Source organism: Odocoileus virginianus, chromosome 13 (genome assembly GCF_023699985.2).
Source record: "Odocoileus virginianus isolate 20LAN1187 ecotype Illinois chromosome 13, Ovbor_1.2, whole genome shotgun sequence".
NCBI lineage: Eukaryota > Metazoa > Chordata > Mammalia > Artiodactyla > Cervidae > Odocoileus > Odocoileus virginianus.
In genome coordinates this window covers 60,709,132-60,946,451 of record NC_069686.1, presented here as the reverse complement: position 1 = coordinate 60,946,451, position 237,320 = coordinate 60,709,132, and the positions used below count along the sequence as shown (strand labels likewise).

The 237,320-nt window shown below is 39.3% G+C and overlaps 1 protein-coding gene, 1 non-coding gene and 1 pseudogene across 7 annotated transcripts; 1 reads left to right on the top strand and 2 right to left on the bottom strand.

Moving 5' to 3' along the window:
* Positions 1-12,287: 12,287 nt before the first annotated feature.
* PTPN4 (protein tyrosine phosphatase non-receptor type 4) lies at positions 12,288-201,778 on the bottom strand. Of its 6 annotated transcripts, none has more exons than XM_020914513.2 (27): positions 201,389-201,778; positions 168,017-168,171; positions 125,742-125,849; positions 117,074-117,116; positions 116,897-116,996; positions 112,756-112,800; positions 112,443-112,495; positions 111,970-112,090; positions 108,918-109,005; positions 99,215-99,303; positions 86,530-86,593; positions 81,961-82,133; positions 72,310-72,378; positions 65,812-65,937; positions 63,985-64,143; positions 54,561-54,720; positions 51,317-51,400; positions 51,169-51,225; positions 44,881-45,037; positions 40,888-41,054; positions 39,933-40,023; positions 39,787-39,848; positions 37,467-37,613; positions 34,657-34,785; positions 28,589-28,737; positions 26,916-27,051; positions 12,288-20,162 (listed from the first exon to the last, which is right to left on the bottom strand). In XM_020914513.2, exons 2-27 carry the CDS (start codon positions 168,152-168,154, stop codon positions 20,076-20,078), a joined length of 2,802 nt encoding a protein of 933 aa, XP_020770172.1. In that variant the 5' UTR covers positions 168,155-168,171; positions 201,389-201,778; the 3' UTR covers positions 12,288-20,075. The 6 variants fall into 6 exon arrangements, with proteins under 6 accessions (XP_020770172.1, XP_020770173.1, XP_020770170.1 ...); XM_020914514.2 differs by lacking the exon at positions 201,389-201,778 and adding an exon at positions 200,857-201,309; XM_020914511.2 differs by lacking the exon at positions 201,389-201,778 and adding an exon at positions 200,760-200,845.
* Positions 57,161-58,396, bottom strand: LOC110151221 (tumor susceptibility gene 101 protein pseudogene; annotated as a pseudogene).
* On the top strand, positions 181,835-181,939 carry LOC139038144 (U6 spliceosomal RNA). The gene has a single exon (XR_011491087.1). It is a non-coding gene; the product is annotated as a U6 spliceosomal RNA (small nuclear RNA).
* Positions 201,779-237,320: the final 35,542 nt, after the last annotated feature.

The window sequence follows — 237,320 nt, the reverse complement described above, 5'->3', positions numbered from 1 at the left end:
TCCTGCATGGGCAGGCGGATTCTTTAGCACTGCGCCACCACGGAAGCCCCAGGTACTAGAATAAGGCATTGCTAAATGACAGAGAAAACTAGAAGCCGGGACAGAGGGAGGGCTGGTGATCTTACACAGACTGGTAGGCAAAGAGGAAAGTCTTGGAGTGAGGGCCTGAAGGAGGTGAAGGCGCGCCCCTGCATGGCCTGCGCGGTAAGCAGGGTGGCTAGGGGTAGGGACAGAGCCCTGGGACAGAGGCAAGTCAGAGAGGACAGAACTGAGCTGAAGAGGCCCCCAGGCCTTGGGCAGAGCGCCGAGGGGTTCAGTGGAGGACCTGCTGGCTGGAAGAAGGGCCCTTCCTAGGATTTGGCACTGCCAGTTTGACCCTGCACCACCCCAAGTCTGAACAGCTGAGCTTGGTAAGCACAGCTGGCTTCTGCCCTCTGCACTGTGGGCTGGGGCAACTCAACAGGAACTGGAGTTGCCCAAAGGGCTTCACTCATCTGCATGGCATCTCAGCTGGGGTGGCTCTTAGGAGCAACTGGGTTGTCTTGGGCATCTCCAGCAGGGTACTTGAAATGACTGAAGCCCCTCAGAGTGAAAACTGAAGCTCCAAGGCCTATTAGGGCAATGCCCAGAATCACACACAGTCACTTCTGTTCTCTGTTATTGGGTGAAACGTGTCAGAAGGCAAGATCAGTTTCAGGGATAGGAACAAGATTCCACCTCTATTTTTTTTCCCTAATAGTATTAAAGTTGTTGTTGTTGTTCAGTTGCTCTGTCGTGTCCAACTCTTTGCAACCCCATGAACTGCAGCGCACCAGGCTTCCCTTTCCTTCACTATCTCCCAGAGTTTGCTGGAACTCATGTCCATCCAGCGGAGATGCCATCCAACCACCTCATCCTCTGTTGACCCCTTCTCCTCTTGCCCTTGGTCTTTCCCAGCACCAGGGTCTTTTCCAATGAGTCGGCTCTTCGCATCCAATAGCTAAAGTATTGGAGCTTCAGCACCAGTCCTTCCAATGAGTATTCAAGGTTGATTTTCTTCAAGATTAACTGGTTTGATCTCCAGTTTGATCTTTTGCTGTCTAAGGGACTCTCAAGAGTCTTCAACACCACAGTTTGAAAGCATCAATTCTTCTGTGCTCAGCCTTCTTGACGGTCCAACTCTCACATCTGTATGTGACTACTGGAAAAACCATGCTGCTGCTGCTAAGTTGCTTCAGTCGTGTCTGACTCTGTGCGACCCCATAGACGGCAGCCCACCAAGGCTCCCCCGTCCCTGGGATTCTCCAGGCAAGAACACTGGAGTGGGTTGCCATTTCCTTCTCCAAGGAAAAACCGTAGCTTTGACTATATGAACCTTTGTTGGCAATGTGATGTCTCTGCTTTTTAATATGCTGCCTAGGTTTGTCATAGCTTTTCTTCAAGGAGCAAGCGTCTTTGAATTTCATGGCTGCAGTCACTGTCCACAGTGATTATGGAGCCCAAGAAAATAAAGTCTGTCACTGTTTCCATTTACAGTATTAGAGAAGCTTTCTTTCTCTATTTTTAAAAAATAGCTTCATCAGTAAGTCATCTTTGAATTTTAGCTCAACAAAAAAGCAAGATGCAGGCATTAAAAAGAATGAAATAATGCCATGGATGGACCTAGAGATTATCATACTAAGTGAAGTGAAGCGAGTCAGAAAGACAAATACCATATGATGTCACTTATATTTGAAATCTAAAATATGATACAAATGAACTTATCTACAAAACAGAAGCTCACAGACACAGAGAACAAACCTGTGACTGCCTAGGAGGAGAGGGTAGGAGAGGGATGGATTGGAAGTCTGGTATTAGCAGGGGCAAACTAGAATGCACAGAATGGATAAACAACAAGGTCCTACTACATAGCGCAGGGAACTATATTCAAATCCGGCGATAAACCATAATGGAAAAGAATATGAAAGAAGAAGGTACATATATGTATAACTGAGTCACTACCCTGTACCGTACAGCAGAAATCAACACAACATTGTAAATCAGCTATACTTCCAAAAAAAAGTGATGACAGTGATGCATCATGGGGGGAGGGAGGGAAGTGGTTCATGTATAGATGAAACCAGAAAGGGCCAGGGCGTGAAGCTGGGTGATAGAAGCATTAAAATATTCTGTCATTTTATGTACAGGTTTACATTTTTTTCCATAGTAAAAAGTTTTTAAAAAAACTATCTGGGCCATGTACCCATGGAAAGCCTTCCTGAGACCCAGGAATTAGATTACACTGAGAACTGTTTGGTCTTGAGTGCCGTCCACTCAGTCTATCAGGGCCGTCTCTACCCAAGCATTATCAGTGTTTATACGTGTGAAAGCTGTATTGTGCTTTTTCTGTTTACTGATCAACAATGGAAACATTTCTGTCAATGATTATAAACCTGCTTCATTGTCCTAAACTGTTGCCTAGCACACTAGTTTAGAGAAAGGGTCCTCTTCTCCCCTTCCACTTTATCCTTTTTGCTGTCTCCTGTCAAAGGTGGTGGGCTTCCCAGGTGGCGCTAGTGGTAAAGAACCTGCCTGCCAATGCAGGAGACCTAAGAGACGTGGGTTGGATCCCTGGGTTGGGAAGATCCCCTGGAGGAGGGCATGGCAACCCACTCCATATTCCTGCCTGGTGGGCTGCAGTCCATGGGGCTGCAAAGAATCAGACATGACTGAAGCAATTTAGCCCGCAGCATGCACGTCAAGGGTGGTGTTGGGGTGAGAGAAATAGGCCGAGAAAGATTGTTACAGGTAGAAAGACATATGAAATCTTGATGGATGAAATCTAAGGACCTAAGTCATAGGAGGCTGTGCTCTGATCATGAAAGATTTAAGTCATCCCCTCACCAAATCCTCTCTTCAATCATAGACACCCACTGCAACATTCCTGTTTTGTGGTGAATTAGCCCGCTAACTGCCTCCTACCTGAGACAGAGAATGCAGTCTCCTTAAACACAGCTGAATTAAGTAAAAATATACTTGACTGCAAGTAATAGAGAACACAATTAACTGTAGCTTAAAAAATAAGGAGTTTTTTTTTTGTTTTACCTAAGTAATCTAAAGGTAGTTGGCTGCCTAGTATTGGTTCAGGTCAACAGTCCTATAGAATCCTAAACTCTTACTTTTTCTGTTCTGCTATCCTTAGTATGTGGATTCAGGTTTTTATGCTTCTAGCCTACGGGCCGCAGGAGGGAGGCAGTGTTTCCAGCTCTTCTTCCTGAGTTTCAGAAATGAAAGGGAATGGGGAAAATATCTCCTTTTCCTGTAGCCTCGTCTTTTTTTTGCGGCCGGCGGGGTGGGTGGGGGGGTGGTGGTGCGAGTTGCACCATATGGTTTGCAGGATCTTAGTTGCCTGAATTCTCAGGCCCATAGCAGTAAAAGTGTTGAGTCTTAACCACTGGACCACCAGGGAATTCCTAGTGAAGCTGTGTCTTTAATTCAGGGAAGGACGTCCCACCACACCCTGTCTCATTGAATGGTATTAACTGCCTGAAATAGCAGGAGAAAAGGATACCATCACTGGTTTAGACCAATTAAAATTCACACTTGGGGTTTAGGGGAGAACATGCTATCTCTGAGATTAAGGGCTCACTATCAGCTTCTTTAAAAAGTCCAAGATCTATTAGCAGGAAAGACAGGGTGTTATTAGGAAGAATGACTGTGGGCTTGGTGTTGAAAGTGCCGACTTGAATAACCCACTTTTGGTGGAATGGTCCTGGCCATGGAAAGATTTTTCCTTTAGTGAATGAACATCCTTACCCTAGATTTCCACCAATATTTTAGGTCCTGGTTTTCTCTCTGGAGTAACAGAAAGGGGTGGATCCAGGTTTTGTTAGTTCTGAAAACCATACAGTTGTTGGGGGCAGGGGGCAGGGGGCAGGGAGGCTTAAGTGAAATAAGACAAATTTAAAGATTTAAAATGAGAATTAGGGTCTTGGAAGGGGCCCATACGAGTCAGGAGCCCTAAAGCTTAAACATGATGATCTTCATGGTAAATCTGCCTTTGCCCACAAGGAGATAGTTGCTCTTTCATATCACCACTCTTTAAATAATGAGGACATTGGTCCCAAGTCTACAAAACCCTCTCCTTTTGTTCTGATTTCCAAGCTCCTTACTTTCTCAGTCAACTTGGCTGAACTGGTTCATACTGGTGGGGCCATTCATGCTGAGGCATCCTGAGCAGACGGAATTCCAGAATGAGAGTCAGTCTTACTGGAGGCTGAAGGGGCCCTGCCTTCCAAAAGCCTCCATTGTGAAAAGACCCTTGGTGATTAGTAGAACAATGCAGAAGTCAGTGTGTGACTTCCAATAACCAGCACGGTCCTGTCTGCCTTGACCTCTTTAATTGTTCACTCTGGAGGCCAGCAGCCACCGTGTCGCGAAGATAATCAAGAAGCCCTAGGGAGCCATGGATGGAGAGGAGCTGAGGCCCCCCTCCAACAGCCAGCACCCACTTGCCAATCCGTAGGTGGGCCATCTGGCACAGGATGCTCCAGCCCCTCAAGCATTCCTGTGACAAGGCCCGACCAATATGTATCTGTGACTGAGTCAGAACCACCTACCTCCTGTCCCACAGAAACTATGAGCAATAATAAACATCTGTTGCTATTTTAAGCCATGAAAAAAAGGAAGGAAGGAAAGAGAAAGAGAGAAAGGAGGAAAGAAAGACAAGCCCCTTTTGTTGTTTGTTGTTCAGTCGCTCAGTCGTGTTCAACTCTTTGGGACCCCATGGACTGCAGCATGCCAGGCCTCCCTGTCCTTCACTATCTCCCGGAGCTTGCTCAAACTCATGTCCATTGAGTCGGTGATACTATCCAACCATCTCATCCTCTGTTGTCCCCTTCTCCTCCTGCTTTCAATTTTTCCGAGCATCAAGGTCTTCTCCAGCGAGTCGGCTCTTCACGTCAGGTGGCCAAATTATTGGAGCTTCAGCTTCAACATCAGTCCTTCCAATGAATATTCAGGGTTGATTTCTTTAGGATTGACTGGACAGGAAATCAGGAAGAGTTTGTTTTCCGGACACTGAATCAGAGGAGCACTAACTAGTCAAAAATGCATATAAGTAAAAAAAGTAGAACACAAAAACTCATCAGGAAATACCACTAAGAGTTTCATTAGCATACAGCAGAGTCTAGACTTCAATTCAGAAACTAAAAGATCTAAAATAACTTTAAGTCTGTAAAATGAGGATGATACCACCTTCCTAACAGGGCAGTTATGAGACTGGCATAAAATAAGTTATCTGAAACTGTTTTCAGAAGCACACACCACTACATATAATGTAAATGTCACTGTCCAAGGAACAAAGGTACTTGCGCACTGCCGGTGGCAGAGGCGGGGTCAGGAGGGTAGAGGGGTCTGTAGCCTGGACCTGGGTCCATGCACTCGCATGCTTTGCTTACTCAGCTAAGTCTTTCCTGAGCCAGAATCTCACGTCTGCAAGTTCACCCTTCCTCTCTTTGCAAGTATTCCTGGCAGGAGCAAGACCTTAAACTAATTCATACTAAAGTATTAGCCACACAGGCTAAATGAAGGACACCTTAAAAGAATGGGGAGAGTTGGGGTAGAGGTGTGCAGAGATGGGACATGCAAAATAAACTGAAGTCAAATCACTTCTTCCTCCAAAGCACAAAGTCAGGCTTTTCCATACCTTTGGAGATTCAGGGCAATAAACCGGAGCCTTCATATTCCATGAATCCATATTTCATGCATCATTTTGTTCAGAATTATCTGGAACATAGCACTACTGATCTGGTGGTAGACACGCCTTGTTTATTCTACTAGGGAAAAAAATTCAGAAAACCCTGGATGGCCTCAGGCAAGTTCATAATATTGAGTAACAGAGAGGCGGAAGTGAAAACATTCTCCCATCAGATTTGCCTAGTGGTGAAACCAGGATGAGACTGAGAGAAAAGGGGTGGAGCCAAGGCACAGAGCTTCTAGAAGTTACTGCGCATGAGTCACCTGTAGATTCTGTCATAAGGTTTGTGTCTGGGGTGGGACCTGAGAGTCTGCATTACCCACAAGCTGGCAGCTGGTGACACTGGCCACTCACAGGCCACACATTTGAACGAGGAAGCCCTTGGATGACTGCCCCATACCTGTGACTGTGTGACAGGACCCACACAGGTGTTCTAAGAGACCGCACAGTAGGACAAGCAGCACTGACCATGCTGCCTGAATTCACAGGGACAAGCACCTGTCTTTCCTGGTGTCAGTTATCTATAAAATGAGGTAATTAGGACAGATGGTTCCTGCGGTCTCTTTAGGATCTTAAAATCAGTGATGCTATACCTATTTCAATACATGAGAGGATTTCATTTAATTTTACATAAACCAAACCTCAAAATTCCTTTGAAGGGAGAATTGAGAAAAACAAATTATCATATATTAACACACAAATGTAGAGTCTAGAAAGATAGTACAGATGAACCTATGTGCAAAGCAGAAATAGAGACACAGATGTAGAGAACAAGGAAGGAAAGAAGGGGTGGGGTGAACTGGGAGATTGGGACTGGGAGTGACATATATGCACTGTTGATACTATGTTTAAAATGGATAGCCAATGAGAACCTACTGCAGACCCCAGGGAACTGCATGCAGTGTTGTGGTGACAGAGGGGGATATGTATACACACATGGCTGATTCACTTTGTAGTTCAGCAGATACTAGTAGAGGAGCGTCCCTGGTAGCTCAGCAGTAAAGAAACTGCCTGCAATACAGGAGACACGAGCCCAATCCCCGGGTCAGGAAGATCCCCTGGAGGAAGGTGGGGCAGCCCACTCCAGTATTCTTGCCTGGAGAATCCCATGGACAAGAGGAGCCTGGAAGGCTACAGTCCATAAGGTCGCAGAGCGTCAGACACGACTGAAGTGACCGAGCACGCACGCAGAGAAACCAACAGGACATTGTAAAGCAACTAAACTCCAATTTGTAAAAAAAAAAAAAAAAAAGAAGAAAAGTTTAATTTTGGAGGGAAAAAGAGAATCATCCATTTTAAGTGCTTATTTTCCAAACATTGATCTAGAATGTGAGGTCAGGTTAAAGTTATGACAGTGATTGTTCAAACAACTTCAAACATATAAATTGGTACTATTTTTTTTTAATTCTCAGAGAATATTAACTTTGGCTGTAGAATCAGACACCTCCATTCACTAGCTACTTAACTTCCAAAGAATAAACTGTGTTTTAATTTCCTCACCTGTAAAATGGAGATCCTCAAAAATAGCTTTGAGGATCAAATACAAAGGTAGGAGATGTGCCTTTTAGGGGCACTGAACCTCATTCTTAGCACTGTTAATGCCAGAGAAAGTAGAGGGAGGGTGGTGAGAAATGAAGCTGGCTGTTGAGGCTGTAACACTTCATAGGCTTCTAGGCTTTCTCAGTGATAGCAAATCTTTATTCTCAGAGGACGGATTTCGTTCCTGGCAACAGACGAGAGTCAACCTGAACATAGTTGGGTGAATGTGTTGAAAAATATCGAGTCTGAAAGTAATGGGTTCAATAGAGTCCATGAAACTAGCAGTGCAAGAACCTTGGAAAATCCTCTTATTCAGAACAGCAACCACCAAACAATAAAACATGGTCAGAATTAACTTTTTTAAAACTCTGGATATTAACCAAAGGTTTGCAACAATCCAGAGGTGTTTATTCAAGAAAAAGAGCTGAATTTTGGTAAGAGCAGTGAGTTTTATGGCATTTTGACTGGCCCAAGTCTCATCTTCTCTCCCCAGTTTCTTTGCAGCCTTAAAACCAGCACCTAAAGGGCCACTGGAGGGAGCAGAACAGAGTCAGAGTTCCTTCAAACCCTGTCCTCAGAGAACTGTTACTTTATTTGACCTCACAGCTCAAAATGAAAAGCTGGGAATAAGATGTCCAGTTAAATAAATGTTCAGTTCAGTTCACTCAGTCGTGTCCGACTCTTTGCGACCCCAGGGACTCTAGCCTGCCAGGCTCCTCTGTCCATGGGATTTCACAGGCAAGAATACTGGAGTGGGCTGCCATTTCCTTAAGGTGTCCAGAGCAGGCTTTGAAAAGTTCTGACACATTTTTGCGAATCTTGAAGTCTACTTATGTGCACAGTGCTATGTTCAGGCCCAGCTCTGAGAACATGTTAATGTTTGAACCTAGTTATAATCCCTTAGTCTTTGTTGCAAAAAACAGACCCCAAGTATATCATCTATTTTTTTTTCTGTTCCAGTTCCAGTTCAGTTGCTCAGTCGTGTCCGACTCTTTGCGACCCCATGATCTGCAGCATGCCAGGCCTCCCTGTCCATCACCAACAGCCGGAGTCTACCCAAATCCATGTCCACTGAGTCGGTGATGCCATCCAACCATCTCATCCTCTGTCATCCCCTTCTCCTCCTGCCCTCAATCTTTCCCAGCATCAGGGTCTTTTCAAATGAGTTAGTTCTTCACATCAGGTGGCCAAAGTATTGGAGTTTCAGCTTCAACATCAGTCCTTCCAATGAACACCCAAGACTGATCTCCTTTAGGATGGACTGGTTGGATCTCCCTGCAATCCAAGGGACTCTTAAGAGTCTTCTCCAACACCACAGTTCAAAAGCATCAATTCTTCAACACTCAGCTTTCTTTATAGTCCAACTCTCACATCCACACATGACCATTGGAAAAACCATAGCCTTGACTAGATGGACCTTTGTTGACAAAGTAATGTCTCTGCTTTTTAATATGCTGTCTAGATTGGTCATAACTTTCCTTCCAAGGAGTAAGCGTCTTTTAATTTCATGGCTGCAATCACCATCTGCAGTGATTTTGGAGCCCAAAAAATAAAGTAAGCCACTGTTCCCACTGTTTCTCCATCTATTTGCCATGAAGTGTTGGGACCGGATGCCATGATCTTAGTTTTCTGAATGTTGAGCTTTAAGCCAACTTTTTCACTCTCCTCTTTCACTTTCATCAAGAGGCTCTTTAGTTTTTCTTCACTTTCTGCCATAAGGGTGGTGTCACCTGCATATCTGAGGTTATTGATATTTCTCCTGGCAATTTTGATTCCAGCTTGTGCTTCCTCCAGCCCAGCATTTCTCATGATGTACTCTGCATATAAGTTAAATAAGCAATGTGACAGTATACAGCCTTGACGTTCTCCTTTTCCTATTTGGAACCAGTCTGTTGTTCCATGTCTAGTTCTAACTGTTGCTTCCCAAGTCTGTTATAACTGTCTTGCTCATACCAATTTTTAGTAATTTTCAGGCTTTCATAAAGTTTCAGTGACTCCTTTAAGAAGCTTTTGGAAAAACGTTACCCCTTTTCACACGCACATTTCACTGGCTTGGGTAACAGGTAATTCTAAATGATAGAATATAGATAAACATATTTGCATGTATAGGTTAGCAAATAAACAGAACTGATTTTAGTAAGCTTACAACAGAACTGGTGGAATGAGCAGAGCTCTGGCATAGTTGAGCGCAGCCAGTGGTGGTAAGGGGAGAACACGCGCAGAAGGCAGCGTGCTGGTGCACTGAGCAGGTTATTTGGATGCTCGTTAAGAAAGCTTCCATCACAGACAGGATATTCGTAGGAATTAGAGCAAGGTTTTTGCAAGTATATGCCAATTCAGAAGTCATAAGGGAGCAGATTAATACATTTGTTTATAAAAGTATTAAAAATACCATGTCCTCCCCCAGACCCAAATAAGAATAGTCAAAGAACACCATAAGAAAACAGGTTTTGCAGCCTATATGACTGTCAAATGACTAGTTTCTTTAATTTCCAACATCTCATATAAATAAACATTAAACAACCTGATATAAAAATAAGCAAAGGATATCAATATAGAATTTGGAGAACAAGAAATAAGAGAGATCAATAAAAGATACAAAAATCAATTCAACCTTTTTATGAGTGAACTATAGGTCAAAATAAGATAATAATTCATGTATAAGGTAAGCAAATAAATTGTTTGATATCAGTCTTAACTAGAATGTAGGGAAATGGACATTCTCCTAAGTTTGGTAGAAGCACAAGCTACTAAAATCTTCTCTGAGAGCAATTATTAACATTTAAAAATGCAGGTGCCCAATGGGTTAACAATCCTACTGCTAGAAACTTACTTTATGCACAGACTTGCAAATCTTTAATGAAAACACTTACCTGAAGATATTCACTGAAGCACTGTTCATACAGTATAAACTGGAAACAAATCAAGAAATTAAATTATAGCATATCCATCTGTATGAAGGAGGTCAAGGCAGTGATTAAAAAGAATGAAGTAGATCTGAGTGTGTTGATATGGAAATGTTTGAAAGATGAAAAAGCAAGCTGCAGAATATATTATACAATTCCTTTGGCCTTAACAAAATGTACATGTACACACAAATACTTGTGCAATATTTTCCGCTAGAAGACAAGAAATTAACAGAGGTTGCCATTGATTTGAGGGGGACTATTCTTAGGGGCAGGGTTCCCCAGTGGTTCAGTGGTAAAGAATCCACCTGCAATGCAGGAGACTTGGGTTAGATCCCTGGGTTGGGAAGATTCCCCGGCAAAGGTATGGGACAGAGGCTTTCATAACTCCTCATGGGTCTTCATTATAGTATTTGAAGGTTAAGTATCATGCACGTAAGAACAGAGGCATGGCTTTACTTTTGCCCCGGTGGCTCAGATAGTAAGGAATCTGCCTGCAAGGCGGTAAACCTGGATTCAATCCCTGGATCAGGAAGATTCCCTGGTGAAAGGAATGACTACCCCCACTCCAGTATTCTTGCCTGGAGAATACCATGGACAGAGGAGCCTGGTGGGCTACAGTCCACGGGGGTCACAGAGTCAGACACGACTGAGCAACTAACACTTTCACTTTATTTCTAGATACAAAATTAATACCCTTTTATACCCTGTTAGTACATTTCTAAAGGGGAGATAAGCACACAGACTTAGTTTAACATTCCATCAGCTTGTCTTTCATGAAACCAGGTGTTCTCTGGATATTTTGGTTTATGAGCGTTTCTCCCATAGATTTTTTGTACATTATCTTCTGGCCTTGAGCTCAGCAGAAAACAGAAAACTGGCAGTCTCATGGCACAGCAGGTTGCAACATAGTAGAAATACAATCTTGTTAACACAGAGGTCAGTCTTTTTGCAGGAGTTTTCAGCTAAATCTATCTAAAAAGTTTTACCACACACAGACTCTGCGGCTCTGGTGAGGCAGCCTCTGTTTAGCACTCTTGGTTAAAATTAACAATTATCTTATTGTTTTTAAACTAGGGCTAAACTCTAATTTTTCTAAATCCTTAACTATAACCACGTTTAGAATAATATTTTTGTGTTCTGTAATAGGGCTTCCTCACCCCCCGGAGGGCTCTGTGCCTATCAGGGCCTTTTTTATGGTTAATCTCTATGTATAATATCTTTTGGCCTTCAGGCCTGTTCACATTTTATGGCTTGCACCTGGTGTAACTTTAAGCAACTTCAGTAGCCTGACCCTGTCTTTCTTGTGGTTAATCTATTTTCTTTCTATTAGGCATCATCTCCATGGGAACTAGATAGGATTGCATTTTTACAGAACAGAAACACAAAGGATTGCAAAAACAGCAGATATAGCACAAAACAGGCTCTTAGTCTAAAAGTTAACTACCTGCAAGAAGTCACCAGCTAACCTCTATCTAAAGTGTTTTTCATTAGGCACATTTGTGGCTATTTTATTTGTGGAGCCTTTTCTCACCCCTTGGAGGGACCTATGCTTAATGGTTTCTTTTGTTAGCCTACTGTGCTTAGGATGTTTAGAACAAGCATGAGCATTTTCTGCAATAGGAGCACACATATGCCAAACAAGCTAGAGTGCCAGCAAAAGGGTTTGAATTGAAGCATTCCCTTCATCCTTGGCCCCTTCATAGGGTACCAGCATCTAGGAGATTTATTAATTAGGGTTTTAAGTTGGTCCTCATTCAGTGAAAGAGGAGCAGGAGAGCTCTCGGCAGGCAGCACAAGAATCTGCAGCAGGGCGAACAAGAACAGCAGCAGAAAAGGGAGGAGGATACAGGGTGGGGTAAATGCCGAGGTCAACCTGGAGGGTCCCTTGTATCCTGATCGGCCTTGCGTGTCTGGTCTTTTCCTCATGACCTCGTCATGGGTGGGATCTCCCGCAACGGCTCCCGGCACTCACCCGCAAACACAACCACTACATCAGTAATTCTAGAAATAAATTTTGCACTTAGCATTCTCCTAGTCTATGACCACCCAATAATGAAAATAACCATTGTCTGAAAAGCCCAACAATGAAAACTCCCATAAAATAATCTTTAGAACTCTTATACTTAAATTACTAAAGCACATCTTTATTTTGCAATTGAACAATTTAAAGTCACAGCTAGAGTTTTTTCACGTTGAACCTGAACAACTATTTCTCAGTCAAAACGAATTATGGCCAGGAAAATACGTATAATGACTGCATTTCACATAAACTGCTTTCAGGGTTAAACAGTTTCAATGCAAATCAACATTTTTATCCTGTTTGCTGTTAGTACATGAAATTCATTGCAGGAATTCTAATTTTTCATGGAAATTAAGACAAATCCACAAGGTCTTTCAAGCACACAGTAAGCTGCAGTGACAAATGCATAGAATGCATAGTGATGATTTCAAATAACCCAGTGTTGACCAAATTCAAGTTTACAGATTTTAAATGAACTCTATGATTCCTTGTCTCCTAATTACGGGAAACCATATGGAAAGAGGTATTTTTGTGAAATGGGAGAAAAGAATTTTAAAAGTGAAGGGGCTAATCCCATTTAGCTACTAGTTCAGTACAACCAAACGTGAAATGGCAGCAAACAATGTAAAATCATAATCTAATTAGAAAATGAACTAGACTTTTAACTAGGTGACTTTTTGCCCTTCATATTTACATATAGCACCTGTTACAAGAAAAAAAATCCCAAATTGAAACAGTCTCTACATAGAAATATTATTTTTAAAACTACTACTTAAAAATATCACTGATGAGTCTATCGTAAACTATCTATCCTAAAGTTAAGCCTACACTGTAGAAAATAAAGACTAGCTTTTCTTATTTGAAAAGATTACAATATGGGATGTAACTGTAACATCCTGATGCTGTTGGAACACTGGGCTGGACAGTTTTTATTTGCCTAAGCACTAATACTCTAATGACAGAAAACGAAAACAGCTTAATGTAAACTTTTAGTCTCTTAAATCTTGCCTTTCAGCATGTATACGAAGTGTCAGAACTTTGCCCCTTTCAACTTACTGGTGGTGAAGCATTGACTTAACACCTAAGTAGAACTCAAAACAAAACAAATGGATTCCAGGAGTTCATCATGTAATGTACAAAAATGCAATGCAGAATGATTTTAGTGAACCAAATGTGGCTGAAGCTAGCTGAGAGAACTCAGAGTCCAGCAAGACTGTCAACTGGATAGCCTTTATTGTACCAAATAAATCACAGAAGAATGGCAAAGCCAAAATCACAAAAGTTACCCTTTAAATATCAAATGATCAAGATATCATTGTAAAGCATTTAAACGTGGGTCTAATCCAATGAACTCTACCTGCTAATGTTATATTTTTCCATATTTACAAGACTCTAGGATAAATTTTATCTTTAAATGTATAAATTAAGTCAGTAGTAAGCTTGAAATAAAGTGCTATTTGAAATTCAAGAAATCAATTTCAGCACTGAAATATGATCCTACTCTACTGGATATAAGAAAGCATGAGTAATCTTGTCAACTAGCTGAATGGTTGGCAAAAACTAGAACACAATTCAGGAACAGAAATGAAGAAGCTTCTTTTAGTAACAGGTAAGATGGGCTCAAGTGTGCCGACAGTGAATTTAGGGAAACCACAAGTCAGAACCTATTCCGGCCTAAGATTGTAGGGCTGAGTCTCCTTAATGATTTTATGGTGATAATTTCATGTAGCGATATGACATTTTAGTGAAGATTATCACATTATCTGCTAAATTTTGGAAACTCTCAGGGTTGAGGGGGCCTGACATTAACCTTTTAACAACTGTAACGAAAGTTAATGAAGGAAAATATTACGTCATAAAGACTCTACTATAAATGGAATTTAAAAAACCTTTTTTCACGTTGGAGAAATGGAAGTAGGAGTCCAAATAATGAAGGCCCCACTGAGTCAAGCTCAGTGCATGATGAATAATAAATACTACCTTTCAAAGAAACTGTTGAACAAATTAATCATGCCTGTTGGTTTAAAATGTAGGGCTTTTTTTGTCTTCTGTTTAGCTAAATTAATAAACTCTCAGCCATATAAGACACCACTGCTATAGGTCAGAGCTGGGCTCAGTGGTTTTACCTGTCCAAAACGCTGAGAATAAAAAGCAAACTCTCTGTCAGGGCCTTCGCACCGATTTACTGTGGTGACTGTTAGCCACAGTCTTGTGGCTTCACTGAAGTCACACACTCAGACTGCTGTCCTCATCTGTGGCTGAGACAGCGACGAAGCCTGAGAACTTTCCTTCACAGTAAACACGTGCAGCAGAATGCTTACTCTCATACACACATACTCCCCCACACTCCAGAAGTCTACAGTTTAATTATCTTATACTTAAAAACAGTATGCACACATTTTTTGGAAAATTTCTATTCTAGAGCTAAGACAAAGCAAAGTGAAAAAGAAGGTATTTGAAATATTGAAATATGCTTCAATAATGATCATTGTTTATAAAGAAAGTGACATTTTCTTCTAAAATTGCATTTTGTATAATGAAATGGGAAACACTCTTCCTTTCCTTTTCAATTCCTTGCTAACTTTCTTAAAACAAAGCGTATCCTTACGATCAAGTCTTAATTCTAGTAACATTTGAAAGATACATTCATTTCTTTACAGCATGAAAGACATACAAATATCATTTTTTTCCTTTTTAAAGAACAAAGCAAAAGAAGTTAACAGTTTCAATCTTTTGTCCATAGAAAAATATTTTCTGTATCATTTACACAACAATAGGTAGGAAAATTCTACAGTGTTTAACTGAAACTTTCTATGAGCAAAACAAGGCTGTCAAACATTTTCATTCTTGTACTGGTTTTAGGAACATGTAAGAGCCTCCTCCTAAAACTGTAGTCTTAAACTTGCAATATCGCTAATACCTTTCACTTTGTTCATTAAAAAAAACAAAGCAAAACAAAAACTGGTTTACTTATTTATTCACTGAACCCTGCCTAGTCAGCACTGATGGACTGTACCCCAGTACCCCTGGCTGCCCAATCAGCTTGGATTACGACAATAAAGATAACAAGGACCACAAAACTTCAGAAATCAACAATAAACTGTAGAAAAACATACAAATAAGTAGCAGCAAATTTAGATATGGGAACAGAAATAACTATTTGGTGTCTACCCACAACAATTTCATCCAGATTATAAAAATAAAATGTCTCATTTCTCACTGAAATAGGGCTTGTTTTTGATAACATTGTAAGGCTTATTGTAGGAATTGCTACTGAGAAAAATGAAGTCTGTATAATAAAACATTGTGTTGAAAATAGTTGTAGATATTGTAAAGTAAGTTAATCCCCAAAAGTACAATTTTGAGATTAACTTCATGAGCTCTCTGTAAAATTGCTGAAGTTGCCTATTAGCAGTTAGCCCTCAAATAAATTTTGCTATTATACAAATTCCTTTGGAGCTATACAATTCTCTAAAAACTTTATAAAACAGTTGCTACAAGCTGTGTTGTGATCACACTGAGACACCAATAAAACTTTGCCAACAGATCAGTAATTCTGATACTTGATAAAATTAATCCAATGGGTTTTAAAAACATAGGTATTTTACTTAGAGGAAACACCAGGGGAAAAAAATGGTTGTAGAAACTGTAGTTGGCTAGCTGAAGCAAACATGAGAAGCAATAAGCTATATTAATATAAAGCAGTTACTTTGATGATGTGGCCATTTACATACAGAAGCTGTGGCACAATTTATCTTTCTCTTGTATTATTAAAAGGTATTTGTTCCAACAAATATTTAACTTAATGTAAATGACTTAAATGCACATTGATCAGAACTACAAAGTAATTTCTATAAAATAAAAGAGGTGTAAACATATCCCACATTATTGTGGTATAAATAACTTTTATGAATTGAAAACTACTTTGGCAACCTTACCATCAGAATATCTTTAAATATTCAAAACACAGATATTACACAGAACATTGTTAAAAATCCTTATTTCCTTCTCCTTTCCTGATTTAAGATTATAAAACAAATATAAATGCTTTAATTCTACATGTTCACATTATGAACATAAATTATTTAATTATAAGTGGACATACATTCAAAATCTTCATTCTATGTTTCAAGTGCTTTTAAAAATCAGTCTTCTAATTTGCATTTTAGAATGTTTTCACACTGCATGTACATCAGCCCAAACACATGACAAAAGCTATTGTTTCATCAGGGAAGCATGACAAGCAGACAGAGTGGGGCCCTAATTAGATTGCTTTTCAAAGCCTATTTGTTTTCTAAATTAAGTAAAAATTCTGCCTGAGTATAATGCTTGAGCTGAAATAGACTAAACTTCACAAGAATTTATGATATTCACACGTTACCTATAGTAATAGAAGGTGAGCCTTGACAAAATCTTTCAAGTTTCTTTCAGCTCTCAGGTTGTGGTACTTCTAGTGGAGACGGGAGACTTTTTTTAAATAGCTGATTAGACCTGGCTAATCACCTGCCAACAGATTATAAACAACTCCCATAGTTAATATAATCCTTTACCCCTGTTAGTATCAGTCTTGGTGAAACACACAAATGCATAATCGCATAAAACATCTTTTTGTGTATATATTAGTACTTGAAACCTTGAAGCAACTGTCTTAATGGCTTAACATATTTCTATACACTCAAAGTCAGATTTTATATATAAATTTTCTCTTTAAGCAACACAGTCAACCTTCCCACCCTCCTCCTTGTGCCAGCAGGCTGTACAAAGGAAGTGAATTCTTACGCTATTTACTCTGCTTTTATTTTGAATTATGCATTGATTTAATAAATACTAAGTGTTCTTCCTGTGAATGCAGTCTATTCCAGGATATTCCTCAACCTGTGTACACAGTGCTGACACAAGTCAGATGGCCAACACAACACCTAAAAAGAACATGGTAAAACCATTCTGAATCAGAGGCAAGGCTTTTTACAAACATTCTTAGCATTTACAAAAGTCCTTTGATTCACCAATACCTATTTCCAGTTGTGAGAAGAGCAACATTGATTTCTTGAATGTATGGGTTGTTTGGGGGAGGTGGGGTTGGCTGCTGGAGCGGGCAGTAGTTTAGACACAAGGAATTTGGCATTTTTGTCACACACTATTACACTGATATGAATGGAACCTAGAACTACTAAGTGTATGAAAACTGGGATTATTCCTAGAACTCTACTTAGATTGATGAATAGATGAAAAACATTCCCAGGCAGGGAGTCCCCTGGAAGTCCAGTGGTTAGGACTTGGCGCTTTCACTGCCATGCACATGGGTTCAATCCCTGGTTGGGGAACAAAGATCCCAAAGCATGGCCAAAAAATATCAGGCATAAACTCTTATTTGTTAGGTGAACAGGAAATCATAAGTAGCAATGTTTACTTTAAAAAGCTGTAGGGATAATTTAAGATCCTAATAAATATGTCTTTGAAAAAGGATCTTTTCTGTACATAAAAATACTGACAGGGTGTACCTCCCAGAAAAAAAATTCATATATGAGAAATTTAAAGGTAATTTAAAAATTTTAATATATTATCATTTAAAAACTGGCATTAATGATTTACAAAGGCAGCAGTGCTCAATGCCAACAAATGATTACTTTCCGAAGTGTAAATGTAACCCTAAGTCAAAAAACATGACACCATGATCTGCTTACATCTATACAACTTTACCTCTATGTCTATGGTTGTCATATTCTGTTCATGTAGTTAGGATAGGTTTTCTTTTTTATTCAGGTAAAAAACTACTTCCAAAACAGTTACTAATTATGTAGACTCCCAACATTTTACTTTTTCACATTTCACCTTACCATGATGTCATACAGCAGTCTAAATCATACCTATCTGTTGGCAGAGAACGGAATGTTCAAGTAAGACTGTGTAGCTATTTACTATCTTATACTGTCTTGACTGTGAAATTCAGAAATAGATACAAGAATTTCACTTTGACATAAAGGTTATGCTTACTCTTTTGTTAAAAAAAAAATGTAAAATATTTTAATACAACAGTGTATTTGGTATTTTGGCTATTAATGTTTAGGACTTAACTTCCTAAGATTTACTATTATGGATTTGTAATATTTGAAATAACATCATTTAAATTATACCAAAGATTTAAAAATGTACATTTTCCCGCTCACACTAAATGATGTTTCCAAAATATCTACCATTCAACTGTAAATTTCATCAAGACTATACAGAAATATTCAGAAACCACTAGTAAATGAATCTATTTTAACCATAATCCATATAAAGTAATTTTGTAATGTAACATTTCAATAGCTGAGAAAATTTGAACTTATATTAAAACTGGATAATTTTAAAGTTCTATCTCTCTGAGGACTTAAAAATTAAAAAAACAACAGCAACAAAAAAACCTGAAGAGGATAATATACACACTCTTTTATCAGGTCCTCCATCAGGCTGGACAATCAAAACTCTCCATATTAACATGCTTATAACTTAGTAAGTATATATAAATTGGAGTAATTTAATTGTACACAAAATGACAAGAAAGTTCTCATCTTAGCTGTTGAGGGATTACGTTTAGAAATAACTCAATAACATTTTATTCCTTGTTTGTAGTATCCCAATCAACAGACCAGTGTGAACAAAGCTTGACAAGAACTGAAATGAATGCTAAAAAGGGATAATTTAGTTAGTGATAGAAACAAGTCACAATTAGCTGCTTTAACTTTAGCTTATTCATATGTTTAACTTCAAAGTGTATATTAGGTGCCATTTCTAAAGGTAGGGGCAAAATAAATATGAAATTTGAAGAATAAAGCATCTTTTAACTTCAGCTGCTAAAGTGTAACCCCCGTCCCTCAGGAAAGGAATGTGCAGGTTTTGAATAATCCCATAGCAGCAGAGCACACACTCAGTAGGTCACAAATTATCTTGGCTTCTGGTGGCAAAATACAGGAATTGAGTAAGAAACAGAATTTCATTACCCTCCTTTGACTGCATAACTCTCAATACGAGAAGCCATTTTAAAAATGGTGAACTGATTCAAAATGCATAAAACTGTAAATGTACAATATACATACATACCTCCTAGTAGGGTCAAAGGAGTGCCTTTTCATTAGACATACAAAGACGTCGCAAGGCACTTAAGGGGTTAAGACACAATGCATGCATTCCTTTACATCAAGTATGTGAAATCACATGATTTGGAATAAGCCAACCTTAAGATAAATGTAAGTTACATTGCTAAATTCAAGAAAATTTGTAGATTCATATTTATACTTTCTATAAGATGCTGGTAAATGGACAATGTGCAGCATTTCCTGGGAAAAGCAAATTCCACTTTCTTCTTCCAAACAGCAGGTCTCTATGGGGGGAGTGTAGGGGAAGATGTGCTGCATCCATAGGCAGTGTATTGGCTAATATTGAGAATGATATTGCTAACATTTAAAAAGTAACATCTGGTCATCAGTATAGTAAGAACACAAATCACTGGGAGACACCAGAGCTGACTCCTGATGTTGAATGCTTTTTGCTTTCAAGATACAGGTATACAACAGAGATGCTGAGAATTCTGAGCCTTGTTTGTGGCAATTCTACCAGAAGGGGACAGCATGGCACCACCACAAGATGTCATAAATTACCCTGAACATACTCAGTTATTCACTATTTGTTTGGAGCAAAGAATGAAATAGTCTTCAAACACATGAATTATAGATTTTGAGAGAGTGACTTTTTCTTTAAAACATAAAGTGCAACAGTGCTGAAGTTTTCAGTTTTTGTTAGTTCTTCTTCTTCTTTTTTTGTCTGTTTAGATGCCATTTCCTGTGAGCAGTGTTATGGCACAGTGACTGTAATGGAAAGCAATTTCCAAAACATTTCCCAGACCTTTGCTTTCTTATTTATTTGATGACGTCGTTAAAGGTTTAACAAATCCTTCTTCATAAACTTTCAAGATAGCTTCACATACAAATCTGTATTGACTCTGAAAAATAAAATATAAAAAATAGACTTGATCAGAAAGACTAGAAAATAAACAAACAAACAAAAAAATCTCACCTGGCTTGCTTATACAAGAAATACAAAGTAAAACTGCACGGATACGTAATTTTTCACTAAGACTGGCAAAAAAAGTTTGACAACATATTTTGTTGGCAAAACTCACTCATACATTGCTAATAGGAATGTACAATATTACAAGCCCTATGGGTGGACATTGGCAATATCTAACAAAATTACATTAATTTACCTATTGACCCAGTAATCCCACTTCTAGGACTCTATCCAAAAGATAAACTAGAAAAAGAAATTGAAAACATTTATTCATAAATGAGGCTATTCACTGAAGATTTATAAAAACAAAAAAGCAGAAACAATTCAAATTGTCATCAGTAAAGGGCTGGGTCAGTAATCTGGTACATTCTCAAAGTGGGTACTGTGAAATGGAGAGAAAAGGAAAAAAGTCTACAGAATGTTATAGAATGATTCTAGGATATTTTGCTAAGTAAAAAAAGGCAAGACAGAGATAAGTGCATATATTATCTTTATAAGACAAATGGGACAGGGATATAAATATGTACCTAACTCAATGTGTATTAAGAAAACAGTGAAGGAAGAATAAATCATTTTTTTTTTTAAATGGCTTCCTTTTAGGAAAGGAGTCAACAGGGTGAAGGAGAGAGATAGACATTAGACTTTATTGAATATACTTCCTTCTTTAATAAATTTCACTTTGGAATCATGTAAAGACACTCCATAATTAGAACATGAATTTTAAAAGCCTCTATAAACTGAAAATACAAAACATATCCACGTATGTATCTAGTTGATGGCATAACCAAACAGAAAGGAGCTATTTCACAGGACTGTGAAACAGTAATTTGACTATACATTTTTTTTTTGGTAGAATATATATTCCAAAGCAAAATAACTGTGGAAAAGAACTGAAAATTCTTTTTGGTAATCATACTGTTTGTGGTGTTAGCTTTGTTATTCTGAAACTTTGTTGAGTATTGTGGAATAAAACAAATGAGTACTTGTGACATGCTACATCTTCCTTTTCCAGCACCATGGAGAACCTGCACTCTTGTTAAAGAAGAAAAGGGACAAAGATGTTAAGTAGAAAATGCTAAGTGAAAACACTGTGGTCTGAATCTGTAGTGGAAGCACCAGTATCAACTCATGATAAGCTTGTTTTCCCTCTTCTGGCAACTGAAGATTTCCAGAAACACATAGTAACGCTTACTCAACAGCAATAAAAATCCCTAGTGCTCAGAAGGTGGTCCCTAAAATAATTCCCCAATAAAAAGGACCAGAACTTTATGGAGAAATTGCTAATGCTAAGTCTGGGACAAGGAATGTACAAGCTGGACATCTATACTGATAGCAAGTAAGCTATCAAAGTCACTAGCTCTTGATATAAAGGCTCAGGAGCTAGAATGAACAGTCTCCCAGGAACCAAAAATGGAATAAATTATGCATATTTAAGAAAAATAATTGCAATGGGCTGAAACATATCACATATGTTTAAATACATGAATTCAAAACAACACCAAAAGAAACAAAAGTAAGTGGTCGCCACTGGGAGAGGCCAATGAACCAATTCATTACATTAAAAACTTGGAAGTGAAGGGAAAGCATCAAGTATTTATCTTGCCTTTCCTATGCAGACTGTATCAGCAGTTAACCAAACAGCAGATGAGAAGTTTCTCTTTTAAAGAAGCATTACAATTAATAAATTAAAAAAGGAATAATAGAGCATCATCATTTTGCAAACCAAATGAATCAATGATGCAGACAATGATCACCCAACACTGCTATCATCACAAAAGGAAGGCAGAGACATCATGTGCCTCTCGAAGGAAGAACATAACACCACTGAAGGTGCTACAGGTCCATTTACAGCTAAGACAAAGAACACCACCTTGTTCAGTCTAGAACGCAACCAGCAAAGCCTAGACTATGGGAAAATACGTGGCACAAACATCCTGGTTTGCTCATCAAATAAACTGCAAGATAAAAGAAGAGAGATGGGACTTCTCTGGTGGCGCAGTGGATAAGAATTCGCCTGCCAATGCAGGGAACATGTGTTTGATCCCTGGTCCAGGAAGGTTTCACATATGGAACAACTAACTCAGCGCGCCACAACTGCTGAGCCTGCAGTCCAGAGCCCGCGGGCTGCAAGTGCTGAAGGCAGAGCGCCTGAAGCCTGTCTCCGCAGCGAGAGGAGTCGTTGCAAGGAGAGGCTCGTCTGCTGCACCGAAGAGCAGCCCCAGCTCGCCACAACCAGAGGAAGCCCGCGCAAAGGCAGCAGACACAGTGCGGCCAAGAAAAAAGAGACAGAGAGAGAGAGAGAGGTAGGAAGAAGACACAGATTAAAAGAGGTTTAGGAGACACAATCAAAATATGCGGATGATATTTGAATCCTGACTTTACACAAACAGTAAGAACAAAATCAGAAGCTTACTATGTATGATATGATCCATCAATTTGACTTCTGGGTATATATCTTAAAAGATTGAAAGCAGTGTCTAAAAGACATATTTATACATTCATGCTCACAGCAACATTAGTCAACAGAACCTAAAAGTAGCATCACTAACTCAATAGACATGAGTTTGAGCAAATTCTGGGAGATAGTGAAGGACAGGGGAGCCTGGCGAGCTACAGTCCATGTGGTTACAAGAGTTGGACATGACTTAGCAACAAAAGGTGGAAATAAACCAGATGTCCAATAATGGATAAAAGGATAAGCAAAATGTGGTATACACATACTATAAAGTATTTTTCAGATTTAAAAAGAAAAGAAATTCTGCCACACAACATGGATGAGCCTTGAGAGTATTATGCTCAGTGAAATAAGCCAATCGCAAAATCATATATGTGTGATTCCATATATATGATGTATCCAGAGCAGTCATATTCACAGAAACAGAAAACAGAACGGTGGCTGCCGAGGGACTGGAATTGAGGAAAACGGAGAGTCGTAATTCAACGGGTACAGAGTTTTAGTTTCAAGAGGAAGAAGTCTTAGTGACCGGTTACACAGCAGTGTGAATGTACTTAGCACTACTGAACTGTACATTTAAAAATGGTCAAGATGGTAAATTTTGTGTTCTGTATTTTACAACAATTAAAAATAAATCTATTATGTATAGATATGGATATAAAAACCTCAAGAAAATATTAGCAAATCAAGTCAAGCAACACATAAAGAGAATTATATACCATGTCTAAGTAAGATTTATCTCAGGAATGAAAGGTAAGTTTAACATTCAAAAATTAATCAATCTAATACACTGTATTAACAGAGTAAGTCACAAACCACATGATCATCTTGACAGATACAGAAAAAGCATTTGACAAAACTGAACACCCTGCTGTCATGAGACCACTCAGTAAACTAGTGAGAGGGAACCTTCTCAATCTGATAAAAAAGCATTAATGAAAAGTCTATGGCTAACATGATACTTAGTGGTAGAAAACAGGAAGCTGTCTTCTAGGGCCAGGAACAAGACAAGGATGTCTAGTTTCATCACTTCTACTTAACACTATAATGGAGGTTCTTGCCAGGGCACTTGGGCAAGATGAAGAGAAAATATGAAATGAGATGAAAAGAAAACCATATCTATACTGGAAAGGAAGAACTAAACTATATTTGCAAATGACACAATTTTATATAGAGAGAATCCTAAGGAATCTACTTTCACACATGCAAAAAATTGAGTTAATAAATGATTTCAGCAAAGCTGCAGGCTACATGGTCTATATACAAAAAAAATTTATTTCTATATTTAAGCAATGCATAGTCCTAAAATGAAATTAAGAAGTCCACTTACAGTATGACCAAAAATATTAAAAAACTTAAGATTATATTTAACAAAAAGTAGTACAAGATTTGCACATTGAAAACTACAAAACACTGCCGAAGAAAATCAATGAAAATGTAAATAAATGGAAAGATAATTTATGTTCATGCTTTTGAACATGGATTATTATTAAATGGCAACACTCCGCAAAATAATCTATACATTTAAGGCAATCCCTATCTTGCTTTTTTTGAAGAGAGGACAAACTGATTCTAATGCTCATATGGAAACGTAAGGGACCTAGAACAGCCAAAACAGTCTTGGAAAAAACAAAGCTGCAAGACCCAGATTTCCTGACTTCAAAGTTTATCATAAATTTTTAGTATTCAAGACAGTGTGGTATTAACATAAGAACAGAAAAAAATCAATGGACTACAACTGAAACTCCAGAAAAAAAACACTTGTATTTGTGGTCAACTGATTTTTCACAAGGGACCCAGAAACAATTCGTGAGGAAAGAGTAGTTTTTTCAACAAATGGGGCTGAGACAACTGGAGGTCCATACAGAAAAGAACCAAGTTAGGACGCTACCTCAAACTGTATGTACATATTAACTCAAAATGTATCAGACACCTAAGTGTGAGACCTAAACTATAAAACTCTTGGAAGAAAAGGGAAGAATAAAAATCTTTGTGACTTTAAATTGGGCTGTGATTTCTTAGCCATGACACCAAAAGTATATGTGATTAAAAAGAAGATAAACAAAACTAGACTTAATCAAAATTTAAGAAATGTGTCCTTCAAATTAATCAAGAAAGTGAAAGAACAGTATAAAACAGTTGCAAATCACAGATCTATAAGAGACTTTATTTAGAAAATAGAAAGAACTCAACAATTGAATGATAAAACCAAAACCCAAATTGCAGAACAGGCAAAAGACTTGGATAGTTCTTGAACAAAGATACACAGATAAATGACCACATGAATAATTACTTATTATAGAAATACAAATCAAAACCACAATAAGATACCACTTTATATTTAGCAGGATGGCTGTAATGAAAAAAAGATAATGACAAGCAATGACAATGATGTGGAGAAAATGGAACGCTCACATACTGCCAGGGGACTGCAAAATAGTACATCTGCTTTGAACGCTTCCTCACATGACCCAGCAATTTCACTCCTGAGTATATACCCAAGAGAAATGAAAACATTTCTACACAAAAACATATATACAAATGCTTATGGTATCATTATTCACAATAGTCAAAAAGTGGAAACAATCCAGAATATGTATCTATTCAGTGAAAAAGGAATGAAGTACTGATTATACTACAGAATGTATATCCTTTTAATATTAAGCTAATTAAAAGAAGCCAATTATAAAAGATCAAATTATATGACTCCGTTCACATGAATGGTCCAAAATTCTACCTATGAAGAATTCTACCTATCTTCTACCTATGAAGATAGAAAGTAGATTAATAGTTGCCGAGGACTAGGTTGGGGAAGGCTGGGGAAGATACTAGAAAAAATGGGTACAGGGTACCTTTTTTGGAGTGATGAAAATGTGCTAAAACTAGACAGCAATGATGGTTGCCAAACACCATGATATATTAAAAAACAATGAACTGCACATTTGTTATAAAGGTTAATTTTATGGTACGTGAACTATATAAAGCTATTCTAAGATGTGAGAAGACATGATTAATATGAAACAACTGGAAGTCTGAATACTGGCTATTGCTAATATTAGAGAATTATTGTTAATTGTAATTTGGTGTGATAGTGGTATTACGGTTTTGTTTAGAAGGAAAAACACTCCTTATCTTTTAGAGAAACATACTGAAATATGTATAGACACAATGATATGGTGTCCACGGTTTGCTTCAAATATGAGGAGAGTCAGTTCAGTTCAGTCGCCCAGTCATGTCTGACTCTTTGTGACCCCATGAAGTGCAGCAGGCCAGGCCTCCCTGCCCATCACCAACTCCCACAGTTTACTCAAACTCATGTCGAGTTGGTGATGCCATCCAGCCATCTCATCCTCTGTCGAGGAGAGTAGGTAGCCATATGAAAGAAACAAGATGGCCAATGCCAGGGCTGAGTATGCAACACAGTGTTCAACACATTACATTGTCCATTTTTGTGTATGTTTGAAATCTTCTATAATTAAATGCTAATAATATAGCAGGCATTTATTAGACCACATAGGTCAGCTCACCTGAGTAACCTTAATGCCGCCAACAATGCAAACATTCCACAATGGCTTAATATAAAAAATAATCTTAATATTAACTTTAAAATTCCATGATTCTTCTTTTGATTCTTGAAACATAATTCAGAGTCATTATAGAATACAGTAAGTTAATAGCTTAATTTCTAAGATTTTTGCTGTTGCAATTTAAGTTCTTATGCAAAAAAGAGAGGCAATTTCCCCACAGCTGCTTCACAGAAAGCAGGTCTGTCAAGATTCTCCAGTCTAGGGACACTATTGTTCTCAGCATTCCATTTGACTAAGTAACACAGGATAAGTTGCTCCCCTGTACCTGTTGAAGCAGTCAAGAACTAGCAAGTGAGGGTAGTGTCGGCAAACATTTTCTGTAAAAGACCAGACAGCAATCATTTTTGGTTTTGCAATCACATGGTGGCCTGCTGTACCTTTCCAGCTCTGCTACTGTAATGTGAAAGCAGCCATAGATAACATGTAAATACATAGCTGTGGCTGTTTCCAATAAAACTTTATTTATAAACACAAGTGGTGGGCCAGATTTGGCTCATGGACAGTATCTGCCAATCCCTATGCTAGGGTTATTAACACCTGGAAGAGAATTAAAAAGAGAAAAGTACAGTTTGGAACATACACTGATAACAAAAAACCATGACATTGAGAATATACACTTACACATGAGGTATGCAGTACTTACAGGAGTTTGGATCATCATGGCTCGCTGATCTCTCATTGTTCTCACAATATCTAGTGGATAAACTGGCTGATTGCATTCAATGAGACACATGGCTGTTTCCATAGTAATAAGAACCCCAGTTCTTCCAATCCCAGCACTAAAAAGGACAAATATGGGGCAAAGTCTTACTGATACTGTTCTACGAAACTTCTTATGCCTTTTGTGCAGAAACTTATAGAACAGAATCATACTACAGTAGAAGAATAACTTGATTTTAATATTTTATATTACCAAAAGTGACAAGGCAACTGGAAACTATTTTGAAAACAAAAAAATTTCACTTAATACAGATTAAATGGTTTGTAACCAACCCTCCCCCACTGTTAGTTGCAAATATACAATTTTAAAAGCGTTACATTTCAGTTTATAAAATCTGAACAAGGTATAGAAGATTAGTGACATAACAGCTTTAAAATGCAAAGTAAGAGAATTACAATAATAAATCATTAACAAAAGCAAAAAAGATAACTAAAACACTCAAAAAAATAGCTTTTAAAGCCAAATTTAATTTTCATTAAACTTTACCACTGAGGTAGTTAAGAACAACCTTGTGGAGCATTCTGTAGCTACTGAGAACTAAGGATACGCAACAGCCAGATGTGCCCACCATTCCTGTCACTGCCTCTCAAATAACTGGTCTATAATCTGTTTTGATGGATGTGAAAGTCTGCTCTTAAAAAGTGCTGGAAAGTATAAGGATAAAGAGATACCTTAATACATCCTCTGAATCAAGTCACTTAATAACAGAAGTAACAAGGAGAAGGAGAAAATAATTCCTGGCTCCTAATCTCTGGGTCTGTGGCAGTGAGGCTGGAGTCACTGATTTCAGTCCCTTGAGGGCAGATGGGCGCCTAAATCTGAAAGGAAGGAGGGTGTCCGCTACTGCTCACTTGGAGCTGCTGGAAGTGGCACATCCTGAGGTAGTATTGGGAGGAGTCATCACCAACTCGATGGACATGAGTTTGGGTAAGCTCTGGGAGTTGGTGATGGACAGGGAAGCCTTGTGTGCTGCATGCAGCCCATGGGGTTGGAAAGAGTCGGACATGACTGGGCAACTGAACTGAACTGAACTGACTCCAAGGAGGTGAAATGCCAATCAAAGGTCTTAGGAGGAGCCAGGATGGAGTACCTTGCTGAAGGGGGAAATCCAAACCTTAGGATGCAATCTAATTCTCACAATATTGTTATTTCATCAAATCTGTAATACCATTAATTTTAAGACATAACCCAATTTCAGAGATGTTTGACTATGAAAAAGACAAACTTCTAAGAACTAGTATTATTTTTACTTTTAAACAGTAATGAAGTTTCTGCCAATTGTATGTTAAGTCATACTCTTTGCTTTCTACCTTCAGAACACAGCTTTTGAGTTCTAATTACCAGAGTGACAATCACAACTTAAGGGCAAAATATAGTACGTATTCCCTTTTAAAAATGGCCTATTTAGTCAGTTAGTCAGTCAGTAATGTCCAACTCTTTACACCTCCATGGGGGCCAGAGCCTGCCAGGCTCCTCTCTCCATGGTGATTCCTAGACAGGACACTGCCCTGGGCTGCCGTTCCCCCTGGGCTTCACTGGTGGCTCAGACAGAACCTAGTCAGTTACTCAATCATAAAAGACAGAAAATAAAATACCTGCAATGAACAACTATAGGTTCTTCCTTGCCAGCCCTCTTATTTCGTACATGGCAAACAAAATCCAGAAAGTCACTTGAATCGTCAGGGACTCCATGGTCAGGCCAGGCTATATACTGGATCTGAGTGAGTGGACGACTCTCATTTTTCTACATATAAATGAAAGATAATGCAACTGACTTAGAAATAATTCTTAAAATATATGTAAACATTCACGTCACTTTAATTTTAGAAGCAAAAGAAACTACTTTCATTATGCCCCAAAAGTAATGTATAGATTCAATAAAACTCAAAAGTTTAAGGAAAAGGGAAGAAACTACTTTATAGAAACAGCTGTATCCATTTAAGTATCAGTCACCTGGATTATCACTCTTCTTGTAACTAAATTTCTATATTTGTATTTTTAGGATGATAATCAAGTAAACAGACAAAAACAGATTAAGATTCCAGAGAAAAGTTTAAAACAAAATTAAAGAACTGTTAGGTGAGCAAAAAAGGTTAAAGAAAATTTTTTTTATGAACAAAGTTGGGCTAATCCTGATAAGCACAAGTGAAATGATGGACATCAAGAAAATAAAATCTCAGAGTAAATGCAGATTAAAAACTGGAGACCATAAAACACAAAATCAAATCAGGATTTAATTCTTCTCTGGGAACCAATTTCTCCATTGGTATAATGGAGAAAGTAAGATATTGAATGTATACATCTTAGTTCAAATCTCAATTTCCCCAGTTAAGACAGTATTTCATGGTCTCATTTTCTTCAAATGAAAAGTGAAACAACATCTACACCTAAACGGGATAGTCTAACGTTAAACGGATTCATTGCAAGGACCTGCAAATCACCCAATCACGGCTGTTTGGAATCATATACTCATAGTCAGATTCCAACACTGTGAAATCTGGTTACTGTCTTTTACATTGGGTGAACTTCCAAAGAACATGAAAGTAAAGGTACTGAAGAAACGAATTCCCAGAGAGACCTCAGTTCAATTTGGTAACTAATGTTAGATGGTTGAAGGCATCTAACAGCAGAGACATTACTTTGCCGACAAAGGTCCATCTAGTCAAGGTTATGGTTTTTCCACTGGTCATGTATGGATGTGAGAGTTGGGACTGTGAAGAAAGCTGAGCGCCAAAGGACTGATGCTTTTGAACTATGGTGTTGGAGAAGACTCTTGAGAGTCCCTTGGACTGCAAGGAGATCCAACCAGTCCATCCTAAAGGAAATCAGTCCTGGCTGTTCATTGGAAGGACTGATGCTGAAGCTGAAACTCCAATACTTTGGCCACCTCATGCGAAGAGTTGACTCATTGGAAAAGACCCTGATGCTGGGAGGGATTGGGGGCAGGAGGAGAAGGAGACAACAGAGGATGAGATGGCTGGATGGCATCACCGACTCTATGGACATGGGTCTGAGTAAACTCTGGGAGTTGGTGATGGACAGGGAGGCCTGGTGTGCTGTGATTCATGGGGTCGCAAAGAGTCGGAGACGACTGAGCAACTGAACTGAACTGAATATAGAATACTTTTGACTATTATTGTTAACAAAAGAACTTAATGGTACCAGTAATCTACAAGAAGGGTAACTAAAATCATATTTTATTAAGTTTGGGGATAGTGTTTACCTGTTTGTCCATCTATTCATCTATGTACGTATGTATTTATGGCAGCAAATTAATTTTCCCAATTATATTTGGCTCAAACCTTAGAAACCAATTTGTGTCACAGCATAGTTCTGAGGTACTCAGGACTGCAAAGAAAAGCCACTATAACATATAAAACTGCTACGGATAATCCGTAGGTGGAGAACAACGGGATATACGTATTACCTGATGTGACCACTGACCATACACAAGCTCATCTTTCATGTCTATTTAGGAAAATGAAGAAAACAGCTTCTTGGCTTGCTTTGTTATATACGACCATGCCCAAACCCAAAATTCACTCTGATAGTATCTCTAGCCCATAAGGTTTTGAAACTGTATTTTCTTGTAACTTCAGCTTTACTCAGTGCCAGATGCCTGCAGTATACATTAGCACAACTTCGAGCTCCTTTGCTTCCTGGTCAGCAAGGTCCCATCTCGCTGGATTCTTCCCGTCACGCTCAGGGAGGGGAGCGTTAGGCGTGGTGTGTGAGGGGGTTGGGGGGTGTGGTCTCCTCTCCGAAGGCCTCACCGAGGACGCCTGTGATGCTGGCTTTTCTCCAGCACTCTCTCCTTTCTTCCTGCAGCCCCTCTGCCCGAGACGGCTGGTGCAGGCACTGGCCGTCTGACAAGACAAGCAGATTCTGCCTCCACATACATCTTCCAGTTGGGTTACTGAGCTGGCATTTATTCATCAGTTTGCACTTCTGGCTTTAATCTGGAAGCCAAATGGAGGGACTCAGGGAGCAGGTAAGGAAAACTAACAATTTAAAAGCTGTAATCACACCCACTCCAGTCTCCTTGTCTGGGAAATCCCATGGACAGAGGAGCCTGTCAGGCTACAGTCCATGGGGTCACAGAAGAGTTGAACATGACTTACTGACTAAACAGCAGCAGCAATCTGTCTGATGTTACAGTGTCCTGCCTACAATCTTTCCCTCTTAAATAATGAGGAGATGGTGAAACTGGTCTTCTCCACTCATTTCATGTTCAGTCTCTCAGTTTTGTCCAACTCTTTGTGACCCCATGAACTGTAGCACGACAGGTTTCCCCATCCTTCACTAAGTCCCGGTTCTTGCTCAAACTCATGTCCATTGATTCAGTGATCCATCCAATGATCTAGTCCTCTGTCGTCCCCTTCTCCACCTGCCTTCAATCATTCTCAGCATCAGGGTTTTTTCCAACGAGTTGGCTCTTTCTATCAGGTGACCAAAGTATTGGAGCTTCAGCTTCAGCATCAGTCCTTCCAATGAATATTCAGGATGGATTTCCTTTAGGATTGACTGGTTGGATCTCCTTGCTGTTCAAGGGACTCTCAAGAGTCTTCTCCAACACCACAGTTCAAAAGCATCAAGTCTTTGGCCCTCAGCATTCTTTATGGTCCAACTCTCACATCCATACATGACTACTGGAAAAATCATAACTTTGACTATACAGACCTTTGTCAGCTAAGTAATGTCTCAGCTTTTTAATATGCTGTTTAGGTTTGTCATAGGTTTTCTTCCAAGGAGTAAACATCTTTTAATTTTGTGGCTGCAATTACCATCTGCAGTGATTTTGGAGCCCAAGAAAAGTCTGCCACTGTTTCCACCGTTTCCCCATCTATCTGCCATGAAGTGGTGGGACCAGATGCCATGATCTTAGTTTTTTGAATGTTGAGTTTTAAGCCAGCTTTTTCACTCTCCTCTCTCACCTTGATCAAGAGGCTCTATAGTTCCTCTTCACGTTCTGCCATAAGGGTGGTGTCATCTGTGTCATCTGCATATCTGATGTTACTGATATTTCTCCTGGCAATCTTGATTTCAGTTTGTGCTTCATTTAGCCTGGCATTTCACATGAGGTACTCTGCATATAAGTTAAATAAGCAGGGAGACAATTCATAGCATTGACGTACTCCTTTTCCAATTTTGAACCAGTCCGTTGCTCCACGTTTGGTCTTAACTGTTGCTTCTTGACCTGCATAAAGGTTTCTCAAGAGGCAGGTAAGGTGGTCTGGTATTCCCATCTCTTGAAGAACTTCCACAGTCTGTTGTGATCCACACAGTCAAAGGTTTCAGGATAGTCAATGAAGCAGAAGTAGATGTTCTTCTTGAATTCTGTTGCTTTTTATACGATCCAACAGATGTTGGCAATTTGATCTCTGGTTCCTCTGCCCTTTCTAAATCCAACTTGAACATCTGCCAGTTCTCAGTTCACATACTGCTGAAGCTAGCTTGGAGAATTTTGAGCATTACTTTGCTAACGTGAAATGAGTGCAATTGTGTGGCACTATGAACCTTCTTTGGCATTGCCCTTCTTTAGAACTAGGATGAAAACTGACCTTTTCCAGTCCTATGACCACTGCTGAGTTTTCTAAATTTGCTGGCATATTGAGTGCAGCACTTTAACAGCATTATCTTTAAGGATTTGAAATAGCTCAGCTGGAATTCCATCACCGCCATTAGCTTTGTTCATAGTGATGCTTCCTAATGCCCACTTGATTTCACATTCCAAGATGTCCGGCTCTAGGTGAGTGATCACACCATCGTGGTTATCTGGGTCATTAAGGTCTTTTTTGTATAGTTCTTCTGTGTATTCTTGTCACCTCTTCTTATCTTCTGCTTCTGTTAGGCCCATACCGTTTCTGTCCTGTATTGTGCCCATCTTTATATGAAATGTTCCCCTGGTATCTATAATTTTCTTAAAGTGATCTCTACTCTTTCCTATTCTATTGTTTCCCTCTATTTCTAGGCATTGTTCACTTAGGAAAACTTTCTTATCTCTCCTTAATATTCTTTGGAACTCTGCATTCAAACGAGTATATCTTTCCTTTTCTCCTTCGCCTTTCATGTCTCCTCTTTTCTCAGCTATTTGTAAGGCCTCCTCAGAGAACCACTTTGCCTTTTTGCATTTCTTCTTCTTGGGAATGCTTTGGATCACCACCTCCTATACAATGTGACAAACTTCAGTCCATAGTTCTTCAGTAACTCTGTAAGATCTAATCCCTTGAATCTATGAATATACTTCCACTGTATAATCATAAGGGATTTGATTTAGGTCATACTTGAATGGTCCAGTCGTTTCCCTACTTTCTTCAATTTAAGTCTGAAATTTGCAATAAGGTGTTCACGATCTGAGCCACAGTGAGCTTCCAGTCTTGTTTTTGCTGACTGTATACAGCTTCTCCATCTTTGACTGCAAAGAATATAATCAATATGATTCTGGTATTGACCATCTGGTGATCTCTTGTGTTGTTGGGAAGAGGGTGTTTGCTATGACCAGTGCATTCCCTTGGTAAAACTCTGTCAGCATTTTCCCTGGTTCATCTTGTACTCCAAAGCCAAACTTGCCTGTTACTCAAGGTATCTCTTGACTTCCTAGTTTTGCGGTCCAATCCCCTATGATGAAAAGACATCTTTTTTTTGGTGTTAGTTTTACAAGGTCTTGTAAGTCTTCATAGAACCATTCTACTTCAGCTTCCTGGCATTAGTGGTTGGGGCACAGACTTGGATTACTGTGATGGTTTGCCAAAATGAATGGTTTGCCCTGGAAATGAACAGAGATCATTCTGTTGCTTTCAAGACCGCACCCAAGTACTGCATTTTGGACTCTTGTTGACTATGAGAGCGACTCCATTTCTTCTAAGGGATTCTTCCCCATGGTAGTAGATATAATGGGTCATCTAAATTTAATTCATCCATTCTGGTCCATTTTAGTTCACTGATTCCTAAGACGTCAATGTTCACTCTTGTCATCTCTAGTTTGACCACTCTGTCCACTGTCAATTTATCTTGATTCATGGACCTAACATTCCAGCTTTCCATGCAATATTGTTCTTTATAGCATCGGACTTTATCTTCACCACCAGACACATCCACAACTGAGTGTTTTTATCACTTTGGCTCAGCCTCTTCATTCCTTCTGGAGCTATTTCTCCACTCTTCTCTAGTAGCATATTGGGCACCTACTGACCTGGCGAGTTCATCTTTCAGTGTCATACCTTTTTGCCTTTTCATACTGTTCATGGAGTTGTCAAGGCAAGAATGCTCATTAAAAAGGGGGAATAATCTAACAGCTGTCTGTTGTTATTTCCATTTCCATTTCCATTTCCATTGGAGACGTACTCTAATACCTTACTGATATTACTTGGAGGAAGAAATGTACAATCAACACCCTGGTATGATTTTTATGAATTGGGAAAATATTAATAGTAATAAGTATTATTTACTTAATTATTTTTTCACTCATCATTCATACTTAGGTACAGAAATTGGAAATAAGAGAACGTATTTCATAAGATTCCAGCATATCCTAATGAAGCAAATAGTTGAACAATTTTTTGTATTTCTGATAACTAGGACTCAAGATTAAAAACATTTTCATCTTTCAAAGCCTTTACCTTGAACATAACAGCTCTAACCAGTAGGCCCCCCATTTCCATACCTCCTGGTTGAAAAGTGTCATCTTCCTGAAGACATATGCAGTGTTCCCCTCTTCGGAGTGGCAGGTGACTTGGTAGCAGCCATAGGATGAACTTCCTGTGGGTTCCGGCCAATATTGGTGACACTTAACCTGGTATCAATAAATTGTAGAAACAGACATAATTTAGGTTCTCCAATTTTTTTTAATATTTTAAGAACTTCCAAGCTTAAAGAAATGTGACAAAAATAATTTAATGAATTCCCATATACCCTTCAAATGCACTCATCTCACACACTAGTAAAGTAATGCTCAAAATTCTCCAAGTCAGGCTTCAACAATACATGAACTGTGAACTTCCAGATGTTCAAGCTGGATTTAGAAAAAGCAGAGGAATCACAGATCAAATTGCCAACATTTGTTGGATCATCAAAAAAGCAAGGGAGTTCCAGAAAAACATCTATTTCTGCTTTATTGACTATGCCAAAGCCTTTGACTATGTGGATCACAATAAACTGGAAAATTCTGTAAGAGATAGGAATACCAGACCACCTGACCTGCCTGTTGAGAAATCTGTATGCAGGTCAGGAAGCAATAGTTAGAACTGAACATGGAACAACAGACTGGTTCCCAATAGGAAAAGGAGTACGTCTCAAGGTTGTATATGGTCACCCTGCTTATTTAACTTATATGCAGAGTACATCATGAGAAACGCTGGGCTGGAGGAAGCACAAGCTGGAATCAAGACTGCCAGGAGAAATATCAATAACCTCAGATATGCAGATGACACCACCCTTATGGCAGAAAGTGAAGAAGAACTAAAGAGCCTCTTGATGAAAGTGAAAGAGGACAGTGAAAAAGTTGGCTTAAAGCTCAACATTCAGAAAACTAAAATCATGGCACCTGGTCCCATCACTTCATGGCAAATAGATGGGGAGACAGTGGAAACAGTGGCTGACTTTATTTTTCTGGGCTCCAAAATCACTGCAGATGGTGACTGCAGTCATGAAATCAAAAGACGCTTACTCTTTGGAAAGAAAGTTATGACCAACCTAGACAGCATATTAAAAAGCAGAGACATTACTTTGCCAACAAAGGCCATCTAGTCAAGGCTATGGTTTTTCCAGTAGTCATGTATGGATGTAAGAGTTGGACTATAAAAAGAGCTGAGCACTGAAGAATTGATACTTTTGAACTGTGGTGTTAGAGAAGACCCTTGAGAGTCCCTTGGACTGCAAGGAGATCCAACCAGTCAATCCTAAAGGAAATCAGTCCTGAATATTCATTGGAAGGACAGATGTTGAAGTCGAAACTCCAATACTTTGTCCACCTAATGCAAAGAGCTGACTCATTTGAAAGACCCTGATGCTGGGAAAGATTGAAGGTGGGAGGAGAAGGGAACAACAGAGGATGAGATGGTTGGATGGCATCACTGACTCAATGGACATGAGTTTGAGTAATCTCCGCAAGCTGGTGATGGACAGGGAGGCCTGGCGTGCTGCAGTCTATGGAGTCACAAAAAGTCAGACATGTCTGAGCGACTGAACTGAACTGAACATATACCCTTCACAGAGATCTGCCAACAAACAACATTTGTTTTGGTCATTTCTTCTCTTTGTAATGAGAGTCTGTTGGATATATTTCAAAACTGCAAATATAACTGCAAATATCTTGTTTACAACGAGCGTCCACCCAGTGTTTTATCATTCATCATTAATTCTTGCCTGAACTAATCCACCTTTCTCTCTCCACCCCAGGCCTGGGCAACCACTGCTCTGCGTTCTGTCCCCTGTGGCCTACTTTGGACACCACATATGACTGAATCATAAAGATGTTGTGTTTGGTGACTGGCTTTGTTTACTTAGAAGAATGTTTTCTAGGTTTACCCATGTTGCAGCCTGTACCATTTTTTCATATCTTATTATTGCCAAATAATATTCAACTGTATGACTACACCATATTTTATCTGGTATATCTCACTTCTTTCTCCCTATGGCCTACTAAGAGTAACGCTGCTGAGAACACCTTGTGTGGACATGTATTAATTCTCTTGGGTATTTCTACGAGTGAAACTGCTGAGCTGCAGTCACACTGTGTTTAGCCTCTTGAAGAACTGATACGGTGTCTTCAAGATAGTTGAAGCGAAGTGAAGTCGCTCAAGTCGTGTCCGACTCTTTGCGACCCTGTGGACTATAGCCTACCAGGATCCTCTGTCCATGGGATTTTCCAAGCAAGAGTACTGGAGTGGGTTGCCATTTCACCAAATCCATTAGCAAGACAGTAGGTTCCACTGTCTCCACATCATTACCCACAGTGATTATTTTCTGTTGTATTTACTTTAGCTATCCAACTAGCTATGAAGTAGTATCTCATTGTAGCTTTTGTTTGCATTTCCTTGGCGACCAATGATGCTGAGTATCTTTTCATGATCTTATTGGTCATTTGAATGTCTTCTTTGGAGAATCATCTATTCAGATCTTTTGGCCATTTTTAAATGGGATATTGTTATCTTATGGGTAAGTTGTATGAATTCTTCACACATTATAAATACAAATCACTTATTCAAATATATATTAGTCCATTTAAATAATAATAATAATAATAATAATGGCTAACATCATATTTCTTTTAACACATTATGTGTTAGTTGTAGTTTTAAGCCATGAACCATGATGATTAAAAGCCATTTAACCATGGTGATTTTAATCATGACACTGTAAGAAAGGAAGTTTAAAGGTTACAAAAGAGATTAAATCAATATGAATATTTTAACTATAGATGTAATGTAATTTGAAAAATGTCTGAGCAATGTGTAAGATTCAAGTATGACTTACTCTGCCACGTTCAACCTGTGTGGTCAACATCACAACCATGGAGGAGCCTTGTTCCCAAGTCATCTGCCAAAAATCTGTACAAGTGTGTGGTAATGGCCCTTGACAAGCAATGTACTGATTTATAATTCTAGAAGAAGGAATTTCCATCTAAAAAGAAAAAGACACAAAATCCAAATTGTTGTGCATTATTACTTTTTCCTAGGATCAAATATAGGAAAATCATCTACTAAATGATAACTGAATGCAAAATTAATCTCAATAAATGACAAAGTCAGTAATACAAATCTCTATCAACTATTTTATTTGAAGAAGAAGTTTCTTGGCAATGTGCAGTAGCTATATATACTTATCTTTCAATTAGTGGAAACAGAAATTTAAATATTTTCCAAAGCACTCTTATGGAATTAAAAGCATTTATATAGAGAATCCTGTTTCACAGGCAGAGACTTGGTATAGAAATAAAGAATATTTCTCTCTACACAGGAAACAAACTACTATATATAAAAATAAACAACAAGGTTCTACTATAAAGCACAGGGAATATATTTGATATCTTATAAGTTATAATGGAAAAGAAAAAAAAAAAGTCTCTAAACAGCTTATTAGTAAATTTTGTGAGGAGCAAAAATTCTGCCATTTGCTTTAGTTTGGATTTTTCATATTATATATGTGCTTATATATTATGTAATATGCATATAATTATATATAATATATATATAGCATGAAAAGATTGGCAAGTATTTTAAATTCATTATTTTCAGAAGTAAGACTGTAACTATTTGGGGAAGATAAACTATCATCCTATTATATTTTAAACACTAAATTCAAAAGGTGCATGTGTTTACTTCTGGGCTTCCCAGGTGGCTCAGCTGGTAAAGAATCCGCTTCCAGTGTGGGAGACCTGGGTTCAATCCCTGGGTTGGGAAGATCCCTGGAGAAGGGAACGGCTACCTACTCCAGTCTTCAGGCCTGGAAAGTTTCATGGACTGTATATAATCCATGGGGTCGCAAAGAGTCAGACACGACTGAGCAACCTTGACTTTCACCTCACTCACCATACTATTTTAACACTTTGAACAATAACAACAACAAGCACTTAAATGAATAATATACTCAATTTTATTCACATAAAGGAAAGTAAAAATCAAACTAAGAAATCACCATATTTTACCTATTAGATTGAAATATCAGAAAATTTGATAATACCATATACACATATGTAGCCTTTATCTGAAACCACGGGTTCATATATGCATTGGAGTTCAGAATTTGGGGGATTTTTGAAAGGTTCTTCAGTGCACACACTATGTAATGTAATAAATAATGTTTCCTGCAGGCTACAGGTCGTTACTCTGTAATCAATCACTATCAAAAAGTCTACAAATAATAAATGCTGGAGAGGGTGTAGAGAAAAGGGAACCGTCTTGCATTGTTGGTGGAAATGTAAATTGATACAGCCACTATGGAAGATGGTATGGAGATTCCTTAAAATTCTAGTAATAAAACCATCATGTGACCCAACAATCCCATTCCTAGGCATACACCCTGAGGAAACCAAAACTGAAAAAGCCACATGTACCCCAACATTCACTGCAGCACTATTCACAACAGCTAGAACATGGACACAACCTAGATGTCCATCGACAGATGAAAGGACAAAGAAGCTGCGGTACGTATATACAATGGAATATTACTCAGCCATAAAAAGGAACACATTCAAGTCAGTTCTAATGAGGTGGATGAAGCTACAGTCTATTATACAGAGTGAAAATAAGTCAGAGAGAGAAAGATAAACATTGTATACTAACACATATACAGGGACTCTAGAAAGATGGTACTGATGAATTTATTTCTGAAGAAACAGACATAGAGAACAGACCTATGGACACAGGGAGTGGGGTAGAGAGGGTGAGATGTATGGAGACAGAAACATGGAAACTTACATCACCATGTGGGAAATAGACAGCCAGTGGGAACTTGCTGTGTGACTCACAGAACTCAAAGAGGGGCTCTGTGTCAGCCTAGAGGGGTGGGATGGGGAGGGAGGCGGGATGGGGAGGGCGGCGGGGGGGGAGGCTCAAGAGGGAGGGGACACAGGTATAATACGTACGGCTGATTCATGTTGAGGTTTGACAGAAAACAACAAAATTCTGTAGAGCAATTATCCTTCAATTAAATAAATGAATTTTTTTTTAAAGTCCTCATCAGAGGTACAAAGTAAAGTTGATCCTCATTAATCATGGATTCCAGAATAAACCTCAAAGTTTAAATTGGCCCCTCTTATTCCAAATGACAAAGGTATAATTAAAAAAAAACTTACATTTATATAATTTGCATTGATATAGTCTTCATTACCCTTTAAAATGACCCGTGTAGCATCATCTGAAAAAATTTAATAGAAAGAATATTTTAATAAAGTTATGTTAAGAAGATTAAACTTAACTCACAAAGAGAATAGATACTTACAAGGCGAAATATCTCTGTATCTATTTTTGGAAATATTCTGAGGTAATTTGGCACAACACATTGTCATTCCAGGCTTCTTCCGATACAGTTGCTAAAAAAATAAAGTACAAGACAAGTTCAGAAAGCCATCAAGAGTTTTTATTTTTTTTAGACTTGATTCTATGCTATCAAGAAACGGGTTTTTACCTTGGAATACCTCATCTATATAATGATGTACCTTTGGTTAGTGAAGTATTAAACCAGGTTTGCAAAGCTGAATTCTGCAAAATTTCTAATATGAATTATAAACATTCTGAAAAACGGTAAAACATGAAAAAACAATTTTCCTTACAGAAAGAGTACCTGAAGTTTTAAATAGCAAATCTACAGGAAATATTTATTTCATTTATTTTATATTTGAAGGTACTCCTTTATTTATTTTTTAACATACATCCACTCTTTGTTAGTTTTTCTTCCCATTTAGGTAGCTTTCATTTAGAGGTGTTTAAAAGAAAAACTGATGTGCCCTAAATATTTTATAATCATTTATCTATAACATATACTCCAGAGCAACATATATTAGTGATGCCTAACTACACTGACAAAAATTAGAGAAGGATTAAATATGACAAGGCCCAAAAACTATTCTTTAATTCAGGATTTTTAAGTCTATAATAGTCTATCTTCATCTGCAACCTTTAATAAAAACAGCTATTTAATTATAGAAAAAAAATGTAGTTTGATGACATATACCTATAAAATCTCCTTATCTCCCTCTTTTAAACTGATATCTATTAGTGAAACCACAACTAGTATTTGGGGAGTAATTTTTAAAACTTTACCTTTTATAGCTCTTTTTGCCAATATTTCTCAATAATATTAATACATTATAACTGATACTAGATTAGGCAGTTAAGAAGTTATGAAATTAATAAGAAAATATGGGCAAACACCTTTTCTATATCATGTTACTTACATCAAACTGTGTCAGTACTGTTCCAGTGATAAGGCCCTCAGCCAGCTGGATCATCGACTCTCTCAGGGAGTGGTCATCCTGATGGATGCTGTCAAGCGGGGCTTTCTCAGGAATGTACTGGAAGTCTGGCTCATTTTCTAGCTTTTCTTCCACTACATCATACACAGCTACAAAAACAAAACCAATATGGAAACCTTAATGAATTGGCAAAAGGAATTTACCAGATATTATTTAATTTTGTGTCAGAAAAAAGTATTCACATATTGTTCACTCATCAGATCTGAGTCTGGAGTCACTGTATATGGGCCAAGAGTATTGTGGAGTTGAAAAAGTACCTCTGGAGAAAAGAAGGGTTCTTGGCCATTATTGCTGAAAATTTCTGCAATTTGCAGAGACAGTAAGAAAAAGAGGAATGTCAAGAAGGTCTGCTCTGAATAGATCTGTCCTTAATCGGTGTAATCTTGCGCAACAGCACCAATAGAGACCTATCCACCACACATGTAGACAGGAAGAGTTACACACAAAGTGAACAGAATGCTAAACTAAATATGTTCTATTGTTGTTTCTCGACATATTTATCAAACAACTTAGAGGACTAGATTTTTTTTTTTACATTCTTTAATATATATCTTCATTTGGCTGCACAAGTTTTAGTGGAGGCACTTGGGATCTAGTTCCCTGACCAGGGATGGAAACCAGGCCCTCTTCTGCCTTGGGAGTGTGGAGTTCTAACCACTGAACCACTGGGAAGCCCAGGAAACCAAATTTCAAAGGAGAATTCTAGGCCAGAATTCATAGTCATGGGAGTAAGGGGAGCCAAATTATAGGCTGTAACCCTTAGCTCACGCTCAGCCTGCCCTCTTCTTCTTTCTACCCTCGGCTCCACTCTGTAATGCAGGGGCCTGAAAGCACACCATGAACAACATCCCGGTCCACACAGAAGCTCAGTCTACACTCCTGTGGAAATTGCTTCTTATGATACCCTACTGGCCTATAACTTGTCACCAACCCTTGGGAGAAAGGACCTGGGAAAACTGGCCACAAAGACCCAGGAAGAGGACTCAGAGCTAAGTGGTACAGAAAGGAAGAAGAGGCCACAGGTGCTGGCTTGCATGCACCCTTGGTCCTGCAGAATCCTGACCCCCATGGGGGCAGGAGAGCTGAAGAAGAGCAGAACCTTCTAAAGAAGGGAGTCAAGCTCCTGCCTTTAAGAGGCTTTGTTCCTGCTCAGATATAAATGCATTTTTGAGAACAGATTTCTGAAATGAAGAATGCAAAGACAAAAAGACATAAATGCATTTTGTCTAAGAAGAAATAAGATTTAAAGGGGAAAAGACCAGGAAAAGCAAGCTGGTATCTTCTGGTATTTCTGACTAACTAACTGAGTGTGGCTGTGCTGGGTCTTCATCGATGCATGCGGGCTCTCTCTGGTCGGGGTGCCCGGGCTTCTCGCTGCGGTGGCCTCTCCTGTTGCAGAGCATGAGCTGTGAGCGCGCAGGCTCAGGGGCTGCGGCACACGGGCTTTTAGCAGCTCTGCAGCACGTGCAGTCTTTGGACCAGAGGTTCAACCCACAGCCCCTGCACCCGCAGGCAGACTCTTAACCACTGGACCACCAGGGAAGTCCTTTTCTGGTATTTTTGACAAACATAATTTAAAATTTTGATTATACATTTTTTTTTAAAATGGACATGACACCCACACTGAAAGTGAATCCTGGTCCAGATTTTGATGATAAAACAGTATTAGAAAGATCTTTGCCAAAAGAAGTAGGTACCAGGTGGGTTCCTCTCCTAGTTTAAACTATAAATGGGGTAACTTGGAATTGCAAAATGACCATGCCTTTTCCATTATATAGACTTTGGTTCATATTCTCTCTCTGTACTAGTCATGAATTTGCAAGCAGGTAATGAGTATCTTTGTGAATAAATGTCTTCAACCATAATATGATGTTAATTCACTTGTCTCACTGGATGGCTGTAAACATTAAATGAGAAGATATAGAAGAGCCAGGTCTACGGAAAGCATTTTAAAATTATTAGCTAATATGATTATTAAGTTCTCCAGGATCTATTATCAAGAGAAAATTGGGAAAAAAAAATCAGATTGAGAGACAACTCTTAGTATGAAAATTAAGTTGCTTTATGTGACAGAAAATGCCTAAAAATGAACCACCTAAATATCAGATCTAAATAAATGAGTTCCTTTAAAAGTCAAAAACGGTATGTTCTGTTGAAGTCTTCTAAATTTTCCTAGAAAGCTAATTCTAGACTGTGAATACAGAAAAAAAAAAAAAAAAACAAAAAAACTACAGGCATATCTTGTTCTATTGCATTTCTTAGATAACTACATTTTTTTTTAACAAATTGAAGGTTTATGGCAATTCTGTGTTGAGCAAACCTATTGGTATCATTTTTCAAGCAACATTTGTTACTTTGTGCCTCATATATTTTAATTCTCCCAATAAATTTCAAACTTTTTGTTTTTATTATATATGTTATAGTGCTCTATGATCAATGATCTTTGATTTGGTATTTCAAAAAAGGTTATGACTCCCTGAAGGTTCAGTTGATGATAGCAATTTTTAGCAGTAAAGTACTTTTAAATTAAGATATGTACATTACATACTTAACAGACTACAGTATAGTATAAATGAAACTTTTATATGTACTGCGAAATAGAAAAAATATGCGACTTGCTTTACTGCAATACTTTCTTTACTGTGATATTTTATTTATTTATTGTGATGGTCTAGAACTGAAACTGCAGCATCTCCAAGGTCTGCCCGTAGAGAAGATAAAATGAAAATGTCTGTACCCAGGAGGCAAAACGGGTGTGTGGAGGAGTAGGTGCTTCTAATTACATTTTGCTCCTCATGGTATGTAGTCAGCAACTGACAATGTGACATTAACCAATAATTACTCTTCTGACTAAAACTATGATTAACAATAAATTGTTCAGAACAAAATTAGAAGAATATGTCTAATGCTAGACAGTACAGGCACTTAAGAATTTTTTCTTAAAAAAATTCATCAGGTCCAGGAGACTGATGAATGTTGAGGAAACTTGAAACTATGCCATTATGAACACAGGCTGAAGGACCTGGGATTGTTAAACCGGGAAAAAAAAAAAAAGGACAGCTTGTAGTAAAACTCACTGCAAAACACTGATGAGGGGTTGAACTTATTCTGTATTACATTTATTCTGCATAGCACAAAGTGACAGAACTGGAAACACTGGGATTGAAGGAAGATGGACTTCTAGGTCAGTTAGCAGTTTCACACTGTCCACATGGGGAATGAACTGCTTCAGGAGCCACTGAGCACTCCACGTGGCAGGATGGTCTTAGGTTGCCATGGAAACTAAACTTTAGCTTGTTAATTTTCTACAGGTGGAATAGCAAGTATATCTGAGTACCAAGGACTCCTTGTGCACGCTGGGGGCGAGAGGCAACCGCAGTCATGGTGGTCTGGAGAGAACTTCCTGAGGCTGGTGTCTCAGCAGAGACCTGAACGGTGTGAGGGCACACGCCGTACAAACGTCAAGAGGAGTGCTTTAAGGAGACAGACCATCAAGCAGGCCAGCACAGAGAGCAGGAGAGTGAGGAAGGCAGGTGGGCAGGCAAGGTGGCAAAGAATCTGCATTTGACCCTACATGTGAACACTCCTTTGGTGGCTCAGTGGTAAAGATCCACCTACCCATTCAGGAAACGGGTTCAATCCCTGGGCTGGGAAGATCCCCTGCAGAAGGAATATGGCAAACCACTCCAGTATTCTTGCCTAGAAAATCCCATGAACAGAGGAGCCTGGTGGGCTACAGTCCACGGGGTCGAAAAGAACTGGACATGACTTAGCAACTAAACAACAACCACTATGAATGGAAGCCACAGGTCAGTCTGATGTGACCGAGTTCTAAGAAACCCAGTCTAGCTGCTGTGTCTAGTAATAAACATGAGGGAATTACTAAAAACATGCAGTAAATCACAGAGCACTCACCATTAGGTCGAACTAGAAGGACTAACTCCCCAGAACGTCTCTCGCAGCTCGCTCTGATCAGCAGGACCACCTGGTCGTGGGTGTGCTCTGCAATGTCCCGACCGTTGATCAGCACCACTTGGTCCCCTTCATTCAGTCGAGGGACACACAGGTCAGCCTGTCAAGGGATGCAAAGAAGGTTTCAGACTCACATGTAGCTTTCTGGAAGTAAGGAACAGCAATTTACTTTTATAGACTCCAGAGCAAAATAAAATTACATACAGACGTCATCTATCCATTCACTTATCTATGAAAAAAACGCAAGTAGAAACTCACTTTCAGACCTCCCTGGTGGTGCAGTAGTGAAGAATTCATCTGCCAATGCAGGGGACACAGGTTCAATCCCTGGCCCAGGAAGATCTCACATGCTGAGGGGCAGCTAAGCCTGTGCACCACAACTCGTGAGCCTGTGCTCCGCAACCAGAGAAGCCCATCTACGACTAGAGTAGCCCCTGCTTGCAGCAACTAGAGGAAGCCTGCATGCAGCAATGAAAACTCAGCGCAGACAAAAAGAAATTAAAAACAAAAACTCCCTTTCTATAAAGACATTTCTTTTTTTCCTTCTTTATTAATTTTTCCCCTGATGCCCTACTACATTTCCAGACATACAGGTAAGACTAATGCTCTTAAGTGCATAGATCAAGGTAGCTCTCACTTTGCACTGTCCAGATACATACGAATTTCAATTGCCACAGTTGAGTTAAATAACACCGGTCTCCTAACATCATGGGAATTTCAGCTACTGCATAAATTGCAAGTAACTGCATAAAGTTGAAAACTTGATGTTAGCCTGACAGTCCAAAAATCACTATATAAATCATAAATATGCAGCATGATCAATGACCAATCACATCCCTTCTTTCAAAGTCTACTGGTGGCTTGTTGTTATGCGTCAGTTACTCAGCTCATGTGGAGGTAGCAAAGCAGGTACTTGTGTGGTCTCCTTGTCTCCCAAAGATAAACCCAGGTAAAAAATGGATAAGGAACAACTGGCCAAAAAGTTACAAATGCAGCAAAGAAACAAGAAGGGACAGTGCTGAAGGTGAAATTCAAAGTGAACATAAATGGAGTTAGAAAAGTAAATGACTATGTAAATATCAACATTTCTATTGTTTGAGAGACCCTAAATACACAGGGAAAGGAATTTAGAGAAGATGAACTTATTAGCACAAACGATGAAAGTGGCTGTGACAAGAAGGATGAAGATGTCCAAGGAAGTGATGCTGGCAAGAAACTTCTTGGGACTTCCCTGGCAGTCCAGTGATTAAGACTCCACACATCCAATGCAGGGGGTGTGGGTTCTATCCCTGGTCAGGGAAATAACATCCCGCATGCCACAGTGTAGCAAAAAAAATAAAAAATTGAGAGGAAATAAAAATGGACAGATCTTAAAAAAACAAAAACTCAATACAGGAACTCCTGGAAGATATTTTACATCACTGAAAGTGCAAAGAACAAGTGGAAGTGGATTCAGACTTAGAATTATCACTATTTGTTGAGATAAGGAAAAATGCTCCCACTGTAATTTAAGTTATATGACAAGAAAAAGAAAAGTACTGTTCACAAATCACCTTTGGTAAGTTTTCACAAACAAATAAAACTTTGATTCTCAATGTTTCCGATGTTCTGAATTACAGGATACTAAATCAGTATTATTATTTCTTCATTTCCCAATACATTTAAAAGAGAAAGCATCAGAAATTTTAATGTTTTGATAAAAAATTTACAGGTTCACCATTTACTTGGTATGGGTTCAGGCAACACGGTTATCTTTATAGCAGTGCACTACTGTGTGAAAACAAACAAGTAAATAAGGTAAAAGAAATCAACAGAAATGTGGACAGCCTGTTCCAGGAATACAGTAATGAGAGCACAATGGAATTAAGTCTGCAGGATGATGGGTCAGACTTTGAAGGAAATGATGGGGCTGGGCCTTACAGAAAGGGCAAAGGCTTGAAAGATGGAAGCAGGACTAAACTCACTATACAACAAAAGTCAACAAAATCCAACAAGGTACTGTCATTAGTAGAAAGAGCACTGATCCAGGAGTCAGGTTCTTCCACTGCTGCTTATGAAATATGTGATTTTAGACACCTGAAATTCTGAAAATGGAACAGGTATCTGTTTTAATTATGCCTAGTTGTGAAACGTAAAAAATGAGATATTTCAATGTAAAGAATTAAAACCTGGGAAATTAAAAATTAAGATTCAGACCATTCCCCTGAGGTGCTCTTTTTCTACTTCTCTGCCTGTTATAGCACACTACTAATTACCTGCTATAACTGAAGGGAACCCTCTTACACTTAATCATCTTCTGCCCTTTGTCAGGTATAATTTCTTACTTGCATTTCATTCTGATTTGGAAAGTCTACATAAGATGAATTTTGCTCGGGCAAAAGATATTGGCTTGAATATGATCAGATAGGAAGAAATATACGACTTTGGAGAATGCTGTTGTTCAGTCATGAAGTCATGTCTGACCCTTTGCAAACCCATGGACTGCAGCACACCAGGCTTAGAAATAATTTGAAAATTACTTTGTCCATTTCAAAAGGTGTCCAATAGAGAAAATGACATTAAAATATTTTAAACACTGCCCTTTTCTACCAATCACCTAAAATGAGGATTCTAAACACTGCAATAGTTTCTAAGTTAATAATATTTCATTTATTTTGTATTTATTTAATTGATTCTAAAGTCAACCACTACTTACAGAACATCATTCTGATAGAAAGGAAAAATTACCAATATAGTAATCTGTATAGCCTAGAAAGAATATTTAGAGTCATAAAGTTCTGTTTGGAAATTAACCTGTCTATAGAGTGCTCCCTGAACATCCTTGACTGAACTGCAAACTATCCACGTTCACTGATCAGAAAAAATCAATATTCACTTTATGACTACCTGGCATACAAATAAAAAAAGATTTCTTTCCTAATTGTAAGGGCAATACATGCTCACCATCACGATTCAGACAATTAAAAAAAGGAAGCAAGAGATAAATATCAGTAATTCTACCACCGAGATGAAATACTGCTAATGATTTCAGCATGTTTCCAGATTTTTAAAATATAACTCACAATTTTAAAAACTGGATAAAACACATATGAAATTATAATATGTATTTTCATTGAGTATACTTGATTTACAATATTGTGTTAGTCTCAGATATACAGGTAAGGGACTCAGTTACACATGTTAATATATGTATGTCTTTCAGTTCTTTTCCATTGCAGGTTATTACAAGACACTGACTACAGTTCCCTGTGCAGTAAAGTGCATCCTTGCTATTCATCTATGTTATATACAGTGGTGTGCATCTGTCAATCCCATACTCCTAACTTAACCCTCCGAGCCTCTGCCCTCCTTGGGAACCATAAGTTTGTTTTTTAGGTCTCTGAGTCTGTCTTTGTTTTATAAATAAATTTATTTGTATTATCTTTAGATTCTACATAGAAATGATACCATATAATATTTGTCTTTTTCTGACTTCACTCCGTTTGATAATCTCTAAGTCCATTTACATCACTGCAAATAGCATTATTTCATTCCTTTTTTTATAGCTGAGTAGTATTCCACTGTAAAATGTTTTTCAAAATACTATCTTATGAAAACTTTTCCATACACATAAAACTATATCTATTATTTCAATAGCTGCAAACCAAAGCATAACTTATTTAGTCAGCTCTAATGATGTACATTTTGATTTTCCCTCCAATTTTAATTTTCACAGACAATACTACAATGAACATTATTGTGTATCCTATGTTCTGTTTCATAAGAGGTAATTCCTAAAAGTAGAATTATCAAGTCAAAAGTCATATATTTGACTTTTAGTTAAAAGTTTCGTATTGGGGAAAGCTATACATTGCACAGTTTAAAAAGCTGACTTGGTCTATAAGATTATTATGACAAGAAACCATTTCCTGCATTCTCCCCTATGTTTCCCCTCCCTCCCCTGCCCAGTTTGAGGCAACCTGTTTCAACATTTTAGCTACAGCTTTTGTATTTACCTTAGTATCACTATGTAACATTCCATTTTTTAGTTTTTACTTTAAATATTATCTAACTTTCTACTTGATAAATGAGAATACAGCCACTTCTCACCTCATCTTGAGGTACCCCCATCCCCCAACACATATTTTCCAATACATACTGAACAAATAATTCTGGACTACTTCCCTTATCTTTCACATGTGTAGTAAGTTTATTATATACATCATATCCCTGTCTTGTCACTTCTGATCACAAGGGATTTGTTTAAAAGAGGACATTTATCCAAGCTGGATTTATGAGGTTTTGCTTCCTCTGAGTCTGTAACTTGAAATGAGGAGTCTAATGACTCTGGGGTGCTGAGCTGGTTACATAAAATATAAGCCCAGAAGTTGCTGGTAGGCACATCTCTTCAAATGAACAGAGGGACAGAATGGTGGCAGCTACACAATTTCTATTTAGTTGAAATTTTGGAGTCACTATCATATCTAAACAAAGAGTGTGTCTGTGGTGCTAATGTTACAGGAAATTGGCTTGAAGCTGCTACTAAATACACTTTTCATTTAGAATGTATTTTATTGTAGTTTGAGAGATTAAGCTGATTCCAGTACAAACCGGTTTGCACTGAGAAAGAAAAATTCACACAAAAAAGAAATGGACATGAAAAATAGTTCTGCAAAAGATTTATAAAATTCTTTCTAGAAGTCTGACTACATTCCTACCCTGGGGTTTTGTGATACACCTCTAGCTATATGAAAAATTTTGTATTTATAATTAAGCCAGGAGTATGCAGTGACAGACTTTATTTTCTTGGGCTCCAAAATTACTGCAGCCATAAAATCAAAAGACACTTGCTCCTTGGAAGGAAAGCTATGACAAAGCCTAGATAGTATATTGAAAAGAATAGACATCAATTTGCTGATAAAGGTCCACATAGTCAAAGCTATGGTTTTTCCAGCAGTCATGTATGGATATGAGAGTTGAGTCATAAAGAAGGCTGCTACACAGATTTCTATTTAGTAGAGATTTTAGAGTGACCAAAGAATTGATGCTTTAGAATTATGGTGCTGGAGATAACTTTTGAGAATCCCTTGAACTGTAAGGCGATCAAATCAGTCAATCCTAAAGGAAATCAACCATGAATATTCATTGAAAGGACTGATGCTGAAGCTCCAATACTTTGGCCACCTGATGCAAAGAGCCGACTCACTGGAAAGGACCCTGATGCTGGGGACAATTAAAGAGGAGAAGGGGGCAACAGAGGATGAAACGTTAGACAATATCACCGACATGAATTTGAGCAGGCTCTAGGACACAGTGAAGGACAGGGAGTGCTGCAGTCCATAGGCTCACAAAGAATGTGCTTGTAGGCCACAGGGTCACAAAGACTCAGACACAAATTAACAACTCAACAACAACAAAAATTCCACAAGTACCCTGTTATTTGCAATCAGCAAGTTCTTAAAAACCAGAACCAAAACTCTCATGATATCGTCGATCAATCCTGACTATGATCTTCAAATCAACTTTGAGGTCGCTGCAAAGCACCAAAATCTCATAACTGGTCTCTTTCTCTCAGGCTGCAGGTTCCTACCTTTCCCAGGTCAGAGACAGTTGAATGATAATGGGTACTGACTCAAAGTTCTTCAAGAAAAATGCAGTTAAACAGAATAAACAACAGAAACAGGAATCTGAAAGCAGTATTTACTATATAATGAGCAATAAAAATGATGCGCCCACAATTTATTAAGAATTGTCCTTATGATTCACAAGCATAAAGTTTATGAGTGCTGAAGCTGAAGCTGAAGGATAGGGCAGTGGAGGGGGGTGGCGGGTGGAGGGTTTCATCATCATGGGTACATAAAGTATTTTCTTTACTTTCGTTTAGCATGTTTATAATGAAGAGTTTCAAATAAATATTTTAAACAGAAAGTAGACAAACAGAATGTAAGTAAACAATTCTAAATGAAAAAAGAAGTCAACAAAAAAGCAAACAAACTATACCTCTGTCTACATTTTGCTATTTAGAGGGGTTATTTTGATAGAATCTAGAGTCTCTGTAAAAAACAAGCATTTGAAAAACTATTCTAGAAGATAGGGAAGAAATAAAAATTAACTTCCCAGCAATTTAGGAGAGCCAACAAACAACATGGTATACTTGACAAATTTAATGATTCATTTTATTGCTTTATTTATACTAATAAAATAAGTATGTATTCTTGAAGCTAGGATCACTGAGAAGGCTGTGGAACTCACAGGGGTTCCTGGTGCAACTCGGGACACGATCACAGGCATCTTCTGGTCACACCCTCCCTTCACAACAGAGCAAATCAAGTATTAGTCAGCATTACAGATACAGAAACACCTTATTTACAAGATGAGTGCAATACAAATTCTAAGTTACCTTTACATTGAATCCAAACCTCCCATTTTCATCAGGTTTCATTCTGATTAGAACGAGATTATCATGTGGAATACCACCATTAGGCTTAAAAAGACAAAAACAGATGACTCATCATTCTCTTCATTTATAGGCTACTTACTTTCAGACATACAGGAAGCATGCTTTGTGTATATTCATATTATCTCAAGTGTATAAAGAATCATAATTCAAATTTCTCTCTTGCCTTACCACTGCATACTAGACTCTAAGTGCCAAGAGTAACAGGGCCTTTATTAATTATCTAATTAATAACCACAGTGTCCCTAGAACCTGGCTCAAAGCTTTGCACAGAGCAAGTATTCATAAGTTTTACATGAATTCATGATTCCCTCTGATTTTTAAAAAACAGCTTCACTGAGATACAATTCACATACTACACTTCACCCATTCAAAGAGTATAATTCAGTAATTTCTACTACAGTGACAGAATTGTACCAATACCACTACTAGTTAACTTTAGAACCTTTTCCTCATTCCCCAAAGAAACCCTGTGTCCATCATCAGTCACTCCCCATCTGCTTGCCCCCATCCCCCAAATCTTATTCAACCCCTCATCTATTTTTCTCTCCCCCTGTATATACATACTTGACTATTCTGAATGTTTCATGTATGTAGAATTACACAATATATAGTCATTTGTAACACGCTTCTTTCACTTAATGTTGTATGCCTACTCTTTAAGGTAAGTATCTGGCTAATTCTTTCTTATCCTTCAAGACACAGGTCTGAGACGATTATTTCTGGGAAATCTTCCCTTAAATCCACAGCTGAATTAGTTGTATCTATACCAACCAGTCCATCCTAAAGGAGATCAGTCCTGGCTGTTCATTGGAAGGACTGATGCTGAAGCTGAAACTCCAATACTTTGGCCACCTCACACGAACAGTTGACTCACTGGAAAAGACCCTGATGCTGGGAGGGATTGGGGGCAGGAGGAGAAGGGGACGACAGAGGATGAGATGGCTGGATGGCATCACTGACTCGATGGGCATGAGTTTGAGTAAACTCCGGGAGTTGGTGATGGACAGGGAGGCCTAGAGTGTTGCGATTCATGGGGTCGCAAAGAGCTGGACACGACTGAGCGACTGAACTGAACTGATACATTTGTGAATTTCCTAAAATCACTTCTAATTACAGAACTCATCCTCCTCAACTCACCAGAGCCTTTGACACAGGCAATTACTCTCTCCATGACCGTCTTCTCATCAGCTAGCTAGCTAGTTTTCTTTCCTACCATTTTGTCTGCATCTTCTCAGTTTCCTTTGCTTTCATCTCCCTCATCTTTATAACTTGGAGGATTAATATTTCAGAATCTCTTATTAAGGTAATCTGCACACTCTACACTTCCTATCTCATGGTTTTAAATATTGTCTACATGCCATCAACTCTCAACATTATAACTTCAGCTTCAATCCCTCCCTTCAACTCCAGAATCATCTCTCTAAATGGGTTCCTAGTAGACATATCATTGTGCCCCTATGGAGCTCCTGGTATTCTCCCCACATCTGTTCTACCTGGAGCCTTTCATGTCCCAGCAAATGGCGACTTCATCCTCCTAGTTGCATAGGCCCAAAGTTGCTATTATCCTTGATTCTCTCTGCCTAGTGCTCTACAACCAGTCCAGCAGCAGACTGTGTCAGCTCTGCTCTGAAACTCTGCCCGGAACACAGCCATGGTCTTATTTCTTCCACAGCCATGCTGGTCCAATCACCACTGCTTCTTGGGATGACACCTCACAGCCAGTTTCTCTACTGCCACCCTGCTTTTGATTTATTCTCAACATAAAAGCCAGAGTGAAACCATTCAAACCTGTGACAGCATATTGCTTTTCTCCACAGGTATGTCCACTTGCTTCCAATCTCACTTAGAGACTGGACAAAACCTTCACAAGACCAGGCGTTTGGGATCTCACCCTTCCTTGTTCCTCCTAGTTTGCCCATTCTGCTCTGGCCACACTGGCCCCTCGGTGTCCTCTGACCAGTGTCAGCCACCCCCTGTCTTTGCGCCTGCTGTTCTCTGGGCTTATCTGCTCTCCTAGCAAGCATCCATGTAGTTTATCACCAAACTCATCCCTGGCTCACACCATGTAAAACTGTGACACTCCACTCTGGAGATTTCCTAGCCCTTTTCTGCCTGGTCTCTCTAGCATTTATCTAATAAGCTATAAACTTATTTCCTTTGTTTATAGCTTGACTCATCCTTATCCTTAGCATATAAGTTCCTTGCAGGCAGAGTTTTTAAAATTTTATTCTACTATATTCCCAGAGCCCACAACAATGCATGGCACAGAGCAGGTACTCAATAAGTAATTTTTGCTTGAGAGAAAAAACAAACTAGACTGTAGATTATTTAACAGCAGGGACGATGTCTGATTTATCTTTGTATGCCTACTACCTAACTAAGTAGGTAAAGAAAAGACCTCAGTTAACTATGAACCAATGAATGATACACAGGAATCACCACACAGGTAGCACTAAAGTTGTCATTCATTTTGAATAAGGATTTTGATCTCTATGATGTCGTGATGCAGTAAGTGCGGGAGAACTTTAACACACCTGCTGTGGGGCCTCCCCTCCTTGTATCTCATTTTATTCCTTGGTATCCCTTTAAGTTTCCTGAAATACACCCATATTTCTGTCTGTCCTATACTTCTTCATAGACACAATGTATCCTTAAAATTTATTAACAATCTGACCTTTGATTCATCTACTTGAAAAAGCAATGAAAATTCACAAATTAGGGGATTCTAAAAATTTACCATTTTTGTTTGGTACAAAGTACCAAAATATCTCATGGATATATTTTGAAGAACACAGCAATTATATATGCAATTATATATGCCAAAGACCTGTATTCAATTTCAAAAGGTTGATTAAAATGACAAAGTTGCTGTGCCTAATTATATAATAAAATTAATGGTATTTAATAGGCTATTAGCATTTGTTCTGGAAATGTGTTTTGCAAGACTGAAATCAACAAATCTGTCAAAAATTAACCTCTAGAGTAATGAACGTTTTATAAATGATGATAAAAGAAACTTCCACAATTGGGTTATATGGTGGCACAATTTATGAGTAAACATATGATGAATAAGAGAAAGTACTGCAATATAATTTACAGATAAGCAGGCTAGGGTACAAAAGAAATTTCATTTACAATTAAACATTTTCAAAGAAACATGAGAATATTTGAAGAAGTTACTTACAGTAGATTTTTCAGGAGATGATGGAACATCAAATGTTTCATTAACATGGTTTTCCAGATCTTGTTGAGAATGTGAATAATGAATCTGGCTCCAACTGTTTTTCTTTGATTGTTTGGGTGGTAAAGCTGGAGGCTGCCCATCTCCAGGAGTCTCTTGCGATCTAGTTAGGAAAAGAAGGGAAAAAAATTAAGTATTTTGGAAGCTGTCTTATATATCTGTTATTTTAAAAGCTAGGGTCAAGCAACTCACATATTTACTACGTCTAGTAGGAGACAAGCTTTAAATACCATATTTATTTGCAAGTGCCACTGTTTAATGAAAGCTTTCTTAACTTTGAAGTTTAAAGTAATAAATCTAATTTCTTAATTTATCAAATCTGTAAACAATTCTACAGATTGTTTATATAATAAATAATAAATTATCCTTTAAGGATATCCCTATGAAGAGATTTATTGATCTACCGTAACAATGTACATACAGTTCCAAAAACCCCTTTCTAAGGTCTTCAGTAGAGTTCTATGGGCAGGCAGAGAGATGAGAACTGAGAGCAAAGCTGTTCACAGACACCAAGCTATAACACAGATACTCAGTGCCACCTTAGAAATCAAGGGATTGCCCATTTTATATGAAGATAAAATGCAATTTATGGAAGTGATGAACACAATGGATAAGAGTGCTGAGTTCACTGAGGAGACAAAACTGGAGAAGACAGTGTTGGAAAACCTGATTTTAGGTGAGGATGCGAAAACCCAATTAACATTAGAAAGCAGACGCCTAAGGCAGAAGCAGCAGGCGCAGATGACCTGAGTCTGACAGGGGAAACCTCAAGGTTAAAAATGCAGCTTTTAGGAAGGAGCACAGTGTATGCAGTAAAAGGTGAGTTTTTCACAAAGGCCAGAAGGGGGAACCAGTGGTTCAACTTGGACCCCAGAAAGCCTGCATCCATAGAAGTTCTGGACTTGAAGGGACCCAGAAGGGGAAAATTGACCATCGGTGGGGTTTTTACTTATCTCAGATGTAGCAAGAGATCCTTTGGGAAAATGAAAGAATTTCCATCCCACTGCCTTAAGGACAGGTGTCAACCTCACGGCTGCTGCTGTGGTAATCAGGACAGGTTACAAGCTGATGCTACAGGCACACCTACAAGGCCTGCAAGAAGCAGAACTGTACCCTCCACTCTTTCCTGGCTGACAGCAGGACTGGCTATACGATGTGCTCTGGCCAATGAAATATGAGTAGTCACTTCTGAAGGGAAGCTTGCTGTTTATGTTTCTCTCTTCCCTCAGGCAGGAGACCAGCCATGTCCCAACAGGGGCTGCTGTCAGTCTGAGCCTTAAATGACCATGACATGGAGCAGAGCCACAGGTGATCCATGACGTATACTGAAGGTAAGGGAGAAAGAACCCTTGTTGTACGTTACTGTGAGTGGGGAGAATCTGCCTCCATGGCATAATTTGGCCCAAGATAACTGACACAGAGGTCCCTGCCAGAGTGGCTCTTGGAGACATGGTACTCTTGGTGGAGAAGCTGTGAACTTATTGAGAGACTTACTACTAGACACCTGGTAGATATGGGAGTGATACTAAAACCTGCTTAGTGCCAAGGTAGTCAGCCAGGATTAACAATGAATGGTCTAACTTCACCTAAGAGAAAATAATAGCTCTTCTAATCTAGTATAAATTATACTAACTAAATACACAGATTAACAATAACGACCACTCAGCAGTCTACATGGAAGTCTTCAGGGCTCAAAATGCTCTAAATTCTGGTAAGTCTATAAAGACTGCATCAGAGAGCGTATCTCCCCATTTCAGCAAAAGCTTCTCTGAGGTCTACCTTGATGGCTAGAGATTCCAGGTCCCAGACATACTAGTTTTTATTATGCTAATTTCAACTGCCAAGAACTCAAGCCTCTAAGATCCAATACATCCAAGAGCTGGTGGTCCAAGAAAATGTCCTCACAGACTACAATAGAGATGTGCGCTTCCACCATGGCCTGCGATAGGGGATCAGGACAGGTAACTACAGGCAACCCTTGGCAGAGCCTCAGACATGAAATTTCTAAAAAGCAGTTGATCAAAATACTCCAGGACTTCACGAAAACCAGAGGTCACTGGACTTCACATGGATTAAACAACAGGTCTCATCTCTTCTTTAGGACTAAGTATAACCATGTGGGCAAGGTGAAGAGAAGTTTTGCATATGACTGTCACACACCTGGGAAACATGTCGTATCAAAACGAAAGATCTTGGCAAGACTATAGGGTTAAGATCAGGTGGGAATGGAGTCAGAGCAACTTTCTTTACTGTGGGTTCAGTTAACTGTCTAAACATCGTGCCAAGACAAACGGGGATAAACACACGCCTGATAGGCAGCGCGGTGTCTAAGTGAGCCTTGCCTGGTGGGCACGGCCATCACGGTGGGAGCACTCAGTTACAAGAGGGGACAGCACTGACACAGACAACATGGGACACTCTGCTGACTGCTGAATCTGCAGTAACTTATTTGGGGCACCTACTGATGTAAAAGAAAGGCAGAGAAGAAAAGAAAACTTCAGAAGAGTTCAGTCCCCATCTGGTATCAGAGAAGTCAGCAGAGGTCACAGATCAGCAGTCTTTCTTGCTTTCTGCATTAGTGCCCTCAGCTGGAACTGGTTACAGGACAGAAGACACACATGCTTTAGGAAGACATCTAAGTCTGTTACTCCCTGCCTCAAAGCTTCTCCCAGGTGAAAAATAGTGTCTTCAATAGTATTTTCCTCCGCATACAGATTGAGGATCTATTTGTATAATGGGGCTGTGGGAATGATAACTTCATCAATATCATTGTTTTCAGATTGATTTTCCATTTTCTCCAGAGCAGAACTGAGTTGTTCTTTCTCAACAGTTCCATGTTTTTAGCGACCTCAGCTACCTCTCGATCTAGATGGGTAGCCATCTCCCCGAGTTCCTGGTGCCCTTTTTCAGGTGTTCCTCTGCTTGTTTCAAGGCGTTGAGCTCTGCCTGGGCACGATCCATCTCCTCCTTCATCCGCCATCTCAGCCTGTCACTGATCACTGAGCTGAGAGAGGCTCCAACAGTGTCCTCGCTGATTGTGCCATCCCTACTGGGACCAACAGTGGTCACAGGAGGCTGGGAAGGGTACTGGGAACTTGTTGTGTCAGGATACTGACCACCAGGTGGGTAAGGACAGCCTGGGTAACCACTGGGATTGGGAGGGTACCCGGATGGGTATGCAGAAATCCCACTTGGCAGGCCTGGCATGTAGGAAGCATTTGGTGGCCCTGTTGCCTGGAATGGTGGGTAGGATGCTGAAACAGTAGGACGAGAGAAGACTGGAGGTTCATCTCCAAACACCACAATCATGACTTGAACAAGCCCCAATAAGCCTGACTGTGGGTGCTTCCATTCAGGTAAGATAAGGAAGATATATCTTCCCATTAGCATCCACAGGCTTTCCTGTTTTAATAGTCACTGAGCTAGTAGGCTTAACGAAACAGATAGGGGGATTATACGGATATGTGTCCAGCAGCCACAGGCAGATTGAAATATTTGTATGTATTACCTCCGTAAGGCACAGGAATTGTTCCACTAAGGTTTATTAGTTCCCTAGAAATGCCATCATTAAAAACATATGAATCCAATACAGATTTGAGATCTTTGTATCAAGTAATAACATTAACAGTTTCATGTACAGTTAGGTCTCTGTATTTGTACTTGGACATCATTTTCTTGAGCTGGCTCTCGACACCATGGCAGCCGCTCGTGACTCTGGTCCCTGCAGGCAGAGGGTCAGCTGCTCCGGGGCTGCCCCAGGCAGCCCCACACAGCTGCATACGGACGAGCCAGCCACCCCCCTTCCCACCCTCCCTCTAGCAACAGGAAGTCGGCCTCCACCAGAAGATGACTTTCATAGGTAAACCATGTATTGTAATTTAAAATTATAATACATTTGAAATAATATCATGAAATAGGCCAGTTCTTTAAAAAGCTTCTATTTCTAGGCCAGGACAAAAACAAACAAAAACTGCCAAGGAAAACAGAATGAAGAACCATTACATACTCTGGAAGGACAACCAGGCAGTGTAGTGGAATGAAGCCCTACAAGGAGTAACAGCTAGCATCTGAAAGAAGGGACCTATAACTTAAAGGAAGACCAGCATCTACTATCAGGTAGTTTAGACAGGACTTGGGAAATAGGAACCAAAAGAAGAAGAGGGATCAGGGCTGTGGCTGGGGTCTTACAAATAGAGGTAATCATTTGGTTTTAAGTATGGGAGCTGAGAAAAAAACTGGTCATACAGATAGTATAGAAAATATAATCTGGAAGAGATTATTGTAATTACTCATAAAAAAGAAAAATGAACAGGATAAACCCTGAAAACTGTAAATTAAAAAGAAAAAAAGCTCCCAAAAGTTTAACCATACCAATACACCTTTCATACACGTAAGTATAAAGTTTATTCTAATTTAAGAGTAGAAAACAAAAACCATACTCTTGGTAGACACTAATACAAACTTAACAGAAATGATGGCTCTCAGATTTTATTAAAACTCTTATTTTCTAAGATACACACCAGGAGCTCTTGTCTCATTCAATTACAATCACTAGTGTCACCTGTCTTCATTAGGCATTTACCCCTGCCATACTTCTGTGAGATAGGTAAAATTCTGGTTCAAAATGCAGGCTTCTTGATATTTTGGCTAATTTATAGTAACATTTAGAGTATTTCAAAGTAAACATCATTTCAGACTGATTACTAATTTATGCTCAAGACAATTAAAGTGTACAGAAACTCCCCAGGATGTGATTGGTGGTGGTGGTGGTGGTGGTGGTTTAGTCGCTAAGTCGTGCCCAACTCTTGTGACCCCATGAACTGTAGACTGCCAGGCTCCTCTCTCCTTGGGATTCTCCAGGCAAGAATACTGGAGTGGGCTGCCATTTCTTTCTCCACAGGATATGATTAACAGAAGAATACACTTGAAAATGTCATATTATTTTATCAGTAGGCATCTACTCCAGAACCAAGGTCCCAGACCTGAGATTTCTGGTTTCAACCAAACTCCAAGTCTCCAACCTTCGCTTCCAAATGCAAGTCCTGGAGACTTTTCCCAGAGCTGGATGGCAGGTAACCACACTTCGGTGGAACAGCCTAGGGACCTGCACTTAGTCCTGCTCTCACAGGTATAGCATCTCACATGGCGAACCCTCTGAGGCCCCACAGCTCAATACTCTTACATCGAAGCCTCTCTGGTTCTTTTACTTCCTTGTCCCAGAGCAGTCGAGTATTTGCAGGCCAGACTGGATCAAGGCTGGCACGGGAGCTGGGTTACACTGAGACTGCAGGCGAAGTGAGCAGTGCCAGCAATTCAGAGAAGCAGAGAGAAAGCAAAGCTCTGAGGACTAGTCAAAAGGAATTGAAGAGGTAGGACAAAGAAACAGTGACTCCTTAGACAAGATTGGAATGGGGCAGTCTAGAAGAGAACAGCTTAGGGAACTAGATCTAACATTTGAGGATTATGAAATCTGCAGTCTCTGGTGATCAGGAACTGAATGATGAAGTTGAGAATTTGGGGAATTCCTCATTGTGTTCAACCAGATATCCATACTTCAGACACGCAGACAGATAAAGGGTTGATAATATACTTAAAAGTTGCTGGTATACACCACCTCCCCCAATTAAATGAAAGATGTATTTGTATATATTACAGTTAACATATACTAAGTACATTTTCCTCTGCTGAACTACTCATGACCATCTCATTAAATGTTCACAGCAGTCCTATGAGGTAGATATGATCGCCGTGCTTTTACAAATAAGGAAATTAAGGCTTACAGAGATAAAACAACTCATGCAAGGTCACATAATTAGAAGTGGTGAAACCAAGTTTTAAACCCAGTCTGAATCCAGAGCTTGTGCTCTTAACACTAAGTTATAGTTGCAGCTCAAAGAAAACAACTGCAAAAAGCAGGAGGAAAGTTACTGTACATCAGGGGTTTCTTAACCTGTAGCATGCACATGGTACACATACCTCCTGGGCTGCCCAGGCGGCGCTAGCGGTAAGGAATCCGCCTGCCAGAGACTGGGGATCGATCCCTGGCTTGGGAAGATCCCCGAGAGAAGGCCACGGCAACCCACTCCAATATTCTTGTCTGGAGAATACCATGGACACAAGAGCCTGACAGCCTACAGTCCACGGAGCCACAAAGAGCTGGACACGACTGAAGCAACTCAGCACGCATGCAAACCTGTAGCCATGGACTCTGCTTCAAATGAAACGCTGCTCAGAAGCCAGTTTTTAAGATAGACAAAAACTAAGCAACCCTCCTATCTACTAGTATCTGAGGCTTCAACAGACCGTATCAGAGCAAATGCTGAACATGAATATTTTCTTTCATTGCATTTTGCTTATACACGGTAGTATCTTAAATTCTACCAGAAACTGTTAATATTTAAAATGAACAGAATATCAGGGCTTTAACAACATCCATATTTACTTTAATTGATAACATATTTCTAATGCAAAGGTTTTTGATATATCTGAAACCAATAACTTGCCAAAAATGATCCACAGTGGGAGCTGGATGGGAACAAGGACTTGAGAAGCACATACTGTTCAAATTTTACCCACATAAAAAAATTTATGGACGAATTTATGGACAAATACCACCTGTCTTAACTTTTGGATATTAAGAAAAAAGGAGAACCAGGAATGTGATTCTTCAAGTGTTCCAATGCCCAACTTTCAATAATTTGCTTATCTTAAATCTGACATTTTGGAAAATGTTATGTGAAGAGCAAAAAATGAAAATGTTATACTTAAGTGCACTTTGCTGTTACAGGCATATTGTAATACAACAGCAAGAGTTATTAAAACTGTCAATCAAGCTAAGTGGGTAAAATCTTTCCTGATTTATTTCAGTCCAGTCAGTTTTAAATTTACTCATGAATGCTTCAACAACAGCAGTGATTTGATTTGCTTACTCTGCAGTCAAAACAGTTCTCTATTGCAGCCTTTAGCAATCAGTATCATAAGAAAAATAAAATTTATCCATCTCCCATTCATATGCTCTGCCAATTATTTTTTAGAAATAATCGAACTTCACTGGTACATATCGTAATTGTGGTGTGAATTTATTTTTTAAAAATCTGTTCGGTACTTTAAAAGTAATTTAGGGCTAATGATTATCTTAGAAAAATTACAAACTAAAAATAGTCTGATTTTCTGTGGAACATTTAAAGAAAGGAAGGAAATGGTAGGATGTAGTTTCAATCACCCCTGCCTATAAATGGTAACTTTATTCTAAGCAATAAAACAGCCTCCTATTTGTTTCCACAATAAACACACCTGCAAGTTAATAGCATTTTCTCCTGTGAAATGGGCAAGCTCACCCAGTGACCCAAGTCAGGACTCACCTTAACTCCCATGGACTCATTCAAAAACTAGGGAACTAGTGAGCTAGCTCAACATCTATTTCCATGCACTACACTGAGATGCTCTGTGCTTAATCCAACATATTGCTGGAACTCTTTTCACATTTGACCAAGGTAAAACTAAAATCTATGGAGTCCAAGTTGGAAAATATTTCCTCTAAATGGAAAAAAAAAAATCAACAAAGACTTGTCCAGGATACAAAGATCTACAGACTGGCTCAGGTAAGGAAATCTGAGTTTTAGTTCTATAATTTGGAACAAATGCTGCGTGTTTTTTTTCTCTTCTATAAAGTAGGGTTATATATCTTTTCTATTTTATTGAGTTCTCTTGAGTAGAATAGCAAGATAATTTAAGAAGAAGGCTGACTGTCAGCTACTGATGTTAGTTACCATTATTAGTTTGCCATTATGCTTGTCTTTCAGAACTCTCTCATTAAATTGGCTGAATTTCAGATGCAGTGTTACAGATTCAAATCTGAATACAAACACATAGGCTTCATAAAATACACGTCCAAAGAGAAAGCCCCAAGCATCTGAAATTCTTGTGGACTGGGCAGGGGAAGCAAACATTCTGCATGGTTCCAGCCTATGCCAAACCTGCTTTTCCATTTCAGGTCAGGAAAAGACAACAAAGGTATTCTGAAGAGGTAAGTGATTTGGGGGATTTGTGAATCTATACAATTCACAAAAGGAAATACTCAACTGTATGTGTATGCAGATGTGTATGTGACTCCACGAAAACGGCCCTTCAAAAACCAGACTGAGACCCTATATGGTCAGATCCCGGGAGTGACACTGATCTGTCTATAATGAGATGGGCTTTGTCATTCCTCTATGTGGTCAGCTTTCATGTGCTGAAAGCATGTCTTTCTAAAATTTAATCAGCTGGCATTTCAATCACATCCTTAATTATTGTACACTTCTTAAAGTTTCAGAAGTAGAAAATACATTGCTTATTATTTAAAATCAAACAAAAAGGTTAGAGTTATAATTTTTAAAGTGATAAAACATTATAAATTTCCACCAATCTTAACTCTTGTCCATCCACAGTGCACATAGGGCATACTCCATGGTGTGCAGTGTGTATCTTTCTATTCCTCCATCCTTTATAAAGTACACACACAGTCAAAATCTTTTATGCAGATACACATTAGCCAGACTAATGTCTCGACAGCTTGGCTGCCTTCCCTGCTGGCCACACACTGAGGACAGCAGTGGCTTCTCTGGACCAGGCAGGTTTTCCTGGAGCACAACACTCCACCTGCTCTCCGTCTTTCCATCATTTAGACCCACCTTTTCTTCAACCCTGATCACTTTCACTATATCTTAAACCTCTTTTTCCTTCTCAACAATTAACGAATCTTCTCATCTATTATCTTATCAAGTATCTTTTTCCTAATTTGTATACTGTAATTTTACTTCCATATGAAATAACTGCATTATATGAACCAATAAATCAGGAAACTGCCTATTAATATGAGGTAAGCACGGTGGCATTAAACTGACATACTGAGTTATGAAGTTTAATTTATGCAGTTTGTAATGAGATAGAAATGAATTTTAGAAATGGTACATGCATGCTTTCGACAACTTATTGTCAGTGTGATCTTTTCCCTTGCTACTTAATTTCCCCCAATACTGCCTATTTATCCTTACGGCTCTCTTCCTGAAAAATATTAAGAAAATTCTGCCTTTTATCACCTTTCTGCCAGACCACACTGATACATTAAACTACAGAAATATGTAACAGTATGAACTAAAGTTCAAGAATATACAGAGTCAAAAAAAAATAATAACAGTGATTCTGTGAAGTGAGGGGCCACCAAGACCTTCAGGAACATATAAGCACATTTACAAATATGTGAATTTTTAGAACACTGTACAAATAAGATCTTGTATCAAATATCATAATTTCCCAGATTATTTCAAATGAAACAATTTGGGGCATTATTATTTATAAGAAGGAAGCTAAATAAAAAAAGCCTTACGGTGATGATTCCAAAACAATGCTATTAGCTTGTGTGGAAGATGGAGAGTGAGGATTCCCGAAGGCCTCGCTTGGGGAAGTGTGGACCACGTGGCCCACCAGATGACCCACCGAAGATGGCCGCAGCCGGGTTCCCTCTTGGGTGAATGCAGAATTTCGACTAAAAGAGGAGGAAGAGAAACTGAGTGAAAATGTGCTTTACATCCGTATTTTCAAGTTTCTTCATTATATGATTCCATTAGAAAGTGGGCGTGTGTTTTTAAGACTAACCACATTTTACTAAGCTGAGTCTCTGACAAAGACAGTATGGGGTAAACAGAAAGAACACAGAATAGGAAGTCAAAGATCTGAGCTATAGTTAGCAATCTGGCACGGGGATTTTATCTACTTCAATCATCTATTATCTCTACCAACCTTAATGTTTCTAGGCTTTAGTCACTACAGATTTGCATCTTAAGCAACATTTACAAAATAAAAGGAATAATTCAGAAATATCTTTTGATATTTGGTCTGAATGCTTTTTTAATCCTTTAATACATTCTTTCATTTATAAATGGGGCTTTCTATAATTTCTAAGAATAGAGATACTGAACACAATATTTCCATCCTCGTAAGAGATGCAGTCACTTTAAAATTTAGGGGAAAAATTTTTTTTTCAGATCATACCTAAAACTGTTTTATTACCAGAAAGTTTGACCAGAGTTAGTGACAATTAATTAATTCAATTGTCTGGTTTAAATTTCATGTGTTTTCTACAATTTTCTGTAATCATTTAGAAGGGTTCTGGAAATAAGAAAGGCTGGCTGGAAAAGAGACTAGGTTCGGGATCTTCTTCAAGCAAGTTGATTAGCCTTTGAATTTATATGCAGCCTATTATAAGAAAGATAACTTAGCAAGATACTAAGAAACTTTTGAGTCTATTTTGTTTCTAGTAGTAAGGAAGACAACATGCTGTGAACCAAATTGTTTATGAACATACTTTACATCCAACACAGTAGAAACTTAAACTGACACTCATCAGCAAAACAACTTTTAGGATTTAGTGCACATTTACTGAACATTAATGTGCATAAAACATGTCCAAAGGAACTTCTTTAAGTATTATATTCCATGCCATACTTCAAATATTTTGGGGGTTAACAAGAATGGTCAACATTCAACTGACACTCAATGGTCAACTGACACTCATTTTGTTATCACTATCTCAATCACATATATATAATACAACACATCTTTTAACTTCATAAAATTAAGATAACATCTCTGGCCAGAACACATGTTTTATTATTACTCCCTACACCCAAGCACCCGGCTTTTGTGAGAAATGCTAGGATGGAACATTCACAGCTAACTGCTGAGTGTCTGTGCTCCTCGGCAGGGTGATGGCTGCACCGGTGGGAACGGAGGCTGGAACCAGTTTCCCGGAACAGACAGTCGCAGCCCAGGAGCAGGCTGCGAGCTTAAGAAAATCACAGCACCCGGCATATGCAAGGAATACGTGGTCCCCTAGAGACTGTGCTGGAGACACACATGCAAAACGGTTATGCCATCAACATCAACAACCATACTCCCAGATTTAAGTCTACTAAGAGACCTTGATTTATTGGTCAGTGACCTGACTATGAAAGTCAGCTTTGTAGTTAAGTGAGCATTTTTATTTCCTGCTCTGCTTATACAGGGAGTTCCAAGATAAGAGAAAATAACGCCCTGGAGCAATGAAGATCATGCCTGAGTGAATGATTTAAAGTTTACATATTATGATGTTCAGCCCCTGGATACAGACAGCCAAAAATTTAGAACCTAGCAAAACTACCCCTGATGTACTTACTGGTTAGGCGTTCCTGGTGGAGATCGTGATGGAAGGCTCTGTGTTTCTAACCTGTCATCAGACAGTGAATTTCTGCTGACTACTTCCCAATCCATTAATTTCCGTGCCAAGGGCTTACTTGGGGATCTGGAGTAACAATTTAAATAGTATGTAAAAATGTTTATTTTTAAACCCCAAACTATGTACCAAACCTTAGAAATCATCTTAATAGATCATAGTCTAAATGAGTAAACATAATGCTTTTACTTGTAAGAAATCAATGCATTTGGAGGCTATTTACCAAACAATTTCTTAAGATAGTAAATCTACTTTATATGAAGAAAGAAGACTAAGAAAAAGAAGGAAAGAGAATAAGGAAGAGGAGAAAAAAGAAACAAAGCAAGGACGGTAAAGAAAAAAACAATGGAACAGCTGGTTAGCAAGTTTTCCCAGATACTATCAGTATTATAGGCATTGTCTGTCTTTTCCACAGTTTCTGTGACTCTTATCTTGGGATGTTTTAATTCTTAACATATCATTTACTGGGTGTCCTTGAACTGAAACACTGAAACCCTGATCCTCTGCCTCAATGAGGACAGGACAAAAACGCTGTGTATATTTTATTTAAATTTTCCCCTTTTAAATACAGTAGGCCAGTGGATTTTTTTCTTCTTTAGGAAACATTTAGAAAGTTAACTATTTTGTCTCATGGTGGGGCACAGCATATGTTTTCTTAACTTTATATGGTCAGTTATTATAGTGATAAAGAGACTAAGTGATCTTTGCCAAGAACAAAACCCCTTAGAATTTCAGGTAAATTAACAATTGAAGTTATTTGTTATACAAATTCAAAAAGAGGCCAAAGTTTATGAAACATACATGATACCTATTTAAATGCCGAGCTTTTTGACACACAGAATCATATGAAGATTAATGTAATGAATTAAGTAAATTACATAATAACACATACTATATCATCTTCTAAACTCAGGGAGTTTTACATTTCAGTAATAAATTCACTGAAGCACACAAACCGCATTTAAAAAGCATGGTAATACTGACCAAGAGTACCCAAGAAAATTTACATACATAGTAGAAAGCATTAAAATAATGAGTGGGGACCATCAATCTTAGCTTTGATCTTCCCATAGGCAAACCACTTAGGCTTCTACGTCTAAATACCTAAATTTACTTGTAAAATATATGCTCCTAAGATCCTTCCCTACTTTCTGAAATGACCTATGAGTATGTAAATTTTCAATGCAATGTTTTAGTTTACTAACTTTACTAAATCACAAATAACTTTACTTCTGAATGCAAACCACACAAATGCTCTATCATTTCATGTACTCATAGCCAAAGTATTTTTACATTGGCCAATGACATTGCTTTTTTTTCCTCTTATTTTTTATTGAAATATAGTTGACTGACATCTCCTTAAGAACACTGAAAGCTTTCTAAAAGAGAATTAAAAAAAAAATCACTCAGATTTCACTTTTCATAAGTGAATCTGAAGTAATTTAAACATAAACATTTCCCATTAATCATCAGTTTAAATTACAGGATTTTCTGATTTGAAAATAAATCAGTATACTATTTAGTCTGCCTCATCATTCACAAAAAAGTATATAGTCTCATGTATTAGATTTTTTTAAATGGAAATAAAGATTATTACAATAAATAGTATTTATAGCTTTTCTATTAATGCAAATTATTAATGTAATAAATAATTACTCACATATTAGATTATTAAATGTAAACTGTTTAAGTGAGCTCACTAACCACAATCACAGAGCACCTATTTTCATTTTCTAAAAGAGGGAAAGAGTTATTTGAAGGAGGGAAAAAAAATCTAGTTATACTCACCTAATATAAAGCATCAGAACACTTTACTGTTGTTAATAAACTAAACATGGATGGAAATGCTTTGCATTTAAAACTAAATTTCAAGGTATTTTATTTTATTAACAGTTTTAACCTCAGAGACCCACCCACTCAAGCTTGCTGTCTATGTTTCCTGTTGAGTGTGGAAATTTCAGAGAAAAAAATACCACACTTCATCAGTGTTTGCAATGTGGTAAATTTATTTTCTGACCATGGCACCTTATTTTTCTGATGCATGGGAAGATTTTTTTTTGTTTTTTTCTTAGATATTATATGACAATTGAAAATGTCTGGAAGAAATTCGAAGAACTGATGTATCAGAAAAATAAAATATATTAATATTTATTATTGCTGAAAAAGCAAACTTACATAAAAAGTTTAAGGAGAAATATTTTCTATTTATACTGCCAACTGAAATCCCAAGGAGTGAGCAAGGATTCTAGAATTCTCTAATACTCTAACAGAATAATGAAATAATTGCTAAAAACCTCCAGGGTATTTTGATAGATATGCATCAGATTACCACAATCCCAGAAAAGCTTAGTCTTTCAGAGATAGTAGGATCATTAAAACAGTACTAATAAAAACCCCATCCTAGTGATGACTTTATTACTTCAAAGAGGATTCATACAATTCCAGCACAACAAAAGAAACATGACACTTCTTTGGGGCTCATCATATTGGAATTTTAGCTCTATTAGTCACTGAATAATACGTATTTGTTTTATAAGATAACCAATTAAAACAATTTCACACTTTAATTATGTATATATAAAACGAAGAACTATCTGACCAGTGATCATATTACTAAGTGAAGTAAGACAGAGAAAGGCAAGTATCATATAATATCTCTTATCACATGGAATCTTTAAAGATGATACAAATCAACTCATTACAAAACAGAAAACAGACTCACAGATTTAGAGAACAAACATGGTTATCAATGGGGAAAGCTGAGGGGCAGGGATAGATTGGGAGTTTGGGACTGACATGTACACACTGCTATATTTAAAATAGATAACCAACAAAGGCTTACTATATAGCACAAGGAGTTCTGTTTAACATTCTGTAATTGAAATGGAAAAAGAATTAATACTTGTATATGTGTAACTGAATCACTTTGCAGTCCACCTGAAACTAACACAACATTGTTAATCAACTATACTCCAATATAAAATAAAATTTTTTTTAAAATTTAAATAAAATTGAAAAAATAAAACGTATTGGGAACCACTCTGGGAAAAAAATAACTAAGATGCAGGTGTACCTATCTGCATATTTCTCAAAATCTGATATGCTCAAAATATTAAAGCATTAACACACACAAATAAAGGAAGTCACCTGCATGTGATTAATATTAACATATAATACATCTATGATTTGGTATACATATTAGAATATCATATCATAATAGAACCAGTTATGAAATCATGTTCAGTGTTTTTATAAATATCAAGCAGCAAAATAGTTAAGCTTCTTGTTAGGAAAAGAATAAAAAAGTGTAAGTATTTTGTTATGGTGCAGTTTTAACAGAGAAGAATCAGGAAAGTATTTATTTTGATTTTAACAAGTCTGAAAGGAGTGTTGCAAAAAAGTTATAGTACTAAGAACTAGAACAAACACATACATTCTAAGTTAAAGCAAAATTGATAGGAAGTAAATTATTTCTTTCTTAAGAGTAATTTCAAGGAAAATTATTTCAAATTAACATTTTGCTGTTCATTTTACCTTTATACAGGTCCTTAGTATTTTCTAACTGGAAACAAGGGTATCTATGACTGTAGAAAGGAGGAATTTGAATAATTTCAGTAGCCGTATCTATTAGGGTAGACAACTTAAGTGTTCTTTCTTTCTCCTTTCTGAATAACCAAAACACTAACATGACATTAAGATTTATATTTAATAGAGAAATAGACAATATTTCCATCAATAAATCTAAAAATAAAGCCAAAATAAACCAATTTCAAAACTTCTTTGAACAAATGCCAAAATGAATTATATCATTCTAATTCAAGTTAAACTTATCACAGCAAAATGCTATAGCCCTGACCAGCTAACTCTTTTCTGTATCAAGGCATTTTTCACCAACAATTTTCCAGTTGGGTAGATTATTCATAGACAAATCAGGATGAAGGTAAATCAGGAAAGAAGAAAAAAAAATTAAGTAAATTTTATTATTTGAACACACAAAAATCATGTTTTAATGATTTTTGTTTGTTTGTTTCAAATGTCCGTACTCAAAGGCATTTGTAATATTATTTATTTTTACAAGCATTCCAGGAATAGTGCTGGCACAGCCTCAGATTAAGTAATGACTCTGCAGGCAGATAAGTGGCAGAACAAAGGGAAGAATCTTAGAGTTAAAGCTACAGATTAGGATAAAAGGACTTAATTGTTTAAGATTTACTGACATAAATGATTACAGATTTTTCAACATTGAAGAAAATTCCTATGATATGCTGACAGAAAAACAAGCAAGAAAAAGCATGAAACAACTTTTGAAACAAATATAGACACATAGAAACATCTTGGTGAGCATATATATGGTAAAATTTTGAACAGTAAACATTGTTTTGGGGTCAAATTTTTTCTTTACATTATTTGATATTGTTGGAACTTTAAAAAAATTTGAACTATCATTTATATGAGTAGAAAAAAAATAAAGCAATTTATACTTTTAGAGGAAAGAAAAAAGAAAAAAAAACTTTTTACTCTAGAAACACAAAGCAGGGAGGTCTTTCGGATAAAGACTAAGAAGAAAATTAAAGTCAAAAACAAAATTGCCTAATTTTCATTTATTAAAACTCTCAGGCCTCCACTGGCAGCAGACTCTCGGCACAGGAACTCTTTAAAGAGCTGTGGCTACTACGGTGAGTAAGACGGAGGAAGTGCCATCCTCCTAGAGCTGACATCCTAGTGCAGGAGACAGACAATAAATAGGATCATCGTTCGCATCTGTGGCAGGGTAGGACTCAAACATTCACCTGTCTGATGCAGAAGAGCAAAATCTACTGCAGAGGTTAAAAGTGTGGTTAGAACCTAGAATAACTGGTTAGAATCTTGTCGGCATCTCTCACTATCTACATGACAATCTCAGGTATGTTATTCAAACTTACTCAGTTTTCTCATTTGTAATATATTTATTAGAGTAATTCATTGAGTTTGGAAACTGTGAGTTAACATACAAAAACTGACTGGCACAGATAAGTGCAAAATAACTATTAGCCATTATGAGATTACCTGATGACCCTCTTTCCATTCACACCCCATACAGTGATCCTACTCCAGCAACCAGGATAATCTTCCACCCTCCCCTATATTTTTATTTTGAACACTTCAAACATAAACAAAGTAGAAAGAGGAGTTTGATAAACTCCATGTACTCAGGACCCAGGTTTAGCAATCATCATCATGAGAATCTTGTTTTGCCTTTCCCGCCAATTATTCTGAAGCAAATCCTAGAAACCATATGATATTTGGAAATATTTCAGTGTATCACTCCAAAGCATGAGAACACTACCGTATTTTTAAAAAATGTAAGTCAGTCTACATCCCTCCCATGCTCTCAGTCCCCGTGGTTCCTACTTACACTCCTAAATCCTTGCCATTCCCAGCACAGGGTCACAGAGACTCCAGCTGCCACCTGCCACTCTGACCATTTCCTCGACTATGGCCTTGCACACTCTGGCCCATTATGGGCTCCAGCTTCACGGCCTTCCCTGCCACAATCATTTACCTACTGTAGGTCTCTGTTGCACCAATTAGAGTCTAAACTCCATTAGACTCAAGATGTCTATCTTGTTCTTCACTGTATTTCCAGGGCCTGAAATAATGTTCAGCATGGTAGGTCTTCAATTTAATATTTGCTGCCACCAATCTGGTCATTCTCCTTCATCAGCTCTAATTATGTAGTCATCTACTGGATATATATTGTTAGATTACTGCTCAGACATCTCAAACTAGACCTGTGCAGTTTAACTTTTCTATTACTATCCATTTTCTCCCATAACCCCTGTCCAATTTGCATCACTCCAATCTGGTAGTCTTTTCCAGATACTCCTGTCTCTCACATACCTCCACCAACCGGTCAAGGATTTGTGCTAGCTCTACCCACAAAGCAAATTCCTCAAATTTGTTCCCAATTAACTATTTCATTGCCAATGTTTTAGTTCAGGCCCTGGCTATTTTCATTTGGATTACTGCCTAATTGGTCTCTGGGTATCCAGTCTTTACTTCCAATTCATTTTCTGTTCTTGCTCATAAAACTATTTTCTAAACCATAAATCTGATCATGTCATCTCACTTTTAAAAACCAAACTGATTATTTATAGATCTTAAAAAAATGAAGACAACAAAATAGTACCCAAATAAAAAGCAACTTCTTAACAATATGATTTAAAGAAAGATGGAAATGGGCTGGATAATATATAAAATGAGTTATTATGTTTTGCAAAAGTGTTAACAAAAAGAAAAAAAATTTCAACAAAATGTAGCATTTATTCCTCAACATAATTTATTGTTTAGCTAAAGACAGGATCATGTGGTAACTCTGGGATCATATGTGGGAAAAGAGTTTCTAGTAATTTTAATCTTGCTTTGAAAACAACTCAGGACACTGAATTAGACGTCACTTACCTTGCAAACACTCTGTCTTTATTTGCCTTTTCTTTGCCATACTGAACTGACTGGACTTCAGTTCTCCCACTGAAATACATAAATATGTAGAATAAGAAAACCTTAAAGAGAACTACGAGATAAAATGACAACACACAACATAATGAGATTACAATTACATGAGATGGTATTTCTAGTGGAGAAAACAGTGCAGAGGGTAAAAAGAATGGACTATATTCCACTTCAATCTGGATAGATGAAACTTAATTACAGTTCTTCTATTAATGAACAAGGACTTGTGCCAAAGACACTGTTTTCAGATACTCTTTTGTTTGGAAGTTAGTGTGAAAGAAGTAATTTTGTGTGAGAGAAAACCCCCTCTGCCATGCCCTGGAAAGGCACCCCCTCTAGACTCAGCTCATGTAAGCCCTGCCCACACTCCCCAGGTCTGTGGTTTGGCTAGTGTCTTCACCACTGCAGCTGAAGTGACTTAGCACAGCAGGGCACAGCACAATCAAGGGGCTGACACATGCGGAGATCTTGAGGAACTAACTGCTCTTTCCCTGGGAAGCTTTTCTTCCTAATCTGCTGATAATGATCATAGATATATCCTCAAACCTCTTCATGTCCAGATACAGGCAACTCCAGATGTTTTTATAAGAGAAGGAACAAAGGATAGAATGTGGCTGGGAGTTGGGTACTGTCTTGGAGCTGATCTGTCTCCAAGCACACCATTTATGTATGAGAAGTGAGATTCCTCTGTGGTACTCCAATAGTTCAGAGAAAATTTATTAATTAAAAACCTGGTTATCAGAGAACCTGTTACCTGACACGTAACATACCTGAGTGAATAAACATAAATGTCTAGAATACCAAATAAAAAACCACTTACATAGACAGAAATTTAATATATACAAAAGCAACCAAATACAGATTTCCAAAGCTAAGCAAGCAATTTTAAGATCATCTTCTACGGACAAGTATAGATGAATGTGAACAGAATGGCAAGTTTGTTGAAGTTTTAATGGAAAAGTCAGAAAAACTATCATGATTTTAAAATTTAGATAAGTTGATGTTTCTTGAGAAAATGTATTTCCTCTAAGAAGGATAAACTATACTTGCAACTCTGAACAAGGTAACAGATTTGGGTTCACCACTGCTGTGTATTTCCACACCAGAACAAAGATTATAATGCCCTGAATATTTTCGAACAGTGATAATAAGGGTATGTGAATAAGGAAGTTGGTAGAGGAAGTACTAGATCCTCCGATATTTCACATTCCATCCTTCAGTCTTCATAATATTTCAACATTTTAAGTATGACAATAGTTCTAGTATTCCTGTGTACATGCTACGTACTAAGTCACCTCAGTCGTGTCCGACTTTTTGTAACCCTATGAACCGTAGCCCGCCAGGTTCCTCTGCCCCCGGCATTCTCCAGGTAAGAATTCTGGAGTGGGTTGCCCATGCCCTCCCCAGGGCGTCTTCTGACCCAGAGATCGAACCTGCATCTCCTGTGACTCCTGCGCTGCAGGCGAATGCTTCACTGCTGAGCCGCGAGGGAAGCGCCCCTAGTATTCCTAGCCACTGCTTGTTATGAGGGAGGAAAAAAAGCATTTAGCTAATGTGTTTCCATTAGGCATAGGACTGTGTCCAGACAAACATTTGCCTGCTGCCATTCCTATATCATTTGCAATACTATTAATCATTTCGGTGATTTAAAATATTTTGGATACGTCTCTTAAAGTTAAGGACTAGAAACATAAAACCTAACTTTTATAACTATAGACATACACGGTTTACTTATACACTCACTTAACTCCATGTTAACTGAGCCGCCAGAGGCCTCAATTCTGTCCTTCTCTGCTCAGCTCAGCTCTGTGGGAGACTGGAGGCTCCTCTACAAGCTGGCTTTCTGTTGGGTTCTGCTTTTTTCTGGTTGGAGACCAGAAAGTGGAGCAAGTCAGAAGCTGGGGACTGTCAAATGCTGGAGTGGCTGGGACAGAACACACAAAGAAACAGAACCCTGTGGATGGCGCCACCCCCAATCGAAGCGGCACCTCCCTGGCAGGTCCAGAACCGACCTACAGTGCTCAACAGCGTATCAGCAGGCCTAGATTTGTGGGCTCTATAGCCCATGAGTGACACAAGCTTCTAATCCTTAGGCATTACCCATTCTTCTTGTTTGCTTCTCCAAAAGCCCCCTTCCCTTTTCGATTTTTCAGTCTTTCTAACACCTGTGTAACCAACTGCCATAACTAAGTTGCCTTTATTTGACAAATCAAAAAGGCTTTCCATTTTCCTGACTGATATGGTACTACTCTGGTGAAGAGGATTCAAACAGGACACCACTACTCAAAAGGCTTAATTAACAAATCAAATTTCATAATAAAAATATATAAAGATTAAATTAAAATATGAGGGAGAAATTGTTTATATATTATCCATAATATTGTTCTTCAAGGGTTTAGTATAATTAGAACACAATGCAAAACTATACCATAATCTAAGAACAATAACTTCTGACAGTAAGATACTTGTCTTTAGAACAATGAAAAAATACCAGTAGGTGAAAGAATACAGGCTTATTTTAAGTGATGCAAGAAATATATAAAAGCACAACAAAAAAATAAACAGATTTAGCCACAGCCATACTTGAGAGTCCCTTGGACTGTAAGGAGATCCAACCAGTCCATCCTAAAGGAGATCAGTCCTGGGTGTTCGTTGGAAGGACTGATGTTGAAGCTGAAACTCCAATAGTTTGGCCACCTGATGTGAAGAGCTGACTCATTGGAAAAGACCCTGACGCTGGGAAAGATTGAGGGCAGGAGGAGAAGGGGACGACAGAGGATAAGATGGTTGGATGGAATCACTGACTCATTGGACATGGGTTTGGGTGGACTTCGAGAGTTGGTGATGGACAGGGAGGCCTGGTGTGCTGTGGTTCACGGGGTCGCAAAGAGTCGGACATGACTAAGTGACTGAACTGAACTGATACCCCTAAAAAATAAACTCCATTATAAGTAGGCAAAAATCATTCTGAAACTCTGTACATACATAGGAAAGGCTATAAATATGGCCATAATTCTATTACAATGTCACTATGCTATATATGTCACAATAAAAATATCAAATGGATTTCCTTTGAATTAAAGGAAAGAAAAATGCTACCATTCATTATTTTTTTTTAAAAAAGGAAAAGAATAAAAAGGCCAGGGAAAACCTTAAAAACTTAGCATATTAACATTTAATTGTTAATATGCATTCTCATTGTTCACTAGTCCTTGCTTCCTCTTGCTTTCTTAGTTATATTATTGCTTGTACTCTGTCAAAGTCTACAACATATATATAACTCTTTATTTTTGGGGGTTGCACGGGTCTTCGCTGCTGCACACGAGCTCTCTCTAGCTGCAGTGAGCAGGGGCTGCCCTTCACTGTGGAGCTCCGGCGGCTCGGTGTGGGGCGTCTCACTGCGAAGCACAGGCCCGAGGCACGTGCACTTGGGGCTCGGGGCCTCAGGAGCTGCGGCTCGCGGGCTCTGGGGCGAGGGTTCGCAGCTGTGGTGCTGGGACTTGACTTGTGTGCAGCGTGTGGGATCTTCCTGGACCAGAAACAGAACCTGTGTCCTCTGCATTGGCAGGTGGACTCTTATCCACTGTACCACCAAGGAGGTTCATAACATTTTAATACTATTCTATAGTTTTAATTTTCATAATTGTTAAGGACTGGTTCCATGTTTAAAGATTTTAATCTTTATTCTCAATTAGTTCATCAAGATTATTCTTGAGTCATTTTGATTTCTCTTGGATGGCTTAAACTTAGCATTAAAAATAATCTTTTTTTCAAAATGAGGTCAGAGATGTTATATTCCCTGAGGTTTTGTATATGTGATAGTGCCTATCTACTGGCCCTTGTTCTGAATGGGAACCTGGTTAAGTATAATATTTTCTGCTTACTTTTTTCCTTTAAGACTTGGTAGACAAAGGGTGGCCCATAAGCTACATATAAACTTGAAGCGAGGTTTTATTTACCATTTACAGTGTTTAAAAATATTTAATCTAAAGTGATAAACTTCTAACAAGACTAGCAAGGGATAATGACAAATTATCAATAACAAGAATGAGAGAAAAGACAGTAGTAGATTCTAGAGATATTGAAAATACAATAGAGGAATATTGCAACTTTCATGCCAAAATATTAAAGAACTTAGACAAAATAAATTCCTTGAAAAAACATGAACTGTCAAAGTTCACCTAGGAAGAAAGAGAAAACCTGAACTGCTTCATTTGTGTTAAAGAATAAATGTGCTGTTCAAAAGCCTCCTGTAAATCACACTTCTGCATTAGAAGAACAGAACTGGAAAATTCTATCAAATATTTAAAGGGAAATAATATTACTACAGAGACTCTTTGAGAAGACTGAAAATGAAGCAATACTTCCCAGCTCATTCAAAGACACCAAATCTGATAACAATATTACAAGAAAACTGAGGAGAAATATCCCTTATGGACACAGATGCAAACATTCTAAACTAAATGCAAGCAAACTGAATAAAATGATATATAAAAAGGATAACAGATCATAAGTGGGGTTTCTTTCAGAAATGTAGGGTTACTTTACCACTTGAAAAATCAATCAATATAATTCAGCAAATAAATAAAAAGAAAACCCATATGGTCATTGTTATAGGTGCAGAAAAAGCTTTTGACAAAAATTAACACCCAAAAATCCTAATAAAAACTTACCACAAATGAGAAATAGAGGAACTTCCTTAACTTGCCTGATATACAGCATCTGTGAAAGCCCAAAACCAACAGCGCACTTAAGAATGAAAAGACTGAGGTTCCCCACTAAGATAGGAACAAGGCACGACACCTGCTCTCACGACTTCTACTCAACACTACTCTGGAGCAACCAGCAAAAAAAAACAGTAAAGAAGATGACCACTGCCCTGGTGGTCCAGTGGTTAAGAATCCACCTGCCAATGCAGGGGACACCTATTCAATCACTGGTCCAGAAAGATCCCACATCCTGTGGGACAACTAAGACGGTGCGCCAAACTACTAAGCCCACATCCTAGAAGCCACAAGTCACAACCACTGAGCCCACGTGCCACAACTACTGAAGCTTACATGCCCTAGAGCCTGAACTCTGCAACAAGAGAAGCCCAAACACAGCCAGAGAAAGCCTGCATGCAGCAATACAGATCCAGCACAGCCAAAAATAAAACATATAATTTGAAAAAAAGATCAAAATAGAAAGGAAGACAAGAATTGTCTCTATCCTCCAGGAAGAAAATCTGCTGGAAAAGAGTTTTTTAAAAGCTCCTGGAAGACACGAGGTAAAGCAAAGTTTAAGAAAAGGTAAGAGCAACATAAAAAAAATTGCATTTCTGTGATGAACAATCTGAAATTAAAACACAGTAAGACAATTTCTAATAGCATCAACAACGTGAAATAATTAACGATACATTTGACAAAGATGTGAAAAACCTGTATACTGAAAACTACAGAGGAGTAAGATTTAAATAAAAAGATACCATGTTTCATGAGTCAAAAAACTCAATACCATGTCAATTCTCCTGAAACTGATCTATAGTTTCAGCACAATTCCAATTAGAATTCCAGAAGTGTTTTCTGTAGAAATTGGTCAGCTAATTCTAAAATTCAGATGGAAATGCAATGGACCTAGAATATTCAAACAACATTTAAAAAGAACAAAGTTGGAAGACAATTACTATTGGATTTAAGACTGTTTATTTAAGACCATTTATTCTCTAGTTTTGCCAATATGGAGACACCCTCCTTGAAAAAGGCATTAAATCCTTCCATTCAGTTTAACACCCTGTGCTGAAAACACTGTGTTTAAAGGTTTTAACTATAAAAGTCAAGTTCTCAGCACTATTCTTAAGCCTCATCTAGATTTCTCCCCATAGGTCCAGGGGAGATGATCCAAACACAGTGAAGAACACCTTAGGATTGTAGGCTCAGCTGGCCCAGAAGATTTTGCAGCTCCCTGACCACCTGGCTGGAGGATTTCAGGATTAGGACTCCAAATGGGCTGTGGCCACCAGAGGCGGAACACCACTGCCTTGGGCATCCCTGCCTGCCACCAACACAAATGGCACCCCAAATCCTCCTGTCCTCTTCACTACATCTGCTGCTGTGACCTGGAGTTTCTGGATTCCAGGCTGTCTCTGGTTACACTTCTGTAAACACATCTGCTGCCTCAGTCCTGCTGATCCACACCAAGGGGGGAAAGGCACACAGAACTGTTTTTCAACATAGCATCATTCCACACAAAATTGTTTTCCTAAGCCTGCAGATTCTTCTTCATTGGAGGACAAACCCACGGTTGTGACTTTCTCCGACTCTGTGGCACCCCTGTGAGAAGACTGGATGTGTGTGTCCAGTGCTGTGTGAGTCAGGCAAGGCCGCCTGGCTCCACGCTGGTGCACTCTCCTGAGGAGCTGAGGACAGGGCCATGGACTCTGCAGCAGGACCCCCATCTTGGGTGGGAAGCTCAGGATCACAGAGCAGTTCTGTCCTGAAGTGAGTCCTGGAGGGACAAGAGCCACACGCGCAGCCGCCAGGGCTGAGCTGGACCCACAGATGGGCTGCTGATGGCTGACCATTCGTGCCCATCTTCACAGGCGAAGAGTCACTGTCCTTCCTTCCTGCCCATCACTGCACCTGTTGCTGGCACACACAAGGCAACCCCATGTTCTGGGACCAGCCAAGAACAGAGACTAGCAGGAGGCCCCTAATTCACAGTAGACAAACTCCCCACTGAACGACTGCTACCTCCTGGTGTTCTAGATGCTTCAGAATTGGAATGGGACGGAGAGCACGGCAGTGCGCAGGCCCCTCACCCCACCCCGCGATGCTCTGAGGGGCACCAGAACCTCGTCTCACTCGGCCCCCAGGCTCAGATGACCTCTGTGCCCACCCGCCCCATGGGCCCTGGGCGCACCTCCGGCCCCTGGCACCCAGGACGGAGGTTTGGGTGCAGGGCTCCGTGCGCAGCAGGCTCTGAGGCCACCCAGAACTGCCATGGCCCCCAACAGCCCCTCTGCTGGGAAAGCTGGACTAAGACTTACTATTAAAAAAAGCCCAGAAATGTGTCCACACAAATATGGACTATACTGATTTTCAGCAAAGGTGCAAAGACAATGCTGTGGAGAAAGAGTAACCTCTTCAACAAAAAAATGCTGGAACAACTGGATATCCTCATACAAAAAGATGAACTTCAATCCATACTTCACACCATATACAAAAATTACTTTCAAATGGATCACAGACATAAATATGAGTTAAAACTATAAAATTCAGAAGAAAACAAAGGAATAAATCTCTCAGACTGTGAGTTAGGCAAAGATTTCTTAAATATGACAAAAGAAAGATCTATGAAAGAAAAAACTGGTAAATTGAACTTATCAAACTTATGTGCTTTTCAGAAAACTAGCCACGTGTTAAAGATACCAGGAGGCAGTGGTTTGAATGTGGTGGAACTGGAACTCTCAAACACGGTGAGCAGGTGCATAAAATGACACAAGTTCTCTGGAAAATGACCAAGAGTTTCTTAGAAAGTTAAACATACATCTACTATATGATCTGGTCATTCCACTCCTAGGGAACTTAAAGCAAATGTCCATACACATCCTTCCACACTAATGTCCACAGCAGCTTTATTCCTAACAGTCCAAGCCCGAAAGCAATCCAAATGGAGAAACAGTCTGTCGGATATCCACAATTAAGTGAATGGATAAACAAATTGTGTTATAACTACACATGGAATACTACCCTACACTAAAAAGAAATGAACTATCAATCCAGGCAACAAAATGGATTAATTTCAGAATAATTATGCTGAGAAAAAGAGTATATAACATAAACGCAGAATATTTAAAATGTGTGCTTCAATTTATATAAAATCCTAGAAAATGCAAAAGGATATTTAGGTACAGAAAACACACCAGTGGCTATATAGAGACAGACAGGTGGGAGAAAGGGCGTTTCAGAAGAGTATGAGGAAAATTCCAGGGTGGATATACTTACTGTCTTAATTGTGGTGTGGGTTCATGGTTGAATATACATTACATATCCCAAACAAAAAATTTTAAACTTTAAATATGGTAGCTTATTGTATGTTAATTATATATTAATAAAGTTGTTTCAAAAGTGTAAAATCTGCCAGAACTAGGTCCACATTCCCCCGGGGCAAGAATAGCCTAAACAGCAAGTGTTGCTCCCATGTGAACCAGTATTTTCTTCTTAAATGATATAGTTCTTGAGCTCATTTTTCAAAAAGAACTATTTAATTTACTGTATAGTACTTTAACTTCCATGATGAGAAATCTGCCTCCTTCTTTTTTGTTTTGTTTTTTTTTTTTTTTTTTCTTTTTTGTTTTGTTTTGTTTGGTTGCCCCACGTGGCATGTGGCATCTTAGTGCCTTGACAAGGAATTGAACCTGCTCCTCCTGCAGTGGAAGCACAGAACCGTAACCACTGGACCACCAGGGAAGTCCATTGAGCTTAGTTTTTAAAAAGCAACATCCAGGTAAAAATTTCATCCTGTTTCAGGGATAATTTTCTCCCAAAGTGGTTTCCTTAACTGTCTTTTGTGTCTATAGTCATCATGATTAGATTTTGTTTTCTATGGTACAGTCAGGGTAAGTTACTTGATTTTTCTTTTTTCATCTGAGTCTGGTTTTAAATTATGGTTAAAGACAGGTTACTATAGTCTGTTAATTTTTTTATTGCCTAAATGAAGTGCTGTGTGTATATTTACTGGGTATATCGTATTTTCAAGAAGAGAGGGAATAAAAAATTCGGCAAAGTGTAGCTCTTGTAGAACAAGCCTGGTGGTCTTTAGGTTAGGGATGCAGTTTATCGAGGGAACGCCGTTATGGTCTGCACTGCTCTCTCATGGGGATCTCGTCTGTCCCTGCTAAGATTTAGCACCAATAGATAAGATTGTTTGATTTTTCCATGACTGTTACAACTGTTGTCATACTCACTATCTAAAACTAATTACCTTTAAATTTACAAGTACCAATACCTTACTTTTCCCAATACTGCTTTTAGGATGGTGACAGGGAAGTCAATCATAACATCAAGCCACTTAAGAATCTTCTGTGCCTTTTTTGTGATTACAATTTCCTTAATTCTGGTTAAGTGCTGATAATGAGTTTTGGGGCTCTTTTTACTACTTATCTGGAGAAGGATGTATTTTTGATGGTATATCCTGTACTATGCTACACGCTGTGTTTTGTTTTTTCTGATTACAAATAGGGCGATTATAAATGCTTGAGGTTTATAATATAAATCTTTTCTGGGCCACACCTGAATATTTTCCTCATGAAAAGGTTTTCTTGTAAATATTTAACAAAGATACAATGAAATTATAACATGAGTAGGTTGTAAATAATATGGTTGATTTTCTTTAGAAAATAATGACCTGGAATTGTCAATGGAACAGGTTCCTTAAGTCTGTTTATATGTTGAGAACCTACAGAACTTTTTGCTGATATAAATAAAGGAGGCCACATTTCACGGAGATTTTGACTCAGATGGCATCTATGAGTAACAGATTATCTGGTTCAATAAACTAGACCTTTATTTAAGGGGAGGAAAAATCAACAGTAAAGATCAAAGCATAAGCAACACTTACCAGTACCGGAATTTTGAACCTAATGTAAAATAATGTGCAAAAAAATTCTTCTGAGGTGGAAGCGGTCTGTCCAAACGGAAGAATGTGTGATGTTCTACACATGCTTTCCACAAGTTTTTACATGCTCTGTAATTCACCATGTTAAATCCCAATAATGTTTCTCTAGATTCATGCTGTAATAAATGACAAAAGGCAGAGAATATCATGAAAATGTCAGAATCCAATGCTCCATTTATTTTTTACAGATAAATATTCTAGTCCTACGAATACTAGCCCTTTTTGTGTCTTTTCTGCTTGTCCAATAAAGAAGCAGTAATATAAATAAGGTGGCAAAATGCGGACCTCATTTGGCAATATTACAACTCATAGGAACTTTTACTTTAGAGCACAGTGAGAAATAAATTTAGGGCTTCCCTGGTGGCTCAGCTGGTAAAGAATCCGCCTGCAATATGAGAGACCTAGGTTTGATCCCTGGGTTGGGAAGATCCCCTGGAGAAGGGAAAGGCAACCCACTCCAGTACTCTGGCCTGGAGAATTCCATGGACTGTATAGTCCATGGGGTTGCAAAGAGTCGGACAGGACTGAGCGACCTTCACTTTCACAAAGAAATTTAAAACTTGATATATACCTATTTTCAAAACTTAATAGCTATAATCATTTCAAAATATAATCCTTGCCCACAAATTAAACTTTAAGATACACCAACATACCTTTCAACAATATTTTTAAAATTACAAATCTGTCTAGATTGTAAATAAGTAAATAAAAACATTCAGCACTTGTGAACACTATTCTGAAACTCATTTTAAAAGTAGCAACAGAATAGAAGCATTTCTTGAACTTCTAAAAAAATTTGGCACCAATTACTATTAATGTTCAAGCTGGTTTTATAAAAGGCAGAAGAACCAAAGATCAATTGCCAATATCCGATGGATCATCAAAAAAGAGAGTTCTAGAAAAACACCTATTTCTGCTTTATTGACTACGCCAAAGCCTTTGATTGTGTGGATCACAATAAACTGTGGAAAATTCTGGAAAAGATGGGAATACCAGATCACCTGACCTGCCTCTTGAGAAACCTGTATGCAGGTCAAGAAGCAATAGTTAGAACTGGACATGGAACAACAGACTGGTTCTAAACAGGAAAAGGAGTACATCAAGGCTGTATATTGTCACCCTGCTTATTTAACTTATATGCAGAGTACATCATGAGAAATGCTGGGCTGGAAGAAGCACAAGCTGGAATCAAGACTGCTGGGAGAAATATCAATAACCTCAGATATGCAGATGACACCACCCTTATGGCAGAAAGGGAAGAGGAACTAAAAAGTCTCTTGATGAAAGTGAAAGAGGAGAGTGAAAAAGTTGGCTTAAAGTTTAACATTCAGAAAACTAAGATCATGGCATCTGGTCCCATCACTTCATGGCACATAGATGGGGAAACAGTGGAAACAGTGACAGACTTTTTTGGGGCTCCAAAATCACTGAAGATGGTGACTGCAGCCATGAAATTAAAAGACGCTTACTCCTTGGGAGGAAAGTTATGACCAACCTAGATAGCATATTAAAAAGCAGAGACACTACTTTGCCAACAAAGGTCCATCTAGTCAAGGCTACAGTTTTTCCGGTGGTCATGTATGGATGTGAGAGTTGGACTGTGAAGAAAGCTGAGTGCCAAAAGATTGATGCTTCTGAACTATAGTATTGGAGAAGACTCTTGAGAGTCCCTTCGACTGCAAGGAGATCCAACCAGTCCATCCTAAAGGAGATCAGTCCTGGCTGTTCATTGGAAGGACTGATGCTGAAGCTGAAACTCCAGTACTTTGGCCACCCGATGAGAAGAGCTGACTCATTGGAAAAGACTCTGATGCTGGGAGGGATTGGGGGCAGGAGGAGGAGGGGACGACAGAGGATGAGATGGCTGGATGGCATCACTGACTCGATGGGCATGAGTTTGAGTAAACTCCGGGAGTTGGTGATGGACAGGGAGGCCTGGCATGCTGCAATTCATGGGGTCGCAAAGAGTCGGAGACGACTGAGCGACTGAACTATTTAAGTAAACAGTTTCACTGAAATAATAAACTATCTACAGCAAGGCAGGCGTGTCATAAAAGTAGAGCTCTGATTTTCACAGTGACTGTAACCTTTGACCCTCCCAACCTGATTCAGAAATGTGTCATTAGCAGCACCTGTGAGCATCCTTCATCTTCCCTTTCTACCAGATTACCTCTATAAAGGTAACTACCCCTCTGACTTTATGACCACAGTTTGGTTATACTTGTTTTCAATTTTACATACATGGACCCATACATGTATTATCTTGACTTCTTTTGTTCATTATTATGTTTCTATATTCCTCCATTTAATTGTGAAATAGTAATTGACTCATTTTCATTCTACACAGTATTCTATTGTATGAAGAGACCAAGTTATCCACTTACTGTTGACAGACATTTACTCTTTCTAGCTTGGTAATATAAAAATATTGCTCCTATGTATATTCTTGTATTTTGTCTGATGCATGTAGGTGCCAATTTTTATTGTTGGATCATAGATGTCATGTGCTCACCTCTAGTAGATATCACCCAACCGTTTCCTAAGATGATGAGTTCAATATTCACTTCCTCCTACAAGCAATGAATGCTCTACATACTCCCAAATCACTGGGTTCACCAATCTTTTCATTACACTATTCTGATGGCTGCAAGGAATCATCACATTCTGGTTATAATTTGCATTTCTCTGCTGTTTAACGAGGTTCATGTTACTGGACGAAGAGATATTCTCAGTTCTGTTCTCAGCTCTGGAGTGTCTGTTCAAATCACTAATATATTTCTGGATTGACTTGGAGATACAACCAAGGACATGGTATTTGTGTTTATTATACACATATTCTATGCTATTTGCCATAGTTCTTAATTTTAACACAGTCCAAATTATCGATCTTCTCCTTTAATGTTCATTTACCTTCTACGTCCTGTTAAGGCAATCTTTGCCTATCAAAAGGTCATGAAGATTTTTTTCTGTAACTAAAATATAGTAAAATGTCCATGTATAAATATTAAATGGTGATGCTAGAAAATGATATGTTAAAATATTACTTATTGATCACCAGAGAATTCTTAATTATGCTTAAGAGTTGCTTTGTATGTACTAACACTACCTCAGAGAATAGTTGTGAAGGCTAAATGATATGAAAATAGTTGATACACATCATCAGACACATAGTAAGATCTCCAGAAATGTCAGATACTATATTATTATTATTACAAATAACAACAGTACCACAGGAAGCAAAATGGAAAAATTGGCCCTAATATCACCTCCTACCAAAATAATTATCAAAAGTAAAATGTCTGTTCTCCAGGTTCCAGACATGATTTAATATATTTTATTCCTCTAAACATTTATTGAAACATGTACAATAATGTTCATTAACAGCATTAATCATAATAGCCACATTCAGAAATAGCAAAACTATCCATTAACATAACTAAGAATGAATAACGAATTGATAGTATATTCATTAAGTAGAACTCCACATAGCAATGGAGCAAACTACTGCTCTGTGAAACAACACAGATGAACTTCCCAATGCTACGGGAAAGAAGGCAGACAAAAACATTCTGTATGATTTCATATTTTAAAAGTTCAAAACAGGACAAACTAATTTATGATGCTACAAATGAAAATAGTATTTACCTTTTGGGAGAGTTAATAACTGCTAGTGCATCAGCTCTATTAGCAATAATACCAGCTTCTGAGGTAGTAGTAATGTTCTACATAATAACATTGTATATTATATACCTATCAAGCAGTATACTTAATTTCTGCCTGATTTCAAAAACTCTCTTCAAAAAAACTTCATATTTTGTGAATATAAATGATGATGAATTATATTCAGTAGATCATGATCTTCTATAAAATGCATTTGATTCAAATACATTTTGCAAACATATAAACACCCTAAAATATGCGTTAATTTGTCAAGACTTCTAATAATGTCAAAGGATAAGGCTAATTTAATTTGATGAAATAGATAAAAACCATTTATAAGATGACACTCTTTACAATTCTGTACTTTCTATGATAACTCAACATGTTGTATTTATTGATAATATAAAAAAGGACATTACCATTCTAACAAAGACAGGAAATGTACTACATATTCATGAACTATAAACAAAACTAAACACTCAGATTCCCTACAATGAAATGAACTTACATATAAAAGGAAGTGCTACAGATTTAGTTTAAAAAAAGAAAGATGCAAAGAAAAAGGACATATAAATTCTCAGTTACTGACCTTATGAATAGAATATGGGGACTGACAATGAATATCACAACTGAAATTAGTTTCTATGTTCAAGAGACAGCAGAACAGCTATCTAGAATAACCTTGGATCAGAACCACAGAAACACTGGAGAAATACTTTGTCACAAACTATAAATTAATTAACTTAGTTGGCAGTTATTAATAGTATAATAACACTTTTATTTACACTAAAAGTTCTATAATAAATGAATATTTCTTTATAAACAATTTATGTTAATAAGAACAATACTCACCAATTCTTTTCTTAACTGAATAAAAAATTGTTTGCACTTAAAAGAAATTTTCACAATTTTCAACCTGGATAAAAAGAGAATAAATGAAGTATTTAAAATATTGAACAAAGATAAAAGTATCAACCAAAGAGTAGTAAAAAGTAATCCTTTAATTGCATGTTTAGTAATATCTATTTAACTATATGTACATATACACTAAAGAATATATATACATATACACATTAAAAAATTGAAAGTTTTTGGTATGTCATAAAAAAAAAATTAGAATCTATACGCTCAGTTGAGCTATTTTACCAAAACATTTACTGTGAACTTACCCATTTTTCAATTTTGTATCCAAAAAATAACATAAAAACACTTATTACAAGTTAAAAATTCAAGAATACCAAAAATATAGTTTATTTATTATTTAAAACTACAAGTAGTTTTCTTGTTCTGCATGTAAAGAGCTGAGAAATCACCACTACATCCTAGCAACAAGTAAAAAGCTCAACAGACTTAAAAATCATGAATTCTTCTTGGATCCTAAGACAGAGAAGAGCACAGGGCAAGCTGCCACCCCCGAGATTTGAGAGATGAACGGCCGAGCACAGGGGGTCAGAGGCTCCCAGAGAAGAGTACTGGGAGCAGAAACCGCCAGAGGAAGCAGTGCCAGGGTAGGAGAACCTGAACTGTATTTCATGAACTGTTGAAGGCTCAGCATGGTTAACTATGAGAGTGAAGAACTCCAAGAGGACCCAGTCATAGGGAGGCCCTCACAGAATTCTAAGATTTATCTCCAGAAGCTCAAACAAATTCCAACAGTAAATATCAGAGGAAAATACCCTCAGGTTTCCGACAGGGAAGGGGGAAAAGAAACCATGTTGAAATAGGCCAGAGGACTCTGTTCTTAACAAGGTCTGCAATTAGGGGAAACAAGTTAACAAGAGCCTTAAATGATCCTGGGAAAGAAAATACTCGATTTCAGTCCACTCTAGAAATCTTGTCCCACCCAAAGAGGGAGAAAAAAACTGAGAAAACACTTGTGAACCTCACAATCCAGAGGTGGAGGCTCAGCTAATCACAGGACTATACCCGCCACCCCCCACCCCTATTCACACCTCATCACTACATTAGTAAGAGCCTATTTACAGCAGTTCCTTTAACCAAGGTTACCAATCGACCCTGAATATTCACGGAAGGACTGACGCTGAAGCTCCGACACTTTGGCTATGCTATGTGAAGACCCAACTCACTGGAAAAGACCTTTGATGCTGGGGAAAACTGAGGGCAGGAGGAGAAGGTGGTGACAGAGGATGAGATGGTTAGATGGCATCACTGACTCAAGGGACATGAGCTGAAGCAAACTCCAAGACATAGTGAAAAACAGGGGAGCCTGGAGTGCTGCAGTTCATGGGGTCGCAAAGAATCAGACACAACTTAGTGACTGAACAACAACCTTTTACCAGGATATCAGATCGGCCCATCAAGAAAAAATTACAAGGGATACCAAAAGGCAAAAAACACAACATGAAGACATAGTATGTATTAGGACCAGATGTGAAAGGAGTGCTGGAATTATCATTCTGAGAGTTTAAAACAACTTAATTAACAGGCTAAGAGTCCCAGTGGTTAAAGTAGAGAGCAAAAAAAGATGGGCAATGTAAGCACAGAAATGAAAATCATGAAAAAGGATACCAAAATATAAAATTAATATTCAGAAACCTGCTCCACTTCTATACACTAACAAAAAACTAACAGAAAGAGAAATTAAAACAAGCCCATTTACTATCACAGTAAAGAGAACAAAATACCTGGGAATAAACCTACCTAAGAAAATGAAAGACATGTACTTGGAAAACTGAAAGACACTGATGAGAAACACTGAAAATGATGCAAACATATGGAAAGATACACCACATTCTTAGATTGGAATTATTATTATTCTTAAAATGACCATATTACCCAAAGCAATCTACATATTCACAGCAATCTCTATCAAAATACCAATGCATTTTTCACAGAACTAGAACAAATAATTTCAAATTTTGTACAGAAATACAAAAGACAGTCAAACAATCCTGAGAAAGAAAAACAGCAGAAGGAATCACGCTCCCTGACTTCAAACTATACTACAAAGCTACAGAAATCAAAACAGTATGGCACTGGCACAAAAACAGATACAGAAATCAATGGAAGAGGATAGAAAGTCCAGAAATAAACTCATGCGTGCACCTATGGTCATGAATCGATGACAAAGGAACAAAGAATATACAATAAAGACAGTCTCTTCAATAAGTGGTGCTGGGAAAACTGGACAGCTATACGTTAAAAAATGAGGTTAGAACATCCTCTAACACCATATACAAAACTAAACTTGAAATGGATTAAATAAGACTGGATACCACAAAACTCCTAGAGGAAAACATAAGCAAATAGTCTTTTACATAAATCATAGCAACACTTTTTGTGAACCATATCCTAAAACAAATGAAATAAAAACAAACAAATGAGACCTAACTAAACTTGAAAGCTTTTGTATAGAAAGGAAACAAACAACAAAAGACAATCTACTGAATGAGAGAAAATATTCGCAAACGATAAGACCAATAAGGGGTTAACATCCAACACATAAACAGCTCATACAATTCAACATGAAAACAAAATAAAAATCAAACAACCCAAGGAAAAATAGAACTGAATAGATGTGCTTCCAAAAAGGAAATGCAGGTGGCCAACATGCATATGAAAATATGCTCAATACTGCTAATTATCAGAGAAATACAAATCAAAACTACAAAGAGATACCACTTCACATCTGTCAGAATGGCTAGCATCAGAAAGACAATGAATGTTGGGTGAGAATGTGGAGAAAAGAGAATTCTCATGCATTGTCGATGGGAACGTCAATTAGTGCAGCCACTTGTGGAAAACACTAAAACTACAACAAGTAGTTAAGGGAAATTAAAAGGTGCAAAATATAACATTAAGAACATAAAACATGAAAGGGGAGAAGTATAAAAGATACTTTTCACAGAACTAGAACAAATAATCATCTAATTTGTATGGTACCACAAAAGACCCAAATATCCAAAGCAATCTTCAGAAACAATAAAGCCAGAGGTATCGGGCTCCCCGACATCAGACTATATATTACAAAGCTACAGTAACCGAAACAGTCTGGCACTAGCAAAGAAATAGATATAAAGAGTGAAACAGAATAGAGGGCCCAGAAGTAAACCCATGCTCACATGGTCAATTAATTTATGACAACAAGGAAAGAATGTACAATGGAGAAAAGATAGTCTCTTTAATAAATGGTGCTGGGAAAACTGGATGCTACATGCAGAAAAATGAAACTGGACAACTCTGTCACACCACATACAAAAACAAATTCAAAATGGATTAAAGACAAAAAATGTTAATGCCTGAAAACATAAAACTCCAAAAAGAAAACACAGATAGTAACCTCTTTTGACATCAGTCTTAGTAATATTTTTTGGATATGTCTCCTCAGGTAAGAGAAGTAAAAGCAAAAATAAACAATAAGACTGCATCAAATTAAGAAATTTTGCACAGTGAAGGAAACCAACAAAAAGAAAAGGTAGCCCACCAAATAAGAGAAGATATTCACAAATGATACACCCAGTAAGGGGTTGATATCTAAGCATACAAAAAGCATACAACTCAATATAAAAAATTTTGATTAAAAATAATAGGCAGAAGACCTGAAGAGGCATTTTTACAAAGATATACACAGTGACATTAAAAGATGCTCAACATCACTATCAGAGAAATGCAAACTACAATGAGATACCATCTCACACCTGTCAGAATGGCTATTATCAAAATGATAAGAAATAACAAATGTTGATGAGGATGTGGAGAAAAGAGAACCTCTGTGCACTGCTGGTGGGAATGTAACTATGTGCCATCATCAAGGAGAACAGTACAGAGGGCCCCTAAAAAACTAAAACCAGAACTACTGTATGATCCAGCGGTTCCACGTCTGGCTATTTATCCAAAGTAAATAAAAACACTGAATCAAAAAGATCTATGTATCCTTCTGTTCATTTCAAGAAGCAACATTTAGAACCTTATATGAAACAACTGACTGATTCAAAATTGGGAAAGGAGTATGACAAGGCTGTTTATTGTCACTCCATTTATTTCACTTATATGCAGAGCACATCATGCAAAATGCTGGGCTGGATGAGTTACAAGCTGGAATACAGACTGCTGGGAGAAATATCAACAAGCTCAGATATGCAAATGATACCACTTTAAAGGCATAAAGAGAAGAGGAACTAAAGAACCCCTTGATCCCCTTGATGAGGGTGAAAAAGCTGGTTTAAGACTCAACATTCAAAAAAACTAAGATCACGGCATCCAGTCCCAACACTTCATGGCAAGCAGAAGGGGAAAAGGTGGAACCAGTGACAGATTTTCTCTTCCTCGGCTCCAGAATCACTGCAGATGGTGACTGCAGTCATGAAATTAAAAGACAACTGCTTCTTAGAAGAAAAACTATGACAAACCTAAACAGTGTATTAAAAAGCAAAGATATCACTTTGATGACAAAGGTGCATATAATCAAGACTATGGTCTTTCCAGTAGTCATGTACAGATGTGAGAGCTGGACCATAAAGAAGGCAGAGCACTGAAGAACCAATGCTTTCAAACTGTGGAGCTGAAGAAGACTCTTAAGAGTCCACTGGACAGAAAGGAGATCAAACCAGTCAATCTTAAAGAAAATCAACCCTGAATACTCATTGGAAGGACTGATGCTGAAGCTGAAGCTTCAATACTTCGGCTACCTGACGTGAACAGCCAACTCATCAGAAGACTGCTGCTAGGAAAGATTTGAGGGCAGGAGGAGAAGCGGGAGACACAACTTGGCAGCTGAACAACAATGTTCACTGCAGCACTGTTTGTAACAGCAAGATACAGAAACAATCTAAGGGTCCACTAATAATGAGTGGATAAAGAAGATGTAATGTATGTGTGTAGATGTGTATGAATATTCAGTTCAGTCGGTCAGTAGTGTCTGACTCTTTGAGACCCCATGGATTGCAGCACGCCAGGCCTCCCTGTCCATCACCAACTCCTGAAGTCTACCCAAACTCATGTCCATTGAGGCAGTGATACCATCCAACCATCTCATCCTCTGTCATCCCCTTCTCCTCTTGCCCTCAATCTTTCCCAGCATCAGGGTCTTTTCAAATGAGTTAGTTCTTCGCATCAGCTGGCCGAAGTATTGGAGTTTCAGCTTCAACATCAGTCCTTCCAATGAATACCCAGAACTGATTTCCTTTAGGATGGACTGGTTGGATCTCCTTGCAGTCCCAGGGACTCTCAAGAGTCTTCCCCAACACCACAGTTTAAAAGCATTATTACTCAGTCATTAAAAAGAAATCTTATCATTGTGGCAACATGGATGGACCAGGAAGGTATTATAAAAATGAAATAACTAGAAAAAAAAAATACCTTATGATTTTATTTATATGCAGAATCTAAAAAACGAAAAAGTGACTCAGATATAAACAGCAAATGAATGGTTGCCAAGGGGAAGGGTCGGTGCAGATAAAGACAAATATGTGCAAGGGATTAAGAGCACAAATTTCCAGGTATAAAATAAGTCATGGGAGTGTACTACATACAGAGGGAATACAGTAAAAAACATGTAATAGTTTTATATAGTGACATATGATAACTGGACTTATTATAGTGATTGTTTCATAATGTATACAAAATACTAAACTACTATGCTGTATACCTGAAATTAATGTTACACTAATTATAACTCAATAAAAAACAAACTGTTGAAGCTTGTTTTATGGCTAACATATTTCCTCTTCTAATAAATGAATTCTTTAAAAGAATGACACAGCCACACAACATGACAAAAACTGGTTAGAACCAACTAGATCCACGATGGTGGAAGATTTGATTTCCAGTGGATCTTGAGCCTCATTATTTGCTTACTGTAATGCATTAGCTACATAACACACCTGAGCTTCCCAGTGAACCTGAGATTCAGTGCTGAAGAAACAGCATGCAATGTAGGAGACATGGGTTTGATCCCTGGGTCAGGAAGTTGCCTGGAAAAGGAAATAGCAACCCACTCCAGTATTCCTGCCTGGAAAATCCCATTTTCCCTGTTTATTATTATTTGGCAGTTTACCTGCATGAACTCTACACCCCAATCTTTAGTATTTTCCTCCTATTGCTCTGCAGGAAGGCACAGTCCTGGGTGTGCCCAAAGTAATACTGAAATGACAGCAGTATCAATCACCCCATCCTTTCAAAAACCCCACCCAGCTGTGAACTTCTTGAACTGCCAACACACGGCTCTATCATTTTCAACAGTGCCCTATGTCATGAATTCCTTTAGAAACTAATTCAATTCAAACTGTGGCTATTCTGAAAGAAGAGTTTCTGTCGTAAGCATTTGAGGCTATCTCTTCTACTGTCCTTGATTATCTCCCCTGTTGCCTTTGGGTTTCCCAAGAGAGTCCTTCTTAATTGGTCTGAGCTTTATAGTTAAATTTTGAACCTTTGTTATTATATAGGAGCCCTGGTGATGTAGCAGTTAAGTCTGGGGTTGGGCAGAAGCCAGTCTCTAATCCTGTGATCTGGTCTCAGTGGGTTAGTGGTTTGGGCCTCTTGGCTGCACCCTTCAGCACTCTGCAACTCACCCCTCCTGAGCCAAAACAAAAAGTAGAGATAGGGCTTCCCTTCCTCCACCCGGTTAGGCCCTGGTAATCCATTTTGATTAAGTATAAATAGACTTCCTTAAGGGCAGATCTTTGCTAATGAGAAAAGAAGGCTCTGAGCATATTTCAAACTAGTTACTTCCCTGCTCAACCCCGATACCCTGCCCTTCGATCACAAGCGGATTTTCTGTCAATCTTGGCCCTGAGATGCCTGGTAGCAAAGGGCCCTTTCTAAGCAAGCAGGGCCTGAGGGGGTGTTTATCTAACAAGCTAGTCTCTGCTCTGTCTCCAGCAATTTGCCAACCACCCTTTATGTACTCCGGCCAGGTACTGCTGAGGCAGTGGTTTCTAGACCTGGTAAGCTGTCATTTCTCGTATTCATCTGTTTCTCCAGCTTTCAGAAATGCAGTATGCCCTGTGTTTTCAATTCTCGAAAGATCTAAAAAGAGTTGTTGATTTTGAGTTTTTCAGGGTTTTTTTTTCTTCTTCTGAGAATAGGAGTAACAAGTTGCAAAATCTTTACCTGCTGGACTGGGAACCAGAACTGTCCCCTTCCCTTTTCATTTTACTAATGATGTTTTTTGATAAGCAATAATTTTAATGAAGTCTAATTTACAGAATCCAAGTAATTTCCAATCCAGTACTCAACATTTTAAAAGTATGAACTTGAACTGGATAATTTAGGGCTAACCATATCTAGAAAGAAATGAGGAAGTATATTTATCACATGGAACATAACTTTTCTACACATAGCTCTACTTTTGAAAGAAGAGGTTAACTGAGAAGCTTGTGTTTCAGAATCTGAAAGACCCAAGCTTAAGGTTCCACTTCATATTTATCAAACTTATTAACCTTGGCCCAGTTAGCTTCTCTGGCATTTCTTATTCCTTATCCACAAAACAATGCTAAGGACATCCAAGTTGCAGGGTTATCAGGTACAAATAAAATGCATTAAAATCTGTGAGTGATTTTCTTCCTTGCCTTAATCTCCTTCGAGAGGACTTAGGCCAGCCCGCCGCGGCTCCCAGGACTGTTGTAGTCAGTGACCCTGCCCTGTGGCAGGCCACTATCAACCCATACCTCCACTGGAGACTCCTGGACACTGATAGGCAAGTCTGGCTCAGTCTCTTGTGGGGCCACAAAAAAACATCTATCTCTGTTTCATCTACTACGCTAAAGCCTTTGACTGTGCAAATCATAACAAACTGTGGAAAACTCTTCAAGAGATGGGAATATCTGACTATCTTACCTGTCTGCTGAGAAACCTACTAACAAACTGTGGAAAACTCTTCAAGAGATGGGAATATCTGACTATCTTACCTGTCTGCTGAGAAACCTACATGTGGGTCAAAAAGCAGTTAGAACCCTACATGCAACAACTGACCGGCTCAGGACTAAGAAAGGAGTAAGACAAGGCTGTCTGCTGACACCCTGTTTATTTAACTTATACATTGAGCACATCATGAGAAACGCCAGAATGGGTGAGTGACAAGATGGAATCAAGATTAGTGGGAGAAACATCAACAACCTCAGATATGCAGGTGATACCCTTTAATGGCAGAAAGGAAAGAGAAACTAAACTACCTCTTGGTGAGGGTGAAGGAGGAAAGTGAAAAAGCTGACTTAAAACTAAATATTAAAAAAAGATCACAGCATCCAGCCCCATCACTTCATGGAAAATAGAAGGGGAAAAGGTGGAAACAGGGACAGATTTCCTCTTCTGGGGCTCTAAAGTCACTGTAGATGGTTACTGCAGCCATGAAATCAGATGATTGCTTCTTGGCAGGAAAGCTATAACAAACCTAGACAGTGTGTTGAAAAACAAAGACATCGCTTTGCCAACAAAGGTTTGTATAGTCAAGGCTATGGTCTTTGCAGTGGTCATGTATGGTTGTGAGTGCCGGACCGTAAAGAAAGCAGAGTGCTAAAGAATTGATGCCTTGGAACTGTGCTGCTGGAGAAAACTCTTGTGAGTCCCTTGGACCGTAAGAAGATCAAACCAGTCCATCTTAAAGTAAATCAACCCTGAATACTCATTGAAAACACTGAAGCTGAAGCTCCAATATTTTGGTCACCTGATGTGAAGAGCTGACTCACTGGAAAAGACCCTGATGCTGGGAAAGATTGAAGGCAGGAGAAGGGGGCAACACAGGATGAGACAGCTGGACGACATCACTGATGCAATGGACATGAACTTGAGCCAATCCCAGGAGCTGGTGAGGGACAGGGGGACCTGGTGTGCTGCAGTCCTCGGAGTCACAGAGTCGGACATGACTGAGCAACTGAACAACAGCATGCAGAATGTATAAGATCCGTCAAAATCTGAATCCCAATTTCTCTTCTAAGCAGTATCATCTTAAAATCTTACCCCCTTGCTTCTGTCCTCAGTGAAGATAACTGGGGGAAAAAAAAGAAAAATCAGGGGCTTCCTTGGTGGCTCAGTGGTAAAGAATCCACATGTGGGTTTGATCCCTGATCCAGGAAGACCCCACAAGCCACAGAGCAACTGGGCCCAAGCACCAAAACTATTGAGCCTGTGCTCCAAAGCCTGTGAGCTGCAACGACTGAGCCCACGTGCCTAGAGCCTGGGCTCCTCAACAAGAGAAGCCACCAAGATGAGAAGCCCCAGCTCTCTGCAACTAGAGAAAAGTCCGCACAGCAACCAAGACCCAGCACAGCCAAACACAAATAAACAAAGATCAAACCACATATCCCATCATTTGAACTTGCCACAGCCTTTCTTACTATGAGGCCTCTGCAAATGTTTGGTACCTTTACCCCAAATTCTCTGACTGAACCTTCCAGAAACACATTCCTCTTCCATAATCCCTCTTCATTGAGGAAATTTCTATTCATCCTTTAAAAACCACCTCAAATAAGGCAAAGGCCAACACAATACTGTAAAGCAATTATCCTCCAATTAAAACAAAACAAAACAAAAAAACCACCTTAAATATCATGAAGACATTAAAATTTTCCCTGGTAAAATTATATCATTGGTACTGCCAAAGTAATTTGTCAAAAACTCTTCCAGAATCTTATTTTATAATAATCAATATATATATACACACACACTAAAGAATTTTGAAAATACAGAAAAATTTAATTTTAACCCATATCATCTGAAAAGAATTTCTGATTTTGACATTTACGTAATATGTAAAGTTAGTAAAAAATGTTAATTCTCTTCAGTAAATCAGAAAAGCATTAAAATTGAAGATACACATTTACCATTATGAAAATAAACAATCATAACTGCTTTTTCTGAAACACTTAACTCAACAATCTTATGTTTTGTAATTAATTTTTATGTGCTCACTTTTAGGCAAGGACCATGTCTCAAGCTGTTTTGTACTTTCCTCTAACCATAACACAAGTTGAATTACACAGAAGAATTTAAAGATATTGAAATAAAATATGAAATGACCTTTGGCTTTCTTTTATGAACTTTAGAGAGGTATAATTTATATATAAAATGAAACACTCCAATTTTAAATGAACAAGTCAATGAGTTTTAACAAATGTATTGAGTTGTATAACGTCCATCAAAATCACTATATAGCAATTTGCATCACCTGAAAATGTCACCTTCGCATCCCTTTGCAGTCAATTTCCTCTCATTTTTAATCCCTGGCAACCAAGCAGTCTGTTGTCTCTATAATACGTGCTTTCTAGAATCTCATATAAAGAGAAACAGTACGTCATCTTTTGAATCAGGCCTCTTACACTTGACGTCATGTTTTGAAGGTAGGGTCACCCATGTTGTTTAGCGTATGAATAGTTCACTTCTTCTGCTGCTAAACAGTATTCCACTGCATAGATGTAATTTGCCTGTGGTGTCACCAACTGATGGACATTTGAAATTCTGTTTTGTGCTATTATGAATAATATAGCTATGAACACAGTGTGCACATCTTTATACAAACTTATGTTTTCATTTCTCTTGGGCAAATATCTAGGAACAGAATTGCCAGATTATCCGGTAAATCTAAATTTAATCTTTAAGAAATGCCAGTTTTCCTAAGTTGGTCTATTACTTTGCATTCCCACCAGCAATATATGAGATTTCTAGGTGCTCTGCTTCCTTGCCACCACTTGGTACTATCATTTTTTAAATTTTTAAATATTTATTTATTTGGCTGCATCAGGTCTCAGTTGCAGCATGCGAACTCTTACTTGAGCATGTGGGATCTAGTTTGCTGAGCAGGTATCAAACTCAAGTCTCCTGCACTGGAAACATGAAGTCCTATCCACTGGACCACCAAGGAAGTTCCGCTGTTGTTGTTCTTAATTGGAGTTATTCCAGTGGGTGAACGAAAATAGTTCACTGTGGTTTTAACTTGCATTTCACTGATGACTGAGCATCTTTTTGCATTTATCTGCCATTTGTATAACTCCTTTGGTGGAAGTATCTATTCACAAATTTTGCCTATTCTTTTAGATTAAGTTAAAAATTTAAAGGACCTAAGAGTCCTTTAAGTTTTTTGGACAAGTCCTTTATCAACTATATACTTTATGAAGACTGAGTTTTGCCTTTTTGTTTTGTTTACAGTGTCCTCTGGAGAACAAAAATATTTAATTTTGAAGAGGTTCACTGCATCAACTTTTTATTTTATATTTAATTTTTTCCTAGATAGTGACCTACCAGGGAAATTTATGTTTCTTTTCTCAATATAATTGTGGTGATTTTCTAAAATAATAGCTTCTGTCAGTTATCATATTTCTATTAAGTGTTATATAAGTGACTAATTACAAAAATCTATTAATAATAATCATAGATATTGAAAAGCCTGGCCATCTCATTTAGGAGATACATAAATAAACAGATAGATGCAACATATTTCTTTTGTATTTATTTCTTCCTTAGAAAGGGCTTGGGCTTAGGGAAGCCCTAACCTTTCCCTGGTGGCTCAGACAGTAAAAAATCTGCCTGAAATGCAGGAGACCCAGGTTGGATCCCTGGGTGGGGAAGATTCTCTGGAGAAGGAAATGGCAACCCACTCCAATATTCTTGCCCGGATAATCCCATGGACAGAGGAGCCTGGTGGGCTACAGTCCACTGGCTTGCAAAGAGTTGGACCCAACTGAGCAACTAACTTTCTTTCTTTCTTCCCTTAGTGAAAATCATTGTGTTTATTTTTAAAAAACCTAAGATATTTATACGACATATGCACAAAAATCAATGTGGTTTTTACACTTTTCACGCTATCCCCTTAAGGGTAGTGGATATGCTACTTCTCTTTCTAGCTCACTCTGGGATACAAAAGTGACGATTGGTGAGTCACTAGACAGTTAGGACAAGGACAACATGCTAAGGGCAGTAAAGCAATGACACAAAAGAAACATGAGCTTCAAACCACACGGAGTCACCACACCAATCTAAACCACGCCAGTGTTCCAGCTAATAAATCAGCACCCATCAGACGCGTGTAAAGGAAGTACTGTATTCAATACTCTGTGCAATGCTCCAGTACTTTGGCCACCTGATGTGAAGAACCAACTCACTGGAAAAGACCCTGATGCTGCAAAATACTGAAGGCAAAAGCAGAAGGGGGCGGCAGAGGATGAGACAGTTGGATAGCATCATTGACTCAATGGACACGAGTTTGACCAAACTCGGGGAGATAGTGAAAGACAGGGAAGCCCTGGCACGATGCAGTTCACGGGATCACAGAGTCAGACACGACTTAGCAACTAAACAACAACTGTATACAAAGCAATTGGCAAGGTGCAAGACACACAGTAAACATGATGATATTAGCTATAATACTACAGTACAAATTTAGAGATTGTCTACGAGGAAAAACTTGCAAAGTGGTATTTTCTTTAAGCTAAGAAATTTTTTAAAAACATAATTCAACTATTTTTCTATCTTCTAGTAGATTTGAAGTGGGATAAAGTTGTATGATAATATTAAATAGTTCAACAAAAATATGAACTATATTTGGTAATATAATAGTAAAAGTGAAAGTATTGACAGAAGTTCTTACCATGGAAAGGTATTCATTCGTACTCTGTTCTTATAAATCAGAATTCCTCCTGACATCACCCCAATCATAATTTCATTGTTACTTTGATCCTTCAAAAAACAAACAAACAAAAATGGGAATTCTAAGAAAATGAGTTTTAACTGATAAAGATATAATTTTTAAATATCATTAGTTCTTTTACACAATGTGACATTATATCAAAAGCAGCAGGTAACTGCAATATTTATAAACCCATATGGCAACTATTACATCATAAAAATAAGACATACTTCAAATCAAATTTAAATGTTACATTATTAAAATTCATTAATATAAGGCAAAAATAATCTTCAGATTTTCCATAGTTTATAACTGGAACTGACTCTCTGGGATAGAAAATCAAAGACTACATCTCATAGAAAGTTAGTATCCATCTTTCCATTTCTAAAACTACTGTGATCCAATCACTGTGTAAATATGGTGTTAAGATCGCAAAAGTGACTGAAACCTGGAGTTCAGAGCATGGTGAAAGGCAATTTGTAATAAAACAGTATTTCCAATATAAGGAGAAATTCTTTAACTAACATAATACAATAAAAACATCCAGGAAAACAGCGGGGAACAGCTGTTGGAGAGTGTGGAAGAAAATTTGAATTGTGCTTTGATGAGTGAGTTTTCATGCTGATTCAACTTGAACAACTGACTTGCAACTATTAACAAAGTAAGTAGAATTAAAACTTTCCTCAGTTGCTAAAAAGTCTTGAAATAGTTTTGCTTAACTTGAGACCCACTCTAGTATTCTTGCCTGGGAAATTCCATGGACAAAGGAACCTGGCAGGCTACAGTCTATGGGGACACAAAGAGTCAGACATATCTGAGCATGCATGCAAGACTGCTAACTTGAGATGTACTATAGGCAAGCTAATATAGCAATAATGCTTTTATCCCTAGCATTCATGTGATCAGAAGACAGAACTATGACATATAGACAGAACTGATGAAAATATAATCAAGATTTTGTTAACTGTCTCCCTAGGAAAAAACCTCTAAAATATAGTTTCAATAATTTCTAGAGTAAAAACTTGTCTCCCATCAGGTCACTCTCATGTGTTTTGTATACCCAAAATTATATGTTTTATTAATACTGTTCTCATCTCTTCTTAATGTCTCTCTGATGGATCATATCAAACCTAACCAAAGTCTAGATCAAGTCCAACTTCTCTGTGAAAACTTCATTAGACCTATAGAACGTACTGAATTATACCATGAATATGTGATCAGCAAAGTCCAGACTGTGGGAAACTAAAGGCGAAATGGCCCAGTTTTTAACAAAAAAATTCTATACAGTAAGGGAAGAAGGCATTAAAAGGCATTTAAAGTTATCCAGTTAAAAACATAAAGGAAAATAAATTATAGTATCTAGAAAGGCACACTAGGTGATAAAACCACAAAAAAAATGTATACGGTAGGCAGGAGCTAGGACAGGGTATAAAGAATGTTTCTGGGATGGCTGGCAGAAGTCTAACGAAGACCTGGGTAGTATTTACAAAGATGTCATGAAATCAGATTGATTATATTCTTTGCATCCAAAGATGGAGAAGCTCTATACAGTCAGCAAACACAAGACCAGGAGCTGACTGTGGCTCAGATCATGAACTCCTGATTGCCACATTCAGACTTAAACTGAGGAAAGTGGGGAGAACCACTCGAGCACTGAGGCTGGCACCAAATCAGACCCCTATGACTATGCCTCCTGCACTGCTCCCATGGTGACTCAGACAGTAAAGCGTCCGCCTGCAAAGCAGGAGACCCAGCTTCCATCCCTGGGTTGGGATGATTCCCAGGAGAAAGAAATGGTAACCCACTCCAGTACTCTTGGACTGAGGAGCCTGGCAGGCTACAGTCCATGGGGTCGCAAAGAGTCGGACACAACTGAGTGACTTCACTATCACTTTTACTTATGATTATACAGTGAGAGTGAGAAATGGATTTAAGGGACTAGATCTGATAGAGTGCCTAATGAACTATGGATGAGGTTCATGAGATTGTACAGGAGACAGGGATCAAAACCATCCACAAGAAAAAGAAACACAAAAAAGCAAAATGGCTGTCTGAGGAGGCCTTACAAATAGCTATGAAAAGAAGGGAAGTGAAAAACAAAGGAAAAAAGGAAAGATAGGCCCATTTGAATATAGAGTTCCAAAGAGAGCAAGGAGAGGTAAGAAAGCCTTCCTCAAAAAAAAAAAAAAAGAAAGAAAGAAAGAAAGCCTTCCTCAATGACCAAGGGAAAGAAATAGAAGAAACAATAGAATGGGAAAGACTACAGATCTTCTCAAGAAAATTAGCGATACCAAGGGAACATATCATGCAAAGATGGCCAAGAAAAAGGACAGAAATGGTATGGAACTAACAGAAACAGAAGATATTAAGAAGAGGAGGCAAGAATACACAAAAGAATTACACAAAAAAGATCTTCATGACCCAGATAACCACAATGGTGTGATCTCTCACCTAGAGCAAGACATTCTGGAATTCGAAGTCAAGTGGGCCTTAGGAAGCATCACTACAAAGCTAGTGGACGTGATGGAATTCCAGTTGAGCTATTTCAAATCCTAAAAGATAATGCTACGAAAGTGCTGCACTCAATATGCCAGCAAATTTGGAAAACTCAGCAGTGGCCACAGGACTGGAAAAGGTCTATTTTCATTCCAATCCCAAAGAAAGGCAATGCCAAAGAATGCTCAAACTACCAAACAACTGCACTCATCTCACATGCTAGCAAAGTAATACTTAAAATTCTCCAAGCCAGGCTTCAACAGTACGTGAACCATGAACTTTCAGATGTTCAAGTTGGATTTAGAAAAGGCAGAGGAACCAGACATCAAATTGCCAACATCCACTGGATCATCAAAAAAGCAAGAGAGTTCCAAAAAAACATCTATTTCTGTTTATTGACTACGATAAACCCATTACTGTGTAGGTCACAACAAGCTGTGGAAAATTCTTCGAGACGGGAATACCAGACCACCTGACCTGCTTCCTGAGGAATCTGTATGAAGATCAAGAAGCAACAGTTAGAACTGTATGTGGAAAAACAGACTGGTTCCAAATAGGAAAACGAATATGTCAAGGACATATCTTGTCACCCTGCTTATTTAACTTATAGCTCAACTGGAATTCCATCACCTCCACTAGCTTTGTTTGTAGTGATGCTTCCTAAGGCCCACTTGACTTCGCATTCCAGCATGTCTGGCTCTATGTGAGTGATCACAACATCTTGATTTTCTGGGTCATGAAGATCTTTTTTGTATAGTTCTTTTGTGTATTCTTGCCTCCTCTTCTTAATATCTTCTGTTTCTGTTAGGTTTATACCATTTATGTCCTTTATCTTGCCCATCTTTGCATGAAAAGTTCCCTTGGTATCTAGTTTTCTTGAAGAGATCTGTAGTCTTTGCTATTCTATTGTTTTCTTCTATTTCTTTGCATTGATCACTGAGGAAGGCTTTTTGATTTCTCCTTACTATTCTTTGGAACTCTGCATTCAAATGGGTATATCTTTCCTTTTCTCCTTGCCTTTTGCTTCTCTTGTTTTCATAGCAGTTGAGCTATATCACATCCTAAAGGATGATGCTCTTCAAGTGCTACACTCAACATGCCAGCAAATTTGGAAAACTCAGCAGTGGCCACGGGACTGGAAAAGGTCCGTTTTCATTCCAATCCCAAAGAAAGGCAATGCCAAAGAATGCTCAAACTACCGCACAACTGCACTCATCTCACATGCTAACAAAGTAATGCTCAAAATTCTCCAAGCCAGGCTTCGACAGTATGTGAACCATGAACTTTCAGATGTTCAAGCTGGATTTAGAAAAGGCAGGGGAACCAGAGATCAAATTGCCAACATCTGCTGGAATATAAAAAAAGCAGGAGAGTTCCAAAGAGACATCTATTTCTGTTTATTGACTACAATAAAGCCTTTACTGTATGGGTCACAACAAACTGCAGAAAGTTCTTCAAGAGATGAGAATACCAGACCACCTCCTTCGAGAGAGTGGAATACCAGACCACCTGACCTGCCTCCAGAGAAATCTGTATGCAGGTCAAGAATCAACAGTTAGAACTGGACATGGAAAAACAGACAGGTCCCAAATCGTGTAAGGAGTACATCAAGGCTGCATATTGTCACCCTGCTTATTTAACTTCTATGCAGAGTACATCATGAGAAATGCCAGGCTGGATGAAGTACAAACTGGAATCAAGTTTGCCAGAAGAAATATCAGTAACCTCAGATATGAAGATGACACCACCCTTATGGCAGAAAGCGAAGAACTGAAGAGCCTCTTGATGAAACTGAAAGAGAAGAGTGAAAAAGTTGGCTTTAAACTCAACATTCAGAAAACTAACATCATGGCCTCCAGTCCCATCACTTCATGGCAAATAGATGGGGAAACAGTGGAAACTGAGTGACTTTATTTTCTTGGGCTCCAAAAATCACTACAGGTGGTGACTGTAGCCATGAAATTAAAAGACGCTTCCTCCTTGGAAGCAAGTTATGACCAACCTAGACTGCATATTAAAAAGCAGACATTGCTTTGCAAACAAAGGTCCATCTGGTCAAAGCTATGGTTTTTCCAGTAGTCATGTATGGATGTGAGAGTTGTACTACAAAGAAAGCTGAGTGCCAAAGAATTGATGCTTTTGAACTGTGGTGTTGGAGAAGACTCTTGAAAGTCCCTTGGACAGCACGGAGATCCAACCAGTCCATCCTAAAGGAGATCAGTCCTGGGTGTTTATTGGAAGGACTGATGCTGAAGCTGAAACTCCAATCCTTTAGCCACCTGATGTGAAGAACTGACTCTTTTGGAAAGACCCTGATGCTGGGAAAGATTGAAGGCAGGAGGAGAAGAGGATGGCAGATGATGAGATGGGTTAGATGGCATCACCAACTCAATGGACATGAGTTTGAGTAAACTCCAGGCATTGGAAAGACAAGGAGGCCTCGAATTCTGCAGTCCATGGGGTCACAAAGAGTCAAACATGACTGAGCTGAACTGAACTGACCTGATAGCTCAACTGAACTGACCTGATAGCTCAACTGGAATTCCATCACCTCCACTAGCTTTGTTTGTAGTGATGATTCCTATGGCCCACTTTACTTCACATTCCAAGATGTCTGGCTCTAGGTGAGTGATCACACCTTAGCGGTTATCTGGATCATGAAGATCTTTTTTGTAAAGTTCTTCTGTATATTCTTGCTACCTCTTCTTAATATCTTCTGGTTCTGTTAGGTCCATACCATTTCTGTCCTTTATTGTATCCATCTTTGCATGAAATTTTTCCTTGGTATCTCTAGTTTTCTTGAAGAGATCTCTAGTCTTTCCCATTCTATTGTTTGCTTCTATTTCTTTGCACTGATTACTGAGGAAGGCTTTCTTATCTCTCCTTGCTCTTCTTTGAACTCTGCATTCAAACAGGCATATCTTTCCTTTCCCCCTTTGCCTTTTACTTCTCTTTTTCTCTCAGCTATTTATAAGACCTCCTCAGACAACCATTTGGCCTTTTTGCTTTTCTTTTTCTTGGGGATGGTCTTGATCACTGCCTCCTGTACAATGTCACGAACCTCCGTCCATAGTTCTTCAAGCACTCTGTCCATGAGATCTAATCCCCTGAATCTATTTGTCAGTTCCACTGTATAATCTTAAGGGATTTGATGTAGGTCATACCTGAATGGTCTAGTGGTTTTCCCTACTTTCTTCAATTTAGGTCTGAAATTTGCAATAAGGAATTTATGATCTGAGCCACAGTTAGCTCCTGGTCTTGTTTTTGCTGAGTGTATAAAACTTCTCCATTTTTGGCTACAAAGAAGATAATAATCTGATTTTGGTATTGACCATCTAGTGATGTACATGTGGAGAGTCAGTTCTCCCACATCACAGGCAGATTCTTTAGCAGCTGAGACACAAGGGAAGCCGAAGAATACTGGAGTGGGTAGCCTATCTCTTCCCCAGCAGACCTTCACAACCCAGGAAATGAACCGGGGTCTCCTGCATTGCAAGCAGATTCTTTACCAACTGAGCTATCAGGGAAGCCCCCCAACATCATTAGTCATTAGGAAAATACAAAGTAAAACCATGATGAGATAAAACACACTTATCAGAAAAGCTTAAAAACAAAACAAAATGGGCAATACCATATGCTGAAAAGGACGTAAATCTATTGGAACTTGCAAATAAGCTGGTGGGGATGCAATAAGGCTCAGGTACTCTAGAAAACAACTTGGTAATTTTATATAAAGCTAAGTATACACTTACTGCATGATCTAGAAAGACCTCTCTTGGATTTGCACTCTACATAAATGAGAATTTAAACCCACATAGAAACTATAAATGAATGTTTCCAGTAGGCCTAGTAAAAAAAAAAGAAACAAAAATTATTGGAAGCAACCCAGATATCCTTCAATGGGTGAATGGAGAAACAAACCATGGTACATCCACACACAGGAATACAATTCAGCAATAAAAGGCATAAACTATTGAAGCACAGTATCTCAGATCAATCCCAAATGCATTATTCTAATTAAAATAAGTGAAGTGCAGTGAAGTGAAAGTCATTTAGTTGTGTCCAACTCTGCAACCCATGAACCATACATAGTCCATGGAATTCTCCAGGCCAGAATATTGGAGTGGGAAGCCTATCCCTTCTCCAGGGGAGCTTCCCAACCCAGGGATCGAACCCAGGTCTCCCACATTGCAGGCAGATTCTTTACCAACTGAGCCATCAGGGAAGCCCCTAAGTAAAGGAAACCAGTATCAAAAGGTTACATACTATACTATGATTCCATTTATAAGACATTCTGGAAAAGACAGACTATGGAGTCAGGGAATAAGCCAGTTGTGGCCAGAAACTGTGGGTAAGAACGAGGCTGGACTACCCAGGGGGAGCAGGAGTGAGTCTTTTTAGGGGCAAGGCAGGGGTGGTGGTGATAGAATTGCTCTGTATTCTGTTTGTGGCAGTGGTTACACGAATCTACACATGTTAAAATTCATACAACCGAACACCAAGAAAAAATGCATTTACTATGTTACTTTAAGAAACAAATATTCTCATGCTCCCTCCCCTCAAATCTTTTTTCCTTTCCTCTAATCCTGAAGTTGTCATTCACAATACTTTTCTAGAGTTCTCTTATTCATATTATCATCTAGGCATACCAAATGTCATCATGTTTTCAACCAAGCCATGTTCTCTCTTGATTTCAGGTCTTCCTTCATACTGATAGCTCTATGATGGGAACTACTATCTTAGCTAAGTAATTCTTACTCATTTTTTCTGGCTTCAGTAAATTACTCCTAAGAAGCCTTCCCTATGCTCTGCTCCCAAGCTGGATTAGAAGTTCCTGCTATAGGATCCCACAGCATTCTGTACTTTCCCTTTCATATTCTCAAATATTTAACTGTTTGTATAGGCTCTAAATTTTTCCCCTCACTGTCGTGTGTGCTCCACGAGGGCAGGGATAACTGATGTTTTGTTCACTAAGTCATCCTCAGTGCCTACCATGTCAAGGCATGTAACAGATGCACCACAAAGAAGGTTCTAAGATGTCTCATATCTTGCAGATTGCTATAAATATCTTGGTTCCACTCTGATCTTTTTTCAGCCTATAGTCTAGAGGCAGAGAGAAAAGATCTTACCTTGGTTTTCGAAATAAAGTATTATTTTATATTCAATTAAATATTGTGATATTCTATTTAAACAAGTATTGTCTTTACGTGTCCTCTCCCCTCTTCCCTTTGTCCCTTTTTGTTTCTGATGCTGCAAATTTCTCTTCATGTTCACTTAATATCTGCACATTTTCTTAAGTTCTCCATATCCATATACAATAGAAACACCTTTTCCTAGCTCATGTTTTTTGGGTCTGTACAAAATACTTAATATTTAAATTCCTTTAATTTGGCACTCCACATTTATGGTTTTCTGAAAAAGAGTTTTACAATGTAATAATTTAAACAACAAAAAAACAACTTAAATCAATAAATAATAAAACAGTTAATTATGTATGAGATCCAGCCATATCACTTAAGTTAGAAAAGGAATGTCTAACATTCCTTGGTGGGCTCAGCAGTAAAGAATCTGCCTGCTAATGCAGGAGATGTAGGTTCAATCCCTGGGTCAGGAAGATCCCCTGGAGAAAAAACTGGCAACTCACTCCAGTATTCTTGCCTGGGAAATCCCATGGACAGAGGAACCTGGTGGGTTTAGTCCACAGGGGTGGCAGAGTCGGACACGACCTAGAGACTGAAGAATAACAACAAGCATTCTTTGTACTTCACTGACAGCAGCCAAAGAAAGCAGACAGCAGTCTAAACTACCTTCAGAAAACTGTTCAGGACTAAAGTGACTGACTTTAGTGGTCTTTTTACTGTTAACCACAGTCTAGTATACATACTGACAATTTCATTTAAGCTGTATTATAATAAAAAAACAAAATCTAGTGACAAGTTGTTACCTTTGGAGAATCATGTCCAAAAGTAATAGCCACAGAGAGAGAGGAAGGGTGAAGGGACTATTTTAAAGAACATAAAAAGTTCAAGAGGAACTTTCTTAAACACTTTAAATCGAACCAGATAGGTTTTCAAGTCACAAAAGCTCAGAATTACCAAATACAGTCACGTGAGTAAAGCAAGTCATTTGATTTTTTTAAAGGAATGACTGACACAAGCTTTGCAAAATATAAGAACTAATCAATCCTCCCCTCCAAGAAAACAGCCAAAAGAAGCCCTATATAAAACCATGACATGGAACAGAGCTCTGAGTCCTCAAACTACTCTCTGTCTATCTATGGGTCTCTATATGTCTGTATACAAAAATAAACTCAGAACAATTATCTAAGGAAAACTTAACTCCCTTCAGGCTGGTATCCTTATGAGGCTTAGTAGTTGTCCCAAGAAAACATAAAGCTATTAATTCAACTGATGATTACCTATAATTCCACTTTTCATCAGGTATAGAGAACAGCTGTACTTCAGGTACTTCTAAAGGAATATAACCTCTTGATAAAACAATCATAAAAAGGAATCTATTCCTTTTTAGAAGAAGCACACAAATGAAGAACCACCACATACATGTATGCTTATAGTAGGAGGATAACCGTCTTGTGGAAGCAGCAAATTGACACAGTGAAAAAGAAGTTAGGGTGTTATACAGGAAAAGCCAGTAATTATAAAATTTCATGTTAACAAAGGGATGGTGTAGGGGGAAAACCAAAATATGCAAATACAATTGATTTTGTGCTTTACAAATAAAAATTTATAATGATGTCACTAGATGAAAAGACTATAGTAATATAGGCCTTGGTGAGGTGAAATCATCTTTTATAATAATGATTTTCATAAATTTAAAAATACAAATAACTACTTTTCCTGTAACAATTTTTATTTTGCAAAATAAAAATTCTAAAGGCACTGTCTCTTATGGTCAGCAAAAATTATCCTTGTAACACACTACCTTGAAGAAAAATAATATGTAAAATTCATGATTCTTCTTGTCAGGTAATGAATCTTGAGTGACTGGGTTAGTAAAATTACTTATATTCAGAGGAAACTGTCAATGCACTGTTGGTGGCACTCACTATTCCATTTGTTGCCTAATTCTATCAGGGAAATAAAAACTTTTTTTTTTAACTGAATATTTATGCTTAAGTCAACAACATCAAAATGTTTTCTTCACTTACCCTTGCATAGTGGAATTCAACTCCATAGAGTTCTAAGGTACGTGCTGTGTTCAGGTAACTAAATTCTGCTTCTGCAGGAGATAAGCCTCTGTAAAAACATCACTAGGTTAAAAACTGTAACAATCACAAATATGACCAAGTTACATAAAGGTTATTTATCTAGAAAATTTTCAGCCTTCTAATTAAATCTTTTACAAAATACAAAATGTACGACTATTCCTCTTAGTTATGCACAGTAACAGCTACCTTTTCTGGAGGGTACATTTTCAGTAATGCTAACTAGTTTGTAGAATCTGTTCTTATTTTCCAGAAACACAAGAATGGGTCAAGTTTTTAAAGTTCCAAGCTATACTTATGGATGTTATAAAGTCACTCTCAGGCTAAAACAAGTATCCTTCAAAATCTGGTCTACACTCCACATGTGCATTTTAATCACACAAGGTACTTCTGACATATGCAGTCTTCGGGGCGAGCTCCAGAGCAGGGTTTCTCAGGGTGTGGTGCCCAGACAGGGGCCGACTCATAAGAAGGACAAAAATTAAGAGGGTCACAGCCTTTTGTAGCACTTTGGCAGAGTTATTTTACATCTGTTGCCTCTAATGACAACAAAAAGTAACTGTAATTTTTAAAGCTTTTGTTTATTTCTCCATTTTGTTTTTTGAGTAATTCATTTTTATTATATTTTTCAGAAGTATTGTTCCATGAGAGACTGGGGGAAAAACTAGTCTTTCATCACAGACAGTTTCAGAAGCACTGTTCTATAGAACCCATTACAATAAAAGGGGCTCAAATTGTTTATATTTTAAGACATATTCCAGTGATTCTTATGAACACAAGTGAGAAAACCACTACTGTAAATGCAAACCTTTAAAAGCGCTCTATTATATAGAGTTCTAACAGCCTTGGTTATCTGACATCATGCTCCAGCAGAGCAAAAGCAGCAAATTAAAAACGCAAAGATAAGCATTCATTGATGATACCAGAAAAGGGAGTAAGCAGCTTGCCAATGTATGAACATAAAAACAGGATTCCTCAAAAAAAAAAAAAAAAAAGCAGATATACTTCAGTTTTCTATAAAATTCAATTAAGTTAAATAAATACTCTACTTTTCCCCCAAGCCCCATAGTTAAACTGGTTGATTCTATTTTTTTTCTTTCTTTAAAAATCTGCAGAATCATTTCTTAAAGGCAAATAGAAATATATAACCAACACTGTAAAATGTACAAACATTCTCCTGACAAAAGAAGCTTTTCATTATTGGTAAATTTTTTAAAAATCTGATTTATCTTCAAACCCTTGGTTCTGATATGTATGTGTAGAACTTTTATAATAGATGGCATTTACTTTTAGAACAAAACAATCCCCACACCTCACGAAGCCAGTCTGTTAAAATTTCCAGTCACTAGTCTTATTTTAGATTAGGGGTCAGCAAACCTTTACTGGAAAGAGCTGGATAGCTAACACTTTAGGCTTTCAGGCCATAGAGGTCTCTCTTGCAACAACTCAGCTCCGCTGTTACAGTGTGTAGAACAATGAGGGAATCTGTGTTCCAATGTTCATTTATGGACATGGAAAGTGAAATTTCTCAAGCTTTCATGTGCCACGAAATGTTATTCTTCTTTGATTTTCTTCAACCATTTCAAATGTACAAACCACTTTTATTAACCTGTAGGCCATACAAAAGGCAGCAGGGGGCCATAGTTTGCCAACCTGTTTTTGACAAATAGGCCATTACTCAATGAAAGTAAGTTTCCTTTTACTAAGAACTCACAGACTCATGGGCATGAGTTTGAGTAAACTCCCGGAGCTGGTGATGGACAGGGAGGCCTGGCGTGCTGCGATTCATGGGGTCGCGAAGAGTCAGACACGACTGAGAGGCTGAACTGACCTGAACTGAATATTTCTTCAGCGCTTACTATATGCCAAGCACTATTCTGAGTACTTTGTATATATAAACTCATTTGATCCTTAAAATAACACCAGAGGCAGATAGCTTTATCACCCCCAATTTACATATAAGGAAGCAGAGAAATAGAGTGATTGGGCCAAGGTTATAAGATATAAGCTGCCTCATTACAATTTCAAACCAGACTGAATGAATCTGGTTCAGACTCTTAGAATCTAGTCTTTCAATCAATATGTAACACTGCAAAATATTCCATGAGTATTTTGAAAAGTGTGGTAAAGCAAAACTGAACTCTGAACCAATAAACAATACAACTTTCTATTCAAAGCAATAAATTCTCTTCTTGAAAACTCGTGTCACAGAAAATTAGATTCACAAAATATCAAAGCTGAATATTGTTATGAACGAAAAAACTATTTCAAAAGAATGTTTTTTATTAATTTAAAATTCCATGGACAGAGGAGCCTGGTGGGCTACAGTCCATGGGGTCGCACAGAGTTGGACGCGACTGACTAACACACAGAGTCATTACCAAACAGAATGGATTCCTTTCACACAGCTAAAAACTGGGAAAGAACGCTAAGTAAATTGATCTGCATATTATGAGTACATTATTAATATTCTAAAATTCCTTTTTAAAGAATTGGCTACTTTGTAGAACAGCAAATGCTATGTCTGTTTACATATAGCTTTATGTTTCTTAACAGACATGAAAATAAGCCTCATATATTCTATGAAATGGGCTTCGCTGACAGCTCAGCAGTAAAGAATCTGCCTGCACTGCAGGAGCCACAGGAAAGGTGGGCTCCATCTCTGCGTCAGCAAGGTCCCCAGGAGAAGGAAATGGCAACCTACCCTAGTATTCCTGCTGGGATAATCCCACAGACAGAGCAGCCTGGCAGGCTATAGTCCACAGGGTTACAAAAAGTCAGATATGACTGAGCATGCCTGCATTCTATGAAATAAGTGATTTTTTTTTAGTATAAACTACCTACATTTCTTTATACTAATCATACTATTTTATATAACAGCAACTGTTCTATATAAAGTAAATAAAACCACATTAGAAATAATTTAAAACATTTCTCTAGAAGAGATACCATCAAGAAGTTTACTAAGTAAACAGAAAAGTAAATAAATTCTTACATATGTTGCTGATGTAATTTTGCAATTTCTTTTTCAAATTCTTGAGGTTGATTAGGAATGAAAGAATAATCTGAGAGGTAGCCTGACAAGTTTTCTGATTGATTGTAGTCTCCAAGTTCAGCTAATACATGGAAAAAATTTTAACACTTTATAAACAAACATTTAAGTTTTATAGCCAAATCAACAATGTTATGAATTCCATTATATTTCCGGACGTAAAGTATCTGTTTCTACTGTTACCATTTAAGCAAGTTATAATGACACATTTAACATTTTTCTAGGTCTTAAACAACTTCAGAAAAAGTCTTTCCAGGTACCAAAGTAATTGCTAATTGGATGTTTTATTATGTTTTCTGTGCACTTTTTTCTGTATGGTAACATATGTCTCAATAACTCATACATTAAAGGTAATGGTCTATCAACAGAAACCATGCACTCATATGCTATTTGGCCAAAATCTGGCTGATACTTACACTGAACAGCAAATGAAGCCAGAAGAGCAGCAGTATTATAAGGACAGGGCAATCTAATAAAACAAAACAGCAGATAACCCAAGGTTAAACAATAATTTTAAAAGCACTATAATTTAAATTATATTATCCACACTTGACATTTCCAGGTGACTTACATCTTTAGCTATTAAGTAATGAACTTATCTGATGAAAAGAATTCATGCTACACAGAGCCATCTTTCAGCAGATAATCTGTCTGCAATGATCACAAATTACTAAATGCAGACTTAAAAGTATTTTTAAAGCCCATTACTAAAAATTTAAAATAGCTCACCTTCCAGTAAGAATGTCTTGTTTGATTTGCAAAAAATACTGGTACCTTGGGGGAAAAAAAAGATAATTAGTATTTATTGGAATTACAAAATAAAGAGTTTTAAAACCTGTATATTTACATTAACAAATAAAACTGAAATATTTGCTATGAACATATTAGCAAATGTAAAGATATTTTAAAATAAACTTTCATAAATTCATGGATCCAAATATTTAGAATTCTTTGATAAATGAAATTTTATACTTCACATATTTTGTTTCCCTAGCTTCTATTATAAAACTTTCATGATTTTAAGAATTACATGACTGAAGAAGATGAGGGAGAAATACTCTGAAGATTGGTGTTTGCCAAAAGTAGAAGTGGGAAGCACAGGAAACGTGAGTCAGAGACACAGAGAACAGACAGTAGCAACACACTAGAGATCAACTGAAGAAAGGCACTCTTTCTGCCGAGCCAGGAGGCCAGCGTCAAGGATACCCTATGTTGCTCACTACAGCATCAGGCAACAAGAAGTTGCTAACTGTAGAAAAGCACTTTTCCATCTTCATTTGAGTTAAGAAAGCTCTCTTTGATCAGGGGGAAAAAAGTTCCCTTCCCTACTGTTGCTCTACTATTAAAATTGCCAAGAGGCCAATTTCCTTTAAAACCAACAAAAATTTAAGTATCCTATACCAAGAATACCAAGGTTGCTCTCAAGATGGCCTTGCCCTTCTGTCCCTGCTGGTGGGTACAGCCATCCCCTCACTGGGTTTATCAGTGCCTGGGAAAAGGCACCTGTGCTGTATCACGTGGGCAGAAGATAAAATTGAGTGGCTTTTAATGTTTAAACAGAGAATTAAGACTTTCATTTCACCCCACTAAAAAAAGTACACCACAACAGTCAAAATTATTTAAAATTTTAGTTGTTTGGCTATTACAGTTATTAAAGAGTTTCATGACAATATTCAAATTACCAAAGAATGTAATTAATATTTTCAGAGAATCAGATATAAAACAGCTGATACAAATATCCTGGCTTCATATTAATGAAGTACATAAACTCCTTGTGAGGCTTAATACATAGTATTACAATATTACCTATGTACTCAACCCAAGACAACATATTTCTATCTGGTTTACTTGATTTCATAATTAAAAGTTAAAGATTTCTGGTGGGAAACAGCCTTATAGTTAACATTGAAATGTGTATATCCTTGATATAATACTGTAAATCCTATACAAATAACATCTATGCTTCCTGAATTTGATTTATGCACTGAGCGGTAAGAACTGATGGAGTGGAAACCAGAATTAAAATCTTAAGCTAAACCAGCCTGTGATCTTTAGCACATTACTTAAAATATGGTGGAGCCTTAGTTTCTCTATTTGTAAAAAGGAAGTAATATCACTTGCCTAGTATATGTATCACAGGGGCCCTAAATACTTCCCCTCTGTCATCCTTTCAATAAACAAAAGAGTTAATGTAACAACATTTGGTTAGTTCAGAATTTCTTTTCCCTAGAGGGAAATCCTTCAGTCATCTGCCAGAGCTTGTAGAACCCTGAGTGGGTCTTCTGAGAGCTGAGTGAAGGGGACTGAGAAGTCTCAGCTCTTCCAACAGGGGCCCTAAATATGGTGATAAAAGTCCAATTTTTAAAGACAATTCAGACCTTTAATATAGATTAATAATGACTGAGCTAAATGTAGAGACGATTTAAGTTGTAAAAATAATACAATAACATATCATGCACTAAACATCTACTATGTACTGAACTAAAAAGGTATGAAAGAAATGTCATTTGTATTGTAATGACTCCTAAGAAAATGCCAGCTCTAGTTATGCCAGCACCTGTTAATACAAATGACATTTAACTTGATGAAAGGTCTGTAACTCCTTTTTTTTTTTCTTTTTTTTAAACCACTAATCCAAAAAAGAATCTCAAGGCAAGGCAGTGCAACAGCAGACTTCCCTTCTGTGGGGCTTAAACCAATCCTTAAAATTGAGCAACTGTGGCTAAGGGTGTCCTACCCCTACTCATGAGCATAACAAGAAGGCTACCCAAGCACTAAAGTTTTAAAGGAGTCTTTTTTTTTTTTTAACCCTGGCTGCATATTATTAATAGAATCACCTGGAAGTCAGGTCTCACCTGAGACCTGTTAAATCAGAATATCTAGGTGTGTGGCCATGGTACCAGCATGTTTTAAAGCTCCTCTATGGTGATTCTAACTTGTAATTAGGGTAAAGAATCCTTGATGTATAAATGGTAATAATTAAAATTTGCCATTTACTCCATTTTACCAAAAAACACCAGTTACAAGATTCTAGGACATTACATTATAAAGGATTTTTAAAATAATGCATTATTTCCAGGGAAAACATATTTTAGACTGATAGACTTTAGCACAATTCCACTACTACTACCAAACATGATTTTACTTTATTCTACTTCATGAAGATAGTTTGACTTCAATTATCAGTGAGACGTTAACTCCCTGGTTATGTTTTCAACACAGGCTATAAAAGAACCAACACATCAAGATTATTAAGAAATTTAAAGACAGTGTTTTGAGTGAAGTAAATTATGAATATAACTACAATTGACAACGTTTTAATTGCTTATGCCAACAAAGTTTTCATAAACATTAAGCACATTAGAAATCCAATTAAAAACTACTGGTATTTTCATATACATTTAAAAACTAATTACATAAATACATATTATGGAACACTTTGTTATTTGATTTCAAGTTACATGTACCAGTAAAAAACGCATTTTAATATGGTTTATGATTCCCAATTTTCAGTAATTCAGAGCAGTTTCCTTGAAGTTCATCCAAAGTTTGGGAAAGTTTTATTATACTGAGAACTATTTATTAAGACAAAAGATCCTATTAATTATTTAACAACAACAAAATCTGACTGATTAAGAGTTGCAATATTAAACTAAGGTTTTCATATGATACAACTTTGCCTTTCAAGATAAATTATGTTGGACATTATTAGTGTCAAAGGTTAGGACTACCTAATCCTGGATCTACATTCCTGAGTTCTGTTATAAAAACAGTAACACCCTGCCCCACAACAAACACATAGCAAAGGACTCTCAACAGTGCTTTACTTCTCCACTTGACCAAAGTATTCTAAAGGATAATGAAAACATTAGCATCTAACAGCCTACCTACAGATAGCTTTAGGTGTGTTTGAGTGCTAAATAGCTTCAGTGTTTTCAGACTAACTGCAACACCATGGACTGTAGCCCGGCAAACTCCTCTGTCCACGGGATTCAGATTTTTAATTTGTCACCTATCTTTTAGAATAATTCTGAATACAGTCAATGACCGATATTCTTATATCATGTGGAAGGTACATTATACTAATTTTTAATTCTGTATTTAAAAACAAAAACTACTAATTCTGTCTTTCAAGCAATACGTAAGGTTATCATTCAAGTTATTTTAATAATGACAGTTACCACACTGTGATTACTCCCCATGATTTTTACCTTAAACAGTTCACCTAACACTTATGTGATATCAAAAGGCTTATTTGGGTCATTCTTGTGTACATTATGTCAAGTAGAAGGGACAACAGAATTAACTGCAAATGAAGATCAAACTTAAAATGGCCGATGATGTGGGGATTTTCAGCCTGAATGTGCTGGGGCACTCTCTGCCAGCATGCTCTACAAAGATACCTGCTGACCATCACTCTTGCTCACAATGGTCATACACTTAATAAATTCCATGCTCTCTTCAATGGAAGTAAAATACAGAATATGCTTTCACAAGGCGAAAAAAAAAAAAAACCAAACTAGATTAACTGTCACTATGCAGAATCCCTGGAATACAACTGCAGCATCATCTAATTACTACAATTAGTGACAGCAGTGCTTCTGAACCACTTTTCACAAAGTTAGTATTTATGTGGCTCAGGAAGCTGCTTACAGCTGGGTGAGCTGGCCCTAGGGTTAAACAACCTCCTAAATCTCTCCCAGCCATCCAAAAGTGGAGCAAGAAATTTATCTTAAAACATCCACAATCTATTCTGTGTGCTGGCAGGGAAGCTCAGAACTATGGCATGGTCATCTATTTTTGCCTAATTTCAAAATTTCGTAAGAGTTTTGACAATATTTTCAAGTAAAAATATGCTCCATAAACCCACCTTGTATATTCTTCTTGTAACTTGTTGGGGTCACTTACAAAAAATTTGACTCTAAAGTTCAAACTGTAAGGAGATCCTCCTAGAATTAATAAAAGCAGTTCTAATTAATCAGATTATATTAATCCTTTATCTTTACAAAGTACATTTGTATAACATCAAGTAAATTTGTTTGCTCACTCTTTAGCTGCTTCCTTATTGGTTTGTTTGGATCCAGCCACCTCTGAAAAATAAATAAATAAGACTGATTTGTTTTTTCCTTGAGGAACTAATACATCAATTCTTGCAAATCTATTCCATTTGAAGATTAATGCTAAAAATTGCATATTTTGAAAAGGCCTACTAGGTGAGGGAGGGGGAAATCACTAAATTACAAACTCATATCAAATGTAACAAAATTCCACAAGAAAGCACTGAATGTATTTGTGATTTAAGATTGTGATTTAAATTGCAATGTGTTATAACCTCTATTCCAAAAGTAAAAATGCTTCATTACCACAATATGAAGTGATTCTGTTAAGTATTAATAGTCTATAAATTTTTTAAAATTCTCTTTATCTCTTATAAAAATATGCTTGACTTTATGCTCTCATTCAGACAAAATTTACACATCATGAAAATCTACTCTTACGAGAAAAATTTAATTCCTCTCTATTCCTCAAAAAAGAAAATAAAATACTCCCCCCAAAAACATCCCACACTAATTTTTTAAGAGACAATGTTTAGGGAAAAGACTGCTTTTTTGTATACGAAAATTTCAAGTAGTCTAAACACTTCTGAATGCCACTTAAGCTCTATTTCAGGAAAACTACAAATTCAGAAAACATTTCAACAGCCAATGTTTCAGTTAAAAAAATTAAACAACCCAAAATGAGGTCATAGATGTGGCAGTATTTTCAAAGCACTACACAAATATAAGCTTATATATTGTTAAACTTTCCTACTACCACCCACAGTTGATCCAATAAAGTGCACACAAATAGATTTTAGAAACAAGTGACTGAAAGTAATCCATGAGTCTTTCCTTTCCACTGTCCGTAACATCCAACACATCAAATCCAACTAATTCTACCTCCAAGTCATCCCTAGAATTTAACAATTCTTCTGCACCTACTCTGCCACCATCCTTTAGCCTCTTAATAATCGAAGTCTGTCTCTTCTCTTACTCTCATCCTTCATCCTCCAGAAGCTAGTCCATTTTTTTTTTTTGGGGGGGGTCTTAGTTGTGGCACTTGGGGTCTTTGACCTTCGTTGTGGCATGCAGGATCTTTAGTTGTGGTATGCCAACTCTTAGTTGTGGCACGTGGGATATAATTTACCAAGGATTGAACCCAGGCCTCCTGCTTTGGGAGCTTAGCCATCAGATCACCAGAGAAGTCCCTAGAGTAGTCTTTTAAAAGTGACACTCCTTTGCTTGCTATCTCTTGATAACTTCTTAATGTAAGATCCAAAAGCCTTACTATGGCGTACATGATCTCTCCTTACCTCTTCTTTTTTTTGTTTCTTTAATGTTTTATTTGCCTCAGTTAATTTTAAAAATGTATATTTCAAAGAGGCAATTCTAAACTCCTGATAAGTTTTAGAAGCCTTACAATACCAATCAAAACAGGTGTCCAGTTCAGATTTGACAATTCCAGATCTGTGGCTGTTAAATTTTTTTTTTGACATATCCACATATCTACTCTCTTTTAGACTATTTTCCCAAATAAGCCAATACAGAGCATTAAGTAGAGTTCCCCTGCTATACAGGAGGTCCGTATTGGTTACTTTATATACTGTAGCGTGTATATGTCAGTCCCAATCTCCCAATTTATCCCCCTTCCCTCTCTGCCCTGTAACTCTTAAGATGTTTTCTACATCAGTGACTATTTCTGTTTTGTAGATAAGTTCCTTTGTATCCTTTTTTTGGGTTTCACATACTTAAATTGATATATTTGTCTCCTTAACGTCTTCCACCTCAGTTTTCTGAGCTTCAGTCATAATGGCCTCCTTTTTGTTTCTCCAAGATGCCATCTTGGGGCCTCAATTCCAAGCATCCTGATGCAAAGAATGTCCTTTTCCAGCTTTTACCATGGTTGACATCTTTCGTTATCTGTCTCAACTTTAATTTCACTTCATTAGAAAGGCCTTCATTGACTGCCCTATCAAAAGTATGTCACAAAGCTCCTATCTACTTAGTTATCTTCCTTCTGGTAAGGAACATTAAATTCCTTCATAACATTTTAATTGCAATGTGTTTTACCTTTTATTGCCTATCTCCTTTCCTAGATTATGAACTCCTTAAGCTAAGGAATAATATCTGATTTATTCAAAGCTGAAGGGTCAGTACCCAGCACAGGATATAGCATATAACATCTACTGCAATTATCTGGTGAAGGGCTAACTAACCCTGTTGAATGACTCAACAGTTTCTACTTCTGTGCCAATAATCGGATGGTTTTACCCCTACTTAACACATCTGTTTCCCCTAGGTATTCACCCATTTATCCACAGTCTCACCCATGTATTTATTAATACAGTGATTTTTTTCCTGCATATTTTCTAGAAAAAAAGCATAAATTATATTTATTTTACTGTCTGTCTAAAATCAAAATTTGGGACCATTTAATTCCCCATAGCCTGCCTTCCTCACTCAGTTCCCCTTCAAAACATTGTGATATCATAGATGCACATGTTTAAACACATAAGATGTGTGAGGCTGGCGCAGCTTAGAGGAGTCCACTAACAAGCACTGGGAAATGTTACAGATTTCCTCAGTGATGGCAATCAGATAGGAGGTACACTCTTGACTTAAACCACGAAGATGGAGCAAGATGAACTTGAGGGTGATGAGGTCAACTTCACTCACTCCACCCCAAAAATTCAGTTCAGATTCTAATGAGCAATTGTTAGCGAAATCTTCATAACACTGAATCTTCCTCATCCTGAACATGCTATTTCTTCATTTACTCATGTCGTCTATTATCTCTTCCTGTTAAGTTTTATGGTTTTCTTCCTATAAGTTATGAAAGCTCTAGTAGCAAAAGTTTATTCATAGATATTTAATGGATTTGGGTTTTCAAAAGAAAATCTATTTAATTTGCTATTTTGTTGGATTATGTTCCCTAATCAGTACATAGAAAGTGATTGACACTTGTTTGTTCAGTTTTAAGTCCTACTAGTTGTGAAAAGTTTTCAAACGATTCATTTGGACTCTCAAGGCAGATTAATTACATCACTAAGAAGATATGAGTTCTCTGCACCTTCATCCCAAACATACAAACATATTTATTCCACAGAGAACAGTACATGCTGCCTGAGGGGTTAAGAGCCTAGTTGTTTCAAACACTTTCTCAGTGAACTGTTTGACAAACTGTACTGCATCACCCTGAAAACTCTCCCACCTCCACTGTATTTCTCTCCTACACCCTCTTTTCGATTCCCTCTATTTGATTTTTCCACTAATCCTTGTAAGCACAGAAGCTAAGAAGTCCTTAAAATTTCTTCTGTGCTCATGGCACTCATTTATTGTGTGTATGTACAACATTTGACACCAGAAAGCAACCAAAATCAGGCAGAAGAAACAGTACCCAAGTTTAATCTTGAAAAACAGAAAAACTGCAATGGGTGAGATTTATACATTTGCAGTTTTTTCCCTGAGGGCAACCTCAAATCAGCACAAGGCAGGGGACAGTCTCACTAACTTGAGGTGTCAATGGACAGAGTTCAGGCGCAGGAAATCCTTGAGGAGGAAATCCTGATAGACAGGAAGCAGTAGAAGGGTTTAACTAAAGTCTGGTTATAAAAGCCATCACAACTCTGGTTGATGGTTCAGCTTTTGCATGCACAGGAAGATCCCAAAACCCCAGGAAAAAGAAGCAGTTGGAAACATAAGGAAATGATATTCATTTCCGTTAATTGAGATAACTGTTCACCCAAAGGGAAGCAGAATCTGGATGTGGGTCCAGCCAGACCGCACTCATTCTCCATCCACAGTCCAAGTCATGCAGGGTCTCACTACCAACCTCCTTCCACCACCCTGCGAGGTTCCCTATGTCCTTTTGCAATCAGCCCCTCAACCCCCCAGGCAATCATTGATCTGCTTTCAGTCACTATGGACAAGTTTTGCTTGCTCTACAATTCACTATAAATAGAATAATAGAGTATATACCATATAGTATTCCACTATGTAAAAACATAACAATTATTTTTCATCCATTCACTTGCTGATAGATGCTGAAGTTAATTCAGGAATGAGCTATTATGAATAAAGCTACTATGATCATTTGTGTACAAAGTTTCACAGACTGTGTCTTCATTTCTCCTGGGTAAATACCCCAAAGGTATTTGGAGATATGTATTAAACCTATGTCTAAGTTTATAAGAAACTGCTAAACTATACTTTCCAAAGTGGCTGTATCCTTTTAAAGTCCTACCAGCAATTCTTAACAGTGGCTCCACATCTTAACCAAAACCTGGTACTGTGAGACTCTCATCTTTTAACTACTCCAGTGGATGTGCAGTGACATATCATTGTGCTTTTACTTTACAGTTCCCTGATGCACCTGTGCTTAGTATATGCCCTTTATCACAGTGGTAATGTTCCTTTTCCAAGTTTGCTAACAGTTTTCATGATGAAGGGATGTTGGATTTTATCTTATGTAAATTATGCCTTTGGGCTTCCCTTGTAGCTCAGTTGATAAAGAATCTGCCTGCAAAGCAGGAGACCCGGGTTCAATCCCTAGGTTGGGAAGATCCCCTGGAGAAGGAAATGGCAACCCACTCCAGTATTCTTGCCTGGAGAATCGCATGGACAGAGGAGCCTAGCAGACTGCACAGTCCATGGAGTCGCAACAGTCGGACACAACTTAGCAACTAAACCACCCAATTATGCCTTAATTATACTGTTTTTTTAAAAAAACAAACCCAGCAGCTAAAAGCATACTTAATGGGGAGACACTGAGTGCTTTCCTCCCACGACAGACAGCAGGCGAGGCAGTTTGTTCCTATCACCTCTATCATCAGCATCCTCAAAATCTCAGGTTTCATGTAATAAAGAATGAAAAAATAATGGGGAAAAAAATAAAAAAGACTGGGAAGGAAGAAGTAAAACTGTTGCTATTCACATATGACACGATTTACACAGAAAATTCTAAGGAATCAATGGGAAAAAAAAAAGATACCAGAAGTAATAAGTGAATTTAGGAAGGTCTTAAGATACCAGGTTGATACAGAATCAAGTGTATATCCTAGTTTCTTTCTTGAATACAGAGTTGGTTAAAAATTTTAAAATAAATGTAACTGACCATATGTTTACATGACAATCTCTGTAGAAAATTCTAGGGAATTTACAAAAAGTGACTAGAATTAATAAGTGAGTTTAGGAAGGTTGCACAATAAAAAATAAACCATTTCAATAAATGGTAACTGAAAAAGAAAAAACAATACCATTTGGATGGTTCTTCTATCTACTTGCTGAAGACAAAATTTGAGATACCAAACTCTCTGAATTTACTCTTTCCCTCATGAACCCTTCTGACTTTATCTCCTAAATACCTTGAGCACTTACCCATCCATCACCACAGCCAATCTAGTAACTTCATTAGTGCAACAATCCCCCTCCCAACTGTCTCTAGTTCTCAGCTTTACTTGCCACTGGCTATACTGCAACCAGAGTGATATGTCTAAAATACAAGTTTCATGATGCTTGTGTAAGTAAATCCTTAGGTCAGTACAAAACTCACATCAAAAGCACTTGATGATCTATTGTACTATTCATATCTCATCTTTGACCCATCTTCTCTTCTGGTTCTACAGTCCAGCCATAGGTGTTAAGATTTTTTTCAGTTCCTCAAATGCAACAATCCTCTCTCTTCACTATGGAACTTTGTATATGCTACTGATGATTCTCTCTGAAATACTTCTCTGCACCCCAGATTCCTCTGCCATTCCCTACGCAAATGAAACCAGGAGAACAAAAACAAAGATCTACCACTGAGCAGACTACTGAAGAGGCTTATACAAAAGGCAGTAAGAGCTGAACTGAGGCACACAGTAGAAACGGATGGAACGTGAGAGAAATACGGTAAGTAAGAACATGACAAAGAATAAGAGCAAGCATTTCAGCAGGCATGTTGTGCTAAAACATGGCATGTCGAAAAAAGTCATCCTCAATGTGACTGCTTTATTTCCTCAAACTGGATAAAATAATTCAAGAATACTGACTTATGGTAAAATTAACTCAAATAGTAGACTAAATTATTTTCTATGAATCATTTCTTACTTAATTAACAGCCCACTGGGTTAAAGCAGTGGTTTTCAAAACGTAGTCCCTGGAACTAGCGGCATTAGCATTATAGGGAAATTTGTTTGAAGTGTGAATTACTGAGCTCCACCCCAGACTTTTTGAATCAGAAATTTAAAGCATAGGGTCCAGAAATCCTGAACTGTAAAAAGCCTTTAGGTGTTTCTCATCTAGGTTCAAATTTCAAAGTCACAAGGTTAGGGGATATGGAAATAGTAGTAAATATCATATCCATAATATGATATCATATCCTAAAATATCATAGCCATAACAAAACTATCATCGGAAGGATGAAACTACAGAAAGAATAAGTTAAGAATAATCAATTTAGTCCACTCTTTGTCTCACTGAAAGGCACTATAATTCACTCTGGGGGGAAAAAAAAGTAAGTATATTACCCTTGATGCACACAAGTAATATAACCTCAAGGCTCTGATGAAATCACGCTGATAAAGGCCACCAAGGTACACCACCATTAAGTGCGTATGAAATTAAAGAAATCACGGATATTGAATTATAGCCATTTACTCATTATTTTGCCCTCTCATTCAATACATATTTACTGAATAAAATTACTATATAAGACATTAGGCTAACAGCTAAAGCTGTGATAAATAGGTTTTTTTTTTTTTTATAAATAGGTTTTAAACAAAAGCAGAAGAAATTTCAAAATTCAAAGCTTTTCTTTAAGTAATTTTGTTTGCTACACTGGAACTCGTTGCCAAGGAAGATTCTAAAGCAAAGGATAGTCATGATTCTGTATTTCCACATATAACTCTACAATTAAACACTAAGTGCTTTTTCAGTTTATCAATTAAATTGGTATCAGTAGCTATGTGCCTAAGACAATATTAATTCTGATCCCCTAAAGTGAATATATAGTGTGTGTATATAAGTGTATATATATAAACATATGCAACATACATTTATACATGTACATGTATAAATAACATACATAAGCTTTAAGATGAAAAAACTGTTAACTAATAAGAATTGACAACAATTCATTTTTTTAGGAATATTACCAAATTCCTTTTGATCACTGCTGGTAATTTTATGGCATGATCACCTCCTCTCCTCAGTATGTTCATTTTTATAAGTCCTGTGTATCTATATCATTATCTCTTGGGAAGCAATACTTTACAGTAGAGAAATAAAGGTTTTGGAGTCAGATAAATATGACTTCAAATCCTTTCTCAGCTACTTAATTATCTATGTAATTAAATGAGTTTTGTAAGCTTCAGTTTTTCAACTTCAGGAAAATTTTAATAACAGTTTCATAAGATTATTGTGAGAATTTGGTTTACTAACAAGTCCACAATAGATATTTCATAACTGTTACACCCTTACTCTTTCTCTTTTTAAAAATGGCACTTTTCTCCTTCAGTACGTTAATTATCCTCAAAGTCTTGATACACTTCATACTGACAATCAGAAATGGGACAATAAGGAGGTGTGTGCTTTAGAGGCTCCTCCTCAGACATGTTCTCCCATTACATCTCTTCTTCTGAGTATTTAAACACTGAAGTTGCAGTGCTGTGAAAGGCCTGCAGGGGGGAGTTGGGAGACGCGAGTCTAACCTCATTAACACCAGCATGCAGCCTGGGCTTTAGGGCTCCTCTGGTGGCGCAGACAATAAATAATCTGCCTGAAATGTAAGAGACCCAGGTTCAAGCCCTGCGTGGGGAAGATCCGATGGAAAAGTAAATGGCAACACACTCCAGTAATCTGACTGGCGAACCCCATGGAGAGAGAAGCCTGGTGGGCTACAGTCTGTGGGCTCACAGCCACTCCAGTATACAAAACATTTCCTTCAAAACAGTCCTTCTCCTTTACTAATCAAAAGGACATCATAGTCTTTTGTGAAAAACCCCCACTGTATAACCATATAAATTTACAAAGAATTCACTATTTCTGTTATTAATCACATGATATCTTCTATTTCTATGATGTGATTTTTCTAATAAAAAGAATCATTACTGTACTTCTTACTAAGGAATTAGTTAACAATCTAAGGAACTTAATGCCCAAGAACTGTAGACCTCTGAAATTTAACCTCTGTCATTTGGAAGCATCTCCTGTGAATCACTGTACTTGAAAAATTTTAAATTAACAAATTAAGAATTTTGGTCATAAATAGCTTGCCAAGAATGCCACAGAAAACTAATTTCCTCTTAATACAGCCTGATTTATGTAATACTCAAGATACATTAATATTTTAAATATTTACTTCAAAATTTTAATGTTAACATTCTAACTTTTATGCCCAATATTTCTCTCAAAGAAGTATGAATTAGGTTTGCCATTCAGTTGTCTAAGACATATAGAGAAAGAAGCAGGCATGTGACCAGTAGACTGACTTCTGATCATGAAAGCATTAAGGAAACAACCTAACAGACTAAAACATCAAGAAACTGAGGTTTGGGGCCTAAGAATTACCTCTAATCATTCAAATTAAATCTTTTTTAAAAACTCACTAAATCAGTGAACAATGTAAATCAGAAAGGACTTAGTATGAAGACAGAAAAACTGCAGTGACGATGAAAGACAACAGCTTAAACTTACTGGGTTATCTGTGGAATCGTCAGTCAACTGCAAACCAAAATAGTCATGCTCAGTCAAATCAAGATGCTTGAAGACTATATCCAACAGAACTTGCCCCTGATCATGTTTCTGGAAGAAAAACAAAAAGGAAATTAAACTCACAGGCTATATACTTACAGATTGTTAAAACTCTTGGACTCTTCTCTCATACTAAGTTTGCAGCTGTTTTCATGCCAATGACTTGGTTGAGCATAAGAACTCCACACATTACACAGTAGTTTAAAAAGTCTGACTCTGGGCAAATTGGTTCTAAGAGTATATAATAAAAATGAAGCTATAAGGAGAACTTTGTAAATGGCTTCTGCTTTTAGGTTATTCAGTTCAGTTGATTCAGTTGTGTCTGACTCTTTGCGACCCCATGGCCTGCAACATGCCAGGCTTCCCTGCCCATCACCAACTCCTGAAGCAGACTCAAACTCATGTCCATCACATCAGTGATGCCATCCAAAGATCTAATCCGATGTCATCCCCATATCCTCCTGCCTTCGATCTTTCCCAGCATCCGGGTCTTTTCAAATGAGTCAGTTCTTCGCATCAGGTGGCCAAAGTACTGGAGTTTCAGCTTCAGCATCAGTCCTTCCAAAGAACACTCAGGACTGATTTCCTTTAGGATGGACTGGTTGGATCTCTTTGCAGTCCACGGGACTCTCAAGAGTCTTCTCCAACACCACAGCTCAAAAGTATCAGTTCTTTGGTGCTCAGCTTTCTTTGTAGTCCAGCTCTCACATCCATACATGACTACTGGAAAAACTATAACTTTGACTAGATGGACCTTTGTTGGCAAAGTAATGTCTCTGCTTTTTAATACGCTATTTGCTGCTGCTGCTGCTAAGTTGCTTCAATTGTGTCCGACTCTGTGCGACCCCATAGATGGCAGCCCACCAGGCACCCCCGTCCCTGGGATTCTCCAGGCAAGAGTACTGGAGTGGGGTGCCATTGCCTTCTCCAATGCATGAAAGTGAAAAGTGAAAGTGAAGTCACTCAGTCGTGTGTGACTCTTAACGACCCCACGGACTGCAGCCCACCAGGCTCTTCCATCCATGGGATTTTCCAGGCAAGAGTACTGGAGTGGGGTGCCATTGCCTTCTCTGAATATGCTATCTAGGTAGGTCTTTTCTTTCAAGGAGCTTATCTTTCAAGGAGCAAGTGTCTTTTAATTTCATGGCTGCAGTCACCATCTGCAGTGATTTTGGAGCCCAAGAAAATAAAGTCTCTCACGTTTTCCATCATTTCCCCATCTATTTGCCATGAAGTGATAGGACTGGATGCCATGATCTTAGTTTTCTGAATGTTGAATTTTAAGCCAACTTTTTCACTCTCCTCTTTCACTTTCATCAAGGGGCTCTTTAGTTCTTCTTCACCTTCTGCCATAAGGGCTGTGTCATCTGCATATCTGAGGTTATTGATATTTCTCTCAGCAATCTTGATTCCAGTTTGTGCTTCATCCAGTCTGGCATTTGGCATGATGTACTCTGCATAGAAGTTAAATAAGCGGGGTGACAATATACAGCCTTGACATACTCCTTTCCCGATATGGAACCAGTCTGTTGTTCCATGTCCAGTTCTAACTGTTGCTTCTTGATCTGTTACCACATTAACTCCTGTATATAATCCATGTCTTATTGTCCTATTCTTACCTTTACATTATGACAGGAAAGTGACATATTTGACCAAATACAATTTAAAATTTGTGTGTGTAAAATAATGTCACAAAAAGGGAAATAAAAAGAGAAACTGGTTTGTAGCAAACTGATAATATTCTAATTATACAAGTACACAGGAAACTGTAGAAAAATATCTCATTTTAACCTCACACCAACTTTATCATGTAGGCATCACTACTGTTGTAGTAATATAATAGTAATTCCAACTTTCCAAAGTCCCATAGCTACAAAGCTGTGGAACAAACAGAATGATAACTCTCTAAAGAAAAGTGTAACTAACCAATAAAACATGGAGAAACTACTAACACGTTCAGCAATAAAAGAATCAGAGTGGAAAACCGTAATGACATATTATGAGCAAAGGGAAAAGCAGAAGTCACTCAGTCGTGTCCGACTCTTTGCTACCCCATGGACTACACAGTCCATGGAATTCTCCAGGCCAGAATACTGGAGTGGGCAGCCCTTTCCCTTCTCCAGGGGATCTTCCCAACCCAGGGATCGAGCCCAGGTTTCCCACAATCAACCAAAATGTAAAATACAAGGAGCAAGGTAAAAGTCACTTTATGCTGTTAACCTTGCAGACAGAAAAGTGTCCGGAAAGCACTTTGAAAACATTAGCAAAAGCAACAGCAGATGAGAAGTATAATCAAGCACCAGGTTTCTCTGCACCTCTCTAATCTGCATTCCTGATGTTGGCTGCATTTATAGGCTGCTAGTAAGATGGCCAGAGCAATTTCAAAATTAAAACCCACAGGCAACAATCAATGTTCAAAAGGAGAATTTTCCTTGTAAAGAGCTTCCCTTCCTGTTTCAGGGCCTCATACAGTTTCATCAATGGTAGGAAGCATGTGCTTCAAACAGTGCTTCACAATGAAGGTCCTCATCTGAATAACCTGTGAATATTTTCTGCATTGATGCAACTCAGCTCCTCCACCCCTCTACCATTCTCACAAAACTGGCCCAGGATGGAGAGGGGAGCATTCAGTTCAGTTCAGTCGTGTCCGACTCTCTGTGACACCAAGGACTGCAGCATGCCAGTCCATCACCAACACCTGGAGCTTGCTCACACTCACGTCCATCGAGTCGGTGACGCCATCCAACCCCATCTCACCCTCTGCCGTCCCCTTCTCCTCCTGCCCTTAATCTTTCCCAGCATCAGGGTCTTTTCAAATGAGCCAGCTCTTCACATCAGGTGGCCAAAGTATTGGAGTTTCAGCTTCAGCATCAGTTCTTTCAATGAATACTCAGGACTGATTTCCTTTAGGATGGACTGGTTCGATCTCCTTGCAATCCAAGGGACTCTCAAGAGTCTTCCCCAACACCACAGTTCAAAAGCATCAATTCGTCGATGCTCAGTATTCTTTAAGGTCCAACTCTCACATCCATACATGCATGACTCCTAGAAAAGTCATACCTTGGACTAGACAGACCTTTGTCACCAGAGGAATGTCTCTGCTTTTTAATATGATGTCTAAGTTGGTCATAGTTTTTCTTCCAAGGAGCAAGAGTATTTTAATTTCATGTCTGCATTCACCATCTGCAGTGATTTTAGAGTCCAAGAAAATAAAGTCTCTCACGGTTTCCACTGTTTCCCCATCTGTTTGCCATGAAGTGATGGGACCAGATGCCGTGATCTTCGTTTTCTGAATGTTGAGCTTTAAGCCAGCATCTTCTCTCTCCTCTTTCACTTTCATCAAGAGGCTCTTTAACCATCTCACGCCGGTCAGGATGGCTGCTATCCAAAAATCTATAACAATAAATGCTGGAGAGGGTGTGGAGAAAAGGGAACCCTCTTACACTGTTGGTGGGAATGCAAACTGGTACAGTCACTATAGAGAACAGTGTGGAGACTTCTTAAAAAACTGGAAACAGAACTGCCATATGACCCAGCAATCCTACTGTTGGACATACACACCAAGGAAACCAGATCTGAAAGAGACACGTGTACCCCAATGTTCATCACAGCACTGTTTATAATAGCCAGGACATGGAAGCAACCCAGATGTCCAGCAGCAGACGAATGGATAAGAAAGCTGTGGTACATATACACAATGGAATATTACTCAGCCATTAAAAGGAATACATTTGAATCAGCTCTAATGAGGTGGATGAAACTGGACCCTATTATACAGAGTGAAGTCAGTCAGAACGAAAAACACCAATACAGTAAACCAACACACACATATGGAATTTAGAAAGATGGTAACGATGACCCTATATGAGAGACAACAAAAGACACACAGATGTGTAGAACAGTCTTTTGAACTCTGTGGGAGAAGGCGAGGGTTGGATGATCTGAGAGAAGAGCACTGAAACATGTATATGATCATATATGAAACAGATCGCCAGTCCAGGTTCAATGCATGAGACAGGGTGCTCAGGGCTGGTGCACCGGGATGACCCAGAGGGATGGGATGGGAGAGGGAGGTGGGAGGGGGTTTCAGAATGGGGAACACATGTACACCCATGGCAGATTCATGTGAATGCATGGCGAAAACCACTATAATACTGTAAAGTAATTAACCTCCAACTAAAATAAATAAATTTTTAAGAAGAGGCTCTTTAGTTCCTCTTCACTGTATGCCATAAGGGTGGTATTATCTGCATATCTGAGTTTATTGATATTTCTCCCTGCAATCTTGATTCCAGTTTGTGCTTCATCCAGTCCGGCATTTCACAAGATGTACTCTGCATGTAAGTTAAATAAGCAGGATGACAATATACAGCCTTGACTTCTTTCCCAATTTGGAAGCAGTTCATTGTTCCATGTTTGGTTCTAACTGTTGCTTCTTGACCTGCATACAGATTTCTCAGAAGGCAGGTAAGATGATCAGGTATTGCCAACTCTTGAAGAATTTTCCACAGCTTGTTGTGATCCACACACTCAAAGGTTTCAGTGTAGTCAATGAAGCAGATATTTTTCTGGCATTCTCCTGCTTTATCAATGATCCAACGGATGTTGATCTCTGGTTACTCTGCCTTTTCTTAATCCAGCTTGAACATGCAGAAGTTCTCAGTTCACGTACTATTAAAGCCTGGCTTGAAGAATTTTGAGCATTACTTTGCTAGCATGTGAGATGAGTGCATCTGTGCAATAGTTTGAACATTCTTTGGCACTGCCTTTCTTTGGGACTGGAATGAAAGCTGACCTTGTCCAGTCCTGTGGTCACTGCTAGGTTTTCCAAATTTGCTTGCAAATTGAGTGCAGCACTTTCACAAAACCATCCTTTAGGATTTGAAATAGCTCAACTGGAATACCATCACCTCCACTAGCTTTGTTTGTAATGATGCTTCCTAAAGGCCACTTGACTTCGCCCTCCAGGATGTCTGGCTCTAGGTGAGTGATCACACCATCGTGATTATCTGGGTCATGAAGATCTTTTTTGTATAGTTCTTCTGTGTATTCTTGCCATCTCTTCTTAATATCTTCCATTTCTGTTAGGTCCATACCATTTCTGACCTTTATTGAGCCCATCTTTGCAAGAAATATTTCCTTGGTATCTCTAATTTTCTTGAAGAGATCTCTAGTGTTTCCCATTCTGTTTTCCTTTATTCCTCTGCATTGATCACTTAGGTAGGCTTTCTAATCTCTCCTTGCTGTTCTTCAAAATTCTGCACTCAGATATATCTTTCCTGTTCTCCTTTGCCTTTCACTTCTCTTCTTTTCTCAGCTATTAGTAAGGCCTCCTCAGACAACCATTTGGCTTTTTTGCATTTTTCCTTCTTGGGGATGGTTTTGATCATGACTCCTGTACAGTGTCACGAACCTCCGTCCATAGTTCGTCAGTCTATCAGATCTAATACCTTGAATCTATTGGTCACTTCCATTGTATAATCACAAGGGATTTGATTTAGGTCATACCTGAATGGCTGAGAGGTTTTCCCTATTTTCTTCAATTAAAGTCTGAATTTTGCAACAAGGAAGGAGTTCATGATCTGAGCCACGATCAGTTCCTTGTCCTGTTTTTGCTGACTATATAGTGTTTCTCCACCTTTGGCTGCAAAGAATATAATCAATCTGATTTCAGTATTGACCATCTGGTGATGTCCATTTGTAGAGTCATCTCTTGTGTTGTTAGAAAAGGGCGCCTGCTATGACCAGTGCATTCTCTTGGCAAAACTCTATTAGCCTTTCCCCTGCTTCATTTTGTACTCCAAAGCCCAACTTGCCTGTTACTCCAGGTTATCTCTTGACTTCCTACTTTTGCGTTCCAGTCCTCTATGATGAAGAAGACACCTTTTTTTTTTCATTTATTTTTATTAGTTGGAGGTTAATTACAATATTGTAGTGGGTTTTGTCATACATTGACATGAATCAGCCATGGATTTACATGTATTCCCCATCCCGATCCCCTCTCCCACCTCCCTCTCTACCCAATCCCTCTGAGTCTTCCCAGTGCACTAGGCCCGAGCACTTGTCTCATGCATCCAACCTGGGCTGGTGATCTGTTTCACTATAGATAATATACATGTTTCGATGCTGTTGTCTCGAAACATCCCACCCTCGCCTTCTCCCACAGAGTACAAAAGTCTGTTCTGTGCATCTGTGTCTCTTTTTCTGTTTTGCATATAGGGTCATCATTACCATCTTTCTAAATTCCATATATATGTGTTAGTATGCTGTAATGTTCTTTATCTTTCTGGCTTACTTTGCTCTGTATAATGGGCTCCAGTTTCATCCATCTCATTAGAACTGATTCAAATGAATTCTTTTTAATGGCTGAGTAATATTCCATGGTGTATATGTACCACAGAAGAAGACACCTTTTCTGGTGTTAGTCTAGAAGGTCTTGTAGGTCTTCATAGAACCATTCAACTTCCACTTCTTCAGCATTAGTGGTTGGGGCATAGACTTGGATTACTGTGATACTGAATGGTTTGCCTTGGAAACAAAGAGAGATCATTCTGTCGTTTTTGAGACTGTCATTTTTTTCACCCAAGTACTACATTTTGGACTCTTCTGTTGACTATGAGGGCTACTCAATTTCTTCTAAGGGATTCTGCCCCACAGGAGTAGATACAATGGTCATCTGAATTAAATTCACCCATTCCGGTTCATTTTAGTTCACTGATTCCTAAAATGTCTATGTTCACTCTTGCAATCTCCTGTTTGACCACTTTCAATTTACCTTGATTCACCGATCTAACATTCCATGTTCCTATGCAATACTGCTCTTTACAGCATCAGACTTCACTTCCATCCCCAGTCACATCCACAGCTGGGTGTTGGTTTGCTTTGGCTCAGCCTCTTCATCCTTTCTGGAGCTATTTCTCCATTCTTCTGCAGTAGCATATTCCGCACCTACCAACTTGAGGAGTTCATTTTTCATTGTCATATCTTTTTGCCTTTTCATACTCTTCATGGGGTTCTTAAGAATATCAAAGTGGTTTGCCATTCCCTTCTCCAGTGGACCATGTTTTGTCAGAACTCTTCACCATGACCCATCCATCTCAGGTGACCCTACATGCCACGGTTCATAGTTTCATTGAGTTAGACAAGGTTGTGATCCAAGTAAACAGTTTGGTTAGTTTTCTGTAATTGTGGTTAGTCTTTACAACTAATTGAACATTACTGTTTTAAAAAAAGCTAGTAAGGTGAGTCTAATGCACTTGTCTAGAAAAAAGATAGAGTAGATACATTTTTCCCTATACCGCTATCTGAGTGAAATCAACAAACAACAACAAAAGGAAGATAAAAAAAAATTTTTTTAACTCTGAAAGAAAAGAAGCAGCAAGCAGCAGGGCTAGGGAACTCCTTGTGTTTTCTTTTTGTTTCTTTTCACTGAGGTAACATTCACACAATGCAAAAGTGACCTTTATAAGTATGCGATTTTGGGAATTCCCTAGTGGTTCTGTTACTGAAAATCTGCCTGATAAGGCAGGGGACACAGGTTCGATTTCCGGTCCGTAAAGCTTCCAGATGCCTTGGGGCAGCTAAGCCTACCCATGATGACTGCTGAGCCCACAGGCTCTACGGCCTGTGCCATGCAGTGAGAAAACCGACCGCAGTAACAGAAGGCTGCAGTAACCAAGTGAAGGCTCATGCGTGCGCCTCAACGAAGAGTAGCCTCTCCTCACCACAACTAGAGGAAGCCTGCATGCAGCAACAAAGACCCAGTGCAGCCAAAAATAAACAGACAAGTAAATAAGTTACAAATAAATAAACATGTGCAATTTGTTGCATTACTATGTTCACAGTATTTATTGTACAACTATCATTTCTACCTAGTCTCAAAACATTTTCATCAACACTGAAAGAATACCATATCCAGTAAACAGTATCTCTTGTCCTAGCCCTGGCAACCACTCATCTGCTTTCTGTGTCTATGGACTTCCTTATTGTCAATATTTCATGTAAATGGAACTGAACACTATGTGACCTTTTTTATCTGGTTCCTTTCACTCAGCACTAAGGTTTTCAAGGTTCCATGCTGTACTACATAATCACATTTAAATCCTTCTATGGAAAAATAAATAAATAAATCCTTCTATGGTTAAATAACATCCCATTATATGGATACATAACAGTTTGTTTATCAGTCAATGGACATTTGGGTTGTTTCCACCTTCTGGATACTGGCATTATGTACAAGTATCTACAGTGGCAGATTTTATTTTGGGGGGCTCCACAATCACTGCAATGGTGACTGCAGCCATGAAATTAAAAGACACTTGCTCCTTGGAATGAAAGTTAAGACCAACATAGACAGCATATTAAAAAGCAGAGACATTCCTTGCCAACAAAGGTCCATCTAGTCAAGGCTATGGTCAAGGCCATACATGGTCATGCATGGATGTGAGAGTTGGACTATAAAGAAAGCTGAACACCGAAGAATTGGTGCTTTTGACCTGTGGTGTTGGAGAAGACTCTTGGAGAGTCCCTTGGACCACAAGGAGATCCAACCAGTCCATCCTAAAGGAAATCAGTCCTGAATACTCATTGGAAGGACTGATATTGAAGCTGAAACGCCGATACTTTGGCCACCTGCTGTGAAGAACTGACTCATCTGAAGATCCCCCCAACGCTGGGAAAGACTGAGGGCAGAAGGAGAAGGGGACGACAAAGGATGAGATGGTTGGATGGCATCACCGTCTCAATGGACATGATTTTCAGTAAACTCCTGGAGTTGGTTATGAACAGGGAGGCCTAGCGTGCTGGTCGCAGAGTAAGACACAACTGAGCAACTGAACTGACCTGAACAAGTATCTGAGTGTCTACTTCCAACTCTTCTGGGTTCACAGGGAGAAGTGGAATCAATGGGTCATATGAAAATTCTGTTTGCCTTTTTCAGGAACCACCAAACGCTTTTCCACAGCAGTCGAACCATTTTACATTCCTACCAGCAATGCCCAAGGGCTCCAAATGCTCTTCAGCCTTGCCAACATGTTTTCTATTCTTTTGATTAAAGCCATCCTACTGGGTATGAAGTGGTACTTCACATGGTTTTGATATGATTTGCATTTTTATAGTAACTAATAATGTTGAGCATTTTTTTTTCTTGTGCTTGTTGGACATTTGTATATCTTTGGAGAAAGGTCTAAAAAAGTCCTTTGCCCATTTTAAAAATTGGATTGATAATCTTTCTTTTGTTGAGTTCTTTTTATATTCTAGATGCTAGACCCTTATCAGATATATAATTTGTGAATATTTTATTCCTTCTAATAGGTGTTTTTCCACTTTCCTGATCATATACTTGTATACACAGAAGTTTTAAACTTTCATGAAACCCAATATATTCACTTTTTTTTGCTTGTGCTTTCACTGTCATGTCATATTTATTTATTTATCATGTATTTATTGCTAAATCCAAGGTCATAAAGAATTATCTATATATTTTCTTCTTAAAGTTTTAAATCTTACATGTAGTTCCTTTAGCCTTTTTGAGTTTATTTTTGTATATGGTAGGCATATACCTAGGAAAGGATGAAATTTCATTTTTTGCATGTGGATATCCAACTGTCCAAGCATCATTTGTTGAAACTATTCTTTCCTTACTGAATACTCCTGATAACTTTGTTGAAAATCTGCTGACCATAGATATGAGTTTATTTCTAGACTCTCAAGTTTTCTTTTTACCTCCCACATACCAAAGACTTGGTACTAGAGAATCTTACAACCCAGAAACACCAGTAGGCTGGATGGAAAGAGGCCACATAAACCTGTTTTCTCCAGCAAATGACCAAGAAAGGGATACCTAAAGCAGGACAGAAACCTTACTACTAATGCTGACTCAAATCCTGCCAAACCCAATGGAAAACACAGCGCCTGTCTCCAACAGCACCATGGAAATCAAGTAAGGAGCCTGGAGTTCTATCTACCTACTGGTACTGCTGCATCAAGTGGGAAACCTGGTCTTCTACTCTTTCCCAATCAACCTCAAGCTGCAATACAGTCTCTCCACAGGCGTGGTATCAGTTAAAGCTGAGGGCACAGTCTAATTAATCTGACTAGTGGTAACAGGCAGTGCTCAGACTCCCCCATGTGGGTGGTGACAACAGGAGCTGAGAGGGAAGCCTAGACTTCCATTCCCACCCCCACCCAGTTGCAGTAGGCAGCATCTGCCAAACAAAAACAAACAGGACGATCTGGGAGGGGAGGTTGCTAGAAAAAGAGGAAGTTAAATCCTGAAATAAAAATTTCAAATAATGAACCATATGTAAAACTGACCAAAATTAAAAGAGCAAAGGTTTAAAACTCTAAAGTATGGAATACATGTATAATTTTGAGTAACGTGTCTAAATAAAACACACACACAAAACACGAAAACAGTAATGCAAAGGATTTGGAAACTAGACTGTCATTAGAACCGCAACTCAAAACCAGGCCAGCACCTGTTTACTACCAGGTTAACTCTCTGCTGCAAAGAAGGTTAAATACAATCCACAATGTCATAATATATTGCCCCAAATGTCCAGGATACTAACTGAACTCAGGAATCATAACCAGGAAAACTGCAACTAGAATGAGAAAAAAATCTACAGATGCCAACATTGACATGACTCAGATGTTGGAATTATCTAACAAGTGTTTTGAAGCAGCTATCATAAAAATGTTACAATGAGCTGTTACAATGTTGTTTAAAAAATAGAACATTTCCACAAAGAAACATAAGATATAAAAGAACCATAAGGAAATTATATAACTAAAGAATACAGTAATGAAATGAAAACTGACTGGATGTGCTCAATAGAAGAATGAAGATGAGAAAGAAAATAATCAATGAATTTCAAGACAAATCAATTAAAAATTACTCAATCTAAACAAGACAGAGAAGATAGATTTAAAAAAAAAAAAAACCACATCCTCAGAGACCTATGGGACAAGAAGAAAAGATATAAAGTCATGGCACTAGAGTACTTAGAAGAGAGAGAGCTTCAGGATGATAAAATATTTGAGAAAAAACTCACTAAAATTTTCACAAATTTGGCAAAAAGTAAAAACATGGATCTAAGAATCCAAGTGAGGGTTTCCCTAGTGGTTCACTGGTAAAGAATCAGCCTGCCAAAGAAGGAAACACAGGTTCAATCCCGATACAGGAAGATCCCACATGCCGTGGAGCAGCTAAGCGCAGGCACTGCAAATATTGAGCTTGTGATCTAGGGCCCAGTAGCCACAACTACTGAATTCTGTGAGCCCTAGGGCCCGTGTTCTGCAGCTAGAGAAGCCACCGCAATGAGAAGCCTGCTCACTGCAACTAGAGAGTAGTCCCTGCTCACCACATCTAGAGAAAAGCCCTGTGCAGCAATGAAGACCCGGCTGCTGCTGCGTCACTTCAGTCGTGTCCGACTGTGCGACCCCACAGACGGCAGCCCACCAGGCTCCCCCATCCCTGGGATTCTCCAGGCAAGAACATTGGAGTGGGTGGCCATTTCCTTCTCCAATGCAGAAAAGTGAAAAGTGAAAGTGAGTCGCTCAGTCGTGTCCGACTCTTAGCGACCCCATGGACTGCAGCCTGCCAGGCTCCTCCATTCATAGGATTTTCCAGCTAAGAGTACTGGAGTGGGTTGCCATTGCCTTCTCCGAAGACCTGGCACAGCTAAATAAATAAAATTATATATGTAAAAAAAAAAAAATACAAGTGAACTTCAATCAAATTGAATGCAAACAAATCTAACCAAGACACATACATCATGATCAAACTACTGAAAACAAAATCTTTAAGGCAATAAGAATTTACCTATAGGGAATGACAGCTCAAGTAGAATAGGTTTATCATCTGCAACCATAAGACCAGAAAAAACGGCACAACATTCTCTAGGTAATGAAAGAGAAGAACTATCAACCCAGAATTCATTATTAAGAGAAAATATTGCACAGCAAAGAAGAGTAACTGAAGAAAGTAGGGAAAATCGCTAGGCCATTCAGTTCAGTCGCTCAGTCGTGTCCAACTCTTTGCGACCCCATGAACCACAGCAAGCCAGGCCTCCCTGTCCATCACCAACTCCCAGAGTACACCCAAACCATGTCCATTGAGTCGGTGATGCCATCCAACCATCTCATCCTCTGTCGTCCCCTTCTCCTCCTGCCCTCAATCTAAATCAAACACCTTAGGATTATATAGTGAAGGTGATGAATTAACTCAAGGGATTAGATCTGGTAGACAGAGTATCTGAAGAACTATGGACAGAAGTTTGTAACACTGTACAGGAAGCAGTGACCAAAACCATCCCAAAGGAAAGAAAAGCAAGATGGCAGAATGGTTGTCTGAGGAGGCTTTACAAATAGCTGAGGAAAGAAGAGAAGTGAAAGGCAGGGGGGAAAGGGAAAGATATACCCAACTGAATGCAGAGTTCTAGAGAACAGCAAGGAGACAGAAGGCCTTCTTAAACGAACAACGCAAAGATACAGAGGAAAACAACAGAATGGGAAAGACTAGAGATCTCTTCAAGAAAATTGAGGATATCCAGGGAACATTTCATGCATGCATGGTCACAATAAAGGACAGAAACTGTAAGGGTCAAACAGAAGCAGAAGAGATTAAGAAGAGAAGGCATAATATACAGAAGAACTCTACAAAAAAATGTCTCAATAATGGGATAACTGTGATGGTGTGGCCACTCACCTAGAGTCAGACATCCTGGAGTGTGAAGTCAAGTGGGCCTTAGGAAGCATTAGTACAAACAAAACTAGTGGAGGTGACAGAATTCCAGGTGAGTTATTTTAAATCCTAAAGATGATGCTGTTAATGTGCTGTAACTCAATATGTCAGCAAATTTGGAAAACTCAACAGTAGCTACAGGACTGGAAAAGGTCAGTTTTCATTCCAATCTGAAGCAAGGGCAATGCCAAAGAATGTTCAAACTACTGTACAATTGTGCTCATTTCATATCCTAGTAAAGTTATGCTCAAAATCCTTCATGCTCAGGTTCAGCAGTATGTGAACCAAGAACTTCTGGACATACAAAATGGGTATCGAAGCTGGGTTTTGAACAGGCAGAGCAACAGGAGATCAAATTGCCAACATTCACCAGATCATGGAGAAAGCAAGAGAATTTCAGAAGAATATCTACATTTGTTTCACTGACTACTACGCTAAAGCCTTTGACTGAGTGGATCACAACAAACTCTGGAAAATTCTTAAAGAGATGAGAATACCAGACCACCTTGCCTGCCTCCTGTGAAACTCATATGTAGGTCAAGAAGCAATAGTTAGAACTGGACATGGAACGACTGACTGGTTCCAGATTGGATAAGGAGGATGACAAAGCTGTGTCCTGTCGTCCTGCTTGTTTAACTTATTTGCAGAGAACATCATGCAAAAAGGCAGGCTGGATGAATCACAAGCTAGAATCAAGACACCCAGGAGTAGTATCAACAACCTCAGATATGTAGAGGATACCACTCCACTGGCAGAAAGTGAAGAGGAACTAAAGAGCCTCTTGATGAGGGTGAAAGAGGAGAGTAAAAATGCTGGCTTCAAACGTAACACTAAAAAACAAAGATCATGGCATCCAGGCCCATCACTCCATGGCAAACAGAAGGGGAAAAAGTAGAAGCAGTGACAGATTTTCTCTTCTTGGGCTCCAAAGCCATTGCAGACGGTGACTGCAACCATGAAATTAAAAGACGCTTGCTCCTTGGAAGAAAAGCTATGACTAACCTAGACAGCATATTAAAAAGCAAAGAGACCACTTTGACAATAAATGTCTGAACAGTCAAGCCTATGGTTTTTCCAGTAGTCATGTACGGATGTGAGAGCTGGACCATAAAGAAGGCTGATGCTTTCAAATTGTGGTGCTGAAGAAGACTCCTGAGAGCCCTGTGGACTATAAGGAGATCAAAGCAGTCAATGCTGAAGTAAATTAACCCTGAATATTCACTGGAAGGACTGATGCTGAAGTTGAAGCTCCAATACTTTGGCTACCTGATGTGAAAAGCAGATTCACTGGAAAAGAACCTGATGCTGGGAAAGACTGAAGGCAAAAGGAGAAGAGGGCAGGAGAGGATGAGATGGTTAGATAGCATCACTGACTCAGTGGACATGAATTTAAGAAAACTCCAAGAGATAGTGTAGGACAGAGGAGCCTGGTATGTTGCAGTCCATGGGGTTGCAGAGTCAGACAGGATTTAGCAATTGAACAACAATAAATGAAGGGTAAATAATGACATTCTCAGGAAAAACAGAAAGTTAAAGGAATTTATCACCAATAGACTACCACTAAAAGAATGCCTAAAAGAAGCTCTCTAGCCAGAAAGGAAATAACAACATGAAGAAACGCAGAAAAACAGAATAGAAAAGCAATGATTAGGAGAAACTGAGAAATACATAAAAGCCTATCCTCTTCAGTATTAAATTATGTTCGATGGTTAAAGCAAAACATTTAACTTTATCTGATATGCTCCCAAATGTACAGAAAAAAAATCAAGACAATTGAGGGGAAGGTAAAAGTACACCTAAAGGTAGGTAAGTCTTCTACACTCAACTCAAGGTGGTAAAATGCTATTACCAATATTCTATGATAATTTATATATGTAAAATGTAGTAACAAAAGCAACCACCACCAAAAACAAACAAAAAAAACCTACCCAGAGATACTAAAAAATACTGAAATAAAAAAAATGAAATTCTTTTGAATGCTCACATAATTCATTAGAAAGGCAGGAAAAAGAAATGAAAAACAGAAAGTAAAAAAAAAAAAAAAATGGCCAACTTAAACTCTAACATAATAATTATAGGAAAGTACATGGTCTAAATATACTAATTAAAAGGCAGAGATTTTATATTGAAGTATAGTTGATTTACAATGCTAAGTTCTTATGTATTTATTTAATATTGTTTTCCATCACGGTCTATCACAGGATGTTGAATATAGCTCTCTATGCTATGCAGTAGGACCTTGTTTATCCCAAAAGGCGGAGATTGACGAAATAGGGGAAAAAACCATAATCCAACTACATACTACCTAAAAGAAATTTACTTCAAGTATAATATCAATAATACATACCTAAGCAAAGGGATAGAAAATTTCAAATACTACTTGTTGTGTTTCTTATCCCTTTTGAAAGCAAAGGCAAAGAATATAGTTGGAAAATTAATGAAACAAAAATTAAAAGATTGCAAATAAAATTAGAAAATACTAAAGGCAAAACTATAACTAAAGATGTCAACAAAAACAACAAAAAAGATGTCAACAATTAAGTCATTGCAAGAATTATTAACTAGAAAATTAGCAAGAATATAGAAGAACTCAATGATACATCAACTAACAGGATCTGACTGACATTTAAAGAACACTCTACTCAACAGCAGAATACCCATTCTTTTCAAGTGTCTATGGTTATAAAACAAACCTTACCAAGTTGAAAACTGGTATCATACAGAGCATGTTCTATAATCATAATTAATTGAAAATATAAAACTGCAACAGAGAGAGAAGAAAAATTTAGAAACTAATCGCCTGGGGTGCACAGAGGGAGACACAGTTCCAAATAATCTATAGGATAAAGAAGATTCAGGAAAATTTAAAAAAAAAAAAGGAAAGATCTCACACATCAGTAGTCTAAGCTCCCTCCTAATAAAAACCAGAAAAAAGGCAAAATAAACAGAAGGAAGGGAGTAATACAGGTAAGAGCAGAAATCCATAGGAAAACTGGATATCCACATGCAAAAGAAGAAACCCTAGAAAAAACAAAAAATGAACTCCAAATGAATCAAGCCCTAAAATTAATAACTAGAAGTATAAAAGTCTTAGAGAAAAAATATCTTTGTGATCATAGACCAGGGAATAATATTTTAGATATGATATCAAAAGCACATGTGATAAAAGAAAAAAGGATAAATTAGAACTCATCAAAGAGTAAAACTTGTGCTTCGAAGGATACCATCAAGCAAGTGAAAAGACAACTTATGGACTGGGAGAAAATATTTGCAAATGGTGTATCTAATAAGTGACTTGAATCCAGAATATAAAAAGAATTCTTACAATTCAACAATAAAAAACAAATAATTACAAAATGGGAAAGGGGTTTGAACATTCTTCCAAAGAGAGCAAATATTATATAGTTCTACTTTTATGAGATATATAGAACAAGTAAAATCATAAGATTTGGGGGGCAGGGAAAATAGGGAGTTATTGCTTAATATTTACAAAATTTCAGTTTGGAGTGATGAAAAAGTTTTGGAATAGACAGTGATTGTAATGACTGAACAACTGTGTGAATGTAATTAATGCCACTTAACTACATGTAAAAATGGTGAAATCAGTAATAAATTTTATGTTTTGTAAGTACATTATAACAGTGAAAAATTAATGTTGTGAACACACAAAAATATACCCCCAAAACCACTGAATTATACACTTAAAGGGATGTTTCAGGAGAACAGCATTGAAACATGTATATTATCTAGGGTGAAACGGATAACCAGCTCAGGTTGGGTACATGAGACAAGTGCTCGGGCCTGGTGCACTGGGAAGACCCAGAGGGATCGGGTGGAGAGGGAGGTGGGAGGGGGGACTGGGATGGGGAATACATGTAAATCCATGGCTAATTCATATCAATGTATAACAAAAACTACTGTAATGATGTAAAGTAATTAGCCTCCAACTAATAAAAATTAAAAAAAAAAAAGGGTGAACTGTACATTTTAAATGTGAATTATATCTCAATAAAAATATTAAAAAATACAAAGCATAAAAAGCTGAAAGGTCCTATAAGAAGAAACTGATAAATCTTCTTGATTTTAGCAAAGGGGAACCAAATTACTGACAAACTACAGAATGAGTTTAGAGCTAGAAACCTAAATGATCAATAATTATATGGAAAAATCATACAAATATAAAGAACAAAAACATCAAAATGAAGTGGTGATAGTGAACATTCTTGTTTCCAGTTTACAGGCAAAAATTTTCACTATTTCATTTCTAGGTATGATGATTGCTTCAGGGTATTTGTAAATACTCTTCATAAGCTAACAGAAATTCATCTCTATTTCCACTGCACTAAGTTTTTGTTTGTTTTTAAAACACTGAAGAAAAGATTATACGGTTTTTCTCCTTTATTTTACATCTCACATTCTTTGAACAAACCCAACCTGGTATTAACACATTTATATGAGAGTGAGAGAGAGAGAGAGAGAGAGAGAGAGAGAGAGAGAGTGTGTATGTATTACAGATTCAATTTGCTAATAATCTGCTTGGAAATTTTATAATTCTTGTTCATGAAAAACTGGTCTATAATAATCCTTTTTTGTATAATGATATTATTAGCTGTTAGTATGAAGGTTATGCAGGTATCATAAAATGTGTTATGCATCCCCCAGTTCTCTGGAAGAGCTGTGAGAATATTATTTTCAAATGTTTGAAAAATTCATTAGTAGAAGAAAAAATCACAAAGAGATACTACAACACTAGCATCAGAATGACCCCAAAATGTTAAATACCAAGTGTTGATGAGGATGTAGAACAAATGTAAATCTCATAAACTGCTGGTAAAAATGTACATACATATAAGCAATTCAGCAAACTGTTTCATAACACTCGATTCAGCATCTCCACCCTTAGACATCTGTTCAACAGAACTATGTGTGTGCTCAGTCGCTTCAGTTGTGTCCAACTCTGTAACCCTATGGAAAGTAGCCTGCCAGGCAACTCTGTCCATGGGATTTTTCTGGCAAGAATACTGGAGTGGGTTGCCATGCCCTCCTCCAGGGGATCTTCCCATCCTAGTGATTGAACCCTCATCTCCAGCATCGCTGGCAGATTTTTTTCTGCTGAGCCACTAGGGAAATATATATTGACATATACACAAATATACACATGTATAAGACTTATTTAGAGTTGCAGTATTCATAGTAGCCCCAAACTATAAAGAAACCAAGGGTAAATTTGATAAATTTTGATATATTCATGCAAGGATGTCTCACTGTCCATTGCTAATATGGTAAACACATCACAAAAAATTTTTTTCAAGTATTAGTGTATCTCATGCTTCAGTGGCTTGACTAAGCCTAGGTTCAGTCCTCACTTTTGATTGCAGTTAGATGGCAGTGATTAGAGTCCCTGAAGTTTGACTGGACCTAACATACAAGATGGCTCACTGGTGTGACTCACAACTGATGCGGACTGCTGGCTGGACAATAAGCTGTGGTTGTTAACCAAAGAACCTACGCACACGGTCTCTCCATATGGGATGGACTTCTTACAGAATGACAGCTAAGAGTCAGAGCTGAACTGTTCCAGAGTGAGTGCCCTAAGACACCCAACTAGAAGGTGGAAGGAAGACGTCTTACTTTACTCGGCGTCACAAAGACCAGGCAAGGTTCAGGGGAGAGGGACTCTGCAGGGGTGTCAGCAGCGGGAGGTATGGAGGGAGGCCACCTTTGGAGACTAGCTACCACAAATATAATACTATACAGCAATGAAGAAACAAAGAAATCTTTGCATTGAGCCATATGTGGAACAGTCAATATCATGACTGATATAAATAACAATTATACAGTTTATTCTAATGTTAAAAAGACAAGCAAAACTCATCTATGGTGATAGACGAAGTAGAATGGTAGCTACTTTAGGGAAGGAATGCATACTAACAAGGAGAAAGCACAGCTATCCTTCTACTGGAGTGGGTAGCCTATCCTTTCTCCAGCAGATCTCCCTGACCCAGGAATTGAACCAGGGTCTCCTGCATTGCAGGTGTATTCTTTACCAACTGAGCTATCAGGGAAGCCCCTATCCTTCTAAGATACTGGTAATGTTCTTTATCTTGAGCCAATGGTGGTTTCACAAAGTATTATGCTTTGCAATTCTTATCAATCTTATGTTTATTTATTTTTGGCCATGCTGTGCGGCATGTGGGATCTTAGTTCCCCAATCACAGGTAGAACTCATGTCCCCTGCATAGGAAGCGGAGTCTTAACCACTGGACTGCCAGGGAAGTCCCAGTCTTACATGTATTTGACTTGATTTCTACTGTATGCATGCTATACCTCAAATAAAAAGTTACTTTCGTCCCAAATGCACTATCAAAACCCTCAATGAATTTCAATGTATGACAAAAACCACTGCAATGTTGTAAAGTAATTAGCCTCCAACTAATAAAAATAAATGGAAAAAAAAAACCCTCAATGAAATACCAGCTCATACTCATTTAAATTGGTAAAAGTTTTCTGTTTAACCAAGGAAAACTAGCAAGTAAACGGTCAAATGGGAACTCTCGTTTTCTGATGATGCACACAAAACTTGCAGTTTTACTCTTTGCATATTAGAAACTCCCTATTTCAAAATTAATACTGGGAACATTCTACTTTCCCATTTTGCCTTTTTTTTTTGCCTTCTTTTAAAGTTGAACTCAAATTGATTTTTTTCACAGGAAGAAGACAGATTGGTACATTGATCTTTCTTAATTTAGCTATTTTTATTTATAGAGCATGATTAATATACAAATATACAACACAAACTATCAACTTGGGAAGAAAATATTTGTGTATGGGGGTGCAAAGGGGATAAAACTAAATGTTTTAACTTTTTCAACTTTCCAAAGTAAAAACTCCTAACTGGCAGAAAACTGCAACTAAGAGAAGATTCTTTAAAAAATTAATTTATTCATCAAAAAATTATTGAACACTAACTTTATAGAGTATAGTTTCTCAACTGATCTTGGCACTGTTGACAATTTTTGTGAGCTAAATCTCCATGCAGGGAGTAAGGGTATGGGGGGACCGTCCGGTGTATTTTAGGATCTTAAACAGCATCCCTGGTTTCTACCCACTAGAGGCCAGTAGCTTGCATGGACTTTAACAACCAGGAATGTTATGACATTTCCAACTCAGTCCTATTTGAATATCCCTGCTGTAGAGGTGCAATTACAGCTCTCATAGGGGCACAAAACTCTTGCTAGAGATTACCCTTGTAAAATATAGATTACCTTCTCATTCAGTTGTAGAAAAACACTGAACAGAAAACCCTACTCTATGAGTGATAGCAATGAGAAGTATAATACAGCTGGGATTTAACATGGATTTTGATTCTGTCCCATTGAGTATATACAATGAACAAACAGGAAAATATGCTCTATAAATAATGGCTAATAATAGAATGTTAATGACGCCACAGCAGTCTCCATCCCTTCCAACTGTTTCTCTAAAAGGCCAGAGACTACATGCATCAGTACCATCTTGTGTTCACATTTAAAATACAGACTCTTGAGCCCCAACAGATCTATGAAATTGAAGTGTGGGCACAGCAATGTGAACTTTCAGTAAGTCTTCCTTAAGATCTCACCATTAAATTCTTACAAAATATAAAAATGTAAGAAAAACAGCACAAGAGACTGCTTACTTCCAATCTCCCATGATCACACTTTTTTTGGCTGTGCTGGGTCTTCCTTGAGGTGCGTGAGCTTCTCTTTGCTGTGAAGCATGGGCACTAGAGGTCGGCAGCCGTGGTGCGTGGGCTGTGACCCAGCGGTACGTGGGATCGTAGTTTCCTGCTCAGGGATCGAACCCACATCCCCAGGATACGAAGGTAGATTCTTAACCACTGAACCACCAGGGAAGTTCCCATGACCACACTGGTAATACGGTTTAAATTTGTGTCACTGATGACAAATTTAAATATAGAAAGAAGCAATAGAAAACTGTTGAACTGATAGCAGATGGTATGAAAAACAAAACACTAGTGTGAACAAAGTCCAGAATTCTAGCCTTAGTTCTGTCACTTAACGACATGTACTTATGAGCAAGGCGCAAGCCCCCTGGGTTTGAATTCTCTGTTTGTAAAAAAGAAAACACTGCTGTACCGCATTAATGCTGACATAAAGAACCAAATACAGATATGAAAGCTCCGAGGAAACAGCACAGCACCTACACGAGAGATTAGTATCACTGGACAGATATGAATACAAAGGTACAATTGAGAGATTCCAGTACAGTTATCCAATGCACTACTAACGAGGATACATTTAAAAAAAAACCTGTTTCTGCAGAAACATATCCATAATACTATAGGAAGGGTTGTGAGCAACTGCCGAAGATAAACTTACTTTAGTATACTATAGCTAAAAAAAGACTTATCTTAAATCCTGGTGTAGACCAATATGACATAATCATATCAGAGGCTGCTTTTCCCACTGATTACAGCTAAGACTCCAGATAAAATTACAGAAAGCAGTTATATGAGAAATCCAAGCAGCAAATTATAGAAAGCCATATATTATAGAGGAAAAAAATCACGGATTGAAGTATGGTGAGTTTTCTGTTACCTTTTCTTTTCTAACTTTCTGTGCCTCTGCTGTGACTCCAAGGTGGGTCACAGCAGGCACGGGCAGCAAGAGAGAGGAGGGAAACGCCACTTCCGGGTACGAAGGCCAGAAAAGGAGCTCTATCACCTGGAGTGGGCTGGGGGAGCGGGGCAAGGCTGTCCACTGCCCCAGCACTAGCCCCAGTCCTGGAACTCCCCACACAAAAAGAGCAGAGTACACTTTCAAGTATACGTGTAACATTCACCAAAATATGCCATAAACCTTACCAAATTTAAAATAAACCCTATAAAAGCAAACATTATCAAATTCAAGAGAACTAAAGTCGTGTAGAGTATGTTCAGGAGCCATAAAAGAATTAAAATAGAAATTAGTAAGAGAAAGATATTTGAAAAATCTTCAAATATCTGAAAACTAATATACATGTAAACAATCCATGGAACAAAGAGAAAGTCTTATGGGAAATTAGTAACTATTTTGAACTGAATATGAAGAAAAATGATATATGACACTTTGTAGGATACAGCTAAATCAGTGCTTTGAGATATATATAACACTAAAGGCTTACATTAAAAAACAAAAAATATCTTAAATCAATAATGTATGCTTATACCCTAGTCTGTGAAGATTCCACATGCTTCAAGGCAACTAAGCCCATACACAACTACTGAGCCCATGCTCCACAACAAGAAAAACCACCACAATGAGAAGCCCACGCAACGCAACTGAAGAGGAGCCCCCACTCACCCTAACTAGAGAAAGCCCTTGCACAACAATTACGATACAGCACAGCCAAAAATAAACAAACAACAGATACACAGACAGCAAACACACATAGAAAAAGATGCTGCACATCATATGGCATTAGGCAGACACAAGTTAAAACAGTAAGATACCACAACACATCAATAAAACTGACAAAATCCGTAACACTGAGAACACCAAATGCTGGATGGGGAGCAACAGAAATTCTCTTTCAAGGCTTATGGGAATGCAAAATGGAACAGCCACTTTGGAAGACACTTCAGCAGTTTCTTACAAAAAGAAAGACTCTCACCATAAGATCCAGAATCATGTTCCTTGGTACCTACCCAAAGAGAACAGAAATGCATGTCTACACAAAAACACACACACAATGATTACAGCAGGTTTATTCATAGTTGCCACAACTTGGAAGCAACAAGATCCCCTTCAGTAGGTGAAGAAATAAACTGAGGTATTGATACATTCAAACAACAGAATGAACAATCAACAATAATAACCCAGCACTAAAAAGAAATGAGCTATCAAGCCATGAAAAGATGAAAAAAACTTCAAATGCATATTATTAAGTGAAAGAAGTCTATCTAAAAAAGCTACATACTATATAATTCCAAGTGTATAACATTCTGGAAAATGCAAAACTATGAAAAGGGTAAAAAGCTCAGTGGTTACAGGGCTTGTAGGAGAGGAAATCCTACAATCCTTTTTCTTGCTGAAAAAGCAGAGCACAGAAGATTTTGGGGGCAGTGAAATTACTCTGTGTGATACTTTAAATGGTGAATACATGTCACTTTACATATGCTTAAACTCACAGAACGCACAATATCAAGAGTCAAGCCTAATGCAAACTATGCACTTACGATAATAACGTGTACTTCATCATGTATGCCACTCTGGTGGGGAGTCTGAAAATGGGGGAGGCCACGCATGTGTGAGAGCAGGGGCATGTGGGAAATCCCTGTACTTTCTGCCCAGTTTTGCTGTGAATCTAAGACTGCTCCAAAAAAGGTGTTCTAAAAAATGTTTAAGCTTACTATAAAAGTGAAAACTGAACACGTGTTTACCTTTGCTCCTTCCTGAAAAACTCATTATATTAAACGGAAAAAATGAGACCGACATGGGCTTTTTCTCAACTAGAGAAAGCCTGCAAGCAGCAACAAAGACACAGTGCAGCCAAAAATAAAATAAATAAAAGTAAAAAAAAAAAAAAGGAGAATAGACATTAAAAACATAAAAACCACAATCTACATGAACCTTCAAAACAAGATGACAGCAATGGGTGACTCTAGTTACACACCAAGTGTATAGAGCAACCAAGCCAAAAAGGAGCATAACAGAAGGGTCTTAGTTTTCTCCAAGAAGGTGAATTTGATAGAATATTTGACACAAAGAACATATTAAGAGAAGAATCAGACAACTATTAAAGAGTCTGGGGTAATTAATAATATATACAGGAATCTAAGAGGAGAAAGAGAGAGAGAAAGAAAAAGGAAAAGGTAGTTAAGGTAAGAAAGAAGGAAGGAGGGAAGGAGAGAGGAAGAGAGTGAAAAATACCAACTGTGAAAACCAAGATGTTCAGTACAAAAGAAAAGGATAACGTGCTATGTGGCTCAGCTATGAACAGCATTTTCATAGACATAACACCACCCATTGAATACTAACAAACACATTATAAAAGTCAATTATATTGATAAAATGAGAAGTAAGGGTTAGAAGTAAAGAATCAAATTCTCATCTTTTTAAATGGGGAATCAATACATAATGCCTAAAACTGAAAAATTAACTATTAGCAACACAAACATGGTATTTAGAGATATATATAGCAAGTATCAAAAGAATCTACCGAAAAGAATTAAGCTGGTTGTTTCAGAGGTGGCACTAGGGGTAAAGAATCTGTTTGCCAATGCAGGAGAAGTAAGAGATTCAGGATCAATCCCTGAGTCAGGAAGATCCCCTGGAGGAGAGCATGGCAACCCACTCCATTATTCAGACCAGGAGAATCCCAAGGACAAAGGAGCCTGGCGGGCTACAGTGCACAGGGTCACCCCGAGTTGGACACAACTGAAGCGACTTAGCAGATGACTGCTACTTTGTAACACAGAGGTAGGACTTGTAACAGAGGTAGGACTATCTAACTCTTTAAATACAACTGGAAAAGGAAAAAAACTAAAGAAAGAAAATTACAGAAAGAGAACTAACCATACTTTTTAAAAGATGCAATGAATAATTCTAGAAGAACAAAATATCATATAGCCATACTATACTACATGGCTTAGCAGTGAATTAACTTGCATAATCACAAAAAGGTAGTCAATTACGGGAGAAAGTGCTAACTGCTTCTGTCATATCCATTTTCTATTATTTCTTTAAAATAAAATTTCAGTATTGTTTGGGATAGCAACAGGAACATAAAATACCCAGTGTGCAGACCAAATGAGGGCCTGTGACTAAATTTAGGTCAATAAAGTATAACTAGAAGCTACAGGGTATAACTTTTAAACAAAGTTTCTTAAGACTGGGAAAGAAATTGGCACGTATGCCCTTTTTGATTCTCCATCCTTCCCCTCTCCACCCTCCATCACCCCTCCCTTCCTTCCCTGCCCCTACCTGCCTGAAAACTGACATCATTGCTAGAGTTCTAATAACTATCCTGGATCATGAAGTGATCTTATGTACAGTGATGCTCTCAGCAAAGTGAAGGAAAAACAGGGAGCCTGGTTCCCTGATAACCGTGAAATTGCTATCCCATTCCTTAGACTGTCAGTCTCTAGAATTCTATGTGAGAAGAAAATGAACGTAACTCATTTATGTTACTGCAATTTCCAGTTTCTTTTACTAGAGCCAAACGCAATTCTTACAGAGAAGATTTAACTAAAAATTATGACCTAAGAATTTTAGGAGGGGGAGTGAGGGTGTAAAATGTACTAAGAATATGAAATTCTCAACTCACATAATAGGTAGTCAATAGAAAATGCCCCAAACAGAAAATATAAACCAGCACAGAAAACTGGTAGCGAAATGTGTAAAGGAAACCTTCAAACCTATTTGGAAGCTAGTACTAAAAGAAAAGGGAGGGCGCATTTCATTAGGCTTTTACAATTTGATTTATCTTCTTGGATTTTTAAAAACTAGTATTTATTATATACTATTATTTAGATAAAAATCCCTCTGTCCATGGGATTTTTAAGGCAAGAGTACTGGAGTGGGTTGCCATTTCCTTCTCCAGGGGATCTTCCTGACCCAGAGATCAAACCCAGGCCTCGTGTATTGCAGGCAGTCTCCTGCATCGCAAGCGGATTCATTACCAATTGAGCCATATATACTGTTATTTAGATAAGAAATAAGAGCCAAAATATAAAGTACTGAACAATTTAATTAACCACTACAAAAATACAACACTGACATACAGTGAAGAAACAACCTTTTCCAAAGAGAGATCTGGCCGTTGTCCTCAGCTACTGAAGGAGGTGGTCTCCAGGCCTCCGGAATGCCCTACCTGATAGGGCTGTCTTTGTCTGCCAGGGGACTTTGGTCACTGGACAATATGATTTATGATGGAGGCTTTGGACCACATCACATCAGTTCTGACTTCAGAGGAATGGAGATTAAAGGTATTAGCCTGACCTCTGTGAGAGGACAGAGATTGGGTAAGTCACACAAGAAGTACATGACTGAGTCCCAGTAAAAAGTCTGGACCCGAAGGCTCAGGGCAGCTTGGCTAGCTGGAATGTTCTGAGGGTAACTGCCACACACAGTGACCAGGAGGGGGCAATGTCACTGACGACTCCACCGGGAGAGGAGGACCAGAACTGCTCCATTCAGACTCCTTCTTACTGCCCAACGCAATGTTTCTTTGGGTTGGTTTTAATTTGTATCCATTCATTCCCTGTAGTAAACCATAACATACAAGGTTAAAGCTTGCAATGAGTTCTGTTGAGTCCATCTAACAAATTATTGGAACTCAGGGTGACTTTAAGAATCTCCCAGAGCTTCCCAGGTGGTCTAGTGGTTAAGAATCCACCTTGCAATACAGGGGATGTGGGTTTGATCCCTGGTCAGGGAACTAAGATCCCACATGCTGTGGAGCAACTAACCCTGCAGGCTGCAACTGGAGAGTCTGCGTGCCGCTGCAGTGAAAGATCCCATATGTGCAACTCAGACCTGACACAGCCAAGTAAATTAATAAATATTTTAAAAATAAAATGAGGAATAACCTTAGAGATAGTTTTAAAAAAAAACAATCTCCCAAACTCGCAACTGCTGTCAGAAGTGCAGGCAGTTTGGGGGTCACTGCGCCTCTGAGCTGTGCCTTGGCTAACTCTGAGCAACTAAGGGAGAACGAGAGAAAAGAAAACAAAGGAGAAGGGTGACGGAGTCACATTTCTAGAGCATCTACTGGAATCCTTATTGGGCGCTTGATACACATTCATTTAACCTAACAACCCCAGTATTATAGTCTTTCTACTTCAAATAGAAGGAAATTATATATAAAAGCCAACTTAGTGGAATGATGCCACAGAGCAAGTACTCAATATGTCCAGGACACAACTCCAGCCTTTGGGATTCCCAGGCCTGTGCACTTTTCATTGTAATACACCATACCACAATGCTTCCTGGAACAATTTATACAGGGCTTAGGATCTTAATTTTTACATCACTATATGCTTAAATGATCTGTCTGTGATAGTCCAATACCTAGAATGCAGGACCGGATCTATGTAGTATGTTCTTTGAAGAACTATCATAGTTCCCACCCAAGTTATTTTTGATGAAGGAAAATAAAAGTCACCTCATAGCAATTCAAAGTAAAGTGACAGCAAAACAATACATAGTGAATCCAAAGTTATAAATTAATCAAGTACTAAATTTGAGTACCTACCTAGTCAATGTAATTAAGGGCCTTATCTCCTCCGGATTTCCTTATCGTGGGAAAAAAGTTAAATAACTGCAAAAGAAACAGCAAAAACTATACACTTTCAAGTTTAGCTTAAGCAAATCAAAGGAAGCATCAAAAGGAAGTATATGCACATTCAGAAAAATGTCTGTCATAACAGTACTACTGATCCTCATATGTTACAGCTGTTGCTTTTCTTTGTGGAAACTAAACTGTTACACTAAAAATTATGTGTAGAATTCAAAAGATGAACAAAAAAAGTCAGAAAAACCAGCTATTATGAAAAATATTTAAGAGGAAGACATATTACTATACTGAATTCCCAAAGAGGAGGAGAAAAGAGTTTCAGGACAAGTAAAAGGTTTTGAAAGTGATCAGTTTTGCTGCATGTGTACATGCAATGCACGTCCAATGTTGTTATATTTTAAACTTTTGGAAGCAAAATTATTTTAAGTCTTTTTTAATTAAAAATAATGTTAAATAAAGGCAAAGACTCCATTATAAGGCTAAACAGAAGCTACCTCTAATACAAAACCAAACTTCTAATATACAGATACTTAACTACCTAACCTCCTAAATGGGTACAAAGCTGAGAAGGAATTTCCTTTCTATAGTACAGTACTCAGGAGAATCCAACCACAAGCACCAACATCAGCCTCTGAGCAAAGGGTCACACTGGGCTTCCTCTGGGGAATGTTGGGTCCAAAAAGGACTCAGGACAGAGAACTACACAGGGAAGCGGCTCTCACAGGTATCACAGGCAGTGGGGCATCAGACAGTCCTATAGCTCACTTATGTGACAAAAAACTCCATCTCTTTCTGTGGTCACCAGCACCACTCCAAAGAATACTGACAGGCTGTTTGCTAGTTTAGTAGAGAAACAAAGCTATGTCATGTATCTTCTTCCAAAGAACAGGTCACATCTGAGAAGGGCATGCCATTCAACTTCAAAAGAGACACACATAGAACAAGAGGGAGAAAGCAGACTCCCAGCTAACCACTCAGTTTCATCAAAATAATCTTGGCAACCAGTGCCTAGACAGACAGTCTTTACATGCAGTACAATATAAAAACTCCATATGATGGCAAAAACACTTAAATGACGATTCCCTCAAATAATATTAAGCAAGCCATAAAGCAGTGCAAACCAACCCTGTACTCCATGCACACTGTGAATACGGCAATTAAGAGATAAAGTGTGGGTTAAAATATTAACAAATTGTTCTAAAGATGCTGGACATGTAAATGATAAACACAAAACTGTTAAATAATCATTAAGAATTGATCAGCCAAAGGAAGTTTCTCTGATGCTGAGCCCAGCTCATCTGGGGTTAAGGTGTACCTTAAAATTGGCAAATAATTCATGAGTTGAAATATTCTAAAAGAACAAGCCACTGGCTCACCTGGTCAGGGCCACATTCTTTGGAAAGCAAGTACCATTTTATTTCTTAAAACTAACTACTTTTATTTATTTACTTTTGACTGCACTGAGTCTTTGTCGCTACGTGCAGGCTCTCTCTATCTGCGGCGAGCAGGGGCTACTCTTTGCTGTGGTGCATAAGTTTCTCACTGGGGTGGCTTCTGTTTGGGAGCAGAGGCACCAGACGTGTGGGCTTAGTAGTTGTGGTGCATGGGCTTAGCTGCTCCACTGTACATGGGATCTTCCTGGACCAGTGATCAAATCCATGTCCCTTGCACTGGCAGGCAGATTCTTAACCACTGGACAAACAGGATGTCCCAGTGTCATTTTATACCCTTTGCCAAATCTATGTGTCTTAGAATGACCTGATTTTGTAAGATGCATATATTTACCATTATACACTGCAATCGAAGTCCTTCTATTTGGCTCAAGTGAACAATGAATCAAGGAACAGAGAAAGCAATATGTTCAGTTCAATTCAGTTCAGTCGCTCAGTTGTGTCTGACTCTCTGTGACCCCATGGACTGCAGCACACCAGGCCTCCTTGTCCACCACCAACTCCTGGAATTTACTGAAGCTCATGCCCACTGAGTCGGTGATGCCATTCAACCATCTCATCCTCTTTTGTCCCCTTCTCCTTCCTGTCTTCAATCTTTCCCAGCATCAGGGTCTTTTCCAGTGAGTCAGTTCTTTGCATCAGGTGGCCACAGTATTGGAGTTCCAGCTTCAGCATCAGTCCTTCCAAAAAATATTCAGGACTGACCTCCTTTAGGATGGACTGGTTGGACCTCCTTGAAGTCCAAGGGACTCTCAAGAGTCTTCCCCAACACCAGAGTTCAAAAGCATCATTTCTTTGGCACTCAGCTTTCTTTATAGTCCAACACTCACATCCACACATGACTACTGGAAAAACCATAGCTTTGACAAGATGGACCTGTGTTGGCAAAGGAATGTCTCTGCTTTTTAATATGCTATCTAGGTTGGTCATAACTTTTCTTCCAAGGAGCAAGAGTCTTTTAATTTCATGGCTGCAGTCAAAATCATCTGCAGTGATTTTGGAGCCCCCAAAAATAAAGTCTATCACTGTTTCCCCATCTATGTGCCATGAAGTGATGGGACCAGATACCATGATCTTAGTTTTCTGAATGTTGAGTTTTAAGCCAGCATTTTCACTCTTCTCTTTCACTTACATCAAGAGGCTCTTTAGTTCTTCTTCACTTTCTGCCATATGGTGGTGTCATCTGCATATCTGAGGTTATTGATATTTCTCCCAGCAATCTTGATTGCCATATTGTCTTGTTAGCAGTATGTTAAGTGTTCTCAAATCAAAATCCACTATTATGTTATGAAATATAGATCCCATTTCAAAACAATCAGAATTCTGGTCTTGTCATGACAGAGCAGCTAGTGTTAGAATACCCTTCTGCTATAAACCATCTATAGAAGCTGGATCAAATATAGAAAGAGAGACAGAGAGAACACTATTTGTAAGCATTAGATGACAACCAACACAACACTATTATCCTTGATAGAAGAGGTCCAGATTAATCAAATCCTATATTCGCCCTAGCTTTCTCCTTAATGGCATTTTCCAAATTGTGGTATAGAGAAACGGAGCCCAAGCAGAGTGGCTGCCTTGCTGGGATGAGAAAACTCTGGGACTGCTAAAATAGCTGGACTGGGGTGGGGGCAGGTTATCAGAGGAAAGAGTGAAAAAGAAAAAGCTATAGAAATCTACATAAAAATCCCTCCAGGTCCTCATCTGCCCTCCTAGACTGCACACACACAGGGTGAGGCTCCTAGAGGCCTAAGAGAGAATGGCTGTTAGACGGCTGTTAGCTAAATGAAGATTTCAGAGGCTGCACAGTTTCAAAGAAATGGAGTTCAGCCTTCATCAGAAGAAAAACCTTGATGAATAATCCAACACTGAGCTGAGACCCTAGATAACCCATGCCCAAATTCTGAAAGAAAACACAGATAAAACAAATCTGTCTTACTTACTAACAGCTAAAACTAAGTTTCCATAGGATCAAAGTGGTCCACTACCAATTTAACTGGCTGTCAGAATAAAACTCAATACTATTTAGAGGGGAGAAGGCAATGGCAACCCACTCCAGTACTCCTGCCTGGACAATCCCATGGACAGAGGAGTCAGATAGGCTGCAGTCCGTGGGGTCGCTGAGAGTCAGATACAACTGAGCGACTTCACTTTCCCTTTTCACTTTCATGCATTGGAGAAGGAAATGGCAACCCACCCCAGTGATCTTGCCTGAAGAATCCCAGGGACGGGGGAGCCTGGTGGGCTGCCATCTACAGGGTCGCACAGAGTCAGACATGACTGAAGCAACTTAGCAGCAGCAGCTATTTAGAGGAAGATAACACTGCAGAGCTTCTACACTAGGGTTGAATAGGGGTCAGCAAACCTTTCTCCTAAGAGGCCAGCAGGTAAATATGTTCAGGTTTTGAGGGCCATAAATAGTCTCTGTTGCAAAAAAAAAAAAAAAAAGTCTCTGTTGCTCATTCTCTTAAAAAATGAAAAATCCATTCTTAGTGTCATGGGCCACATAATAAACGTCCCTAGATTGGATTTAGCCCAGTGGTCAGTTTGCTTTCTGCTGCTCTATATTATGGTTTCCCAGGTGGCACAGTGGTAAAGAATTTGCCTGCCAATGCAGGAGATGCAAGAGATGGAGTTCAATCCCTGGGCTGGGAAGATCTCCTGGAACAGGAAATGGCAACCCACTCCAGTACTCTTGCCTGAAAAATTCCATGGACAGAGGAGCCTGGTGGACTACAGTGTATGCAGCTGCAAAGAGCTGGACACAGCTGAGCGCGCGCACACACACACACACACACACACTCTCTACATTACCTTCACAGTATTGATCATACTGATTAAGCAGGGAAAGCGACTAATAATCAAGAGACAAAGCAGTCAACAAAAACACACAGACTTATGCGGGGTCTACACGCTGGTCTTGGGTCCAGTAAGGGCTTCAAAATAATTATGATTTTTTTTTTTTCTTTTTTTACATTGGATGATGTCTTTTATTTATTTATTTATTTATTTATTTATTTTGGTTTCAGTATCTCTTTTTTTTTTCCATTTATTTTTATTAGTTGGAGGCTAATTACTTTACATCATTGCAGTGGTTTTTGTCATACATTGAAATGAATTAGCCATGAATTTACATGTATTCCCCATCCCAGTCCCCCCTCCCACCTCCCTCTCCACCCGATCCCTCTAGGTCTTCCCAGTGCACCAGGCCCGAGCACTTGTCTCATGCACCCAACCTGGGCTGGTGATCTGTTTGACCCTAGATAATATACATGTTTCGATGCTGTTCTCTTGAAACATCCCACCCTCACCTTCTCCCAGAGTCCACAAGTCTGTTCTATACATCTGAGTCTCTTTTTCTGTTTTGCATATAGGGTTATCGTTACCATCTTTCTAAAGTCCATATATATGTGTTAGTATACTGTAATGGTCTTTGTCTTTCTGGCTTAGTTCGCTCTGTATAATGGGCTCCAGTTTCATCCATCTCATTAGAACTGATTCAAATGAATTCTTTTTAATGGCTGAGTAATATTCCATGGTGTATATGTACCACAGCTTCCTCATCCATTCGTCTGCTGATGGGCATCTAGGTTGCTTCCATGTCCTGGCTATGATAAACAGTGCTGCGATGAACATTGGGGTGCACGTGTCTCTTTCAGATCTGGTTTCCTCGGTGTGTATGCCCAGAAGTGGGATTGCTGGGTCATATGGCAGTTCTACTTCCAGCTTTTTAAGAAATCTCCACACTGTTTTCCATAGTGGCTGTACTAATTTGCATTCCCACCAAAATAATTATGATTAACATATGGACAACAGAGGCAGAATAGAAAAAATGGATTAAAATATGAAATACTTAAAAAGAGAGTTATAATCTATAAAAATGATCATGTAGACATTCTAGAACTACAGAATACATAGGAATTGGTTGGATAGTTTTTAACAGCAGAATAACCACAGCAAAAAAATGAAATCAGCATATTCAAGAACAAGTTAGTAGCTATTCAAAACACAGAAATTATAAACAACAAAACAGAACATATGTTAGATGTGGGATGTAGTCAAACAGTCTAACAGATGTAACTGGAGTCCAGAAGGAGAGAAGGAAAAATGGGCCAGAAGCAATATTTAAATCTGTAAAGGATAAGAAATTTTCAAATTTTATAAGATATCAACCTATGGATTCAAGAAGCTCAATGAATACCAAGCAAGACAAATGCACAAACACAAAACCGTATCTATGTATATTATAGACAAGAGACCAGAATCAAAAATAAAGTGAGAGAACTCAAAAACAGAGGAAGAAAGGACTTATCTCTCATTCTGCTTGAAAACAACAATAAAAAATCACTTCTCAAGGGAAACTATGAAAGCCAATGAAATGATACATTTAAACTACAAAGAAAAAATCCTATCAATGTAGAATTCTATACCCAGAAAAACTATCCTCCAAAATAAGGAGTAACTAAATGCATTTTCAGACAAACAAAAAGTTGAAAGACTGCTATTAATAGACTCTATTTCAAAAAATAATAAAAGAGTTTCTTTAGGAAGGGAAAGATTCTAAATGAAAGCATGGATATATTAAGAAATGAATAGATGCAAATAGTGTAAATATAAAGGAAAACAGAATATTGACAGTTTAAAGCAGTGTCTTACAGAGCTGGCCTTTTATGAGAAAGGTTTGCTGACCCCTATTCAACCCTGGTGTAGAAGCTCTGGAGTGTTATCTTCCTCTAAATAGTACTGAATTTTATTCTAACAGCCAGTTAAATTGGTAGTACACAACTTTGATCCGATGCTCAGTCCTGTCTCTCTCTTTGCAACTTCATGGACTGTAGCCTACCAGGTTCCTCTGTCCATGGAATTCTTAAGGCAAGAATATTGGAGTGGGTTGCCATTTCCTTCTTCAGGGGATCTTACTGACCCAGGGTTCAAACCCAGGTCTCCTGCATCACAGGCAGACTCTTTCCTGTCTGAGCCAACGGGGAAGCCCAAACACATGAGGAGGATGGCAAACGTAAGAATAACAGCACAAAAACAGGACACAAGTAAACAGATTCAAACCACTGTAAGGTTTTGCACTTGGGGTAAACATGGTATAAGTATAGTTGACCCTTGAACAACCTGGGGATTAGGGGTACAGATCCTCTGCACGGTAGAGAATCTGTGTGTAACTTTACAGTCTCCATATCCACAATTCCATATCTGCAGTGTCAACCAAATGTGGATTGTGTAGTACTGCAGTATGCATTCATTAAAAATATCCATGTACAGGTGGAACCACACATTTCAAACATGTTACATTAAAGAGTCAACTGTATAAATAAAGGTAGGCTTTTGTAAGTTGACAAATTTTGCAATTTCTAACATAATCACTGAAAGCATAGCATTAAAAGGTTAACCAAAAATTAAGCCAGCAAAGATAAACTGGAGTAAGAAACACTCAGCAGAAGAGTCTTTCCTGCTGAGGGAAGTAGTCAGTACCCTACTCTCTGCTGGCAGTTCCACGGACACATCCAGAGGTGAGCGCTCACTGAGCTGTAAAGATCTGTGCACCACACTGCATAACATGTATTATACATATCATAATAAATAACAAGAAAAGTATACATTATTTCTAAAGGAGAGGACACTAAGTTACAGAATCTAACTAGAATCCATCATATTCATCAAAATTTTAATGGCCTACAGCTGCTTTCTAAAACTTTTTCCCATAATGTATAATATGCACTAAATAATTGTCATTAAATGAAGTACATGAACAAAGACAATTTACTGTAGTAGCCAAGATAAAAAATATCTAATTCTCAAAGATGTAACATCTGACAACTCTTTAAGAATAAACTTGCATTTTTACAATTTTCATGTACACTTCTTTTGTTTTTGGCTCTGCTACTTGACTTTCAGGATCCTAGTTCCCTGACCATGGATTAAATCTGGGTCCTCAGCAGTGAGAGCATGGAGTCTTAACCACTGGACTGCAAAGGAATTCCTGTGTACATGTGTTTTTAATCAATATGCCAGAAACAAGCTGGGTTTTGGAAACTGTACATGTACAAAGTACACAGGTCAGAGTATCATATAGATATATAAAGCAATTGGGAGAAATTTTAATAATAATATTCTTCCAAGAAAACACTTCTGGAAGCAGAGAATAGGTCAACTGGATCACAAGCAATAAAGAATCAATCTTGTGAGTCAGACACACAAGGAACACTTCATAAACACTCTCATTTAATTCTAAACGTCCTATGCAAGATACATGTTCCTTCTCAACAAATGAAGAATCTGCAACACACAAAGGGAGAGCAACTTGTGTGTAGTCATAGAACTAGTAAATCTTCAAAATAAAAACTTTTAAATTCATCACTGCATAACTGCTGAGGAAATCTTTCAACAGAAGCAAATGTCTTGGGACTTCCCTGGTGGAACAATGGTTAAGAATCTGCCTTTCAATGCAGGGGACTCACGTTTGATCCCTGGTCAGCGAACTAAGATCCCATATGCCGTGGAGCAAACCCATGCATCACAACCACTGAGTCTGCATGCCACAACTACAGAGAAGCCCATGTGTCGCAACTAAGACCTGACACAGATAAAAATACATTTTTAACATAATATCTATCATTTATTTTTAAAAAAGAAGTAAATGTCTTTAACAGTAAAGACTTATACATGACAAACATGATACAAGACCTAAGAACTATATATGCCTGATAAAAACAACAAATAATCAAAGAATAAACCAAGAAATATGGTAACTTTATGCACAACTATAAACCTAACTGATACTTTTCTAGTGCTTAATATTATATAGTCTAGAGAAAAAACATTCAAATTAAAGAAAAGATTTAATGATCTATCACATACTACAATGTTGGAATTGTCAAACACTATGACTGCAAGGAGACTACAGTCAATCCTAAAGGACATCAGTCCTGAATATTCATTGGAAGGACTGATGCTGAAGCTGAAACTCCAATACTTTGGCCACCTGATGTGAAGAACTGACTCACTGGAAAAGACCCTGATGCTGGGAAAGACTGAAGGCGGGAGGAGAAGGAGACGACAGAGGGTGAGATGGTTGGATGACATCACCAACTCGATGGACATGAATTTGAGTAAGCTCTGAGAGTAGGTGATGGACTGGGAAGACCGGCATGCTGCAGTCCATGGGATTGCAAAGAGTCAGACACGACTGAACTGACTGACTGATGACAACTGGCCAATTATCATACTTTTTGCACTAAATATGCCCACTTCCATTTTAACATCTAGCTTTCCTCAAAAACCTTGGTAAATAGTAAATTCTCCTTCAGAGCAGATGTTGAAAATTCAATCTGAGAATCTCAAGGTCACAGGAGGCAGGCTGCACAGAACTGTGTATTTATGACTCCTGACAGTGCTGGGAGGGCTCCACTCAGAGTGTGTCTGTAACTGCTTTCCACAGCCAGCTCTCACTTCTTCCTCTGCCAACCATACAAGAATGAGAGATTCACTCTCTGATGGAAGAGCTGAGACTTCTCAGTCCCCTTCACTCAGCTCTCAGAAGACCCACTCAGGGTTCTACAAGCTCTGGCAGATGACTGAAGGATTTCCCTCTAGGGAAAAGAAATTCTGAACTAACCAAATGTTGTTACATTAACTCCTTTGTTTATTGAAAGGATGACAGAGGGGAAGTATTTGTGTATGGAGGGGGAGGAGAGGTCTAAGATCTAGTCTCATTCTCCAAAGTCAATACATAACATGGAGAACAAAAAACAAAACCAGGCAAAACCAGAAATACTGTAAGTATGTTTCCTAGAACCACAAAACACAACAGAAAAAACTAAATGTGTCAAACGCAATTACTTCTAAGGAGCAACAACGTAGGGGTCTGTTCTTGTTGCAACACTTAACAGAATAATTATTTTAAATTGTGTACATGAATAAACCAAATAACCAAAAAGCAAAAAATTTCTCAGAGAATCTGAATGATGTATAAACGACAGTATTTTGAAAGGAATTAAGAAATCAAATTCAAGTACGGCTAGAAATAATACCGAATAAATGACATTTAATACCAAAGTGTTGAAAATAAGAGGTCCAAACAGACCTTCTTACATACACATATTACTGGTTCCGTTACTTGGCAAATAACCTAATAATTCTAACTTATTTAAACTTATCTAAACTTATTTTCTCATTTGAAATTATCTAAGCTTATTTTATCTGAAATTATCTAAACTTATTTTCTCATATGAAAAATAAAGACAATGGAGGAATAACCAGAGGGGAAAATTGCCCCAATTCTATCCTCTTTTACAAATATGACTGCAAAATGATTCAAAGTAAGTATTTAGGTATGTCTATCATTCTTATGCCCTTTTGCTTCCAATTTCAATCAGCAGCCACCTGCTAATTCTACCTCTATAATTATGTTTGTACAATGGATTTGGGAAGAATATATAATAGAGAAAAGATAATCTCTTCAACAAGTAGTGCTGGGAAAACTGGAAAGCTACAAACAGAACAATAAATTTAGAACACTTCTTCACACACATACAAAAATAAACTCAAAGTCAGTTTAAAGACTTAAATGTTAGACATGACACCAAAGAATTCCCAGAAGAGAATGCAGGCAAAATACTCTTTGATGTAAATTATTGCAATAATTTTTTAGCTCAGTCTCCCCCAAAGCAAAAGAAATAAAAGCAAAAATAAATAGTATCTAATTAAACTTGAAAGCTTTTGCACAGCAAAGGAAACTATGGACAAAATGAAGACAACTTATAGAACGGAAAAAATATTTGCAAATGATGCCTGAAAAGGGATTAATATCTAAAATATACAAATAGCTCTTATAACTCAATATCATAAAAACAAACATTCCAATCAAAAAATGGGCAAAAGACTTCAACATTTTCCCAAAGAAGACATACAGATGACTAGTAAGCCCATGAAAAGATGCTCAATATCGTTAATTATTAAAGCAACACATATCAAAACCACAATGAGGGATCACCTCAGAATTGTCAGAAAGGCCATCATCAAAGTCTGCAAGTAACAAAATACTAAAGAGGATGTAGAGAAGAGGGAAACCTCACACACTGTTGGTAGGAATGTAAATTGATGCAGTCACTATGGAAAACAGTATAGCGGTTCCTCAGAAAACTAAAAATAGAATTACTATACGATCCAACAATTCTACTCCTGGGTATATATCTGGAAAAAGCAAAAACAGTAATTTGAAGATACATGCACCCCAATGTTCACAGAAGCACAATTTACAACAAACAGCCAAGACAAAGAATCCAACCAAGTGCCCATCAACAGATGAATGAATAAAGAAGATGTGGTACATATACATAATGGAATATTATTCAGCCATAAAAAAGGATGCATTATTGCCATTTGCAGCAATCTGGATGGACCTCGGTATTATCATACCAAGTAAGCAGAAAGAGAAAGACAAATGCTATAAATCACTCTTCAGTTGAATCTGAAAAATAATACAAATGAATATATATGCAAACAGAAACACACTCACAGATACAGAAAACAAACGTGGTTATCAAAGGGAAGGGACAAATTAGGGGTATGGAATTAACAAACTACTATACCTAGAATAGATACACCACAAGGATTTACAGTACAGCATAGGGAATTATACCCAGTATCTTATAATAACCTATAATGGAATATAATCAACAACAAAAAAGAATCACTATGCTGTACACCAGAAATAACATAATTTTATAAATCAATTGTATCAATACTTCAATTAAAAAATTATCAGTTATTCTTTATTGAGTACATAAGAGATACATAACAAAGAAAACAAAAAGAAAACTGAGGGAACAATGCTATGTGAACAAAAACGAAAAGAAACCAGCATAAAACCTCCCTGCATAAGTCATGTTTCGTCTTTAAATACTGTTACCTATGAAGTGCCTCAGAACTGTGCATTGAATCATGTGTGCTAAATAAATGACCATACATTTTGAGTATCATTTCAGTTTTTCCAAATATAACTATATATATCAATTTTACATACATACACATATAAAATAAATATATAAAACCCAGAAAACAATTTAAATGATATAAAAGGTAGACATTAAAAATTAAATCTCCCTCTTATCTCTGACCTCTAATATGTCAGCCATCTTTCAAGTAGGAAGGGAGACAGTTGTGGGAGAACATTCTTAAGAACATGTGAAGGCGAACACAGGTACAGTTGTGTGAAGAGAATGTGTTAGATGGAAGCCTCCCACCAGAGGGACACATTGGCAGACTATACTTTCCCCAAAGAGTCTACAGCAGTTGTCTGACCCCACGTGATCTTTTAGAACCTTGCTACTTTCCATCAACTGACAGTCTATTTCCCTTTCCTTGATCCCAAGTGTGACTTTGTGATAGTCTTGACAAATGGAATATGGTGGAGCTGACATTATGTGCCTTTCAAGGCCAGATTAGAAAAGGTAATGTGGCCACATCCTGGTGCTCTCTCTAAGGATGCTTACTTTTAGAAGTCAGTCACTGTGCTATAAAGAAGCTCAGGACACAGATAGGTCACATACAGGTGACCATCTAAGGTCTGAGGTAACTGTTATGCAAGTGAGCTAGACTTCAAACAATTTTAGCCTCCAGCCTTTGAGTCTTCCAACTGAAGTCCAACATACGCAGCAGCGGGTATAAATCATCTCTGTTGGACCCCTGACTCACAGAATTCCTGAGGATAATAAACATGCCATGAAGTTCTGGGGTAATTTCTTGCACAGTCCTAATATTTGCAACAGGCTGGTTCTACAGAAACCCTGCTTGTCACACAGGTTACTGCTAAACATCTCTACCAAAGTAAAAATAAAAACAAAAATTAGGGGGAAATCATCATAGACTGAAATCAATCCATGTATAATACGGATTCAGTTCAGTTCAGTCACTCAGCCTTATTCGACTCTGAGACCCCAAGAACTGCAGCATGCCAGTCCTGTCCATCACCAATTTCCGAAGCTTTTTCAAACTCATGTCCCTTGAGTCAGTGATGCAATCCAACCATGTCATCCTCTATCATTCCCTTCTCCTCCTGCCTTCAATCTTTCCCAGCATCAGGGTCTTTTCTAGTGAGTCGGCTTCGCATCAGGTGGCCAAAGTATTGGAACTTCAGCATCAGTCCTTCCAAAGAGTATTCAGGACTAATTTCCCTTAGGATTGACTGGTTGGATCTCCTTGCAGTCCAAGGAATTCTCAAGAGTCTTCTCCAACACCACAGTTCAAAAGCATCAATTCTAAGGTCCTTTGCTTTCTTTATGGTCCAACTCTCACATCTATACATGACTACTGGAAAAACCATAGCTTTGACAAGACAGACCTTGGTCAGTAAATAACGTCTCTGCTTTTATAGTACAGATACTATATATTTTAAAGTTTCTAACAGAAACATGTTTTTGGTAAATTGATGATAATTTAGGGCATGACAGAGACAAATCTGTAGGCCAGCTACAGTAAAAGGAATGGCCATGAAAACAGAACTTGAAACTGAAGCAACAATAATGAGCTTATGTCCACATAGAGAAAGAGAACTAGTAAAGTTCTATCAACTCCTTTAGCACAACATTTTCTCTCAGAAAAATATAAAGGAAAAACTTTGATGAGATGAATATCAGATGAAAAAAGAAGCAGGCTTTGGCAACAATGAATATTTTACCTATGATATAAAAATCTTCAGGGAAAGTAATGGCTCCAACAACTAAGATGTTACACTCACTGGTAACCTCCAAACAAAACTGAGTGGTTCTCCTTTCTAGTGAAGAGATGCTGGAGAATCTAGGAACTGTCCACAATGGGGATTTCTAAGACTTAGAGGTACTTAATGGACATGAAAGAATAACTATCAAAGTTTAAGCTCTTCTACTAGTGTGCAGGCTATCATGAACCACTGCATAGACTATAAATTGCATAACAAGAGAACTGTTCACATAGATTAAAATATGCAGCATCAATAATAAAAGTGCAAAGCAACTCTGATACTCTGAATGATTCCAGTCCTGACACCAACAGGAATAAATATATTACATATCCAACAGTCAATTTCTCATACTGTTTCTCATAAGTTTTCTGATATCCTAAATTAATGACAGAGAAAGTTCCTAGTAATATACTCAACTCTATTAGAAATTATATTTAAGTATATAAAACATATTAAAAAGATCTAAATATAAACATATATAAAATAAATATACCAAACATATGTCTTCCTCAAAGAATAAGAAGATAGCATGCTGATTGCTATATTGAAAAATACAGAACTATTATCAACTAAAGTACACAACAAGAAAATTATGTCAGATAGGAAATGTAACATAAACACAGTACGTGGTGAGAACATTTAACATTCATTCTCTTAGCAACTTTCAAGCATGTAACACAGTACTGTTACCATTAGACCCCATGTTGTACATTAGCTCCCCAAAACTTACTTATCTGATAATTGGAAGCTTAACCCACATCTCCCCAACCTCCCCATCCCTTGGCCCTGCCAAAACTATTTTGAGTTCAGGTTTTTTTTCAGATTCCACATATAAGTAAAATCACACCGTATTTGCCTTTCTCTGTCTGACTGATTTCACTTAGCATAAGGTCTATCCATGCTGTTACAAAAGGGAGGAATTCTGAAGATTAATATTCTATATTATGTAAAGGTTACAAAGTCTGGAAATACCTGGGTAACACAGCAGGAAGCAGATCAAAGTGTTATCCTGGAGATGTGGAAATGAGGAATTCCAGTTTCAACATGGACTATGTATTAGGTACTACTGTTTTCATAATGTTAAATTTTAGGATGTGATAATGGTATAGCAGTAATTCATGAGATTCTTAGGCTGCCTTTCTTGGTGTCTCAGATGGTAAGCAATGTGCCTGCCATGTAGGCGACCCAGGTTCCATCCCTGGGTCTGGAAGATCCCCTGAAGAAGGGAGTGGCAACCCTCTCCAGTATTCTGCCTGGCAAATTCCACGGACAGAGGAGCCTGGCAAGCCTCATGGGCTGTAGTCCATGGGATCACAGAGCAGGACTCGACTGAATGATAAACACAGTAGGCTCCTGAAACACAGGTAAAGTGTATCACCTACTTTCAGAAGACTAGGAAAATACAGACAGAAAAAAGAAAGATGAAATGAGCAAAATGTTAACAACAGGTCAATCCAGGAAAACGGTAGGTGGGTATTCATAATATTATTCTTTCACCTTTCTATAGGTTTGAAATCATTTAAATTTAAAAAAAAAGGGTGGGGGGGAATGCCTTTGTCATACTTTCAAACACATTTACAAAAACCTCAGCGGTAAAAAATCTGCCTCCAACGCAAGAGACACAGGAGATGCAGGTTCAAACCATGGGTCAGGAAGATGCCCTAGAAGAGGAAATGGCAACCCACTCCAGTATTCTTGCTGCAAGAATTTCAAGGACAAAGGAGCCTCATAGGCTACAGTCAGATACAACTGAGCACACACACATGCATGCACCCACATACTATTGATGTGCTCCACTAATAATCCACTGCTGGCTTGTCAACCTCTTAGTAGACCCAATTTGAATTTAGAATGTGTATTTGATAGTTACAAACCCAAACTAACAAGACTTTCCTCACTGAATAAGGCTTTTCAAACTGTACCATAATTAAACAATTTTAGCTTTAAAACTTACAATAAATTCAGGTTTATAACCAAAATATCAAAATTTAAAAAGACATAAAATACTTACATTAACTTTGAAAGCTTGTACAGTGTTATCCAGAAGAAGGATGTTGCAAACCACCTCTGTATGCTGTCTATCTCGGGCCAACTCTGATGCTCGTACATTGTAGGTTCTGCCAGCAGGCAATCGGAAACGTGAGGTCATTACTGTCCACACAAGGTCTAAGTTGGAAAAAAAAAAATTAACTAAATAAAGGGATAGTTGAAGATACAAATTATTTATATAAAAATATACAAAGTTATTACATAGTTTTCAACAAACAGTTAAAAAGTAGTTACAAATTTTGAAACACCTGGATAGGAATTGTAGGTATAAAAGAAGACACCATTTCTAGCTCATCATCTAAACTAAAATTACAATTGCCTGGAGGAGGAGCTTTATTTTGAACTGTCCATTAAGAAGACAATAAACAAATTGTTGAGGAAGCTATATTCCAACTCAAAATACATAAATTCAGGCGTAGTCAAAAAGGAGGAAGGAGAATATGCTACCCCAGGCAACTGGCCATTATGCACTGACGCAAGCATTAAAAAGACACTGGAGGATGACAACAGGAGGGAAGGTTATTTGACTCCGAGGGGCTTTGCTTTTATTTAAGCTTACGATTTGGGGGGAAAATGGGAGTTTATTAGTTGGGATTTTTTAAAATATAACTATACCCTTCATCTTAACTATCCTCAAATTCAAACTAATTCTAATAGAACTATTCTTAGGAAAGCAAAAGCAAATTAGAAATCTTAAGACTACAGATGTTTGCTTCTCAATTTTTTAACTTAACAGGGAATAAAGACTGCCTACCAAAAAACCCCCCAAAACTGGTATTGTATCATTTTTGGCATGTTATGTATGATGCTAAAAGACAGTGAAATGTTCACACCAGTCAGAATGGCTGCTATCCAAAAGTCTACAAGCAATAAATGCTGGAGAGGGTGTAGAGAAAAGGGAACCCTCTTACACTGTTGGTGGGAATGCAAACTAGTACAGCCGCTATGGAAAACAGTGTGGAGATTTCTTAAAAAACTGGAAATAGAACTGCCATATGACCCAGCAATCCCACTTCTGGGCATACACACCGAGGAAACCAGATCTGAAAGAGACACGTGCACCCCAATGTTCATCGCAGCACTGTTTATCATAGCCAGGACATGGAAGCAACCTAGATGCCCATCAGCAGACGAATGGATGAGGAAGCTGTGGTACATATACACCATGGAATATTACTCAGCCATTAAAAAGAATTCATTTGAATCAGGTCTAATGAGATGGATGAAACTGGAGCCCATTATACAGAGCGAACTAAGCCAGAAAGACAAAGATCATTACAGTATACTAACACATATATATGGAATTTAGAAAGATGGTAACGATAACCCTATATGCAAAACAGAAAAAGAGACTCAGATGTATAGAACAGACTTTTGGACTCTGTGGGAGAAGGCGAGGGTGGGATGTTTCAAGAGAACAGCATCGAAACATGTATATTATCTAGGGTCAAACAGATCACCAGCCCAGGTTGGGTGCATGAGACAAGTGTTCAGACCTGGTGCACTGGGAAGACCCAGAGGGATCGGGTGGAGAGGGAGGTGGGAGGGGGGACTGGGATGGGGAATACATGTAAATCCATGGCTAATTCATTTCAATGTATGACAAAAACCACTGCAATGATGTAAAGTAATTAGCCTCCAACTAATAAAAATAAATGAAAAAAAAAAAAGACAGTGAAATGTAGCTTTGAAGTTCTGAAAGAAAATCATATGAAACAGAATTATATTCCCTCAAAATTAGCATTCGTGTGAAAGAATAAAGCTAAAGTCATTTTCAGACATTCAAAAATTTGCAGTTTAAAATCCATAAAACTTCCCTCTTTCAAAAGACAAATGGATAAAGGAAACAAACTATACTACAAATAAACACAACTCTATAGAATTCTTCAATATGAGTAAGCAATAAGTACTAAGAAATTTAATAAGCAAAAATTAATAGTAAAAAGAAATTGCAATTCAAATCGATGGTATTCAATAACTGCTGTTGACATCATACTGCTCATGTCAAAATGATTAAAGCTAGGAGTAAATGTCAATGTTTTCTATGGATAAAAATTGTATAGAGGAAAATAGCTTTAGCATGTTGACAGAGAGGACCTAGCCAAGTAAAATTCACAATTAAAAGACAGTGACTGGCAGTGATTTCCAGTTCCACATGTAAAGAGCTCGGAAGTCCTCATTGTGTCCTAACAAGTAAAAAAAGGCAGAACAGACTGGAAAATCAGCAGCCGTTCCTAGATCCGTAAGAGAGGACACAGGGCAAACTGGAGATTGGAGAGATGGGTAAAAACAGAGAGTCACAGCTTATGGGAGCAAAGATTTGAAGCAGAAACTGCCACAGAAACCAGCACGCAGGTAGGAAAGGCTGGATTCAGCTGATGAACAGTTTGAGGCTCAATGTGGATAATTTTAAAAGTTAAAAACTTCAGAGGGTGGGGGTGGGGGGCAGTCATACCAGAACTCACACAGTATTGTGAGATATAGCTCCAGCAGCAATGTGAAGGTTAGTGTGCATTGTCAAGGATAGTGCACACTTGGAGGTGACAGAGTTGGCTTGGACAAGACACTGCACTTGAATAGGGAGAGTGCAACCACTGCTGATCCTAATGGAGACAACTGACGGGGAGCTGTCTTGAGCTCCGAGTGGCATACTGTGTCCATCCTGGCAAACGACTTGGCCTATACCAGCCACTCTTGCTCTAGTGTTGTTCCCCTTGGGGACGACAGTCCCACTGCTGAGAGGGGAGAGAGAACACACTTAAAGGGAACAGAACCACCTTGGACCCAGACTTCAGGGCTTTTGCTCCAGCATGTTAGGACGTGACTCTGTGCCCAAGAGAGCAGTGACAACCACTCAGCACAGCTCTGGCTCAAACCTGGGAATAGCTCCAGCACCTTCATCTCCAGTCTCTCCTCCTACCAAGATGACAGCTGTGAGTCCACCCTGAGCGAACATGTGACCCACGCTCACTTCAGATCCAGCTCTCCTACCAAAGTCACAGGGTATCTGCAGAGTGTATAGGGACACGCCCACGTAAATATACTCCTTCAAGACCAGACAGATAATGTGCTACACCCAATTCCATAGACACAGAGAGTTTACCAAAATGAGAAGAGAGAAATTTGCCTCAAATGAAAGACCATGAGAAAAAACCCTGGAAAAGAAGAAGAAGGGAAAAAACTAATGAAAGAAATAATTTACCAGATAAAGCATTCATAGTAAGAATGCTGCCGGAAATTGGGAAAAGAATAAATGAACACAGTAAGAAATCTTACAAGGAACCAGAAAGTATAAAGAAGAATCAGTCAGAGCTGAAGAACACAATAACTGAAATGAAAAATACACTAGATGGAAATTAACAGCAGACCAGGTGATACAGAAAAAACCATAAGCACTCTGAAAGATAGAATAATGGAAATCATTCAATCAGAGGAGCAAAAACAAAAACATTTTTTTTTTAAAATGAGGAAGGAACTTCTAAGACATTATTAAGTATATGCTAGCCACATTATAGAGGTCCAGAAGAAGAGAGAGAAAAAAAGGTTGAAAATATTTGATGAAGTTATGGTTAAAGAATTCTTGAACCTGAAGAAGGAAACAGATATCTAGGTACAGGAAGCACAGAATCCCAAAAAGAGAAAACCAGAGAGACCAAGACATATTGTAAGTAAAATGGCAAAAGTTAAAGACAAAGAGGATTCTAAAGGCAGCTAGAGAAAAACAGAGTCACATACAAAGAAACCCCCAATAAGGTTTTAAGTTGATTTTTCAGCATGAATTCTGCATGCCAGGAGGGAGTAGCATGATATATTTAAAGTGCAGAAAGGGGAATATATACAACCTACCATACTCTACCCAGCAAGATTATTATTCAGAATTGAAGAAGAGAAAAGCAAAAACTAAAATAATTCATCAGTACTAAATCAATTCTAAAAGAAGCGGTAAAGGGTCTTCTCTAAGTGAAAAAGATAAAGCTACAAGAAGAATTTATAGGAGAGGAAAAACCCCACTAGAAAAGCCAAATATATAGTAAAGGTTGTGGATGAACTATTTAAATAAGTTATTATGAAGGTTAAAAGACAAAAATTATGAAATCAATCATAACTGCAAAGAACTGTTTAGGGATAAATATGATGATGTAAAATATGAACTCAAAAACACAAAATGTAGGGAAAGGGAGTTAAAAATGTAGATATTCTAGAATGTGTTTGAACTTCTATAACTATCAGTTTAAAACAAGTAGATATAGTTGTATGTCAACACATATATATCCCAAGGTAACCATAAATCAAAAACCTACAATAGATACAGGAAATCAGAATGAAAGGAAAACACAAGCATACCACTAAATAAAATAAAATCACAATGATAGAAATTATACTAAGAAGAACAGAGAATAACAACTTGCAGAAAACAAATAACAAAAATGTCAAGAAAAGTATTTATCTAACAATAATCATTTTAAATGTCAACTGAATAAAACTCCAATCAAAAGACATAAGGGGTTGGATAGACCTAGAGAGTGAAGTAAGGCAGGAAGACTGACCTACAGAGTGAAGGTCACTGATAAGTCAAAAAGAGAAAAACAAATATAGTATATTAAGGCATATACGTGGAATCTATAAAAAATGATATAGATGACCTTGGCTGCAAATTAGAAATAAACTCACAGACATAGAGAACAAATGTATAGATGCCAAGGGGGAAAGGGGTGGGATGGGAGGAATCGGGAGATGTGTAAAATAGATAACTGATGGGAACATACGGCATAGCACAGAAACTCTACTTAAAGCACGGTAGAGTCCTAAATGAGAGGGAAATGCAAAAGGGAGTTGATATATGTATATGTATGGCTGATTCATTCTGCTATGCAGTTGACACTAACATGACATTGCAAAGCAACTATAATGCAATACAAACTACTTTAAATTTTAAAAAAAAGGAAAAAAGATAAGGGACTGATTAGATTAAAATGACCCATCTATATGCTGCTTCTGAGACTCGCTTCAGAGCCAATGACACACAAAGGCTGAAAGTGAGGGATGGAAAAGCGTGTCCCAACCAGTGAAACAAGAAGGAAGCTGGGGGAGCCAGGCTTTAAAATAATCTGTAACAAAGACAAATGAGGGCGTTACCTAACAATGAACAGATCAACACAAGTGGATGGGACACTTGCAAACATATATGCACTGGTATAGGAACACCTAAAAGCAAATATTAACAGACATAAATGGAGAAACTGACAATTTAATACAATAACAGTAGAGAATATTAACACCCAATTTGCATCAGCGGACAGATCAACCAGTCAGAAAATCAGTATGTAAACATTCATCTTAAATGACACATAAGACCAGACTTAGTAGATATCTATAGGATATTTCATCTGAAAATAGTGGAATACATATTATTTTGAAGTACACATGGAACATTCTCCATGACAGATCACATTCTAGGCCACAAAACAAGTCCCAACAAATTTAAGAGGACAGAAATTATAGGAAGCATTTTTTCTGACCAAAACAGTATTAAACTACAAATCAGAGGGGGAAAAAAATGGGAAAACACAAACAAGCGGAGACTAAACAACATTCTATTAAAAAAACTACTGGGTCAATGAAGAAGTCAAAGAGGAAATCAGAAACTACCTGGAGATGAATAAAAATAAAAACACAACTTTCCAAAATCTACAGCACACAGGAAAAGCAATTCTAAGAAGGAAGTTTAGGGATACCCCAAGAAACACACAAAAAAAAACCTCAAATAAACAACCTAAGTTACTTATAAAAAGAGCAAAATCCAAAGATAGCAGAAGGAAGGAAATAGTAAGGATCACAGGAAATAAATAAATGTAGACCAAAATAAAAATCAATAAAAGACATCAATAAAACCAAGCTCCGGGTTTTTTTATTTTTTATTTTCTGAAAAGATAAAATTGCTAAGTCTTTAGTCAGGCTCACCAAGAAAAAGAGAGCCTAAATAAATAAGAACTGAAACAGGAAAAATTACAACTGACCTCAGAGATACAAAAAAAACATAAGAAAACACTACAGATATTTATATGCCAATGAATTGGACAACCTAGAAGAAATGGATAAATTTCTAAATACAGTACAATTTCTAAAAACATACAATCTTCCAAGACTGAATCAATCCAAACATACCAATCACTAGTAGTGAAACAATTAGTTTAAAAACTCCCAGCAAACAAAAGCCCAGGACTGAATGGATTCACAGGAATTCTACCAAACATATAAGAACAACTAATTCCTGCTGCTGCTGCTGCTTCTGCTAAGTCGCTTCAGTCATGTTCAACTCTGCAACCCCATAGACAGCAGCCCACCAGGCTCCCCCATCCCTGGGATTCTCCAGGCAAAAACACTGGAGTGGGTTGCCATCTCCTTCTCCAATGCATGAAAGTGAAAAGTGAAAGTGAAGTCGCTCAGTCGCATCCCCCATGGACTGCAGCCTACCAGGCTCCTCTGTCCATGGGATTTTCCAGGCAAGAGTGCTAATCCATAGCCATCTCAAAATATCCCAAAAAACTGAAGAGAAGGGAATACTCCCAAATTTATTCCACAAGGATACCATTACCCTGATACCAAAACCAGACAAAGACATTACCAAAAAAAAAAAAAAAAATCACAGGCCAATATCTCTGGTGAATATAGATACAAGAATCTTCAACAAAATATTAGCAAACAGAATTTAACAATACATAAAAAGGATCATATACCATGATCACACAGGACTCACTCCAGGGATGCAATGATGGCTCAATTCCCACAAATCAATGTAATACATTAACAAAAAGAAGGGGGGGGGGCGGAAATCACATGATGATCTACAGATACAGAAAGAGCATCTGACAAAATTGAACATCCACTTATGATAAAAACTAATCAAAGTTGGTATAGAGGGAATACACTTCAACATAACAAAGGCTATTTATGACAAACCCATAGCTAACAAATTCAATGATGAGGATTCTGTGATTAAGAGATACCAACTGGAGGTGGGAGGGGGGACTGGGATGGGGAATACATGTAAATCCATGGCTAATTCATTTCAATGTATGACAAAAACTACTGTAATGATGTAATTAGCCTCCAACTAATAAAAATAAATGGAAAAAAAATAAAATAAAATCATAATGATTGAAATAAAAAAAAAAAGAGATACCAACTACTATATATAAATAGATAGCCAGCAAGGATAATTATACTCATAATATTGTAATAACCTATAATGAAGTATACTCTGCAAATATACTGAATCACTCTGCTCTACACTTGAAACACAATACTGTAAATCAACTATACTTCCATTAAAATTTTTTCCAAAAAAAGTAATTTATATATTATTTGCTATCTCTGTCCACTATTAGAAACTAGAAGTAAAAATATTCCAGTAACACTGAACATACATACTGCCTATGTACTACTCCACACTAAATGAAACCAGGCTTTCTAGGGAGAAATGGCTGATTCCAGAGCTGGAACAAAGAAAATACAAGGTCAGGCTAAAATATCAATATTTGGTGCCAGTAAGTAAAGAAGTCCTCAAAACCTGATGGGAAAAAATGAAAAACCATGAGAGGAAACTAAAAGGGGCTGCCAGCAGTCAAATGAGACAACGTGTTTCAAAATAAATAATATGAATAGATAACACTCTGAATAACACAAGAACACACAGGTTTAAACTGATACTAATTTTTTTAAGTGAGGGAGGAAAAAACTATTCTTAGTAGAATAATGTCAAATGATAAATGTAGAATAATGCAAAAAGAAAACTGCCATTTACAACTACCGTAACTGATTCAGGCAAGAATCATCAATGAATAATAAAATCACTGGGTGTATTGAGGAACAAGATACACATATAATCTCAAAGTACTTTCCCACTGATTACTTATTAATTACAAAGGGGGAAATGTATCTTTACCATGCAGAAATCTGTCAAATCCCACCTTCATCCAATGATCAAATTTATCCTCACCAAAATTACTGTCACAGGCACCACGTCACACACGAGAACACAGCACCTATGTGCTATTCCTGCAAAAAATGTTTAAGCTGAATCTACTCATGAAAAAAATTGAAACAATCAGACAAATCCAAATTGAGGACACTCTACAAAACAACCTGCTAGAGTCTTCAAAACTGTGAGGAAGGTGAGGGAAAAGGGAGAAGAAAGAGGGGATGTAGAAGAAGGGAGGGGAAGCACTGCAGATTAAGAGATGTAACAAACAAACGCAATGTGCAGTCCTTGATCCAAATATGAACGAGAAAAAAAGTCATATGGATGTATGCATACACACACACAAACATATGTTACATAGGCACATAATTGAAGAAATCTCAATGTGGAATGTATTTCAGACTATAGTATTGTGTCAGTGCTAAATTCCTTGAGTGTGATCACCTGGTTATATAGAATGTATTGATTTCTAGGAGATTCATGTTTGCATGCTATAGAATTTTTAGTGGTAAAGTGTTATGATCATGATATCTGCAACCTTTAAATAATTCATAAATTTTTAATATATAAATACAGAAGTAGCAAATTGTTAGCAATTGGTGAATCTATATGAATGGTACATGGGTGTTCAATATACTATTCTTGCTACTTTTCCCTAAGTTTGAAATATTTCAAAATAAAAAGTTGTGAGGATGGAGCAGGAAATGGCAACCCACTCCAGTATTCTTGCCTGGAAAAATCCATGGACAGAGGAGTCTGGCAGGCTGAAGTCCATGGGATTACATGACTGAGCATGTGTGCACGAGGGTGGAGGGAGATGGGTTGGTAGCAATAAACTGGTAGGAAAAAAAAAAACTGGTAGAAAAAAAAAAGTTGTGAGGAAAAAGTAAAAGCAAACGCCTTCCAAATTCTGTTTTCACACTTAAAAAAAGAAGCAGATAAACTAACACCTTTGCTATCCAAAATTATGAAGCAATTAACCACTCACAAAAAGTTCTCTGGATAGCTGACAATCCCTTACAGTTATCATTTTCTATACAATATTCTCCAATGAACCATATGCTTTATTATAATCTTAATTTCTTATATATGATGCTCTGGATATAACTATAAATTAAAATGTTGGTACCGTAAGTACTGGACTGAATAACTTAGCTTACTGCTATAACACACTATATTCAGTGAAGCCTCCCTCAGTCCTCTGAACTGAAGCTGGTAATATAAAACTAATCATCTTAGGACAGTGCTATCAAAACTATGAGCTATAATACTGGCATTCTGTAGAAGGAGAAAAAAGTCAAAGTTAACAATAGTTTTGGACGTGCAAACTGATTCACTGATGTACAGGCAGCATTTTCCAAATGTCCTTTGTGTATCCGGGCTTCCCAAGTGGCGCTAGTGGTAACGAGCCTGCCTGCCAATGCAAGAGACGCAAGAGACACGGGTTCAATCCCTGGGTCAGTAAGATCCCCTGGAGGAGAGGATGAAACCCACTCCAGTATTCTTGCCTGGAGAATCCCATGGACTGAGGAGCCTGGCAGGCTACAGCCCATAGGGTTGCGAAGAGTCAGACATTAGTAAAGTGACTTAGAATGTACACATGCTTTGTATATCCTTTATTCAACTGCTGCTGACCTGCTAAGAAGACTGAAGTACAACATGATATTCATTGTGAACTATGAACACAGGAATTGAATTGGAACCATTCTGTGTATCAAATTTACTTCCCTGAAGCTTTTCATTTTCTGTTACTTAATATTTTATATCTCATTATCCTATTTACACATTGTAGCATTTAAAGTACCATGTGTCTGTGTGTCTGTGAGATACACAGGCCCCTGAAGAGTTCCCTAATCCTGTGCCTTCAATGCACCTGTTTACTCACGTAAACATGTCAGCAGCTCCCAGTTACTAGACACATCATTAGATGCTGGAGATATAAATACACACACACACACACACACACACACACACACACACATACATCTAGATCTCTGCCCTCAATGAGCTCACAGTCTAGTTGGGAAAGAGACTTTAAATAACTCAGTGAAACAGTAATACTAAAAAAAGATGTAAACAAACTGTCCCAGTGGCTCCAAGAACTACTTCTCTTCTGTCTGTAGCTCATTACCTAACTACTAGAAACAACTTCAGCAGCCACTAGTTCTTCCCCTTTCTTCCCCTCTTCATTTTGTAAATTTCCAAAAATAGAGCCAATCCTTCATAAGTACCAACAGTCAATGAAAAAAATATTTTCTTGTCTAAAAAGGGCCAGTCATGTAGTCCATGTGGTATCATTTGGGGGGCTCCGGTGTTCCCCTCTTATTCATTCAGAAAAATGAATGAATATTAGCTAGGGGTTTAATGTAGAGCACTTTTAGATGGAAAAAAGAGATAATGCTGGGCTCTAGAGTTTTGATCCTTCCTTTAGAAAGCAACTACTTCATGAAAGTAGTTTTCTTTGTAACTGACCACAAACAATAGAGTTTATAGCATATAAATGTTTACTGAAATGTTTCAAACTATAATTTGAAACTCACAGGCTATGAAATCAAATTAGTGGATCAAACATCAGTGTTTCTGGAGAAGGAAATGGCAACCCACTCCAGTGGTCTTGCCTGGAGAATCCCAGGGATGGGGTCGCACAGAGTCGGACACGACTGAAGTGACTTCGCAGTAGCAGCAGAGACTGCCATACAGAGAAAAGTCAGTCAGAAAAGAGAAAAACAAGGATCATATAATACCACTTTTATGTGGAATCTAGAAAAATGATACAGATGAACTTATCTGCAAAGCAGAAATAGAGACACAGAGGTAGAGAACAAATGTAGGGACAACAAGGTGGGAAAGAAAACAGAGGGGAGGGGCTGAATGAATAGGGAAATTGGGGTGGACATATATACACAACTGTGTACAAAACAGATAACTAATAGCAACCCAGGCTTCCCTGGTAGCTTAGTTGGTAACGAATCCACCTGCAATGTGGGAGACCTGGGTTTAATCCCTGGGTTGGGAAGATCCCCTGGAGAACAGAGCAGCTATCCACTCTAGTACTCTGGCCTGTAGGATTCACAGAGTCAAATACGACTGAGCGACTTTCACTTTCACTGGCAGCCTACAGTATAGCACAGGGAACTCTACTAACTGCTCTGTGGTGACCTAAATGGGCAGGAAATCCATAAAAAAGGGGACATATGTATAACTGATTCACACTGCTATACAGCAGAAACTAATGTAACACTGTAAAGCAACCATATTCCAATAAAATTTATTTTTACAAAATTTAAAAAAAAACACCAATGTTTTTAACAAAATAGAATAGCATAAAAGAGAAGCTATCAAGAACATGATATAAAAGGTACCTCTTAATTAGGTAAAGCGTAAATAGTTAGAAAACTACTGACTTTACATCTAATACCACCATGCAATCCTATTTATTATCTCATGTTTTCATGGGTCCTTTCTGTTTGTTGTAAAGAGCTGATTATCAGTCTTTCACAAATAAAGTTAGATTAAAAGAGAAGGGCCCCTGCAAAGGGGTCAAGACTAAAAAATACCAACTATGGGAAGTAACACTGATGAATAAGACTGTGGGCTCAGAAATCAGAATGTTTCAAGGCTCAAATCCCTATTACATTTTGACCTTGATAGCTGCCAAACTGCTGCGCCTCAGTTTCCTCATTTATAAAATGAGCTGCTATGAGGATTAAATGAGATAACAAGAAGCCTTTAGCACAGTACCTGACATTCAGAAGTCTCTAATAAGTGTTAGCCATATTATCATCATCATCATTAGGTAATATCTCTCTAAATACTAAAAACTGACTTTTAAGAAGAAATTTGGAAACGCACATGCTTTTATTAAAATATTCTAGTTAACACCAGAATTAAAACAGTATTATTAAAAGCCTCCAAAACCAATATCCAAGAAACAACAGTAACCCAGTTGGATGGAACACAATTCATCAGAGGAACAGCAACCACTGTAGGTGGAAAGATACTAAAGACAGTACTGTCGAGGAATTTGCATTAATTTGGGCAAAGATCACATAGTCCAGAGGTCAGCAAACTATGGCCCACAGACCAAACCTGTTCACTGTTTTGGGGTCACAAGGTAAGAATGATTTTTACAGATGAACATTCTCAATTGATCCAATGATAGGGGACCCTAACTTTGAACCTTAACGAAGGTAAATATTGTCCTATAAAAAAGAATTACACTCTTCTCATTATTAGACCACATATAACAAAATATTATATTCAATTACTGTATTTTTATTTCACCAATAAAACTTTGTGAAATTTACAAAAAAATAAAAGCCTCAAATTAAATGTCTATATGTTAGATAATTAATGTTACTCTTTACTTTCCCCAACCCTTCCCTATTCATATTAACTACTGAATGTCCCATTATTTGCCAGATACAGGGAAGCAACATGACTATATCAACAAATAAAAGAAGGTAAAAGCTCCTGCCCTTATGAAGCTTCTTTCTAATGAGCAAAGAAAAAAGTTACATGGTAGAAAGCAGAGAATGTTAGAGCAGACAGCAATTTTAGATGCAGTACTCAGGGGAGGCATGACTGAGAAGGTCATTTTTGGCAGACTTGAAAGGGAGTGCAAGAGGGAGTCATATGGATACTCTGCCTGGAGCACGTGCCTTGAAATGTGTTCCGGGCAGAAGCAAGAACAGCACGGACCTGATGAAGAAGCACACAGGCCTGTCCCTGGAAGAGCAAAGAGACCAGCGCACACAGGTCTGCTCCCAGAAGAGCAAAGAAGCCAGTGCGTGCTGAGAAAAGCAGACAGGCAGAGCAGTCAGAGAGAGAGCAGGAGCTACAGGTAACGTAGGGCCTTGGTGGCCGTGGCAAAAAACCTCCGTTTTTGTATTTCTAAGTAAGACAGGACTTCGGGCAAAAGAACACAGTCACCTCCCTTACACGACAAGTTCATGAATTTTCACCTTGCTTCTTTTCCTACTGATGTGTTCGATACAAAAAGCTTAGACTATGTCATAAGCATGCTACTGCACTAACAGAAAAACAAGTTAATGTCTGTAATATTACAAACTGGCAAGAAAAAAAAATTAAGACCCTATCAAAAAAACGAACAAAAAACCTAATAAGATGTTTTCAATAAGAAATTAAATCAGTAACTTTTTTTAAAAGCCTAGCTACACTATCACTAAAAAGATATTCTAATTAAAGTTATCTTAATTAGGTAAAGTGTAAATAGTTAGAAAACTATTTTAAATACTTAAATTAGTTAAATATTGTTTAACTATTAAAACAAAATAAAACAAAAAAATACCATTTATCACTATCCGCTAGGAAACTGGTAGTAATAAAAATTGCTTCAGGTCTAAGATCCTGTATCCGAAACCTCTGGTTTCAGAACACTTTCAGAAGTGTTTTGAATTTCAGAAGAGTTAAATTATAAAGAGGTGATATTACACAGCTATCTTAGATTAAGTAACATTCTTGGTTGGGTCTGTCTATATTAGCCACACTGCTATTAAAATTTCTTTGGAAAACCTTAAGAATGTTCACTCTAAGGACTTCCTTGGTGTCCAGTGATTAGGAACTCGCCTTCCAATGCAGGGAATGCAGGTTCAATCCCTGGTCAAGGAACTAATATCCCACATGCCATGGAGTGGGCATCTGGACCCAGGCGCCACAACTAGAGAGAAGCCTGCATGCTGCAATTAAAGAGGCTCACACATCAAAATGAAGAGCTCGCAAGCTACAACTAAGAACCGTCACAGTGAAATAAATATTTTTTTTAAAAAAGAATGTTCAGCTCACTTCGGCAGCACATATACTAAAATTGAAACGATACAGAGAAGATTAGCATGGCCCCTGCGCAAGGATGACACGCAAATTCGTGAAGCGTTCCATATTAAAAAAATAAATAAATAAATAAAATAAAAAAGAATGTTCACTCTATGGGGAATAACAAATGTATAAACAACCTAACATCAGTACAGGTCAAGTATGGCTGCCAAATTAATTACAAAAACTTTTGTAGTTCAAAAACCATAAAAATAACCAGATGCAAGGTGGGTCACAATATCAGATCACTTGGGGGAACTGTTCCAAATCACAAAACCCTTTCCACTGAAGATTCCCCATTTCCCTAGTAGACTGTATAGTATAGTAAGTCACCAGGACTGACTCAAGTATGGATTGGGCATGCTACACAATTTGGAAATTCTTGAAGTTTGTAAAATATTCTATAATATTTCCATTCAATAAGAAGTATCTTAAAAAGAAAACAGAAAAAAAAAAAAAAAGAATACCAACTTATTTTAAGGACTGAAATTTCCGAAATATTAATCTCCTTGGAAAATTCTATTCACTTGAAGAGTGAAAACTGAAAGTGAAAATGTTAGCCACTCAGTTGTGTCTGACTTTGCAACCCCATGGACTATGCAGCCCACCAGGACTATGGAGCTCCTCTGTCCATGGAATTCTCCAGGCAAGCATACTAGAGCGGATAGACATTCCCTTCTCCAGGCGATCTTCCTGACCCAGGGATCGAACCTCAATCTCCATACTGCAGGAAGATTCTTTACAGTCTGAGCCACCAGTAGTCTATATTAATGAGCACGTATCACATTCAAGGCATTATAAGTACCAGGTAATACCAGTAGAAAGGCTTAAATAGGTAGACAAGGGGCTGAATATGGGTTTAGATTTTACTTTACAAGCAGATAGAAAGGAAATAACAAAATTCTGAGCAGAGGTATAAAGTGGTCAGATGTGCATGTCAGATCACTCTAGTAGTAATATAGAGGATGGATTAAAAGGGCAACACCAATGGCAGAATGCACCTTAAGTAGACAATGATAAAAGTCTAGATAAGACACAATGACCTTTCAAAAAATGACCTTTCATAAGTTATGCCCAAGCATCATCCTGCCAAGTGGTGATAGGGCTACAAGACAGCACTATGAGGCAGAAAGGGAAACTGAACAGTGATGATGAGAGGCAATCCAGACAGGTGGTAAGAAAATGATATCCATTTTACAGTACCAGGCAATAGGCAGTGACCCAGGCAAGCGAAGCCCGAGCTGTAGAGAGCAGATAAGCAGGTGGCACCCCAGCCGTCAGAAACACACATTAGGGAAACACGTCCTAGTTCATGGTTCTTGAGAAAAGGCTTATAGCACAGCACAGAGCCCCAGTTATATACTGGAGCTCACGAATTCAAAAACAGGAGACAGAAAACAGGGCAGCAGCAGAAAAGACACAGGTTCAGTACTCAAATTAACCTACTTTCAAAACCTAAATCTCTTATTTTCTAGCTGTGACGTCTAGACAACTCAGCTTTTTGAGCCTCAGCTTCTCTATCTATAAAAAGCAGACAACACTACCTATTGCATAGGGTTGGTAGGAGAACGAAATGTGATCTCATACATTAAAACATCTGGTAGAGTTCAAGGAATATTAGTTTTGTCTTTTTCTTCTTATAAAAAGATAAGTTACTGAGTTTTTTCATCTAACCTACAGAAATAAGGAAGTCTTTTTATTTATTTATTTTTTCATTTACTTATATTACTTGGAGGCTAATTACTTTACAAAGGAAGTCTTTTGCTTGGCCACAAGGTCTGAAAGCCTACCCAAAGGGGCACTGTGCTGTGCTTAGCCATTCGGTGTCCAACTCTTGGCAATTCCATGAACTGGAGCCCTCCAGGCTCCTCTGTCCCTGGGATTCTCCAGGCAAGAACACTGGAGTGGGTTGCCATGTCCTCCTCCAGGGGATCTTCCCAACTCAGTGACTGAACCCAGGTCTCCCAAAATTCAGACGGATTCTTTACCGTCTGAGCCACCAAGGAAGCCCAAGAATACTGGATTGGGTAGTGAATCCCTTCTCCCGGGGATCTTCCAAAGCCAGGAATTGAGCTGTAGTCTCCTTCTGCAGGCTGATTCATTACCAGCTGAGCTACCAAGGAAGCCCAAGGAGGCATTAGAGGACTTCAGGTAAAGAAAGTAAGGCTGGTCACTGATGCAAAATGCCTCATAGGAGCTCCAGTCCATACAGAGGTGAAAGTAAATGAGTTACACAAGTAAAAGAATCTAAAAAACTAGAGTAGAGTAAAAGTTTAAATAATTAGGATCAGCTAGCCTACTCTACCCACTCCAGTGTTCTTGCCTGGAGAAACCCAGGGACACAGGAGCCTGGTGGGCGGCCATCTACAGGGTCGCACAGAGTCGGACACGACTGATGTGACTCAGCAGCAGCAGCAGCAGCCTAAGAGTATACCCACACAACAGAACATGTCACTGTATTTAAATAAGCAAGGAAAAACGTGGAAAGCTCTCTGTATACTGAGTCAAAGGCTCTCCAAGGTATGTTTTAAATGAAAGAATTACTATATAAAACATTAATATAGTGGGCTATCATCTACATACAAAGGTAGGGGAAAACAATAATTTACATTTGTATTTTATTTCTCTTTGCATAAACACTGGTAAAATATACAAAAACAAAAGTGGTTACCTATAGAGCGCAGGGAAGGGAGAGACAGGGATAAGAGTAGTATTGAGACTTCTAATTATATGCTTTTTTATATTATTTTGAAATTTGAATGAAGTAGCCATACTTAACAATTGTCTAACAAAAGGGCAATACACATATTTAATTAATAGCAAAACTAACAATGACCCCTGAATAACTCCAGAACTCACTATAAGATGTCAATCATTTGAAATGCGTATAGGGAGTTGGCTCAGATGACTACCAAAGTTCATTCAGGACATTTCTTTGATAGTAGCTGTTGCCATGTAGTTTCTCTTATCTATCTTTCAAATAATTACTACAGTTTCTTTCTTTTAATCCCCCCGAAATATTAAGGTGCATGTAATCTCAACCCTTGGACTGCAAGGAGATCCAACCAGTCCATCCTAAAGGAGATCAGTCCTGGGTGTTCACTGGAAGGACTGATGCTGAAGCTGAAACTCCAATACTCTGGCCACCTGATGCGAAGAGTTGACTCACTGGAAAAGACTCTGATGCTGGGAGGGATTGGGGGCAGGAGAAGGGGACGACAGAGGATGAGATGGCTGGATGGCATCACCAACTCGATGGGCATGAGTTTGGGTAAACTCCGGGAGTTAGTGACGGACAGGGAGGCCTGGCGTCCTGTGATTCATGGGGTCACAAAGAGTCGGACACAACTGAGCAACAGAACTGAACTGAATCTTAAAAGAAAAGACATTTTTTCAGAAATTCCACAGCGTCTGGTGGTTAGGATTTGGTGCTTTCACTGCCAGGACCTGGGTTTGATCCCTGACTGGAGAACTGAGATCCTGCAAGACAAGTGGCACAGCCAAAAAATAAGATATTTTTCTTGATTCTGTTCCCTATTCCTCTATGACCTAAGAGATCTTCCTTCTTCCCCTTATGACCAAATTTCTTAGTGTCAACTAGCCTACATTCACTGCTATGTCTGGTTTCCTCTCCACTTTCTCATCATCACACCCTTCTGCCCTAACTCGTCTGCTACAGTGAATCTCAAGCGTTGCTGTGCCTTAGAATAACTGCAGCAGCAGCAGCAGAGCATTTAGACAGGGTTCCTGGGCGATGACCCCCACATTCTTCACCCACCCTTTAAAAACTCTACGCAGTCTGAAAAGAAACCTGCGGAATTCGTATTTTTATTCAGTAGCTCACTTGATTCTGATACAACTGGTCTGCCTGAACACCTGAAAACCAATTACCTACGGTCATAATATGCTGTTGTTTAGTCACTAAGTCATGTACAATTATTGTGCAACCCCATGGACTGTAGCACAACAGGCTCTTGTGTCCACGGGATTTCCCAGGCGAGAATACTAGAGTAGATTGCCATTTCCTTCTCCAGATCTTTCCAACCGAGGGATCAAACTTGCATCTCCTGCACTGGCAGCTGGGTTCTTTACCACTGAGTCACCAGGGAGATCCGGAGTCATAACAACCTTCCCCAAACTCAAAGCACTTTGGATCGCACGTCTCTCTGTAGCATCTGACACCTTACACTAACTTCTTCCATCACCTTCCCCTACACAACTGGACTCTCCTCTCTTTTCTGAGAGCTCTTATCCTTTACATGATGCTGGAGGGGCCCTCACAGTGGCCTTCATCCTAACTTTACACACACTTCATAAGCAGTACAAGTCACAACCACTGCTTCAACTACCATCTGTATGACACTAAATTCTGACACTTTGACGTCCCAAAAATTTTCAGGAAGTTGGTTATGCAGTCAGTACAGGAGGAAGAAGATGCTTCAATATCAGGCACATCTGAATCCAAAGTATCTGTTATTTACATGGTAATACATCCAAAGTCACACATCTCTCTGAATTTCATCATTGTTATCCTATGGGATAACACCTTTAAAACTAGGGACAACACCTTTCTGACAATTTGTTTGAATTAAATAAGGGAAATAAAAAAATTAAATGAGAATTTTCTTTCCCTTCCTAGCTCAGACCTGACAGCATGCCCTGTGGACGCCATGGCATGGGCCTGAGGTGGCAGGCAGGAAACAACTAGCCTGGGGCAGAGAGACTGGCAACCACAAGGGGACTGAGCAAATAAGTAAACGCACCAAGGATAACGGGAGCCAACCTCTCACCGCTGAAGACAAGACTTGAAAATGTAGCAAAGGGGCAACTGGAGAGAGCGCTGGAGTGCGGGCCGAACGTGGACCATCAGTGTGAACTTCGGAACAGCAGTCCAGTTCAGTTACTCAGCTGTGTCCCACTCTCTCTGTGAGCCCATGGCCTGCAGCACGCCAGGCCTCCCTGTCCATCACCAACTCCCGGAGTTTACTCAGACTCATGTCCGCTGAGTCAGTGAAGCCATCCAACCATCTCATCCTCTGTCGTCCCCTCCTCCTCCTGCCTTCAATCTTTCCCAGCGTCAGGGTCTTTTCAAATGAGTCAGTTCTTCTTTTAAATATATATACATAGTTAGATGAAGAAAGATATTCAAATGTGTATATAAATATGTATATTCAAATGCATATATATAAGTATTTCCTAGCTCTGTCTGCCTTAAATGTGATGACACTCCAGCAGAAATGAGCATATTAAGTACCAAAATCTTGGTTTCTGATACCACCTCCATTAAAAGAAATCAGGATTCCTAGGGAAAATGAATGATTCCAGAGTTGGGTCAGGAAAAGTACAAAATGAGTCTAGAACTCATTAATGTGCCAGAAAGTAAGGAAATATTCAAAGGCTGGGATGTGTCAGAAAGATGGGGGCCATCTTCAAGGGGCTCCCACTACTCAAATACAAGACAATTTAAGTGTCAAAATAAAATCTGAAATTACAATAACTTATAAAATCTACTGAATAGGAATATAAATCCATAGGTATACTGATATAAATAAATAAATGACTTTATTTATTTACATCAATAAGTGAATGAACAAATACATGAAAGAAAGGAAATTTTTGGTAAAAAAAAAATTAATAAATGCAGGTGGCAGCCTTCATAGAAGTGGTTGATCCAAGCAAGTCATCAGTGGACCCAAAGGCTGGTGGGCAGAGATCTGAGGAGGAATAGAACATCAACAAAGTCTTGGAAATCCTCCCACAAAAGGCTTACCAGTTACAAGAGGGAAAATGATGATTGTATAATAAAGCAACTCAGCAGACATGAACTTAACAAGGTGTTCAAGGTTAAACAGAGTCAGTGGTGGGACAACACACTGTGTCTCCTAGAGATACACTAAGAACAAAACCATTTCTATAGTATTCCTGTCAACAATGTATACAGTCCCCACACAAGCAACTACTGAATGAACAGAAGTTAAGGAACATCTCAGAAGAACAAAAAGTCAAGGCCATAAAAAGACAGGGAAATATCAAGGGCCCCAAATATTCAGCGCTGTTCCAAACTGAAGGGCCTAAAGAGACATGACAATTAAACACGGTATATGATCCTGAACTAGATCTTGGGCCAGAAGGGAAAGAAAGACACTATTTAGGCAGTTGGAAAACAATGAATGGCCTCTGGGTTGATTTTCCAGCCACAGGACTGGAAAAGGTCAGTTTTTATTCCAGTCCCAAAGAAAGGTAATGTCAAAGAATGTTCAAACTACCACACAATTGCACACATCTCACACACTAGCAAAGTAATGCTCAAAATTCTCCAAGCTAGGCTTCAACAGTACGTGAACCAAGAACTTTCTGATGTTCAAGCTGGACTTAGAAAAGGCAGAGGAACCAGAGATCAAATTGCCAACATCCGCTGGATCATAGAAAAAGCAAGAGAATGCCAGAAAAACATCTGCTTCACTTACTATGCTAAAGCCTTTGTGTGGATCATAACAAACTGTAGAAAATTCTTAAAGAGGTGAGAATAACAGACCACCTTACCTGCCTCCTAAGAAATCTGTATGCACGTCAGGAAGCAACAGTTAGAACTGGACATGGAACGGACTGATTCCAAATTGGGAAAGGCTGTATATTGTCACCCTGCTTATTTAACTTATATGCAGAGTACATCATGTGAAATGCCAGGCTGGATGAAGCATAAGGTGAAATCAAGACTGCCGAGAGAAATATCAATAACCTCAGGTATGCAGATGACACCACCCTTATGGCAGAAAGCAAAGAGAAACTAAAGAGCCTCTTGATGAAAGTCAAAGAGTAGAATGAAAAAGCTGGCTTAAAACTCAACATTCAAAAAACGAAGATCATGGCATCTAGTTCCATCACTTAATAGAAAATAGATGGGAAACAGTGGAAACAGTAACAGCCTTTATTTTCTTGGGCTCCAAAATCACTGCAGATGGTGACTGCAGCCATGAAATTAAAAGATGCTTGCTCCTTGCAAGAAAAGCTACGACAAACCTAGACAGCATATTAAAAAGCAAAGACATTACTTTGCCAACTCAGGTCCATATAGTCAAGGCTATGGTTTTTCCAGCAGTATGTATGGATGTGAGAGTTGGACCATAAAGAAAGCTGAGCACCAAAGAATTGATGCTTTTGACTTGTGGTGTTGGAGAAGACTCTTGAGAGTCCCTCAGACTGCAAGGAGATCAAACCAGTCAATCCTAAAGGAAATCAGTCCTGAATATTCATTGGAAGAACTGCTGCTAAAGCTAAAGCTCCAATACTTTGGCCACCTGATGAGAAGAACTGACTCACCAGAAAAGACCCTGATGCTGAGACAGACTGAAGTCTGGAGAAGGGGACCATCTATGGATGAGCTGCGTGGATGGCATCACCAACTCAAGGGACATAAGTCTGAGCAAGCTCCAGGAGTCGATGATGGACAGGGAGGCCTGGCGTGCTGCAGTACATGGGGTCACAAAGAGTCAGACACAACTGAGCAACTGAACTGAACTGATAACTGATTTACAATGTAGTGTAAGTTTCAAGTGTACAATACAGTGATTCAGTTTTATATGTGTGTCTGTGTGTGTGTTAGTCGCTCAGTAGTATCCAAATCTTTGTGACCCCATGAACGGTAGCTTGCTAAGCTCCTCTGTCCATAGAATTCTCCAGGCAAGAGTACTGGAGTGGGTTGCCATTTCCTTCTCCAGGGGATCTTCCCGACCCAGGGATCAAACCCAAGTCTCCTGCAGTGCAGGAAGATTTTTTACTCTATGAGCTACCAGGGAAGTCCCTTTATTCTTTTTCAGATTCTTTTCACCTACAGGTTATTACATAATATTGAGTATAGTTCCCTGTGCTACACAGTAGGTGTAGTTACCTACACCTACACCATGTTAGTTACCTACTTTATACATAGTAGTTTATACAAAGGGGTTTTTCTGGTGGCTCAATAGGTAAAGAACTGACTGCAACACAGGAGACCCAAGTTCAATCCCTGAGTGGGGAAGATCCCCTGGAGAAGGGAATGGCAACCCAGTCCAGCAGTTTCAGAGAATAGCAAAGAGAGATAAGACCTTAAATGAACAATGCAAAGTTATAGAGGAAAACAAGAGAATGGGAAAGACTATAGAGATTTCTTCAAGAAAACTGGAGATATCAAATGAACATTTCATGCAAACACAAGCACAATAAATGACAGAAACAGTAAGGACCTAACTGAAGTAGAAAGAAATTAAGAGGTGGCAAGAATACACAGAAGAACTATACAAAAAGGTCTTAATGACCTGCATAACCATAATGGTGTGGCCACTCATCTAGGGCCAGACATCCTTGAGTGTAAAGTCAAGTAGGCCTTAGGAAACAGTACTATGAACAAAGATAGTGGAGGTGATGGAATTCCAGCTGAGCCATTTAAAATCCTAAAAGATGATGCTGCTAAAGGGCTGCAGTCAATACGTCAACAAATTAGGAAAATGCAACAGCGGCTACAGGACTGGAAAAGGTCAGTTTTCATTCCAATCCCAAAGAAGGGCAATGCCAAAGAACGTTCAAACTACTGTACAATTGCACTCATTTCACATGCTAGCAAGGTTATGCTCAAAATCCTTCAAGCTGGCATCAGCAATACGAGAACCGAGAACTTCCAGATATACAAGCTGGGTATACAAGCTGGATTTTGAACAGGCAGAGGAACCAGAGATCAAATTGCCAACATTCATTGGACTATGAAGAAAGAAAGGTAATTTGAGAAAAATATCTACTTCTGCTTCATTGACTGCTAAAGCCTTTGACTATGTGGATTACAACAAACTGTGGAAAATTCTTAAAGAGATGGGAATACCAGACCACCTTACCTGTCTCCTAAGAAATCTGTATGTGGGTAAAGAAGCAACAGACATAGAACAATTGACCGGTTCAAAATTGGGAAAGGAATATGACAAGGCTGTATATTGTCACTCTGCTTATGTAACTTCTATGCATAGTCTATCATGCGAAATGCCAGGCAGGATGAATCACAAGTGAGAATCAAGATTACTAGAAGAAATATTAATAATCTCAGATATGCAGATGATACCACTAAATAGCCTCTTGATTAGGGTGAAAAAGGAGAGGTGAAAAAGATGGCATGAAACTAAGCACTAAAAAATCTTAAGATCATGTCATCCAGTCCCACTGCTTCATGGCATATAGAATGGGAAAAAGTGGAAGCAGGGATAGATTTTATTTTCGTGGCCTCCAAAATCACTGCTGACAGTGACCCTAGCCATGAAATTCAAAGACGCTTGCTCCGTGGAAAGAACCCTATTACAAACCTTGTTGCTGTTCAGTCTCTAAGTCGTGTCCAACACTTTGTGATCCCATGGACCGCAGCACGCCAGGCCTCCCTGTCCCTCACTAACTCCTGGAGTTTGCTCAAACTCATGCCCATTGAGTCGGTGATGCCATCCAACCATCTCATCCTCTGTCGCCCCTTTCTCCTCCTGCCCTCAATCTTTCCCAGCTCAGGGTCTTTTCCAATGAGTCAGCTTTTCGCATCAGATGACCTAGATGCAAAACAAAGACAGTGTATTAAACCTAGACAGTGTGTTAAAAAGCAAAGACACCATTTTCCCAACAAAGGTCCATACAGTCAAAACTATAGTTTTTCCAGTGGTCATGTACAGATGTGAGAATTCGACCGTAAAGAAGACTGAGCACAGAAGAGTTGATGCTTTAGAACTGTGGTGCTGGAGAAGACTCCTGAGAATCCCTTGGACCGCAAAGAGATCAAACTAGTCAATCCTAAAGGAAATCAACCCTGAATATACACTGGAAGGACTGATGCTAAAGCCGAAGCTCCAATACTTTTGGCCACCTGATGCGATGAGCTAACTCACTGGAAAAGACCCTGATGCTGGGAAAGACTGAAGGCAAAGGAGAAGAGGGAGACAGAGGATGAGATGGTTAGATAGCATCACCGTCTCAATAGACATGAATTTAAGCAAAATCCAGGAGACAGTGAAGGACAGAGGAGCTTGGTGTGCTACAGTCCATGAGGTTGCAAAGTAGGACACAACTTAAGACGGAACAACAAGTGTTACAAGTGTGTAACAAGTGTGTATTAATCCCAAACTTCTAATTTATACCTCTCCCTGCCTCCTTTTCCCTTCTGATAACACTAACCACACATAGCTGATACTGAATGATATTTGTCTTTCTCTGTCTGGCTTACTATACTTAGTATGGCCATCTCTAGGCCCATCCATATTGCTACCAACGGCATTAATTTCTTTCTTTTCTATGGCTGAGTAATATCCTATCATATATATGTACCACATCTCTTTCCATTCATCAGTCAGTGGACATTTAGGTTGCTTCCATGTCCAGGCTGTGGTAAATAGTTCTGCAATGAACACTGAAGTGCATCTATCTTTTTGAATTATGGTTTTCTCCACATATATGCCCAGGAGTTGGATTGCTGTATCATATGGTAGCTCTATTTTTAGTCCTTTAAGGAACCTCCATACTGTTCTCCATAGTGGCTGCACCAATTTATATTTTCACAGTGTAGCAGGGATCCTTTTTGTCCACATTCTCTCCAGCATTTATTATTTGTAGACCTTCTGATGATGGCCATTCTGACTGGTGAAAGGTAATATCTCATTGTATTCAGTTGTTTTGATTCACATTTCCCTAATAATTGGTAATGCTGAGCATCTTTTCATGTGCCTGTCAGTCATCTGTATGTCTTCTTTGAAGAGGGTCTATGTAGGTCTTTTGCCCAATTTTTGATTGGGCTTTTTTTTTAATATTGAGTTGTAGGCATCTGGGATTTTGAAGGTACTGTTGTGTCAATGCTGATCTGATTTGGGAGTTATGTAAGAGACTGCCCATGTTCTGGTAAAAACACACTAAATTATTTAGGAATGATAGGCATCATGTCTGCAACTTGCTCTGAGATGGTTCAGGAAAGTCTATTTAGATGAGAAATGGTACTGTCCTCTGAAATGGTTATAAGTAGAGATGAAAATGACAGACTAAAAATAAGATGATTAGGTAGTTTCACTGAAATTTAAGAATTCAATAACAGGGAAGGACAATGTCAAGGTTCCTTCTCTGGGCACCTGAAAGGGAAGGCTTCACTGCAACCCCTAGAGTGAGCCAAGTACAAGATGTGTGGGTTTATATTCTGTTTACACACAATATATATTTAGTACTGTGTCCAAAACTGTTTGAGGTTCATGTGTAGAGATGAGAGAGCTTATGGGTAATCTCTGTACCTTCCCCTCAATCTTGCTGTGAAACGAAAAGGGCTATAAAGAGTCAAGTCTTACAAAAAGTAATTTTTTTTAAGAGGCAAGGAAAAGGAAGTTGGTTGAAGGGGATTCTGAAGCTCTTTGTGCTATTTTTACAATTTTTCTGTATGTTTGAAATTATTTCAAAATAAATCAATTTTAAAAATTCATTGAGAACTCATGACAAACCTTGGTGCCTCGCAAAACACCTGGTTCGCTACAGGCACCCAATAACAATGATCTGGTCCCCCTTCCAGTTGCCCAAAGAGAAGGCTCGGCAGCAGCACCAACTCTTCCTCTTCCACTGCAACCAAATGGACCCTCAGTTCTCAGGAAACAGCCTCATCAGTTTTCAGTTCCAGGCTGACACTCTCATCTTTACTTCCTCATTTCTGGCTCTTATCACCTCTCACCTGGACTACTGCAAGAGCATCCTAACCGGTTTCTCTGCTCCTTCTAACCTCATCTTTGCACCATCCTTATATCTTTGCATCATTATTTAAAAGTCAAGGTTTATCTTTCCTTATTTAAATACCTGTAATTGCTGCCAATGTAAATGCTGATTTCCCAACAGGCAGACAATAGACTCCTGTAGGGCATTAGCAATGCAGGAGAACCAAAAAGATATTTCAGATACACACATAAAGTAATCAACTAGTAATCCCTGGGGGGAGGAGACAGAGAGAGGGGAGAAAAGATGAGGACTTTGACAGGACTTCCTTCATTTTTATATTAAGGTTTGGTATTGGTTTTATTTTTGGTTACATACACTGAGAATGCCAGAAGTGTGGGTACCATAAACTTTCCAATACTAACAGTGCTTTTCCCAGGGCTTTTCATAACTTGCACCAAAGAAAATAATTTTTAGCTCACTGGGACAAGCCAAGGAGATTATTCTAGGTCAAAAGAAACCACCCTGGTGGGTCCAATGTGCTTTGGTCACATACACTGACAGCTATCTTATTCTCTGGCACAATGATAAGCCATTCAAGGCACCCCAGTTGGGAAGCTCCATTCTAAAGATCTTAATATGATTGCACTCACAGCCCAAACAAGGACCCTCACAAGGTTTTATCTCCTACCACAGTCAACAAACATATACAAGCACACGGATTCACACATAAAATCAGACACCAACACCCACGTGATAGACCACTTCTCTAAATGCATGGATCCTCTCATGCTTGCCTTTTTGTACATGCTGTTCTCTCTACCCAGAGATCAATCCCAACTCATCCTTCAAGACGCTGCTCAAATGCCACTCTCCTTTCCACAGATCTTATTACACTTGTCACTCTGAATTGTAATTGTTGACATACATTACCACCCTAGAATTTGAGCTCAAGGACAAGATTCATGTCTTATTTACTGGTATACCAGTGATTTCTATAACAAACATTCAAATGTCTGTTTAATTACACACAAATAAATGTTCACTATATCATTTCCCAATAAGCCAAAATTTTCAAAATACATTAACTAAAACAACAAAGTATAATTTTATAACAAAAGTAGCATTTTTCCCAAAACAAGAACACCCATTGTTCTAAAAGAGATTTGGCAGAGAGATATTCAAACCATTATCCTAGTCCTAGAGTTTTAAGTTTTAGGCTGAGGAAACAAACCTGCAAACAAGCTATAAGCACAAAAATATTCACTGCAGATTGTAACAGTGGAAACTTTAGGAACAACCAAAGTATTTAACAAAAGGTAAAAGACTAAACCACCTGATTGATAAATCACCTGAATGTCTAAGCAATCATTTAAACTCATGATGATGAGAATGGGAAAACAGGGGAAATAATATGTTACCATTTACTGATCATCTCTTCTATTTAAAGAATACTGCTGGATGCTTTATATATATTATCCTAATCCTCCCAACAATTCAAGGGCAAGTACTATTATCCTAAATTCATAGACAAGAAAGTAAGCACAGATGGTACATAGTTTTTCCAAGGTTTATGAGACCAGATTCCTACCCAGATCTCCCTCACTCCAAAGTCTGTCACCTTTTCCCTATATTGTTCTTCCCTACAATGCAATGTTTCCAATATATTAAACTCCAAAATTGTTATCTCTACCACACAACTATATTAAAAAATACAATAAAACAATGGCCTGGAAAGAAACAAAAATATCTTTTAGAGTAGCGATTATGGGTGAATGTTGTTATAGTATTTATAGTTTTTTTATTAGCAACTTTTTAAAAGCAGAATTGCTGAGAAATGGTCTAAACTCATAAAGCAATACAGAAGAAACAACCCCTATTTTTTATTTTTTAACATGTTTATTAAGGACACACAGTAGGTAACATATAAAAACTTAAGAAAGATGAACTCTAGGGCTTTCCTTGGTGGCTCAGTGGTAAAGAATCTGCCTGCCAATGCAGGAAACACGTGTTTGATCCCTGATCCAGGAAGATCCCACATGCCACAGAGCAACTAAGCCCATCTACCACAACTACTGAGCCTGTGCTCTAAAGCCTGGGAGCCACAACTACTGAAGCCCTTGCACCCTGGAGTCATGCTCCGCAACAAGAAACCACAAGAAGCCCGAGCACTGCAACTAGAGAAAAGGCCTCGCAGCAACCAAAGACCCAGCATAGCAAAAATATAAATAAAACTTTTTTTTTAAAGAGAAGGAAGAAATCAAGAAACTATACCTAAATAATCATATATTAACACCAGGGTACTCATTACTAGGATTCAAAAGCTGATCATGACTGGATTAAGCAGCATTCTTCCAGAAAAAGGTAAATTCTGTGGAAGACTTGTGGACTGGAGATGTGCGTGCATGCTAAGCCACTTCAGTCGTGTCCAACTCTGTGTGACCCTATGGACTGTAGCCTGCCAGGCTCCTCTGTCCACGGGGATTCTCCAAGCAAGAATACTGGAGTGGGTTGCCCTGCCCACCTCCAAGGGATCTTCCCAACTCAGGGGTCAAACCTGCATCTCTTACATCTCCTGCATTAGGAGGCAGGTTCTTTACCACTAATGCCACCTGGGAAGCCCCAGGAACTGAAGACAGGAATGTTTAAATTGAAGAAACGAGGGAAGGGGGAGGAAAAAAGAATGATTTCTTTTTAAGCAAAAATGAGAAACAGGGTTAGTGAGATGAAGTTGGCAGAAAACCTGTAAGGCTAAGCAAAGTAATTCCAATTAATCTGATAAGCAACAAGAACTGTAATATATTCTCAAATGGCAAGTGGCACTGGGCTTACCTCGTAGCTCAGTTGGTAAAGAATCTGCCTGTAATGCAGGAAACCTGGATTCGATCCCTGGGTTGGGAAGATCCCCTGGAGAAGGAAATGGCAACCCACTCCAGTATTCTTGTCTGAAGAATCCCAAGGACAGAGGAACCTGGCAGGCTACAGTCCATGGGGTCCCAAGAGTCCATGAGTCGGACACAACTTAGCAACTAAACCTCTACCAAGTGACATGCTGAAAATAAGATCTTTAAAGATTCAAACTTTGTTTCAAAGTAAAGTACTGTCTTTTGGTTCAACACAATGTTTTTGCCAAATAACTGAGGGTAAAATAATCCATTATCCTTTATGTGCTTTAAACATACTCTTCCGAAAGAGAAACTGACTAAACAAACAAAAGTTTTTATATAAGGAGTGAGTATATGCGGAAGGGGTTCGTTCAGACATAATGCTTGCAAATATGAAGTGCTACAGTACATTTTAATAAGAATCAAAGAACTTTAGAGCAAGAAGGGATACTAGAGATAATCTTTTAGTGATAACATCTTCATTTTCACAAGGGATTAAATTGAGGCTCATGAACTAAGTAACTTAACTAACATATAAGCTAGTGGCAGATTCAATATCAAAACTCAGATTTTCAGGAATTCCCTGGTGGTCCAGTGGTTAGGAGCTTCCCTGATAGCTCAGTTGGTAAAGAATCTGCCTGCAATGCATGAGACCCTGGCTCAATTCCTGGATCAGGAAGAGCCCCTGGAGAAGGGATAGGTTACCCACTCCAGTATTCTTGGTGTTCCCTGGTGACTCAGCCTATAAAAGAATCTGCCTGCAATGCAGCAGACCTGGGTTCAATCCCTGGGTTAGGAAGATCCCTTGGTGGAACTGGTTACCCACTCCAGTGTTCTGGCCTAGAGAATTCCAGGGAATGTATAGTCCATGGGGTCCCAATAAGTCAGACACAACTGAGTGACTTTCACTTTCACTTTTTCACTTTCCAGTGGTTAGGACTCTGGCCTTTCACTGCAGGAGGCAAGGGTCTGATCCCTAGTAGCGGAACTAATATCCTGTGAGGCAAGCAGAAGTAACCCATGGCAGGCAGCTTAGATTAGGAGTAGGCCTTCCTACTTCTGGGTGGTAAGATTATCAGGCCACCTGGATACAACCAATTAGCTTTCGCTTAACACTGACCGCTGTTTGCCAATTAGGAAATTAGGAACGAGGCGGAAACCCCCGGGAAAGTCCCACGTGCGTGAGAGTTTTGACCAATGAAATTGCTTTAAAAACGTGTAACCAATCCGCTTAAACCAACTACCAACGGCGTGTGCTCACCCTATAAATTTGTGTAACAGCTTGGGCTCAGGGCTCTCTGACCCGCACCACTGCGTTGGATGCGGCAGGAGCCCTGACTCGAGTCAGCAATAAACTTCCCTTTTTGCGAGTTGCATTGTCTTGGAAGCCTTCTCTCTTCCCGTTCGGGGATTCGGACATCGGGCATAACAATCCCACAAGACGAATAGTGAGGCTTGGCAAAAAAAAGAAAAAAGAAAAAAACACCCAAACCAAAAACAAACAAAACTTCAGGTTTTCTAGGTAGCAAGATCTGAAGTTGTCCTGCCCAATACTATAGTTACTAGCGAAATCTAATTATTTATATTTAAGCTGATTAAAATTAAATACAACTTAAAATTTAGGTCCTCAGGCACAACAATCGCATTTTAAGTGTTCACTCTGTGCCACACACAGTAAATGGCCACCACATCTGACAGTGCAGAATAAGAATTCTGCCACCACTGCAGAAAGTTTAACTGGACAACATGATCTAAAGAATAAGCTTCAGAATCAGACAAACCTAGTCAAGTTCTACTTACTAGCAGTATGATCCTTGACAAGTTATTCATGCTCCCATTTGGAAGAGGGGAGGAGAAGTAGGGGATTAATAATCCCTACCTCACAAAATATATTTGATGCTTTTGTGGGATAACATGAAAGGCCCCTTCTGGCATGTAACAGACAATAAACATGTCCCTTCTGGATCCTTTTTCCTTTATATTCCTCTATAAAAACCTCCTTGTTAAGAGATACAATAACTCATAACACACCCAAATTAATATCTTTTCCACAAGATAGTCCACAGTGCCTAATTTTCATTCTGTTCCCCTCAATTCCTTCAGATACTTGCACCTCTCTTCCAGTATTTCTGCTTAGGAAAAATGAAGAATGAATGTGGGGGAATCACCTCTAATGAAATGGAGGAGAATGTAATAAATTTCCCTTCTAGTTTCCCATTCCATTTTAAATATGACTGTACTGACTGATTACGCAATGAAAAAGAAATAAATTATATTCCTCATAGGTACCATACTTCCGCATTAAGAGAAGATTCTACAATACTTCTTCACTATATTCTTTCTCACCATCTGTGCTAATCAAATATTAAATGAAGAAATAACACCTTCCTCCTACAGTACTTTTCTGGCAAACAATAAAAAGATTTCCAGAATACTAAACCAATCTTCAAGGCTTCACAGCTTAACATAGTAAACTAATTTGACAAATCTAGACTACTGAATATAAAAAACTTCATAACATGCATGTTATTACCCAGAAAAACAACAAAATTCGACTCAGCTTGGAATCAGTGAATTTCTGCCAATACTAAATTTTATTTAGAAGCAACAAATCATACTTAGCCACATTAAGTCACACAGACTTGCCATTTCTAGTGAGGTCTCCAACTTTACATTTTGAATAACTAACAATTAAAGGACATCTTTAAAACATGTCTTTAAACATCCACCAAACAAGGTTTCTACATATTTTTAAAGCTTCCTTATTGTTTAAAACTGACCATATTAATCCAGGGATGCGGGGAGGAGAGGAGGGAGTCCTCTCAGTAACAGTAACAATGTCTCCTTGAAATTATCTGTCATTCTTACTTTGTTCCCCTTACTTAAAAACATGACCACTGATGCATCCAGCCTTAAGGAGCTCAGAATAAATCATAAGTAAATACTAAACAGATAACATTGCACACTATACTATCACACAAATTATGTTTAGTAGGCGAAATTAAAATATTAGTATCTCAAATACACAAATCAGAGTTTAATAAGTCTATGGGAGTCACGTAAATTTTAAAAAAAGCACTGTAAAAAGTTTTCATTACTATCCCACATGAAGTACTTTATATTAATACATTAAAGTTAGGCTTCTATGCCTGAACTGACAAAATCTAATCATGAGAGTCTATACTGTTTTAAGCCCTTCTGTAATAATGAAGTGTACATTGGTCACAGTAGAATAGTTCAAAAGAATTTTCCTGAGGCTGCATTCTAAGTACATCTGACCCAGAAAGTATTTTTAGCAAGTGTGTTCAATCAATGCTGGTTTATGCCTAGTCTAAATTAGAAATTGGGTGTCACAAATTTAAAGTAACAAAGTTACTAGGGATATTTTAAAAGATATTCAATTAGAAAATCGGGAAAACCACTAAGTTTAAACAATTCAATACCCACAGCCTATAATCTAAGCAGGTTCTAGAAAAACAGGCAATAAGAAAGCCACATCTTCATCCATAACTACTTTTGAGGAACCTATGATTTTCTAACTTTAACCTACTCAATATTAATAAAACTGCAAAGCAGTGATGGCTCCCTGTTTTCAAAATCTCTTGCCAAATGTTTAAAATAGGCTAGCTAAGTCACAAACACTCCCATATACAAAAATAAGATCACCAGTCTCTTCTTAAAAATCACTCAAGATCATGACATTGTGGGACCACGCACATGTTTCAAAGAAAAGAGATGACAAAGATATGTGTGCCATTAAAAAAAGAGAGAGAGAAAGAGACATAAAAATAGCTTCTGTGGTAATTGGAGCATAAATTTATTCTGACAAAAAATGGTGAGATCCACAAAATGATTGCGTTCTTCTACTATGAGTTAGTAAAGAAGCTCTGTAGAGAAAAACTTTTGCTTACAAAAAGCCTTTAAAAAAAAAAAACTATAGGCTGAATTTCTCAAATTCAAGATTTAACTGATGTACTATCTAGCTCTATTCCATTAAGCATATTTTGGACTCTGAACAATCATTTATTTTAAGGTCATCTCCTTCTCCCTTAAAAAATGTTATTTTTCCCCCTCTGGCAACAAGGGTTAAGGTTCAAAAAAATCAGGATAAAAAAATGCCCTGGCCTAACTGTTCCACAGTCTTCTTTACAAGTCGGATACTTTGGCGTTTTGATTTTTTTCTCCATAAACATGGTTTAAACTATAATGTTTCAACTGGGCCCAAGATTTGGTTACATAAACCGAATATTACTCCAATCTCTGATTCTAACAGTAGCTGGTATATTGCAGATACACAGACTGTCCTAGAAAAAGCGCCTGAAAAACCTTACCCATACACATTGTCCTCCGCTGTGGTTCACTGTATAATGCCTCCCAGGCATAAAGTCTCCCATTCTAAGTTTCCCAGAACCATCCGTGCGTACGTACATGCCACTGTAAACTACTCCATGTTAAGGAAACCCTGGGAAGCGCATCCGTCTGTCTATTTTGCTACACCTCAACTTTTTCTTTTGGCTCCACTACAGGTTCCTAAACACAAGCATGCAAAGGCAGAATCATAAAAGGCTTAAAACTTCAAGGGTAGGATAGTATGCCCAAGCAGCAAGTAGGAAGCTTTCAAAGGAGCCAATTTTTTTTTTTTTTTTTAAGGAATCCTATCAGCAATGGAAAACTCTGAAGATTCTAAAACCTCACCTAGAGTTTAGGGGCCATGGAACATTCCATCTCCGCACCTATTCCATCCGTTCTCCCCTGACCCCCCCAGAACAGAGATTCCAACTAAAACACCAGGAGGTTGAGAGCAGGGGTCCCGCAAAGAAAGGGAGTAGGCAAAAAGCATCCTTCCCCCTTGACTTGAAATCAGCCTCATGCCTTCGGCCGGCCCCACCTGGCGGGCCGCAGGTAGCAGCCTCGCGTGCCACGCAGGGCTGAGAGGCGGCCGGGACCCGGAGCCTCTTACCTTCGAGTCCCAGCCGCGTCCTCCGGGCTGGAGAAGAAAAGCCTGGAGGCTCGGCCGCGCCGCCCCCGGGGCTCCGTCAGCGTCCGCCCAGCAGCCGGCGCCGCAGCGGCCGCGCCACGGCCCCGAGCCGCCGGCACCACCTCATACTGCGGGGCTGCCGCGCGCTCCCGCACCTCCCTGCGGGGATGAGCTAATCCAGCCCCGCAGCGATGTCGTGGGGGTGGGGGCCCCGAAGCGGGGCCCAGAATCCAGCCCCGGGGACCCTGGAGTCCTGAGAGAACAATGTGGGGCCGCGAGGAGGAGGAGCGGAACGGCGCGGCTACAGCGAGCGGGCGCAATCCTAAGCAGCGTTTGTGTGCGAGAGTGCAATGGGCGCTCAGTCCCTCCCGCCGCCGCCGCCGCCGCCTCCCCTTCCTCCTCCTCCTACTCCGTCTCCTCCTCCTCCCTCAAGCACACCCCGTCTCCCAGGCCACCGCATAGCAACCGAACATGGCGGCTGCGCAGACGCCGCCAGTCAGCCGCTCGGAGCGGCGGCCGCGGCCACGGGAGACGATCTCGCGAGAGGTGAGGCCGAGCCCCGCTCCCCGCCGGCGCGGGCTGGAAGCGGCCCCACCAGCCTGAGCGCGGGGGACGCGCAGGTGCGAGGGAGGAGGGACCTGGGCGGGTGGGAGGGGCTAGGGTGGGCGGGGCGCCGTGGCTCCACGGCGATTGGTTACTGAACCTGGGACCCTTCCCCCCGCTGGACCTAGAGACTTGAGGGAGCCGATGGAAGGGGAAAAAAAACCTCAGTTTAAAGTGGAAACCCGGACCTTTTGGCCCCAGGTTGTCCCAACTTCAGTGATGAAAAAGGATACAGGTTTTAGGGTGCGGATTTGAATGATTTCCTCTCCTAAATATAGACCCTGAGACAAAGAACGTTCATTTATAGCGTTTGAGTGCCTCTGTGTGCCAGGAACGGTGTGCTGTTAAATATGAAATTAATTCATGCTAACCAAGTGTATGAATCGGTTACTACCACGCCGGGGTTTTTAACCAGGTGATTCTAAAATCTTATTGATGATACAAACTTACTGGAGGTGAGACAAATGCCTGTGGGCTGGATAATAGTGAAAATGATGGCGGGAGGAATTTTTGCATTCATTTTTGTCAGAGTCCTCTTCTGTCGTCAGACACCTTCTTGCTCTTCCTCGCTCTTAGCCTCAGCACCCCATCAGGGCTGTCCTTCATGAAACATTCTTTCAAAAATCACTTTCCCTCCAACCCGATAAAGTCCTATTTACTAATCAGGGATGGTTTTTGCAAGCTGAAACCTTGCAGATCTGTATAGGTCTGTGAAATCTGCAGCTTCTAGGGACTCTCTTCTCCCTCTCACCTGGCTCAGTTTTTCCGTTTTAAAAAGACAAACCATCAGTCCACGTTGTTCTGACTTTCCTTCCCACAGCTTGGTTCCAGCCAGGTTCCTTCCTCCTTCCCAGACAAGTTCTCCGGCCTCTGTGTCTCTGTTGTCTGTGCCTTTATTCATACTGTTCCCTCCACTGAAATGCTCTTCCCTTCACGTCCATCCTGTCTACCCTCAGTCATCCTCCAACAATGGATCTTACTTATACCGGAAGTAAGAATTTCTTCCTCTTTGACGTGATACTTCTGGGTTTATACCTCCCTTATCTTACAGTGTTCTTTTTATTATAGGATACTTATCCCTGTGCGGGTTTTATCGCCACTATTCATGGGGAGCTACTGGAGTCAAGGATCTTGTCTTGGTCATCTTTGTATCCCCTCTGATGCCAGGTGACAGTGACATTGCCCGGTGTCAAAAAAGTTTGTTAAGAGAATGAAATGCTTAAATCTTTTAATTGGTGGGACTTGGAGAAGGTACTTGAGACAGACTGGTCTCTTACTCAGGTTCAAACCTGGTAAACTGCTGTGTCTCTGAGTGACACTCATCTGATCTGAATTTGTGTTTATTGATGTCCTGTAGAGCTTTGTAACTAGTCCTTCAACTAACCTTCATATCTCCAGACCTTCTCCCTCAGCCCATTCTGCCTACCCTCATCCATAAAGCACAATGACCTTCTATACAAACAGAAATCTTGATTGTAATATAAGTATAACTGGAGTCTCAAGATTGGAGAGGCAGAAGGGGGATGCCCTTTGTTTTGGAAAACGCCACAGGATGAGTCCTTTAGGTAAATGGACTATCTATCTACTATTCTTTAGGAAAACTGTGAAGTCACTTTTTAAAAATTGAGTTATATTTCACATACTACAGTGCTTTTTGGTATATTTGCAAGGTTGTACAGCCATCACCCCTACCTAATTCTGGAATATTTTCATCACCCCAAAATGAAATCCCATACCCATTAGCAATCACTCCTCATTCCCTCCTCCCCTAGCCCCTGACAACCACTAATCTACTTTCTGCCTCTAGGTATTCACCTACTCTGGGCATTTCATATACATTGAATCATACCATCTGCAAATTCTCTATCAAAATGGATAAATGTTTGTTTTAATTTAAATTATAATCTTTAAAAAAATTAATCGATGCCTATTCTGGATCATTTTGATGACCACCTTGTCATCAAATGCTGGCATTTGATTTTGTATTTGGCACCAAGAATTATAACTTGCATTTTCTTGAGCTAATGATAAAAAAATAGAATACTCTTTGTAGACACGACAGCCTAACTAGGAGATGGTCGAGTGTCCTCATGGTTCAGTTCAGTTCAGTTCAGTTCAGTTGCTCAGTTGTGTCCAACTCTTTGCAACCCCATGGACTGCAGCATGCCAAGCCTCCCTGTCCATCATTAGTGCCCAGAGTTTACTCAAACTCATGTCCATCAAGTCGGTGATACTATCCAACCATCTCATCCTCTGTCGTCCCATTCTCCTCCCGCCTTCAATCTTTCCCAACAACAGGGTCTTTTCCAATGAGTCAGTTCTTTGCATCAAGTGGCCAAAGTATTGGAGTTTCAGCTTTAGCATCAGTCTTTCCAATGAATATTCAGGACTGACTTCCTTTAGGATTGACTGGTTGGATCTCCTTGCAGTCCAAGGGACTCTCAGAAGTCTTCTCCAACACCACAGTTCAAAAGCATCAATTCTTTGGCATTCAGCTTTCTTTATAGTCCAACTCTCACATCCATACATGACTACTGGAAAAACCATAGCTTTGACAAGATGGACCTTTGTTGACAAAGTAATGTCTCTGCTTTTTAATATGCTGTCTAGGTTGGTCACAAGTTTTCTTCCAAGGAGCAAGTATCTTTTAATTTCATGGCTTCAGTCACCATCTGCAGTGATTTTGGAGGCCAAAAAATAGTCTCTCACTGTTTCCACTGTTTTCCCATCTATTTGCATGAAGTGATGGGACCGGATGCCATGATCTTAGTTTTCTGAATGTTGAGTTTTAAGCCAACTTTTTCACTGTCCTCTTTCACCTTTCCTCAAGAGGCTCTTTAGTTTCTCTTTGCTTTCTGCCATAAGGGTGGTGTCATCTGCATATCTGAGGTTACTGATACTCCTCATGGTACACTGTGCAAAAGTTTCACAGATATTCAAATAGAGAAGAATTTTGGAATGATTAAGTCACTTATAAGCATGTCTAAAAAAGCCAATACCAGTGGGGCAGAAGGATGAATTAGGAGGTGGGGATTAACACATACACACTACTATACATAAAACAGATAAACAACAAGGTCCTACTGTAAGGCACAAGGAACTCTACTCAATACTCTATAATAACCTCTATGGGAAAAGAACCTGAAAAGGGTATGCGAATATGTATAACTAAACCAGTTTGCTGTATACCTGAAACTAATACAACACTGTAAATCAACTATATTTCAGTATAAAAATTAATAAAAAATAGACACTACCACAGCAGTGAATTTCATAGTCTCATCACACACACAAAAATTTAATTTCAGCAAAACATCATTTACATTACATACTTAACATTAATTGAATTTTTAACTTTATTAATCAAATGTTCAAAATTGTCATTTTATAGATGTAGAAGGGCTATGAGAATAAGGGCTTTATACCTAAACTTATGTTTACACAAAACAAAGAAACATAATCTAAATAATTTAATACTACATTGAGAGTTAGCAAGAAGGTTTTTTTTCAGTTCAAAGTGGCAGCAAACATTCCCAGCTATTGGCAGACAATGCTGTTGACTGTGACTTTTCCCCTTTGTCTGTGCCTGCTCTTGGCGGTGCTTTGGGAGTGAGGAGCAAGGGTTGTGTCCACACTTGGAGAGTGTTGGCAGAAAGGACTGGCCTCTCACTGTGTGACTAACTCCCAACCCCCAGTAGCTATAGCCAGAATGGAAAAGGCATCCGTTCTAGCTTGTGCAGTCAAGCCAGCCTGCCTGGGCTGTGGCAGTGACCTCTGGCAGCTGCCAGGCAGCAGAGAAGGAGTTTTGATCAGGCCCTGTGGCCAACTCACCAGCCACTGTCTCCCCCTACCCCAGCCTTCCCATCAACTTGGGAGGACCCCTTTGGAAGAATGATAAACTCTTGGGTCACTGGGAATTTCTGAGGAAGACAACCCCACGGAAAGCTGGACTCGGCTTGCTGGGTGGAACTCAGAGTGGTATGAATTTTAACATTAAAAACATGTGACTTAAAGTGACCCGGTTTTGTCACCTAAGCTGGTGAGGTGGGTCATACAAGGAAAACAGGGTTTCAAACACCTGGTCTCTGACATGTGACCTTAGCTGGATATCTGTCTGCCTTAGCTGGACAGTTTCATTCTTTCATCTGTCTGGAATCTTCAGACATAACTTGAAGCAAAGCAAAACAAGACAAACAAATTTAGACTTAAACCTTTGAAGTGCCACACGTTTTCCCGGGAAGTTTAGAATTCGATGGCTTGGGCTTGCTTTAATCGTGGAGCTCCTTTGCAGCTCAGGGTTCTGAGACCACCTAGATGGGTGGTATGGGGGGTAGGGGTGGGGCGGTGGGAGGGAAGTCCAAGAGGGAGGGGATGTAAGCATGCACATCGCTGATTCACTTTGCTGTACAGCAGAAGCTAACACAATATTGTGAAGCAACTATACTCCAGTAAAAAGAAAAAGAAAAAAAACCATAGAGCTCCTTTGAATGTACTTTTTAAAAATAGGTATTTATTTTTAAAAATTATATAACATGTATCTCTGAGGCAGGTGACCCAGATTGGTCACTCTTTAGATATAACCTGCTTCCTCTTCACTTGCCAGCAATTCTTTCTTATTCTTTCTTTTCTTCTTCCTTCCCTCCTTTCCTTCCTTCCTTTCTTTTTTCCTGCTTTCTTTCTCAATCTCTCTTTTCCCTCCTTCCTTCCTTCTTCCCCTTCTCTCTTTCTTCTTTCTCCCTCCCTTCCTATAGCAGAAAAAGATTCATGTTAGCAATCCTTGGGATCAAGAACTATACAGAAAAATGTAAAATTTTAAAAATCAAAGACTTCCTCCTACTCCCAGCTCCAGCATCCAAAGGTAAGCAGTATTCACAGATTCTTGTGTGTGCTTCCAGAATTTTCTCTGCATCTGTAAGCTTAATCAATATCTTTTCCCCCTAACTACAATCAATGTCTTTTTTCCATACTTGCTATATTTTACTTACAAATGTTCTTAATAGAACCTATTGATGGATATATGTCATTCTTTCTAAGGGCTGCATCATAGTGTATTTAATCTTCTTTATTGGGCATTTAGGGACTTCCCTGGTGGCCCAGTGGTTAAGACTAGGAGCTCCCAATGTAGGGGGCACAGGTTCAAGGAACGAGGATCGAGCATAGTCAAAAATGAAGGTGGGGAGCGTTTAGGCCATTTTTGGTTCTTTCCTATGACATGCAGTGCTGGAAAGTACATTTTCATGACAGAGATTTATACATAAATAAAAGCATTTCTTTCAAATTTCTGGAAATACAATTGCTGGCTTGAAGTATATGAATATGTTTAATTTTGACAAGTGTTGCCAAGACTTGATTACCAGTTGCACCCATCAACTATGTGTGAGTTATTATTAATCTCTTCTTTATCATTTCTAGGTTTTGTATTTGCCTCAGTCCAAAATAAACAACAACAAAAGAAAAAAATTTTTTCTTCTAGTACTTTTAGGTTTTTTTTTTTTTAATACTTAAGTCTTGACCCATCTGGAAATAATTCTGGTGTAAGGAAAGATTCTGGTGTAAGTAGGGATTCTGCTTAATTTGGGGGAGTGAGGTAGGGGGGGTCCTGCTTAATTTTTTAATGGTTTTTTAGTTGTCTCACTATTACCTTATTGAATAATCTGTTACACACACACACACACACACACACAGTAAATTTCATTTTTCAAATACTAAATTCAAAATTTTGAATTGGGGATTTTTTTAGTTTACTGCACAGAGCTAACTATCTTTCCTCTGTATAAGTTTCCTCTTGATGCTATAACAAATTACCACAACTTTAGTGGATTAAAACACAAATTTATTAAACTGCAGTTCTGGACATAAGAATTATCCATAATGGATCAACATGCTGTGTGCCTCTGGAGGGTCCAGGGGAGAATCTCTTTCCTTGTCTTTTCCAGCTTCTAGAAGTCACATGGCCCCTTCGTCCATCTTCACAAGCAGCAGCACTAGCATCTTCAGATCCCTGTGTCTAGTTAACTTCTCTGTCTGCTAAAGCCCTCTTGCCTCTCTCTTATAGAGACCTTGTGATTACACTGGATCCACCCACACAACACAGGACCATGTCCCCATCTCAAGAGCCTTCATTTAACCACATTGGCAAAGTCTCTTTCACCATGTCAGCTATGTATTCACACAGTGACCCTGTGCATGAGGTTGTGATCATCTTTGAAAACTATTTCTCTAGGAGTCACCATGTCTAATATCAAACTTTTTAGCTATTAGAGTTTCTAATAAGTTATAATATATGAAGGCATGAATTTCTTCTAACTTTTTTCCAAAATGAACATACTTTTACTTGTATGATTTTAAAATATTTGAGCCCCTTAGAAGACCTAAATAGACATTTCTTCAAAGAAGACATACAGGTGACCAAGAGGCACACGAAAAGATGCTCAATGTCACTAATTATTAGAGAAATGCAAATCAAAATTACAATGAAGGTACTGCCTCACACCGTCAGAATAGCCATCATTAAAAAGTCTACAAACAATAAATGCTGGAGAGGATGTGGAGGAAAGAGAAACCTCCTACACTGTTGGTGGAAATGTAAACTGGTACAGCCACTATGGAGTACAGTATGGAAGTTTCTAAAAACAAAATAAAAATCGAGTTGCCATGTGATCTGGCAATCCCACTATGGGCATCATGCACCTCCATGTTCATAGCCGGACTCTTCACAGAGGCTAAGACATGGAAGAAACTTGAGTATCCATGGACAGGTGAATGGATAAAGAAGATGTGGTACATATATACCATGGAATACTACTTAGTCATAAAAAAGAATGAAATAATGCCATTTGCAACAACATGGATGGACCTAGAGATCATCATACTAAGTGAAGTAAGTCAGACAGAGAAAGACAAATATCGTATGACATCACTTATATGTGAAATCTAAGGTATGACACAAATGAACTTATCTATGAAACAGACTCACAGACATGAAGAACAAACGTGTGGTTGCTGAGGGGGAGAGGGTATGGGGAAGGGAAAGAGGTGGAGTTTGAGACAAGCAGGTGCAAACTAGTATGTATACAATGGATACACAACAAAGTCCCTGCCGTATTGCCCAGGGAACTTTATTCCATATGCTGTGATAAACCATCGTGGAACCCAATATAAAAGAATGTTTATATATGTGTAACTGAATCACTTTGCTGCACAGCAGAAATGAACACATTATAAATCAACTATACTTCAATAAATTTTTTAAAAAGAAAAATAATAAAATTTACAAGCCCCAGATCATGACTAAAATATTGAATTGCATTAATAGCATATATGGTGTGCCTAGTTTAGGATCTATATATATCTGAAAAAAATTATTTGTAGATGTATAGTAGATGTAGGTGAATATAATCTTTGTAACTATGAATGCATAGAACACTGATCATCCATAAGTCGCTTAATCTGTAAGTCTTTTTAATGTAAATATTAACGCAAATTAGTTCTCATAATTTTCATTTACTTAAAAACACATGCATTGCTCACATACTATTTGAGAGCCACTGGTAAGAGGTGGCCCTTGCCCTCAAGGCAAGAATTTTTCATTCTTATATTGTGACTCATCAGAGGGTTTTGAAATCAATTTAGTGGATTTTGAAAAGAGAAATGAACTAGAGTAGACAAGAGAACAGAATGCATCACACAAAGTGAAGGTAAACATGGGACTGTGAAACTTTAGGTTTATGTTTGTGTGTATGTGAATTTTGATGTGAAATCTCTTTCCTATTTTGGATGTGGTGGTCAAAAAAGTATGAGAGCCTCTAGTTGAGGGAGAATGAATAAGCACACAAACAATACTAATTAGTCTGAGACGTGCTTTCATAGATTAAACCCCATGAGTGCGGGCACCCTGGCTGTGTCACCATTATTTCATCATAGCCTGACCTAATGTCTGAGATATAATCAGCCCTTGGTTATTCTTCTTGAGTCAATGAATGAACGAGGTGGGCCTGGGGTGCCAGGGACAGCAGGAAAGCAGGTCAGAGGATGAGAACATTTTGTCCTTACCTGTCCATGGCTCACTCAGAGCTGTGGGCTACAGGCACAGGCCTGGAGAGGAAAATGATCCAGTGAGGAATTGAAGGCTGGGCAGAGGGAAGCCTGAGGGACCTTGAGTGACATCTAGTGGCATTTTGGACCAAATGGCAGCCCCAGCCTCAGGGATCTCCCATTAGGTGGAGTATTATTGCATAAACTGCTCTAAGGGGGGGGAAAGGGACTCCCATTCCTGCATGGAATGTTAAGTGTAGATGAATTTGTAGATGAATCCTCTGGGTTTACTGGGTTTATCTTTTTTTTTTAGTATATGTTGGTTTTGTCCAAAGAGGCTTTCACATCACATTAGAAAATCTGGGTTAATATTTGTGCCTTTGCAGTCTGTTACTCAGCACCTGGGACAGCACTTCCAGGTGTGGTTCAGGTGTGTGATAAATGCCTGCTAGTGGCTGGCTGACATGTTTAAACATTCATTCAACCTGCGCTGCTTGATCAGCTATGGCCCACGTTAAGGATTCTCATCCCTGGTCACACATTAGAAACATCAAGGGCATTTTAAAATAAATATAGGAGCCTTTTCCTACCCTGACCCCATCTCCAAGCTCACTTAATTGGTTGGGGTGGATCCCAGGCTTCTCTTTAGATATGGATGTAGGTATTTTTTTTAGCTCCCACGGTGATCCTGCTGTGCAACAGAGTTGAGACCCGCAGCTCCCATTTGGACAGGCACTGGAAGTAACAGAACATCAGTGGAAAATGGGACTCCCTGCATCCTACATCAGTGCTTCTCAAACTGCCTGGGGTGGGAGGACCAGTCTTCATAGACCCATGTTTTTATAAAATACAAATAAAAAGAAATTGTGAGAAAATTAAATGAGGAGACAAAGACATATAATAAAATCTAAGCCCCACTGTTCAACAGAAATGATTTTCTCTGTTTTCTCTCTCTTAAAGGTTTTAATGGCTTAATCTGAATTTCTGTACTTGTGAGCTGGTGACAAACCCTCTGCAGGGCATCACTTGGTCATGCTCTGGATGAAGGTGGGGGCATGAAGAAGACAGGAGATCCAAAGACACACCAGCGGCAGTAGTAATAGGACACACAGGTTGTTCTTGTGCATTTGAGCAGGAGGCCTGTGGACTCCTCTGCCCCCTCAGTCACAGCCCTGTGGAGCCATCAGGGCCAGGGTCCCAGGCCTCAGCTCTCCAGAGCCAAACTCTGATCTTATCAGAACATCCACATGATCAGGCACTTGGTACCGCCTATGAGTTAAAAGGTTTTTTGCAAACTGGTTTATAAAGCAAATATCACTCTCCTTTTAAAACAAATTTAAAAGCAAACCACTCCTCTTTCCAGGGGCCAGACCCTGATGTTCGTTATAAGGATATCCTCCTTCCAGGATGAAGGTCTTCAGGCCCGAGACGATTATTTAGCAGCAGAGGGTGAAGCCCCGCCCTGTGATGGAGCATTCCGTCCAGCAATGCAATGCTCACACCCACTCCATGCAGGTGTCTCTCTCTAGACAGTAATAAATAACCACCATCAGAATGACAGTTGTCAGACATCTGGCTGTACCTCTGTCCTTCCCCACCTCCAGCAGGCAGGCTCAACACCCTAGATTGTTACCACTCCTTCTACAACTGGGTCTTTGTCCTAAGCTTTTTTCATTTTTTTTAGTGCTTTAAGATATCCCAACTTAATCACAGTAGTAAACTGAGAGTTTTTCCAAGGCTGTGCCTTGTTTCTGTTTTGGGCATATGACATTTGGAGTGATCATACGTATCAGAATCTTTCCATATATGAATGTTTATGCTTAGGGGATGCAAAAGGGAGGGAAGGGTTTTACAGGAACACTGATCTGGTCATTGGGGGAAAAGAGGATAAACTTAAACCCAACAGGAGACAATTGCAATTGTATCTTCATTTGGTGTGTAGGGAAGAGGGAGCAGATGTCACTATAAAGCATAACTGTAAGGTGATCTTTCTTCTACAAGTATATATCAGAACCTACACACTTAAATTGGTACCGCCCTCCAACTCAGTCATTCGAGGAAGCTATATGTTTTCCAACCACTTGACTATTTCTCAAACACCATCAACCCTCATCTAAGTTCATGTCTACCACCTTTACGAGAGGATGCTGTGACCGGTCCTTTGGGGCTATTCTGCCACCCCACCCCTATTCTAAATCCTGGCTGAAGCAGAAGGGATCCAAGGACCTCTAACCCCACCAGCAGGACTGAGCACTTGACTTAGTTCAAAGCCTTCTGGTGCCTGTGTCCTGGCATTATGCCAGGATTTAGGTTTGCAGAGATGAAGACAATACAGCACCCATCCCCAAAAACTTCTCAGACCCGTGGAGAAAGGGTGGACCTCAGAGCCTGTACACTCATTCTCCCTCTCTTTCTGAGATGTAAATCTCTAGGTATTCATACAGCTGAGACCACGTATGGGAGACCCGTGAGTGTTGACGTAAGGTGCACGCTCCAGGCCTTGGGATATACCTTTAAAGCTGCCCTCGGGTTGTTGAAAGTTTGGCTAAAATCCAACCTAATGGGGGAAAAAAAACTAGATAAATCCTGTGAGTGTGGAGCATGTTGCTCCAGATAAAAGCCAAGTTTAACCAAATAGGCAGCCACAAGTGGTCCTATTTTAAAGCTCCTATGAAGTGAAGACAACATAAAATGGCAGTTTTGAAAAGAGCAAAAATGTCAAAGTGTCTTTGAAGCTCTTTCCAAACTCCTTCATGTACAAGGTGAGAGCTTTAACTTTGCGCTGAATTATTTGGGTATCAATGATGTCAAACCAATTAGTCAATTCAGTGGAGAAAGAGAGTTTTTTTTTTTAAAAAAAAAAAGTGGAGGTATTTCGGTATGGTTGAGGACATGTTATTGACCTTATACTAGCATTGTAGGAATTAGTTCTTAGATTTTTTTTTTCATTTATTTTTATTAGTTGGAGGCTAATTACTTCACAGCATTTCAGTGGGTTTTGTCATACATTGACACGAATCAGCCATGGAGTTACATTAGATTTTTGTGTCTGTCTCAAAGTAATTTGTAACATGCTTATTAGAAACTCTGGGGCATATAGTTAGAGCAAAGGGATTAATGTGAATGACCTGCAGTCAGGAGGAGGTAGGTTTGCACCATGGTTAAGGGCAGGGTGTCCTGTGCTGCCCTGCCGGGATTCTAGTCCTGTCCTTGAAACAATCTGGATGTTATTAGATGGGGCACTTGTTCTGAGCCAAATTACGTCCTCCCCCAAATTCGTATGTTGAAATCCTAATCCATGATACCTCGGAATGTGACTGTATTTGGAGATGGAGATCTCTAAAAAGTAAGTTAAAATGAGGTCACTGAGGAGAGGCTCTCATCCAGTGTGACTGGTGTTCTTTTTCTTTTTTACTTTTGGCTGTACTGCATGGCGAATGGGACCTTAATTCCTCAAGCAAGGATCCAGTCTACCCCCCTGCATTGGAAGAGTGGAGTCTTAACCACTGGACCACCCGGGAAGTCCCTGGTTCTTTCTTGAAGTTCTTTCTTGAAGGCCCTTGAAGTTCCTTCAAGATGAAGAAATGTAGACACACACACACAGAGGACCACATGAACACACTGCAGGAGGTGGCCATCTGCAAACCAAGGAGGGAGACCTTACGGGAACACAAACTTCCTGCACTTTGATCCGCTCATATAGCCTCCAGAGTGGTGGGAAAATAAACCTATGTTGTTTAGGCCACTGAGTCCGCAGTCCTAGCTTACCAGTATGATACTCAAACCCCCTGTGCTTTCTGCTGCATCCAGGAAATGGGACTAATAATATGTACCTACTGCAAAGGATTATTATGAAGATGAAGAGAACTGGCAAATATGAAGCACTTGGAGCTATTACCACTGACTGGACACTTAACATGTGCCATGTCTATTAATTTACTCCTCCCATCTCCCTTCTGAATAAGTCATATTCTCCATTTTGCAGATATGGAAATTTGAATTTGGAGGTTTCAGTGAGCCCAGCCACATTTAATTTTGGCCTCCCACCATGGAACTATAAAGATCGAAAGTGTTATACATAAACGCAAGCCACCCACGTCATCAAAGCTACAGCAGTGTGTTGTTTGCAACCAGCATAGGGAGAGTGTAATCTGGAAGAAAGAACAGGAATTAGAATGGAGAGGTGGATGGCCTTTGCATTTGTGTGCCATAGATATTGTTGGCAGCTGAGGAGAACCGTAGAAGGAGATGTGATTGCCTTCATGTTTTATAAAGTCCATTGTGATGATAGGGGAGCACAGACGGGGGGTGGAATGCAGGATCAGTTTCAGACCATTGTAATAACCCAGAAGCGTACAGATAAGTGCTTGAGCCAGGGTGGAAATTGTGGATATAAAAGAGAACAGAGATCCTTGAAGTATGAAGGAACATAACTCAATCATTTATTACGTGATCCAGGTGAGGCCCAGGTTTCTCACTTGCCCAGCCACCTGCTGGACGGGTGGCACAATCAGTCACCAGGATCAGCAGCACAAGATAAAAGAGGGTGGGTTTGAAAATGATGCGGATGAATTCAATTTAGAAGAAATTGAACTGGAGATACCTGTGAGATTCCAGGTAGAGCTATCCAGAATTCAATTCAAGACATGGATCTGCAGCCCAGGTCTCCAGCCCTGCTCTGGAGTTAGCGGTTTGTGATGGTAGCACAGGTCGTGAGGACAGTGTCTGGAGGAGGAAGAGAAGGAGGCAAGGAAAGAATCACGGGGAGTGAGCACCATCATTTGGGAACAGGCCCCCAGGGCGGGCCAGCTGGGCTGGGCAGAGAGGCCGGTCCCAGGCTCCAAGGGAAGAGAACCCCTCCAGACTGCCATAGAGGTTGACGGTGCCAAGTACCCTGGAGCTGACTGAGTAAGCGGTGGGTAGGAAAGGATGCCCGGGATTGGGAATTCAATATTCATTCATGACCTTTGCCAGACAATTTCAAGGAAGAGGTGGGGGTGGAAGGCAGACGTCAGTGAAGAAGGAGTGGGAAGGAGAGAGAGAGAAGACAGGTTGCAAGGAGCTTCGCTGAGTAAGGGAAGTGACAGGAATAAAGGGCGGGGGACAGGAGTGAGGGGAAACTTTGATTAGAACATTGTGCCAACAACATTATGTCATGAGGTTCAAGTTTTCGTGACAGTCAATGAATATGCTCTTTTTAAAAACTTGCAGTTAATAAACCCTAACCCAAGGTAACCTTTTGGTAAATGAATAATCCGTGCTTCACCAGCTCCCCAGTGAGTCTGGAGCAGCCTGTAAGGTAGTTGGCCGGCCTTTCTGACTACATTCCCCTGACTGTCCTGGGCTGCTGGCCCCCCGAGCCCACAGACGCAGTGCTCAGACCTTGTACCCCCTCCAGCACCGGTCCTGGCGCTCATCTTCTGGCCCTGCCCACTGCACAGTCTGCCAGGTTTTCCCAGGCCTCCTCCTATGTTACAGCAGGTGCCAGGGAACCAGCCCCTGTATCCGACCAAAAACCACAGAATAAACCCTGTGGCCAGAAGGTAACATCAACCAAATCCACACTCCTTGGGAGAAGGTGTCTCTGTCTGTCTTTCACCGTCAGCTTAGGAAGATGGTGCTGAGTCATGAAGAGAACGTATACTTTGGACCAAGGCGATGATGCAAATCCCAGCTTCAACTCTTGATAGCAACTTGAATTCGAACAAACCATGTCATCTTTTTAATCATAGCAGTGACAATAGTGGTAACTAGTATTTATTGATTGCTTATTTCTCTGCTAAACACAATGTATTCTTTCTATCCCCTATAGGGGTACCCTATAATGGAGAATGTGTTGTTCTTGCCATTTTACAGATGAAGAGCCTAAGACATAGATTGTTAAGTAACTTCCCCAAATCACAACCAGTGGGTGGAGGAGCTGGATTGGCTTGATTCTGGAGTTCAGACTCCTTGAGACTCAACTTCCTTATATGTGGAATGTGCATAATGATAACAACCTCATGGAACTGATCTAGAATGAGACATAACTTCTATGAGGCCCCTAATAGATGCCTGTCAATGCGGGTTTCCTCCTGCTGTCTTCCCTTCTTCTACACAGACTGTTAGGGCACTGGCTCTCTGCGGCTGCTGCTAAATCACTTCAGTCGTGTCTGACTCTGTGCAACCCCATAGACAGCAGGCTCCTCTGTCCCTGGGATTCTCCAGGCAAGAACACTGGAGTGGGTTGCCATTTCCTTCTCCAGGAGGTCTTCCCGACCCAGGGATCGAACCCAGGTCTCCTGCAGTTGTAGGCAGACGCTTTACTGTCTGAGCCACCAGGGCCGGGACTAAACTCAGTTGCAAATCCAAAGTCACCAGCCTCCTATATTTACGACCAACTGGTCATAGAGGGGGGCCCATGACTCTGTCCTTCAGCTTGATAGTTTGCTAGAATGGCTCACAGAACTCAGGAAAACAGTTTATTTACTGTTACCAGTTTAGTACAAAGGCTACATACAACTCAGGAAGAGCCAAATGGAAGAGGTGCATAGAATAAGATGCAGGGTGAGGCATGGGACTCCCATGCTTTCTCTGGGCACGCCACCCTCTGAGGACCTAAATGTGGTTAGCAACCTGGAAGTTCTCCGAGCCTTGTGGTTTAGGGGTTTTTATGAAGGTTTCATTACATAGGTATGTTTGTGTGTTAGTTGCTTAGCCGTATCCGACTCTTTGCAACCCCATAGACTGCAGCCCACCAGGCCCTTCTGTCCATGGGATTCTCCAGGCAAGAACACTGGAGTGGGTTTCCATTTCCTTCTCCAAAAGGAACTATAGAAAGAAAGAAAGTGAAGTCACTCAGTCATGCCCGACTCTTTGTGATCCCATGGACTGTAGTCTACCAGGCTCCCGCATCCATGGAATTTTCCAGGCGAGAGTGCTGGAGTGGGTTGCCATTTCCTTCTCCATCATTACATAGGCATGATTGATTAAATCATTGACTAGGGGTGGTTATCTTAACCCTCATCCCCTTTCCCCTTCCTGAAGGTGCCAGACTGGACTGCAAGTTCCAACCCTCTAATTCATGGCTGGTCCATCCTGAAGCTGTCTATGAGTCCCTCATCCAAGAGTAAACTCATTAATTTGCCCAGGCACCCTCAATCATTCAGGAAATTCCAAGAGTTTTAGACGCTCTTGTGCCAGGAACCAGGGACAAAGACCAGATATATATTCCTTATTATATCACAGCATCACACAGTGACACGGCTGTTGAGAAAAACGTCTTCCAGAAACACACATACTCTTAGAGGACAACCAGTATTAATGGGAACAGGACAAAGTCCATGGACAAAGACCGTCTTTGGGGAGGAGGCAAACTTGGATACCAAACTTGTGTGAAGTTCCTCTGAGTTGACTCAAGTCTGTAATTTAGAACCACCCATAAAAATTACTTTTTTGAGAAAGGCTCAAAATTACTTAAATGAAGCTTCTTTCTTTCCACAATGTGAGAGCAAAGACTCCCAGACCCTCCCACACACCAGTTTCCTCCACATTCTCTTACAGCTTGGTTAGTTTGCTTCCCCTGCCCATCCCCTGCCCACCTCCTTGGGTTCATGCTTTTCCTGGCACTGTTAAGAATAGCATAATTTGGAGTGGTTTTTTTCTTTTTTTTCTCTTTTGGTCTATGTAAACGGTCTGTGGATGCATTTCATTCCAGATGTTTTTCCCCAACCTGTCTTTCTTAAGAAACCCAGAATTATTTTAAAACATAATTTGGGGGCTTCCAAATAAAACAAATACCCTAACTGCCTGCGGGTTCCTAAGTTACAAGTCCTTGCTTGGTGGTGGGGAGAAAAAAAGACATGGAGCGAATGGGGCCAGCTCTGGAGACCAAGTGAGGCCGTCCCTGGGCTGTCCTGTTTTCCTCCTCTCTCTTTCCCACTTCTTGGGCATTGTTAAGGGCTGAATTTTGTGTCCCCCAATACCTGAATTCACATGTTGGACCTCTGATCTCCCATGGGAACATATTTGGAGATGGGTCTTCTAAGGCAGTAATTAGGGCAAAATGAGGTGCTAACAGTGAGGCCCTGATCCCATAAGATTTGGGGCCTCATAAGAAGAGACAGCAGAGTTCTCTCTCTGTCCACACACACTCAGAGGAAAGGCCATGTGACAATGAAGTGGCCATCTGCCCGCCAGGAACAGAGCCCTTAGCAGAAACCAAGCCCTGTTGGATCTTGATCTGGGACGTCCAACCTCCAGAACTGTGACAAAATAAGCTTCTGTTGCTCAGGCCACAACAGTCAGTGATGGTTTGCTCTGGCAGCCCTAGCTGACTAATGCAGGCCCTCTGGCTGTCCTTGAGGCACCCTTCTTGGGATACTCACTTCTGTCCCCTAAAACACATCCAGTAGGTCTTCTGTTGAATTTTGTCAGCCTCCTTGTCCCCTAGGAGCTAATCTGAGAAAGCAACTCATCCAACCATACCAGCAAATCACACTACTTCTCCCAGTAAATACATTGTTGGGGACCCTCAAGGCTTTAACCCGGGGGTTCTCAATTCTGGTTTCATATGAGAATCATATGGAGAACTTGTTTAAAAGATTTCACTTGTATGGGAATCTAAAAAAATAATAGGAATGAACTTATTCACAAAACAGAAAGAGACTCAAGAGACACAGAAAAACCTGTAGTCACCAAAGGGGAAAGGTGAGGGGAGGGATAAATCAGGAGTTTGAGGTTAGCAGACACACACCACTGTGTATAAGATAGATTGAAAAAAGGACCTACTGCATAGCACAGCGAACTATACTCAATATTTTGTAATAACCTATAAGGGAAAAGAACCTGGAAAAGAATATAAATATGCTCAGTTGCATATATGGGTACAGTCATATACATATAACTGAATCACTTTGCCCTACATCCAAAACTAACACAACATTGTAAATCAACGATACTTCATAAAAAATATTTTCCAAGCCACACCAATCCCAGATCTGGGGATAATACCTCAGAAACCAGACCTTAAAAAAAAAAAAAAATTGTTTCATTTTTTTATTATGAATGTAATGTGCTCAAATGCCCAATTTGGTTTCTTAGATAATTAAACTAATACTCTATTTTCCACTCTTTATGGGGGTTACCTTCTGAATTTCAGGGTTATTTTCATCATCCTTTCCAGTGTGGTGATGTGCCAGGGAGGAGAGAACCCATTCCACCCCACCCCCCTGCCCTGCCTCCAGTCTTGGTTCTGCCACTATCTTGCTGTATAAGGTGACATAAGCCTTGTAACCTGACTCGGCACCAGTCTCCTTAACTATGAAATGATGTGAATAAGTTAAATGATTTTTAAGGTCTTTTCTGGCTTACAAATTCAAGTTTCCATAACAATGACCATATACAAACCATAAAGGAAGTTTTTAAAAACTACAGCTGAATTCAGATGGTAGAATCTCATCACCCAGCTGGGTGGTTCCTATTTACACTGTTGCTTTCCTGACCTGAGTAGCTCTTTCCCTTTCAAAACTTGCCATAATTGGTTTGAGCTTGCTTTTTCCCAGAGTTACCACCACCCTATCACTTATTTCATGAGAATATTGTCCAGTGTAAAGCACTGTAATACCAGTGATGTCTTATTTGTATGAGCTTTAGTAGGGTATCATGAATGGTATTTTAGAAAGCACATGGGATTTTCAGGAAGAGATACCAGGGTTTGAATTCAGCATTGTAGCAGTCTGGGATTTAGATGCAAATAGAAACTGTTTCTGGTTAATTTAAGCGGGAGAGAATTTACATGAGGATCAATGGGTAATTCACAGAATCACTGGGTGGTGGGAGGGGCTGGCTGGGCCAGGACCAGAGGAGGAGAGGCGCCTCAAGAGGTGGCCTGGGGACCAGCTACCTGGTGGGGGGGACGTGCTTGTCACAGCACTTCAAGCCACTTCATAGAACCCCTTATGGGCCTTGTGTCCTGGCTTGTCTCCCTCAAGGGTCAAAGTTTTGAACAACCAAAATGATACAACTGACAAGGGCCTAATTTCTAAAATATACAAACAGCTTATATAATTCAATAGCAAAAAAACAACCCAGTTGAGAAATGAACAGAAAACCTAAAAAGACATTTCTCCAAGGGAGACATACAGATGGCCAGCAGGCACATGAGAAGATGCTCATCATCACTAATCATTAGAGAAATGCAAATCAAAACTACCATGAGGTGCCACCTCACACCAGCCAGAATGGTCATCATTAAAAAGTCTACAGACAATAAATACTGGAGAGCGTGTGGAGAAAAGAGAACCCTCTTATCTCTTGGTGGGAATGTAAACTAGTACACTATAGAGAACAGTATGGAGGTGCATCAAAAAAACTAAAAATAGAACTATCATGTGATCTAGCAATCTCACTCTTGGGCATATATCCAGACAAAACTCTAATTCAAAAAGATACAGGACTTCCTTGGTAGTAGAGTGGATAGGAGCCCACCTGCCAAAGCAGGGAACCTGGGCTCCATCCCTGGTCTGGGAAGATTTCACAAACCACAGAGCAAATAAGCCCTTGTGCCACAACCACTGAAGCCCGCATCCCTAGAGCCTCTGCTCCACAAGACGATCACCAAAATGAGAAGCCTGTGCAGGGCAACTAGAGAAAGCCCTCTTGGCGGCAACAAAGGCCCAGTCCAGCCAAAAAAAAAAAGATACATGTTCATAGCAGTGCTATTTACAATAGCCAAGACATGAATACAATCTAAATGTCCACGGACTGATGAACGGGTAAAGATGCGGTACATATACACAATGGAACACTACTCAGCCATAAAAAGAAGGAAATAATGTCATTTGCAGCCACATGGATGGACCTAGAGATGATCATAGTAAGTGAAGTAAGTCAGACAGAGAAAGAAAAAATACATTATATCATCATATATGGAATCTAAAATATGACACAGGACATCTCCTGGCAGTTCAGTGGTTAGGACTCTGAGCGTTCACTGCTAAGGACCTGGGTTCAATCCCTGGTTGGAGACTAAGATCCCACAAGCCACACAGGGCAGCCAGAAAAACGAGAAAAATGAACTTATCTATGAAACAGAATAGACTCACAGAGGTAGAGACCAGATCTGTGGTTGTCAAGGGGCAGAGGGTAGGGGAAGAATGGATTGGGAGTATGGAGTGAGCAGATACAAACGATTATATTTATAATAGATAAACAACAAAGTCCTACAGTACAGCACAGGGAACTATATTCAATATCCTGTGATAAACCATCATGGAAAAGAATATGAAAAATGATGTATATATGTATATAATATATAACTGAATCACTTTGTTGTACAGCAGATATGAACACAACATTGTAAACTAATATACTTCAACAGTATAAATTTAAAAAGAGAACTATAAAACTTACAGAAGAAAGCATAGAATAAGTATTAAATATATCCAGGGACTTCCCTGGTCCAGTGGCTAAGACTCTGCACTCCCAATGCAGGGGGCCTGGGTTCTATCCCTGGTCAGGGAACTAGATCCCAAATGCAGCAAATAAGAATTCTGCATGCCTCAACTAATGACCTGGTACATGCATGCTTGCTTAGTCACTTCAGCCATGCCCGACTCTTTGTGACCCTGTGGACTGTCAGCCAGGCTCCTCTGTCCATGGGATTCTCCAGGCAAGAATACTGGAGTGGGTTGCCATGCCCTCCTCCAGGGGCTCTTCCTGACCCGGGGATGGAACCTGTATCTTCTGCATTACAGGCAGATTCTTTACCACTGAGCCACCAGGGAAGCCCCCAAAGACCTGGTAAAGTCAAATATATATATTTAAAGTATATCTAGATGCTAAGTAGTCAAAATGACATTCACCACCTGGCCCTGGCAGCTACTGTCCCTAGCTGAGTGACCTCGGTAAAACAAGGATGGGGATGAAGCTCATCTTGGGGCAGCCCTGTGATTCAGTGGGCACATGTGTGAGACCTCAGCCCAGGGCCTAGTCCTGCACCCCCACCCTTGGCATGGCTGTGTTCCCCTGGCCTGGCCTGAAGCTTGGGTTCCTGGGTTCCTGGCATACCTGCCTTCAGGTGTCATCCTGCTGGGAGGGAGAGGGAGTGGGGATGGAGGGGGATCTCAGAGGGGACAGATCCTTTTTGATACTTCTTGGGTTTTGCAGCTTTGAGAACCCTGGAATTTAACCTTTCCTGGGGCGTATGAGTACCTGAATGGAGAGCGTCTCAGGCGCTTACAGGGGGGCGGTTCTCCTGAGACACTCCCAGTGTGTTAGTCACTCAGTTGTGTCTAACTCTTTCGGGACCCCATGGACTGTAGCCCAGCAGGCTCCTCTGTCCCTGGAATTCTCTGGGCAAGAGTACTGCAGTGGCTGGCCATTCCCTCCTCCAGGAGAATCTTCTCCGTCCAGGGATGGAACCTGGGTCTCCTGCATTGCAGGCAGATGCTTTACCATCTGAGCCACCAGGAGCTCCCCAAATGTCTCTGGTGAAGCTTCCATGGTGGGCGGGGGCGGGGGGTTGCTGGAGGCATGAGCTGCCGTACCTGTACCGTGAATTCGTCCGTCCTCTGGCCGCTGGGGCCTGAAAGAAGGTGGACACGCACACTCTCTCCTCCTGGGCTGTCCTCACAGCCCTCTAGGTCTGCAGAGCAAAGGCTCATTTTGCTCCCTAGAGGAGGAAAGTGAGGCCAGTGAACTGCGTACAAGAGATTTGCTGAGACCGCTGAGCTCGGTCCAGGGGCTTGTTTTCCTTATCCTGAGCTCAGCATCCTTTCCACCATCTGATAGGCTTTCCTGTGCTCCGTTATTAGAACACCTGGATATTCTTAGCTAACAATGGGTGACAGAAATAAACTCTCTGCGGTTTCCCCGCATTTCCGCACAGACCCGCTGCAGGTGGCAGAGGCCTTGCTCTGAACACACCGCATGAAAAGGCATTTCAGAGGAGTTCCGGCGCTAATGGCATGAATCATCGCGGGCTGGCAGGGAGTGGCCCTGCCGGGGCCGGAGGCTACTTCAGGGAAACGGGACCCTCATGATGGGAGGTCAAGGTTGTCATCCCAGTCTAGCTGGGGGCTGACTGCTCCAGAGAGCAGTGCTTGCACTCAGTCTTCGTGGATCTCACCGTCTGCCGCCCTCCCCTACAGAGCTTGGCCTGCAGCTTTAATCCGGGGGCCAAGATCCGGCCTCATCCCAGGCCAAGGTGGGGGAGGGGTGGTGTCTGCCTGTGAGGCCGGCCTGGAATTCTCCACGTATTTACTGAGCCAAGGAGGACAATCAAAAATAGATCCTGGAAGAAAGAAGAGGTCAGAGGCCAGGAGAGGCCGCTTCCTGTGTCAGGCTGGGAGGTTGTGGAACTTGGGTCCAGGGGGACGGGGCTCAAGGGGGAGAGTCAGAATGCTCTGTGCCTGGCAGAGGGGAGACAGTCACTGTTGGGTGAAGTAATTATTTTAGGTTAAGTCAACCTTCAGAAAACAATCTGCAGTGTGGAAGAAACAGTGTGTCCATTTAGTAACTTGTACAGATTGATGGTTCTCGGAAGCTGGACTCGGAGGTGCGGGCAGCTCTGTTTATCTGGCGGGTGACCTTGATCACATGGTCTCTTGCTGGGGAGGTGACAGAGGCCACTGAAGCCCTGTTCCAGCCCACCCCCGCCCACTAAGTGCCCATCCGGACGGCTGGACTCTCTGAGCCCTGGGGGGTCCTGGGGCTCTGTGGTTTTGTTAGCCTTCAGGGATGCCCTCTTGGATGATGGCACTGCATCCGGTAGCTCTCAACATTCCTCGCCTTCTAATTTTCATGTCACGCCATCCCTTGGAATCCTGCCACTGGAAGAGGGATTTTTCTGGCTGTTCACTCCAGCTTCCTCCTTCTCCCGCTTCCTTCCTTCCGTGTAAAATGACACGATTGGGCTGGATCAGCTCCAAATCCTTGCTGCTCTAACTGGTCCATGGGTTTAATGAAGGCGCCATCGACACACCCAGGCAGGGGTCCCTCTCCAAACCCACTGAGGGAGATGTGAGAGTACTCTGTGCTGTGTCCACGCCACTTTGCTCCCGAAGCAGAACGGAGAGGGCTTTCTGGACAAAGCTAGAAGACACATGAGCCAGACGGGGAGCAGGCCTGCAGGCCGCTTTTCAAGGACCATTGTGCGGTGGAGGGAGGAGGGCCTGCCCCTGGCACTCAGGGCTTTGGCAAAGTGGATCTGTCATCCCAGTCCCTCAGGCTGACAAGCAACTCATTGTTCTCAGAAAACAGCTGCATCTGGGGAGTTTCAGCTTTTGGGTGTGACAGCACAGGGAAGCTCTTCCTAGCATCGGGCCAGAGGCTCTCCCCTCACCAGGGCTGGGGGAAGTCTCTTGGCAGGGCCTTGGTTTTCCAGGTCGTTGCAGCAAATCTGGTGCTTCAGACAACAGTTTACATACAGTTCAGTAGGTCAGGAGACCGACATGGGTTGGGTTCCTTTGCGGAGGCTCCAGAGGAGCCTCTGTTTTCCTGGCCATGCCGTGAGCAGAACTCAGTTCCCTGGGGTTGTGCGACTGAATGGCCACTTCCCGGCTGGCTGTCCGCTGGGGGCTGTCCTTAGCAATTCGAGGCTTCTCTCTGCTTCTTACACCTGAGCCACTGCGTCTCAGAGCCAGTGTCAGGGCTTCTCCTCCTGCCATCTCCCTGACTCTCTCGCCTTGTCCACAGCTGGGAATGGTTCTTCACCTTTAAGGACAGACGTGATTAGATTGGCCTCAGCTGGGTAACACAGGTGACTCTCCTCTCCTCTCCTCGCCTCTCAAAGCTTTAACTTAATCACACTGGCAGAGTCCCTTTCGCCATAGCACTCATAGGTTCTGGAGATTAGGGCGTGGACATCTGTAGGTGTGTGCTAAGTCGCTTCAGCCATGTCCGACTCTTGGCGAACCCATGGGCTGTGGTCCGCCAGTCTCCTCTGTCCATGGGATTCTCCAGGCAAGAATACTGAAGTGGGTTGCCATGCCCTCCTTCAGGGGATCTTCCCAACCCAGGGATTGAAACCACGACTTATATCTCTTGCATTGCATTGGTGAGGGACCCACGTTCTGCCTCCCACAGTCTAGGTGAGGCAATATGATTTGCTGACCCTCTGCTAGAAGTCACACTGCGATGGCAGACCTTTTGCAGAAGACTCACATCTCCTGTGCAAGTTGAGAGGTACAGAGGTGTGTGAGCTACAGTGAGCCAGGGCCAGCTGGCGTTGGCCAAAGTAAGACTTGAATGCATGTGTCCCAGGCACTCTGTGGTCAAGCCATCAGATTCACTGCGTAATTAAAGCTCACTCACCTTTGTGAAATGCAGTTATGTAGGCTTGCTCATAAAGTGTTTTTTTTTACAGGATCTAACAGTTAGAACCCACTCAGCCTGCTCGTCCTGTTCTAGCCTTGCCAGGTGTAGTCGGGACCCCTCTGGACGTTCCCAGCATCCCCCTCTCACCAATGTGGTTGGGTCCCTTTCAGCCTCTGACCTGCAGGCTGGATCTACAAAGGCACGTTGTCCCACCCTGAACTCCTCCTCTGTGTTCACACTTTGCCTTTCTGCCTGCAGTGCCAGCCCTCCCCGTCAGGGGCTGAGCAACCCCCTCTCTGCTCAGAGTGCGGCAGAGTTGCAGGAAATGCAGTCTCAGGCCCCACCCCAGACTATAGAAGTCAAATCTGCTCTTTAAAATTTTTTTTTATTTACAATACTGTGTTAGTTTCAGCAGTGCAGCTTCAGGTTATTTTCTATTATAGTTTGTTACAAGATATTGAACATAGTTCCCTGTGCTACAGTAAAAAAACAGTGAATCCTGTGGTTTATTTATTTTATATATAAGGTGTATATCTGTGCAAATCTTTTTTTTTTCCAGTCCCGGGGGTCACAGGCACTTTAAAGTTTGAGCAGCACTGGATGAGGGCCTGCTGGGGGGCTTCTCTTCCAGGAAGCCCTTCCTGATTGCCCCAGACCCAGCTAAATGGGTTCTTCCCCAGCTCCCACTGTACCCCATTTGCCCATCACTCATAAGAAGGTCATATAACTGGATGTTAACAGGGACTTTTCCCCTGAGACACAGAAGTTTCAGCAGAGGCCTCAAAGTCAGAGAAGCCCCGTCACCAAGTCAGGTGCCAAGACCCCACGTAGGTCAAGCTAGGAGAAGGTGAAACTTCCTCTGTCAGCTTCAGCCCTTCCCCACTTCCAGCCTCTGAAGGGCAAGTCAGAGGGTTTCTGTGGAGAGAGAGGGTTGGCTGGAGGCTGGGTCTGCACATCCCTGTAGCCCTTCCATTGGGGAGGGGGAACAGCAGCCTCCCTTCACCTCCAGGTGAGCCAGAAGGACTTCAGGGGGAGCGTTCCTTGTACCTGTGAGTGTCTGTGGAAGTGTAAGGATGGGTCAGAGAAGTGGGGGCCAATGCAACCCTGTCCCCAAAGGCAGTGAGACAAAGGTGTGTGGTTTCCATGGACCTGATGAGGCTCATGAGCTGGGGAGACTTCCTGGAGCCTGCTTGAAAGGGACCCTACCCATCAGTGTTTTATAGTTTTCTATGTATAGGTCTTTTGTTTCTTTAGGTAGATATACTCCTAAGTATTTTATTCTTTTTGTTGCAATGGTGAATGGTATTGTTTCCTTAATTTCTCTTTCTGTTTTCTCATTGTTAGTGTATAGGAATGCAAGGGATTTCTCTGTGTTAATTTTATATCCTGCAACTTTACTATATTCATTGATTAGCTCTAGTAATTTTCTGGTAGAATCTTTAGGGTTTTCTATGTAGAGGATCATGTCATCTGCAAACAGTGAGAGGTTTCACTTCTTATTTTCCTATCTGGATTCCTTTTATTTCTTTTTCTGCTCTGATTGCTGTGGCCCAAACTTCCAAAACTATGTTGAACAGTAGTGGTGAGAGTGGGCACCTTTGTCTTGTTCCTAATTTTAGGGGAAATGCTTTAAATTTTTCACCATTGAGGATAATGTTTGCTGTGGGTTTGTCATATATAGCTTTTATTATGTTGAGCATACACACCAAGGAAACCAGATCTGAAAGAGACATGTGTACCCCAGTGTTCATCACAGCACTATTTATAATAGCCAGGACATGGAAGCAACCTAGATGCCCATCAGCAGACGAATGGATAAGGAAGCTGTGGTACATATACACCATGGAATATTACTCAGCCATTAAAAAGAATTCATTTGAATCAGTTCTAATGAGATGGATGAAACTGGAGCCCATCATACAGAGTGAAGTAAGCCAGAAAGATAAAGAAGATTACAGCATACTAACACATATATATGGAATTTAAAAAGATGGTAACGATAACCCTATATGCAAAACAGAAGAAGAGACACAGATGTAAAGAACAGACTTTTACACTCTGTGGCAGAAGGCGAGGGTGGGATGTTCTGAGAGAACAGCATTGAAACAAGTATACTATCAAGGGTGAAACTGATCACCAGCCCAGGTTGGATGCATGAGACAAGTGCTCGGGCCTGGTGCACTGGGAAGACCCAGAGGGATCGGGTGGGGAGGGAGGCGGGAGGGGGGATCAGGATGGGGAACACATGTAAATCCATGGCTGATTCATGTCAATGTATGGCAACAACCACTACAATATTGTAAAGTAATTAGCCTCCAACTAATAAAAATAAATGGAAAAAAAAAGAAAGGGACCCTACCCAAGAGAGCTGCCTGGGGAGGGCTGACAAAGGGACCCAGCGGAGAGAGATGGACCACTGGAAAACCAGAGGCTGAGGGCTACTGCAAGCCCTTCCCCAACACACACACCCTAACCTCACACTGAAAACTACCAGAATTAGCAAATACAAATACAAGGTGGCCATTACAATTTGAATTTCAGGTAAACAATGAATGGGTTCTTCGTGCGTTTTCAGTGTCACATGTAATATCTCAAATAGAGATACACTTTAAAAAAGGTATTTATTGTTTATCCACACTTCAAATTTAATTAGGCATTTTGTATTTTATCTGGCAACCCTGAGTCAGAAGCTTTGCAGCAGAAATCCTTGTGGGTTTTCCAAGAAATCCACAGAAGTGGCCCAAGTGGTAGTTAGCTATTGGACCCCAATGTCAGATCACTACTGAAGCAATCAAATAAGATCCTTGTTGCTCCTTCATCCTTGTTCCTTACCCCTCCCCATCCACATTTCTCATCAATTACCCTGGCTGATGAGTGGGAGATGGAAGAAGGAAGGGAGAGTCCCTGGAGATAACTCCCAACCTCTCCCTTCCACCACCACAGAACTAGTGGACAGAGACACTTGGGGTGAAATTGAGCATTTGGATTATTACCTGGATCAGTCACTGTTCCTGTGTCTTAAAGGGAGCTAGAGATGCTGCCTGCCTGAGACATCACGCGGGGAGAGAAGGGGACCCCGGAGCCAGATTGAATGATAGTGACTGGAAGACGAGAGTTTCCCTGAGGCTGTGCCCTGCTGGGGTGCCGGCTCTAAATGGATTTCTCCTCCGCATCCATCTCTCTCACTTGTGTCCTCTTATTCACCTGCATCCCAGTGCCTGGTGTATGTAGAAGATCTTCAGTAAATGAGTGTCGAATGTCAAAAATGCAGTGAATTGACCCATTTTTTTCACCCATAGAAGCTATGCAGAGTTTTCCTGGGGTTGTATTCTCCTTCCCAAAGGTTCTTTGGCTGTGCCGAGCCTTCTTGTTACAAAACACAGCAGGTGCGCTGATGGAGGTGAGCTCTGGATCTGAATCATCTCTGAGAACGTTTCCAATCATGTATGCTCTCAGCCAGGGCTTCCCAGGTGGAGCTAGGGGTAAAAAGCCTGCCTGCCAATGCAGGTGACAGGAGAGACAGGAGTTTAATCCCTGGGTGGGGAAGATCCCCTGGGGGAGGGCGTGGCCACCCATTCTGGTATTCCTGCCTGGAGAATCCCATGGACAGAGGAGTCTGGCAGGCTATAATCCATGGGGTCACAAAGAGTTAGACATGACTGAAATGACTTCACACACATGCACACATACTCTCATCCGGGGCAGAACCATGGTTTAGGGAACCTGAGGCTTATATAAACTGGAACCCTTTCTGAGAAGAGAATATCAAATGGTGAAGTCAAAATTAGGCATAAACATAAACATTAATTTTGGGGAAATCAAAACATGACAATTTTTTTTAAAAATTAAAATGTTATTTATTAAATTTTATTTATTAAAAAGTAATAGATGCCGAAAAAAATCACAAAATTCAAGAAAATAACAATATTTGTAGTGTTTAACTGAAGGACAAATTGCTATAATACACTATATATAATCTTCATTTTTTTGCTAGATTATTTTTCTACATTGTTTGGTCAATGTCCTTTTAGGTGAAACTTGCTCAGTTGTGTCCAACTCTCTGCATAGTCCATGGGGATTTTCTAGACAAGAAAACTGGAGTGGGTTGCCATTTCCTTCTTCAGGGAATCTTCCCAACCCAGGGATTGAACTGGGGTCTCCCACATTGCAGGCGGATTCTTGACCAGCTGAGAAATGTACTTTTAGTAGCAGCCTGTTATGAGTCTGTTGATGTCAATATTTTGTGGTCAAATCACAAAGAATGCAAATCTTTTAAAAATATATTCATATGATTCATTTTTCTTAATTAAATTGGGATTTATTCAAATCATTTTTTATGCTCAAAACATATCTTTTCCTCTTAATGAAGTACTGCTTCTGACCTGATCTGATTCTTATAAACTTGTCTTGTCATTTTCATGATTTATATATGCTTAGTTGTGATTTTTTATGACTCCTTCCCTTAATTTCATGCTTTTATCAAGTAGACTCTTTTAGCTTCTGTTGTGATAGAACAAGAGAGTTTTTGACATTTTGAAGCTTCTTCCAGTCAGTTTTTGTCTGAGGCTCCCACTAAGATTTTTTTCTAAATACATTTGAATTTTGTATAATCAAGAAATCTGAGGGAATTTCTTGACTGTTCCGTGTTTTAAAACAGCACTTTCACTGCCAAGGGCGTGGGTTCAGTCCTTGGTTTGGAAACTAAGGTCCCACAAGTCATTTAGTATGGTCAATCAATAAATCAATAAAAAGGATAATAAAATAAAGAAAATTTAAAATAAAATAAAAAGGATAATACAATAATAAATTAAAAGGATAGATTTTTAAAATTTTTTTTACAGAATTCTGAAAAATATATACAAAATTAATCAGAAATAAAGGCTTACACAAGAACAATTCAAAAGCACTTAAGATAATTTGAACTGAAAAACAAATTTTAAAGAAGCACTTAACAACTTGCTGAAATTTATGTTGAGGTAATACTGCCTAATCAATTACTCTTCTATATAGACTGATCTATTGGTGAGTATGTATAGGGGTTTGGTTACCATGAAATGTTCTTTTCCTTTTTTTTTTCTGTATCTGTGGTAACTTGGTGCACAGTTTCATCATCAACTACGAGAGCTCATCATGACAGAAGCATCACTCTCAGGGTGATCTGCTCAAAGGAAAGCTTTGGAAAGCATTATGTGTGAAGCGCAATCTCCTTTCTTTACTGAGAAGAGTGGGAAAGCTGTATTAAATGGAAAGCATAGACTTCAGACCAAGGCTTGGTGTGAATTGGGATAATGGAGTTGGAAAGCAGTATATATTGAAAACCTTAAAAATATTTATATGCCTCTCAAACACATTTTGCTTTGACTTTGGGGTGTTACTCTTAAGAAAATACTACTGAAAGTGAACAAAAAATTATGCCCCAAAAGTTAACAATATGTACCTAACAAAAAAATATTCGGAATAACTTGCTCTAATAATAAATGACTGATTATCTAAATCATGAAACATCAATTTGATGAGTATTATTACTATTGAAGCTTGTAGAAGCTTTGTTATATGGTGGAAAATAGTTCTTATTTAATGGTAAGCCAAAAAAGAAGCAAGTTATAAAATTATGTATACATTCTCATTTCAGGTGGACTTTAATAATACCTATGCTCTGAAAAACCTTGGAATATACACTATTTTATAATGCATAAAATACAGTTTAAAATGTATACTCTATAAATAGATACACTATACATATTGTGGACATCTTCCATGTTAATAAATGTAGACCTATGATATCACTTTTCATAGCCCATCAACAGATGAACGGATAAAGAACATGTGGTACATATATACAATGGAATTACTTAGCCATAAAAAGGGATGAAATTGGGTCATTTGTAGAGACATGAATGGACCTAGAATCTGTCATACACAGTGAAGTAAGTCAGAAGAAGAAAAACAAATATTGTATATTAGCACATACAGGTGGTACCTAAAAAAACGGTGCAGAGGAACCTATTCGCAGAGCAGGAATGGAGATGCCAACGTGGAGAACGGACGCGGGGCGGGGGGAAAGGGGAGGGTGGGATTCACACACACACACACTGCCGCGGATGAGACGGAGAGCTAGTGGGAACCTGCTCTGAGGCACAGGAAGCCGAGCCCCGAGCTCTGTGACCGCCCAGACAGAGCGGCCGGGGAGGGGGACGGAGGTCCGCGAGGGAGGGGTGGATGGATACACGTCGCTGATTCGCTTCCTCCTACAGCAGACTCATACAACGTGCTAAAGCACCTATAACCCAGTTTGAAAAAGTGTCTGGATTGTTTCCAGGCGTTTCCTATCTTAAGTATATTTGCAGTGAATAATAACGCACATTAATCTTTAGCCAGCTCTCTGTTTCCTCAGAATAAATTCCTAGAAGCAGAATTGTTGGGTCAAAGGCATTTTTAGGGCTTTTGAAACTTATTGCTAAATGATCTTCCAAAGAGACTGTAAAACTCTCCCAGGCAGTGGATGCACATGTGCCCTTTCCCTGGAGCCTCTGCAGCACTGACTCATTAACCTGCTTTCAAGTTGAGAAAATAGCTTAGGAAAATACACCGGCAACAGATTTGAAACTTTTAATAGTTTTTATTACCCAACCCCAGGTTGCTGTAATAATGTTGATAGAACTAACATTTATTGTGCAATTTCTAGGTCCCAGACACTGTGCGACGTGGGTTAACTCATCATCCTTGAGGTCTCCTAGGAGGTACGTACCATTGTTAACCCATTTCATGGGTGAGGAAATTGAGGAACAGAGATGCTAAACAACTTGCTCGAGGTAACACAGCCCAAGGTAATGAAAGGAGCTAAAATTTGGACCAGGCCATGAGCTACATCGAGTTGCACAATTTCTCCCTTGAAAATCCCTACTGAAACATTCTTAAGGGGTGGGGGTGGGGTGGGGGGCTCTTTAGTTCAGGACTCACCCGAGCACTGGAAATTTCTCTGATCCATTTGGGAGGATGGGTTCCCATTTAAGCAGAGGCCTCCGAGGCAACCGCTTAGAAAATGCCAAGGATCTACACCTTAGAGCGAGGTAGACCCACTCTACTGAACTTGCTGAGAGGCCATAAAGTTGGTCTGCCAGTTCTAGCCCACTGGTCAACCCAGGCTGAAGAGTCACAAGGAAATGGTTCCTTTGGAGGGAGCTGAGGAGTATGCCATGTGCACTCCCCTGGGTAAGGTGACCAGTGCCTCCTGGTTTGGCTGGGGCTGTCCCACTTCTGGCATACTGGAAATTCTGCAGCCCCGGGCAGATAAGGACAATTAGGTACCAGATTCTTGGGAGAGCGTTCTGGCACTTTTCTTTCCCCTCCAGACAAGGGCAAACGGCTTTGAGTTTCCACTCTGGAGCCACAGTCCGGGGTCAGAGGGAGGTCCAGTGAATCAGACACCCGGAGGACTCGACCAGAGCTCCAGGCCCTCTGTCTGTGGAATCCGACCTCAGGTGGTCTGAAACCTGGTGAAGGAGTCTGGGGTTGGGATGGAGCTGGAAGAGAGAAGCAGCGGATGACACAGACCTCCTCCCCTCGCCACAGCAGCTTCTAAGCCTGAAGTAGGCCTCAGCCTGCAGCAGCAGGACAGCCAGAGCTTAAATCTAATGCAGTTTTGAGTTTGATTATCACACTGGTTGGTACATTTTAGTTACTGAAATGAGACTTGAAAAGGCCCAGAAACACAATGGGAGGTTCGGGAGATGGTCCCTGGGGATGCGAAGATGGTTGTGGAGGGCAGCCTGCCTTATAGTTGCACCCTGCTGAGTCCAGCCCTTTCAGTAATGGGGTTACCTGCAGTGGCCGTGGAGGGGCCCCCAGGGCCCTGCTCCCCTCGGTCAGCGGTGGAGCCACAGCAGCTGCTGCTGCTGCCTAAGGGACAGGGGTGGGGCTGGGAGCCCAGGGCCCCCTCACTGCCTCCGGTTCCTCAGGCTGTGGCTGGACTATTCCTCACCCCAGAGGCCCTCCCCCAGTGGAGCATCCCATTTCCTCAAAGTGCTAGGGCCACCCCCGCCCCTCACCTGAGCTGCTACAGTGATAGATGATGGCTTGCTACAGACCCAGGAGCCTTTACTAGGTCCTTCTAATGCACTGTCTTCTTTCGTGCTTGTATGTCACCTGTGAGGTGTTAGAATCATCATTTGTCAGAGGCTCAGAGAACTTAAGGAGCTAGCCCAGTTATTAATTAGCAGAGGTGACTCAAAACCAGCTCCATCTTCATCCAAAGCGCATGCCCAGTTCACAGGTCTGTGGAGCCTCTTAGCTATCTGGGCCAGACCTCTTCCTGCCGGGGGCCCTGCTGAGCTTGCTGGTTCCACCTGTTGTTGTTGATTAGTCACTAAGTCATGTCTGACTCTTTGCAACCCATGGATTGCAGCCCGCCAGCCTCCTCTGTCCATGGGATTTCCCAGGCAAGAATACTAGAGTGGGTAGCCTTTCCCTTCTCCAGGGGATCTTCCTGAACCAGGGATCAAACCTGTGTCTCCTGCATTGCAGGCAGATTATTTACTGCTGAGACAGCAGGGAAGCCCTGCTGGTTCCACTAGTCCCACTTGAAACTTAGAATATGCTTCTGCTTGGAAACAATAGCAGGGAGGGTTGTTTCAACTCCACTGTGGTTACTTCTTGGTTAAGTCAGCCTTTGTGACCTGGCCTGGGGTTCTCACCACATCAGATCACATGATTTCCTGGGAAGAAAACACATCCTGCGTCCTAAATAGCAAATTCCTAACACACTGTTAGAACACAGCTTATTTGTGAGTTAGGGAAAGTCTGCCTGAATTCCGCATGACAAGAAAAATAAGCTGGGTTCTTAAATTTGACTGTTTGGGTTGTTGGTTTAAAACAGCCTAGAAGCCACCGGGCTGTCTCATGTTGTCCTTCTGCAAGGGCGGCATCTAGTTGAATCATGAAATCTTACAAGAGTCTGCGACTGTGGTCATAAGGAAACGTCAGTGTCAGTGGCGCAGCGGGTAAAGGCTAACTTAGGATCAGGTGATGTGGTCTGACCCTGCCCGTGCCCTTGCTAGTTATATGGTGTTGGGTAAGTCACTTGATCTCACCAGGCAACTGCTTCTCCATCTGTAAAATAAGGGGTTACATGAGAGGGTCCCCAAGCGCCCTTCCTGTTCTCAATTTAAGGAAACAAACAGCCTCAGGTGCAGAATTACAAATGCGGGGTCGGCTCAGAAATCGCCTTTCTTTCTTTTGTTTCCTTTGTAATTTTTATCTCTTGGGAGGGGCCTTTTAGCTGCAGCAGAAGAGAAAAAGGGAGAGTGAAGTTCTTTTGTGCTAAATGGAGCATTGAAGGATGGATAAGCAGAAAGATGTGTGATGGGTCTTTTTCTCACATTAGGTATTTGACAAATAGATCAGCAGACCCTGGCATCCAAGTGACAACCTGCGTTGAAGAGGGTGGAACTTGGCTGTGCGACCCTTCCAGCTGTGAGAGCTTGAAAGGGAAGCTCTGGGGGAATGTCTCTCATTTTCCCCTGGAAGCTGGGAGACAGCTCAGCTCAGCGCTGCCAACCGTGTGATGCGGGCGCTTGTAAATGAAGCCTTTTTCCTTGGATGTCTTTCAGGCTGCAGTCTCCCCTCTGGCACCTCCACCCCCTTGGAACAAAGCCTAGTGTAAGTCTGGGTGCAACTCAGACCAGCCTGGGAAAGAATTTGCTCAATAGTGGCAGGGAGGCCTTGATATGTCTTCAATGGCTTCAAAAAAAAAAAAAAAAAGCTAGAATTTGGTTTGTCTGTTTGTTTTTACCCTATCTCTTTCAACAACAACAAAAAAATGGCTTATATCAGGGACACAGCAAACTGCTCCTGGGAAGAACAAAAATAAGAACATAAGTAGAAATACAGGCACAAGGAAAATAGCAATAGAAAATCAAAATAGGAGACTTCCCTGGTGGACCAGTGGCTAAGACTCCATGCTGCGAGTGCAGGGGGGGGCTGGATTCGATCCCTGGTCAGGGAACTAGATCCCACAAGCTGCAATTAAGAGTTCACATGCTACAGCTAAAGATCCCGCCTGCCACAACGAGGACCAAAGATCCCGTAGGTCACCACTAAGACCTGGCACAACTAAATAAATAAATGAAAGGAAAAAAGAAAAGAAAACCAAGATTTTCTTGGGCCCACTTCAGCTGGGCCAGCAGACTGAACACAGAGCCCCAGTCACTGGGTGGGCAGAAACAGGGGAGCCTGGGCAGGTGGGTGTATGGGGTCACACATGGCTATAGCTTATGTGAGTTCTGCAACAATATAGGTTTTTACGGAAGGAACATAAAGAGGGATCCTAAACTCCAGAAGAATGGGCATTTATTCCTCTTGCTCTAAATTAGAGCACAAATTCTGCCTATGATTCCTGCTGCCAACCTGAGCTGTCTCAGACAGCTGGGCCCCCACCTGTGGGTGCGGAAGCATCCTTAGCAACAGCAGAGGGAAGCAGCTTAGGTGTGGCCAGGCAGGCAGAAGCACAGAGAGAAGCTTCTCTTAATGTGAATCTATCAGGCACATCCTCCTTTTAAAGTCTCTGGTCAGGGGCAAAGGCCAACCATGAAGAAGTAGGAGAGATTCAGGAAGCTGTGGCTTGCGACCAGGCACACAGCCCGTCAGCAGCCAGAGGCCCAAGACAGACCTCCTGAGTAACCCGGGCTCCATCGGCCAGCTGACAGTGGGTCCCAATACTGACAAGCAGAGCTGGCTTCGTGGGCACGGGATGCGTGCAGGCACACGGGGCCCCAGGCTCAGAACAGCCCTGCCACTCCCTCAAAGTTCTCCATATCTGTGAACAGGGGCTTGCACTTTCACTTTGCACTGAGCTCCACACTCTTAGCAGCCAGTCCTGGGAATGAGAAGAGCCAGCAGGGGGAGGTGCCTTATGCCTCCTCCCTGCCCCGAGGCCCTGGTGGCCCGTGAAGAATTCAGTCCAGTTGGTCCTGTGCTTTCCTGCCCCTAGAACTGCCTTTAGGCCCTCCAGCTCCCTGCTTCAGGCCTTCCCTACATCAGAAATCCCACATGGGTCTTGCTGGGCTTCCCTGATGGTTCAGTTGGTAAAGAATCCACCTGCAATGCGGAAGACCTGGGTTTGATCCCTGGGTTGGGAAGATCCCCTGGAAAAGGGATAGGCTACCCACTCCAGTATTCGTGCCTGGAGAAACCCCATGGACAGAGGAGCCTGGTGGGCTACAGTCCATGGGGGTCACAAAGAGTCACGACTGAGCGACTAGGCAGAGCACAGCATATAGGTCTCACTGGGCTAAAATCAAAGTCTTCTAGAGGCTCTGAAGGGAGAATTTGCATCTTTGCCTTTTCCAGCTTGAGAGATCAGCCATATACACCTGGGTTTCCAGCCCCTTCCTTCATCTTCAAAGTTGGGATGGTGGGAGCCCTTCTCACAGCCCTCCCTCTTCCACTTTTAAGGACCACTAGGATGCAGAGTGCATCATGAGAAACGCTGGGCTGGATGAAGCACAAGCTGGAATCAAGATTGCCAGGAGAAATATCAATAACCTCAGATATGCAGATGACACCACCTTTATGGCAGAAAGTGAAGAGGAACTAAAGAGCCTCTTGATGAAAGAGAAAGATGAGAGTGAAAAAGTTGGCTTAAAGCTTAACATTCAGAAAACTAAGATCATGGCATCTGGTCCCATCACTTCATGGGAAATAGATGGGGAAACAGTGGAAGCAGTGTCAGACTTTATTTTTTTGGCCTCCAAAATCACTGCAGATGATAACTGCAGCCATGAAATTAAAAGACGCTTACTCCTTGGAAGGAAAGTTGTGATCAACCTAGATAACATATTAAAAAGCAGAGACATTACTCTGCCAACAAAGGTCCGTCTAGTCAAGGCTATGGTTTTTCCAGTGGTCATGTATGGATGTGAGAGTTGGACTGTGAAGAAAGCTGAGCGCCGAAAAATTGATGCTTTTGAACTGTGGTGTTGGA

Coding starts and splice junctions, on each gene's coding strand:
- PTPN4 (XM_070476319.1), bottom strand. CDS start 191,239: ATGGGATCACAAAGTGTTGGACACGACTTAGAGACTGAACAGCAACAA. Junction 34,786..37,466: donor CACAGGTTGAACGTGGCAGA/GTAAGTCATACT, acceptor TATTGATACCAG/GTTAAGTGTCACCAATATTG. Junction 27,052..28,588: donor CCTATAGTTGTTCATTGCAG/GTATTTTATTTT, acceptor TGTCCTTTTTAG/TGCTGGGATTGGAAGAACTG.